The sequence below is a fragment of the Erythrolamprus reginae genome, chromosome 1 (genome assembly GCF_031021105.1).
Source record: "Erythrolamprus reginae isolate rEryReg1 chromosome 1, rEryReg1.hap1, whole genome shotgun sequence".
Lineage (NCBI taxonomy): Eukaryota > Metazoa > Chordata > Lepidosauria > Squamata > Dipsadidae > Erythrolamprus > Erythrolamprus reginae.
In genome coordinates, this window is record NC_091950.1 from 299,486,894 (window position 1) to 299,739,645 (window position 252,752).

The 252,752-nt window shown below is 39.6% G+C and overlaps 4 protein-coding genes and 1 long non-coding RNA gene across 18 annotated transcripts; 4 read left to right on the forward strand and 1 right to left on the reverse strand.

The window, feature by feature from the left end:
- The first annotated feature begins 7,137 nt into the window (after positions 1 to 7,137).
- Positions 7,138 to 23,972, forward strand: LOC139157025 (uncharacterized). Its single transcript, XR_011557406.1, has 3 exons — positions 7,138 to 7,513; positions 21,450 to 21,515; positions 22,339 to 23,972. It is a non-coding gene; the product is annotated as an uncharacterized lncRNA (long non-coding RNA).
- Positions 10,978 to 118,178, reverse strand: CDK19 (cyclin dependent kinase 19). 13 transcript variants are annotated; one of them, XR_011557405.1, is made up of 16 exons: positions 117,942 to 118,178; positions 117,494 to 117,646; positions 112,262 to 112,342; positions 94,593 to 94,668; positions 78,178 to 78,288; positions 69,645 to 69,785; positions 57,356 to 57,413; positions 51,094 to 51,225; positions 37,043 to 37,186; positions 35,726 to 35,795; positions 31,119 to 31,191; positions 27,794 to 27,891; positions 23,280 to 23,358; positions 18,704 to 18,997; positions 15,166 to 16,097; positions 10,978 to 12,680 (listed from the first exon to the last, which is right to left on the reverse strand). XR_011557405.1 is itself a non-coding variant. In XM_070733338.1 (15 exons), exons 2-15 carry the CDS (start codon positions 117,619 to 117,621, stop codon positions 15,966 to 15,968), a joined length of 1,617 nt encoding a protein of 538 aa, XP_070589439.1. In that variant the 5' UTR covers positions 117,622 to 117,646; positions 117,942 to 118,178; the 3' UTR covers positions 10,978 to 15,965. The 13 variants fall into 13 exon arrangements, 12 of the variants coding, with proteins under 12 accessions (XP_070589439.1, XP_070589445.1, XP_070589441.1 ...); XM_070733338.1 differs by having other exon boundaries at positions 10,978 to 16,097; XM_070733344.1 differs by lacking the exons at positions 117,494 to 117,646; positions 117,942 to 118,178 and adding exons at positions 102,761 to 102,821; positions 108,449 to 108,558 and having other exon boundaries at positions 10,978 to 16,097.
- Positions 118,179 to 134,477: 16,299 nt separating this feature from the next.
- AMD1 (adenosylmethionine decarboxylase 1) lies at positions 134,478 to 168,246 on the forward strand. The gene is made up of 9 exons (XM_070733351.1): positions 134,478 to 135,101; positions 142,234 to 142,320; positions 144,981 to 145,107; positions 150,525 to 150,627; positions 152,293 to 152,335; positions 152,430 to 152,574; positions 164,438 to 164,530; positions 164,633 to 164,788; positions 165,992 to 168,246. The coding sequence occupies exons 1-9, from the start codon at positions 134,968 to 134,970 to the stop codon at positions 166,124 to 166,126; spliced, it is 1,023 nt and encodes a 340-aa protein (XP_070589452.1). The 5' UTR covers positions 134,478 to 134,967; the 3' UTR covers positions 166,127 to 168,246.
- Positions 168,247 to 171,002: 2,756 nt separating this feature from the next.
- GTF3C6 (general transcription factor IIIC subunit 6) lies at positions 171,003 to 179,778 on the forward strand. 2 transcript variants are annotated; one of them, XM_070739465.1, is made up of 6 exons: positions 171,003 to 171,336; positions 174,385 to 174,465; positions 176,096 to 176,159; positions 177,847 to 177,891; positions 177,982 to 178,092; positions 179,107 to 179,778. In XM_070739465.1, the coding sequence occupies exons 1-6, from the start codon at positions 171,241 to 171,243 to the stop codon at positions 179,406 to 179,408; spliced, it is 699 nt and encodes a 232-aa protein (XP_070595566.1). In that variant the 5' UTR covers positions 171,003 to 171,240; the 3' UTR covers positions 179,409 to 179,778. The 2 variants fall into 2 exon arrangements, with proteins under 2 accessions (XP_070595566.1, XP_070595575.1); XM_070739474.1 differs by having other exon boundaries at positions 171,139 to 171,336; positions 177,979 to 178,092.
- A 2,042-nt stretch (positions 179,779 to 181,820) lies between these two features.
- RPF2 (ribosome production factor 2 homolog) lies at positions 181,821 to 213,166 on the forward strand. The gene is made up of 10 exons (XM_070739487.1): positions 181,821 to 181,924; positions 185,346 to 185,478; positions 186,488 to 186,525; positions 191,273 to 191,312; positions 196,129 to 196,210; positions 200,241 to 200,317; positions 202,385 to 202,484; positions 203,567 to 203,669; positions 209,737 to 209,881; positions 212,670 to 213,166. Exons 1-10 carry the CDS (start codon positions 181,902 to 181,904, stop codon positions 212,853 to 212,855), a joined length of 927 nt encoding a protein of 308 aa, XP_070595588.1. The 5' UTR covers positions 181,821 to 181,901; the 3' UTR covers positions 212,856 to 213,166.
- Positions 213,167 to 252,752: the final 39,586 nt, after the last annotated feature.

Here is a 252,752-nt window from a genome sequence, read left to right on the forward strand (position 1 = left end):
CCACTATCGAAGTGGATCCTGGGCACTGCACTGCAATAGAGAAATGGGCAATGGAGTGGCCAGTGTGAGGGAAGAAGTAGGCCACTTTCCCTCTTTTTTCTCCTTGCTCCTCCTCCTTCCCTTGTGAAGACCACATTATTGTCCGTTTCTCCATTGCAGCACAGAAGCCAGGATAGTGTGTGGGTGGTAATAATTTGCCTGGCAAAACTAACCCCACAGTCTCCCCTACACTGCGCCCAGTTTTGATCATGCTGCCAACTTAATTCCTCGCCTCCTTCACTTTTGCCCGCAAACTGATCAACACCCCCTGCACACAGTTCCATAGGGATGGGTTCCTCCATCCACTTCTTCCCAATTCCTCACTTTCCCCCATGAGCTCTCGGGAGTGTGAACTCCTTGTCTCTATGGTAACCCCTCCTCTTAGTTCCTCGGAAACCCCACCTCTTAAAGGAGTCACGTCCAGAAGACTGAAAAAGCCGCAAGACCAACATGCAAAACAGCCTTTTGGCAAAAGGGGAAATTTTAACAACTGGTTCACCCAGGGTCATGTTGGCCATGGCAAGAGGCTTTTCCCACATGTGCGGTGGATCTAGAGGAGATGGATGGGTCATGCCTCCCACGACAGCCGACCTGTCCCTGGATGAACCAGTTGTTAAATTATTTTAATTCCCATCTTCACTATTATCACCCATAATGATATTAGCAATAGCAATAGCACTTAGACTTATTTATTATTATTTTTTTATTAATCTAATTTATATGCCACCTAACTCCTCAAGGACTCTGGGCAGCTTACAACAAATAAAAACCATATTTAAAATACTGTGAAAAGTAGTATATAAGTCTAAGTGCTATTGCTAATATCACTATGGGCGATAATAATGAAGGCGGGAATAAATATCATATTGGCAATATTATGAAATGCAAATATTTGGCTACAGTTTGATGCATTGCCAAGTAAGCTAAATATTTAAAATCAAAATCACCTTATTAGCAAAAGAGAGAAAAAATAATCTTTGGGGTTTTTTTCTGAGTGGAATCCAAACGAAGTCCATTAAACTCTCATTTATTTATTTAAAATGATGTTTAGAACTTCCCTTTCTGCTGAAATTTCCAAGAGAGCAAACAAGAACTTGGTGAAAAGTTTCAACACATTAAAATAAAAAGCATTAATTAAATAGTAGCCAAAAGGAGCTTTAAAACAACAATAAAAACCGTAAGGCCATTCAAAGAAAACACATTATTTGCTTTCCTCTCGAGAGTACAGCAGTGTTTGGCATTGAAATGACAGGAGAATAGACCTGGAAAATTCCTGTGGCGAATATTCATCTCAGAATTGTGCCGTGTGGAGTCTTTTGAGAGGTTTTGGGTGGGGCACTATGTGGCCTTGTGGGCAAGGAAGGGCAACATACTTCCTTTCCATGAAATCCAAATGAAAACTAAAATTATGTGTAAGAAAACATGTATAGTGCTGTGAGGGCAGGCAGGGGTTGCTGCTACTGCTGCTACCAGTGCGCTACATGTGCAGCTTTGAGTCTTTCACATGCGCGTGTGCGTGTCCAAGCAAGACTGGGACACAAAATCTCACGAGGGAACTGGATATAATATATAAGTCCTAGACCTAAGTCCTAGAGCCCACTGCAACAACATTGCCCAAAAGGCTTTAAGAGTTATTAACCTAATCCTTCGCAGCTTCTTCTCTGGTGATTTTGAACTGCTGACAAGAGCTTACAAAACATTTGTCAGACCAATCCTAGAATACAGCTTGCCTGTATGGAACCCACATTGCATATCTGACATCGACATAATTGAGAGAGTCCAGAAATATTTCACAAGAAGAGTCCTTCAGTCCTCTTCTCACAACAAAATACCTTACTCCGCCACACTTGAAATTCTTGGTTTAGACAACTTACAACTCCGTCGTCTCCATTCTGACTTAATTATAGTTCATAAAATCATATACCAAAATGTCCTACTTGTTAACGACTACTTCACCTTCAACCGCAACAGCACACGAGCACGAAATCGATTTAAACTAAATGTCAACTGCTCCAAACTTGACTGCAAAAAATACGACTTCAGCAACAGAGTAATCAACGCCTGGAATGCACTACCTGATTCTGTGGTTTCTACTCCTAACCCCAAAACCTTTAACCTTAGACTATCTACAATTGACCTCTTCCCCTTTCTAAAAGGTCTTTAAGGGGCGTGTATAAGCACACCACTGTGCCTACCGTCCCTGTCCTATTGTCTTCTTTTGTTACTTTTTATCATTACTTATCTAACGTTTAATTTGTACAAATTATCACCCTATAATTGTTTGACAAAATAAATAAAATAAAATAAAATTTAAAAAAAGTAAATTAAAATATAATGGAATTGGAAAAGGTGCAAAAAAGGGCAACAAGTATGACTGCAGCAACCTTGCCAACTGGGGTTCAAAGGCAAGCAAGATTGTGCACAGAATATTGGAGGGAGACAAACTATCTACAGGCTCTGTGTGGTCCACCATGTTTAGGGCCACAGAGCACTTATCCATTACAAAAATACCTCCCTATAAATAAAACCTGCAACAAAGGAAAATAGATATTCATTTGTTACAGTTTATTTCATATATTTAAAAAAAAGATTCTATAGTAGTCCTCGATTTGCAACGTTTAATTTATTCGATTTATAAGCCACCCATCTCCAAACGGACTCTGGGTGGTGTACAACAATAAAAATAATAATAAAAATAGAACACAGTAATTAAAAACCCCAGTATTAAAAGACATTCATCCATCTTTCATTCACCATTTTACGGCAAGAGCAGGGTACTGTTGATCAATATCCTCAGGCCTGCCGGCAAAGTTGTTTTTAAGGCCTTTCGGAAGGCCAGGAGGGTGGGGGCGGTGCAAATCTCTGGGGCCGGAGCTGCCACAGAGAAGGCTCTTCCCCTGGGTCCCACCAGGGGAATGCTTGGCTGAGAGGACTCGGAGGAGGCCAGCTTTGTGGGTTCTGATCAACAGTTCATTGAGTCCGCTTGAAGTTATAACATGACTGAAAAAAGTGACTTATGACTGTTTTTCACACTTACAACCATTATAGCATCCCCTTGTCACGTGATTTACATTCGGATGCTTAACCACGGACTCACATTTATGACGGTTGCAGTGACCCGGGGGTCATGTGATCGCCTCTTGTGACCTTCTGATGGGCAAAGTCAATGGGGAAAGCAGATTCACACAACAACCGTGTTACTAATTTAACAGCTGCAGTGATTCACTTAACAAATGTGGCAAGAAAAGTCATAAATTGGGGCAAAACTCACTTAACACATATCTCACTTAACAACATAAATTTTGGTCATAAATTGAGGCCTATTTACTCAATTGTTTTTGAAGGAATGTAGAATTGACTTTGAAAACAGAGAAGGATTGACTGTTGTTAAGAGGTGCTAGCAGAAAAAAATTAGGCAGGCATGAGAATGAGGTGTGAGGGGGGAAAAAATCAAATTAACCCTTCACTGATGTTAGGTCAGAAAGAAATTTGAGACAAATTTTCAGGATTGTGTTATTCTACTTCACTTCAAGGCCTGACCACAAGGGCCTTGAATCTTTAGTTGCAGTGGAAAAAATCAGCATAAGAAAATAAGGAATGGGTAATAACGCAGCCTGAACCAAGAAACCAGCGGTGGGTTGTTTCCGGTTCGGCCTGGTTCTAAGAACCGGTAGTGGCAGAGGCGGGAGGATCCGCCCACCTGCCAGGGATGCTTCTGCGCACACGTGCATGAGAAACAACAATAAAGGGTTTTAGAAACCACTACCGCAAGAAACTCAGATTTAGATGATGGGAGTCCTTCCAGAAAAGTGTGGCTTATTTTACTATCTGTGTTTGCGCATGTATGTGTGTTTGTGTATAATGGATTAAAATGTGTATTAAAATAAAAAGTGGTCAAATGTATGCAAAGGAATATATCAGGGTTTGCATACTCAGGAAGACTCGGATATTTGGATATCAAGCGAAAAACAATTCATCCTGTCTGTTATACATGTGAAGCTTCAATGCACCAAAAATACTGGTGAAGAAGCCAACTATATGACTTCAGCAACCGAGTTGTCGAAGCGTGGAACTCATTACCTGACTCAGTAGTGTCAACCCCTAACCCCCAACATTTTCCCCTTAGACTATCCACGATTGACCTCTCCAGGTTCCTTAGAGGTCAGTAAGGGGTGTGCATAAGTGCACCAGTGTGCCTTCCGTCCCCTGTCCAATTGTCTCTCCTTATCTCATTTATCTTTTCTTCCTTTCAAATATGTTCACCTATACTTTTATATCTTTTCTTCTATTCTTTTATTTATTTATATTATTACATATCTATTCTCTTCAATGTGTATTATGTATTGGACAAAATAAATAAATAAATAGTAGTAGCAAAAAAATGCTCTGCTTAACAACCTGAAAACTATCCCTTTCTTTTGCAGATGATTAAATATGTGGGTCAGGGGTGGGTTCCACTTATATTTGCCACCAGTTTGCATCGCAATGTTTTGCATGCAGGTGTTCCCTTGTGCAATTGGGCTTCCGCGCATGCTCAGTAGCTGGAATTGGCCGGAAACACAGCTGAGGAGCTGATCAGCTGTTCTTCGGGTGAGGGAATAAAGGTCAGTTTAAACTTGGAGGCAGGCGGGAGGGACCTTTTGCAAGCAGCAGAACAGGAAAAACCTTTAAAACAGTAAAAAAATTCACATGCACATACAAAAAGATGGCGATGCCCACAGACTGGTGATCTGGTCTGAACCAGGAGGAGCCCACCAGACAAGGGCTCCCCGTCGCTAGTGCTACCGGAACGCTCCCGGTGATCGGCTTCTGCACATGCAAAATCTTGTGAGAGGATGAGTACGAGAGTGAAATTTCAGCAATTTTTGCTGATATTTTTGTTTCCACGCATGTGCGGAAGCAAAAGAAATCGGTTAAAATCGCTGAAATCTCGCTCACGGGTCCTCATGCAAGATTTTGATTTCGATGCATGTGCAGAAGCCAAATTTTGCACCGACATCCCCGCCCGCCTACTGGTCAGCTGGAGCTGCATGCAGAGCTCCATTTTTGCTACCGGGACACTGTACTGCCCCATAACAGCGGCAACCCACTACTGGAACCCACCCCTGTTGTAGACACCTTGTTTATGTCCTGTTGTTTGGCAGACAGCAACTGAAGGAAAATAATAATAATAATAATAATAATAATAATAATAATAATAATAATAATAATAATAATAACAACAACAACAACAACAATGCTGTGGCACAGATGATCCACTGGAACTTTTGCCAGAACTACAATCTACCAATGGCAAAGAACTGGTGGGATCATAAGCCTGAAAAAGTGGTCGAAAATGAGCAAGCAAAACTACTGTGGGACTTCCGAGTTCAGACTGACCGAATTCTGAAGCATAACACACCAGACATCCTGATTGTGGAGAAAAAGAAAGTATGGATCATCGACATCGCAATCCCAGGAGACAGCAGAATTGAGGAGAAGCAGCTAGAGAAATTAGTGAAATACGAAGATCTAAAAATCGAGCTGCAACGACTCTGGCATAAGCCCGTGAAAGTGGTCCCAGTGGTACTTGGCATGCTGGGCGCAGTGCCAAAGGATCTCAGCGGACATTTGAAAACCATCAGAATTGACAAAATCTCCATCTGTCAATTGCAAAAGGCCGCTTTACTGGGATCGGCAAACATAATTCGCCGCTACATCACGCAGTCCTAGGTGCTTGAGAAGCGCCCGGCTGGTGATGAAATATGAAATCCAGCATAGTGATCTTGTTTGTTGTGTTGTATTGACATAATAATAATAATAATAATAATAATAATAATAATAATAATAATATATTAGATTTGTATGCCGCCCCTCTCTGAAGGCAGAACTAGGCAGGATCCATTCTGGGTTGGTAACTGGGACCAGAGGTTTTGTTTTCCAAGCTTTTGGACTTTTGCTGCCATCCATCCTCAGGGACACACTCTGCTAGGAAGAAGCAACCTGAGGATGGTCTCCAGCATGAGTCCGAAAGCTCAGAAGACAAAAGGACTCATCACAGTAACTGACCCAGATTTGGATCCTGCAACATTATCCTGGGACACATACATTCGCTTTCATTCGTGAAAAATAAGTACAGTGTTCCCTCGATTTTTGCGGGTTCGAACTTCGCGAAAAGTCTATACCACGGTTTTTCAAAAATATTAATTAAAAAAATACTTCGCGGGTTTTTTCCCTATACCACGGTTTTTCCCACCTGATGACGTCATATGTCGTCGCCAAACTTTCGTCTGCTTTTAATAAATATTTTTTTAATAAACTTTAATAAATAAACATGGTGAGTAATAATCTAAATGGTTGCTAAGGGAATTGAAAATTGCAATTTAGGGGTTTAAAGTGTTACGGGAAGGCGTGGGATACTGTTCATAGCCAAAAATAGTGTATTTACCTCCGCATCTCTACTTCGCGGAAATTCGACTTTCGCGGGCGGTCTCGGAATGCATCCCCCACGAAAAGCGAGGGAACACTGTATCCTCGTGGTATTTTTGCACAGCAGATTTAAAAAATTGCCTGTAAACACTTGGCTAAGCTATTCCCCCATTTTTGAAGGCGGGTGGAGAAGGAGTAAAAATAGGAGCTGAAAGAAATGTTTCTAAGGCTGCAGTGTTTCGGGATATTGTTTAGCAGTGCAAGACGGAGAGCAATTTTGACACAACAGATTCAACATCGCAGCTTTAGGTAAAAGGCATTACAGGCATTGGCAGTAACTCAACCAATCTCTCTGGTTGCCTCTTCGTGTATATCCGAGATCCATCCTTATGTATGCCAAGCACTGAGAAAAGCTATATTTGGATTAGGTGGTGGCAGGGGAGAATACACCACCCCTTTCCAACTGCATGTTCAGGGAGCAGGCTGGGTGTTCTAAAATTACTAAGTGAAAAGCTACAGAGATAAAGCAAAGATAAACATACAGCACAAGCTGGTGCACTTATGGAGCAAACCAAACAGCCTGACACCTGTAAACACCTATGCAAACGAAATAAAATTACCCCTCCCCCCCATAACCATATTGATTTCACAACAGATACTGTATCTAAGCTCAATTGGACGCTATGCATTTTCTTCTCAAGAGCTGTTATTCAAATAACTGGTAACCAACTAAACAATGCAAAAAATAGCCATATTTAGAGTATAAGACACACTTTTTTCTCCTCTAAAAGAGGCTAAAAAATTGGGTGCATCTTATACTGAATGTAGTTTTTTTGAAACTTTTTCCCCCCAGCCCTAGCAAGGCACTAATGGTCTTCCTGGCTCTTACCGGCTTGCAGGTTTTTTTCATTGCTACTCTCTCCAAAGTTTTTTTCCAGCCCTAAGTCTTTGCAGTCTTTTTTTCATTGCTACTCGCTCCAAATAAGGTTCTCTTAAGCTCTAACCAGGGGATAAAATAATGTGCTGAAGCTGACCAGGCTAAGGACGCTAGCCAGATGAATACCTGGTAGGTAGATTTTTCCTCCTATTTTCCTCCCTGAAACTTGATGTGCGTCTTATGCTCCAATGTACGTTATACTCTGAAAAATACATCACATCTCCCATAGCAGCTGCATAAGGAACAGTATTGAGAGATATGGCTGTAGTAAGTATGCTTCTTTTATCAATCCACAACATAATGGCATCATTGATGTGAAGTCTGAAGGTTATGATTTTGAAATTGTCTTTTGTCTATAACTGGCAACATTCAGAAGAGGTGCATTTGATTGTAGGTTGATCCCAACCTACCCATGTGTATATGTCTCTTGCTATGTGAATGTGTGTGTGAGTATTGCTATGTGTGTGTGAGCATGAAGTAATTTTACAACTTCTGTTAAGAAAGTGGGATAATTCTAGTTCTGTAATCAGAAGTTCAGGATAATGATATTTTCCTGGGGAAATAAATCTAACAGTGCCCCAAATCTGATGCCTGGGGATCACAAGTGAGTTCCTCCCAGTACAGACACTTTGCCCGAACCGGTAGCAACCTGCTGGTGATGTCCGTGGGTGGGACTTGCTCCATGATCCACTTTCTCTTGATCTTTGCTCACAAAGAAATACTCTCACGTTTTTTGATATAATTTGCTGATACAAGGTTTGCTGATACAAATTTGGTATAATTTGCTGATATAGTTCAGAATTCAATGATGGGAAAGCCATTTTGGTCCAGAGGTAGTAAAGCATACCCAAAACAGGATACTGCCACCACCATAGATGGGATACGATTCTTGTGCTGGAATGCAGTTTTTGCTTTTTGCCAAACATAATATTTTTAACCGAAGCTGAAAAATTCTATTTTGGTCTCATCCATCCACAGAACATTCTTCCAATAGCCTTCTGTGGTTTTGCAAATTGTAAGTGGGCAGCTAGGTTCTTCTCGCAAAGTAGCAGCTTTCTTTTTGCAAACTCTACCATGCTCAGGATTGTTGTTCAGTATTTTCCTGATGATGGTCTCATGAATACCGACGTTTCCTAATGCAAGAGGTCTTTAGTTCCTTAGATATTATCCTGAGGTTGAGATCTTTCAGAGTATATTACCTAGTTTGCTTTTGGAGTGATCTTTGTTAGTCAAACAAAGTAGTCTTGGTGAAGGTTACAATGATGTTGAATTAGCATTTATACGTAATCTGTCTCACAGTGGACTCGCAAAGTCTAAACTCTTTGGAAATAGTTTTGTAACTTTTTCTAGCCTAATCATAAAAAAACTGTTTTTGTGGAGGTCCTCAGAAATCTCCTTTCCTTAAACTATGACCTAGTGGTGTTCTGAAAATCAGACTTTAGCTAGTGAATACCCAGAATTCTATTCTTTAAAAGGGAAAGCAAGTAGGATGCTTGGCTGCATAGCTAGAGGTATAACAAGCAGGAAGAGGGAGATTATGATCCCGCTATATAGAGTGCTGGTGAGACCACATTTGGAATACTGTGTTCAGTTCTGGAGACCTCACCTACAAAAAGATATTGACAAAATTGAACGGGTCCAAAGACGGGCTACAAGAATGGTGGAAGGTCTTAAGCATAAAACGTATCAGGAAAGACTTCATGAACTCAATCTGTATAGTCTGGAGGACAGAAGGAAAAGGGGGGACATGATCGAAACATTTAAATATGTTAAAGGGTTAAATAAGGTTCAGGAGGGAAGTGTTTTTAATAGGAAAGTGAACACAAGAACAAGGGGACACAATCTGAAGTTAGTTGGGGGAAAGATCAAAAGCAACATGAGAAAATATTATTTTACTGAAAGAGTAGTAGATGCTTGGAACAAACTTCCAGCATACGTGGTAGATAAATCCATACTAACTGAATTTAAACATGCCTGGGATAAACATATATCCATCCTAAGATAAAATACAGAAAATAGTATAAGGGCAGACTAGATGGACCACAAGGTCTTTTTCTGCTGTCAGACTTCTATGTTTCTATGTTTAAATAAGGCAGCACCTCCCACACTCCCACCTGATTATCATCCCATTGTCTAAACACTTAATTTCTAATTTCCCTTTTAAGTGAATTGATACTCTTAGAACAGGTCTGTCAAACTCCTGGTTTGCAGGACAGATGTGTCATGCACTGGCCACTCCCACACCCGGTTTAGTGAACAGGGGAAAAGTAGCTTCGGGTCATTTTACTCAATAATTGAAGAAGTATACATTTGAACTCATTCAATTGGATTCTCTTTATCAAGTTTTAGATGTTCCAGGTTATATTTGTACATAAACATTGAAATTTCAAAAAGGTTCACAAATTTTTAAACTGAGATGCCACACTCAGTTTACCTAGCTTCACCTTTTACAATAACAGAGCTGCTGCCAAAAGGATATTGCAAGTCTATCAATTGTTGTCTGGTGGTGAAATATTCTAATCAGCTCATAGTTTAAAAATAATGACATTGTTTCCATTCGGTGTAGTTGATTGATAAAGGAAAAAGGATCGCAGAATCTGGGGGGCACAGTTAAAAGGGGATCAACCTAGAATTCCTACGTAGCCACAAAAGTACTACCGTGTTTCCTCGAAAATAAGACACTGTCTTATATTAATTTTTGCTCCAAAGGTTGTGCTACGTCTTATTTTCGGGGGGGTGCCTTATATTTCTCAAATAAGACAAATTCACAGTCAGAAAAGCTGACAACCACAAAGAAAGTGTACCATACGGTACACTGATTACGGTACGGTACCTGTCAGTATGGCACCCACACACACAAACGACGGCACTTATATGGTACAACAGTATACTCCCGCTATTGCAGCTTCCGGCCACCAGAGGAACTACAGTCTACGCACTGTAGTGGAGACTGTAATGGCGGTGAGACAGCAGCAGACTGTGTCTGCTGTACTGGATGGTACAAAGCGATGGAAGGGGCCAGCAGGGGACACCACATTATTACGGTACCACTATGAACAGCTTTGAATGGTACCGTATGTTTTTCCACTGTACCGTATGTAAACTTGACTATGCCTTATTTTCGGGGGGTGTCTTCTATTAGCAAATTCTGCAAAACCTCTGACATGCCTTACTTTCGGGGTACGTCTTATTTTCGGGGAAACAGGGTAAGTTCAACTCCCCTTGAATGCCGTTGGCCCTTATCTAACTCTAAGTGTCAACCATCAGTTGAGAAGATTTCTGTGCACAGGTTAGGTTAGGTTAATTGGATTTATATGCCGCCCCTCTCCGCAAACTCAGACCTTTAGTAATAAAGCAGTTCAATTTAATCTTCACACCTGGGCCTGTTCTTTTGCATATAAAAATTGCAAAAAAGACCTCACTTAGGAGAAATACTTCCAAAACTACGAATCATGCCATTTGGGGGCGGGGAGAGGAACAGATGTGTAAAGCTCTTGAGAGGTGTGTGAGTAGAAGAGAAAGGCTGTAAATAAAATTGCACGTCATATTCCTCCTGCAGTCCAAAGTTTACAGATTTCCCATCAAACACCTGCTTGACTTCAAACTTTTTATTATTACAAATGTATATTTTATTTTTAAAAATCCACACGGAAGCAATTCAAAATAATTACAACAAAAATTAAAATACTGCCGATGTAATGAATGAAAACATAGTTTTTAACAATCTATCGAGAGCAAGGTAAGGACATTTTTAAAAAGCACAGATATTAAATGAGGGCAAAGTTTGTTGGATTCTTTTAGTTGCAAATGCCCAGTACAACAGTTCTAAATTTTAAGCTAATTATTAAACAGAGATGGAAGGTAAATTGTCCTGGGGAATGTTAGGAACTAAATTCCCCATATACATATCCCTACTCACCTTTCATCTGCACTATTTAAGCAAGGCCAAGTTTGGAAATTATATTGGACAGTTCCTCAGTAACTCGCTTACTATTCTTCTTACTTATCGATAAGAAAGTCAATTGAGATCAATATTGCTGATAGTGGATAATAAAACTTCTAATGATTAAAGTTAGGAGCAGGGAGGGTCTTGTGTACATTAAACAGTGAGCCTGGAGATGCTTTTTAAGAAGTTAAGATATATACAAACAGTTATATCCCTCTGCACCTGTCCTCTGATGAAATTGTTCCCTCCAACAGCACTAACTTTCTCCCCCTTTAGAGTGACTGGGGCACCCTCTAAAGACTGCAGGGACACAGAGAAAAGAGAAAAAAGGGTTGCATCAATAATACTTTACTGATGTAAAATGTAACGATGTAATAATTTCCATTTAAGTGTGAATATGCCATGGAATATTAACAAGTGAAAATACAACACTGCACTGAGGAAATTGAAAAGCTGTTGTAACTATCTGTCCGTCTATCCATCCATCCATCCATCTTCAACAGGCAAAAACTATATTCGTAATAATGGATTATTACTGAACTGAAGAGACATTAAAGAGGACACACAAGGATATAATAAAAACAAATGCAAGAACTGAAGATGAACATGTGAAGTAATGTATAAAAGAAAACTGAAGGCAGGCAATCTTCCACAAATAGTAATACAGAGAGCAAATAAAACAAACAAAAAGGCAAACTACTTACAGATAGCAAAATTATTAAACTGCTGTTCAAAAGGGACGCTTTCAGTTCACATTATGTAATACTTTTTAGTGTCTACTGAAGACAGATAATTTTTTTGGGGGGGAAATTAAATAGAATTAATTTACTACTAAATACGTAGGAGATAACAGTGCATTAAAAGACTCGCCCCCAATAAAGCAATACATATGACTCTGCTGGCAAAACAAAGATTACACATGATCTTATATACAGTATGTTTATTTTTTTGTCTTAAAACAGTTATCTTTACTTAATGTTGCTTAAGTACCATCAATGGAGATTATGAAGGGGAACTAAGCTTATTATGTTTATATAAAATATTATACATAATCAAATACTTCAAGCTTCCACTTCCCTAACAACAAAGGTGTCCTCCCCATCTCCCCACCCAACTCCCACCCGACCAGATACAGTGTCACAGATACAGTGCAGGACTTGCAGGTTTCACACGATTCTTCCTTCATTACGCAGTCTGTGTGACCCTTCACGTCATCCCTGCGTTGCTAATCAAATTTTCTTGGATCTTTTCTTTGAAACCCAGAGAGAAGAGAAGCACTGTAGAATGTAGTAGCCAAACAACTGTCTGATGTCCATTTCCAAGAGCCAATGAGACAGCGACATGAAAACGCTAGGTTTAAAGCAAAAGCTGCAGAGTTATGAACATTTCGGTGTCCCGTTTCCATAACACACAACACATGATTTATTATACAATGTACTTTTGATTTGCTAAATTCCCCTGAAACAAAGCTAACTTACTTTAGCCCTGCAATACATGAGACACTCATCATATTATACACAAATAGTTCACCCCTATAGGCCAAGTATGCCGCCAAGCCAAGATACAAATAGAGAATGAGTGCAGTAAACATTTCAAAAGTGTAAACCTATACTTTCTATTCCCCTGTCAATGCTTATTTGGAAGGCCATGAAGTATCGAGCACAGTTACATATGAATGCACAGACGCTGCAGGGAAATGGAGCACAGCGAGCCATTATCTTCCAGCAAATATGCAAATACATATCAATACAGAGTATAATCATGGCCATGTTCAAGGGGATCGGAAGCTCATGGAAATAAAGCACATTCAACACAGGTTATCATCACACTGCATGCAGGGAGGAAGCTATATTTTGACAAAGCTCACAATAGTTGCAATTTGCAACAAGGAGAAGGCTGGAGTAGCAAAAAGAAAAGGGGTTGCTCATAAGCTGGTCAAAATGCAATTTCATAACCACCGCAGCTGTTGACCAGATATTAGCTTGAATGCAGTAAGACAGATAAAACTGGAGACGTATGAAAGAAAAGGAATGTTTTCACTGTAGATTTGTATGGAAGACGCAAACTCCATCCAACATAGTTCATTTAGACACATAACGAGCAAAATATTACAAAAAATAAAGTTTTTTCAGGGGACAAAGATCCAGTTATATTTTTTCTCAGATAAATTACTTGTTATTTCATGAATCAGACACCTCTATTACATTTAGATCAAATTTTCCCTTCCAAGCGACTGGATCCACTGTCTAAAATTATTATTTGCTTATTTATATCCTGCCTTTATTATTTTAACAAATAACTCAAGGCGGCAACATACCCAACACAAATTTATATTGCAGTCTTACTATAAAGTTTTAACTGTTCTTAAGGGGTTCTTATATATAAGAAGAAAAAAAACCATGAGGCATAAGCTTATGCTGTATAGTGTAAATGCCCATAAAATGCCTATATAACCTGGTTTCTTCCTCCATTTCTTTTTTTTTTTAATAATTATTTTTAAAATACTGAGTGCTGCTTATTGTATATACTCTAAAGTATATATGATTTTACATTTAGTGCAATAAAGTTAGGGCCTTGTATGCTTAAAAAGCTTCCGCACCACGATGAGCCAAATTCCACACAAGGAAATTGAATTCTTCTACAATTTGTACAAACGACACAAATTTGCACTGATATCTAATTATTCCACCTTTAGTAGTCGTGGGGAAGTAATGGTGATTACCCCTGGAAAATTCTATTCAGTTGCATTCCTTCACATTCTAAAATGTTAACTAAGAAATGCTTAGTTTAAGTTATCTTCATCCATAAAAAGACAGAAAATCTAGTTTTAAAAAGAAAAGAAAAGTCAGAACATGGTGAATTCAAGGATGAATTCTAAATTTCTGAATAAAGCATACTGCCTTATTTATGTAGTCGTTTTAAAAATAGATGGGAGGAGGGGAGGAGTTGCTTCATAGTCTATGTTGCTTCTGTTCACAGATGCTATAAATAGTAATTAGACAACAAGTCTCCAACATATAGGATCTGTTCACAAGCTTTGTTATTTTTCCTGTGAAGTGCTTGTCCAGGATCCCAATATTTCTTCAGGACACTTTGTGTCAGATCTTAGGGCAGAGACAGGCAGCCTAGTGCCCTCCTTCAAGTGTCTTAAACCTTCATTCTTAATCATCTTTAGCTAGCACAGCCAATGGCAAGGATTATAGTCCAAAACACTGGAAGGATAGCATGGAGTCTATTCCTGTTTTAGGATTAAAAAAAAAACATTTCAGTACAGCATTTCTTATCTATCACATCTAATCTGGATCAATCATTGCAGTGACATCACAACCTCAGATGCGTATTGTATATGAGAAGGCCAAGCAACTTCAATACATTGTTCAACTACTCCTTTTTTCAGTATTTGATCTGCTTCAACTGGATAATGAAGGAATAACAGCAACATCAATAATGGCTTCTCAAGGTTCATGATTGCAAGTCTTCTGCAACTAGGCAGATACTAATGCAAGAACAAAATTATTAGTCTTTTAAGGTGCCACAGCACGTTTTGTTTGTTTTTGCTACAAGTTTCAAAATCAAAATTCAAAGTCTAGGTAAGAAACAAATGAAAGATGCACATATATATTAGAGTACACTTTGTCCCTCCACCGGGCCTCCCCAAAGGAGTAGCAAAGCCTCCTTTGCCCTTTATCCTATTGATGCTGAACCCCAACCGTAGAGATTCAACACAGAGCAAAGATACCACTGCAGGTAACAGATAACCACTAAAGAAGACACTCTAGACAAATTTGTTCTACTGGAGCCACAAAAGTTGATGTGTTCTGCTTTGCTTCCATACCTTAATATAAAGCAAAGCTTCAGTCAATTCACTTGGAAGAAAATGACCAATCATCTACGGGATGCCCATCTGAACGATAAAAGAAACATTCACAATCTTCTGTTTGGTGTTCAATCCAAACATATAACATGTAATAGCTGCTGCAGAGACTTGGGTTGTATATTTTTCTTTTCTTCTTTTTTTTTTTAAATATCTCATCTGAAAACTAGACTACTAAAAAGATAATAAAATACTCTGGAATAGTAAAATCTGCTGTTCTTGACATCCATGAGCAAAAGAGTAATATCCTGTGAAAATAACATAGTGCTTTTAAAAGGTGCATTATACCTGTATAGCTAAACTGGTCTGCCTAGTAAAAAAATTAACTATATACAAGCTTGAAAAGCCCAGGAGTTCAAAATTCCAAAAATTTAAAATCCTGGCAAAAGGATTTGGAAAAGATTAGATTTATGGCAATTACTACAACACGAGAAAGGTGCACCAGGAATCCTTCAACAATTCCATAGGTTTAAAGAAGTTTAAGTGCTTGGTTCAGATCAGATCGAGTAACCACAATGGAACACATGCGAAAGCAAGCTGAAGGGAAACTTCACAAGAATCTCCTTTATGGCAAAAAAAAAAAGGATAAAAACTGTCTCTTGTCTTAAAATAATTAGTAAATAAAAAGTTTGCAATTCTAAAATCTGCATCACAATTTGCATTTTTTTTTTTTTTGGTTCTTCTCATGGTTATGAACTTCATATTGCTGGAGTCCACTCATTGTTAGTTCATTCCTTTCTAACACCCTTTATGAAGTCTCTTTAGTACCGATGAGATTGATGGGACGGATGGTACTGAGAACTCTGCTGAGATGATGTTGAATAGCCCATTGTATTCTGGGACTGAGAAGATCCCTGAATGTTGCTTTGGTAACTCAGGCGTGAACTGGAGTGCTAAAAAAAAAAAGCAAAAAAAATGAATGTTTTTATGAAGCAGAACTGTTATCATAAAAGAGGAGGTGGGAGGATGGCCATAAAGAATTATTGCAGCAAACTCCCTCTCATTTCCTTTGAATGGGTTTAAAGTACAGAAATGAGACAGGCATGTCCGTCTTTTCCTGTCTCCCTACCTCGTGATACAGAACCCCTTGTCATACGAACTTTTCGAGATATGAACCCGGGGTTCAGAAAATTTTTGCCTCTTCTTACGAACTTTTTTGCCTTACGAACCCGCCGCCTGAACGAAACCTCCGGGTTCGGCATTCGGGAGAATGCTGAGAAACGCCCAGCAGAGCGCCGTTTTTGTGATTTTTTTTTGCTTGCACGCATTAATTAATTTTACATTGTTTCCTATGGGAAACATTGTTTCGTCTTACGAACTTTTCGCCTTACGAACCTCCTCCCGGAACCAATTAAGTTTGTAAGACGAGGTATTACTGTATATCTTTAATCTTTGAAGCTGAGTTCATAAAACTGGATTTGATAGTGAGGACAAACGAGACACTATTGTGTTTCCCCCAAAATAAGACCCTGTCTTATATTTTTTTTGAGCCCTGAGATAGGCGCTGGGCCTTATTGCCATGCATTCAAAAGCCCGATTGGGCTTATTATCAGGGGATGTCCTATTTTGGGGAAAACAGAATAGGTGAAATTCTCCTTGAGATCTATGTATTACCAGAATCTCAAATGCACATCTTCTTGCACAGACCTATATGAAGAGTGTCTAATATTTTAAGCATGCTTACTGTTTCCATGCAAACCAGCTAACCAATCATTCTGGATTAAGATGGGAGCTGCACTTTTAAACAATTAGCTCTCTGAAGCAAAATCATTTTATATGCATGTCTGCATCTCCATGTGCTGCCTACATTCCCACAAGGTTGAGGAATGGTCTCCAGATTACCATACAAAATTTGTTCAAAGTTTAGTGACAACATATATGTTGTATGTTTGCAGCATCAAACTTAGCCACGTTTCAAGCATGTTGGTTATGGGGAAAGTTTTCCATTCCATAAAATGCCAAATGGAAAGCTTGTTTTGTATTAGCATGCTTAAATATGGAAAACAAATTTACATTAAACAAATAAAATAAAGGTGGTTTGTCATTGAGAGATAGTACTTTCTCTTAAAGTCACCCAAAGAGGAAAATAGCTAGATAAATATAATGAAAAGAGCCATGTCTAATTTGCATTCAGAAAATTTAGAAAAAAGGAGTGAAGAATGGGATTCATAAAATTCAATGCATAATGTAAGAAACAGCTTGATGCCAGAACTTGATAGGGTGAGTATATGTATTGATTCTTCAGCATTAACATTCTAAAAACCATTTAATGAAAATACATGCACTTATACACACATGCTATTATTTGTGACAGCTAGTGTATTTTAATTTTGTGAAAATGAATGTATCATATGGCCGTTGTTGCAGTTACCATGGCCAAATGAAGTGATAAACGTGCTAGAGATAATACACAGAGCCCAATGGAACAGGCACTAAAGAGTCACAAGAGAATATTATGCCGTGTAACTACAGAGATGATTATCATCAACATGTAATGGACCAGACTCCTGCACTCAAGATTACTTTCCACAAGCATTATATTTAAATTTATTTAATAACAACAATACCACATATTTCCAGTCATTATGCTCCGTGCTAGTTATGAATTATGGGAAGTGATTCAACATTTTTACCAATCAAATGGCTGGGCAATGAAGGAGGTAGAATTACTGTCTCTTTGATACCTGTAACTATCTGTGAATATTTACAGTACTTTACAATAAACTTTACTTGTGAAACTTTATTTATTTATTTATTAGATTTGTATGCTGCCCCTCTCCGTAGACTTGGGGCGGCTCACAGCAATAATAAAGACAATGTAAAAACAAATCTAATAATTTAAAAAACACTAAAAAACCCATTATTAAAAGCAAACACACACACAAACATACCATGTATAAACTGTATAGGGTGAGATGTCTCAGTTCCCCCATGCCTGACGGCAGAGGTAGGTTTTAAGAAGTTTACGAAAGGCAAGGAGGGTGGGGGCACTTCTAATCTCCGGCGGGAGCTGGTTCCAGAGGGTCAGGGCCGCCACAGAGAAGGCTCTTCCCATGGGTCCAGCCAAATGACATTGTTTAGTCGATGGGACCCGGAGAAGGCCAACTCTGTGGGACCTAACCGGTCGCTGGGATTCGTGCGGCAGAAGGCGGTCCCGGAGAAACTTTATAGTATTAACAGCAAAAGAAATGCAAAAGGCTTCACCTCACTGAATTGGATCTATTTTTAATAATAAAACAAAGGGTGTTGTTTTAATTAGCCATAACACCTGTATCTCAAACTTTGAAAACTATCTTGAGCAAGATTTACCTTGAAAAGTAGCAATAAATTATTTCTTACGCTTTTATCCATCCACACATTCATAAATTGAGCAGGGTCCATAGAAACATTTCAGTTCTACGACAAGCCATCCCATGGTGGCGTTTCCTAACTCATTTCCCCTCCATCCTTGAAAAGCCACCAAAGAAGATATACAGAAGACAGGAAAAGGGGGACCTACTTGATAGTCTGAAGGCATGACAGGCCCGCCTGAATTTGTGCCTGAAGGCCCAAGGCGTGGTTTCTTGTTTGGAGGCACCTGGTTGAGGCCGGAGTCCTGGCCGTGCTGGAGACCTGCCCCAGCCCCGCCACCTCCTGTCCCGCCACCCCCCGCAGTTCCATTGGTCTGGGTGCTGTTTTGCTGTTGAGGTGCTGTTTGTGGCTGTGGTTGCTGCGGCTGCTGAGGTGCTGCTTGCTGCTGCTGTTGCTGCTGAGGTCCTGTTTGTTGCTGATGTTGGTTCTGCTGCTGTTGATTCTAGATCAAACCCAAAGGAAGGAGAGAGAAAGAGCTGGGATTACCAGGAGGTGGAATGTTAGGGTAGTTCTTATTCCACAGAGCATTCCTAGGAATGTACATAAGCAGTACACTGGCTCAGTAATAGCAATAGCATTTAGACTTTTTATTTATTTATTCATTATTTTATTTTATTTTATTTTATTTTATTTTATTTTATTTTTTTATTTTATTTTATTTTATTTTATTTTATTTTATTATTTTATTTGTATGCCGCCCCTCTCCGGAGACTCGGGGCGGCTAACAGCGACAATAAAACAGTGTACAATAGTAATTTGGTATTAGAAATGATTAAAAATCCATTAATATAAAAACCAAACATACATATATACATACCATGCATAGAATTGTAAAGGCCTAGGGGGAAAGAGGATTTCAATTCCCCCATGCCTGGCGGCAGAGGTGGGTTTTAAGTTGTTTACGAAAGGCAAGGAGGGTGGGGGCAGTTCTAATCTCTGGGGGGAGTTGGTTCCAGAGGGCCGGGGCCGCCACAGAGAAGGCTCTTTCCCTGGGTCCCGCCAGGCGCTTCACAGTGCTTTACAACCCTCTCTAAATGATTTACAGAGAGTCAGCATATTGTCCCCAACAATCTGGGTCCTCATTTTACCCACCTTGGAAGGATGGAAAACTGAGTCAACCTTGAGCCTACTGAGATTCAATCTGCCAAACTGCTGGCAGCTGGTGAGCAACAGAAATAGCTTGCAGTACTGCAATACTGCACTCTAACCACTGCACCACTGAGGCTCTGTAAGGATGATATCATGTCTAAAGAACATATGTACTAGTATGAGAAAGGCTAAACCTCACAGGTATAAATCTTTTATATAACTGGCTGGCCTTCTCTTGCTCATCTGATATCAGATCTCTGAGTCAAGGAGGACTTTGTAGACTCCTAGGGAAAATGCAAATTCTATATTGGATTCTATCTTTTGGTAGGTGCTTTCCATTTATTCAGCCATTGTTTGAATGTCTTTCAAACATATTACCGTGGCCATCTTTAAAAAAAAGAGTTCATGTATATGTGCCTCTTAAATGAATATAGCTCTTTCATTGCCTCACCAATGTCTTCTGACTATTCTATACACACGATAATAGGCTTTGCTCATCCCTTCCATTTTTGAAACAATGGTATGGTTGAATATATTCGTTTTTGGAGCAAAGACTGCAAATAATGGCTTTTAAAAAATGTATGTTGTTTTGTTTTCTACTTTCATATCTTCTTCCATCAATTCTTTAAAAAGAGAGCCAGTTTGGTCCAGTGGTTAAGGCTCTAGGCAAGAAAGCTGGATATGGTGAGTTCAAATCCTGCCTTGGCCATGAGATCTACCTGGCTGATCTTGAGCCAGTCACTGTCTCTCAGCCCAACTCATTGTTGTTTTGTGGAAACACGAAGGGAAATGTGTGTTGTATATATTTGCCACCTCGAGTTTATGTTTATACACACACACACACACACACATACAAGTATGTGTGTGTGTGTATGAAAAATCCATTTTCATTTCAAGATTTATAGATATATAAAATTTCCATAAAATCTGCAAATCTCAATTCTTGGAATGAGAAGGTTACAGCTTAAATGTTGCCTCTTTTACTTCATCTATGATTTTGGTTGATTTATAGTAATTGAAATCCATATACCTCAAAATCTATGGTTCAATATCAGAATTCCTGGAGCCAGTCAAGTTATAGAGAAAGGAAAGGAATGAATCTTTCAGTTAATTATAAAAATAGCAGTGTATAGAGTGTGACGCTGACTGGGACATAGGTTTTCCAAGTCAGGTCAACGACAGAGAAAGTACTCCAGTGAAAACAATAATAAAGAGGACAGAGGAACAGCAGAAAGTCTGGAGTTGTCTGAAGACAAGAAAGGAAGCCAACGTAACCAGAAACCTTAAGCAAATCTAAATAGTCAAGCTAGATTATTATTTTTTAATATGTGGTCCCAAAGTTTGTAGACGTGAATGCAAACTTTCAGCAAAGAAGGGCAATTAAATGTTGAGGTACAGAAATGGCCAAACAACCCTTCTAAACAAAAGGCTTTGAAGTCAGTATGTCTTTTTCCATATGTCTCAGTGTAATAAAGAACTTTCACTGTGAGATGAAAAAAGGAGAACACAAACCAAATAAAATTCCTCCCATTAATTATACAACTCTGTTATCACTGCCAAGAATTACAATTAAAGCCATATTTATACTTTTACCATAATAGATGATACAGTATTCAGGAACGATATTGTCCTATGGGAAAAGCCAGCTAGAACTATAATCTGCATTTGTGCATTAGTCAAAGCAATATGATTGTGATGTTGCCCCAGGCCAAAATAGCTGATGGAATGTAATTAGTTGAAATTTAACCAGCTGGAGCCATTTGTTAACATCTGCAACAACTAAACTTATTTACAATCTATTTCAGAATTCAGCAGACGCAATGTTACAGAAAGTGGCAAGTTTGAAAAACAAAGTGGAGCAAAAACTAAAGGTAAAGGTATTGATATCTATCTCTGCATCTACAGTATCTCCTAGACTTAAAGCAATTAATTGCTTTATTGTTGCGGAGAAAAAAAGTATGGCTACATCTATGCAGTCGCTAGGAGTCAAGCTCCAGTTAAAGAAAAGTCTTCTTCTTGAGTTTTCTTTTTGGCTGTACTAGTCGCAGGGATGTCAAACTGGCGGCCTCTGGGCCAGATGTGTCACACACCGCCCTGCCCACACCAACTATGGTATGTTGTATGTATGATTTTTAAACAATGGGGGTTGTAGACTTTTAATGTTAGATTTATTATTATAGACTTTTAATATTAGATTCGTCATTGTATACTGTTTTTATCACTGTTGTGAGCCACCCCGAGTCTGTGGAGAGGGGCGGCATACAAATGTAGCAAACAAACAAACAAACAAATAAATAAATTCCACAAAGGGAAAAAACATTGTGAAATGTCACAACAGCAATGCCACAAGTTTGACACCCGTGTTCTAGTGATAGTGTTCTGGGCTGCTTTGTATTTTAATTCTTCTAATTGTTTTTATTTTATTTTAATTCTGTCCAGATTCTTCCCAGAGTCACCTGTTGAGATGGGAAGCCATAAGAATTGAATAATTAAACAAATACAAACATATGTCTGAAATATTATTTAATGGGAACAAAAGTAAATATAGCTCATTTACTAGAATATTTCACATCCTGTAACTTTTATTCTCATTCTTGACAGACTTTTGGCTTGCTTCCACAATTTTGATCTTTGATAATATGAAAGTCTTCTTGAAGTTTCTAATTTATTTAATTTTTTTCTTTGTTGCCATAGGAACATGGGGCATTGTTGTACATCAACAGGGACTTTTCACCTAAATTACCTTCAGGTTCTTCAGGGTCAAAGGTTCTTGGTACCTGAGCCTTTTTAATGAGAGATATCAAGGACTGCACCTGGACCTTTCAGAATACTGTACATGATCTTTTGTCACTGAGCTATATCCTCTTCCTACTCACAAAGCATCACTACCAAAAAACCCCATCAGAATATTTATTGCCAATTGATGGCTTTTTAAAGACATTATTAGGATATATTGTATCGATTTAAGACCTTTCCCCTTTATTATTCCAGCTATATGTTATTTCCATTATTTATTTCATTTATTGTATTTATCCATTGTATTTACATGCCGCTCACACCAAAACGGACTCAGAGTGTCTAACAGTAGACATAAATACAATATCAATTTAAAAAGCAGTTAAAATATAATAATAAAATCAACAATGCAATAAAAAACAGTAATGTCATAAAAACCATACATACTTGCAGTAGATCCTAATTCTAGGCCTGCCGGAGAAGCCAGGTCTTAACGGCTTTCCTGAAGAGTGCCAGAACCCGGAAGAGAAACCGCCCTGTGCGTGAAGATGATCTTCCGGTTTCCAGAGCATGCATGCACACTGGCCATCTTATCTTCTGGTTTCTGGCATGCAAGTGTGCGCAAAGGCCAGCTATTGGTGTGCATGTGTATGCCGAAACCAGATCATCTTCCTAGCTCATGTGCACCAGGCGGCTGCTCTTCTGGTTTTCGGCACTCCTGCGTGTGTGAAGACCAGCTGGCCGGGACGCTGCAACCCTCAAGAGCAACAGACAAGTGCTTGGAGAGATGGCTCTGCATGGCACTTCCGGCACATGTGCCATAGGTTTGCTATCATGGTTCTATAAACTCAGAAACATCATTATTTTTTATAGATGGCAACATGGTCTATGAACTATACCTTATCACCCTTTTCCTCGGGTTCATCTTCATTAAGAAATTCTCGTTTGGGGTATGGAATCTGGCAACCAGCAAAAACACTGGAAGAAAAGAACACAGTGGAATTTCATCAGTATATGTTAGCTTACAATCTTGCATTCATTTAAAACCTATTAGAGAGCAAATAAAATTTTGGGCATCTCTAGCATAAATGTGATGAAATAACAAATATTTGCTTTCATTTTAATATGATCATTATGTTTTTACATACTGGATATATTCACACAAACTATGGCTAGAAATCACTAATGTATTTCTTCCGGAACTAGTTATGCTGATTTCAGGTTGATGTTTCATTATTTTAATCCCCTTATCTTAGGCTATTTCATTGTACATGTTAAAAGCATCTCAGAGTTTCATATTCTCTGTGACAACTTTGGATCTCTTCCAATTAGAATTTGACTGCACTTACATGTTACCAGTGAAGGGCCACTCGTCTTACCTCCTACTGGTTCACCCTCCAAGGCTGTTGCAGGCACGTGCGTGCCCATTGATGCCGAATTTGTCTTATGTGCATGAGCAGCAATGTTGCGTGAGGATGCATGCACGAGCGAGATTTCGGCAACTTTTGCTGATATTTTTGTTTCCGCGTATGTGCAGAAGCAAAAATTGGTGAAAATTGCCAGTGTCGCTCGCGCGAGCATCCTCACACAACATTTCGATTGCTGTGCATACACAGAAGCCAAATCTAACATGGGGGCATGCAGCTGTGCACGCATCCTGGAATTTCCTACCGGACAGATCGCACTGGCTGCTGCTTACCACTGCATGTTACACAGGGAATTTGATAGGTGGAACTGATGGCAAGGAATCCCCATGTAATTCTATTGTAACAAATCATTCTCTCATCAATATTGAACTGATGTCTGGCATAAATCTGCAGTGATGGAAGATCTTTGTTCCTATAAGAGCTTGATAGATCCATTACAAAAATGTTGACTGTGAAAATATCATTAAGGTCACGGAAGTTATGTGTCACACAGTCCATGTCTTTGTCACTTTCCCTCTTAAATACTTCTCATAAAGCTGAATGAGCCCTCCAATTTGTATAGTTGTATAGTAATGTACAGTGATACCTCATCTTATGAACTCCTCATCTTACGAACTTTTTGAGATATGAACCCGGGGTTTAAGGGTTTTTTGCCTCTTCTTCTGAACTATTTTCACCTTACGAACCCGTGGCCGCTGCTGGGATGCCCCGGAATTCCATTGCCAGGCAAAGCGCCTGTTTTTGCGCTGGTGGGATTCCCGAGGCTCCCCTCCCTGGGAAACCCCACCTCCAGACTTCCGTTGCCAGCGAAGCGCCCATTTTTGCGATGCTGGGATTCCCCTGCAGCATCGCAAAAACATGGAAGTCTGGAGGTGGGGTTTCCCATGGACAAGAGCCTCAGGGGAATCCCCCCAGTGCAAAAATGGGCATTTCGGCTGGCAAAAGGGGTGAATTTTGGGCTTGCACGAATTAATCGCTTTTCCATTGATTCCTATGGGAAACAGTGTTTCATGTTATGAACTTTTCACCTTATGAACCTCGTCCTGGAACCAATTAAGTTTGTAAGACAAGGTATCACTCTATAGTATAAATGTATAGTTGTAATCATATGCATAGGTGTCACCTGGAATGTGAGTGGAGGAGGAAATTTTAAAACATATTGGAGAGCTAGAACAGAGTGGAAACCATGTCAATTTTTATCTCAGATTTATAACATCAGCCTGGATTGGAAGCAGTTAATTTCAAAAAATAATGCTCAGAGCAATTTAATAAGATTTATTACTAATAATAACAAAACAATTCTAGCGTTAAAAGTTTTAAATATATACGGAAAAATTAAGATGGGTAAATTCTGCTTCTTTTTCATGTGTTTTTCCATTTGTGACCTGGAAGAAGGGTCAGACTAAGCCTGTTGATTATTTTGAAAACAGCTAATAGATCTCTTATCAGTATGAGAATCTAAACCTACATTCTGTTATACAGCATAGAAGACAATAAAAAAATGCTAATTTCTGCCTCCGCTTTTGATTAAAATGTGATATTGAAATTGTTGCCTTGATGGATGGTATCGATCAGAAATTGGATGAGGTTACAGTAATTCCTGCAAGTTCCCCTGGATCTGTTGATATCTTTTAATATCTTTGACCATGATACCCTTGTGAACCGTCTAGTAGAACCGAGCCTGAAGGGCATTTGTATAATAGTTTCTGTCCTTTCTGTTGTGCTGTGTCCAGTAAGTGATGCTGTGAAACTGTTCAAGCTATGGGGCCTGTGATGGCGAATGTATGGCACATGTGCCAGAGGTGGCATGCAGAGCCCTCTTTGAGGGCATGCGCGCCATCGCCAGCTGGTCCTTTGGTTTTTGACACTCGAGCTGGTATTCGCAGGTGATGGAGTGCTGAAAAACGGCCAAAAAACAGGCCATTTTTCATGCCAAAAAGGGCCTGAAAACAGCTTGGAAAATAGACAAAAAACTTGTATTTGGGTTTCTGGCGCTCCAGTGCGTGCATATGCATTTCGGTTTGATCACTCAATGCCGAAAAGGTTCGCCATCACTTCTCTAGGCTATTGATGCCCAAAATGTTCCATATTGTTCTCCATGCTGTTCAGCATCTATAGGTAGTCCTTGAATTATGACCATAGCAGACCCCAGAATATTTGGTCATAAGCTGAGGCATTGCATGATTGAACTTAATTTTACAACCATTTTTACGATGGTCATAAAGCAAGGCACCATGGTACTTAAGCAAATCATGTGGTCGTAAGCAGCCATGTGGTTGGTTAAGCATATCCAGCAGGCATTTTTGCTAGAAAACAGCAAAAGAATTCGCTAATCACCGCCATGTGATGGCAAGACATTGCAACCGACTGTAAATGGGATCCAGTTGCCAAGCACTTCAAATGTGATTACTTGACCATGGGAGTATTTATTTATTTATTTATTTATTGGATTTGTATGCCGTCCCTCTCCAGAGACTCGGGGCGACTAACAGCGACAATAAAACAGTGTACAATAGTAATTTGGTATTGATGATTAAAAATCTATTAATATAAAAACCAAACATACATACATACATACCATGCATAGAATTGTAAAGGCCTAGGGGGAAAGAGGATCTCAATTCCCCCATGCCTGGCGGCAGAGGTGGGTTTTAAGTTGTTTACGAAAGGCAAGGAGGGTGGGGGCAGTTCTAATCTCCGGGGGGAGTTGGTTCCAGAGGGCCGGGGCCGCCACAGAGAAGGCTCTTCCCCTGGGTCGCGCCAGGCGACATTGCTTAGTTGACGGGACCCGGAGAAGATCCACTCTGTGGGACCTAACTGTATGAGGCTATAACAATTATAACTTGGAGCACGGGTTGTAAATAGCTTTTTAAAAAAAATCTATAACTTTGACAGTCATTAAGTAACTGACTGTAATTTGTGGACTACCTGTGCTTTTCTAATATTTTGCAGCAACACATAATAGCAAAAAAAAAAAAATAGAAAAGAAAAAGGATTTTACTGAATTATTTTTGTTGCACTAATTTATGTGCATCAGAAAATATGAGCAGTAAATGAAGAGCAATTCATTATGAAAGAGGATGCTATTTCCTTCAAAAACTATCAGTCAAAAGCACTAATAATTAGGTATTGGTACCAAGATGATAGCATATGCCATTTTGTTTATAATCTTCCCAAAATAATATGGAAAGTCTATAATTATTTTTGAGAATATAGCTCAATATCAGCCTTCATTTCAAATCAGTTGAAAAACACTATGTATGTGTAGCATAAGAAATTATTGGTTTGAATTTTCTATCTAATTTAGCATTCATTTCAAAAAATGTTTCTAGCATAATTATAGCACTAGTGATGCTTAAAAAGGATTTAGCAAATAATATTTTTCACCCATCAACAAGCCTTTGTTACCTCACTGAGCAAAACAGATCTAGTGTACTTATCCTTTAGGGTAAAATTCAAGTAATTTACTATGCAGCCCTATCCATGTTTACTCAAAATGAAGTTTCATATATTAAATGCATTTAATACCCGGTGAAACAGCATAAAATTGAAGCAAACTTGCAGAGGTGGTGATGGGAGAGAAAAAGCTGATAATAATGTCATGTAGGGCATTTATCACCTCTGCAACATTTCCTCAGAAGCTGCAAATTGTAATGAAATCTTTCACTAGCATTAAGAATTTTTTTATAAATGACTGGAGTATATTCCATCTATTTCTACAGTCAATTCTATTTAAATATAAATGTTCCTACTATGCACAGTACTTTAAGAATGGAACTCAGGGTATGTCATTTTAAATCTGAGTATGGATCTATTATTATAAAAGACAAATCTTTTATGTGATAAATTGTATATTTCAGAGTTATAATCAAATACACATTACGGCTATTATTTTATTTTTATATAAGTTTAGAGAATTATTTGGAAAGTAAATTATGTTATATAGCAGTGGAGGAAGGACTACAAAGAACAGGAAAAAAACGTACTCTGATGTAGGCAATGGGTCTTCCTGGAAGTAAGGATCCTGCAAAGCTTGCTCTGAGGTAATTCTTTTAGTCGGATCCATAGTCAGAAGTTTTTGAAGCTGCAAAGAAGTCCGCTTATATGAATTTCTCAGTAAAACTCAATGACATGCATTATGTATTTAATATTATGACCAATAAAACAAATACAAATAAACTTATGGGGTTCTATATACAGAAAATATGTATCATGTAGTTAAATTTTTTTAGAAAATATAAACTAAAAAACCTAAAATGTAGAAATAGAAACTTAGAAACATAGAAGACTGACGGCAGAAAAAGACCTCATGGTCTATCTAGTCTGCCCTTATACTATTTTCTGTATTTTATCTTACAATGGATATATGTTTATCCCAGGCATGTTTAAATTCAGTTACTGTGGATTTATCAACCACGTCTGCTGGAAGTTTGTTCCAAGTATCTACTACTCTTTCCGTAAAATAATATTTTCTCACGTTGCTTTTGATCTTTCCCCCAACTAACCTCAGATTGTGTCCCCTTGTTCTTGTGTTCACTTTCCTATTAAAAACACTTCCCTCCTGAACCTTATTTAACCCTTTAACATATTTAAATGTTTCGATCATGTCCCCCCTTTTCCTTCTGTCCTCCAGACCAGCGTTTCCCAACCGGTGTGCCGCGGCACAGTAGTGTGCCGCGAGACATGGCCAGGTGTGCCGCGAGAAGCTCAAGCTGGGCGGGGCGCTGCCGGCGCCCCTGCCTGAGTGTCGTCCTGTGGGTGGTCTTGGGCTTCACAGTCGCTTCCTGGTTCCCTCTCCTCCCACCGCCTGTGTCTCCCGCCGTCGCCTCCCACCAAGCCGTCGCCCGTTGCCGTGGGTTCCTCGAGTGGGAGCTGCCGCTTCCCTCCGTCCAGCTCAGCCACGCTGCCGTAGAAAGCACAGAGGTTATTGCCACCGCTTCTGCCTCCACTCAGGGAGCCACCGTGGTCACCGCGCCTTTTCGTCTCCCTCAGCTCAACCACGGTGGCTCCCTGAGTGGAGGCAGAGGTGGCGGCAATAACCTCTGCACTTTCTACGGCAGCGTGGCTGGGCTGCCTGGAAGGAAGCGGCAGCTCCGAGGAATGAGGCGCCAGGCGGAGGGAGGAGAGGGAACCAGGAAGCAACCGTAAAGCCCCAGACCAGCCACAGGACGACCTTCAGCCAGGGGCACCGGAACCGCGCGCAGCCATGGTGGGAGCAGCATGAGGTAGCAACGAGGCGCGAGGACAAGCAGGCAGCTTGGCGGAGGGGAAGCGCTGAGGGGCTCTCCTCCTTCCCCACCCCCGCGCTTCTCTCCCGCCCTGGCTTTCGCTTCGCCCCATGATTTCCCCGCAATTTCATCCAGGCCACCTCTTGCCTCCTTTTGAACTGCGGGGAAATCTGCGGGCAAAGCAAAAGCCAGGGCGGGAGAGAAGCGCGGGGGTGGGGAAGGAGGAGAGCCCCTCAGCGCTTCCCCTCCGCCAAGCTGCCTGCTTGTCCTCGCGCCTTGTTGCTACCTCCTGCCTTTTTCCAGGGGCCTTTGGAAGGCACCCAGGGAAGGGGGGGGATTGGGGGTGGCTGCAGCGGCTTCTCGTCCTCCTCATCCGGCTGCTAATGCCCGCCCGGCCCCTCTTGCAGTCCCTTCACGGAGCGCTTTTGTCCCAGGCTGTCAGCGAAAGGGCTGCAGGACAGGCGGGGCAGGCGTTCTTCTCACAGCTGAGGCAGAATTTGGAATGTCGGGGGTGTGTGCGTGCGGGCTCCGCATCCCCCTGCCACCCGGAACATTTAAAATAAGAAAAACCTTCGCCGGCCTCCGCAGAGAAGAAAGGAAGAGAGAGAAAGAGAGACAGAGCAAGAGAGACATAGCAAGAGAGGCAGAGAGAGAGAGAGCAAGAGAGACATAGCAAGAGAGGCAGAGAGAGAGAGAGACAGAGAAAGAGAAAGAGAAAGAGAGAGAAAGAGAGCTAGCAAGAGAGAGAGAAAGAGAGAAAGAGAAAGAGAGACAGAGAGAGAGAGAAAGAAAGAAAGAAAGAAAGAGAGAGAATGAAAGAGAGATAGCAAGAGAGGCAGAGAGAGCAAGGGAGAGAGAAAGACATATAGGGAGGGAAGGAGGGAGAAAGAGAGCAAAAAAGAGAGGAAGAAAGAAAGAGGGGTGGAGAGAGAGAGAGAAAGAAGGGAAGGAAGAGAGAGAAAGAGTGAGGGAGAAATAGAGCGAAATGGAGGAAGATTTTTTTTTGTCAAAACTTTTCTTTAGCCACCCCCCCACCCCCCCGTTCAGTGTTCCCCAGGATTTTGAAAATATGAATAATGTGCCGTGGCTCAAAAAAGGTTGGGAAACACTGCTCCAGACTATACAGATTGAGTTCATGAAGTCTTTCCTGATACGATTTATGCTTAAGACCTTCCACCATTCTTGTAGCCCGTCTTTGGACCTGTTCAATTTTGTCAATATCTTTTTGTAGGTGAGGTCTCCAGAACTGAACACAGTATTCCAAATGTGGTCTCACCAGCGCTCTATATAAGGGGATCACAATCTCCCTCTTCCTGCTTGTTATACCCCCTTGAAATCTACCCTATATTGATCATAGCCCAGCATGAGAAGGGGAAACAATTCTGGCAGGCAATCTAAGCTTCATTCCATTACCCTGGTTCCTCCTCCATCTAAACATGGAGCAAACAGAAGGCTCTATTATACTTGTTCTCCTGCTATAATTGATATTCAGAAATGGAAAGTAAGTTGTTTGGATGAATTTGGCAATGAATGACAGGACCGTATGGAGCATCTGGCTCAGACAAGGAAGCTGAGTAGATAACTGGTCCAGCCAGTATTTTCAGCTCAGCCTTTGCCACATGGTATTTTAGGGAGAAACGGAAAGCAAGGCATGCCATTTTAATAATTAAAAAAAAAAATTAAAAGAGGAGATATAAACCTAACAAATTAGTTAATACATGAATTATTAAGTATTATTATTGTCAGTGTAGGTAAAACTTTAAATAATATTAAAAATACTAGGATATTTTGGCCACCAGAAATAATTTCAGTTCTTTTTATGCATTATATTTTAGATCTGTACATTTTAAACTTCATTTTCTGCCAGAATATACCGTAGTAAAGGTGACATCTTAAATATCCTTTTCCTGAGACTAAGCACCTCTGAATGGGGCTTACTTCTGAGTAGAAATGTAAAGGATCACGCTGTTAACTTTATAAAACAAAAGATTACTTTAGCAGCAACAAAGTTTTCTTCTACAGCTATTTGATACTAACAGTGTAACTTACATAAAAAGAAAAATAAAGCTTCTATGTCACTTACCAAAAGGAATACTTTGCTATCAGGCTTGACTTTGTGTTTTTCCATATATTTTAGGAGGCTACTATTGGCATATCTGAAAAAATGAAACAAAGAACGAAATCAAAAGAATAATGTAGCATCATTTAAAAAAAAAAAAAGTTTTACTATATGTTAATTACATTTCACTAAGTTTTATTTCCTGGTGCATATAGATAACAGTAGCATTTTTTATTAATATACAGGTGCCAATCTCATTTTATGAGATAAAACTAATCTTGAAATAGGCTCTACTGTGGAATAATTAAAGAAGTTATAAAGATACACTAAACTAGTTTCTGTAAAATATCCTAATGTGTGTCTGCAACGCCTCTACTTACGAACTTTTCTAGATAAGAACCGGGTGTTCAAGATTTTTTTGCCTCTTCTCAAGAACCATTTTCCACTTACAAACCCGAGCCTCCAAAACTGTAACCGGAAAAGGCGGGGAGAAGCCTCCATGGGGCCTCTCTAGGAATCTCCTGGGAGGAAACAGGGCCAGAAAAGGTGGGGGGAAGCCTCCATGGGGCCTCCTTAGGAATCTCCTGGGAGGAAACAGGGCCGGAAAAGTTGGGGAGAAGCCACAATGGGGCCTCTCTAGGAATCTCCTGGGAGGAAACAGGGCCGGAAAAGGTGGGGAGAAGCCACAATGGGGCCTCTCTAGGAATCTCCTGGGAGGAAACAGGGCCTTCACCCTCTCTGTGGTTTCCTCAATTGCACGCATTATCTGCTTTTACATTGATTCCTATGGGAAAAAATTACTTCTTCTTACAAACTTTTCTTCTTAAGAACCTGGTCACGGAACAAATTAAGTTCATAAGTAGAGGTACCACTGTACTTCAATTAATACTGCATTTTAACAAAAACTGAATGTGAAAATAACAATTAAAGCATAAAAGCTATAGGCAGCAGAAGTCAAGATAATAAAATAGATATGGAATCTGAGAGCACCTTCAAAACTAACCAGCTTCATTGGGACATAATCTTTTGTCAATAGCAACTCACTTCATCAGATTCACAGAATGCAAGCCCACACTATGGATCTGTGGGTGTGAGCTGCAAAAATGCTAATGCCTGATAAAACCAATTAGTCTTGAAGGAGCCATAATATTCCATACAGTGGTGGGTCTCCAAAAAAAAAAAATTACTGCCAGTTCTGTGGGCATGGGTTGGTGTGCATGGTGTGTGTGGTTTGGTGGGCATGGCAGAGGAAGGATGCTGCAAAATCTCCATTCCCTCCTCACTCCAGAGGAAGGTTACTGCAAAATCCCCATTTCCTCTAGATCAGCTGGAACTCTGGAGGCATAGAATAGATGGGAACAGGACCAGTCAGAGGTGGATATTTACTGGTTCTCCAAACTGCTCAAAATTTCCATTACCGGTTCTCCAGAACTGGTCAGAACCTGCTGAAACCCACTTCTGATTCCATAACTACCTTGTGTCCATTGAGAAATACAGATCTTCTCCCCTCACCAAAGTTAATAAAATCAGAAATAAAAATTAAAAAAGCAGCAAAAAGTCAACAAATGCAGGTGAAATCTTATCCAATGCTTCAGGAGATTAAGATAAGATCATACAGTATATGGGTTGCAAAATTCCACCAGAACAGCAGCAAAAAGATACAGAAAGCAGTGCAGATTTTAGAAACAGATATGGCAATACTACATAAGAAAATTGGTTTTTCCATGCTCAGAAATCAAATGAGATAATCTGAACCTTTGTTCTATTCATCAACTCCAATTCCAAGAGGTAGTAAAATATCTGGAGAAGGTCCTCCAATAAAGGTTTTATTTGCCAGGCACATAGCCCAATAATCGGCATCTGTGATTCTTAAAGTGTTTATGTAACACTTGTTACATAACACAACATGTAGCAAATTATGTAAAGGGCACAAGTTGCTACATGTTGATGTGAGTCTGGAAACAATGCAACTCTGTGAGTAGTAACAGGGACAGTAAATTATATTAGTATAATTTATTGTCCCTGTTAGGACCTGATTTTCAACTTCTAAAGAGAGCAACTAAAAAAACAATTATCCATTAAATTAGATTACTGAAAAAAGATGTTGACCTAAGCTTGGTTTTGATGTTGATCATAAATCCTTTGGTTGATGGTTTATTCATAGGGACACAGGCAGATAATAGAACATATCTGCCTTAATAAGCCACTAATTTTCACCAGACCCTGACTGGTGATCCTTAAGTTCCAGAGGAAAAAATTGATGTTGTATGACAGAAGGCTGCCCATTTGTTCTAAAGTAACTGAAGGGCAAACTATACAGTATTCCCTTGATTTTTGCGGGTTCGAACTTCGCAAATAGCCTATACCATGGTTTTTCAAAAAATATTAATTAAAAAATACTTTGCGAGTTTTTTTCTATACCATGGTTTTTCCCGCCCGATGATGTCATACGTCATCGCCAAACTAATAATTTTTGCAAATAAACAACAAAAAAATAATTATTGTTAATAAATCATTATGTTTATAAATATCAGGATCACTAAGTGTCTTATTCAATGGTGAATACCAGTAATAATGGTGAGTAAATGGTTGTTAAGGGAATGGGAAATGGTAATTTAGGGGTTTAAAGTGTTACGGGAAGGCTTGTGATACTGTCCATAGCCAAAAATGGTGTATTTACTTCTGCATCTCTACTTCGCGGAAATTCGACTTTCGCGGGTGGTCTCGGAACGCATCCCCCGCGAAAATCGAGGGAACACTGTATATCAAATGATAATAACCTAACTGGGACATAGAAGGCATTTGTATTTTTAAGCCTCAAGAAGAAATTTTAAAATACAATCCTTGCTTATTGATGACTTCCTCAGCAACCAGTTGAAGTTACAACAGCACTAAAAAGGAAATGTATAAGTGGCCCTTGAACATGTGGCCATTGCAGGAATCCTGCAGTTGTGTGATCATAATTTAAGCACTTGGTAACTGGTGCACACATATGATGCAGTAGTGGGTTCCTATCAGTACAGCTAATTGCGTATAGCTTTGCAGCTCTGGCGCGCGAGCGCATGTTCGAGCAAAATTTTGCTTCCTGCACCTGTGCAGGTAGCAAAATCTTGCACAGGGACACACATGCGGGAAAAAAAATCCTTACGAAAACATACACGCACGTGCGTCCCCATGAGAGATTTTGCTAACTGCACAGGTGCAGGAAGCAAAATTTCGCTTGAACACACTCTTGTGCGCCAAAGCCACAAGAGCTGCGTGCAATTAGCCATACCGGGAGGAATCCACTAGTGATATGATGGTTGCAACATCCTAGAGACATGTGATTGTTATTTCCAGTCTTCAAAACTGGCATTAACCAGGCGAGGGGGGCATTTGCCCAGGTTCGCCTGGTGCACCAGTTGCGGGCCTATCTGGACCGGGACTCACTGCTCACAGTCACTCATGCCCTCATCACCTCGAGGTTCGACTACTGTAATGCTCTCTACATGGGGCTACCTTTGAAAAGTGTTCGGAAACTTCAGATCGTGCAGAATGCAGCTGCGAGAGCAGTCATGGGCTTACCTAGGTATGCCCATGTTTCACCAACACTCTGCAGTCTGCATTGGTTGCCGATCAACTTCCGGTCACAATTCAAAGTGTTGGTTATGACCTTTAAAGCCCTTCATGGCACTGGACCAGAATATCTCCGAGATCGCCTGCTGCCGCACGAATCCCAGCGACCGATTAGGTCCCACAGAGTGGGCCTTCTCCGGGTCCCATCAACTAAACAATGTCGGTTGGCAGGCCCCAGGGAAAGAGCCTTCTCTGTGGCGGCCCCGGCCCTCTGGAACCAACTCCCCCCGAAGATTAGAACTGCCCCTACTCTCCTTGCCTTTCGTAAGCTCCTTAAGACCCACCTTTGTCGTCAGGCATGGGGGAACTGAGACATCTCCCCCGGGCTTGTATAATTTATGAATAGTATGTTTGTATGTATGTGTGTTTAGAAAATGGGGTTTTAAAAAAAATTTAAACAGTAATTTAGATTTGTTGTAAATTGTTTTCACTTTGTTGTGAGCTGCCCCGAGTCTGCGGAGAGGGGCGGCATACAAATCTAAATAATAAATAAATAAATAAATAAAATAAAATAAAATAAACAAGCAGTCAATGGGAAAGCTAGCAGGAAGTGAAAGTCATGGTTATGGCACACATGCTTAACTGACATGGTAATGTGATGTTTTACTTTATATGACTGTGTTGCTTAGTTGCCAGTCTCAATTGCAGTTGCTAAGTGCATGTATAATAGCCACAACTCATGATTTAAAATTATGTTTTGTAATAAAAGTCTCAATATGACATACTCCTCCCCTTTCTGTAAGGAAATCATAATTGAGATTTCACATGCCGTCAAAATTAAATTAGCTTCTTGGTTGTACAAATTCTTCCATTTAGGTTTGACAAATAAGTTTCTAAAATCCATATCCCAAAAGAAAGAATTTGTTACAGACCACGATCCCTTCCTGAAAAGAAAGACAGAGAATGCAACTTTATGTCCAAATCTACACCATGCTTCTTCTTACTACCAAACCTCACAAATGAAAATAATAAAAACTATACACCCATAATTATATATTTAAAATGCAATGACTTACGTTGTTCTTCTAAAATCTTTTTGAAGTGTAGGGTATTCTGGCATTTTCCTAATGTCTTCCCAGTCTTTATCTTTGTAAAGTAAAAAATTTGGAAAAATGTTAAAGAAGCACAAGATAAGCTACTGGAAACAGTCTACTTTATATTCTACAGTAACCAAATTAATTTAGTTACCATGGCACTGAGAAAAGTGACATGACCGTTTTTGACACTTAGAGATGGTATTCAGCAGATTCTAACCCATTCTGGAGAACTGGTAGCAGAAATTTTGAAAATCTATTCTCTGCCTCCTGAGTCCCAGCTAATTGGGAGGAAATGTGGATTTTACAGTATCCTTTCCCTGCTACCAAGCCATGCCCACAGAACCGATAGTAAAAATCATATTTGAATCCCACCACCAGTGTTCCCTCTAATTTTTTTTGGGGGGGGGGGCGGAAAAGTATAGTGTCTGAGCGGCAGTCCCTTCGTGTCTGGGTGGCACAGAAAGAATAAATAAATAAACAAATAAACAAACAAACAAACCAAAAAAAAACACCCCACCCTGTTTTGCCTCAGAGAATTTCAAAATAAAATACTGTACTGTGTGTCTATAACAGTGAGCTCATAATAGGGCAACTCTATCAATATCAAAATGCCACTTAAATAGTTGAGCTAGTTTCAAACTAGATTTTGATTTTCTTTCTCTCTTCCTTACTCCCATTCCTTTTCTTTCTCTTTTACTTCCTCTCTTTTTTCTATCTGTTTCTCTCTCTTCCTCTCTCTCTCCTTCCCTCTCACTCTTTCCCTCTCGGCTTCTGGGCAGGTTTGGAAAACTCTGAGTTGATGATGATTTTTAAGTGAGCGATTGCTCACTGCTCAGCTTAGAGGGAACTATGCCCACCACTGCTTACAACTGTTGCAGCATCCTCATGATCATCTGATAAAAACCCAGATGCTTGGCATTTATGATGTGTTTATGATGGCTCCAGTGTCCCTGGGTCATGTGACTTTCTGACAAGCAAAGTCAATGGGGAAGCCACATGCATTTAACAACTGCATTACTACTTCAACCTGTAGTGATTCACTTAATAACTGTGACAAGAAAGGTCACAAAATGGGGACAAAGCCTATTTAATGACCGTCTTCTTTAGCAACGGAAATTTTGGGTTCAGTTGTGATCCTAGGTCAAGGGCCACCTGTTCAAGCGTATGAATTTGCTGACCAAAAGCCATGATAAAATTGTATTTGAATGGAATACATGCATACTAAAGAAAAACTAATTCATCGAAAACAATCAAGATCAAAGATTTATTACAACGTTTTAAGGGTCACTGAATTACCTGCAGGAAATCCCATGACGCTAAATATGCGATCAAGCTGATCGTGATGAAAAGGATTGCTTGTTTTGATGTCTTCCTGACGACAGTGAAATATAGGCTCTGAAGTCAATAACTCAGCAAATATACAGCCAATAGCCCATATATCTAGGAAACAAAACAAGACATAAAATCTAAACAGCTTTTTAGAAATATTGCATTTAACTATTGGTCACAGTAGGTGTATAATGATTGTATGATTTTTGTATGAATGGCTATGATTGATTTTTAATACAATCATGGATTTTAGATAGCTTTGTAATTTTAATTTAATTGGATTAATTTTGTTGTAAATTACTTTTTTTTATATGTTGTAAGTCACCCCAAGTCTTCAGAGAGGGGCGACATAGAAATCCAATAAATAAATAAAAAATGATAAATATATAACAGTCAGACAAAGAAAAAGATACAGTATAGTGATATGATAACAAGACGAACAAACCATGCATAAATTTCAGTTGAGAACCAACTTCAACTGAGTAAGTTATTACCAAAACTTTTATATAAAAATGTATATTTATTACAGTCCCCTTGACATGAAAGAGCAAGCAGAATAGAATAGAATAAAATAGACAAAACTGCTATCCAGTGCCCATCCTATTTATTTAGAATCATCAAACTCTTGCATCATTTGGATGAAACAATCCTAATAAATAATAATAACAATAACAATAATTATAATATTTATTATAATAATTATTATTTTTATTATTATTTTTATATTATTTTTATATTATTATTATTTTATATTATTATTATTATTATTATTATTATTATTATTATTATTATTATTATTATCTCAAGAACACCACATACAGCTTCCAATTTTCCCGGAATGGCATAAGTCTAGCAAAGGTTCATAGCTCAGAAGGAAACAGTAAGTTCTCTTCCTGCCCAAGGATCTGCTGATACAGTTCTACAGAAGATTTATTGAGCCTGTCATTTGTACCTCAATAACCATCTGTTTCGGCACAGCAGCCAAGCAAGACACATACAAAGTTCGAAGGATAGTTAGGACTGCAGGAAAAATAAATTCGCCACAAGCCTTCCTTCAGTTGAAGTTCTGTATACTGTGGAAACGAGAAAGAGGCTAGGTAACATCTTCAGTGGAATTTAAGGGATGTAAGCATTTGGTGGTTTTCTGCTTATAAGTGCTTTGTGTGGTCAGTAGGTCCTGTAATGTTGAGGGTCACATCAGGATAGGCTTCTGAGATAGGTCTTTTTGATGGGTCTTGTGAGTTGTGTCAAGTGAGGGATATATCATTTCTCATCTTTTCTCATTTTCTCATCTTTCCTACTATCTTCTCCTATTGGTTTCTTATGATTTATTATCTTTGACCTATTACTTGTTGTTTATATCTATGTGAGCCTACGCATTAGAGCAGGGGTGAGCAATTAACTTTGCCACGGGGACGCATGAGAAGTTGGGATGGTTTTAGAGGGCTGGACTAATATAATTAACTAGGTTCTACCCTCTTCCTTGTTTTCTTTCTCCCAAATTACCTCTCCCAGTACACACACACACACAAAGAGCGCAAACCTCCTCCCTGTTCCTTATTTATTTATTTGCCCCTCCACTCTCCTCCCCCTCCACTCTCCTCCCCCTCCTCTCCTCCCCCTCCTCCCTTCACTTCCTCACTCGCACTGCCCCTCCCCAGCAGCCCACACCTCCACTCCCCCACATTATCACAATAACACTCACTTATGGCACAATGACACCCAATATGGCATGAAGCCGCACGTCCACCTTCCTCCCCTCTGTGTCGTCCCACCACCACCTCCCCCAGCAGCCTTCCGCCCTTGCATCCTATCCTCTGGGCTGTTGTTTCCCCCCCCCGTCTCAGCTGCTCAGCCTGTTCCCATTGCGGTTGGGCTGGTGCTGCTGCCGCCATAGTTCCCTCTAAGCTGAGCAGTGAGCAATGGCTCACTTAAAAATCATCATCAACTCAGAGTTTTTCAAACCTGCCCAGAAGCCGAGAGGGAAAGAGTGAGAGGGAAAGAGTGCCGCCCAGTCCTGAAGGGACTGCCGCTCAGACACTATACTTTTCCACCCACCCACCCAAAAAATTAGAGGGAACACTGGCTGCCGCCCTGAGTCTCAGCAACTGCCCCCCCTCCCAACCCGCTGCCTTTTGTCCGGCACCATAGAGAGGAGAGAACTGTGAGGAAGGAGGGATTGTTGCTTTCCTGCGGCAAAATGGTACTAAAAAGGGTGACCCCAATTTGTCCCGCAATGGTGGGACTCTAAGAGAGCCTTGTTGGTAGGTGCTTTTTTGTCCTGTTCATTTGAGGCGCTTCCCCCCACCCCCACTCCATGGCTTCCTCCTCCAGGAAACCGGTCACAGACAGCAGGCGGGCCAAATGCAGCCCCTGCCCCTTGCCCAGGTCTGCCCTAGAGACAAATTCCTTGTATGTCCAACCACACTTGGCCAATAAAGAATTAAATTATGTGTGGTGTTGTGTTCCAATTCTGTTCTGTCCTGTCCTATCCTCTTTTCTTTTTTCTTTTCTTTTCATTACCTTGTGGCAAAGGATTCCTGGTACCAATATTTTAAGAACGTTTCCCCCCAATTGTTTTTGCCATATCACGCATGATATTATGCACGAATCTACAAAATTCTAGGATTTTTTTTTATCCCAAAGAAAGTGTTTGCATACCTTGATCATTTTAGTTGGCTTTTTCTGCACATTTTCCAGCATTTTTTTCTATGGGGGTATCTGCATAATTTTCCAGATATAGCACAACACTCCGTGCAATTTTTACTTTTATTAGAAAAAAATATTTTAATGGATTTACTGATATTAATATTGTAAGCTGCCTCAAGTCACCTTAAAGTGAGATGGATGGCAAACTAATCTAACAAATAAATAAGTGAACAAAGATGTGTACAAAGAGATTACAAAGCTAGGAGTTTTACTTGCAATCTGTTCCCTAATGATCCTTAGTACAGAATTTGCTTTTAATAGCTGTTGCCCAACATCTTTACTGAGTTGTGGTCTCAAGATATTTTTCTTCGTTATAGGCAGTTCAGACTGTTAGTACTCTGTAACTAGTTGGGTTTGCAATATATAAACAAGCTAACAAAGAATGCTTGTATGTATCGAAGCACTATAGCTTTAAGAGGTAGTGTTGCAAATTGTCATAAGAGGGTGCCAGAAAGCATGATTCTCTCGCCTTTCTGCTGATTCACTGAGACTGATGTAGTAAGCTCGATGATAGTTTGATGTAATGTATGTCTGACATGTAAGCTGTAATGTATGTCTGACATGTAAGACAAAGGCATGCTTGTAATATTATTATTGTATTGAGAGATATGGACTGTTTAACTTGACTGTGCTATTTCTAAAGTGAACACTATTTTATACCTTTTAATGTATCTGTCTTCTATGATTGGATAATTACTCTTATCTCCTGAAATTCCATGTTTTTCTCTGTGCATGTCCTTGATAACTCAAGGGTTCTGCACACTCCTTAACACAGACCACATCAGTGGACTTTATGTTCAGACAAGAGTTTTGGTATTGTGCACTGCCTTATATTTACTTAAATTGACTCTATTTGTTATGTGGGTAACCATTCACCCCCGTTTAAAGAGATCCTTCACAATCCTATTCACAATCACATTTTCAGTTTGCTGCTCTGAATTGTTAGATATCATTCAAAATTTAGCCAGCTTATTATTTGGAGCCTGTAGCAAGACAGAGCTAAGCATCTTTTAGCTAGAGATGACAGATGGTGTCAAACAGTGAACGGAAATCTCTAGGGAATCAACAGGAGTTAAGAGAAAAGACTTTCAAAGCTTCAATTTAAGGTTGAAATCTATGAAAATCATGTCACGGATCTAGCCAGAAAAGTGGGGAAAGCGAGAAAATAAAATGCATTTATTTTAGGAAAATCTAATACATTTGGTGGTGATGGTTTTTTTTGCAAAATCTAGCAGGACTGTTCCCAATTAGTCACAATCTATACCAATTGCAAAGAAGAAGAAAGTCCTTACACAGTATTCATTTCTTGTGTGATGAACAGCTTGAAGACGTCCTATAAAATCAGTTTATATAAATGGGCTGGAATAATGAATTAACAATATGATAGCTCAGGGATGTCAAACTCAAAGCCTCCAGCCCCTGGCGGGCTTAAATCTGGCCCCTGAGGCCAGCCTAGAAATAACAAAGGACTGCCCTGTGGTGCCTGCTGGCCAAAATGGCCACAGGGAGGGGATGCATGGGCCGCTTTCAGCCCTCATGGCTTCTACAGCAGTTTGGTGGCTGAAAATGGGCCACAGGGGGAAGGTGGACATTTTCGGCCTGTCTTTGGCCCACACGCCTCCTACAGCAGTCTGGCAGCTAAAAACGGGCCACTGGTGGTGGTGGTGGGATTTTTATGCTTCTTTCTCAGCTCCATACACTCTTCTGCCTTCCTTCTGCTTTACAGCTACTTTTACACATGATTCCCGGTTTCAGGTTTTAAATGTTAATTTATCATTCCACCCAGTAAGCATAAATACAATACCCTGGATGTTGTTTAGGTTGTCCGAACTCACACTTTTGAACATTTCTGTTCTGACAATATTATGCACACATTCAGATCTGCTCCTAAATTAAAGAGTGTTGCTCCATAGCAGCTGTGGACTCTGTCACGCTGAATATTGCCAGCCCCAGAGACATTTAGTAATTAAAGAGTTAACTGTGTGTGCTTTATTAAGTTCCTCCTATTATGATGTAATATCCTGCCACATCTAATACTACTTCCTTCTTCTTCATCCTAAAACTCCATTCTTCTTTCTAGCCACCATCATGTAAAGACGTATTTGTTATGTTGTCCACCAAGACATGTTTTATTTTCTACTTTTATAATAAAAGAAATCTTGTTTTGAACAAATGACTAAAAAAGCTTCCATCCATCGCCTCCGCGGTAATTAAGGTTCAAACGGACTTTAATCATTTTCACTATCGCGACAGACTCTACATTGTCTTTAGTTTCTACGTTGTGGAATTGAAACTATTACAACTATTTATGCCAATCTCCCTTTGTTTGGAATATCTGTTTTGAATGCAAAGGGGGAAAATGTATCTTAAGCCTGTGTCAAATGCCCACCATGGCCTTGCCCACCATGGCCCTCCAAGATCAAACACAACCCTATTATGGGCCTCAATGAAATAAAGTTTGACACCCATGGGATAGCTTAAAATCCCATGCATTCCCACAATGGGTCTCCAAAACCAACTTAGGTGATTCTGCCAATTCTCCCTACAACTTGCACAGTCAACTATGAATGCTACCAGTCATGTTACTCTAGGGAAATCCCCTTCTATTGCTGGCCTACAAAGACGCAAGTGCCAGCCCTGTTGCTTTAGAGATCTGGAGATCTGTACTAACAGTTAGATTACTTTCCCAGGATGAGACTCTCTGGCTCATTAAGAGCTTTCCATTTTTCTTATATCTACATTCAAGACTTAGAAAAAAAATTGAAAGAAAAAAACCCCAGTTACTTTGTGAAAGGAATGAGCTATGAAACAAATGCACATACAGTACTTCAAAACAGATTCACATAATCTCGATCTAAACCCATAAAACAAAACCCCACATAGCTGTTGAGGCTAAAGATGCAAAAAGCATGTGGAATTTAGGAGGTTTAATGTTAGCTAATGATAAAAACACCTGCTTTTTGCACATAAATTGAACTCTCCCTCCCCCATCTGTTTCTCAGGAGCTATATTACAACTATCTTCCCTAGTGTTAGCTTGCTGTCCAACTTCACTAATTTCCAGCTTGGTAACTGCTGGCTGGCTGCTTTGCTCTGAACTTGTCTTCAGCCAGCGTTATGGAAAAGAAATACTGAAGACAAAAGCAAAGACAAAATGGAGGTTGCCTTTCTATTTTTAAAATCCAAAAGGGATATTGAGCCTCTTGTTGGTTTCTTGGTCTCTGATTTTTGGGGGCTTCAATTGTTTCTGCCCATTATTTAGATCAGTGTTTCCCAACCTTGGCAACTTGAAGATATCTGGACTTCAACTCCAGAATTCCCCAGCCAGCCAGGGGAATTCTGGGAGTTGAAGTCCAAATATCTTCAAGTTGCCAAGGTTGGGAAACACTGATCTAGATGGACAGGTCTATTAACATGTTTTTTTTAATCTTTCTGTATCTAGATCTCATGAAATAGAAATTCTGCACATTGATTAAAGCTAATATATGTGGGGTGGCGACATAGGAGAAATCAGACTGCATACCAGCATCAGTGGTGTGAAAAAAAATCTAATTTAAAACTCTGGAAGGGCAAATTGTTGCTAAATTGGATACTGGAAGACCATATTTTCTGAAACGCTACATTTTTCATGTGCCAGATCAACTAAGTACAAAGAAAAGGAACTCAATGAACCAATAACTAAATGAAGGGTTTAAATATCACTTCTCTCTAACAATTCAAGGCTGTTTATATGAAGTTTCCCCTAATTTTATCGTCAAAACAGTAATCTGATAAAATAGGTTGGGCTGAGATTGACTGAACCAAAAACCACCAGTAAACTCTATGGTCCAGCGCAGATTAAATATAAATCTGCAGACCAGGTCCAAAACCCAAGATGTAAAGCAAATAGTATAGTGCAATATTTCTGAATTTACTAGAGTAGAAATTGACAATGAAGGTATATTAAGGAGGAAACCTTCACAAGATTGCTGAAGAAATTTGATCACGAGCTTTCTGAAGGGAAATAAAGATACTATGGATGTACAATTTGTTGCAAATAGGTGCTTTGAGAGTATACATGAAGCATCTCTCCTTACTGTTGAAGCAGTCACATCATTTATTAAGTTCATGTGTTGCTTCACAAACGTTTCAACAATAATGTCTTGCATGAATCATAAAGTCCAGTTCATGGCATTCTGAGCAATCTTATCTACACTTAACATAAGCAAGACTTCATTTGGATTTTTGCCCCTTTAATTAGTCTATAAAGAGACTGAAAAATTCTGCAGGAGAAAACTGTGAAAAATTCAACATGAGTGAACAATTATTCTTTGTTACCTTCACCATCTCAAAATAACTTTGATAATTAGCTTTAACCTGTTTTTTGTCCAATTCAGTCCAAGTCTTCTGTTCATCTGCATTCTATATCTTTGTTTCATTTTCCTCACCAATAACTGTATTCTATATATTGAAAGTATTATCTTGTTTCTGCATGTAATTCTGAAGCCTCACCCAAAGGGTAGTAGGTGTATCTTTTAAGTAAGTAAAAAACAAGAGCAGCATATGAGACTGGGCCAAGAAAATAACTCAAGAAAATTTCTCAAGCCGCTCCTACCTTCAGACAATAAAATTAAGTGCTGGCAAAAACACATTCAGACTTGCAAGATTCTGTTACTATAGTAGTCTCAGTAAAAATAGTGTTGATCTATACGGCATTGGTTCCTAAGTCTACTTTACCTTGTGGGGCCAATAGCAACCTTATTATTTCAACTTCAGTATGCTCCCACCCCCTTATCTAAGATTGAGAAATTTTCTCAAATTATTTTCTTGGTGTGGGCTCAAGACTGCGTATTTGACTGTATCTGACTGTTTCCTGGATAGCAGCTCTTCCTCTTGTCCTTCAAGTCATATATATTTGATTGCCTTCTACAACCGGAAATCATAAGATATAAATCATACTAGTCTAGTATGAACTGACAGTATTGGAGAATGCATTGATCAAGAATAGTAGTTTAGCTTATTATGAAATATTTCTCTGGGGATCAGAAGACAGACCCAATGTTCCCATTCTATTTAGGTGGGGAAATAGATTAATACAGTACAGTGATACCTCATCTCACCATTTTCTACTATGGCTCGACTTCCTGGCTCCAATCCTTCCCCGCAGGGAGGCGGAACCAATGAAGATGTTCCGCCCCAGACGCCTGATGGACCCAGAGGGCTTTCAAACGGCGCTTGGGGTTATTCCAGAGGCACTCGTCCACAGTTCGGCGGAGTCTCTCGCGGAGGCCTGGAACAGGGCTGCGGCGGAGGCTCTTGACCGGATTGCGCCTTTGCGACCTCTCCGTGGCGTTAGACCCCGTAGAGCCCCATGGTTCAACAAGGAGCTCCGGGAGTTGAAACGCCAAAAGAGACGTCTAGAGAAGCGATGGAGGAAGAGTAGGTCTGAATCTGATCGAACACTTGTAAGAGCTTTTATTAAGACTTACAAAGTGGCGCTCAAGGCGGCAAGATGCGCGTACCATGCCGCCTTGATTGCATCAGCGGAATCCCGCCTGGCCGCTCTGTTTAGGGTGACCCGCTCCCTTCTCAACCACGGGGGAGTTGGGGAGCCCTTGCAGAGTAGTGCCGAGGATTTCAACACGTTTTTCGCTGATAAAGTCGCTCAGATCCGGGCCGACCTCGACTCCAATTATAAAACAGAGTCGACTGACAACGAGTCAGTCGAGGTGACTGGGGCACGTACTTGTCCACCTGTCTGGGAAGAGTTTGATCTGGTGACACCTGATGAAGTGGACAAGGCCATTGGAGCTGTGAGTTCCGCCACCTGTTTACTGGATCCGTGTCCCTCCTGGTTGGTTTCGGCCAGCAGGGAGGTGACACGGAGCTGGGCCCAGGAGATTACCAACGCTTCCTTGGGGAGGGGAGCTTTTCCAACACTCTATAAAGAAGTGCTCGTGCGCCCCCTCCTCAAGAAACCCTCCCGTACTTAATAACTATCGTCCAGTCTCCAACCTTCCCTTTATGGGGAAGGTTGTTGAGAAGGTGGTGGCACTCCAGCTCCAGCGGTCCTTGGAAGAAGCCGATTATCTCGGTCCCCAGCAGTCGGGCTTCAGGCCCGGTTACAGCACGGAAACCGCTGTGGTCGCGTTGATGGATGATCTCTGGTGGGCCCGGGACAGGGGTTTATCCTCTGTCCTAGTGCTTCTTGACCTCTCAGCAGCTTTCGATACCATCGACCATGGTATCCTTCTGCACCGGCTGGAGGGGTTGGGAGTGGGAGGCACTGTTCTTCAGTGGTTCTCCTCATACCTCTCTGGCCGGTCGCAGTCGGTGTTAGTGGGGGATCAGAGGTCGGCTCCGAGGTCTCTCCCTTGTGGGGTGCCTCAGGGGTCGGTCCTCTCCCCCCTGCTATTCAACATCTACATGAAACCGCTGGGTGAGATCATCCAAGGACATGGGGTGAGGTATCATCAATACGCCGATGATATCCAGCTTTACATCTCCACCCCATGCCCAGTCAACGAAGCGGTGGAAGTGATGTGCCGGTGCCTGGAGGCTGTTGGGGCCTGGATGGGTGTCAACAGACTCAAGCTCAACCCGGATAAGACGGAGTGGCTGTGGGTTATGCCTCCCAAGGACAATCCCATCTGTCCGTCCATCACCCTGGGGGGGGAATCATTGCCCCCCTCAGAGAGGGTCCGGAACTTGGGCGTCCTCCTCGATCCACAGCTCACATTAGAAAATCATCTCTCAGCTGTGGTGAGGGGGGCGTTTGCCCAGGTTCGCCTGGTGCACCAGTTGCGGCCCTATCTGGACTGGGACTCATTGCTCACAGTCACTCATGCCCTCATCACCTCGAGGTTCGACTACTGTAATGCTCTCTACATGGGGCTACCTCTGAAAAGTGTTCGGAAACTTCAGATCGTGCAGAATGCAGCTGCGAGAGCAGTCATGGGCTTACTTAGGTATGCCCATGTTTCACCATCACTCCGCAGTCTGCATTGGCTGCCGATCAATTTCTGGTGACAATTCAAAGTGTTGGTTATGACCTTTAAAGCCCTTCATGGCATCGGACCAGAATACCTCCGAGAAATCGCAGCATCACAAAAACAGGGAAGTCTGGAGGTGGGGTTTCCAGGACTTCCGTGTTTTTACGATGCTGCAATTTCACTGAGGCTCCCCTTGCTGAGAAACCCCACCTCCAGACTTCCGTTGCCAGTGAAGCACCCGTTTTTGCACTGCTGGGATTCCCCTGCAGCATCACAAAAACACAGAAGTCCGGATGTGGGGTTTCTCATGGAGGGGAACCTCAGGGCAATCCCAGCAGTGCAAAAACGGGCGCTTTGCCTGGCAAAAGGGGTCAGTTTTGGGCTTGTACACATTAATTGCTTTTCCATTGGGAAACATTGTTTCGTCTTACAAACGTTTCACCTTACAAACCTCATCCCGGAACCAATTAAGTTCGTAAGACGAGGTATCACTGTATATCCAAGCAACCCAAGGGCTGACAACAATATTTTAGTATACAGTGATCCCCCGGGTATTGCGCTCCCGATGATTGTGAAACGGCTATATGGCGATTTTTGAACCCGGAAGTAAAAACACCATCTGCGCATGCGCGCCCTTTTTTTCTATGGGCACGCATGCGTAGATGGCGCCGGGCAGATCAGCTGCTGGGCGGCTTCCCTGGGTCTTCCCCCGTTCGCCGCTTGCCCGCCCTTCGCCCGGCCACCCGCCGTTCACCCGCCGTTCGCCCGGCTCACCCGCCGTTCGCCCGCCCACCCGCCGTTCGCCCGCCGTTCGCCCGGCTCGCCCGCCGTTCGCCGCCCGCCCGCCCTTCGCCCGGCCACCCGCCGTTCGCTCGCTGCTTGCCCGGCCACCCCGGTTCGTTTGGCTTCGGGACATGCCGGTGGCGACGTTTTAAAACAGCCGCGCGGTTTACCAACTGAGTCCCGAAGTCAAAGGCGAACGTGGGCGACGGGGAAACCCCAATCTTCGGCTCCTCGCTGCATGCGCAGATGGTGTTTTTACTTCCGCAGCGCTACTTCGCGAAAACCCGCTCGTTGCGGGGGGTCCTGGAACGGAACCCTCGCAATGATCGGGGGATCACTGTATTGTTGGGAAATTCACAGTCAGGCAGGGAGAAGGGACCAACAGGGAAACAGCCTTGAGTCCTTGCATAGCCACAAGAGACACATGCTTGTCCCCATTGCCCCAGGTTCAATGAAACTTATCTAGTTGTTTTCAAAAGAAGGCAAACAGTCTGTGGATAATCTTGTAATATAGATAAAACACAATAAAGTTGTTGACTTGGACATTTCATGAGTGGATTTGCTTGCCTGTGCTTGCCATGTGCAATATCAAATGGTTATACATTCTCATATATTTTATCAATTGCAAGCTGGTTGTTACAGTGGAATGTGTAATGCAGGAGAAACTAATTAACACACAGCTGAATTCAAAACACTGAAGGGAAGTTGTTGTGGTTGGCTCTGGGCCAGCTCCTGCTCCAAGGACTGTGGGGGTTGGTTTGGGAGAATCCTCACGTTATCAGAGACTGGTTTTATTGCCAACAGCTTTGGACAGTGAGGATTCTGTGTCAAGGGAAGATTCTGGGAGTGAAGCAGGATCGGATGATGAGGTAGTTACAGGCATCCCATTAGCTAATGACCCCATTAGTGAATCATCATTAGATTCGGAGGAAGAGCGATTCATAGATGTTCGCAGGTGCAGGTTTATGACAAGAAAGGAACAACTGCACAAGCATTATAGAAGATAAGGGAGAACACCTGTGGCTGGGGGCAATTAGGCTAATGGGGTTGCTGATAAATTGCCAGCGTTGCTGAGAGCATGCGTGGGAGATTATCCGTTTGTAGAGAGACAAGCGTTGTTTGGTTTTGGACTGCTTCAGGATTTACAAAGACTTTTTGAATATTTCAGAGTTAAGTACAGTGTGGACTCTTGAAGGGGGGTGGCTGTGATGTCTTCACAGCTGCCTTTATCTGCTCTGCTTTTGTTTTTGCTTTTCACAGCATTCCAGGCTTGTAGTTTGTGGGAGAGCACTTTGGCTGATTAAAGTGCGTGTGTACAATACTTTCTTTTTTGATAAACAGACTCTTTGTTTACTTTACAACAGTGTGTGTGTTTGAATTTATACTCCGGACTTAATTGGGGCTCATAACATGAAGCCCGGCATAACAGAAGTAAGCTTTTCTACAGACAAGGAAGAAATATTACCTCTAATATTAAGTCTTCTACTAAAAAACACGCTAGATTCATTTCTAATGACTAAGAAAGGGAATATGAGACCTCCAGAAGTTAAACTGTTCCCATTCCGTTAAAGAAAGTTCCCAAATTAGTATTTTCTTACACAAATTTTGGATATTTTTCACTAATTGATATAGCTCTGGGACTTTCATTTTGGTTCGACGAGGATAATAAGAATGTTCAGAGTAGAACTATAAATTATTTTTTTCTTGATCATGGAAGATTAGAGACAAAGATCCAATAAGAAAAGAAAGGCAAGCAGAGAAACAGAAAGATCATTCTCTCCTCATCCCAAAGAACATTTAAAAAGTTCTTAAAAGTACAAGATTAGCGAAGCAAGACTATTTTACACACAGAATATTTCTTAGCCATTAGGATTCAGAAATTGGAATAGAGAAAAATTACTTCTTAAAACCTATGTCTCCTATTTAATTTCAATATTCTATACATGTACAGGATCACATTTATAATAATGTTACTTTTTAAAGGACATGAACAACGAGAAAAGAAGCATGACAGAATGGAAATGGAAAAATTAAAAAAAAACCACATTTGATCCTTCTTTCCCACATACATATTTCTGCTTTTTCAAATAAGAATTACTGATACATTAGGCAATAGAGTTTAATGGCAGTATCTGATGACTTCATGCATGTATAGTGACTCATTAATATATCATAGACATAAAAGAACCTGAGGGATATTCAGAATTCCGCATTTTTACAAACCAAGTAAGAAAGCCAACCTGTTCTACAGGCTCCCTCACTATTTAGCTGTCTCTATGTCATTCCTGAACATCTTTTTTCCCCATTATTCCCTCAAAGACCCATACACATGGGCTGTCCTTTCCCAGGATAAACAATGCAATGTTGGGTGTGGAAAAGGAATGAGTAATAATAAGTCAAAGAAATCAAATATATGACATAGCTAAAAACAAACTCTGAAAGCAGTGATGTAATTAATGTAGTTAATGGTTCTGCAGGAGTATCAGGCAGTTCAGTCATTCAAATAAAATTGACAAATAAAAAAAAAAGATGGTTACTAAGTGGCCATTAGAGGAGCATGACCTTATATGGCTGCATCAATATAGTATCTTCATCTGCTTCTTCAACTCCAGCAGGTTTTAAAATTATTTGCAGAAGCAAAATCTTCTTCAACGGGGCATCATCAATAAAATGGACATTACAGAACTGGTATTGGTACATGGTTGATCACATTCATTTTGAAATCATGGAAATAAGATTAAACAAGTTTGATGAAAATAAATTGGAGAAGCTGATGGTACGATGGGATAAGGTGAAAGATTATATATTGAGTAGAATTTGTGACGAAAATGTCAAAAAATAAACTCCAATCACTCTTTGAATAAGGGGGAGCTAAGGGGGGGGGGGGAGAACATAATCTAGTAAATATTTGAACCCCCCGCAATTGGTGGTGGTGGTGGTGATGGTTATTGTCAGTCAGGTGATGGGCACATGCACTGTGCACTGTTTTATGTTTGTTTTATGTAACCTTATGTGCAAAACCAATAAAATATATTTTAAAAAAAACAAAAAATAACAAAACAGGGAATCATCAAAATTTGTCAGAACTGAAACCCCAGAATTTTCAAGGGTTTGTGCTGGCTGGAGAACCTGGACATCGCAGTCCATATATACTTGGACAACCCAGATTGGTGAAGGCAGACGGAGGAAATGATTTGATAAGAACATTTTGCTCTTTTTCCTGCAGATACAGAAGGTTTCTGGACAGAGATGACTTAAATCTCAGGATCTTTTACACCACGGGACCAGAAAAGGAAATTACTGTTGGATATTTTTGGAATAAAAAGCTATTAAGTCTGATAGAAACACATTCAAAATATTTGTGAAACCAATAATTGTACTTGTAATATGAACGTGCTTTAATTTGCATTAATTAACAGAACTGTATTTTATTCCTGAAATAGATAGATATTTAAAGTATTGAACTACTTAAGAGCTTTATAACTCTTACATTTATTATGCACATTGATAATTCTGATAGTTATTGAGCTGTATTTTTTAAAATCAAAACACTTACCAATTGCCTTTGTGTAGTGCCGTGCCCCAAGTAACAATTCTGGAGCTCTGTACCAAAATGTCACCACAACTGGGTCAAGGTCTGCCAGCGGTTTCAGAGGAGAATGGAATAGCCTTGCAAAACCCATATCAGCTGTAAAATAACCAGTTTTTGTATTACACCAAACAAACTTTTCTAAAAGTTTTTCTATGCTGCTGTTCCTGATAGTATCAATGCCTCATTTATCTCAAAGCTAGAGCAAGTACGCAATCTTACATATCTGCCCTATCTAGAACTTTCGTATAGGACCTATTTGAAGATATTACTTAGTTTATTTCTCCCATCCACTTTTTCTTTAAATTAATGATTGAAAGTTACTCCATATCCCAAACAGTGTATTTACATGGACAATACATAAACATTGCTGACAATCCTGAACATATTACCCAAAATTTTACATTATAAATGCATTTCATCCATGTTAGGAGCTACAAGTATTTCCTATTGCCAGTCCCTTAACATCGTAAACTGAGTATGAGTGCTTTTGAACATGCATTTGATTTGAATTGACTTCATCAGTGAAGACAACACCATTATTTATTATATAAAATATGTTAGGCATATCAAATATAAATTAGGCAAATTAGGCAAAAAAGGAATGTTCTGTGTAGTTATTAGAAATACAACTAATTTATGCAAGTCCAAACACTTCGTTATTATTAAAATAAATGTATATTCTAGTTCAGATTAATAGACTTAATAAAAAACCTATAGTCAAAATATTTTAATATCTAGCATAAGTACATATAAGATTGTTATTTATAACATTCAGGACCAAAAATATGGTTTGGGCTTGTAGAGCACAAATGAACCACCTACAGTGCATTTAAAAAGTATTCAGAATCCCCCTTCATTTCTGTCAATTTTGTTATTCTGCAGTCTGATTCTACAATTGTTGGAATTCATTTTTTTCATTAATCTACACTCAGTAGATTAATGACAAAATGAAAACAAAAGTGAAGGGGGTCTGAATACTTTCGGAACGCACTGTATATTGCAGGCTAATTCTGCCGATGGTCAGAAGTTCAGTTCTCACCGGCTCACGGTTCACTCAGCGTTCCATTCTTCCCAGGTCGGTAAAATGAGGACCTAAAATATTGGGTGAAATATGCTGAGCCTGTAAATTGCTTAGAGAAGGGGTCCCTAGCCCCCAATCTATGGGCCAGCAACTGGGCTGCGTAAACAAGCGAAGCCCCATCTGTGGTATGCAGGTTGCGTATGAAACCATGCCCCTTCCTGTTCACAAAAAACATCTATTCACAGTACTAGTCCCTGGTGCCCAAAAGGTTAGCGGGTGTGTGTCACTGACTTAGAGAATACTGTAAGCATTGTGGAGTGGTGTATAAGTCTATTGCTATTGCTATATGTGACTCTGTAAAATAACTGATCTTTAGCCAGGATTGTGCAACTGTTTTCTGAAATGCTGTGCAATCTAAAAAAACATGCAGCTGCTTTAATAGTAGGCAGGAGTGGTGTCTCTACAAACTTCAAACCACTTTTCTGCAAATTGTATCTAAAGCAGCAGTAGGTTGTTCCTGGTTCAATCTGAAGTTAGTTGGGGGGAAAGATCAGAAGCAACATGAGAAAATATTATTTTACTGAAAGAGTAGTAGATCCTTGGAACAAACTTCCAGCAGACGTGGTAGATAAATCCACAGTAACTGAATTTAAACATGCCTGGGATAAACATAGATCCATCCTAAGATAAAATACAAAAAATAGTACAAGGGCAGACTAGATGGATCATGAGGTCTTTTTCTGCCGTCAGTCTTCTATGTTTCTATGTTTCTATGTTTCAACAATCCAGTAGTGGTGGTGGTGGGAGGCTCCGCCCACCCACTTGGGATGTTCCGCCCACCCACCTGGGATACTTCAGCGCATGCAGAACTGGTAGCAACGGGTTTTAGAACCCACATTACTGATCTAAAGCATTAAAAAGCTTAACATTAAAGGCTTGGCAGACCAAGGGATTTTTTGGCAGCAGTAGTCTGAGTCAATTCTTATTGGCATTATATAGATCATATTTAGGCAATAACATTCAATACTATAAATTATTAGGGATTGTTATAATAGGGAAAAGAATGCAAAGTACTAATTTTTTCCTCATGAGATTTCTTTGTCAAAATGAAAGGACACATTGGGGGGAGGGGCATCGCTAAACAATCAACTGATTCAAAGGAAGCTGTTCCTATCTCCCACTGCCTCCATTAGACATTTAGCCATTTTTTTGGAACGATTAAAATTAATATGTCTACTATAAAACTTATGATAGAAATAGGACTTTTATTTCTTTTAAAAATAGAAGCTAATTTAGATCTCTGTTAATTTGAGCTAAGCTGCAAAGCTTTCCTAATTTCTGCCAAATTATCCTATACAGTACTTGGACCAGTAAAACAGAGCTATATCAAATGCTTGATGAGACTGATAAATTCTATAAGTAACTAAATTGTTAGTTACCAAATATTTTTTGTGTGTGTTGCTCAGATGATTTCAAGGTACTGGTTATTATTAATAACCAGTACCATGAAATGATCTGAGCAACACACTGGAAACCAATTTAATCATAATAGCAGTAGTTTTGTACAATTTAAAAAGCATCTGTCCCGTTCCGTCCCCAAAAAATCCAGCTTCCTTATTTTACACTAAACGAATTTTCTGAACAATTTTCAAAGACACTTTTGAATAAAGCCAGGTAAATGAGAAGTACTAAGATAAGAACTTCTATATGCAGATGTGAAGCATAAATTGCAATTTACACCTTGGTTTGCATGGCTTTTAAGCTTCAAAATGGCAACATTTGGTTAGAAGGGATCTTAAAAGACAAATGCATTTATGGTCTATAGAAGGGATGTCAAACTGGCGACTCTTCAGGCCGGATGTGTCACGCACAGGCCACGCCCACCCTAGCTCTATGAAGAGAAAAAATGTTGCAAAACGTCACGTGACTGCAACGTGACGCCGCAAGTTTGATACTCGTGTTCTATAGTAAACACAAGTGAATTGTGTCTCAACATAAGTGCTACAGACATCTCATTATGGAATATAGCTCATTATTACATCAATATTTTCTTGCATTCACAATTCTTTAATAAAAATATATATATATATATATATTTTAAAAAAATACGTTCACAATTCTGATTGATGAATGACAATATTTTTGCAGGAAAAAAGTAATGTCCGTACCACAAAATATTTTATTGGGAATTTTTAAAATAATAGTGTCTTTTTTTTTGCTATTGATAATCAATTATAGGATGATTGTATACATTTGAATCTTGAATCAGAGTGAACCATTTTATTATTATTGATCTCAAAAGCATGAAGCAAATGGCCAAATTTCCATTGACTCTAAAAAATATGGGGGAAAGGCCTTGAATTTAAATTCCAAACAAAGACACAGAAACAGACTTTCAAATTATGTGTCTTGCAGCAAAAATTTCTTCTATGCAAAGATGAATTTAATAAAACTAATAAAATAGCTAATGTAGTCATGTAATGTCTATGAATTTTCACAATAAGCAAGTTCATGAATATGCAGTTCAATATCTGGAGAGTAATGATCTATTACGGTGTCTGGAATGAAGCCTCATGATAACCAATAATTAATCTCGAGTAAACAGGTTGTATAATTCTGCTATAAATTGCTCTGTAGACATAGATAATTTTGAGATTTGGCAGGTTTTGGTACTGATCCGCAGAAAGAGTAAAGTTTATCCACAGAGTTAAGAGCTATGTTTAAGCTTTTTAATGTTAAAGCTTTTTAATGTTAAAGCTTTTAAACATTCAGTCGTAGCTGAAGAAATATTTGTTGTTGTTAGTTGTAATGTCATGTCCAAGCCATTGCGACCCAATTGACAACGTTCCTTCAGGCCTTAATGTGCTCTACCATCCCCCAAAGTCCATTTAATCATGCCAACTGCTTCAGTGACTCCATCCAACCACCTCATTTTCTGTCCTCACCTTCTTCTTTTGCCTTCAATCTTTCCCAGCATTTGGCTCTTCTCCAGTGAGAGTTTTAATTGCTCCCTTTCAGTGGCTCCAAGAGCCAGAGAAACTTGTAACACCAGTCTTTAACATGTTTGTTTGTAGGGATGTTTGGTTTTACAATAAGGGTTTTATAGTTGTTTTAGTATTGGATTTATATGATGTTTTTTATTACTGTTGTTAGCCGCCCCGAGTCTACGGAGAGGGGCGGCATACAAATCCAATGAATGAATGAATGAATGAATGAATGAATGAATGAATGAATGAATAAATAAATAAATAAATAAATTGTTCTAAGAGCTTTAGGAGAGATGGGGTATTGTAAGACCAACCATGCCTTTTTCCGAGGATCGAAGGAAGAGTCTAGGATGGGTTACTCTAGCCCCATAGCTCTATGGCAAATGGCGCAAGCTCCCAGCAGAAACCACGAACTGTGGCCAGACAAATCCTGAGAAGGCCACACAAATCCTAAGAAGCCTGCAGAAACATGAACACCAAAACCCCCTGGCAGCCGGCCAAAACCAGACCGAAGGGTGGGTCTGGACTCTTCCTTTGATCCTCAGGCAAGAGCAACGCTCCTTTTCTCTCACATTGTAGGAAGAGTCCAGGATGAGACATACCAAAGGTAAGGATCCCAGTAGGGTGGGCAAATGCTTAATCCCCGCTCCTTAGCTCCTCATGAACCCGCTGTAGCACATGAGAGCTGAACACCACATCAGCAGACACAAATGAGTCTATGCAGTGGTGACAGATGAAGGGAGAAACCGATGCCCATGTTGCCACTTGGCAAATCTCCTTAACTTTAACCTGTGTAGTCCAGGCAGCTGTAGTAGCTGCACTCCTGGTCGAGTGTGCCATCACACCTTAAGCCATGGGAAGAGACTGCAACTGCTATGCTTGAGCGATGCAGAACCGAAGCCACCTACTGACTGTGGAAGGTGAAATCTTGAGGCCAAGAGACAAAGAGCAAAAAGACACAAACAAGACCTCCATCTTCCTGAGAGAGACGGTACTGTGAAGAGTCCTCCACACGTCCAAAGTATGTCACCGGATGTCCAACCGTGGTGCGGGTCTGGACAGAAATTAGATAAAATCAACTCCTGAGCACGATGGAATATGGAGTTGAGCTTGGGCAGGAACACAGGATCCAGCCGCAGAACTACCCTGTCTGCATAGAAGACGTAAAGATCCTTGCACATCAACAATGTTGCCAGTAGCAAGATGTGTCTTAAAGAAGTGATGGCCACCAAGAATGCCACATTCCACAATTAAAGTTGGAGGCAAGCCTCCTCCAAGGGTTTAATGGAGGCTTGGTCAGAGCCTGCAACACTAGGGACAAATTTATTTATTTATCTATCTATCTATCTATCTATCTATCTATCTATCTATCTATCTATCTATCTATCTATCTATCTATCTATCTAGTCCAATACACAATGAGGGTTTTAGTGGGTATATATCTATATATACATAATAAAATACATGATGAAGGTTATAGAGGAGATACTCATAGTAAAATATATCTAAGAAATAATAGAAAAGAAGATAAAGTAATAGAACATATCAATGAAAGAATAGAAGAAGAGATATAGGAATAGAAGAAAGGTATAGGAGATATAGGAGAGCAATAGGACAGGGGACAGAAGGCACTCTAGTGCACTTGTACTCGCCCCTTACTGACCTCTTAGGAACCGTAGATAATTTAAGGGTAAAGTGTTGGGGGTTTGGGGATGACACTATGGAGTCCGGTAATGAGTTCCACGCTTCGACAACTCGGTTACTGAAGTCACATTTTTTTACAGTCAAGTTTGGAGCGGTTAATATTAAGTTTAAATCTGTTGTGTGCTCTTGTGTTGTTGTGGTTGAAGCTGAAGTAGTCGCCGACAGGCAAGACGTTGCAGCATATGATCTTGTGGGCAATACTTAGATCTTGTTTAAGGTGAATGGGAGGGACCTAAATGGGAGGCCCCTTGTAAAAAAAGGCAGATGATGGGCCAGGGAGGGGCAATCCTCAGAGACCCAAACTAAGGCCGAGGCAGTAACCTGCCACCTCAGCATTCTGAAGGAAAGTCCACACTGCAGGAAATATAAGCCATGCTCAACCACCACCCCTCGAGGGTAAAATCCAACTATCTATTCTATTTGTATGTTGATGTAGTAGAGATTACTTTGCTTTGGATTTCTATTAATTTCTTTTGCAGTTACATTTATAAATGCAAGTAATTATAAAACTTACCTATTTTAACTCTTCCTCTTTCAGGACCTTCTCCCATTACTAGAATATTTGCTGGTTTCTGAGAAAGTAAAGTAAAATATCCATATACTGTATCTCATATATCACACATTCATGTAATGGTACAGGTTTATGCATAAACAATTTAGAATTCATAGAACATGCACTTTCCTTCCTTGAAATGTTATTTAAAATTGGATATAATGTACAGTATATTTATTTGAATATAAAAATATAATTATTCCTTTTTCCCAGTGTTGGTTCTCCAAGCTTGTTTCAATTTAGTTTCTAAACGTTTTGTTACCAGACTAAGTAACATCATCAGAAGGATTTTCTTGTCCTATTCTCCTTAGCTTACAAATGTCTTGTATGCCTGTATGGTCAATTGATCATTTGATTGGTTGTTCGCTTGGAGTTATATTTAAATTCTGAGCAGCTGATTGGTTCTCTTGTTAATTGGTTGTTCGAATTAACCATATAATTAAAACATTGCTTCAAAATAGTTTAAATGAAAATAAATGTTTTAAGAGGGAAAATACATTTTTACAAATGCTTCATGTTATCTACAGTAAATCCATGCAACTAATGAACCTGACTCTAATATCACCATCTATTGAAATTGCTGTCTCTTATCTCTTCATGCCTATCCATGTTGGCCTCTCAGTCTCCAACTCATCTGACGAAAGTTTTACTGAAATGAAAAATAATATCCTGGAAATGCTTAAATATCTCACTAGTCCCTTGAATTCAGGACAATCCATTGTCACTCTCTGACTCTCTGAAATAGATGACCTATGACCCTTGTTTCTCTGTCAAGGAAAGTATAGTCAGCCATATTTTTCCTTCAACCGGAAGAATTTAATTTATGTTTATTTTCATGGCCTGTGGCCAATTTTGGAAACTAGCTTTAATTGCTTTGACTATAATCTACACATTTTTCTTTCTGTGGAGGATACCCTATCAAATTATCTAAGACACTCGTTTTTAAAAAAATACAGGCAGTCTTTGATTTACAACAGTTCATTTAGTGACTGTTCAAAGTTACAAGAGCACTGAAAAAGTGACTTATGACCGTTTCTCACTCTTATGACATTGCAGCAATACCATGGTCACATAATCAAAATTTTGACACTTGGCAACTGACTCGTGCAGTGTCCTGGGATCATGGGATCACCTTTTGCGACTTTCTGGCAAGAAAAGTCAATAAGGAAACCAGATTCACAACCATGTCACTAATTTAACCACTGCGGTTATTCACTTAACAATTGTGGCAAGAGAGATCATAAAAAGGGGCAACCTCATTTAACCAATTCTCACTTAGCAACAGAAATTTTGGGTTCAATTGTGGTCACAAGTTGAAGACTATCTGTAAAGACACCATCCACAATTCATCTGCATCTAAATCAGTTTTATTCCCGTATTAGCTACTTTAAGATATGTGGACTTTTAACTCCCAAAATTCCCTTCTGCTGCACGAATCCCAGCGACCAGTTAGGTCCCACAGAGTGGGTCTTCTCTGGGTACCGTCAACCAAACAATGTTGCTTGGCGGGACCCAGAGGAAGAGCCTTCTCTGTGGCAGCCCCGGCCCTCTGGAACCAACTCCCCCCAGAGATTAGAATTGCCCCCACCCTCCTTGCCTTTCGAAAGCTGCTTAAAACCCACCTCTGCCGCCAGACATGGGGGGAATTGAGATACTCTTTCCCCCTAGGCCTTTACAATTTTATGCATGGTATGTCTGTATGTATGATTGGTTTTTATATAATGGGTTTTTAACTGTTTTTAGTATTGGATTTTGTTATATACTGTTTTATTGCTGTTGTTAGCCGCCCCAAGTCTGCGGAGAGGGGCGGCATACAAATCCAATAAATGAATGAATGAATGAATGAACGAACGAACGAACAGACGAACAGACAGACAGACAGACAGACAGACAGACAAACAAATAAATTTAAATTCATATATCTTAAAGTTCCTGAAGTTGAGAAACACTGTTCTTAAACCTTTGGGTTTTATTTGGACAATGACAGGTGATTAAACTCACTATGCCACTGAGAAATTCCTTTCCCAGACAGGTTTTTCAGTATATATTATGTAATCTTTCCCTTTTTCATCCCCACCCCAACTCTAAACTCTTGTTGACCAGATTCTTCTGATTTATTTTGTAATTTGGCTTTTCTCTTACCATTTAAAAATCCACCCACCTTCTGCAAAGTCAGTGTTCCCATCCTTATTTCTTCCTTTCAGATATTTTCCAAAGGTATTCCACTAAACAAGTCAAAATACCTAATGTTTCTTGACCTTCTCCGGGTCCTGTCAACTAAACAATGCTGTTTGGCGGGACCTAGGGGAAGAGCCTTCTCTGTGGCGGCCCCGGCCCTCTGGAACCAACTCCCCCCAGAGATTAGAATATCCCCCACCCTTCTTGCCTTTCGTAAGCTCCTTAAAACCCACCTCTGCCATCAGGCATGGGGGAACTGAGATATTCTTTCCCCCTAGGCTTCCACAATTTATGTATGGTATGTTTGTATGTATGATTGGTTTTAAAATAAGGATTTTTAGCTGTTTTAGTATTGGATTGTCGCATGTTGTTTTTACCACTGTTGTTAGCCGCCCCGAGTCTACGGAGAGGGGTGGCATACAAATCCAATGAATAATAATAATAATAATAATAATAATAATAATAATAATAATAATAATTTAGGAAACATTTCTCTTTAATTGTTAAATACAACCCTTAGTTTGTAAGAACAGAACGAGGGATACAACGAGAAGCAAAAATAAGGAAGAACTGAGCTCTTCATTTTTTATTTATCAGCTATGTTTATGTGCCTCTCCAATCAAAAATTGATTCTGAGAGGCTCACGTACTTCAGGCAGTAACCCAATTAAAAATATCAAATGACAACAATAACAAAGCAACAATTACAATCAAAGGGGGGGGGGAGAGAAGCAACAGGAAACTTACACATATTTCCCTACAGGAAAGAACCATGCTATCTTTCAAGCTTGCTGAAAGAGCCAAATCTTAATGGCTTTATTGGAGCTCTGGTGTGCAGGGAGAACATCATATTTCTAAAAGGACAGCATTTCGGGAAAGGAGGCAATGACAGAGAACTGCTTCCTTGTAAATTCAGTCTTGCAAGGGCTTATGCCCCAAACAATAGCAATAGCACTTCGACTTACCGGTATATACCACTTCATAATGCTTTTACAGCCCTCTCTAAGCGGTTTACAGAGCCTGCATATATTGCCCCCAATAATCTGGGTCCTCATTTTACCCACTTCAGAAGGATGGAAGGCTGAGTCGCTGCCAGTTCTAGTGACCCAGGCCGCCAAGTTACTACCAGTTCTATAGATCTGGTCCGAACCAGCAGGAACCCACCTCTGCTAAAGGCCAAGCAGCTGAATTTAAATAATGTGACCGTAGAGTGCTACAACGGTCATAAGTGTGAAAATCGGTCATAAGTCACTTTGTCCTGTGTTGTTGTAACTTTGAATGATCATTAAATGTATGGTTAGAAGTCAAGAACTACTGTACCTCTGCATGAATATTCTTAAAAGATATACAGAAAGATATATCAATAATTATATAGATTGAAAGAAATTCCAGATGCAGATACTAAGATGACTGGAAGGAATCAGATCCAGTGTTACTTCTAATATTGTCTGCTCTCAGTGAAAACTTCACTAATTAAAAAAAAAAATCAAATCTGGTATATGTTTGTGCAATTCGTTTGCTTCTGAAAGGTTTGAATTCATTCAAAATAGGTATTGTTTATGAAAGTCATGCCCCAAATTAGGGCCTATTCAGTTTTGTATGAGAGTCCTCTATTTCTGTCCTCCTAAATGTACAGAAAGCAGATTTGCAGGCATTTGGGTATAATAGAGAGTGAAGGAATTTATTCTGCTAGCAATAAACATTCTGCTTACTGATGGGTCTTGCTAGTTTTCCCCCCTACTTGAAAGAAAATGCTGGCCCTGGAGTAAGCCACGTTAGTTGCTATAGAAACAAAGTTTAGGAATTTCATGTTTAAATTATCAGGAATAAAAATTGAACAAAGAGATCCCAACTGAGACTAAAGCATAGGCTTTGACTATCCAGTAAAGATATAATGCAGAATGAACAAGATCAAAAATAACACAGAATATTTGCTGGGGGTGGGGGGCAATACATGCTGCAATTTAAAGCAAAATCCTTAAGAGTTGTAAATACTGAATTGATTATGTTATCATTCCATTCAGGATATAAAAAACTATAAACATTCCAGGGAGAAAGGAAGTGCAAAGTCAATTGTGACATGCTCTTGAATAAAACTTGTTTAACATAAAAAAAATAAATCAATCCATATGAACACTGCTACTGCATCAACTCAGTGTGATCAATTCTTTTAGTAGGGAGAAGGTCAAAAGGGAGCCAGCAAAAACAAACAGAAGTAAAACTGTCTGCAGTTTTGAATGAGAGGAACACACCCGATTAAATGATAAGAGAAACAATGGACAACAGAATGCTAGCATTTAGTAACTCTTACTGTTCCCAGGCTTATCTAGAATATAATTCTTTTGAAACTTGACATTCCCATGAGAAAAACATTCTATTTAGCACGGTGCTGTTGTCCATGCACGTTTTTATTTTTTTTTTAAATGCATTGTATTGCCTTATATATTATATTATGAAAGTATATTGCAAGATTTATTATCCTACATGAAAATATCTGTATGGTAAATTAACACTAAAAAGTATAAACATTGCTGAGATTTTTGCAAAAAAATAGAACTGAAATTAGGAAAACACCTTCTCTTAAAGAAAAAAAAATCTACAGTAGTTAAAGAAAGGTTTTAAATATTCAGTAATTTACATCAGGGTAACAGAGATCCCTGAAATTAAAGACGCTGATAAGTTAATCTTGGCCAATGAAAATGAATGGACAATAATGGTTGTATGATTATTTAACATGGCACAGATATTATTTGATAAATTAAGCCACTGGCTTTAACATGGTCAATGTATCATGGACTTAATACACCAGATTCCAAGATCCCTTTTACATAAGGCCTTGTGTCATTATTGTGCAAATGTGCATACAGACAGAATACACTGGGACTGTGTATTAGACATATCTAGTTCCTACAATCGTCCATTGTACGGTTTAGCCTCCAGATCCTTTATCATCTCTGTTGCTCTTCTCTGCACTCTTTCTAGAGCCACAGCATCTCTTTTTTTGTATCACTTTGCATCATTTTGTATTTTGTACAACAAATGAGAGTTTTTACAATGAATTTGCATCCATTGCAATTTTAATCCTGTAGTTAACTTTAATGAAAAACCTTGGAACACAGTTTCAACTAACTAGTAAAATATTCAAAGGCTTGCCACCTGGGTATCATGTCTTCTGAACTACTTAGTTAGAATGAATCACTGCACATACCTGAAATATAAATGTATAAGGAAGACAATATAAAAGTAAAAGAATATTGATTATATGATGGGCTGGGTACATCAAGATCTTTATTAATGGCATAAAAAGTCTCAAAGAAGATAATAATATTTCCAGAGTAATTTAATTGATTTATAAGCCACCCAACTCCTATCAGACTCTGCAAAATGAAGTAACATTCTTTTTCAGCAATATTCTAGGAATTACTATAGTTCAGATCCCTTAATTAGGCTGAATTTGTCTTTACATGGTTGGCTATGATAACCTGTGTGATTAAGTCTGGAAAGAGTTAATCAGAAAAGAGACGTGTATTATTTCTTCAAAAGGAGGAGACTTATCTGCATCTTGGCTCGTTTTGAAAATCATTAACTCGTTTATTTGAGCATGACAAATAGCAGGATGGGGGGAAAGTAAGATTCAGCCAGCAACATAGAAACATAGAAACATAAACTACAGTTTTGATGTAATTATTTAGGAATGATCCTTGTAAAAGAAAAGTATAATAATATATCTAAATGTGCAATTTAAGATATTGAGATATTAAGAAGGTTAAGTCTTATGCTTAAAGAGGCTTGAAATGTGAAAACCCAATTTTATAATGTGTGGTGATTCTGCCCATGTGGTGTTTTGTCAGGTTTATCTAAATAAGAGAAGTACTTAGAAAAATTATCTTCTTTCAACTAGGTGCAAATTCTGAGGAAGAATGAAAAGTATTTTCTAAACATATAATAACTTGAAATATGCGTGACATATATGATTTGATCATCTAATTGAACTGGATGGTTTTAAACTAACTAAAATAGGATTTGAAGGTTGGGGATAAGAGAAAGGAAAAGGGCAAGAATGTGACCTCATTATTTATAGGGGGTAGTCTGTAGAATTTGTGTGTTTTTTTGTTTCTGCCTGTACTAAGTGTGTTTGGGGGGGGGGGGTCTCAAAGGAAACTTCTTTGTAACTTAAAATGGTAAGCAAGAAAGAAATCTTTTTTTTTCACCAAACAATATGTGGCAATTGTTTGATGGAAACAAAGAAACATTAAGAAATTAATTAATTATTCTTTTTTTAAATATTGTAACAATAGTAGCACTATACTCTAGTAAAAACAGTGGGATTTGTGCACAATCTGTGCCTGCTATTCTGAAAATTGTTAAAATACAGTCAGCAGCATTGTGTCAGAACAGAATTCTAAAAATGCTCTTAGCAATGTCCCTTGAAGGACATATTTTATCGAGAAGATATAAACAATGTTCATAAAGTGAACGCAAATGGAATCTCGGGCAAAGTAGGAAGGATAAACCAAGAGGTTGGCATAGTTCACGTGGGAAATGGTGTTTTGTCATTGGATTGAGAAGGCAAGGAAAACAGCTCTGCGCTATCAGTTTAGTTGGAATGGTCATGAGGCAGCAAGCTAAAAATTAGCTGCCCCCACAGAACACCTACTTTAAATAAAAGGTTCTGATAAGGTTGCTATCCAGAACAAAAGCTGTCATGAGATTTCACTTCAGAAATAATACATAGCCATGCACTTACGAAGGGGACAACTTTAGAGTACAATTGGGTAGCCCTTCCACTTATCACTTGTTTCATATTTTTCAATTTCAGCTCAGAAATGTGTGGAAAGCTGGGAAGAGATGAAGCAGAAGGCTAGGACAACTCCGGACAAAAGGACAAACCAGGAGACAGTACCAAGAGAGTACGAAAAGAACGCCAGCCAAAGATACAGGAAGACTTTGTTGCTCCGACAGGGCTGAACAAGAACAACATTTTTCCCTGAGAGCATTCAATATATAAACTTGGGTATGCAGCCTAGGTCTAGGACTTTGAATTTAAAAAAAAAAACCCTTGACTTCAGTTCTCTCGTCATCCCAGTATGCTGTTTAGCAATAGCACTCAGACTTTTATGCAGCTTCATTGTGCTTTACAGTTCTTTCCAAGCCCTTTACAGAGTCTACATATTGCCCCCAACAATTTGGGTCCTCATTTTGCCCACCTCGGAAGGATGAGTCAACCTTGAGCCGGTGGTGAGATTTGAACTGCCAAATTTCAGGCAGCCAGCAGGAAGTAGCCTGCAGTGCTGCACTCTAACCACTTTGCCACCGTGGCTCACAGTGGTCCTATACATTTTTGTTCCTAGACATTAAGTAATGTAAGCCAATACTTTTCAAAAAGCCATTGTCTACAACTTCAGGACTATAGCTTCAAATACTGTTGCTGTCAATCTAGTCCACAACCAGAAGCCCTTCCTCCCTGCTATTAACTCATAACTATCATATGGGATAAGCTAGCCACAATTCAAAATATGCTTATCACAATTCATCTATGTTCCTGCCTACTGTATACATTCCATCTTCATCCATAGATATGCTATGCTGAAATGATTAGATGGATCCCTTATAACAGTGTTTTTCAACCAGTGTGCCGTGGCACACTAGTGTGCCGCGAGACATGGTCAGGTGTGCCGCGAAGCTCAGCAAGAGAGAGAGAAAGAGAGAGAGAGAAAGAAAGCAAGACACGGAGAGAAAGAAAGCAAGAGAGAGAGAAAGAGAGAGAGAAAGAAAGCAAGAGAAAGAAAGTGAGAGAGAAAGAAAGCGAGAAAGAGAGAGAAAGAAAGAGAGAAAGAGAGGCAGGGAAGGAGGGAGAGATAGAAAGAGAGCAAAAAAGAGAGGAAGGAAGGAAGAAAGAAAGAGGGATGGACAGAGAAGGGAAGGAAGGAAGAGAGAGAAAGAGGGAGAGAAATAGAGCGAAAGGGAGGAAGAGAGAGATAGTTTTTTTGTCCAAACTTTTTTTAGCCCCCCCCCACTGCCCCCCCTCCCTGCTCAATGTGCCCCATAATTTTGTATATGTAAAAAATGTGCCGCAGCTCAAAAAAGGTTGAAAATCACTGCCTTATAAGATGCAGTCTTTGGAAAGGACTAACATGTTTCTCCTAAGCTATGATTCTTATTTCCACCTCTAAAAGGCCAAAATAACATTTACATCAAATAGATCAAAGCTATTTAAAAGAAAAAAATATCATATTAATTTATACTGAACTGACATACAGAAACAGTTTATAATTCTGTCATGGGAATGATCACACGGCTACTATAATTAGGATCACGTGTATCAGATTAAAATTTAGATTACTATTTCTCTAAGAGAGCAATGAGTATGGACTTGAAGAAACATTTTTGAGAAACATCTGAGTACTTCTTACTATAAAGCATACAGATGCCAGATAACTTTTAGTATTTAAGAATTAAGAACTAGACGAAAATATTTATTAGTTCCAGTGAACACACCTCTGTTCTTCCTAGTAGTGAATCATAATTTACCAAACTAGGAAGGTTCTATTTGAAGGGTTTATTTGCATCCTCTCTTTTCTTTAGGATTCCACTATCGTCTCTCCTAATCCTTGCCTTTTTTCTTTTCTCAAAGGCTCTGAACCAATTTACCCTCCAAAGGGTAAATTCAAAACTATTTCTGATCTGCAAAGTCCAAAGTATCTTCTGTGACTCTTGTTTCAATTATTTGAGCTGGCTTATTTCTTTATCTTCCTTGTAAAGAATTGAAGGGTTTTCCCCCCACTATCAATCCCTCTTATATAGCAACTTTCTTGATTTTCTTAAAAAACACTGTCCCTCCCTTCTGAACTGAAGCATGGCTATGTCAGCCGTACAAGATAGACCAGATCAGGAAACCAAGTCCATGGAAGATTAGAGCTATAGTTTAATTGAGAAAGAATATAGCACCAGAATCTTAGAAGACTGATTGTGCTTTACCTCTCATTCCTTTTACACCTCAATGCATCATGAGAGTTATCTCCAAATACAATCTTGTTCATCAGAACTTAAGGAATGTTTCAGCCTCAAGGTCATCTCTTGATATTGTATAGGATATTTGTTTTGCAATGTTTCCCCCCCCCCCAAAGGATTGCAACATCTTCATAAGTTGTTCTCGAGTAGGAGCACAAAAGTGCCAGAAACACTACAGGTCACAACTAAAACCTCTCCAGTTCTTAAAGCAGTAATAGCCATTGCTTATATTTTCTCTTGCTCTTTTTGCAGACTTTAAGGTAAAGGTAAAAGTTCCCCTTGCATATATGTGCTAGTCATTCCCGACTCAAGGAGGTGGTGCTCATCACCATTTCAAAGCCGAAGAGCCAGCATAGTCCAAAGAGGTCTCCGTGGTACCTTCCCAACAAAGGTGGTCTCCATTTTTCTACTTGCATTTTTAATGTGCTTTCGAACTGCTAGGTTGACAGAAGCTGGGACAAGTAACGAGAGCTCACTCCATTACGCAGACTTTAAGTTAGCTAAAACAGGCTGAATTATAAAGATAATTGTTAAGGTTCTTTCTACTGAACTCAAAGGCAACTCCCATTTGCTCACTCCTTATAGTGAGCAATTTTATTGCTCTACCAATACTGTAATATTACTAGACAGCATTGCAACTGTTTATCATTTGACATGAAGACAGAAGGTCTTATAATAATGTTAATTATTCAAGTAGTTCTTGAAAGAAAACTCAAGAAAAGCCTCATCTTTTTAAAGAATTAACATTAAAAATAAACAATTTAAATTTAATAATTTAATAATTTAATTTAACAAATTTTCTTTTAGCTGTCTTTTCTGTTTTAAATGGAATTGTATTTGTTTCTATACCCCAAACACTACAACCCTATGAATTCTTTAATGTAACTCAGGTCAAGAAACAGTCTCTACAAGAACTAATGATATTCTACTTTAGGATACAATAACAAAATCTTGAAAGCTGGCAGAATTTCTCTCTGTTCTCATGCAGAATCAACCTAGGGCTATTTTAAGTTTCTTTTTAGACAATATTTTCAATATTATTAAGGAATCATTTAAGCTGATGCAGAATTATGTCACAAATAGTTTATTTCCTATAAACTACCGTATGTGAAAACGTGAAAGAATTTCAACAAAATGGTAGCTGCAGTTTTTACAATAGTAGAAAAATACAATAACCTTACTGTATTTTAATATCTTCCAATGTAAAATGTAGCAGACTCTACAGCTGTTTTTAACAGTTTTAAAACTGACCTGCAGAATATACTATAAGTAAAAATATCCTAAGATGTCATTAAAATGAGCCATGGCGATGCAGTGGTTAGAATGCAGCATTGCAGGCTAATTTTACTGTCTGTAAATCGCTAGCAGTTCAGCAGTTTGATTCTCACTGGCTCAAGGTTGGTTCAGCCTTTTATCATTTCAAGGTTTGTAAAATGAAGATCCATATAGGTGGGGGCAACATGCTGACTCTATAAATCACTTAAAGAGGGCTGTAAAGCACTGTGAAGCCTTCTGTAAGTCTAAATGCTATTGATAACATTAATTTTGCCTTTGAAATTTTTAACTTATTTACCATTTTTTACTGATAGAGACAATATTTTGATTCCAGATATATAGGCTGCTAAAAACAAACATGGCAGGGGATTGAAATGATTGCAGGCATAACTGCTGAAAAGTATGGGTGCCTTTGAAGATTAGCCCTTTTCTGAAACTACTACTCTAAAAGTGTTGTAGTTAGCTCTGGCCCAGCTCCTGCCCCAAGGACTGTGGATGTGGGGGAGACATCCACATGCTGCAGGCCTGTTTTGCCCCCGGTGGAATCTGCTGATGAAGGCTCCTCTGACCAAGAAGACATGAGTGACAGGGAGGAGGAGAGTGTGGCAGAAAGCTCAGAAGGAGATCAATTACCTAGCTCCTCCTTGGATTCAGAACAAGAGTTAATGATACAGCCACACATGCAGAGAGCGATGCATAGGCAACATCAACTGAGAGATTATTATCAAAAAAAATGAGGCCACCTGTGGTTGGGTGGGGCTGTGGTAATTAGTGAGGCTGCTATAAATAGCAGCCTGTGGGTTTGGCCATTGTGGAGGATTATCTGATCGTTGTGTTTCGTGACTGCTTTACTGACTTTGACTTTTTGTGTGCTGATTTTCCCCCGCTTTGAAACTAAACCAGAGCAAAGTGTGTTTCACTTTGTGAAAGAAGAAGGACTGTGAATTGCCTCACAGTTGCAAGCTAAGTATCACAGAACTGATAAGGGACTTGTACAAATTACCAGTTAGTTCGGAGACCAGTGCTCTTTGCTATACCAAAAGAGGGCTTGGTTTAAGTGAATTTTCATTATAAAGAACATTGTTTTGAATTTTCAAACGTGTGTGTCTGAAATTTGTACCTGTGAATTTTTGGGAGGAGTCTACCAGAGAGCCCGACAGAACAAAAAGAAAAGGACTTTTCTTTTCTTCTCTGCTAATTATTTCTTCTCATCTCATCTCTCACTTTATTCTTCCTGTCCTTTCCTATTTGTATCTATTTTCTCCCTCACCTCATTCCATTCAGTTTTCTTTCTTTTTGTTTTGCTATATCTGCTATTTTGGGGACATAATAGTTGATATGTGGGAAGAGGTGATCATTTAATTTTATGAATGAAGTATTTAATTTTACATAGATTTTTTAAAGTTGTGGTTTTATTGTATCTTTTGTTATTGTTGCTGTTCTGCTCTGCCATTTTGGAATATGGCTTCTGGCCAATAACTGCCTGCCTGCCTATCAGCTGCTTACAAATACTGGGAGGAGAAAAGCTGTAGGACTGGTTTCAGCTGAAGCTGGCAAACCTAGGATGACAAGCTTGGAACGCCACAGGATTTCTCTATATATTCTGCATTATCTTTGAAATGAGCCACCTTTACATTCTGGCTCATCTTGCTATTGGGTAAATATGGTAAAATTTTCAGAAAGAAGTGTAGTAATCTATGAGGTTCATATTTTTCATTGTTATCTACTTTTCAAGAAATACAAATATAACTGTCTATTTGAAGGCAGTTAAAAGTCACAGCACTTACTAAGTCTCTGTGAAGCACCCAGTTTGCATGGAGATAATGGATTCCATCAAGAATCTGATAAAGTAGTGATTTGACCATAGATCTTGGCAGTTGCATGGGTTTTTTGTTTGCTTTTGAGGCACGGTGAAACTTGATAATATGCTGGAAACAAAAAAAGAACACAAACATGAAAGCATCATGTTAAAAAAACCCACAAAATAATTGCAAAAAAATGATTTTTTTTTTTTAAATTGGAATTAAGTATGAAATTTTTATATTTAACATTAAAGAAAATGTAATAATGAAATATCACATTAATTTCCTCAGCTTAAAAGTACATGGACTGAAAAAGGGTTTTTTTTCCTACAAAGTTGCTCTTCCCTGACATTTTCACAAAATTATCTTATAGATCTAAAATCATTTTGGGATAATTTCTAAAGACTTAAACGCTCTGAAATATTGTCTGGACTGCATATGGAACAAATTTCAGATATACAACAAATTTGCCTGTTGGCTTTGCTTACCTTACCTTTATCTTGATGATAAAGCGATACAGAGTAGGGTTTTTTTTTGAATATTTATCAGTAATTGCACTAAGAAAGGAAATTTCAAAGTGTTGGTTATGACCTATAAAGCCCTTCATGGCATTGGACCATAATATCTCCGGGACCGCCTTCTGCCGCACGAATCCCAGCAACCGGTTAAGTCCCACAGAGTTGGCCTTCTCCGGGTCCCGTCGACTAAGCAATGTCGTTTGGCGGGACCCAGGAGAAGAGCCTTCTCTGTGGCGGCCCCGATCCTCTGGAACCAGCTCCCCCCAGATATCAGAGTTGCCCCCACCCTCCTTGCCTTTCGCAAGCTCCTTAAAACCCACCTCTGTCATCAGGCATGGGGGAATTGAAATTTCCCTTCCCCCTAGGCTTATAGAATTTATACATGGTATGCTAGTATGTATGAATGGTTATTTAAATTGGGTTTTTTAAGATTATTTTTAAGATTAGATTTGTTTATATTGTCTTTTTATATTGTTGTTAGCCGCCCCAAGTCTTCGGAGAGGGGCGGCATACAAATCTAATAAATACAAATACAAATACAAATTGACACTAAAGCAAAATGAAAACAAGAGCAATGAAGTCCGTAGGGGCCTAAATGCCTAAATTTTCCTTTGTTTTGAACTTCTCAAGCTACTGCTCACTAGGCATGTTAGATGACAATTTCTAGGATTCCCATTCAGTGTGGTCTGAAAGTTGGGGAAGGCTTCTAGGCTTTTGACTGATCTTGTATTCAAAATCCATTTCAAACAGAGGACATCCTTTTCAGATCAGAAACGGGCTCTCCAGAGTATAAAAAGAATAGTGCATATTTCTTCTAGATATATGATATCTATCTATATCTATCTATATCTATCTATCTATCTATCTATCTATCTATCTATCTATCTATATATATCTATATATATATATATATATATATATTGTTCTGAGTTCGGGTTTTGCCCTGTGTAATATTACACAGGGCAAAACCTGAACTCAGAACAATCTACATACATATACCCGTGAAAATCTACGAATATATATATATATATATATATATATATATATATATATATATATATATATATATATAATGTATGTTGGCAGTACATCAATACTAACAGAAAATTTGAATTTAAGATGATCCATACATTATAATATAGTGAACTAGAACAATATTTCCTATGCAAAAACTGAACAAGGAAACATTGGGTAATAAGATGCAATCTCTTTACTCTTCTGTAGATACAGGCAGGATTCTATAAATTTCTATAAATTTATTTCAAATTCTAATAGATGGTTGGATTAGATGGTTCCATTAGAAGAAAATATATGTAGCTCAAGGATGAATGATGTAGTTCTGGTGCTCTCTGAGCTTGGATGTTTGCTTGCACTGTGGCAGAATGCCCGAAACTATACAAGCCCGACATCACTTGGTCCAACTGTGTAATTACGAGAAATCCCAACAAGAAACATAGCCAAAGAATTTACAAAAGAGTTCCATCGACTCCCCCACTACAGTGCCAGTAAACACCTAAAGTAGAAGATGAAATTATGGTTTCATTCAATGTCCCAGCATTCTTAACATCCATAAATCCAGAATCAGTGAAAGAATCCATGGCAGATGTATAACACAACATACCCAACCTAGCCAAATATACTAAGATTGAAATTCCAGAATCATGGACTTCATCAACCTTTGCTTACTATCTACTTTCAGTTTGATAAACTAATATGCCATTGCCAACAAATCTGAGAAACACCCATGGGGTCACCACTACAATTCAGTGTCAAACCCTGCACTCGGTTGAACTGATGGTGTTACCAACTGGTAGTTAGGAAGTTAAACATTTGCATGCAAACAACCAAACTGAAAGAACATCAAGGGCACCACAACTACTATTCATGATAAATGTAATGCATTTATTAAAACTGTCAAAGAAAGGGATGGGAAAATGTATATGAAAGTGTGAATGGGTTATTTATTTATTTATTTATTTATTTGATTGTTTGATTGTTTGTTTGTTTATTTTTCTATGCCACCCTTCTCAACTGACTCAGGGAGGGCAATGAAAAGAAAAATGTCAATTTGGGGCTAATTTTCAAATTATAGTTAGCAAAAAGTCAGAATTACATTTGCACCAGATCTAAATAAATCCAGGGGGAAAGTGTGGCTTGAGATTTCAGGTACTAAATATCATTCTTAAGGACTGAGGTGAAGAAACACAAGTTATTCACAATACAGAGTCTTTAAAGAAAAGGAATCCAAAGAACTCCAACCTATAACTTCCATAAAAATAATGTTGAAAAGTAAAATTATTTCAATTATTGCTTCCCACATAAATTGATAATTCAGCACATACAAAAGAGCCCCATGGATTAATAATGAATTAAAGGCAAAACAAGTATTGTTCGTCTTGCTGACAGATCAACAGAAAAACAAATGGCAGTACTGCAAATGCTCATTGTTCTTGCTTACTTTTTTCTCCAATTAAATTGGCATGTAACCATAATAAAAGTAGAAAAAGGTCAATGCACAACAACATCCTTCCAACACATGAATATTTACCTAGCAAAAAAACATTCATTAAAATATTATCGATATAGATATCCAGAAATTAAGAGAATGCTTGTCCCTAAAACAAATTCAGTATAATAAAATTGATGGGTATTACAACATCAATTATCAACTGTTACATTTTTATTCAATACCTTCATCCACAAAATATACCCTTTGCTGTTTTGTCATTAGTCTTACTCCCAATCTAGGAGACACAATGGTGGTAGGCAATCTGCCCAAAATTTATGCAACATTATAACTCTCTTCTCAGCTCCAAATTGGGAAGGAAAACTGGGGATGGCAGAGTTAATATGTGAAAGATACGAAGATGCTCCGACTGATTTCTCAATACATAACTAATTAAATTCCCAACTCTCATTCAGGAAAGAGTTTTCTGGAGAATGATAAATATCAATCCATCAATCTTAATGGCTACCTAGGGAGATTATCTTTGGGGACAGAATTTGGTCCTGCAAATTCTGGGTTAGGTTCACCCTGACAATAAATTAGTTAACATTTTAATCTGTATATTATAAGAGGAAAAATATGAAATAAGAAAGTATGCCGGTTCCAAGGCAAATCAATGACTTCTGATGACTTGTTCAAGATTTAAATTGGGGGTCTACTGCCTCAACCCCTGCCCCACTTTTTACCAGCTATACCATGCTGGCTCTCAGTATGAAGTACAGTGATACCTCGTCTTACAAACGCCTCATCATACAAACGTTTCCAGATACAAACCCGGACTTTAAGATTTTTTTTTGCCTCTTCTTACAAACTATTTTCACCTTACAAACCACCGCCACCACTGGGATGCCCCACCTCCGGACTTCCGTTGCCAGCAAAGCACTCGTTTAAATGGGCATTTCGCTGGCAACGGAAGTTTGGAGGTGGGGTTTCCCAGCAAGGGGAGCCTCAGTGAAATCGCAGCAACGCAAAAACACAGAGGTCCAGGGGTGGGGTTTCGAGGACTTTGGTGTTTTTGCAATGCTGCGATTTCACTGATGCTCCCTTCTCTGGGAAATGTGCACCTCTGGACTTCCATTGCCAGCAAAGCGCCCATTTTTGTGATGCTGGGATTCCTCTGTTGGGATTCCCCTGCAGCATCGCAAAAACACAGAAGTCTGGAGGTGGGGTTTCCCATGGAGGGGAGCCACAGGGGAATCCCAGCAGCGCAAAAACGGGCGCTTCGGCTGGCAAAAGGGGTGAATTTTGGGCTTGCACGCATTAATCACTTTTCCATTGATTCCTATGGGAAACATTGTTTCGTCTTACAAACTTTTCACCTTAAGAACCTCGTCCCGGAACGAATTAAGTTTGTAAGATGAGGTATCACTGTATATAAAAAAAATAATCACCCTACCATCCTCTCTGTCCTATAAAGTTTAAATGCTCTCTCTCTATATATATATTAGAATGAAGCATATAAACTAGTAGAACACAGAGAATTTTATGGTGTTAATAAAAGACATATGTTCCTAAGCATGTGGATTTCAACACTGGTTTTTATTTATTTTTTTTGAAGGAGGAGAGCTTTACATACATTGACTGGGAAGCTGTTCCAAGTGTAAGAGGCAGCATGGAAAGAGACAAAGTTGGGAGTGAGCAAAAAATACAATGGGGAAATATGGAGTGATGCTTAGGATAACTGAGAGGAGGAGTTATTCAGACCAAGAGGGATATTAATTTGGGCTATCATCACCAAATGCCAGAAAATAACATCAAACAGTTTTCAACTCTGTACAGCAAGAAAAAAAAAACGTTGCATGGGTTCAAAATCCAGCAGTTATCTCCAGGACAACATTTTCTTCGTGTTTCATTTTGCTTAAAGTTCTTCACTAGCCCCAAGTTATCATTAAAAAAAAATCTCTTGCTTACAGAGGTACATGATTACTCAATGTTAAACCGGTATGACTGCTTTCTACACTTTATTGAAAGAGAGGGAGGAGGGGGAGAGAGAGAGAGAGAGAGAAATGTTTGGAGGGTAATAATGTTGCTGACTTCTAGGTTTCAAGAGATGATTAATTGTCCCTGTGCAAAAACAAAAGAAGAAAAATTGCACTAGGGAAAGTAAAGGGTTGTGGAAGTGACCAATTTATATTTACTCCATTGAATGAGAGCACTTAATATAGAACATTCCAAGAATCAAACAGGCAAGGTCAATCATGTGGCTACTTGTCAGCCAAGTGGGAGAAAAACATTTGAGTGGGAACAGCATATGTCCTGTTCATCTGGTTTGTGTTGTCTAACAACTAAAATTGCATGGGAACATACCATGCAGTAAATGGCTCCCTGAACAATGCAGGTAAATGTGAAGTGGTCATTAATCTAACAACTGGATATATCTATATCTATATATATTTATATCCCTATCCCTATCCCTATCCCTATCCCTATCCCTATCCCTATCCCTATCCCTATCCCTATCCCTATCCCTATCTATCTATCTATCTATCTATCTATCTATCTATCTATCTATCTATCTATCTATCTATATCTCCAGTTGTTAGATTAATGACCACTTCACATTTACCTGCATTGTTCAGCCTGATGATGGTGAATGTGATTTCACTGAAACGCCGCATAGACACTCAAAATATTACACGGGGTAAAACCCGAACTCAGAACAATCTACATACATATACCCGTGAAAATCTACGAAAACATATATATATTTATATATATATATATATAAAACATTTTAATGAGTTGCATGCTTTATTTCAAGAACACTAGAAAATGAACGGGGAAAAAACATTCAGAGTACAGACACATGCAAATATTGATAGCATTTATATGAAATGATATAGCCTAGGAATTTGTGATAATGATTATGTATTGCATGTATCGAGACACTAGAAGCTAGGGAGCATATTAGGAAGAATGTACACTTTGCATTATGACTTTACAACAATCAACAAGAAAGAGTGCCCCTTCAAAACTATTGTTAGATGGTTCTTTTTCAAAGCATGCAGTATTCAGGTGGCAAGAACTGCAAACTGGATTATTAAACATGCTTCCTATTATAGCAGCAATGCATTCTTCTACAGCTCCTTTTAAAAGCAAACAACTGAAACACAGATATAAAGTTTTGTGCAGATGAAATGAAGCTGTTCATAATGAAACCATGGTACTTTTGAGCTATGAAGTGTGCATTGACTCTTGATGTAATTAACTTTGATGGAGAAAGCTTCCAGAGTGGGTGCAAGTTAGTAAAACTACAAGAACAAGACTCTCCAATTAAGTTATATGGCGCATGCAATAGCATGAAATCTCTTGACTTTATATTATTGTGATCCAAGTTTCTCTTTGGTGGGAACAGTTTATACACATAATTTTCTTGACGGTAAACTATTAGTCATGGGTTTCATGAGTTTTCATCACACCATTTAAGCAATACAGTAATTTGTCTCTAGCAAATCTAACTTTCATGTTAATTTAATATTCATTAAGTACTGTATAGCTTGAACTGATCTGGCAAAAAGAGAAGAGGAATATTTCGCCCCCAAACCTATCGCAACATGCACAACATGCAAATATTTCATTTCATATTAAATGTAATACTTCAAAAACATTACACTAATTGCACATATAAAATTCTAGCTTGCAATCAGGAACTGAATGAGTTCTTTCTTATATTGATCTTCAAGCCCATCTTTAAGTTATACTGCAGCATGTAGCGCAGAGCTTTTAAAACTTTTAATTCTAAAGCACTTTCTGAGACCAAACTGAAAGATAAATGGGACATCTGCCTAACATTTTGGTTTCTTCATAAAAGAGCTATTGGGCTTCCCAAATTGGATTGCAGATCAGATGTATTGCAGTGAGAGACAATGTCAGTTTCTCCCTCTACGTGAAATTTGCTCCTCTCAGGAAAAACACAGGAACACAATACAATCACATGGGAATCTTTTAAATAGAAGGAAAAATTAATTATTTGTAATCACTATCTAAAACAGTGATTTTCAACCATTTTTGAGCCGCGGCACATTTTTTACATTTACGAAACCCTGGGGCACATTGAGCGGGGGGGGGGGGGAGGCGGCTAAAAAAAGTTTGGACAAAAAAATTCTCTCTCTCTCTTTCTCCCCTTCACTCTATTTCTTTCTCCCTCCCTCTTTCTCCCTTCCTTCCTCTTTCTTTCTCTCTCTCTCCATCCCTCTTTCTTTCTCTTCCTTCCTTCCTCTCTTTTTTGCTCTTTCTCTCTCCCTCCCTACCTCCCTCTATGTCTTTCTCTCTCTCTCCTTCTCTCCCTCTTTCTCTCTCTCTCTTGCTTTCTTTCTCTCTCTTGCTCTCTCTCTTTCTCTCTCTCTTTCTCGTTTTCTCTCTCTATTGCTTTCTTTCTCTCTCTCTTGTTCTCTCTCTCTCTCTCTCTTTCTCTCTCTTGCTTTCTTTCTTTCTCTCTCTCTTGCTTTCTCTCTCTCTTCCTTTCTTTCTCTCTCTCTTGTTCTCTTTCTCTCTCTCTCTCTCTCTCGCTCTTTCTCTCTCTTGCTTGCTTTCTTTCTCTCTTGCTTTCTTTCTCTCTTTCTCTCTCTCTTACTTTCTTTCTCTCTGAGCTTCGCGGCACACCTGACCATGTCTCGCGGCACACTGGTTGAAAAACACTGATCTAAAACATATCAATATAACTTCCTGTAGCAAAAAGTCCTGACATAGTTTACAAGTCCACTACAAACAATCCACTGGAAAAGAAATATCAGTGGCTGGGAGAAGATGGTGCGTGGGAAAGGCTAGCACCAAATGTTTTACAAGAGACTTAAAGGATATTAGTCATGGCTGGAGTCTTTAATGTATACACCAGTTCAATTGAAGAAAATTCAAAATTTATGAAAAGAACTGTGAGCTTCATTTAGTTCTGATAAGTAAAATAAATTCCTAATGTCACTGCAATTAAAATCTGAATGTATGTGCGTATTTCTCCCCATCAGACAAAAGAAGACTTGTCTACACACACAGACACGATCCATGTCACACAGATCTGTGTGACACATGCAGATCCTTACAGTGTTCTAGTCTATGAGCATATATAATATTACCTTTCATTAATTAGCTCTCTTTTATATCTGTGGAAACCTATAAACTCCATGTTATAATGATACAATTGGCCTACAACTCTTAACAACTGAGTTAAGGAAAGAAATGACGTATTGAATTTCCAAAATATTTTTTTTAGAAAAAATTGACATTGATGTTTGGCAAGGAGAACAGAAAACACTTTTTTTCATTCTTAAATCCTGTGGGAAAATGAAATTGAGAACAGTTCTAGTGCCACACTTCTACAACTTTTCCATACAGATGCATGGATTTCATCGTGGTTCTTCTTTCCTAACATGCTTTGTGTAGCTATATAAAAATAACACGTGAGATTGGGCAAAGGTTTCAAATCCATTCTGACTGCAGTTACTTCCATTAAAACATAGCATAATTATAGTAAAAAGTGAAAAGGAACTTCAGAACTTACCCATAAATCATGTTCAGCATAATCAAACAGCAGCCACACCTTTCTATCACTATGAGAAAGGAAAACCTTCTGTAATGCAATCACATTAGGGTGCTTCAGTTCTCTCAAAAGCTGCAAGTAAAGAGACAAATAACATAAATCTTTCTATACAGTACCAATAAACAAAATACTTTAATTAGTGAAAGAGGTGTCCATAAAATTATTCTGTTTGATTCCAACAACTCTGGAATAATCTGTGCATAAAAGGAGGAAAGTAAAAAGCTTGTTTTTCCATTTAGTAGTAAACAATATTTTTAAAAAGTCAATTGCTTTACTTGGATGCAAGTTTTGCTCCCTGTGCAAAAAACATACAGACCTATTTTATTCAGAAAATGCTCCCATTGACAAGGAAAACTAGGATCCTTAGTTTATCAAAAGCCTTCCATGGAAGAACTGTTTAATATATAATTAAACAGAACAATTTGCCGAGATCTATCAAAATTATCTATGGGAAGAAGAGAAATATGAAATCTTTGCTGCTCTTTTTATCCCATTCTTATTTCCTTTTTAAATGTATGTTCAATAGTGTAGGATTATAAAAACTCTCTTATTCATCACCTGGTCATTTTCACCTATGTTCGTGTAAAGTAATCATGAAAAACTGTACTGCTTTAACATTATATAGAGCGCTGGTGAGACCACATTTGGAATACTGTGTTCAGTTCTGGAGACCTCACCTACAAAAAGATATTGACAAAATTGAACGGGTCCAAAGACGGGCTACAAGAATGGTGGAAGGTCTTAAGCATAAAACGTATCAGGAAAGACTTAATGAACTCAATCTGTATAGTCTGGAGGACAGAAGGAAAAGGGGGGACATGATCGAAACATTTAAATATATTAAAGGGTTAAATAAGATCCAGGAGGGAAGTATTTTTAATAGGAAAGTGAACACAAGAACAAGGGGACACAATCTGGAGTTAGTTGGGGGAAAGATCAAAAGCAACATGAGAAAATATTATTTTACTGAAAGAGTAGTAGATCCTTGGAACAAACTTCCAGCAGACGTGGTAGATAAATCCACAGTAACTGAATTTAAAAATGCCTGGGATAAACATATATCCATCCTAAGATAAATTACAGAAAATAGTATAAGGGCAGACTAGATGGACCATGAGGTCTTTTTCTGCCGTCAGACTTCTATGTTTCTATTTACATGTATCTAGTAGTTAAAATATGTTGTATCAAAAATATACTGCTTGGGACAACAAGCTAGGCTCTACCCAAAGTTATGATGAGATTCAAGTGGCTAGGCTAGAGCAAGAGATAGGATAATCTTTTAATAGCTCCCAGTTATATAAGTTATGAGAGTTGGCCTTTTTGAGTATTCTATGGATAAAAACATGGGAAAGTGGTTACAGCCTAAATCAAGAGTATCAAACTTGCAGCCCATGGGCTAGGTGCACCACGTGCTGGCCACACCCATGTCCAGTTTAGCAAAGGGAGAAAAAGTCATGATATTTTTATTTATTTATTTATTTTGTCCAATACACAGTACATATTGAAGAGGATAGACATGAAGTATTATATATAAAGAAAATATATAAAAGTAGAGGAGAAGATATATGAAAGGAAGAAAAGATATATGATATATGCGATAAGGAGAGACAATTGGACAGGGGACGAAAGGCAGGCTAGTGCACTTATGTACGCCCCTTACTGACCTCTTAGGAATCTGGAGAGGTCAATCGTGGATAGTCTAAGGGAGAAATGTTGGGGGTTAGGGGTTGACACTACTGAGTCCGGTAATGAGTACCACGCTTCGACAACTCGATTGCTAAAGTCAAATTTTTTACAGTCAAGCTTGGAGCGATTAATATTAAGTTTGAATTTGTTGCGTGCTCTTGTGTTGTTGCAGTTGAAGCTGAAGTAGTCATTGACAGGCAGGACGTTGCAGCATATGATTTTGTGGGCAATGCTTAGATCGTGTTTTAGGCGTCGTAGTTCTAAGCTTTCTAGATCTAGAATGATATGTCACATGACGAGCAGAGTTGACATTGGCATAAATTGTAAAATGGGAGGCATATTATTCCTGGTGTGTTGCTTTCCTCAAGCCTTGAGATTTGATGGGGGAGGGGGAATAAAATGTATGTAGGGAGGGATTATAAACCAAAATTATAGTTGTTAAGTGAATTACTGCAGCTCTTATGTGAATCTGGCTTCTCCCATCGGGTTTCTTTGTCAGAAGCCAGCTGTGAGTACCCCGTGATAGTGCAACTATCATAAATATATGCTAGTTGTCAAGTGTGCAAATTTTGATCACACGACTATGGGGATGTTACAATACTTGTAAGCAACAAAACCAGTCATAAGTCACTTTTTAAAATGCCACTGTAATTTGAAACAGCCGCTAAACAAATGCAAGTCGGGGGATTATCTGTATATAATTTTATTACAGTGAATCAATCTAGGTTTCTTAACTGAAATGTGAAAGGTTTTTTTTATATGTGTAACTTTCATAAATGATTCAGATATTTTATTTTTCAAGAAATATCCTGTACTCGTTTATATTTTGTATTTTCTTCCCTTCAGTAGAAATGAGCATGAAAATTGAAGTAATATTTCAACATGAAATGTAAAACTGTCTCCATAATATTTGTTTCAGGTTTCAGACTACAGTACTATAACCAAGCTTTAAATATTTGGAATGCCAAATGAACAAATTAAATAAGCAGCCTGTTTTTTGCTCCACTGATTATTAAGAACACAGTATCATAAAGCAAATTATATATGTCATTAAAATAATGAAAATTAGTCTTAAAATACATTATACTCTATACTTGACAAGGTCAAGTGTTAACTTCAAAAAGGTTACTTTTCAACTAGTCATTTCACAATAATTTTCTCTTTCTTTTATTAAGTTACTATTTAAAGCAAGTAATTGGATTCAACATTTTGAAGTACAACACTTGATGAAAAACTATCCTTTTCATTGATGCACTAAAAGGATTTTGAATCCCTTTAATACATGAATCTTCTAAAATTACCAAATGCTAAAATAAACTGCAAAATCTTATATACTAGGTATGCCATTATAAGTATTTATTTATTTATTTATTTTATGCCGCCCTTCTCCTTAGACTCAGGGTGGCTTACAACATGTTAGCAATAGCCCTTTTAAACAGAGCCAGCATATTGCCCCCACAATCCGGGTCGTCACTTTACCCACCTCGGAAGGATGGAAGGTTGTGTCAACCTTGAGCCGATGATGAGATTTGAACCGCTGACCTGCAGATCTACAGTCAGCTTTAGTGGCCTGCAGTACAGCACTCTACCTGCTGCACCACCGTGTCTGTTTCCATAATCGTTGGATGTAAACCTTTGAGAGTATCTTTGTAACAGAATTTCCACATAATTTACAATAGAAATGTATTGCTGTGAAAGTTCATGAATAATTTGCAATAACAAAAAATACAGCAGTGAAGCAGCAGATTCTCATATAAGGGGAAACTATATATATAGAGAGAATAAATCTTTGTCATAGAAGTATTAAAAATCTCAGAGTTTTATCTATTTGACATAGATTTGTAGTTGGTTAATAGCCAGAAGCTATTTTTAAATCAGAGAAATTGTAACTACATTTTGCTTTTTAGGTTATTGATTTTGCTGGGGTATTAAAAGGGAATGAAAAGCAAAGATTAAAGATAGACCCTCTTTGAATATAACAGTGATAACAATTATTTTATTTATTTTGTTACTTACAAAATTAAAATACATAAATGCCTGCATATTAAGTAAATTATTATATTGATCTTTTATTTTATGGCCTTGTTTAAATCCCATAACCCTTCTCTACAATAAGAACCGTCAGCGGTTCAAATCTCATCTCCGACTCAAGGTTGACACAGCCTTCCATCCTTCCGAGATGGGTAAAATGAGGACCCGGATTGTGGGGGCAATATGCTGGCTCTGTTTAAAAGGGCTATTGCTAACATGTTGTAAGCTGCCCTGAGTCTAAGGAGAAGGGCGGCATAAATAATCGAATAAATAAATAAATCTGCTTGTGGGAATCTTGTGTTGGCTTCAATCTTACTATGCTAGTCACCAAGTCACAAAGCATAGTGCAAAGGAAAATGAGCTGCTGCAAGCAGCTTCACTTCCATTTCACCTAGGCAACTCTTAGAAGCAAAATCCAGATGATATAACAGAGTCTGGGGAGGAAAGGCCATTTCCACCTGCCTAGTTAACTTAATGACACAGAGAGATGCACAATTTTAACAGCAGAAAAACTTGCAGAGGGATAATCTGGGAAACAACTTTGCTAACTTCCTCTCCTGGAATATGGAAATACAATAGACACTTTATAAGATTTGTAAAAATGTAGTTAAAATGTACCTAGCAATCGATGCAGCTTCTAAAAACCTAATTTGTAGGTGTCTAAAGAGATGAACGATTTATCCCAAAATCATATGTACTCTTTTCACAGCTTTGTTTTTGAGGTTATTGGAGGTACAAGACTATTTTGTAAAACCACTAATTACTGCCATTCTTTTCTAAAAAAAAACCCTTGGATATTAAGGATGCTAAGTTATGCAGTTGCATATCTAGCTGTCAAACCAGAATCTCAATATCAGAATTAATAAGACAAATTGTCCTACCGATTAAGAATAGCTATCCACTGCCAAGAGGAGCAAACAATATTTAGGATTTGAAACTCACAGACTATATAATAAAAAATTGGTTTTTATTTCTTTGTGTATTGTTTCTGAGAGAAGGCTCTTTTGGCCACAATTGCTCATGTCACGTAACACCCTCATTTGGTAATAAGCATTTTGAAAAGCAATTGTTCTATAAATAATTTCACTTTTGAAAACATTCTGGCACTGCTAAACAGCATTCTTCTTAAACAAAAGCATTGCAAGTGATTTTTTAAAAAGGATTATACTATGCCTAAAATAAAGGAAATGAAACAATTAGCATTGTGTCTTTTATTCTATGTAGTCTCAGAAAGATTAGAAATAAGTTTCTAACAACCTCTATTGATATAGATGGATGGTGCAGTTATATATCATATCCCCAAATAATGTATTTCTAGTCCAAAGATTAATTCAATTCAATTCAATTCAATTTATTGGATTTATATGCCGCCCCTCTCCGAAAACTCGGGGCGGCTAACAACAGTCATGAACAATATACATGAACAATATACAGTAAAAATCCAATACTAAAAACTAACTTAAAACTCCTTAATGTATAAAACCAGCATACGTACAAACATACCATACATACAGTTGTATCAGCCTAGGGGGAGAAGAAGTCTTAATTCCCCCATGCCTGGCGGCAGAGGTGGGTTTTGAGTAGCTTACGAAAGGCAAGGAGGGTAGGGGCAGTTCTAATCTCTGGGGGGAGTTGGTTCCAGAGGGCCGGGGCCACCACAGAGAAGGCTCTTCTCCTGGGTCCCGCCAAGTGGCATTGTTTCGTTGACGGGACCCGGAGAAGACCCACTCTGTGGGACCTAACTGGCCGCTGGGATTCGTGCGGCAGAAGGCGGTCTCGGAGATATTCTGGTCCGATGCCATGAAGGGCTTTAAAGGTCATAACCAACACTTTGAATTGTGACCGGAAACTGATCGGCAACCAATGCAGACTGCGGAATGTTGGTGTGACATGGGCATATTTAGGAAAGCCCATGATTGCTCTCGCAGCTGCATTCTGCACGCTGAAGTTTCCGAACACTTTTCAAAGGTAGCCCCATGTAGAGAGCGTTACAGTAGTCGAACCTCGAGGTGATGAGGGCATGAGTGACTGTGAGCAGTGACTCCCGGTCCAAATACATCATGTATTCCTAGATTAATACTTATAGGGCAGCATAAACATTTAATTAATTAATTAATTAATAAAGTCAACATTTAGATTAGATTATATTTATTGGATTTATATGCCGCCCCTCTCCACAGACTCGGGGCGGCTTACAACAATGGCAAAAACAGTACATAGTAACAAATCTAATATTTAGCAATCTAAATTACAATTTTAACTTAAAAAGTCCATAAAAGCAACCCCAATATATATAAAAAAACAAGCACACAATCAATCATAGACCAAAACTACATGGGCAAGGGGGAGATGTTTCAATTCCCCCAATTTGTTTGTTGCTAAATTGAATCCATGTACTGTATTTGGATGCACAAGATATAATGAACATGTGTGAAAGTTTAAGGAGTAAGAATTCTAAGCAACATTTCACATTGATACATTTTTCTACTCTAGCTAAAGCACTAGTCTAGTCTACAAAAGTTAATGGCCAGAAGTTGTGCTTTCTCAACAAGAGATGGTTTATTTTATCTCATATGGAACTACCACCAAACATGCCCTATCTAGGAAGGCATTTCAGGGGGATGCCCCCTTTTAACAAAATCAAATAAATAACCATTCCCAAACACCAAGGTTTTAATTCTTTATGACCAATGATTATCCACTAGTGGAGAAGGTCTCCTCACTGCTGCGTTATACTGTGCCTTCTTTTAGGGTATATGGCCCATTTCAAAACTCCCAAATTGGTTAAATACTCAGGCAATTTTGATTTTAGGCATTTGACAGTTATTTCAGACTACTGCAATGCATTTCCTTGAATATAGAAAAAAAAAAGTTACATTATTTGCAAAGCTCAAGATTCCCTAATCACCTTGACCACATCTTGGTATTATATTTTCATTTTATTTTGCCTGGAACAGAAACTGTTTACTTACTTTCTTATTTTTCAGAATTCAGGTCAGGGATCCTAATAAAAAGCTTCTACCAGCCTCAGCATTTACAATTCTCACTAAAAGTTAAAATAACCAACTTTTTAAATATTTGAGGAAAATTAAAGCAGAAAAGTCAGTTATCTTGGTGTAGTAATTAAGAGGACGCCTTTAAAAACCAGGAAACTAAGAATTCTGGTCCTGTCTTAGGCATGAAGCCAGCTGGGTAATAATAATAATAGTAATAATTTATTAGATTTGTATGCCGCCCACTCCGAAGATATTGGGTCAGTCAGTCTCTCCACCTTAGGAAGAAAGCAATGGCAAACCATTTCTGAAATCTTGCCAAGAAAACTACACTAACTAGTCCACGCAATCATCAGGAATCAACAATAGTCTGGATACACACACACACAATTTTAGGATTCCATCTTCATTATATTTTCAACTGAAGCCTAAGAAGTTATTTGACACAAATAAAAGGGTCTCTTTACTTAATCTGCAAACCACTTGTTTGTTATACTTACAATTCAAAAAATTTACACATTATAAGGTGTAAAAGTCTCTCTCTGTGTGTACACATACACTTTTCTTAGAGCCAATAACTGTGATTTCTCAAGTGACAATGAATTCACATAAATGATATTTTCTTTATGCAGAAATTATCTGGAACCTTCCAGAGCTTGGGAAGCTTGATGGGACCTCACTACATTCTACATTGTCCTAAGACAGAGCACCCGGTCACCCATTAGTTCCCAGAATAACCACAACAGTATACAAACCAGTCACTACATGACACTAAACTGAGAACAGGAAGGGGATAGTAGTTGAATTCAAAAACCACTTGAACAATCATAACAATAGGCACATAGCTAATTCCTCATTATAGTAGTGGCAGCTCTACAAGGTAGACCAGATGGAGAAATTAAATCCATACCAGACATGACTACTTTTATTGTAGCAGTTATAGTAACAAAATCTTGCATATCTGACAGTTGAACTAGGAAGGATCTTGTCTGAGAAGCTTACTCAAGTTAGCTTCTTGATCTGGCTCTTCTTATCTCATGCTAGCAGCATTTCCTTTTGTCCTTCAAAACTCCCTATTCCTTCCACAAGTAGTTATCAATATAAACTGGTCTACCCGAGATGTGATCCATTCTTAAACACTCAAACAGCCCTGACTACTGATAATAATCCAAGCTTCTTAATGGGGCATTTCCACGGACAATTTCTATGGATTTGGAAACTCCATGAATGATATTAAACACATTGAAGCACAATCAATTTTCAAGTACAGTGGTACCTCTACCTAAGAACGCCTCTACTTAAGAACTTTTCTAAATAAGAACCGGGTGTTCAAGATTTTTTTGTCTCTTCTTAAGAACCATTTTCTACTTAAGAACCTGAGCCGGGAAAAATTCCCCAGGAAATTTGAGAGCGGCACGAAGGCCCAGCCAGTTTCCTGCCATTCCCTCTGGGTTTCTCTCTCTGGTGCAGTGTATGGGAGGCAGCCTCGTGCCGTGTGTATGGGAGGCACATGTTCCTCCTTGCCACCTCAGAGTCCCCCTTTTTTTTAAGCCTTAAAGTTTTGGATTTTTTTGATTCCCCTCATCTCACCTCACAATTCCGAGCTTTTATTTCTTTCCTAATGGGTTTGCACGCATTATTTGCTTTTACATTGATCCCTATGGGAAAAATTGCTTCTACTTACAAACTTTTCTACTTAAGAACCTGGTCACAGAACGAATTAAGTTCTTAAGTAGAGGTACCACTGTATTGTATTAGGTTACCATTGTTATGCAAGCGGAAGAGAAAAATGAAATTCCTGTCAGCATGCCATCTAACAAGTTCAATATACAGAATTTCTTGTAGAAGTAGGAACGCAGTGTAGTCTGTATCATTTGATGCTGAGTGAAGGTGCTGGGCCTCTTGAATACTCATCAAAATATGCTAAGCAATGTAATGTCTGTGTCTAATGCAATGACAGCTTGGGTCAAGAACTGATTTTGAGGACCAAGTACAGAATACTGTCAGATGGAACATGCTAGATGTCATATCCAGCCAGGACCTGCCAAGCTTAATTCTAAATAAGATTTTTTTTTCAAAATTAACTGGTAACCTCAAAGAGACCAGAATGTCAATAACTGCTGTAAAGAAACCTGCTCAAAAAGGCAAGGAATGATTTTAATCAATGGGTGGCAATAAGGGTAGGGTTTTACCACTTGTCCCTCTCCCAGACCAGTTAATCAGAACCAATAAACATTTGATAGAAAGAGGTTGCTCTTGTAGCTATGGCAATTTTGGACTTGGCCAAGTGTTTCCAAGAACATGAAAGAAAGAATAGAAAACCTCGTATATAATAGGGGGGGGGGAAAGTTGGCAACAAAGCCAGCAATGCTTGAATGACAATAGAGAATAACACCCTGGAGAAAACTTTCCAATATGCTACTATGGTAATTAAAAAGGAACTCAGGGTCAACAAGAACTGTGTGCTAGAAAACTATGTGCCACTTGAGGAGTAGACAGGGCCTCCTCCCAAACCTCTTATACTCAGGAAATTCAAGACGTACTTTTTGACAACTGAGTGTGGGGATAAATTGCCACAACATTGTTCTTGTGAGCCGCCCCGAGTCTTCGGAGTCTTCGGAGAGGGGCGGCATACAAATCTAATAAATACAAACCTAATTAATAATAATAATAATAATAATAATAATAATAATAATAATATCTTCACTTACCATATTTTTCAGAGTATAAGATGCACCAGAGTATAAGACACACCCTAGTTTTGGGGGAGGAAAATAGGAGAAAAAAAATCTGCCTACCAGATATTTATCTGGCTAGTGTCCTTAGTCTGGTCAGCTTCAGCACATTATTTTACCCCTTGATTGGGGCTTTTAAAAACCTTATTTGAAAAGAGTAACAATGAAAGAGTTTGCAAGCTGGTAAGAGCTGGGAACATTGTTAGCACCTGGTTAGGGCTGGAAAGAAAATTATTCGGAGCAAGTAGAGCAATGAAAAAAAGCCTGCAAAGACTTTGGGCTTGGAAAACATTCTTCACAGAGGGTAACAATGAAAGAGCCTGCAGGGCAAGAGCTGGGAAAATCATTAGCACCTTATTAGGGCTGGACAAAAGCTCCAAAAAAGCTACATTCAGAATATAAGATGCACCCGAATTTTCAGCCTCTTTTAGGGAGGAAAATGATATATCTTATACTCTGAAAAATATGGTAATTGACATCTTAACATCTTCGTAATCCATACGTGCACTGGAAATATTATTTGGTATAAAGTTCATTTTTTATGTTCACTATATATCAATAGCTTATTTGTATGTTATAGAAATTAACATCATCATAGTCATGTGCTTCCACATGATCTATGCCACTGACTGAAAATCTGATAAAACCCTGTTCTATAATCTGCTATTGATATTTTCCATTTTTGAAAATTATTTCTGCTATAATGAAGGAACTTAAAAAATTACTTATCTCAAACCATGCATAAAACATATTATAACACAAAGTTTCATAAATGTAAGGAACATTTCAAGAAAAATATTACATTCTATAATCTCACTGTTATTCCCTTTTGAAATGTTTTTCATGGCAGAGATAAGTATAAGTAAAAGTTCAAATACATATGCAGATATGGTCTATTTAAACTCCATGAAAGAAATACCAAGAACTACTTGGGAAAGGATAGTACCTGCCATGGTTCATTTACTTACAAATTGGTGGAAGAATAAAAAATGACCTTAAAAATGAGAGAGGACTTTTAAGAAAAATGACAGAATTTGAAATGGTTATAAAACAAACAAGACACATATATAGTAGGACACATATATAAACTCTCTCAGATATGACATGGAGAAAGAAACAATAAAAGTTGCATGACAAAATTGATGCACAATTTTAAATAAATACAGTAGTTGCCACACAACAATGGGAAGAACTCAAAAATTACTAGAAAAAAATACATAACAGTATTCAGAGAAATTTAAAAATTAAAATTAAAATTGAATCACTATTCTTTTTAACCAGGCATAATTCCAAAACATTCCATCAAAAATATCCCAGTCCACTAAGATACAGGTTTGTTTAATGCAGCAAGGATAGCTTTAGTACAATATTGGAAAAGAAATACTGTACATTACCAAAGGTACCAAATTGGGAATTTAAAACTTGAGAATATGCAGTGATTGCCAGTTGGTTAAGGTATAATATCATGATGCTGGATGGGACCAAGGGTCTTGGAGGAGGGGAAACAAAAAGGGGAATTTGGTCAAATGAGGGGATGGATGGACAGAGAAGAATATTTTGATGTTGGTAGGCAAAGGAAATGTGACAGGAGATAGCAGCAGGCCATTAATGGGGAGGATATGTTTGGTGTTTACTACAGATTCCATCCTCCAGCTTCCTCAAATGAGCCCCGGAGCCTGGAAGATTTTTGGTGATCCTGCCTTCTATTTGTTGCTGATGCTGCTTAAAACTACCTTGTTTTTATTGTTTATTTTTATCACAACCTTTTAAAATATGTATTTGGTTAAGTCAAGGTGGTAACATGCCTAACTCTTCTGCCTCCTATTTTCCTCACATCAACAATCCTGTGAGATGTGTTGGACTGAGAGTGACTAGTCCAAAGTCATCCAGCCAGCTTTCGTATCAAGTTAGGTGCAGAATTCACAATTGCTTTTATTTCTAAGCCAACTTCTTAAACCACTTAAATGGATGCTCTGTAGGTTAGCCTGTAATAAGTCTCTTCTCATCCAAGATCAAAGATGAGAGGACTGACTTGGCAAGTATAATATGCTATAGGGCACTGTACACCAGAACAACTGGACACAAAGACAGTTTTTCCCCCCAAATGTCATCACTCGGCTTAATAATTGATTCCCTCAACACTTTCAAATAATTTACTAAGAATGTATTACTAGTATTCTCTTCCTTACTAGTATCTAATTCTTCCCACTTATTACTATAATTATGTTGCTAGTATCTTTTAATTATATTGTTTTTATTTGTTTCCTAGTACGATTTGATAGCTTATTAGTAACCTTGACTATCACTATCACTTTTTATTCTTGATAAAGAATAAAGATAAAGATAAAGATCAAAGGCAACATGAGAAAATATTATTTCACTGAAAGAGTAGTAGATCCTTGGAACAAACTTCCAGCAGATGTGGTTGGTAAATCCACAGTAACTGAATTTAAACATGCCTGGGATAAACATATATCCATTGTAAGATAAAATACAGGAAATAGTATAAGGGCAGACTAGATGGACCATGAGGTCTTTTTCTGCCGTCAGCCTTCTATGTTTCTATGTTTCTATAAATGTATTTCATTATCCTTATGTACACTGAGAGCATATATATCAAAGACAAATTCCTTGGGTGTCCAATCACAGTTGGCCAGTAAAGAATTCTATAATCAGAACACAGATAAACACTGGGGGATATGTAGCCTTTTGGAGATGTGCCCACCTATGTATCAAGTGTTGCACCAGCTATAAACCCAAAGTAGTGATGGTGGAGCGGCTATTGTGACTTTCAGAAAGGCTGCTCTAAAGGTAGCTGGATGTGAACCCAGTTTGTGAAGCTGGCCTCTAGGGAACTGATGGAAGAATGCTGCTAAAGCAGCTACTAGATGCCATAGAAGAGCTGGTGATGGAGCTTCCCAATCTTTGTCCAGTGTCCAATCTCCTCCGTTTGTTTTTTTTTGTACTCAAGCTGTAGTTTCAGAGGGCCTTGAAAGAAAGGGATTATGTGAGTTCTCATCAGGTTTCAGGCCTCAGTAGAATATACTCTGTACACATTATTTATTGATGACTTTATTCTTTATTATTATGACCGAAAAGAGATGAGAGTGGTACGTTCCATCCATCTTGGACCTTTCTTATCTCTTGATAGCTTTCTAAAGAATCAATCCTGATATTCTTCTGAACTGACTCAAAAGGCTGGGGGTGGCAGGCATAGTATTCTTACATGTCCTGCAGGACTGGTTACAGTCAGTATTGGTTGTGGTGCAGGGAGATCTAGTTTTAAGGGTTTACTTGGAAAGGTGCTGTAGGACAGGCCATGCCAAAGACACCAAGTTATACATGCTCAATTGTGGGACTCTGAATGGACATAGGCTGAAGCACAATCTTAGCAAGACAGAGTGGCTGTGGATGCTGAGACTACCTGAAGCAGGAGATCTTTAGTTCTGAGTAAGACTGGCCTACCTGGTTGGAAGTGGTTTGCAATTAGTGAACCCTGTTGTATTTATGGCTCTTACCTGGGGCTAGAACAGCCTTTGCATAAATCTTCTGTACCAGTTGTGCCTGATCCTGAATCAGAGGCCCTGGCTCAAAGTCACTCATGCATTTGTAATGTACTCTACATAGGACTGTGGCTGAAGGTCAGAAGCTACAGATGGTTCAAGAGACAGAAGCATGTGTAGTTATGTATATATTCTACCTTAGTGTTGCCATATATCACCCTATAAAAGTAGCATTCCCCTTGAGATTTAGATGGTTCCAACTTAGCTGGCCTTTATCAAGCCTCTGAAGATTTGGCTCCTTCCTCAAGCCATGAGGCTGTAAAACGAGTCATCAATATATGTTGGTTGAGTTATGTGAATGATTGTTTCCAGTGCTATATTCATTTCTTTGACACTTTGGGGGATATAATTTTTTTGATGTTTTAAACTGTCAGCCACTATCATCACTTAGTGATTGGGCAGCCATATACAGTATAACTGATTGATTGGATAAGACAGACAACCATCCTGATATTATGTAACATAATTATACAACCTTCCCTATTTCTTAAAAATATATCTCATAAAGTCCATATTTTCTATGGATTGCTGTCATGAAACAGCAATCCATAGTTTTGCTGTGTACAGTAATGGCTTCTTCAAACTGGCACTTTCCAGATTGTAACATATGGAATACGTTAGGATGAAATAGAACTAATCAAACTATCCCCACAATTCTATAAATCCTAGAAAAGGTTATTTGTATACCATTTCATGTTTTATGAAATAAATTCTTAGGACTGGTTAACACAACAATCATATAGAAAGAGATTTTGCTGAAATGAAATCAGGTCCACAAATGCTAATGCAATAATATTAAAGTAAAATATTAATAGTATTAAAGATTCATTGTCTATTCTATCTGTTGGACTGATTCAACAGACTAACCAAATACTGTATCAGAAAGTTATATACATGTGTAACGTACCATATTTTTTGCACTATAAGATCCTCCAGACCATAAGACACCCCTAGCTTTTGGGGAGGAAAACAAGAAAAAAAATCTGCCTCAGCCTCCCAGCAATTTGCCTCCTTGCAGCAAACAGCCTATAGTCTGGTCAGCTTCAGAACAACCTGATTTAGCACAAACAGCTAATTGGCAGCTAGATTGGCCTCCCGGAATATAGCCAATCAGCTGTTCCAGGCTGCAGTGATCGCCGCCGCTCATTTCCGCTGCATATCGCCGTCTTCGCTCACCCCATTTTCAGCCTCCGCATGCCTCGTTTTCAGCCTCTTTGCATCCTGGTTTCGACCCAATTTTGGCCTCTGCGCATCCCATTTTTGGCCCATTCCAGGCAGCAGGGAACACCACCACCAATCGCTGCTGATCCTAGGTGTCTGGAACAGGCTGAAAATGTAATGTGCTGAGGCCGAAAATGGGATGAGCAGAGATGATGATAGGTGAATGCAATGGGTAGCGACAGCAAACTCTGCAGTCTAGAACAGCTGATGAGTGGTATTCCAGGAGGCTAATCCAACTGCCAATCAGCTGCTCATGCTAAATCAGGATGTATTGAAATTGACCAGGCTGTTTGCTGTTTGTTGCAAGGAGGCAAATTGCTAGGAGGCAGAGGCTGAAGGATGGAGGCTGGCAACATTCACTCTATAAGACACCCAGACATTTCCACCCACTTTTTTGGCTGTGTGTGAGTCTTATGGTATGAAAAATACAGTATTTGTCACAGACTTAATATTACAGAGCATTTTCACCCCATTAAATGCACTAGATGTTAATACACTCAATTGCAAATAATCAAGTGGCGCAAATAAAGCTGTACTCCTAAACTGTAAATCCTTGATTTAGAAGACTTCTGATTTAACAGTTTGTGTTCAGAACTTCTCATTTAATAGTTTGTGTTCAGAATAATCCAGACATTTTATGAACGTTGTATCATTTATCAATTTACAACATTTGTGTAATGAGTTACACAAACAATTAAAATATGCAAATTATGTAAATTACATCATTTATTGATTTAACAGACACTTATATGTTCCATTAATTAGGGGTTATAGAAGTTAATTATATGTATTACAATTACCGGTACTTAGTAAGCAGATAGTATACTGCAAGTTTTCTGGAAAATGAAACCACTACATTTCTAAATCAGATCCATGTTATATTATTTTCATTTCTTTAGTTTACTTAAATATCGTATCCTACACATTTCTGAAATATACCAAGAAGTAAAATCTCATTAAAAAAAATAGAAAAGTAGTAAATTAATAGTACAGCAATTAGGACATTAATAATATTTTCTATTAAAAATTAAAATTTGAATTAATCTAATTATTTTTAAATATATTTAAAATGTAGATTACTGTATGTATGGTACCTTTTAAATATGAGTTTAAAATATACTGTTGCTTAGGTATAGATGTCAAATGTGGCATTTGAATCAAGTATGTTCAAATTTATGGAAACATTTAAAGCTGACATTTAGCAGAACAATTAAAAATTAACATGGCAAAATTCAGCTAGTTTCCCTCTAGAAGTTCTACTGGTTGATAAAGGATGGGCTTGATTTCAGCAATACTCCTTCCCCTTTCAATCTGACTTCATCCATTCTGCACATACCTAATTGGTCTAGAGCAGTGATTTTCAACCTTTTTTGAGCCGCGGCACATTTTTTACATTTACAAAACCATGGGGCACATTGAGGGGGGGGGGCGCTAAAAAAAGTTTGGACAAAAAAATTCTCTATTCCTCCCTTTTGCTCTACAGTATTTCTCTCTCCCTCTTTTTTTTTCTCTCTCTCTCCATCCCTCTTTCTCTCTTGCTTCTTTCCTCTTTTTTGCTCTCTTTCTCTCTCCCTCCCTACTTCCCTCTATGTCTTTCTCTCTCCCACCTTCCCTCCCTCTCTTTCTCTCTCTCTCTCTTGCTTTCTTTCTCTCTCTCTCTTGCTCTCTCTCTTGCTTTCTTTCTCTCTTGTTCTCTTTCTGTCTTTCTTTCTTTCTCTCTCTTGCTTGCTTTCTCTCGTTTTCTTTTTCTCTCTTGCTCTTTCTTTCTCTCTTTCTCTTGTTTTCTTTATCTCTCTGAGCTTCACGGCACACCTGACCATGTCTCGCGGCACACTAGTGTGCCACGGCACACTGGTTGAAAAACACTGGTCTAGAGCAGCATTGGAGTGTATATCATAGTTTATAATGGAGAAACTAAGTCTCTCCTTTGCTGAAATGTGAACAGAGGAAGCTGTCTTACATATTAATTTGGATTGTTGCTCCAACTAGCCTAGCGATTTCTCGATTAAATGCCAAGGGCTGCAGATGGGACTTTCTGCACTGAAAGCAGAATGCGCTGCACTACATCCTTCCTTTGATACAAACTAGTTGGATTATCCCCATGCTGTTAATTGTAGAAAGAGTTGAGTAGTTTCGTGTTCACTTACTGCTATTTCTCTACATGCCGACATGGATATTCCTGTGCCTTCAATCTGTTTCAGTGCATATTCCTTTTCGTCTTTTCTGCAAAAAAAAAAAAAAAAAGGATTTTACAGGACTTATTAACACTTGAAATATATAACAGGACTTGCACACTTAATCTCTACTGTCTTAAAACAGACTAATTGATGTACAGTGCAGTTACTGATTCATCCTGTTTTTCCATAACCAATTATCACTTTGAGAGGCAGCTGTTAGATAGGCAAAAACAATAAAGTGGACATTGTGATCTGATGAGAATACCTGATTTTCAAGTGTTAAATTTTCAAAATACCTTCCTAATTAAAGATGTGGGAAAACACAATGATGATGGATGGAGCAAAACTAAGTGTAAGAAAGAATAGTTGCCCTGAATAAGACAACATTGTCAAGAGAGTGGCAATTAGCAGCACTCTATCAGCACCCAGAGACATAACAAAACAGCTTGCTTATAACAGGTTGTTTTAACCATTTAGTTGTGTCTGACTCTTGGTAACCCTATAGGCAAGTGCTCTTTATGCTACCTTCTCAAACACAGGTTCTTTCAATTGTTGGATGTTCGTCTTTATATCAGCTTTGGTTCACTACAGAGTGAAATCATTTTTTTTATTTTTTTAACTGATGCTGTTACAGCTATTGTCTATCTAATTATTCTAATGCAAGACTTCTACATCTAGAAATTTGTTACTAGCATCATTAATTAAAAAAACAGATACCAAACAGATGATAAGACAGATCCATACCTATGATATAGTGCAAAGCAGAATCAAAGTACAAAATTTTAAGTCAGATAAAAAACTTGGTACAATAGTGTTCCACTTTCTATGTACATTTACTCCCCTAATACTTAGAGAAATAGTAAAATGCATCCCTTTTTCTTTAATTGTTTTAATGAATTGTTAATTGTAAATTGTTTAATGCATTGTTAATTGTTAATTTTTCTAACGAGTGCTTTTTAGGAGCTTTTTAGGAGCAGTGACGAGAATGTAGAAAGTCTAGTAAAATTTAATGGTAAATTTATTTTCAATTAAAGATGCATAAAAATTCAATATGCATAATGACATAATTTCAAGCATAACTGATATTCAAAATCTATGGAAACTGACATGTATTAATTTTTTTTTAAATTGTTTGGAGGATCTCTCATACACACATATTTTAAATCTATACCATAAAATCTTGTTTGCTAATTTTTCCACCATAAATAAATCTTATGTAATTTTAAAATTATTATTATTATTATTATTATTATTATTATTATTATTATTAATTATATTTGTACGCCGCCCCTCTCCGAAGACTCGAGGCGGCTCACAATAATAAAAACAGTACAAATTCAATAGTTAAAAGAATTTAAAACCCTTAATATAAAAGCAATCATACATCTTATAGATTCATTATTTGAAAATCAAATAGCAAGACTAATACAAGTGATTCTTGTTTAACAAAAAACAACTATACATATCACACAGATTAAATTAAATTGCCCCCTAAAAGGCTCATGTATTCTGCAAGAATACAATGATGACACAATGACCAAATTCTGTACAGTACTCCAAAATATTATTCTACTCGGTCACTGATTTTACATATGGTAAATTCAATTCAACCTGTTAGTTCAAAAACAGTGATTTTTTAAAAAATTGTACTCATTTTCCAGCTGGCTCCTAGTAAGATAGTATTAGATTTCTAAATTTAATTAATATATAATATAGCTGCCATTAACATATGTGTATTGGTATATGTAACATTCTCAGAGATACATTTTAATATAATGTGTATCTGCAGTTTAAATATTACCTTATTTAACCTCAACACCAACTTTTAAAACTTTATTCCTATGCTGAATTATCAACACATGAATCAGGCTTTGGGAACTTGAGTATGCCAAAGGTTTTCCTGGTACCAGCATATTATCTTTATTCTGTTAAAAATGTACTATATATCCCCATATAAAGCAACTTAAAATAGTTATTTCATTTGGCTTAACCATAAGATCTATAACCACAAATGGTGAGCATGTGTGTACATTTCATATTATCTTTATTAGGAACAGTGATTTTGATCATAGAATATTTGTATTGATTTAATACCAATCAAAACCCAAGCCTCATATTACAGTAGTCCCTCACCTATCGCTGGTGTTACGTTCCAGACCTGGCCGCGATAGGTGAAATCCGCGATGGGGAATTTATCGCCTGATAGTACTGTACTTATTTAAGTATTTATATTGTAATTGTTTGGTAAGTTTTCATTGTTTTAAGTGTTTATAAACCCTTCCCACACAGTATTTATTTTAGATAGAGTATTTAAATACAGTATTTACAATTTTAGATTTATTTATTTTTTTTGAAAAACCTGCCGATCAAGTTCAGCGGGCTGTTTAAATCTGCCGATCGGCTTCCTCAGAAACCTGCGATGAAGTGAAGCCGCAGTAGGTGAAGCGCGGTATAGCGAGGGACTACTGTAATTTTGTTAGTCTATAAAACACTTTATAAGAGAATATAGCAGATATATCTTATATTTCTAAAAAGGTTTTACATTGTTTAATTTAAACACTGAACCAAGCATTATGATGTTATATACTTTCATATATGTTGTGACATTAATGTATCAAGAAAGTTTAGATTTGATAAGAAAGCAACTTTGTGAAAATGTTCAGCTCCTATCTCCAAAAAAAAATCTGTCTAACCACATCTTCATATTTTCAAAAAATTGATCTTGTGACCAATGCAGGATGGTATTCATCTTTCAAGATCCATAAGGAGTTTGTTGACTTTTGCTTTAGCTCTGCAAACATGGCTATGATGCCTAGAATCTAAGAAAAGGTGAAGATTGTCAGAACAAATGCTGACTTCAGACATCTTTTTCCCTTTTAGTTTTGAAATGAACTTGGCCGGAGGCAAGTCTTATGGTTTTTATATAGCTGATAAGCTGGAGGCAAACAAATGTCTAATTAAAAATAAATGTACCACCCATATGTTTGCATGCACTCTTTAAAGAAGACAACCAAATTGCATTGGGACACATACAAAAATGTACCAATGATTAGATATTAAGGTAAAATGTCAGTACAAGTAGTTCCTGTTTAGCAACTGCTTCATTTAATGACTGTTTGGAATAATGAAGACGATGAAAAAATAATTTTACAATCAAGCCTTGTATTTATGACTCTCACAGATCTATGAAGCAAATTAAAGCTGAAGAACGATCATAAACACACTTAGACACACCTTCACTTAACAACTGAGTTTCTGGTCCTAATTGTGGTGTCTAAACAAAAGTTACCTCATTATATCTGCACACTAGCATATTTTTGAAATAATATTCCAGAAGCATTGTTTAAAGCCAATTATTCCCAAACATTTTAGAGAAATATGTAATGATGTTTATAAAATACAATGTAAAATAATCTCTCTTCTCTCCTGAAGTTCTCTCGTAACCAGAACAATATTTTTCTAAAAGAAAAGGTTACATTCTTTTTTTTTATCATCTGGTCTAGAAGATCAATAGTTGTTAAAATATCTAGCAAATTTTATCTTTGCAATCAGCTTTTACCTCAAAGTCTAATTTTCTGGTCTAGTTAGAAATCAGTTTGGGGATACAAAATCTAATATTACTAATATTTCTTGTAATTTTATAGAATTCCATTTACAATATTCATTTGTCTGTGACAAATACGTACTGTATTTTTCATACCATAAGACTCAAACACAGCCAAATGGAAATGTCCAGGTGGAAATGTCTGGGTGTCTTATAGAGTGAATGTTGCCAGCCTCCATCCTTCAGCCTTTGCCTCCTAGCAATTTGCCTCCTTGCAGCAATTTAGGGATAATAATAAAAAAGCAAATTGATTTTATTTGTTTATTATTAAATTTATATGCTATCCATCTCACTACCGAAAGTGACTATGAGTGACTCACAGTGCCATAAAATCATAAATATAAAAGCATTAAAATTAACAATAATGAAGTAAAGATTAAAAATCAAGAGCACGAATGGTACAAGAGTGAGCTCATGCTTATCACTCCACCAACTACTTCCAGTATAGCATATCCCTATCAGCGCCCTAAGCCAACTGGCAGATCCAAATGATCGTCTAGAAGGCAAAAATTATAGTGGCAGATCTCATCTTTGGCCACAAGATGTTCCAGAGGGCAGGGGCTGCAATGGAAATGGCTCTTCTCTTAAATGGTGTTAGTCAAATTCCTTGACCGCAACAAGACTCTTTTGGTGGAATGAGAGGGGCAGGCCAATCACATTGGGTAAGACATTCCCTCTGATAATCTGGTTCCATGCCATGAATGGCTTTAAAGGTGATAACCTCAAAATTCCTCATTCCTGCGGGGTCAGATGATCTCACCCAGCAGCTTCATGTAGATGTTAAAAAGGAGCAGAAAGTGTACCAAGCCCTGTGGCCTACCACAAGAGAGAGGCCTTAGGATGAACCTCAGAGTCATCCTTAACACTGGTTGGGACCGGCCTTGGACAAAGAAGCCTAATCAATACAAGACCAGCCCAAATCCCGCCATGGCCGAAAAGGATACAATGGTCAATATATCAAAAGCCTTTGAGTTGTCAAGGAGTGAGAGGATGGATGCATTAATCCCCATTCTGTCCTTGCTAGAGATCCTCTACAAGTGCAATCAGTGCTGCTTCTGCCTCATAATGAGGCCTGAAATGGGACTGAAATGGATCCAGATAATCAATTTTGTCCAGGGCTCTCTGAAGCTATAATACATTTCTCCAAAAAAGGAAGGTGAAAGACTGGAAAAAATTGGCCAGGTAGGTAAGGCCCAACGATGTTTTATTAAGAAGGGACAGACCACAGCCTCCTTGACTGGTGTTGATGCTGTCTGGACCCACTTAGAAGTCACCATCTGGGAAGTTTTTACTAGGCAGGAGGGACACCGAATCTAAAAAGACATTGTTCTTTTACAGGAATCTACCCTCACAGAAAAATATTTTAGAATTTAAACAGAATTTTAAATACAGATTTTAATTTTTGTTAAGCATTTGATTAAATTGCAGGTGGCAAAACTATTAGCAAAATCAAGTATAATTTATTATGATGGTTATCCACAGAATCATGGTTTTATTTGGGGGGAAGTACCTTGCTCCACTCAGAGAAATTGCACACAGATTATAAGTAATAGACTGTGTTATAAGCAAAATGTTATATTTTGTAACTGGGAGATTTTTTTGCTGAATATGCCTATTTATTTAAATGACTGTTCTATTTGATGCCTTGTTAAGCCCACAAATTTCTTGCCCTGGATGTTCTTGCACAGTTGTAAGTTGGGGAGAAGACACGGCAAATAGGCAGGGACACTGATCATTGTTACATCAATCTATTTGTTAAGGTGATTAAATAGGAAACTATTCTTTGCAACTATTTTTACTACTTTTTTCTATCCCTCAGGTTTCATCTTATTTTCTCATATTAAAATCAATGAAAAAGAATCACTCCACCCCTCCTCTTTATCTGTAGAATGTTAAAAATGGAAATGATCTGTCAACAAACTAAGAAAGCTTCTTTTGACAGAACTCTAATTTCCAGCATACTTTAACCTAAGAATGAAAGGATTTGTTTTTAGAGGTTGGAACAGAAGATTAGCTTCATTAACCAAAAAGTTATGCTAGCGTGACCATCTAGACCAGTGTTTCCCAACCTTGGCAACTTGAAGATATTTGGACTTCAACTCACAGAATTCCCCAGCCAGCAGATGCTGGCTGGGGAATTCTGGGAGTTGAAGTCCAAATATCTTCAAGTTGCCAAGGTTGGGAAACACTGATCTAGACAAAAGTAAGATAGTTTAAAGTAAATCTGTAATAAACCTTAAGTGAAAACAAAGTCCCCAAATCAGTGTCAGGATCACATATTAGGATCTTCATTTTACCCAGGTTGTATCAATTTGAACAAATGATATCCCAAAGGTGCTTCAAAACTACAACATTGTCGACTAGGGTTGCGGAGATAAGAAACCAGATCTGTGGGTTATCGCAATCCAGGTTATTGCCTTCTCACATTATAGCACTCAATCCCACAACCCATTTCACTAGAAAACAATAGATTTTGATAACATTTATTTGAAATAACACAGTTCCCAGTCCAGCTCAGGTAATAACAATTTATTTGCCTTTTCTGGGTTAAATTGTGTTATCTGAGTGCATGTAACTTGATATGATATTCAAAAGTGCTGTCCTGCAGAACATTACACAATATGGATTATGAAAGTTAAAAGAAAAAAAGGGGTCTGGGGGAGCCTGGCTTAAGGGCAGGGAATTCATCTAAAAGAACCTCTGGTTTATACTCAGTTCTTCTAAACTTCTAATAAGGCTGTTCAGTGACATGCTATTATTGCAATCCTAAAATAATTTCCTGCTGAGAGTGCCACCTCTGAAGCCAATTCTATTCTTGTCAGGAAAAGGAATTCCTACAACCAATGACTTCAGCCTTCTTGCAGGTATATAACACGCACTGAAAATTGTTACACAGTATGGAGCAGTAAAAATTCTTAACAGAACTGAAACTGCATAAGAATCATCTTTATTTTGCAATTCTGTGAGTAGATTTTTTTTCATATGCTTTGCATACTTAGGCACAGAGGGTACATTTCAGCAGCAAGACACAAGAGGTTAGGCATGCCTGATCACCATAAAAGATAAGTTCCCTGGATTTGTTCCAAAGGGAATAAAGCACATTTATGTTTATAGTTCTCCTTTAACTCAGGAAATCACAAACCAACTGTGTATATGCAGTGATATTCTACATGCAACTATACTATGTTCTGCCCTGCATAATTATTTATCATTTTTCTTACACATGAATGATACTCATCCAATAATGACACCAAGTTACAAGCAGCCTTAAAATGGCCCAGTTCAAACACTACCATAAACAGCCATTCTTTATTATTGTCCACAAAGAGCAGCAGTGGTGCAGGACTGCCGACTATTTTTGCTGACTGCAAGTTGACTGCAATTTGGGAGTTCAAATCTCACTAGGCTCAAGGTTGACTCAGTCCTATATCCTTCCACGGTGAGTAAAATGAGGAGCCAAATTGTTGGGGGCAATATGCTGACTCTGCTTAGAGAGGGCTATAAAGGCTTAGAGAGGGCTATAAAGCACTATAAAGCGGTATTTAAGTCTAAGTGCAATTGCTATTGCTAAATTTCTTTACGTAGTCTGAGTCATATCAATCTTTAATTGCAATTACTGCGAAAGAAGCAGACCCTTAGCAGTTATGGGAACTAAAACATTATCATTGAGGAAAAGAATATTTATTTCCATTTGTTCCTGATGAGTTTATGTAAAGCAAAGAAGTCTCAAATATCTCAGTTCAAGGATAATGTAAAAGAGATGATCATCAAAGTTCTCTATCAAATCTCACACTGCAATAAATAGAGGGTTTGAAATTAAATATTACACAAATTTTCTCACTTCTGAGTTAAGAAAAAGATTTAAGTGCTAATGAAGTGTAAGAAATTAAATAGTCTAATAATTTCTGCAACCTTAAGTCCTTGGAGAGGGACTGCATACAAATTTATTTATTTATTTATTTTATTACTTAGATTTGTATGCCGCCCCTCTCCGAAGACTCCAATAAATAAATAAAATATGTAGTAAGATAAGAACCAATGTAACATGTTTATTGTGCAGAACATCAGCTTTTATTTAGGGTGGCTTCATGCATTGTACTAAACTATATGTTTGATTTTAGTTTAATTTGTTATATGGTTCCAGAAATACGTCTGATTTTAGTTTAACTTGTTAAATGGTTCCAGAAATACTTCAAATAAATACCCTCCCAGAAATAAGAGATAGGCAGGTATACATGCATGTGAAAAATACATCAGAAATTTCTACCTTTCCCTACTTCCTTCATTTTTGCTCCTATTGTTGCCAGTGGACCCTTGTAGAATGGAATGCAGAGGTAGACACCAATGAAAGGGCCATTTTAATTTCATGGATTACATGAACAGCTCAAACAGGCAGTCTAATGATGTGATTGACCATTAACCAGGACCCCAATGTTACATATGTATTCACCTTCAAGGACTGCACAGTACTATGTCAATGTACACCTGCACACAGGCATACATTATGATGCCAGAAGGCAGCACTCCTCTTTACCTTCTGCTGAGTATCTTGCTACCTCCAAGGCTTGAAGTCCATTTACGAAGCCCATTGGAATCTATGAACACAGCAGAAGTAAAAGGCAGAAATTTATGTAGATATACAGGATTCACACCTCAGAACTCAGCAATGCCTAGTACAGTGATACCTCTACTTACGAACTTAATTCGTTCCGTGACCAGGTTCTTAGGTAGAAACGTTTGTAAGAAGCAGCAATTTTTCCCATAGGAATCAATGTAAAAGTAAATAATGTGTGCGAGTGGGGAAACCACAGGGAGGGTGGAGGCCCTGCTTCCTCCCAGGAGATTCCTAAAGAGGCCCCACAGTGGCTTCTCCCTGCCTTTTCAGGCCCTGTTTCCTGCCAGGAGATTCCTAAAGAGGCCCCACGGAGGCTTCTCCCTGCCTTTTCCAGTTACAGTTTCGGAGGCTCGATTTGTAAGTGGAAAATGGTTCTTGAGAAGAGGCAAAAAAATCTTGAATACCCAGTTCTTATCTAGAAAAATTCGTAAGTAGAGGTGTTTGTAGGTAGAGGTACCACTGTATCTAGATACCCACGGAACCAGTCTTTAATAAGTGGACGCACAATTTGGAATCAAGATCATTGCCAAACTGAATCTTTTAAGTAGCTGAAAAGTTGTCAAGGGAACAAATAAGCAAATATGGTTATCTTCTTCTGATATATCCTAAGTTGGAAACAGTCAACCTTAAAAATGTGAAAATCATTTGCATCCCATGGCATACACCAAGTCTGCTCTTTCATCTCACAGTTAATTCTGGTTTAGCACATTTTACGACTATAACATTTAAAAGCAAATGCTTACAGAAGCAGAAATAGGATGAGAACTTTTCTTTTGAACCACCTTCAACTCAGTGGAAAACCACAACTATCATTGGTATCCACCCTAGCATTGCTGATTCACACACAGCATTACCAACAATCTGGTTTGTGTTTTTGAAAGCAAACACAAATACTTTTTAAAGAATGCCTTTCATTAATATCTGGTCATATCCTAACTTTATAATATGAAGGAAATAATCTTCATTGAAGAAGGTATTTCAAAATATTTGCCATTTAGCACAAGAAAAGGTTACAACACCCAGCACAGGATTCATCAATCACTTTGAGATAGAAGAAAACTCCGCAGCTGTTGCTTCAAGAGAAATTATTATTATTATTATTATTATTAATAATAATAATAATAATAATACTAATAATAATACTAATAATATATTATTATTATATATTAGATTTGTATGCCGCCCCTCTCCGAGGACTTGGAGCGGCTCACAACAGCAAAACACAATGCACAAATCTAATGTTAAAAGCAATTAAAAACGCTTCTTATAAAAAACAATCACACAACCTAACAAACCATACATAAAAAACCACAGTGGCTAAGGGGTGTATCAGTTTCCCCATGCCTGGCGACATAGGTGGGGCTTCAGGAGCTTTCGAAAGGCAAGGAGGGTGGGGGCAGTCCTAATCTCCGGGGGGAGTTGATTCCAGAGGGCCGGGGCCCCCACAGAGAAGGCTCTTCCCCTGGGTCCCGCCAGACGGCATTGTTTAGTCAACGGGACCCGGAGAAGGCCAACTCTGTGGGACCTAATCAGTCGCTGGGATTCGTGCGGCAGAAGAAATTGGGGATTGCGTGAATGCTAAAATATTGCGATGAAAATGTTTAAGAAAAATGGATATCCTAGAGCAGTGATGGCAAACCTGTGGCACACGTGCCATGCAGAGCCATACCTGGGGGCACGCGAGGTGTTGCCCTATGTCAGCTCCAACGCGCATGTGAGTGCTGGCCAGTTGATTTTCAGCCTTCTTTTTGGCTTTTTTCGCTCTCCCCAGGCACCAGGAAAGCCTCCTGAAGCCTGGAGATGGCAGAAAGCGGTCCAATGAGCTAACTGGACATTTGTTTCTGAATTCCCCGTTGGCCTGTTGGGCTGTTTTTGCCATCCCCAGGCTTCAGGAGGCTTTCCTAAGCCCTGGGGACAGCGAAAAACCACCTAACAGGCCAACTGGAAGTCTAGACGCTTCAGTGAGGCCTGTGCAAATGCGCGGGGCAGTGCAAGTGTGGGTGCGCATGCGTGGGGCAGCGTGAGGGTTGTGCGTATGTGCCGAGGGAAGGCATTGCATTATGGGTATAGACACGCACATGCACGCTATCACGCACCTACCCACCCTCCCACCCTTTTGGCGCCTGAGCCAAAAAAGGTTCGCCATCATTATCCTAAAGGCATTCATACATTTGAAATAAAAACTAAAACTTTTATCTGTACGGCAGGAATAAAGAGTGATAAGGCCAGTGAAGAGCTACCAAAATTTTTGCAACCATTTTTACGTGGGTTATGCAGGACGCCCTGCATTTTCTTTCAACATCTTTCAGTACAAATTGGGTGATCTGGGGTGGAGCTCCATTTTCGCTACCCCACTGCGTTTCCCCCCCGTCCGGGCAGTAGCCCACCCCTAGATAAGCTTAAGTGGTCATTCAAAATAATTTAAAATAATAAATAATCAATTATGCAGGTACCATATACATTTATTTTTTTAATCTAATGATACACAGTTCCAATTACCCAAAGGTGTTTTTTTAAAGAGGCAATTGGACTTTCTGGTTTTTCTTTGAAAACATCCGAGAAGCTTTTGAATGTCTAAAAAGCTTGATAAAGATATATCTCTGGAAACATTTAGATTAATTAGAAAAATATGAATATAGAGCCTATCAAATCTTTTTTTAAAGATTCAACCTTTTGCATTGAATCCATGCAAAATTGACTTTACGGGGCATATTGATTTAGAAAGATCAGATCAGATGGCTATATCAGCATTTTAGAAAATTAAGTTCAAAAATGCAAGGTGGGCACAATAATACTACACTATACATAATCAATGCAGTGTATTTCAGAGTTAACAGACAAGTAACTCTCTAACCAGACACTGCAGGCATTCGTCAATTCCAATATTATGTTATATAGATTTAAAATATGGCAAAGTTGCAGTATTTTTCCCCCCACTTCTAAACCTCATTCCTACAAGATACAGGCCATATGAAAGGCTTTACTTTGGTAAGTTTACCATGTTCATAACAGAATTACATTCGTTTACCCATATTTAAATTTATGAAGCATATTGTTTCCTACTCTAATGCCGTGTTAGCATCTAATCAAGCTGCTAGTTCCTCTGATAATATTCCATTTGCATGTCCCAGCAAACCCTGCAAGTACATTTAAATGTGTCTCAAGAAGCATGGAAAGCTAACATTTCATTGTGGCTAATTTCATGCATAAATCAAATGTAGAGATAGCTGACCAGATAAAAAAGAAGTTTTACTGACTATGCTACTATTCACTGAAATCAAAAGCGCTACTACTATATATCAATAACTTGGCTGGGGGGAAAAATCGTTTTAGAAAGATTCACAACTGATGATGTGCAATATAAAAATATCTACGTAACCTTATGGACTAACTAGATTCTAGGATACAAAGAGATTAATCAACAAATACATAAATGTTTTTATCCCTCTGAGAAGGCAGGCAGATGAAATCATTATACATTTGTGTAAGATGCTAACATGGATCTTAGCTATACTGTAGCAGTTCCTTGATACCATGGTGATTAGAACACTATAAATATGCATTACTGCTCGGTTTCTATGGAAGTTTAAATGGCAACACTTAATGGCTTCCCTTTTTGTTTGTTTTTTTAAATCCCACACTAAAAGTTTGCACAGATTTATTTAATGAAGAGACTAAGTCCTCTGTGACCCCTCTGGTCACTGTCTCTTTTATTTTCTTTTGGCTTCTCTTTAAAAATTATTTAATTTTATTTAAATGTGCTTCCTTAGTATTTGTCAATGAGGTAGGCCAGTTCATGGAACAGATATCACAAGCAGTATGGCAATTCTATAGTTAAAGGGCATTATACTGGAACCTTGAACATCTGACAAAGAGAATCAAACACTATTATCTTGAATTGTCCTATATTCAGAGTAAGTTGATATTTATTTAGCCATTCTTTCTTCACATTTATCTCCATTCAGTCTACAGAACTGCATAGAGTTTACGAAAGAACTGTCACACTCATTAAATACTTTCAGATCTTCTAATAACCCATAACTCTAGGATTTTAACATTTTCAATGAATATTCACTGAAGCTTTGAACATATAATGGAGTTAATTACATATATTTTTGCAAAGTAGATTTCTAAGCAGCAGCAACAATCATTAGTTTATTTATCCATTAAAAAATTGTAACGAAAGACATATCCTGAACTATCCTTCTAAATCTCTAGCCTCCTTTTGAAGAAGCATCCAACTCAATGTTATGTAATGTAACGAGAAACTGACAAGTTGGTAGTACAACCCTAAACATGACTCAAAAATAAGACACTGTCAATGAACTTTCTCCCAAATAATTATGCATAGTGGTATCATTAAAATGTCACTTAAAAATGTTAGATGTGCAGAGTCGTTTCCCATTTATTCTATTTATTTCTTGAGCATTTAAACAGCATGTCCATGCATGCTCATACAGACACACACATTCACTTCCTTCGTATAAAAAATGAACTGTCTAAATATGAAAATAAGGTGGCATTCAAAACCAGGCACCTATTGGACATTGTCCAACATATTCACGGAACCAAGCTGGGGAAGAACAAATCAAAACTTTCTCTGTCACAATCTCTGTGGTCACCTGAGTAGCCTGTCTCTCTGTATTGCAAAAAAGCATGCATACATATAAAAAGATATTTTCAACCTTGGCAAATGACTCAATTCTTTTTCCTCTGAAATCCAGAAAGGGCTAATCAGCCAGGAGCCGGGCAGGCTTTGAAAAAGCTCAATTTTAAAAAAAGACAATGGGAAATATGTAACGAATCCGAATCCGATCGAACACTTGTAAGAGCTCCCCCCGGAGATGAGAACTGCCCCCACCCTCCTTGCCGTCCATAAACTCCTTAAAACTCACCTCTGCCGTCAGGTATGGGGGAATTGAGGCATTCCCCCCCTCCTCGGGCCTATACAATTTGTGTATGGTGTGTCTGTGTGTATGTCTGGTTTAATAATGGGGGTTTTTAAATGTTTTTTTAAAATTTATTAGATTTGTTATGAATTGTTTTATTGTATGTTGTGAGCCGCTCTGAGTCTACGGAGAGGGGCGGCATACAAATCTAAAAAATAAAAATAATAATAATAATAATAATAACAACAACAACAACCTCTATTATCTGCTCCCAACTACAGATAGTCCTTGATTTACAATGATTACACTTATGATCGTTGCAGCATCCTCACAGTCACGTGTTTTAGATTTGGATACCTGACAACTAACTCACATTTATGACGGTTGCAGTGTCCCATGGTCATGTGATCATCTTTTCGACCTTCTGATAAGTAAAGTCAATGGGGAGGTCATATTCATTTAACAACCATGTTACTAATATAAGAACAGCAGTGATTCACTTAGCAACTGGGGCAATAAAATAGGACAAAACTCACTTAACAAAGTTCTCACTTGGAAAGGTAAATTTTGAGCTCAACTGTGGTTGGAAGTTGAGGAATACCTATATAGTACTATAGTACAATAGATGAGAAAGTGTAAGTAGTAACTGAGGGGCAGAGATGTTTCTTTGTGTAATGTGCCCTACAAGTCTTTTGCATGAAAAGGGGCATTGGCTTACCTGAATGCCTACTCTCAATTGGTTGTGCAATAGTCCAGGATGGGTTGTTACCGTCTGATCTTCTTAGTTACTCAGACTATTTTGCAACCATGCTGGAGAATTTGTGAAAACTGGAAATCAGAACAGCAATACAGTATATGGATAGTTTCTTAACAGTTCAATGTTAGAAAAGTCTTGCTATTTTCTATTGAAGTAGGGTTTACAGTTCCAAAGTAATAATATCATTTTTAATGTATGTGTAGTCATAACTATAATTTAGAAAAGTCCTTCCTAAAAATCCACCACTAGCCATATTAAAGTTTGCTATCAATAATGCATAATTAAATTGGAATACAACTTTTTATGGTCTTTGCCTTCCTCAAGTTTTAGTGTATATAAATTCTGAATTTAAAATTCAGTACACAATCTAAATCATCGGGAAGTGACAAAGTGGCTCCATAATTATTACATCAAAATTGCATCTAACCAAGTATATCCACATCACTATATGAATAAATCATGAAAATCTTGCTGATTTTCCAGCCATGTTTTTTATTTCTCTCGCACTTTACATCCCTACTACCACGGACACTATGATCATTTCTCTACACCTAATCTTCCAAAGCTAAGTTATCTGATCCTTTAAGACTAAAAGAAGTGCAGTAGCCAATATAATGATGCTGGATACTGCTGTATACTTTTCCAAAGTTAGAAGATTGGTCCAAAGTTCACAATACTGTATGATGAGGATGAAATTGGGTATTTCTTCCATGTTTTTTAGTTTCACATTGGAATGAAAATGTATATAAACAGAAAAACAGAGACAGAATTAGTAATGCCATGCTCATAGAGAAAGCTGTTGGTTGGACACGATGTCTTCCCAATATATTCATAATAATATGTTGGTGTAGGATATCATATGGCCCAAAGCTAACTGTAGAATATAACATCTCAGATATATTAAATTTAATATCATGCATTGTTTGTTCCTGTCGAAGGCTAGATCCATATTTAGTTCTATATCCAAAGTTAAATAATCTTTATTATTATTATTATTATTATTATTATTATTATTATTATTATTATTATTAATTAGATTTGTGTGCCGCTTCTCTCCGAAGACTCTTTGGCCATATATTCACATTATCAATCAAGCTGTCTTCAAAATTCAAAATTCAGTAAGGAACAGAGAATAAGTAACCAATTTATTATTATATCATTGTTTTGCAGAATTTTGAATACATTGTTGTTGATATACAATCAAAACAATATGTATACTTAGATATTCTTAGAAAGAATATCAGACTAAGAAAAATCTAGAGTTTGTCAACTGTCAAAATTGTCAAAATTAGAGTTACTAATTTAGAACTACTCTTAAAAAATGTTTAGCCATTGAGAGACATAGAGAGCAATGACACAATAATTATATCAAAACATCAAACAGAAATTTTCATCACTTCTGAGTGAGGAGTGATTGAGTGTATTTTTAAAAAAAACTGAATTAAACTTGTCAGAGGTATTACAAAGCTGAGTTTCCTGTTCCACAAAGAAGATAACTCTCATATTATTTGGTGGTCTAATGCCAAATTTCAGCAGTTTGACCTTGGGGAATTCTTGAACCTACAATAAGAAATGGAAGCAACTTATAGCAACCAATTGTCCTTCTGGGACACATTATGCAAACTGAGCAAAATTTAGGGCAAACAACATATATATTCCATTCTCTGAGCCTACATCTTCAACTACAATTTCATTTAATAGACAGACACATAGCTGAATAAAATTTTAACAGGCATTTCTAATATATATTTTCAACATATTTCCATATTTATAGACTGCCAACTTTTTTTTCTTTTTCAGTAGAGATTGTTCAGAAGCTGAAGTCAATTCTACTACAGAATTAAGGGGTCTATATTGGCCTGAATATGTCTTTACTCAAATCTTCACCCAAGAAAAATACTACAGCAATATCTATGACGAAAGGAGAGATAAAGTGCCTGACTAGCTAACTAAAAACAGTTCCACTTTACCTTGGCAATGAGTAAATTCCATTGCTATTTCCTACCATCTAATGTATCAGAACAGGAAAGGCATTGCTTAGACATTTTAATTCACGTTTTTTAATTATCACAATGATGACATTGGGAGATAATTTCTAGCCGTATTTGCTCTGTTTACAAGAAAAATAGGGGGGGAAATCCCTAATTTTAAAAACATAAAGTGGAGCTGGTCTGGATCACATCAAAATACACACAAAACTTTTTGTATTCTTTTGAGCTCTAGTACTCCTTTAACTCAGTTGTCACCCTACAATTTAACCACCTATTTCGGCAGATTTGATAGAAAAGGAAATTGCTATCATTAAATTACTTTAGAGATTATGTCTTAAATCTGTGTCTTTTTATGCTTTTATTATAGCACTCTGCACTCTATGATGTAGAATCCCTTGAAAAACAAATCCTCCCAGGTTTCTGTTTAGCCCATTATACCTTCTATTTAAACCATACATTTATAATCTTGACTTGAAAGACTTTTAGTATAGAAGCTTATATGCTACCCCTCTTCAAATGTCAGACGTGTGAATTAACGCTGTTCCCCTTCATATCTTTGACTAATACTTTTTCAAATGTGGGCATGATCATCATCTACTTGGAAGTCAAAGCATTTGAAGAATGAAGAAGAACATACAGAATGTAAGCATAACAAATTAGTCCTCCTATACATGCAAGTATATTGAGCCGCCCCAAATTTTCGGAGAAGGGCGGCATACAAATCTAATTATTAATAATAATAATAATAATAATAATAATAATAATAATAATAATAATAATAATAATAATAATAGAAGTATAACAGGATGGTTACTCCCAAATCTGCCCAATGCTCCGTGTCATAAAGAAATACATTAGAAGGTCTGACTAATTATAGTCTTTCCTTTCTCCTTTTAATCTACTGCATCATACAACAATTATTTCAACTATTACATTGCAGTACTTCAATGACTGCCAAAACCTTCTGAAATACAAATATAATTCACTTCTAGAATTTCTTTTAAACTACTAGTTAAATGGGTAAAAAATAAACTACTATGCCAGGAAGCTATAATTTTGTTTCAAATTGGCATTTGGATCCATCAATATATGATTGTGATTTTACAATTAGCTTAGAATATCTATTTATTATTCAAATGTATATAGTTGCCCATCATATAGATATAGATGTACAGTGGTACCTCTACTTAAGAACTTAATTCGTTATGTGACCAGGTTCTTAAGTAGAAAAGTTTGTAAGTAGAAGCAATTTTTCCCATAGGAATCAATGTAAAAGCAAATAATGCGTGCAAACCCATTAGGAAAATAAAAGCTTGGAATTTGGGTGGGAGGAGGAGGAGGAAGACAGTCGCTGTTGAAGGAAGAAGGTGAGGTGAGGAGAATCAAAAAAATCCAAAACTTTAAGGCTTACCAAAAAAAAGAGGTACTTTGAGGCGGCGAAGAGGAGCACGCGCCTCCCATACACCCAGCGCGAGGCTGTCTCCCATACACTGCGCCAGAGTGAGAAACCCAGGGGGAATGGCAGGAAACTGGCCAGGCCTTCAGGCTGCTCTCAAATTTCCTGGGAATTTTTTCTGGGCTTGGATTCTTAAGTAGAAAACGGTTCTTAAGAAGAGGCAAAAGAATCTTGAATACTGGTTCTTATCTAGAATATTTCTTAAGTAGAGGTACCATTGTATTTGGAAAGCTTACAAACAATCTAAATATAAAAACAACAAAAAAGAACAGCCCACAACTTAAAAAGAAGAAAAAAGCCTATTTAAAAAACCTTTATAAAACTCACAGCTGAGGCATCCTGTTCATGACAAAAGACCAGTTGATCCTTGGCAGGGCAGTCTCCTTCCAAGGCACAGGAGGGATGGGGCTGGCAGGAAGGAGACACACAGAAGGAGAACACCAAGACATGCTCCTCAATGTTATGTGTATTTACTTAAAAATAAATGCCACTATGTTAATTGCCTCCCCCTGTCCTCAATAAATCTAAGCAAAGCTTGCAACTTTGAATTTGAAAGTATTGGAATCACAAATGCTTTGGACATATACAAAGTATGTACAGTATATAACATGTATACAAGATATCCAACAATCCAACAAAGAGGTGCTCTTTGACTTGTGCGTTTTTAAGTCACCCACATCCCGCAGAGTAAAAAAGCTAAGAAATTCCAATATCTCTGAGGCTGTGCGGCCATTTTCAATGTTTAATTTCCAAATGAGCCCCAAAAGCAAATTTAATTATGTGCAACAGCTGGGACCTTATGCACAATGATACAAACTAGTGACAATAAAGGACTAAGTCCAATTAGTCACATATTCTCATTAGTTCACCTTTGCTCTAGCTTCAGAAGACAAGGAATCATTAATGGGTAAAATGCTTCCTACTTTTAGGTGCCTCTGGTGGAATGGTATCTAGGGATCCCTTTTTTTTTGTCTTAATAGCAACAGCACTGAGATTTATATACCACTTCATAATGCTTTACAGCCCTTTCTAAGTGGTTTACACAATCAGCACATTGCCCCTGATAAACTAGGTCCTCATTTTACTGACCTTAGAAGGATGGAAGGATGGGTCAACCTTGAGTCTCGAACTGACAAACAGTTTTATTAATAGTTTTATTTGGCATGCACAGTACAGTTAGTCCTTCATTAACAACCATTTGTTTGGCAACTGATTCAAAATTACAGGGGCACTGAACAAGGAGACTTTGCAGCTGGTCTTCAAAGTTGTAGCCACTGCAGCATCTCTGCAATTCATGATCGAAATTCAGATGCTTTGCAAGATAGCTTGCAATTGCAGATATGAGGGTCACAGCATCCTGCTATCATGTGGTCACCATTTGCGACCTTCACTGCTAGTTTCCAATAAATGAGTCAATGGGGAAACTAGCAGGTCACAAATGGGAATCGCATGATGTCATGCCTAACGATTGTATGGAAATATCTAATGAATGCAATTAGAATTGCCAATATAAGTCAGCATGGTCATGTAACGTTGAAGTTTACTACCACGCCGCATAGTAAGAGAGTTCTTGGTTCCAAATGCAATCATTAACTGAGGACTACGTATATCGGATCTGATGATTTTTAAAGGTAGGAGCCAATCACTTCAATATCCAGTGCAATAAATTTTTCAAATCCTTTCTCTTTCTCCATCATCCCCCGTGCAGAACAGATCACATTATCTGACTGATTGGCTCCCTAGAACTTCTGGGTATTTCCTAAAATAATTTATTCTTCTTTAAATGTAAAGTCTGGGATTTACCATTAAACTTGTGAGGGGGGGTGTATTTCCATGGTATACAGCTTCCCTTGCTTTTTTTTTTTTTTGCACTTTCCTTCAACTTATGTTTTTAATTATTTTAAATTGTACCTTAGGAAGATACAGGTAAACACTTAAGAGGTTTTTGTGTGTGTGTGTGTGTGTGTGTGTGTGTGTGTGAGAGAGAGAGAGAGAGAGAGAGAGAGAGAGAAGGATTTTTAGTTACATTGTTACATTACATACTTTCATGGTATTATTTTCTTTGTACATTTGTATTCATTTTGGCATTTGGAATTTTAGAGCAGCTGTGTAAGTTGACACTAAAGGGAGGTGTGATAGCAAAAAGTTTAGTAATCTCTGCTCGACAAGACAGAAGCAATTTTTAAGGTGGTTATGAAATTATTAAAGAATCCTTCAACCTGATTATTTTTCTCACTTTTTCCTTTTTCCATACATTTTTCACTTATGTCTTTCATGTTTTTCTGTGCAATTAATTGCTAAAGGAACAGAAAGATCACTACATCCTCCTCCTTTCCTCTTCTATTTTACAGTCCTGGTTTTGGAAAGGGCGATTGATGCTACCTGTTGTAGTGAACTCATTTGTGAGGCATGCCATCAAAATAATAAATAGTAGTAGAAAGAGAGATCTCCTGCCCCAAGATCCCGGGAATCTCCTCATTTAATACACCTCAGCTTGGCCATTTTGCTCTTGCATTTCTCTGCCCACAGAGATATTTATATAAACAAAAGCACAAGCAACCACTCCTGTCCTTGCTAGATGGTGATGCAGTGCCAAAGTCAGGCCGAAGTCTTCATGTGGAGTGCGAGAGTTCAGCCTGACACAACACAAGGGGGGATGGGAGGGGTAGTGAGTAGTCAGAGGGGAAAGTTACTAGACACAACCAAAGATTCCTTTCTCCAAGCCAAGGTCACCGTTTGTTCTGCCTCAACGGAAGAGAAGAGGAAGTTGATAAGCCCCTGCACACAGACTGGCTCTCATGATGAATTTGTGGGTGTGGGGGATATAACATGAACCTTAACCTAGGTGGGATTCTGGGAAGGACTCAGAAACGGAATGACAATGGCGTAGCTAACATGGTTCTCTTAATAAATCAAGCTCTGATTGAGAGAATTGGACTGGGACTTGTTTTATTTCTCAGATGCTATTTAGAACGCTGACAGCCAATAGTGCTCAGCTTACTTCCATCCGTTCGTTGACTGTTCAAAGTTACAGTGACATTGAAAAAAATTAACTTACAACCAGTTCTGTAAGTCACAGCAGCCCCACAGTCAAATGATCACAATCCAGGCATTTCGGTGCCTGGGTCGTGATTATGGCCACATCATATAATAGGCATTTGCTCGCTTCCCACAAGCAAAATCAATGGCTAGCAGGGAAGGTTGCAAGCTGCCCCAGTAAATTGCTCCTACTTCTAAGAGCCTACTACTGCATAGAACAGTGATAGCAAACCTATGGCACGGGTGCCGCAGGGGGCATGCGAAGCCATATCTGTTGGCACGCAAGCTGTTGCCCTAGATTAGCTCCAACGTGCATGTGTTTGCTGGTCCGCTGATTTTTGGCTCGCACAGACGCTCTGGGTTTTTGGCTTCCAGAGAGCATCCAGGCGGATGGGGGAGGGAGTTATTACCCTCTCCTGGCTCCAGAGAAGCCTTTGGAGCCCGGGGAAGGCAAAACACGAGCCTACTGGGCCCACCAGAAGTTGGTAATCAGCCTTCCAGAGGGCCTCCAGGGGGCGGGGGAAGCTGTTTTCGCCCTCCCAAGGCATTGAATTATGGGTGTGGACACTCGCGCATGCACAATAGCCCACACCCATGTTTTTTTGGCACCTGAGGAAAAAAAGGTTCGCCATCACTGGCATAAAGTAAGAGATTTCAGGGAGCAGATGCTTTATCTCATTCCAGCCTTATTCTGAGAGGAGGGGGACTCAGTAATGGCCAACCAAAATTTTTACTGTCACACTGTGGGTGTGGCTTATTTTGTGGGTGTGGCTTAATGGTCATGTGACTGGGTAGGAGTGTCTTGGTGGCCATGTGACCAAGGGGGAGTGGCTTGAACGATCATCATCGTTCAGATGAACTGTTAAGTCCTCGACTTACAACCTTACCAGTGTCACTCGCTGGGATGACAATTTGCTTTGCGTTTCCCGCGCTCTCCTTCCTGGGTGCACCCCACCGCCTCATGCTGGGTAGCTAGGTGAACAGGTGCTCCCAGAAGCATAAATGCTGCCAGTGCTGCTTCCACCCACGCCTTCTGTTTACACCTCAGGTGGGAAGTGGCTGCGTGAGGCTGGAGGGGAGCCGGGCTGGAGAGAGGGAAGCTTTTGCGAGGCCAGGAAGGAGGAAAGAGGGGAAAAGCAAGGAGCCCAGATGCAGCAGAGAAATAAAGGAGAGCTGAGCTGAGACCAGTAATCCAGGAAGTGACAGCTGCCGATCAGCTGGAGCTGTGCAGTCATCTTCATTTTCACCGGTGGAACTGTGTTCCACAACATCCTATCTGCTGCCCACCCCTGGAGGGACTAGATCCAATTAGCATACTTCTTCAAACCTCAGAATGAAACAGAAGAACCCTACAGGCAATGTTTCCTTGTACCCAAGTCTTTCTTTTTGATGGTCCCACTATGCCTAAATCCTTCCTGCTGCACTACCAGTGACAAGGATGCATGTCCACTCTAAAGAGGAAGGAGACAGCAGCAACCATGCAATCCCTTCCATTCTTGAGCTCAACACCAAGAAAAACAGAAGCCAAATAAACTGTATAAAGGCAGTAGCTGATCTTGCATTTAAACCGAGGAGCTCTTCTCACTTTTTTCCCCATAAAGTACAGCAAGAAACAAGTTGTGGAACTAAGTTGAATGCACTCAGAGTTGCCAAAAGAGAGCAAGTGGGAAGATAAAATGCCCTAGGACCTAAGACTAGGATAGTCATCTCTATGTTGGGTTGTTCACACCCAGCAAACATTTGGCTCAAAGTGCCTGTTCAAGCAAAAACGTTTAGGTAGCGTTGGGGAAGAAATCTTCGATGCTGTGATAATGCAGGGAGGGAGGAAAATTGCATGGCTTCTACCAAACTGGAAAAGCAAAAGAGTTCCTTCCCGAGAAGCCGACTTGTCCGCTTTCTGGCTAGGGAAACTCACTTATGACACTCGATCTTTGCTCCTTGTTGAAAAGAAAAGAAGGAAAGCGGGAAGAAATGACTTGATCGCATCATTTAATGATCCAACCGGGCGGCTCCTTTTCCTTAAACGGCAGAAATCGCTGCGCTAAGCAAGTTTTTTCTCCCCCCCCCCCAAAAAACCAAAGATTTAATTACAATTTCAACGGGATGGCCTTTGACTGTGTTTGTTTTTTTTCCCTGCATGGGATTCGGGTGGCAGCAGAAAAAGGATCAATGCAGAAAAGATGCTTTTTGCTATTCCCAGGGTTCGAATCCCGGCACGAGCAATCCGTCTCACGCTGTGGAGAGTTTTCTCGACTCTGGCTCCGCCCACCCTCGGCCCCGCCCACTGTGACCCTTAGCTCCGCCCACCCAAGGCTCTCCCTGCAGTTAGCTGCCCTGCCCTCCAACCCCCCAGCCGCCCCAACCCGACGGGTGCTGGGATATTAAGCCCCCGCTGCTTCGGGGCGGCACCGCGGAAGGGAGCGGGGCTTGAAAGTTCAGCCGCTGCGAGAACCGGCGCCTCCTAACCTCGGCTCCCCTGGGCCGCCGCCGCGCTCTTCCCGCCTGGCGGTTCCTCCTTACCCGTCCTTGCGCCGCGCTTTGTAGACGTGCCCGTAGGTGCCTCGGCCGACTTTGCAGCCCTCGTACTCGAACAAATCCTCCACCCGCTCGCGCTCGGCCGCCAGCTTGGATTTGAACTCGTAGTCCATGTCTTTCACCCATGGAAAGGAGCGACTAGAGAAGGAAGAGAGGGAGGTGGACAATGGGGTGAGGCGGCGGCAGCGACGACGGGACCGGCAGCGTTCAAGCGCAAGGGCACGAGGCCACCATACTGGGCACCATTTCCTTTTGGGGGGGGAAGATGTTGGGGGGGAGTCCCCTCAGCCGCCACCCGCTTCAACCACGGCTTCCAAGAGTTAGAGTCGCAAGGGCTTCTGGGTCAGGTAGTAGTGATGGAGGCGCGAATTCGCAGGCGCTTGGGGAAGACTGGGAATGCCGGAACTACAAGGCCCAGAATCTCTTGCAGTACCTCAGATGGCGAGCGCCTGCGCGTTGCGGCGCGCTCCCTCGATTTTTGCTGAGTGGGTGCTGGGAAGTTGCTGACTCTTCACGTTGTGAAGGAGTCGCGGATGGCTCGGTAGAGAAACCGGGAAGCGGGCTTATTCCCTTGGCCCGCCAACAGCTGCCTTCTTCTGGAGGGGAAAAAGTGGCCTACTACGAAGCTCGGTTAATTGAGAAGTCTCGCGCAGGGACTTGTTTATCTCCCGAGCTGTCATTCAGGTTGAAGCCCTACCCTTCATTCCTTCGCTCGCTACTATTGGGCAGAATTCGTCCCGCCTTTTCCTCCCCGACCAATGAGGCGGCCCGCTCGCCGAAATTAAAATACTGCCCTCTCAGTCTTTTAGTTGGAAGGGCGGAGCTTTGCGCTGAACGTTGCGGGCAAAGGACTCGGCTGTAGCTGTTCGTCCCCTCGCTCCAATGCTTCGGGTTTCCCGCCCTTCCCCCGTCCTAGATACATTATTAATGACTCTGGCCGTGCGATTCCCACCGATTGCTTGCTCGGCCTCGGCATAACGCTGGGCGAAAGAATAATGGTCACAATGAATAAGGCAAAAGCAAATGAGACATGCCATTAGATGGGTGGCATTGTTCTACAGGTAATGCGTATTAAAATCCGTCACTTTCCGATGAAAATTTAGGGCATCTAATCCTACTGGGAAAAGAATTGGAGATAAAGTCAAACATTTATTATTAATATTATTAATAATTATTTTTATTTATTTATTTATTTATTTATTTAGATTTGTATGCCGCCCTTCTCTGAAGACTTATTTATTTTTGTTTTGTCAAGTATGTATTGGTGGTATACAAAGATATAATATACTGCTCAAAAAATAATAATAATATATGGAACACTTAAACAACACAATATAACTCCTAGTAAATTAAACTCTGAAATCAAACTGTCAACTTAGGAAGCAACACTGGCTGACAATCAATTTCACATGCTGTTGTGCACATTCAACTTTGTACAGAACAAAGTATTCAATGAGAATACTGATATTTCATTCAAATCCAGGATGTGTTCTTTGAGTGTTCCCTTTATTTTTTTGAGCAGTGTATTTATATACATGATACTAGTAAAAGAGAAATGTTAGGACAGGATGGAAGGCACCTGTGCGCTTGTGCACCCCCCTTAAAATCAAACATCTTTAGAGGTTTTTTGTATCTGCTTAAATGGAAAGCCCTGTAGCTTAAAAGCCGACTTGGAGAAATTATTTTCAAATATCTCATTTACCATCATCAGTTCCTAATGTACCTGACAAAACTTTCTTGAAATATTCAAAATATAAATTATCAATAGTTCAAAAAAGTCAAAAATTCTTACTACATGTTTCCACCTATTTTGACAGGCTTCCTGATTCTTCAATAAAAAATACCTAGAAAGGGAGAGGAGCATCAAACCTAGTTTGTTTACAGATTTTAAAAGGCTCAAAACAAATTCTCACCCACAGAATAGCCTTATATTTTATCTTTTGTGATAAAATATTGAGGGGTTGTGGCAACATTTTGATATGCATATATGCTTATTTTTTATTTTTAAGATGTTTTCTTTGCATTATGAACAAATATACTTACAGGGTCATTGTGGAGAAAGTGGGAAGAAATAAGTATGTTCACCTCCTTGGCTTACTTATAAAGTAAAAAGACAGCACTGGCATGGGAGCTGCTCACCCAGGAGAGCCTCCATTACACTGGCAATGGTGCCAGCTGGCAATGGTGCACTGTAACCAGAATTTGGGCTACCCGGCGGGTAAGGAGGCTGAAATAGCACTGGCCAAAGCGCTACGAGTGGCAGCTCCACTTGCAGCAACGCCCCAAGTTGTACCTCTTCGAGTACCTGCCAGTTGCCTATGGCTGCATGGTTTTTGCCACTCGCTTCCATGTGGATTTGGGGCAGCCAGCGCTGGTGGCAGGGCTGTGGCTGAAGCTGGGCAATGAGCTGCACTCCATCAGTGAGCTGAGCCAAGTCATGCCGGCTTTCCTGCATGACGCCAACTGGCTAGCTGTGGGCCACCTGCCTGTTTTGGAGAAGGAACTGTAGCCACTGCTAATGGTGGAGCAAAACAACTTTGGGGTTGCTTCAGACAGGCGGAGTGGGCGGGAGGACTCGGCTGTGCCTGTGGCCCCACCAGTTTCCCACAGGCGGAGGGAACAGGGGGGTGCTGTTCCTGCAGCCGGTGGAGTTTTGGAATCACAAAGCCGCCAAGAAGACTGCAAGGTCCGGCCTCCTGCACCTCCTGAGTCCCCGTGTGGGAACCCTGGATCCCCTTCCAAAGTCTACATGGCAGGCAGCATAGTGGTGCCAAGCAGGAGCCCTGGCGGGCACAGTACTAAGTAGGACAGAGCTGCTAGAATGCACCGAGAGCTCAGCCGGCCGCGGGAGGCCTTGGAACAGCCAGGCAGGGTGGCCCTGACCCAGCTGCAGCCCTCGTGGCATTGGAGGTGGAGGCCAGTTGTGTAGTTGGGGCTGCCCCTGCAGCAGCAGAGCCACACATGCCCTGATAGCTCTGTGCAGCAAGGAAGACCGGGCAGGCAGCAAGGAGGTACATGTGGAGGTGTCCTGGTAGCCTTGGGGTAGGGCAGGCTGTTCCGCCCTCAGGAGGGAATGCCCCACAAATACAGGCCGGAGATGAGGGAAAGGCTTTGGCATCCAACTGCCTCTGCTTTGTTGTCCTCCGGGTCAGGGCAGCACAAAAGGGGCTTTTGCAAGAGACAACTGGACTTTCTTGGTTCTTCCTTGAAGATGTTTTGCTTCTTATCCAAGAACTGAAGAAGCTTCTTGGATCAGGAGTGAAAGGTCTTCAAGGAAAAACCAAGAAAGTCCAGTTGCCTCTTGCAAAAAGTGAAAGCTCAAAGATTGCAAGCTGCCCTGGAGAGGGGGCTCCTGTTTTTCAGAAGGCAATTTATTACTTGTTGCAAATGCTTTCAAAAGTTTTTTTAAAAGTTGGCCACACTCACTCAGACACATGACACACACACCCCAAAACCGGTGGGGGGAAAAAATTAGATTTTACCACTGGTCCGCGGGATTTAAAATTATGATCTTGGTGGTCCCTGAGATCCAAAAGGTTGGGCACCCCTGCACTATAGCATCCTTTTGAAGGTAGGAGTTGAATCAATTGGTGTCTAAGATTTGAGAAGTCTCTAAATATTTTCCCCGCCCTCCTTTTGAGTCGTGCAGGATATAGGTCCTCAATGAAAGGCAGGTTGGTAGCAATTGTTTTTTCTGCCATTCTAATTATCCTCTGAAGTCTGTGTCTGTCTGGTTGGGTTGCAGAACCAAACCAGACAGTTAGAGAAGTGCAGATGACAGACACAATAATTCCTCTGTAGAACTGTATCAGCCGCTCCTTGGGCAGTTTGAGCTTCCTGAGTTGCCGCTGAAAGAACATTCTTTGTTGGGCTTTTTTGATGACGTTTTTGATGTTAGGTATCTATTTTAGATTTTTCGATATGGTAGAACCTAGAAATTTGAAGGTCTCTACTGTTGTGTTGTTTAGTATTGTAAGAGGGACAGGTTTCTCCTAAAGTCTACCACCATTTCTATGGTTTTGAAGGTGTTCAGTTCCAGATTGTTCCGGACGCATCATAACATTAGTTGTTCAACCTCCCATCTGTATGCGGATTCATCATTGTCTGGGAATGAGGACGATCACTGTTGCATCATCTACAAACTTCAGTAGTTTAAGAGACGGATCATTAGAGATGCAATTATTGGTACAGAGAGAGAAGTGGAGAAAACAGTCTTTGTGGGGGGAGCTATACTAATTGTACAGGTATCTGGTGTGATTCTGCTTAGCTTGACCTGCTGCTTCCAGTTTGTTAGGAAGCTTACAGGTGTGTTCAGGTACCACTAGCTGGCTCAGCTTAGAAGAGTGTCTGGAATGATAGTATTGAATGTTGAACTAAAGTCTAATGTTGCTATGCTACTATCACTTTCTTCCAAATCCCAACAGGCAATATCTTAATGCCTGAATTAAAAAGACCACCAGCCATCCACCTTCAGTATTTTACAATGCTGCCTGAAAGAAGCTAAGTCTTACTCTATACATTGGAAGAGAGCACATTGTTAAGCTATGCAGAATGGAATAAAATGTACTGAATGCAACATAATCTGCAACTACCGTTACCTTATCATTTATGTAACAAAACATAAACCAGAATACCTCCGAGACCGTCTTCTGCCGCATGAATCCCAGCGACTGGTCATGTCCCACAGATTCAGCCTTCTCCAGTTTCCGTCAACTCGACAATGTCGCTTGGCGGGACCTAGGGGGAGAGCCTTCTCTGTGGGGGGCCCGGCCCTCTGGAATCAGCTGCCCCCGGAGATTCGTACTGCCCCTAGCCTCCTTGCCTTCTGTAAGAATCTGAAGACTCATTTATGCCACCAGGCCTGGGGCCATGAGATCCTTGGTCCCTGGCCAATGAATGTGTTGAGAGAATGTTGAGTGAATGGAATGATTGTTTTTTATGCTTTGGTGTTTTTTTAATTAATTAATTGGATTCAAGATATTGTATACTGTGTATTATATGTTGTGAGCTGCCCCGAGTCCTCGGAGAGGTGCGGCATAAAAATCCAATTAATAAATAAATAAAATAAATTATAGTTTACTATTTGTGTATGCTTTAGATTTTTTTCCTGTCACGTTGTGATTGAAAGTGCTAAAGGATTTTTTGCACTGCAACTTTAAGTCCTTGTCTCCCATGGATAAACTAAATAGAAATGAAGCCTGCTTCAGAAATTATTTTCTGGGATTCAACCCATTCCTCTGCTTTAATCATGGGAATAGCCAGTTATTGTATCTAGACTGCAGTTAACACAGCCCGTGCTTCTTTTCCTTTCTAAAAAAGCAAATGTCAATTGCTTTTGTTTCTGTGGTCATGTCTTTTTGAGGGCCAGTGGAAAAGTTTTTTTTTAAAAAAAGCTACTGCTTTATCATTCTTCCTGTCCCTTGTGTTAAAAGAGGAAACTTGTCAGAACTTCAATAAATTTTACTTTTAAAAAACAGCTAAACCAGTTGGAGGGGGGGAGCTGCATCAGCATAGGCAGTGATAATGAAAACAAGGTTACCCACGCCTACATTAAAATTTACTTCAAAGTTGTAATATGTATTGATGCACTTCATTCGTAAATGAACATTTTATAATAATGACAGCATTAAACATTGCCATCTGCTTCAAAGCTAGAACTTATATGGAATAGCATAACATAAAAAGAAAAGAGTTAAATCATACAGGAGAAGCCTATACCGTGATGGCAAACCTATGGCACGCATGTCACAGGTGGCACACGGAGCCATATCAGAGGGCATGTGAGGCGTTGTCCTATGTCAGCTGCACTGCACAGGCGTGTGCTAGCCAGCTAATTTTCGGCCTTGGGGAAGGCTGTTTCGCTATCGCTTCAGGGAAGTTTCCTGAAGCCCCGGAGTGCGAAAAGGGGCGAGTACAAGTGCACTAGAGTGCCTTCCGTCCCCTGTCCTATTGCTCTCCTATATCTCCTATACCTTTCTTCTATTCCTATATCTCTTCTTCTATTCTTTCATTGATATGTTCTATTGCTATATCTTCTTTTCTATTATTTCTTAGATATATTTTACTATGAGTATCTCCTCTATAACCTTCATCATGTATTTTACTATGTGTATATAGATATATACTCACTAAAACCCTCATTGTGTATTGGACAAAATAAATAAATAATTAATTACTTAAAAAAACAGCCCAACAGGCAAACTGGAAGTTCGGAAAACGGACTTCCAGTTTGCCCATTGGGCTATTTTCTTCACTCTGGTGCTTTAGGAATAATAATAATAATTTATTAGATTTGTATGCTGCCACTCTCTGAAGCTTCCCTGAAGGCTCTGGAGTGCGAAAAACTACACAACGGGCAAATCGGAAGTCTGTTTTTCTGAACTTCCTATTTGCCCATTTTTTTCACCATCCCAGGCTTCAAGACTTGTGCACATGCGCAGGGATGGGGGAGAATTGTGTGCATGCATGCACAGGGGCAGCGCGGGGGAGTGCACATGTGGGGGGGATAGGGAATAGGTGTGAACACATACGCGCATGCTAGTACATGAACACAACATTTTGGCATGTGAATCAAAAAAGGTTTGCCATCACTGCCCTATACCACTTCACACAAATGGCTGTCCAGTCTCTTCGAAAAAGCCTCCAGTGATAGACCATCCACAACTTCTGAAGGAAGGCAAGCTGTTCCACTGGTTAATTTTTTTAATTTTAGGTTGCTTCTCTCCTTGATTAATTTCCCTCCATTGTTTCTTGTGTTGCCCTCTGTTGCTTTTGAGAATAGATTCACCCCCTCTTCCTTATGGCAGTCCTTCAAACATTGGAAGATTGCTATGTCAACCTCATCCTTTTCACTAAATTAGACATACCCAATTTACTGACACCTTGCATCCTGGACAAACTGTTTCAACTCCTACCCTCAAAACGTCGCTGCAGAGCACTGCACACCAAGACAAGTAGACACAAGAACAGTTTTTCTCGAATGCCACCACTCTGCTAAACAAATAATTCCCTCAACAGTCAAACTATTTACTAAGTCTGAACTACTATTACTACTAGTTTTTTCCCATCATTCCTATCACCCATTTCCTCCCACTTAGGACTGTTTCACTGTAACTTGCTGCTTGTATCCTTAAGATTTTTATTAATATTGATTGTTTCCTCATTGCTTATTTGACCCCTATGAAAATCATTCAGTGTTGTACCTCATGATTCTTGACAAATGTATCTTTTTCTTTTATGTACACTGAGAAAATATGCACCAAAGACAAATTCCTTGTGTCTTACTAAGGCTAAAGCAGTACTACCTCACATGATCTGAATTATCTGCTATAAAGCTACAGCATTTCATATTGGACCCAATTCAAATTTTCAATATATTCAAATGTTCACTTACCCCTAAGCCTCATACCAAGCTCTCAGTTTAATAAAATTCATTGGTTACATGGCTAACTAAATGATTGGAAGATTAAACTTTACTGGGCAGATTTTGGTTTATTTTACTATATTTTAAAGTATAGTTTAAATATATTTTTAAGTATAATTTACAAATGGGTCTAAGACTTATAGTTTAAATAAGTACAATTCCAGGTTTAAACCTGGAATACTTCTTAGTGCTTCCTTTTCTTATATTTAATGGAAAATAACTATAAATGAAAGTTATCAATTTCAAATACAGTACTACCCAATTATGCAACCTAAATTTTCCAGATAATAAGGGCAAATACCTGAGAAGTAATATTTCTAATTACTGTGTCCTCTTACATCTACGGTAATAGGATGCGATTTAGTAACCACTACTGTCATTAACAATTACAGGACATGCTGCAAGTGGCATAATAGGATTTGTTAACTTAGTCTATACTTTCACCCTTACTAAAAAAAAGAAGCATTCTATGAAAGCCTTAAGAAACCAAAACCATGATTAGTAACGGCAATATTTATGCACACATCTGCTTATAAACATATACTGTACAGTATATGGAAAATTATGGTGTAAAAATCTCTCTATATATAAAAGCCAAATACCACTCATTCATCACAAATTCTCCAGAACCATAAAGCCCACAAACCTGAAACTTGGCATGTATTTTCCTCTTGGCTTCTAGGTGCTTGCTAAGAAAGGATTTTTTGAAATGACCATCAGATGATTAAAATTTCTTATACAGTATTATATTAACACCTTCTGATGCTAAGAGTTACACATTCTACGTAAATGTTCAAGCTTTAAGGGTCAATGTATCAAGCCCAATTGTAACTACTCATTAATTTTCAAGCTTTAATTGTCAATTTATCAAGCTCAATCATAGAGTTTTGTAGTAAACCATGGGTATCCAGCTACTAGTATATTACAAATGATAAACAGTATGAATGAGTAAAATGAACCAAATAAAGGCATGTTCTGAGTTTGAAAACTCAAGAGAAGGCAAAAGATGTACTACGGCTTAATAAAGGTGGCCTAATATTGGCAAGTATAATTAGTGAATCTCTCAGGATACTAAATATATAATTATAAATGAATACTGTAAATGCAATACATGTTTGTTAAATTGTATTAACTGAATGATGGGAACAAGATGAAAGAGTTTTAAAAAGTGATTGAGTCTTTCAGAAATTCAATAATGAATGATAATTTATTTGGAAATATCCATTTTAAGAAGTTCTGTTTGGAACGTAAGATTTAAACATAAATCTATTCATATATATGCATATAAATGAATGAATGTAAATATAAAACTTTGATTTATATTTCATGCAGGTTTGAGAAGATTAGTGAAAGATACTTGAGTGGTTTGGGGTTTTTTTGAAGACGTTTTGCTTCTCATCCAAGAAACTTCTTCGGCTCTGGAGAAGCTGAAAAAGCTTCTTGAAAGAGAAGCGAAACGAAAAACAAAGTATAGTTGCCTCTTGAAAAAGCACCTTTGGGAGAAGTTCTGAAGTATTAAACAGATCACTGTTTGGTAGCACCAAGAGCTTGAGAACAAATCAACCTGGACCTGAACATAACAAAAGAAATAAATGTACAAGTTCTGTATGAAAAAGTATTTAAAAATACTCTCCCAATAAAATGAATAGAAACATGCAGAAACCCCTTATAATAGAATGAAAAGAATGGTAGAGTGATTAGAGTAGGTATCATCAGTAAGGACTGAAAGATTGGAGGAAGAATTATTACTAGGAGGAAGTGAGAGGCTGAGGCTGTAAGAATTGCATCAGGAGATGGCAATTTGGAGTGAGTTTCTATGTTGAGAAGTCCACCAAAATAGTATTGGAAAGGAAGTGATTTGGATCTAGAGCAGTGTTTCCCAACCTTGGCAACTTGAAGACATTTGGACTTCAACTCCCAGAATTCCCCAGCCAGCAAATGCTGGCTGGGGAATTCTGGGAGTTGAAGTCCAGATGTCTTCAAGTTGCCAAGGTTGGGAAACACTGATCTAGAGGACATAGAAGAAGAAAAGGGAATCCTAGGGAGGATCCAGGGAAATTGTGAGGGACAACAGAAACATTATTAGAATAGCGACAAATATAAAAAGGTATGACAGAAACTGCTGGATGAGCCATTCCAGGACAACTTGTAATTTGATACTGGCCTTCAGTTCAGCCTAAATGCTGAACTGGAGTCCAGTCTAGAGTCCTGATTGCTTCAGTCTGGAGTAGTGGTTTCAATCTGGAGTCCAAAGTCCAGATTGTTCATGCCTATGGTCTCAGGCTTTTGCTAGTATATACCAGTTCAATTTGTAAAAACCATGTCCATAGATAGTAAATAAATCAATCTGTAACATATTATTAAAACTTGAATGGCAGAAGGCAGTGAGTCTACTAGGTTCATGTATCTTCCTACAATGTTTTTCCCAAAATAAGACCCTGTCTTATATTTTTTGAACCCTGAAATAAGTGCTTAGCATTATTGCCATGCACTCAAAAACCTGATTGGGCTTCTTATCAGGGGATGTGTTATTTTGGGTAAAACAGGGTAGTGAGCACAGAAGGGTTCAGACCATACCCGGGGTGGCGCAGCAGGTATAGTGCTGTACCGCAAGCCACTGAAGCTGACTGTAGATCTGTAGGTCGACGGTTCAAATCTCATCACTGCCTGAAGGTTGACTCAGCCTTCCGTCCCTCCGAGGTGGGTAAAATGAGGACCCGGATTGTGGGGGCAATGTGCTGGCTCTGTTAAAAAGTGCTATTGCTAACATGTTGTAAGCTGCCCTGAGTCTAAGGAGAAGGGCGACTTAAAAATAGAATAAATAAATAAACACCCCAATTTAATTAGCAGCATGCCTGTCAGCTGGAATCCCCTTGTTCCATCCCTCTGCCCTGCGTGGCATTGACTGCTCTTGTGTTTCAGCCCTCTCTTCTCTGAAGCAAATGTTTTCCTGACTCCTTTTCCTGCTCTTTCAATTTCTCGTCCTTGAACACTGACACCATCACTAAGTGGGTCACTGTCACTAAGTGAATCATTCCAAGAATTGGCATAAATTATGTTACAATTTTGCTCTGCATTGCTGGCAGACCTGGAAATGACTATTCTTTTGCTCACATCACTAAAGCGATAGCCCTTTGAACAAGGCTCATAGCCTGTAAACCTGAATTTTCTAGCCTTTTGTTGATCTTTTCTCCTGATTGCTTTTGGAATGTGCACCCATGCACTGCTTCCAAACATCCTTAAATGTGCCAGAGATGGCTTTCTCTGATATAGCACTGCATATGGAGTATCATTGAGAAACTCCCCAGCCTATTAATTCAATAATTAGAAGTCAACATGGCTTCACCCCAATATAACCTGCTCAGACCAGAATTCTCCAGCAGTGAGTTCATTTGTTTGTTTGTTTTGTCAAGTGCATATTGGTGGTATACAAAGATATAATAATATTTATAATATAATAATAATATACCATCATACCGGACATTTATGCATGGTATGTCTGTGTGTGTGACTGTTAGCATATGGGGTTTTTTAAATATTTAAATATTTTAAATCTGTCTGATTGCTTATGATTTGTTTTTTACATGTTGTGAGCCGCCCCGAGTCTTCGGAGAGGGGCGGCATACAAATCTAAGTAATAAATAAATAAATAAATTCTCTTAACTAAATTAAACAAGCTAGTGGTACCTGGACACACTTGTAAGTGGATCACAAGCAGCAGGTGAAGCTTAGCACAGGGGCCCCCCAAGGCTGTGTACTCTCACCACTTCTCTCTATACACCAATGACTGCATCTCAAACGATCCATCTGTTAAACTACTGGACAGTGTTCCCTCTAATTTTTTGGGGGGGTGGGCGGAAAAGTATAGTGTCTGAGCGGCAGTCCCTTTGGGACTGGGCGGCACAGAAATAATAAATAAATAAATAAATAAATAAATGAATAATAAATAAACAAACAAACAAACAAACAAACAAATAAAAAACCCACCCTGTTTTGCCTCAGAGAATTTCAAAATAAAATACTGTACTGTGTGTCTATAACCATGAGCTCATAATAGGGCAACTCTATCAATATCAAAATGTCACTTAAATAGTTGAGCTAGTTTCAAACTAGATTTTGATTTTCTTTCTCTTCCTTACTCCCATTCTTTTTCTTTCTATTTTCCTTCCTCTCTTTTTTCTATCTGTTTCTCTCTCTTCCTCTCTTTCTCTCTCTCTCCTTCCCTCTCACTCTTTCCCTCTCGGCTTCTGGGCAGGTTTGGAAAACTCTGAGTTGATGATGATTTTTAAGTGAGCGATTGCTCACTGCTCAGCTTAGAGGGAACTATGCTACTGGAGTTTGCAGACGATACAACAGTGATCGGACTCATTCGGCCAGCACACACATGCACGTTGGAGCTGAGCTAGGGCAACAGCTCGCATGCCAGCAAATATGATTCCACGTGCCACTTGTGGCACTCATGCCATAGATTTGTCATCAGTGGTCTAAGGGTAAAGTTTTTGGGATTAGGTGATGATACTACAGAGTCTGGTAGTGAGATCCATGCATCAACTACTCGGTTACTAAAGTCATAGTTTGAGTTTACAGCAGTTTACGTTTGTATGTCTTGTGTGCTCATGTGTTGTTGTGGTTGAAGCTTCATTTGTAAAACACCATTCCATCTCTCAGACATGCCATTCTCAACTGCTGTGTACGGATTTGTGTGTCTGTGTTTTATTCCTAACTGTCCCAATCACTGTTGAAAATTTGCTGATATGAATTCTGAACCTCTGTCAGTTTGCAGCTCACATATCCTTTGCTTAAATTTCTGTAGCACCTCTATTTTACTCTTTAGTAAATAGCAGAACCCAAATCTACTGCGGTCATCTACAGCAGTGTTTCCCAACCTTGGCAACTTGAAGATATCTGGACTGGGAGTTGAAGTCCAAATATCTTCAAGTTGCCAAGGTTGGGAAATACTGATCTACAGTGACTAGCGCCCACTTTGCTCCTCCCAAACTGGCTTGCATTGGCCCAACCAAATCTGCATGTACTAGCTCTATAGAGTTCTTGTTGTCTGCCTTGTGCTACTCTTGCTCACTGGGAGTACCTTAGACTTTGATGATTTGCATGCTGCACAATCCAAGTATGCCTTACAAACGTTTAAGTTTAACCCTTCTCCAAACTGTTGCATCTTTTGCAAAACTCTGAAGCTGGCATAGCCAAGCTTTCTATGCAAGAGATGAACACATGAATCACGTTGTGCCACATTTCCAAATGTTTGGCCACATTGAACCTTTTGTCCCTGCAACACATAAAAGATTATCCTGCTTTATACACTCTCCCGCGACCCTCCTCTTCCCGGTCTCTTGATGCCCTGGTGGCGTGGCCACTTGTGGCTGAGCCAGGAGCATGCGCACATGTAGGTAAGCTGCTGCCCGCCCTGCATGCGCCTTTCCTGAACTTTGGCACTTGCTTGAGGTCTGCCCACATGTACACACACTCCCGGCTCAGCCACACCAGCCAGAGGGTCACAAGAGGAAGGGGGAGTGTGCAGGAGCAAAGTGGCCCTGTACCTGCCTTCATGCCACACTTGCATGTTCAGCAATCTTCACTTCCTGCCGCTTTGGGCTGGAGTCCAAAAAAGAAATGAGAGGGGCGAGAGGCAGGGTCAACCTGTTAAGGGGCAGAGAGCCCAAAGAGCCGCATGCGGCTCCAGAGCTGCAGGTTGCCAACCCATGAACTAGAGGCACACAAAAAACCCCATCAAGCTGCAGGAGCTTCAAAGGAGAATTAAGCATAAATGGTTCAGAGTCACACTTCCAAGTCAACTTGCCACCCAGGAACTCTTGAGCTATGTCATATCTACTTTTTGCCATCTGTCATTAAAGAATCCCACTTTCTGGCAGCTGCTACGGAATTAATTTATTTTCAGTGTCCTTGATACTTCCCAGCTGGGAATGAACCAGGGAAATTTCTTCCAACAGTACAAATACAAACAGTAGCAGTGATAATGCATCTCCTTGAAAGATTCCTCTCGATATTAATGTCTCTCAGTCTATCACCATTGACCAGCAACTGCGTCTTCCATTATGCCATTGATTTTTGCACAAATGTTCTGATGTTTCTACTGACTCATTATTTCTAGGCACTTGATTATCCAATTATGTGATAGAGAATGAATGCCTTTGTGCATTCAATCCTCACTATGTTAAAATTAATAATAGTAATAGTAATAATAATAATAATAATAATAATAATAATAATTTATTAGATTTGTATGCCACCCCTCTCTAAAGACTCGGGGCGGCTCACGACAATAATAAAACAGTGTGACAATGTAAACAAATCTAATATTAAAAAAGCATCTAAAAACCCATCATTTAAAAACCATGCAACACACGCATTCCATACATAAAACTATAAAAAGCCTTTGGGAGATGTCTCAATTTCCCCATGCCTGGTGATATAGATGGGTCTTAAGTAGTTTGCGAAAGACAAGGAGGGTGGGGGCAGTTCTGATCTCTGGAGGGAGTTGATTCCAGAGGGCTGGGGCTGCCACAAAGAAGGCTCTTCCCCTGGGGCCCGCCAGACAACATTGTTGAGTTGACGGGACCCGGAGAAGGCCAACTCTGTGGGACCTCATTGGCCGCTGGGATTCGTGCGGCAGAAGACAGTTCCGGAGGAGAAGAAAATTGGTCTTCCTTCTCTTAGTTTTCAACTAGATGCTGTTTAATTGCATCAACTACCTCATCAGTTAGCAATTTGAAAGTTGTTGGTAAACAGGTAATTGGCCTATAGTTGCCTAGTGCTGGATCTTTTATTAGGTAAGTTTTGCCAGCTGTTAACCAATATTTGATTTAATCTCCTTGCAATATTGTTAAACAGCTTGGCAATGAGTGGATGTAGATCACTCAGCCAAAAAACATTAATGATAATGATTATTAAGTTATTACTACGGTTCATTGCATGGTTAGCCATATGTTCAGACTGGATTTGATATTTTTATCTACCTATCAAATCCTTCCCGAGGACATGGACTAGGCAGATTTTGATGTTTAATGGCATTAAAAATGTCATTGCAGGATGTAAGAAGTTTGAAGTAAAGGTGTGTTTTGCAACTGATTGGAACGTTTTCTCATTTTATTTCATTTTGTTTGTTCTAGTAAAGATATCCCATTATGTTTTTAAGGGATTAATTAAGCTGTAATTGATTTTATAATTATTGAAATAATTACATTATGAAAGTATATTCCTCTGCTCAGTTTTATGAATTATCCCAATAAATTTGCAGTAACAATTAGTTAGATTCCTCAGTTCTTATTTTTGGTTACAAGTTTATTTCTTTGTCTCTCCACTTTTTTAATAACATGAAAATGTTTAATAACATTTGTAGCATACAAACAAAAGCTAATTGTTTAGATTTGTGCCTCTGTAGAGTATTTTCCCAGCATAGACCCATGCATCTACTTTGTGGGAGGAGATACAAAAGTTTCTGATACTGGATTAATTGCACTTAATTTTGACCAGAGATCTTTCTTACACAATTATTTCAACATACTTTCAACATATATATATGTTACTATGAAAAATTTTAACAAGATATTGTATGCTTACTTTTCTATTTTATAGAACTGTTAATATGAGTACTGTATACATATTTGGCGGCTTCATGTTCCATCTTGTGCTGCATAAATGTGATTGTCTCGTGATACTTAATAATTCCCCTACCTATAATGATAGTTTACAAATTATGTACAGACTCAGTGATTTATGACGAAAAATAAACAAATAATTCATACCTGTTAGAATCTTAAATACACTTATTAAGGAATAAGCATTTCCAGCTATAGGACTACAGTACAAGTAAACATAAAATGTACTGTATTGCATAACCAATGGGCTTTTTGAGACTATTTAAAATGTTAGCAAGATTATACACTACAGGACTATTTACTGCTGGTGGAATTATAGTGATTTTGATAGTACCATTGGTAGATTGTCTGGTTCAGGGGTCCCCAACCTTTTGGACTCAGGGACCACCAAATTCATAATTTAAAATCCCACGGGCCCTAATTCATAATTTTAAATCCCGTAGACCACTAATATGCATTTTTTTAAAAAAGATAAATCAATTTGTAAAACAATAATCAGAAAACTTCAATTTTATTAATATGAAATGCACCAACATAACAAAATCATAAATTATTTGATCACAACAAAATATTTAAAGGTTATTTAATTTTAACAAAATTATTAAAAGTAGTGTAATTATTACAAAATAATTGAAGCTTATTTGATGGTGGCTTGCTTGTTGGGAAAGTCAGTCCCATATTTCAGAGCTCTAGCTGTAGTCTCTTCCTTCCCCTCTCCTCTCCTTCCCCCCTTTCCTTTCCTCTTCTTTCCTCTCCTTTTCTCGCCTCTTCTACATTTCCTTCTTTCCTTATCTTTCCTCTTCTTCCCTTCCTTTCCTCTTCTTTCCTTCTCTTTCTTTTCCTCTTCTTCCTTTCCTCACCTCTTCTTTCCTTCCTTTCCTCTTCTTCCTTTCCTTCTTTCCTTATCTTTCTTTTCCTCTTCTTCCTTTCCTTTCCTTTCCTCCCCCCCTTCCTTCTTCCTGGACTGGATTAACTGCTCCAGGGGCCAAGATTTTTCCAGGGGCCACCAAAAGTTTCTCGTGGACCACCAGTAGTCCACGGGTCACAGGTTGGTGACCTTTAGTCTAGTTAATCTGGTTAAAAGATGGAAGAATTCTTAAGCAGTCGTGTCAACCTAAGCAGTTTATTTTTTAATTATCTCATATTCCTTATTTCAAAAAAGCAGCTCAGTGTCTTACAAAATATAAAACTATAGTCACCATAAAGAAACGAATATCCGAAAAGCAGAAGTAAGAGGGTTTTTTTATAAAAACCCTCAAAAGCAAAACTAGCAGGAAATATTTTGGTTTAAAAAGGACAGAAGGCATTTTAACCCTGAAGCTCCCCCGTGCACTGCTTCCAGTGGCCTACGCAGCCAGATTCAATGTTTCTTTACTCAGAAGTCTCTAGGAAATTTTATATACAAATGCACTGTTCCATCAGTCAACATTAACTCTTTATTTATTAGAAATAATTATTTCTCAAACGCGTACACATCTCACTTTCCTCATCCACTGTGACTGGATTTCAGAACCCCCCAGCAACAATCGTGATTTTGAGGAAAAGTAAAATTTCAACCAGCACTTTCGCTTCCTTCAGAAACAGATCTGTTGAGCATTGTGTTACCCTTGCACATGCACTCGCTGTTCTTTTTTTTTAATTTAAAAAGAATAATATAACTACTCCCTGCCCGATTATTTTGTCGCTTGCTCGTTTCAAGCATGTGTCAGCCGGGCCCATCTACAGCGCACCTCGGCGGAGACCGCACGAACTGGAACAGCCAACAAGCTGGGACGAGCTCCCAGTGCCCTGTACAGACAGCTCAAACGCCCTATCAGAGAAGGGAGCGGGCGGGCCCAGCGAGCGGTAACCCAATAGCAGCAGACCCCCCGTACCTGTGCGGTTATAAAAACTCTGCGCGGCTCCCCTCGCTTCGCTTCCACAGTATGGCCGGCGACATTAGCTAGCGCTCGCTCAATGCTCTTCTCTGTAACGGGAACACACGGAATACAAGGAACCGAACCGCACCGCATCGCCTGCACGCTTGCCTACTCCGCACTTCTCGCCTTCCATCTCCCTCCTTTCCCCTTCCCCTCCCCCCCAAAAGGATCCTTTCAACAACCCGCCACCCTTCTCTGCAACCGCTCGTCGATATATATTTTATATATGAGCGCGCGCGCACACACACACGCAATTTTATCTTCTAACTTAAATATTAAGATTACTGCCCCATCCGAGGTAAAACCTGCTTGGGACGGGCTGAGACCCCCGAGAAGGCGCCGCGGCCCTGCCTAAGAAGCAACAGTCCTATCAGCTGTAGCTGGTTGTAGGTGAGGAGGGCGGCGGCGGCGACAGCAGCAGCAGATTTTTAGTTGGGGGGGTCGTTTTAATTTCTGTGGTTGGTTTTGCGGAGTTGTCTCACCATGATGGAGGAGAACGGTGCACACTTCTTCGAAGGGACCGAGAAGCTACTGGAGGTGTGGTTCGCCTGGCAACAGCCCTCGCCGCAGGAGCCGCACCAGAGTAATGGCTCCGGCGACCTCCGCACCATCCCCAGGTGAGTTAGGAGCCGGTTGGGGAAACCAGGAGGGTGGAAGAAGAACATGGAGTAGGAGGTGGGGGGGGGGGGGTTTAGCCGGGCGAGTGCGGGAATTATGCCCGGCTGGTGGCGCGCATGCCCTGGTGGAGAGCAGCCGTCACGCCGCACCGCTGGGCGGGAAGCGAGCGAGGCTAATGGCCGGGGAAAAGGGGGGCGGGCATGGCGGCTGCTCCATTCAGGACGGCGTGACGCTGCGCGAGGCGAGGGAGGGACTGCTCCGAAGGGAGGGGGAGGGACTTTCACCGGGACGGCCTCGTGCGCGGGAGTGGGGGGGGGGGAGGAGGAGAGCGCGAGCCGGCCCCTTCAAATAACGGCCGCCAACGTTCCTCGGGCGCGTGCAAGGCCCGGCCTCTGCGTGCGGCGGCGGCTGATGCTGGCAAAGGCCTTTTAAGTCGCGTCCACCCTCACCTCCCCCCGTAGGCCGGCACTCTGAGGGGAAAACTTAAAACAGGAGAGCAGTTCACGTCGGGAAGGGCGGAGTTGTGACCTTGCTAGGGCGGGACGTGACCTTTTTCGTGGCTGTCCTTTTAAATTTTTTAAAGCAGGCCTCAGAAATTGGCGCTCGTCGCCTCTCTCTACTCCCCCCCCCGAATATATTCATTTACAATGCACGGCGGGTGGCTTTCACGAGTTTGTCGCCTTATGCATTTGCCTTTGGCGCTGCTTGACCACTGAGTTTGAACACGAGTTCTTGTCTTACGCGGAATTGGGGGGGGGGCAGTTATTTGATCCTGCAGGAAAGTCGAGGGGCCACCGGGATTCTCACAGTGTTTGATATGAACCGGACTGCTTGTTGGTAGAAGAACTCCCCGAACCCTACTAAGTTAGCCATCGCAAGTGGGGCGGGCAGGGCATCTGCACCAGCGTGTTTTTTTAAAATAGTGGATGAGGTGTGCTTGGTTTGCAGACTTGTAAAGAGACTGGGACTATTCGTGGTTTTTTGTTTGAAACTGACTGCAGTTTAATTTGTCTGATTCTTGACCGCACAGTTTCCTTTTGTCAAAGTGTTGAGGCAAGCAGAGAAGTTTCTTCTGCCTTTTCAGGTCTCTTCCATGATGATGATGATGATGATAATAATAATAATAATAATAATAATAATAATAATAATAATAATGGCTGTTGAGGAAGCTGGCAAGCATGTTTTTGTAGAAATCATAGAATTTTCACCCTATAGGGTTAGCAAGAGCATGGCTAGTAGTGGGAGGTTTTACGCATGCATTTATTTGCCTTTCTGAAAATCAAGCAATGCAATGGGACAGACAGAAGCCCCCTCCCCTTTAACTTAATTTGCAACCTTTTTTTAAAAAAAAAGGCTTCAATCTCAAACTGCAGATGAAAAAAAGACTTGGTTAATGAGATCAAGAATTACTTTTTAGTGTTACTTTAAGGGGTTGGGTCTGGGACTGTCATCTAGTGGGCATTTCAGGAATGTAGAGGAGGCGCCAACTCAGTAGTTATGGGGGAAGGGTTGCGTTCTCTACAGCCTTAAATGCACACTAATAGTACTAGTATTTTGCTTGCACTGCACGTAGAAAATAATAGCTTGAATCTGCTTCAGTAGAATTTAGACATTTGAAAATTACAATGCCTGCTCTGTGCATGTTTGAATGAGCTACATTTAGCAGAGAATAATTAAAGGTAAAAGGAATAATGTACCCTTTTCTGTGTACGTTTATTCTCATTTTCCTCTAATGTATTGCTAATGTGCTAAGAACATGAACAAATAATGTATCATTTGGATAAGAAGAAAAAATTGTAAAAATAGGTAACTATTCTCAGTTTTATGTAATTTTATGCATGTAATCTTTGTTAGCAAAGAGTAGTGAACTGCAGGAGTTACTCTGCCAATAAATTACATTTGTGGAGTGCTCACAATAATTAGTGCACTTTAACTTCAGGGTTTTTTCTGAAAATAAATATCAATTTGAAAGGCCATGTCAAATCTCATTGGATAAGAATTACATTATGAATCAGTTTGCCTACTGTGCAAAAATATAAACAGTAATAATTGAGTTTGTGTATTTCTGACTTCAAACTACATTATGCCTATATATATCTCAAATATATAGTAGTATAATTTTGTTTTATACGACAGTTCTATATTGTTTGAATTTATCTACTACAGATTTAATGGTTTTGTAATATATTTTGTGCCGATCAATTTTTAACTAAATTGGTTGCTTCACCTGATATGACAAACTGGCTTATGATTGTACTGTTCATTTTGTAAGTATGTCAACATCTCCTCATAGTTTCAATAATACCACAAATGCTACTATAAGAATTACTTAAATTTATGATGGTTCATAGACCCAAATTACATAATAGAAATTATATAATGTAAAATACACTGTAGCATATATAATAATAGTATGTACTTGTGTTTAGACTACTATCATCAATACATGACTTCTGTATCTTTTTGACTTACTTAGCAAGAGTTTCCGTGGAATTTATTATATACCAAAAGATGCTGTACATAGAATTTGTTTCTCCAATTTGGAAATGGGCAAAGAAGATGCCTTAAAAGCTCATTACACATGTCTTAGTAAAAATTACAGTAAAACAAAGCATGGCCCTATAATTCAATACTGTACTGTACTCCCATCTTTATAAGGACAGAGCTTTCCATCATGTGGAATTTAGCAGTATTTACTCTCCAACATTGCTTACAATAAGATATTAAACTCTGATAGTGTGAAGGCCTTTTGAAGCACCTTGATTCAAACATAATACTAGCTTGAAATAAAATTTCGTTTGACCCAAGTGAGCTCTGATCATGTTAACTAGTTGGGTAGTTAATGTCTGCAAGCAAATAACCAAGCTCAGAGATCACAAAGACTCAATACAGTATCTCATATCCTTTTTTTTAAAACATTCATTGCCTGATCTTATCTACGGACATCCACTCCTCTCTGGAACTAAGAACATTTTATTTTGTATAAATCATACAAACTTTGGCTAATTTGCATAAATTGATTTACTACATTCAGTATTGTAGTACTTGTATATGCTTCCAAACCTCTGTGGGCTTAAAACTGAGGAAAGGAAAATATGACATTCAATAAATCGAGATAATACTAAGATAAATAAAAAATAAAAAATAACATTTTTGCTTTCTCTATTTTGAATCAATGCAGGAGAGAGCCATTTTGATATCCATTGTGATATTATTCCACAGGACTGGCACTATTACTAATAAGGTTAGAATAATCAGTCTTATAGATACCCAAATGCCAAGCCATAAAAAGATTTGCAGGTCAAAATCAACATTTTAAATCATATCCAGAAATCAATTGAGAACCTGCCCAAGGCTCATGGCATTTGGCACCTGCAGATGTAACCTGTTGAAATTATCCTGAAATGTATCTGATATGTGAATGGCAAGAAATACTTCAAAACAAAAATGTTCTGTGTACTTCAGTCCTGAATTACTCAGTCCTTTTTTGAGACAGGCTGCAACCATAAAATTGTTTCCACTGAGTATAATAATAAAAAACACCCCTCTCATAATGTTATGAACATCCAATCTTGGTTAGACATAATGTATACATATTTCTGTATATGTACCTATGGCTCTCCAGGATGGCACATGATTAATTGGAAGCAGTGAAATGGCTATGATTTCATATTTCTAGGCAGTTTGATACTAATCCAGTAGTTTCCACATAATACATTGTGTCCCCCCTTTTTTTTTAAAGCTTGGTGCGATTATAAATTGCCAACTGTGAGAAATTAGATGTTATCCCTATCTCTATTATTTCCTGAGAAAACTTAAGCATGAGATCTTGTTTTGCAAGACTCAACTGTTGAAGCAAGAATGTGTTTCAGCAGTCAGTTTTGAAAAAACAGCTCTCCTGTAAGATCGTAGTGACTGAAGCTATTGAGTCATCCAAAATTATGTAGATCTTTAAGCAGTACTGTAACTCCTGCCAAGAAACTATTGATAGGGATGCCATTTTCTATGAATTGGTCATTATTTAGAAGAGGAGCATAAGGGTGTGCAAAACATTTCATGCACAGACCAAATACAAATAATGAAAGTATTCTGCGATTCAGTTCTGCCAAACTGTGATGAACGTTAAGCCACAATATACCAGTATTTGTTTGGTATATTAAGCAAAATACATTTTCTAGTTTGTGCACGCCTCTAGTAGAGTGATACAGGAAAGAAATATACAGGGCTGTGCAATTAGGTTTGTAGTCTTTGGTATAAGAGAACTCTGTTGCTTTTCTGGGTACAACCACTAGGACTAGGAAGTATAGATGTGTTCTGTATGGCTTAATCCTATAAAATCAATCAAAGGATTAGTATTCTGTCTGACAACTTAGTTTATCCTCAGCTCTATCTTAAGATAATAACAAGTATTTGGTTTGCTGTGAAGTATAACAGGCTTGGCATATGTGCATGGAATGGTTGCTGGGGATTTGAAAAAATTCATGAGAATTATATAAGGGTTTTTTCACCTAATTCTGAGGAAATAAACATTATTCTAGGTTGTGTATTTTTATTTATATCCTTTTATTAATTTTATATGTAACTCCAGTACCTAGTACCCTTTCCTCTTCCTATTTTCCCCACAGTTGGTTGGCAGAGAAAGAGTGACTGTTCCAGAGATAGTTTGAGCAATATGGTCTAACTAGTTCAATGTCACAATATACTTGATCAAATGTTCAAATTCAAGAGTGTAATATGTGGTTAACTGAACACTATAATGTCTTTATATTTTATAGTCTATATAACATCTATATAACTTTTAAATTTAAATAAACTACACAATTTTCTCCTTTGAAGTCATGAACTGTGGTGGTGACATCAAACTTTACAACATAGTTTAGATCAGGGGTCCCCAACCTTTTGGACCTTAGGGACCACAAAGGCCATAATTTTAAATCCCACAGACCACCAAATCCATAATTTTAAAAGCCATGGACCCTAAATCAAAACTTTAAGTCCCGCATACCACTAATATGCATTTTAAAAAAGATAAATCAATTTGTAAAATAATTATCATTGAACTTCCATTTTATTAATATGAAATGCACCTATTTAGTATAACAAAATTATAAATGCTTATTTAATTATAAGAAAATCATAAACGTTATTTAACCATAACAAAATCTTTAAAGGTTGTTTTAATGTAACAAAATTATTAAAGTTAGTGTAATTATTACAAAATAATTCAAGCTTATTTGATGGGGGCTTGCTGATGTTGAGAAAGTTAGTCCCATATTCCAGAGCTGTAGTTGTAGACCCTCCCCTCCTCCTCTCTCCCTTTCCTCTTCTTCTTTTCCTTTACTTCTCTTTCCTCTCCTTCTGTCTTCTACATTGCCTTTCTTTTTTTCCTTTCCTCTTCTTACTTTACTTCTTTCCTCTTCTTTCTTTCCTTTCCTATCTTCTTTCTTTCCTTTCCTCTTCTATCTTCTTTCTTTCCTTTCCTTTCCTCTTTCTTTCTTTCCTCTCCATTCATTTTCTCTTCTTCCTTTCCTTTCCGTACCTTCCCTTCTCTTTCCTTTTCCTGCATCCAGGTGGAGGAACTGCAATGGGCCAGTCTTCTCAGTGTGACTACTACAGTTCTGGAATATGGGACTGGCCATGGTGCAGCTAGGAATCTCTGATGCCGCACCACAGCTGAGAGAAGCATATCAGCTGACCTCCATAAGAGACGAGAGTTTGTTCAGCACCCTGCAAGCACTCGTCTCTTGAAGAGTCCGGACAAAGTGCTTTTCTCAGCTGTAATACAGCATCAGCATTTGAAGCAGTGCGGGAAACTTCAGCCAGGCTCCTTGAGAAACAACTGTTTCCAGGGAGCTCCTCTCAGCTGTAGTGCGGCATCCGCCCCGACTCTGCAGAGAGGGGCGGCATACAAATCTAATAAATAATAAATCAATCAATCAATCAGCATTTGAAGTAGCCTGGGAAACATCAGTCGGGCTCCTTGAGAGATGAATGTTTGCTCAGCTCCCTGCAAAAGCTTGTCTTGGGGAGCGCAGCCAAAGTGCTTGTTTCAGTTCTAGTGCGGGATCAGCATTTGAAGCGGCATGGAAAACTTTGGCTGGGCTGCTCGAGAGATGACTGTTTGTAGGGGGCCGAGCAGACTTGTCTCTCGAGGAGCCTAGGCAAACTGCTTCTCTCAGCTGTAGTGTGGCATCAGGGATTTCCAGCCCCACCATGGCTGGTCCCATTTTCCAGAGCTGTAGTAGTCACACTCAGAGGACTAGCCTGTTGTAGCTCCTCCACCTGGAGGCACTGTCCATTGTGGATGCTAGCTCAGTCTCCTGAAAACTTGTCTTTCAAGCGCTCAGTGAAGCAATGTAGGAAACTCTCAGGCCTCCCACCCAGGCTTCGCAGAAGGAGAGATGTAGGCCTGAAAGGCAGCTGAACCTTTCCCCCTACTCCCAGGCAGCCGTTTGACTGAGCATGACAAGTGTGCGCTCGGCCTTAAGAGTGGGGGCTGGCATATGGCCATGGTGATGTTGGGTGGTGCAACTTTGTGTTTCTCTGGGTAGACTGGATTAATAGCTCTCAGCCATATCCAGCTCAGGAACCAAGATTTCTCCACAGACCACCAAAATTTTCTTGTGGACCACTAGTTGGTGACCTGTGGTTTAGATTGACTAGGAGTGTCTAAAGCTTTGACACTTGTATACTAGTATCACAGGGCATTGGACAGGATCAAAACTAGCCATGAAATTTGGTGGTTAGGAAATATGGAATATTTCAACATGCCAATTTCAGGAGAATAAAATGGTTTCCAAGAAGTTGGTAATATAAATAGCCAAGAATCCATAAAATTCAACTAACTTTACAAATTCAAATAGTAATTTCTGACTTTCCGCTATGTGGTCATTGTTGGTATATTTTTATGTCATTCTTAAGCATAAGTTTTTTAATAACTAATAATGAGGTTGATAATTATATTATTTGATTAAACTACATTATAGATATCATACAATAGTTAGCATATTCTGTTAAGTTTCCTCTTTTGATATTGAAATATAGATTGATCTTTTGTGATAGTACATTGTGTCTTCTTAGTTTGAAAAATGAAATTCACTTAATATCTCCTTTATTGTATTTCTTTTGCAGGTTTGAGTGGGACAAACTTCTGGAGAATGTGCATTGTTTGATCATAAGTGTGACAAAAACTGACAAGCAGGAAGCTTATGTACTCAGGTAAGTAAATAAAATTCCTGTACACAATGCATGCTCTTCTTTATAATGTATTATAGTTTTACATAAATATTAATTTAAAGTGATGTTGCAATGTAGAAGTAATTGTCAATTTAACAACCATTCATTTAGTGAGTGCTTGAAGTTACAATGGCACTGAGTTGCTCAGTTAGCCTTCCTGACTAACTGGCTAGGATGTGATTGATCCCATTGTGTTAATTAATGCTTCCATATTGATGGGAAGTGTTCCCCTGCCTCAAGCAGGTAGTTATAAAAATGCAGTGGTACCTCAAGATACGAACCCCTCGTCTTACGAACAACTCGTGATACGAACCCGGGGTTCAGAAAAATTTTGCCTCTTCTTACGAACTTTTTTCGAGTTACGAACCGGCGTTCGGAGACTGCTGGGAAGCGGCGCGGCTGTTTTAAAAGGTGACAGCCGGGCGGCGGGGCTTCCCAGAAGCCTCCCGAACGCCGGTTCGTAACTCGAACAAAGTTCGTAAGAAGAGGCAAAATTTTTCTGAACCCCGGGTTCGGTTCGGGAGGTTGCTGGGAAGCACCCCAGCCCGGCTGTCACCTTTTAAAACAGCCGCGCCGCTTCCCAGCTGTCTCCCGAAGCCGAACGCAGAAGTTCGGCTTTGGCGTTCGGCTTCAGGAGACAGCTGGGAAGCGGCGCGGCTGTTTTAAAAGGTCGCAGCCGGCCTGGGGGGCTTCCCAGCACCCCCCCAAACTCCGAACCCGGGTTCGGGGGGGGGTGCTGGGAAGCCCCCCAGGCCGGCTGTCACCTTTTAAAACAGCCGCGCCGCTTCCCAGCAGTCGCCGAAAGCCGTTTTTTTGCGGGGGGGTTTTGGTTGCACGGATTAATTGACTTTACATTGTTTCCTATGGGAAACAATGTTTCGTCTTATGAACCTTTCGTCATACGAACCTCCTCCTTGCACCAATTAAGTTCGTATCATGAGGTATTAGTGTACTATTGAACAGATCATAGCATAGTATGCTATGCAGTTTTAAGGAAACTGAATTTTTCCATTTATGGAGAAAGTGTCTGAAATGGAGTAACACTACAGCTTCTGACATATCTGATTAATACTGTTCACACCCATTTTAAACAGCTTTGGCAAGGATATAAAGAGATTAAGATTGTTGCTTTAAAAGATAACCCACGGTAGAATTGGAAATGGATATAGGTTATTGGACAGGGAAGTATGGCCTAAGTACTTTACCTAGATTTCTGTGCAATATCTAGTAAAATTTAACACTATCTCAACTTTTTGATTGTAATGTGTCTTGGGGACCCCCAGCCCTTGTGCCCAGAGAATATTAAAAATGTGTGGGAACTACTAACCAGTGTACAGTGTCCCACAGCTTTTCATTTTGTCTCACAAAATCTACATAATTGAGATAAGCGGGACTCGGAGAGATTTAAAGTAGGACTCTTGACTTTATCATCCATTTTTAAGTAACAATACTGTTATATCCTGAATGAATTCAGTAGTGACCTAGTCCTAGATGAACAATTCAATGAGCTTAAATATAAACAGTGTTGAATCATTGGATTCAATTCTCCAGTCCTTGAGGACTGAGGTTCAATCTATTCTGGAGAAGTTTGGTGACAGTGAAAGATCTGTGCTAGTTAGCAGTATATTTTAAGGGATTTGCACGGAGTTTTTAAATTCTATATGGTTATATGACTTCTTATTTTAGAAGTTGCTTTTTCATTGTTAGATACTTGTCTGACAAGTAAGAGTTACAGAATATGCCCTTTTGAAACTATTCCACTATTGGAGGCTTACTTATTTGGCAGAAAGAAAAAGTCATTCTATGCATAGCTCCCAGACTATAGTAAAACCTCATTTTACAGACATTTTTATAGAGTTTTTATGTCAAGGCTTTATTAAAATATTAATATATCAAATTAACATTTGTATTTAAATTATAATCAGTATTAAATACTCATTATAAAATTAAATGTTAATATATCATATTACGTATTAAATATTTTGAAAGAATACTAACAGCACTGTAAGTGCAACATACCCACATCTCAATCATCACCGGCTCAAGGTTGACTCAGCCTTCCATCCTTCCGAGGTGGGTAAAATGAGGACCAGGATTGTGGGGGCAATAACCTAGCTCTGTTAAAATTTCCTTTAATACACTATGATATATTTCCTTACCTCAGAATTAGATAAGAGTCTAGTCAGAGTTGCCCATTTGGGTGTGGAAGGGTCAAAAGAGACAAATGCTGAAAGCAATATCACTGTAGCATAATGCATGTTGGACTTTTAAAAAATATTTAAAAGCAGGCAGTTTGTATCAGAACAGCATTGTGCTACTTTTGTTATTTTGATGAAAGCATCAAAGCCTGGAGCAATTACTTACTCTAGAAAAAAAAGGAAAGAAATGTTTCGTGTTGCACCTTTTATACAAAGAATAGTTTTATTAATAGATTTAAATCAAATCTACTTGCTCAATATATGAGATGAGCCTTTTCATACCTACAGAATTCTCAAAGGAACAGAGATATGTATTGATTGAGCCGAGATTTTTGTGTTTCTAATTCCTAAACACTTAAAGAAGTTTTAAGGGACTCCTATCAAATAGATTTGTAATTTACAAATTCATACCAAACTTATTAATTATGTCTTTGTATTTTTCAGTGAGAGTAGCATGTTTGTCTCCAAGAGACGTTTCATTTTGAAGACATGTGGTACCACCCTCTTACTGCAGGCACTGGTTCCCCTATTAGAGCTTGCTAGAGAGTACTGTGGGTTTGACTCAATTCAGGTAAGACAATAAAATAAAATCCTGATACAACTTCAAAGTTGTTAAATATCAAATATATATATATATATATATATATATATATATATATATATATATATATATATTCGTAGATTTTCACGGGTACAGGTATGACGGTCTTGGTATGTTCGGGTTTCTTCCCGTGTAGGATTTGGAAATTTCTGGCGACGTTTCGACGAGGTCTCACTCGTCATCTTCAGGCTGGTGTTTCTGTCCTTGTTCTCAGGCGAACACTGCAGCTCAGGTCTCGCAGTGTTCGCCTGAGAAGAAGGACAGAAACACCAGCCTGAAGATGACGAGTGAGACCTCGTCGAAACGTCGCCAGAACACACACCTTTTTTGGTATATATTTACAAAATATATGAGTAGTAAATGCTGAGCATCTAATAATAATTTATTGAACAATATGTAAGAGACGTTTTTCAGATTAATTCCGCTAATAATATTTCTGGAATTTTCATATCTCATTCATACTCAGTCTTTCTTGTACTACATATTATCTTGTCTCCTCTCTTATAGTGCTCTGCCACTCATGAATGATCACCTTAAGGTTGCTGAAAATGCAATCTTCGTAGTCAAGAATTTATGCAGAAATACACAAACTCTTTTCAGTGAAGTATTCATGCTTTTGGGATCTTGGATTGGCAAGTGTCTCAACACAAAGCCCGCCAAGATCCCTGCTTTTAGGATAACATACAGTACAAAATTATTGATTAGTATTGCTAATAATTTTATTGGCGACAGGTGACCAATTTGTCCAATATTTTTTTGAAAGGTTTTAAACTTATTTCACCCCATTTCTGACTGCACCCCTCCACAGTATGGCCTTTGACTAATATGGCTATCAAAGGTTGTCTGAGATAGTTCATATTCATAAAGATAGAGTGGATAGATTCAGATATTTTGTTTGACTTGAGTTGGGGGCAGCAGGAGGAGAAAACCACATTCTCCATACTAAGGAGTGGGTGCAGCAGTCACATGGGTTTGCTTGCTGACGTATCGAATCAGGACCAAGCCTTTAGTCTTAAAAAAGATTGCTTGATCCGCCCCTTCCCAGAATTCGTTCGGTCCTCGTACTGGAAGGACATCTGGTGGTTCAGCTCCTCTCGAATCTAACACCTTCCCTCTCAACTACTTTCCTGCAAAACAACACAAATAAGATTCAGTTTATATTTTCTTATTATATTCTATTCTCATTTTAAAGAGAAAAATCCTTAGACTCGAGCCAGCCCTCCAGGGAGAAGCCACAGCGCCTGGTCTATTTAAATTTCGCAGCCATTCCTGGCCGATCGAACCCCGCTGCCGCCAGTTGAATTTTTTGGAATCAATCTATCCGGCCCTAATCGCAGAGTGGGACACAGGAACAGACCCCCTCTTTAGTCTCCTGGACTTTAGACTCAAATACTTTGGCGCAATGGCCCTCAGCGCCCCGTAAAATTTAGCGCCAGTGGCACACCCATGCCTTCCATTTGGCGCCAAGTCCACTGCACGCCCTGAGCTAGCTGTGAGTCGTGTCAGGCCTTTGCTCAATAGCTAGGCCTCCTGTCTACACATGGTGCCCAGTAATTGAGGCCTACCCATTAACAAGAGTTAGGAGTCGTTTCCCACTGTTATTTGGGAAGCAGACGCTCCTGGGCCAAGGAGCTTGGGCCTTTATCCGTGGGGATTTGGGTTTTTTTCAGTGATTTATTTGTGCTTCTCCCTTATTTGGCTTATTTCCTCTCTACTGAATGGAAGGTCAGCATTAGAGAGCTCATTTCCCAGATTAAATCACAGGCGAAAGCTCCTGTTGCAACCCTCTCTTCCCTCCTGGGAAAGATGGTATCTTGCATTGGGGTCATTCCCTGGGCACGCCTCCACGCCAGAGATCTCCAGTGGCTTCTGTTACCCTTCCAGAGGTCGGGGACCAGCAACTCTTCACACACAATCACCATCCCGTCAACCGTCCCGAGATCCCTATCACGGTGGCTCTCCTTTGCCCTGGACAAAGGGACTCTTCAGGATTCCAGACCAGTTCACCATCACCGCGGACGCCAGCCTATTGGGATGTGGAGCCCACGCAACAGGTTTGTTAGCTCAAGGCACGTGGTCAGCGGAGGAAGCCTCCAGACCAATCAATTGACTAGAGATGAGAGCGGTGTTCCTGGGTCTCAGCAATTCAGACAACAAATCAGGGACCAACATGTCTTGATCTTGACGGACAACATGTCCACGAAGAGCCACATCTGCAGCCAGGGGGGCACCCGATCCAAGGCCCTGATGCAGGAAGCTCTGAAACTGGGCCTCTGGGCGGAAAGACATCTCCAATCCCTGACAGACGACCACATCTTGGGAGTCCTCAACCTTCAGGCAGACTGGCTCTCCCACAAAGCTCTGGATCCGGGGAAGTGGAAGCTTCACCCAGATCTATTCCAGCAGATCTGCCTCACGCTTGGTCTCCCATAACTAGACCTGTTTGCGACCACCAACATCTCACAACTCCCGCGATTCTACTCCAGGTTCACTCACGCACCCTCCATATGAACCGCTTAGATCAGCCTCTCTTTGTCACCTGTCATACAAGGTGTCCTTCCTGGTGGCCATCACTTCTGCCAGACGGATTTCGGAACTGGCAGCCCTTTTCATCCAGCAGGATCTGCCAGTTTCATCTGGACAAAGTGGTCCTTTGTTTGGACCCCACCTTTCTCCCAAAGGTTAGTTCTGTGTTTCACAGAACACAGGACATCATCTTACCTTCCTTCTGCACAAATCCGGACCAACATCTCTCCATCAGGTGTCACACACTAGATCTCACCAGAGCGCTGCGCATATACATCCAACATACCAAGGCCTTTCGTAGATCTGAAGCCCTGTTTGTGGCCTGTCACCCCAGATCCTTGGGAGCCAAGGTCTCTTCCACCATTCTAGGCCATTGGATATGAGGTGAAATTGCAAAAGCGTAAGAATCTGCCTCCCTGCCCATTCCAAGAGGCATTACAGCACATTCTACTAGGAGCACAGCCACAGCAGCAGCTTGGGCCACACAAGCTCCCCTGGAAGAGGTCTGCAAAGCGGCCACTAGGTCCACTCCTAATTCCTTCATCCGTCATTCCTACGCCACAGCAGATGCAGCCTTTGGCCAGAGAGTCCTTTAGGCATTTGTTTCTCATGACACTTAAACTGCTCCCTCCCTATGGACATGTCTATTGGGTATGTCCCACGTAACTGCTGGACCCGCTCCTCAGTATGGAGAATAGATGTTGGACTTACCTGAACACATCTTCTCATACGCTGAGTGGGTAGAGCAGTCACTTCCCTCCCTATGTCTTCCTTTTCTTACCTATTATTTAACAACTTGCCTTTCTTCACCAAGAGTAGAGCATCTTTTGAGCCACCACTATCAAGCCAAGTCTATAGATTCGCGAATTCTGGGAAGGGGCGGATCCAGCAATCTTTTTTAAGATTAAAGGCTCGGTCCTGATTGGATAGGACAGCGAGCAAACCCATGTGACTGCTGTACCCGCTCAGCGTATGAGAAAGAGGCATTCAGTTAAGAGTCCAACTTCTCTTGAAGATGCTGAATAAAAATGCCATATCTGTAAGACCTAAGATACCAACTTCTAAGTGGCAGCACAGATTTAATCAGATAATCCATTGTAGTATTTCTATATTACCATCATTACTATTATTATGTACATTATATTCACTGCTCAAAAAAATAAAGGGAACACTTAAGCAACACAATATAATTCCAAGTAAATCAAACTTCTGTGAAATCAAACTGTCCACCAAGGAAGCAACATTGGTAGGCAATCAATTTCACATGCTGTTGTGCATATTCAACTTTGTTCAGAACAAAGTATTCAGTGATAATATTTCATTCATTCAGATATAGGGTGCGTTATTTGAGTGTTCTCTTTATTTTTTTGGAGCAGTAAACAGATCTTACATAGGGATCTCTTTTGTTCCACTCTTGACCAATCCTCTTTTCTTTTGGTTTCTAATATTTAAATTCATTGACTATATTTTTCCCAACCAAAAATAAAACTTATTTCAACGTTTATAATATTCTGATTTGCTGATTCTTTATCTTTTATCTCCATTGTTAATTTATCCATTTCTTCATAAGACATTATATTTTCTATTAAATCTTCAGATGGTATGTTATTTTACTAAAGTTCTTGATTCTCCTTTTCTACACTTCTACTGAAACTGCAAGCAAATGCTTCAAGAACATTGTTCATATCTAACTACTCTTACGTACTTCCTGAATAAAAAATCCACTTGACAAAAATGCTAATATATATTCATTGTGTTCTTAAACATAAATTCTGTTCTTCATTATACAAATAAGTCATAAACCAATAATTTTGAAGCTTTATAATAAGAAAATAGATTATCCTTATTTGAAGAAAGAAAATATAAAAGTTATAGCTATTTCTGAATTATTTACTGTACAAATATGCACACATATTTTTTGGAGTATAAGACACATCTTAGTTTTGGGGGAGAAAAATAGGGGGGAAATCTACCTACCAGGTATTCATTTGGCTAGTGTCCTTAGTCTGTTCAGTTGCAGCACATTATTTTATCCCCTGATTACGGCTGAAAAATCCTTTTTTAGAGGCAGTAGGAATGAAAGCAAGCCTGCAAAGACTTAGTGCAGGAAAAACTGCTTTGGAGAGGGAGTAAGAATTTTTTTTTAAATGCAGCAAGCCAGGAAGATCATTAGCCCCACATTAGGGCTGAAAAACACTGCTTTTTCAGAGGGAGTAGGAATGAAAACAAGCCTGCAAAGACTTAGAGTTGGAAAAAACCACCTTCAGGGGGAATAAGAAGTCGGGAAGATCGTTAGGACCTAGTTAGGGCTGGGGGGAAAGCTTCAAAAAAGCTACATTTGACATATAAGACGCACCCAAATTTTCAGCCTCTTTTGGGAAGGAAAAAGGTGTGTCTTATGCTTCGAAAAATATGGCAACCATCCCAGTCATCTACTTTTTCTGGTTTTAAGTCAGTATACACCACACTGATGTGCTAAGCAGAGCTTGTGTTTTTGTCTCTTTATCTGCTTCATTTGCAATAACAGGAATAGTGGGGATGGGGAATAATTTGTAAAACTTAATCTAAAAGCATAAGTTCATTAAAAGATAAAAAATAGTATATAGTTGAAAAATTTGGTCCAGTTAAAAATAAATGTTATTCTAAAGATGCCACTTTTTAATATTTATACTCCAACTTGGTATCTTTTATGTAGCAAATTATATTGTTTATGAATTTCTAATTTCTGTTACTGCATTCATTTATTTAAGTATAAGCATGTCTATACGGTGGTAAAACCTTGTATAGTAAATACTTTTTTTATATAAGGATGAAATTGAGGAAGACATACTTATTTGATTTGAACTCTTGGTTCCCCTCAGAGCTTCTTCTATTCACGTAAAAATTTCATGAAGCCTTCCCACCAAGAGTACCCACATAGGAATTTCCAGGAAGAAGTAGAGTTCCTTAATGAAATATTTCCAAGTAAGTAAATGTATTAATGTCTCTTCAGTAAGTATAAATGTATTATTAATTTTTCAATTTACAATATTGTAAGTAAAACCTGGCTACTCAGAATGGTTATGCATAGGAGACTGTTCAAATTAATCAATTTCATGGCTAAACTTACTTGAAAGATCTAATAAAAATAATAAAGCAGAAGTTTGCTCTGTCAGCAACATTTTATTTTATTTAACTTTTTCAAAACAATTATCTATGGAGATTTTTACATGTGCAACATTGATTCAGTATTGTTTTCTATCAGTTTATGATGGTAAAAATGAAAGTGCTATTTGTAACTGGAGCCTAATTTAATACACAGTCTGACATTTTTTTTGGCATGATATATGTAATAGATTTATATTCTAATATTTGTGGAGCATGCATTTTGTTGAAATATTGTAGATTCTTCTACTTAGTGGTATAGAAAATGTCTTAACCACTATATACTGCAGTAGTAAATAACTAGGAAAAAATTCTTGTCAAAAAAGATGTAATAATAAATATCTAAAGCCAGAAAACAATTCTTCATCATCATTATTACTATTATTATTATTATTATTATTATTATTATTATTATTTATTAGATTTATATGCTGCCCCTCTTCGTAGACTCGGGGCGGCTTACAGCAATGATAAAAACAATGTATAACAAATTTAATATTTAAAATCTCTAAAAAAAACCCTTATTTAAAAAGCAAGACATACACACAAACATACCATGCATAAACTATATAGGCCTGGGGGAGATGTCTCAATTCCCCCATGCCTGACAGCAGAGGTGGGTTTTGAGGAGTTTACGAAAGGCAAGGAAGGGTGGGGGCAATTCTAATCTCCGGGGGGAGTTGGTTCCAGAGGGTCGGGGCCGCCACAGAGAAGGTTCTTCCCCTGGGCCCCCCTAGACGACATTGTTTAGTCGACGGGACCCGGAGAAGGCCAACTCTGTGGGACCTAACTGGTCTCTGGGATTCGTGCGGCAGAAGGCGGTCCCGGAGATATTCTGGTCCGATGCCATGAAGGGCTTTATGGTCATAACCAACACTTTTAATTGTGACTGGAAACTGATCGGCAACCAATGCAGACTGTGGAGTGTTAGTGTAACATGGGCATATCTGGGGAAGCCCATGATTGCTCTCGCAGCTGCATTCTGCACAATCTGAAGTTTCCGAACACTCTTCAAAGGTAGCCTCATGTAGAGAGCTGTCAGTAGTCAAACCTCGAGGTGATGAGGGCATGAGTGAATGTGAGCAGTGACTCCCGGTCCAGGTAGGGCCGCAACTGGTGCACCAGGCAAACCTGGGCAAACGCCCCCCTCACCACAGCTGATATAGGTTGTTCTCTAATGTAAGCTGTGGATCGAGGAGGACGCCCAAGTTCCGGACCCTCTCTGAGGGGGGTCAATAATTCCCTCCCCCAGGTTAATGGACAGATAGATGGAATTGTGCTTGGGAGTCAAAACCCACAGCCACTCCGTCTTATCATGGTTGAGTTTGAGTCTGTTAAAAGCATTTATTGGTACAATGTTCTATGATTTCTTCATGAGTTACAGAATATTATATAGATCTGTATGTTCATATAGACAGATTTAATCCAGGAATATCAAGGAAAGGATTCTTTCTATAAAACCACTTTTCACTTTATCTGCCACAGATGGAGCAGCATACTGCATGGGCCGTATGAATTCTGACTGCTGGTAAGTTTGCTTCTATTAGTGTAACATTTGGAGAAGTATAAATCTGTCATACCAGTTTAGAATATTTTTTTCTGAAATGTATTTTTTTAAACAGGTACTTGTACACTCTGGACGTCCCAGAAAGTCGAGTAATCAATCAGCCAGATCAAACATTGGAAATTCTGATGAGCGAGCTTGATCCAGCAGTTATGGACCAGTTCTACATGAAAGATGGTGTTACTGCAAATGATGTCACTCGTGTAAGTCTTGAATTATGGTAATTAACATAGATTAGATTAATTCAGTGAATATTAGAGCTTTTTGTTCTGCACATACATGCATATTTATTTGTTTTTGTTTCTTTACATACTATGTGTCTTAATGAACAGCGCACTGTCTGTTCATTTACATAGTAATACTTATTAAGTTCCTAATTTCTACCTCTTTTATCCAGCCATTAACAAAACAAGTCCCAGGTTCGAGAATATTCTGTGTCTTTTTGTTGTTGTTATTGTGCTGATGAAAAATATAATTTCCCAGGTTTTGGATATTCCAGTAATTTACAGCACTGGTTTTTTATGTGGATTTCTTGAAGACAAATTAATTTTTTTTTTAAAAAAAAATCCTTTTTAAGTGGGGAGTTCAATCTGTTTATATTCATTGACAGCACTCTGCTTTCCTTCTCCACCTTTGCTTATATATAGCTTTTGTTTTCCCAGTTGTTCTTGCCTGTCTCTGTTCTTTTACCCTTGCTCCTCTTTTATCTGCCTTTTCTGTTTCTCCTTCTTGTAGATTTCTCTCTTCTATTGTTATTCCTCCTGTCTGTTATATTCCACTTTTTCTCTTGCATCTTTCCCCTCAGGTGAGGCTATAGAGCTATCATAAAATTTTGTTGCCTTATCTATAGAAGCCAGTCTGTATCTTTTACCATCCCAATTGATTAAAATTCTCTCTGGGATCAGCCATCTAAAATTTACTTCTCTTTCAATTAATTTAATTTGTCAAAAATGTGTATCGCTTCCATGAACCTCTTACCCTCCTAGGGATCTGTTTCAGAACCACAATCTCTTTTCCTCTGTATTGTAATGGATCATTTCTTGCCCTTCTCAATATTTCATCTTTTACTGATCTATCTCAACGTCCCATCTCTTGTTTATCTCTATGGCAGTCACTAATAACTCAATAATCAGTTCCGGGAGATCATCATCTTTATCTTCATATGTGTTCTGCAATCTTTAAAAATGTACTACTTTTTCCATTTCTAAAACTATGATTGTATCCTCCGGATTTTTATTTGCTTGTATCAGTCTTTGGTTCATTTCTCCTCCCCCCCCCCACTTTTTTTTGTTCTACTTCTTCTGATTTGTCCCCTATTTTCTGTATTCTTTGTTCATTTTTTGTTCACTTTAAGGCATTTCTAACATCAATTCTGTGTATAGGTTCAAGAAGATCTTGACGTGGATCCCTTTGTAATTTAACTTTTATATACCATATATTTTTAGTAATGACTTTTTTGACATGTTTATTATTTTATATCTTTGTTGTGGTATTCCATCCATGTCACTTCTTGTAAGATGGTTAACCATATAAATTTGATAAACAAAATCCTTGGGAAAGTTGATACAGATAGTTCAAGGACTATCTATTACAACCATTTGTTTAGTGACCATTTGAAGTTCAATAGCATTGACAAGTGACTTATGACCATTTTTCACATTTATTACCATTGCAGCATCTCCATCAGTGGTGAAATCCAATTATTGTTTCTGATGGTTTTGTGGGCGTGGCATGGTTTGGTGGGCATGGCAGGGGAAGGATACTGCAAACTCTCCATTCCCTCCCCACTCGGGGACCAGCCAGAGGTGGCATTTGCCGGTTCTCCAAACTGCTCAAAATTTCTGCTAACAATTCTCCAGAACATGCTGGATTTTGGCTGATTTCCAGGGTCATGTGATCAAAATTAGGATGTTTGGCAACTGGTTCACATTTATGATGATTGCAGTGTCCCAGATCATGTAATTACCTTTTGCAACCTCTGACAAGCAAAGTCAATGGAGAAGCCAGTTTCACTTAACATTTACTAACTTAACAACTGCAGTGAAGAATGATCATTTAATAACTGCAGCAAGAATGATCATAAAATTGGGCAAAACTGTTTCATTTAGTACCAGAAATTTTGGACTTATTAGTGGTTGCAAATTGAGGACTACCTGTACTATCTCAGCTCCATAAAGGTAGTTAAATAGTCCAAATATGAATGTATTCCAAATTATGGGTTCTTTTATTTACTTACTTACTTACTTACTTACTTACTTACTTACTTACTTACTTACTTACCGTATATACTCGAGTATAAGCCGAGTTTTTTAGCCCCAAAAATGGGCTGAAAAACACAGCCTCGGCTTATATTCGGGTCATTGACAAAGTCACCACACGAGGGCGCCATTGCTTGAGCCAGAGCGAGGAGGCACCAGCTTTTGTCCCCTCTGGCACGCCGTAGTTCCTCTCCCTGCCTCAAGCAAATGAGGCAGCCATTTGCAATGGTGAGTCGGATTAAAAAGGCCCCCTGCTGTCAGATTCTCCTCCCCCTCCTTTGAAAGGATTTAAACTGTTTAAAAAATGGTATTTTGTGGTAGTTGCTGTCCTTGCTTGGATAGGATCTAATAATGTGTTATGAGGCAGAGCTAGACAGGAATTCTTTTTCTATCTGTCTATCTTTCTATCTATCTATTTTTCTATCTATCTATTTTTCTTTCTATCTATCTATCTATCTGTATCTATTTCTTTATCTATCTATCTATCTATCTTTCTATCTGTCTGTCTGTCTGTCTGTCTATCTTTCTATCTATATCTATCTATCTATCATCTATCTGTATCTATTTCTATCTATCTATTTTTCTATCTAACTATTTTTCTTTCTATCTATCTATCTATCTATCTGTATCTATTTCTATCTATCTATCTATCTATCTATTTTTCTGTCTGTCTATCTATCTTTCTATCTATATCTATCTATCTATCTATTTCTATCTATCTATCTATCTATCTATCTATCTATCTATTTGGTTTTCTATGCTGATAACCTCACAGCAGCTAATGCTGAAGCTCTTCTTTGGATACACTTGTTTGTTTGTTTGTTTGTTTGTTTGTTTGTTTATTTAATTGGATTTGTATGCAATCCCTCTCCAAGGACTCAGGGTGGCTCACAGCATATATAAAAACAGAACAATAATGTAAATCCAATTAATGATGAGAAGGAATCCAGTTTTGAAGGATTTTAACTCTTAGGTTTTAGCTTCCTGATCGAGCTACTTTTTTTACTTTTTAATTTATTGTTAATATTGTTAATTTGTTTACCCTCTTTTAAATTTACAGAGCTAGTTTACTGGTTTTCTTTAAAATAAATATTCTAAAACATGTCTCAATTAATGTAATTTTATTGTTTTCCATTTTTATAAGTTACCAGTAGCCACTGCATTTTCTAACCTCGGCTTATACTCGGGTCAATACGTTTTCCCAGTTTTTGTGGCAAAAATTGGTGCCTCAGCTTATACTCGGGTCGGCTTATACTCGAGTATATACGGTACTTAAATTTATAGGCCGCCCTTTTCTTCGTGGACTCAGGGTGGCTTACAATAATAAAACAAAGTAGAAAAATTAAAAAATACACCAGTACATAAATAGCAACAGCAAAAGTTTAAACCCAATAAAACAACACACAATCATATAAACTAGTGGCCACTGTGGAGGACCATTGTTTAATGACCCCAGGCCTGCCGGCATAGATGTGTTTTAAACGTTTTTCGAAAGGTGAGAGTGGGGGCAGTACAAATCTCTGGGGGGAATTGGTTCTAGAGGGCTGGGGCTGCAAGAGAGAAGGCTCTTAGTCCCGCCAGCCGACGGGACCTGGAGGAGGCCAACTCTGCGACCTAATCGGTCACTGGGACATATGAGGCAGAAGAAGGTTCCCTAAATAATCTGGTCCTCATCTATATAGGGCTTTATAGGTAATTACCAACACCTTGAATTGCATCCGGAGACCAATTGGAAGCCAGTGAAGCTCGCAGAGTGTTGGACTGATATGGGTGTATCTAGGTACATTCATCATGGCTCGCGCGGCTGCACGCTGGACAAGTTGCAATCTCCAAAAGTTCTTCAAGGGTAGCCCCAAGTAGAGTGCATTGCAGTAATTGAGCCTTGAGGTGATGAGTGCGTGAGTGACTGAGGAGAGACTCCCTATCCAAATAGGGCCACAGCTGACAAACCTGTGTGAAACCCCCCTTACCCACAGCCGAACGATGTTGCTCTAGCATCAGCTGTGGATATAGCAGGACTCCCAAGTTGTGGGCCTTCTCTGAAGGTGTCAAGATCTCTACACATACACATACACCGAGTGATGGATGGACAGATGGCATTGTCCTTGGGAGGCAAAAATAATTGCTACTCAGCAATACAGGAAAAAAAGTGGAAAAGATGCATGGGCTAAAGTTTAGCCACTAAATACTGAAACAGTGACACCAAGTGGAATTATATATTACACAGCCCCGAACATGTCTTTTTCAAAGCCTGCAGTGAAAAGAAAGGTTGGTGATGAGCACAGACAATTTCAGGAAAAGTGGGAAGTGCAATATTTCTTTGTTGAGCACAGGGGCATCCCGACGTGTCTTATTTGCACAGAGAAAGTTGAAATTTGAAACGTCATTACACAACTAGACATGCTAAGGAGTATCAGATCCAGGGGCTTAAAGCACAGAAGGATTTGTGCTTTTTTAGAGGAAATGGAGTCAGAATATGGGAATGTGCTCTACTTCAGCGAGGTACTTTGGTTTAGCACGGCAAACATATTGAAGAGATTTTTGAGTTGAGAGCGGAAGTGAAAACCTTCACGGAGAACTGTTAATACAGACATTTGAATCTGAATAATAATAATTACATTTTTCTAGTCAGCAACTATATGTGGTTTCTTCAGTTAAGAGCTTTTATTGTGGAAAATCTGATGCGGCCCAGACTCACCCACACTCTACCTCCAGTGAGAACCCCTGGTCTAGATAATCTGCTTCATTCAAAGACCGCAGGAGCTGGAGCGCCCTCACTTTCTCAACGTCCTTCCCTAGAAATGAAAGGTTGGAGACCAGACGGTAGTTGTTTAAAATAGCTGGATCCAGGGAAGTCTTGAAGAGAAGGCGCACAATCGCCTCTTTTAACAGAAGAACCGTTGAACTTACCTGAACGGTCTTCTCGATGCCCTGGAAGGAGAGTCCAGCATGGGTTTAGCTCAAGTCTTATTGGTAGGATTGAGTTTTAAATTAATATAATTAACATACTAATTAGGTACCGCCCCCTTGCTGCCCCAAGAAGCCAGTTTTAAAAAACGAAGATATAAACAATCCAACAAATTTATTGAACAAACAAAAATAAACAAGAATAACAAGCAAGTGAACTGGAACTCCCATGGTTCAATAGGGAGGGTTTGGACTCTCCTTCCAGGGCATCGAGAAGACCGTTCAGGTAAGTTCAACGGTTCTTCTCCCATGCCTCTGGAAGGAGAGTCCAGCATGGGATATACCCAAGTTTAATGTTCCAGGGAGGGAGATTGCTGAACCATGGGCTGCGCTTCCTCGCACACTCTCTGAAGTACACATCTGCCGAAAGCAGCCTCAGCCGACGCAAAGGTATCTAATTTGTAGTGGCGAATAAAGGTTGTGGGTGTAGTCCACGCCGCAGCTCTGCAGATGTCCTCAATGGGCGCCTGCGTTGCCCAAGCCGCTGACGAAGCAGCACTCCTTGTTGAATGGGCCTGTATCCCACTAGGTGGACTGGTTGATCTCGCCTTGTACGCCTCGACTATGCATAGTCTTACCCATTGGCTAATGGTATTTGAAGAGACCTTGAGACCCAGTCTAAGGGAACCGAAGGACACGAACAAGGCCTCAGTCTTTCGTATAGCACTGGTACGCCTGATGTAAAGCTTCAAGGCTCTGCGCACGTCCACCTTGTGCCACTTAAGTTCCAAAGGATGATTACCATGAGTACAGAAATCTGGCAACACCAATTCCTGTGCTCTGTGAAAGTGTGTGTTTACTTTCGGGATAAATGTGGGATCCAGACGCAAAATAACTCTGTCTGGATAAAACTTGCACAAATCCGGTCTAACCGACAGAGCGGATAATTCTGATACCCGCCGAGCCGAGGTAACTGCTACCAAAAAGGCCGTCTTAAGAGAAAGGAAGCGTAATGAAACCATTCTTAAGGGCTCAAAGGGTGGGCCCGTAAGGGCCTGAAGAACCAAAGTGAAATCCCATGTGGGAAAACGTCGTACTGGAGGAGGGTGTGTATTAGTAGCCCCTCAGAGGAAGTCTTTAATCCAAGGGTGATGGGTCAAGGAGCCCCCATCTTCTCCCTTTATGATGGTAGCCAAGGCCGCTACCTGCCGTCGTAACGTGTTCGGTGCTAGGCCCCTCTCCAAACCTGTTTGTAAAAACTCCAGGACAGGAAGCACTGACGAGTCCTGGGGATGTAAATGCCTGTTGCTACAAAAAGATGTAAAGGCGGCCCATGTCGCCTGATAAATGCGGATGGTGGAAGGGCGTCGAGCCGCTTGAATTGTGGCAATAACATTTTCCGGGAGGTGACAGCTCCTCAACCTGTCCCCCTCAAGTGCCAAGCGGTTAGGTGGAACCATTGGGGTTCTGGATGACATACAAACCCTTGGCTGAGGGAGATCCGGTCGTCCGGAATCCTCCACGGTGGGGAGATGGATAGTCCCATGAGGTCCGCAAACCAGGGCCTTCGAGGCCAATGTGGTGCTAACAGGATCACCTCCGCCTTTTCCATCAGGATCTTTCCTAACACCCTTGGAATAAGTGGAATTGGAGGGAAAGCATACAATAAGGTCCTTGGCCACGGAAGGTGAAGTGCATTGACTCCCTCGGCTCCCGGAGATGGAAACCAGGAGTAGAACCTTGGGAGTTGGGTATTTTGGCGCTTGGCAAACAGATCCACCGTTGGCTCCCCAAACCGACGGACGACCTCTTGGAAGAGAAGGGGATCGAGCCAATCTGCCTGCTTGTTGTCCTCTCCCGCTATGTGTTCTGCATGTAAGGATGATAGATGAGCCTCTGCCCAATCGAAAAGAAGAACAGTTTCTTCCATCAGTCTGAGTGACCGCGTCCCCCCCGATGATTTAAATGCGCCCTGGTCGCCACATTGTCCGTGCGGACGAGAACATGGCGCCCTTCGAGTAGCGTCGAAAAGGCCTGTAGTGCCAAATGGACCGCCCGCAACTCCAGGAAATTGATATTGACCGGTTGTAAATCCTGGGGTCTCCAAAACCCCTGAGTCACGTGAGAGTTGACATGGGCGCCCCACCCCAGTAGGCTGGCATCCGTGGTAAGGATGGTATAATGAAAATGGCCAAAGGGGGAACCTTGACGCAGTGTCGGGGATCTCCACCATCTCAGGGAGAGTCGTAGTTCGTGTCCCAAGGAGATCAGTTGATGTGTATGGCTCAGGCGCCGTCGCTGGTAGGGAAGTAGAGTCCACTGAAGCATCCAAAAGTGGTAACGAGCCCAAGGAACAATGTCCACGCATGACACCAGAGTCCCCAGTACCTTTGACAGGAAAGACAATGGGACCTTCCGCTGCCGCTGGAGCCTGGCCACCAGTGAACAAACGTTGAGCTGCCTCTCTGGAGAGAGATACTCTCTCTTGGAAACCGTGTCTATTACTGCACCCAGATGGATGAGCCTGGTTGCAGGTACCAAGTGGCTCTTTGGTACATTGATGGTGAAGCCGTGACGTTGTAGTAAAGCCAACGTGGTCTGCAAGTCCCGATGTGCCGCTCTGCGGTCTCCAGAAAGGAGGAGGATGTCGTCCAAATACGCTAGGATCCGGATTGATTGGGATCGTAGATTGGCCATCAGCGCATCCAAGATTTTTGTGGGGCCGACGACAGGCCAAAGGGCATTGCCCTGTATTTGGTAGTGAGCGTTGTTTAGGCAAAATCGCAGAAATTGTCGATGGGCCGGATGTATGGGTACGTGCAAATAAGCCTCCTTCAAGTCGACTGAGGTAAGGCGGTCCCCTGCCCGCACGGAGGCCAGGATGGAGCGAAGGGAGGCCATCTTGAACCTTCAGTAAAGAACATACTGGTTCAAACGTTTGAGGTTCAAGATGTACCTGCAACCCCCTGATGTTTTGGGTACGAGGAACACTCTTGAATAAAACCCCGTACCCTCCAGATTGCACGATACCGGTTCGATTGCTTGAATCTCCAAGAGGTGTAAAATCTCTTGCTCCAAGATAATCTTTTGTGCGGGATCCTTGGACACAGGGTAAGTGACGAACTGATGTGGGGGACTGTGTAGAAATTCGATTCGCAGTCCCCGAGACACAGTTGCCAACACCCAGGAATCGGTGGATGTAGTCTGCCAGGCCCCGCTGAACCGCTGTAACTTGCCCCCCAAGGGAATGTCGTCTGGGTAGTCACCTGGAACGTCGGAAGTTCCTTTGCTGAGATCCCCGAAAGGGGCGTCTCGTCTGGTGTAGCCTCTACTCCTATCCTGGAAGTAAGTTCTGTCACTTCTATATGGTGTCGAGAAGTTAGCTTGGGAATAAGCCCTGGCCGGCTGTGTTGTGGTTGACGATGGGTCCCACCGAAAGGACTGACGGCGGGAGTACGGGCCAGTCCTACGGTCCTGGCGGCGGTAAGATCTCGGAAGGACCTTCCTCTTGTCCTTGTCCTCCACCAGAACTGGCTCAAGAGCTTCCCCGAACAGTTTTGTGCCCTCAAAGGGAGCCGAAGACAATGTCCATTTGGACTTGGCATCTACCTGCCAGTTTCTCAACCAGAGGAGACGCCGTGACGAGATGGTTGACGCCATAGCCCTTGAGGCAAATTTAGCTCCATGCAGCATAGCATCTGTAGAAAATTCAGCCGCCGCCAGAAGCTTATTTAAATCCTGCCTCAGTCGGATCTCGTCGGAGCCCAGTCTAGCCTGGACCTCCTGGATCCACATGATGGATGCACGATTGAAAAAGGAGGCAGTAGACGCAGCTCGGAGAGCCCAAGCGGCCATTTGATGGGTCTTCTTCAAGAGAGTCTCCGCCCTTCTCTCATCAGGTTTAAGGCTATCAGCAGTCTCCGAGGGCACGACTGCATTGGAGACCAATGTGGCCACTGGTTTGTCCACGGGGGGAAACTGCAACAGATTTTCCATGTCATCATCAAACGTATAAAATCTGCGCTCTAAGTTTGAAGGACCCTGCGCCGCCGCCGGATGCTGCCATGGGCGCTTGATGTTTTCAAAGAAAATTTCCAGTGCAGGAACCTTGTCTGATTCCTTAGCGGGTTCCTTGCATAGTGTCACCGATGTGCGCAGACCATCACTTGGTTCCACAGGAGTCGCCGATCCCGGAACGTCCAAGGCTTGTTTTGCCTTGTGTAACAAAACCCGGAACAAGGAGGGTTTGAATAGACCAGCCAATGCCGGTTGTTCAGGAAAATTAAACTCGTCGTCCGACAAATCATTCCCATGGTCGCTGTCCTCCTCTAAATTGGAATGGTCGCCCGTCATTGAACCCAACCCAGCAGGGGGTGGTGGAACTGACCAGAGATCTCTGGGTTGGGTAGCCTGAGATGGAAAGATATTAGAGCGCTGGGTTGCCGCTGCTATGCCCTGCGTGTACGCATTAGCTATAATGTCCTGTAACGCTGGGGAGAAGGCATGCCAAGCGTCTGCGTGCTCTCTAAGACCCGCTGCCGTTGGCGTAAATGTAGCTGAGGGAGCGTATGCTGTCTGCATCCCAATCTGTGGCATGGCCTGACCATTTGAGGATGAGGGTCTTTCAGGCCTTGGGACAGGTGGAGGCAAAGGTGGAGGAGGAAATTGTGATGCCTGCCTGTCAGGTGACCAGTCTCTCTCCGTTGCAGTACCTTGATACACCAGGTGAGAGAATTGATGGCTGAAGTGATTGAAATGGGCTTATGGCCAGTCCCCCTTGGTTGGTGGGGGACAAGGCCACCTCCAAACATTGCTCTAGGCCCAGGGCCTTGATCTTTTTCTCAGCCTCACGCAGAGATGAGCCCGACTGGGAAGATTTGATCTTGGACTTGCCCGAAGACTTTTCCTTCCCTTTTGAAGGTAGCTTAGGTGCTTGGGCCTGCTCCTCCCTGCCATCAATTTGATCAGCCATGAAACAAAAGGGGCAGCGTACTCACAAATGTAAATCCAATAGAAATCAGTCACTGGCCTGCACCGAAGATCTCACTCGCAAGTGAGACGTGTGTGCAACTGACAGCTAGTCTCCACTGTCATTGGCTGTCAAGGCCCACGTGACTTTCAGCGTCAGTCTCTGGGCAGAATAGAAGCCTCACAATTGCTGGCAATCTGCCCGGTTCGCACCCTTTTTAACGCTAATATAGAAGCGTTCGCGCCTTCGGGTGCTACAAAATGGCGGGCGCGAGGAGCGCCGCCTCAGAAACCGAGTGCCATGGCCCCCAAACACCGGGAGGTTCTTCTGTCCGGTCCCGGTGGCCGCCCTCCTTCAGGATGTTCCTGATCGCGAAAAGACCGCCGCTGTCCTCCGCTCTCTGTATCTGGAGCGATCAGCTGTTAAGCGGCTTTGAAATAGCGGCCGCGGCCGTGGCACCGGTGATAATTCTCCTGCCGCCCCCATCAATGGGGAGGGGCGGAAACCCCCCCCATCTGGGGTGTTAGGGCTTGGTATGGCCACTGAGGTCAGGGACTGAAAGCCCAGTTGCTCCTTTTCAGGGCATTACCCACGGAGAGAAGAGGCCCTATAAGGAGGAAGGATGGGGTTGCTGCCCGCAGAGGGCAGAAACCCCAAGCCGAGCTGGAACCTGTGGTAAAAGAAAGAAAAAACATTACAAGGTTCAAATTAATCAATTTATTACATCTTATTACCATACTTATCCTAGAGGAAAAAACTCAAGTCCTTAACCTCGACTGAGTTTTTTAAAACTGGCTTCTTGGGGCAGTAAGGGGACGGTACCTAATTAGTATGTTAATTATGTTAATTTAAAACTCAGTCCTACCAATAAGACTTGAGCTAAACCCATGCTGGACTCTCCTTCCAGAGGCATGGGAGAAGCAGGAAGTTCTCCTCCCTCAAAGAAGCATTGACCATCGCCTGGATCCAGCCTCGTGTCATTTCCCTGCTGGCTGAAACCAGCCAGGAAGGACACAGGCTCAATAAACAGGTAGACGAGCTCACAGCTCCTATGGCCTTGTCTACTTCATCAGGTGTTACCAGTTCAAATTCATCCCATATAACCGGACTAAGACTAGCCCTAGTCACCTCAGTCAATCCTGCCCAGTCAGAGTCCAAGTCAGTCTGAATCTGAGTGATTATGTCCACGAGAAACTGATTAAATTCCTCAGCTCTACCATGCAAGGGTTCCACAGCTTCCCCCGTGTCAAGGAGGGAGTGGGTTACCCTAAACAGGGTGGCTAGGCGAGATTCCGCGGACACAATCAGGGCAGAAAGTTCAATTTGATTTTTTAAAAACAAAATACTGAATACAAGATACCAGATTATCAAGCTAATTATCAAATTTGCTACTATTGTTTTGCTTTGACAAGAGTTACATCTATAAATATAGAAAAGACCTTGGTTGGGATTTTATCACATATTTAACTACATTTACTTTTTCTTAAGCTTCTTTCTCTTTGACCACTGCTATATATATTTTATGTAAACATGGTTTACGCAATTCAAAATTAACAAAATGCCTAAAGGGAAAACGGTATTCAATGTTTAACTCAGAATATTAGTTGGAACAATGTTTAATGTTTAACAATGAAATGCCTCTTAGAATAACAAAGAATAATAATAAAACCAAATAACATTTTTTCCAAAGGTGCAAATATGGTAAAACTGGGCAATAACAAAAAAAAGAAAAACATGGGCACCGTATTCAGAAGGGACTTCAACCATCCTAATAAAGTCTTCAGGACTGAAATAACAATAAGATGGGTGTCAGATGGGACCTCATTATCTGAGAGAAGAAAAGTTTAATCATTTGGATGAAAAATAACTGGTAGACATAACACGAATCTTCTGAAATAATATTCATCAGTATGAACATTTTTTATTTTATAGGTGAGTGGAATTCGTGACCTGATACCAGGTTCTGTCATTGATGCTACAATGTTCAATCCTTGTGGGTATTCAATGAATGGGATGAAAACAGAGGTGAGTATGATTTTTTTTCCTAAATTCCATTGAATATTTGCAGAAATAATGTAGTGTAACAACATTAAAAATACTAATATAAATTATTTTGCTCCTCTCCAGGGAACTTACTGGACTATTCACATCACTCCAGAACCAGAGTTCTCATATGTTAGTTTTGAAACAAACATAAGTCAGACATCCTACGATGACCTAATTAGGAAGGTCATAGACATTTTTAAGCCAGGAAAATTTGTGACAACTCTCTTTGTTAATCAGGTAAAATATCTTTTATTTCGCAAACATGGGACAGATCTTTTAGATATGTTTTTTTAAGTTACATAATTGAATAATTGTTTAGTTTTGGACTAGAAATCATAACCATCCCCATCCATTCGGAATTAAACAAATAACTGAATCTGTAATAGTTAAGGGGTATCACCTATCCTCCAATTGACTAACATCTTCATCAATTTAAGGAAAGTAGTTGAATTTCATCATAACAGGCTTACTTGACATACTTTTCTATGGCTATAGTCACCTCATTTAATGCAATTCTTATGAATTTTATGTGGTAAATGTTCTGCGGCCCCTAGAAATTCAGAGATGTAAACTTAGAGGCATATGCATTATCAATTATTGTACATAACCTTAAGATAGATGGTTTATGGAAATAGAGCTGTTCTGTGGGATAATACCTAAGGTTGCTTCCATCATAACCAGATTCTCAGAAATCAACAATAGTTGCATAAACACTGTATTCTGAGTTAGTAGTAGTTGCTAATTTTAAAATTACTTAATGTAATTTTCTGATTTTGAATCATTGTTTTAAAACCATAAGTTGCTGATCTTTATGCAACTGATTTGTGAAAGGGATCGTTTCCATTTTACATATCCAGAAGATTGCTGCATATAAATTTATTAAGTAGTCAAGTGCATATATCCTTATATTCTATTCTATAATCTGTCTTTCTTGTACATATTTTCTAACATATATATTCTGTGGCTTTGGGAAGCCAGGAAACATGCTCAATTCTTATTAAATTCTGGGTTAATCCCTCAGAATCCATTATTTTGTACAGGTTTTTTTGGTTTCTATAATTCCTGAGTTTAATTGTTAAATCTGTGTTAATTTCATTTTTAAATTATCTTTTTCATCTATCACCCTTGTGGAAATAACCTATCCTTTCAAATTGGCTTTATTTGCTACTCTATTTTTTGTTCTACATAATCTTATCAATCTCAAAATTATTATGAAACATTTCTTAACTTATTCCTACATATTCATTCTCTTGTTCTCTTTCAAATAGTTATACCTACCAACTGTGATTCTTGTCACTCAGCTCACAAACTGAGTTCTTATACAGAACAGTACATGTCATAGTTGAAGATAATCATTTTCACATGTTGTAATATTCTAAAGCTGATTTTAAATGTTTGATTGTTTTTCTCCAAGATTTTAGTACCTTTTCTTTCTTCTAGAGCTCAAAATGTCGCACCGTGTTTTCTTCAACCCAGAAGATAGAAGGTTTTAAGCGTATTGATCGCCAGATTGCCCAGTTTAATGACTACAACTTCGTCTTTACCAGTTTTGCCAAGAATAAGCAGCAAAGTTGATTAGGAGGAATGAAGAAGAAAAAACACAAAAATATACCCAATAGAGGTGGTGGTGGTTGCTTTCTAGTAAATGATACAAGGGGCCATATTTTTCATATCCACCTCGTAGTTGCAGAAAGCCCTAGATGTAATCATAGTATAATTTTCAATTGTATGCATTATTATAACAGAGTTTTAGATATATTGCATGAACACTCTCTTCTGTGTTTAGATATTCTATTTCACTTTTGCTGTGAAACTGAAGCGCATGTAGAAACATTTTACTGTATGAGACTCTACAGCATTTATAAAAACAACTCAAATAGATTTACATGCAACATAGTTTTTCTCCAAGTATCACCAAAAATTCCCCACAGACAAGGATTTCGTCCTCATTAGAATTTCCCCTAGACTTACTTAACTAAAAGACTTAGTTGCCTAAATTTTTTTCATTTCTTTGCTGTAACAAATTTTAAAACAGTTATTAAATGTGTGGTTTCTAATTGGCACATTTTTGCAACAACTAAATGATAGGTTAAAACTTGCTGATACCGGTAGAACAAAACTGGTTACACTTAATGGGATATTTTCACTTTAAAAATATTGAATGTTTATTACATTGGATCTGCATACAATTCTACAATGAATTGAAGTGGCAATTTGCTGTGGTTAGCACATTACCTTTTCACCTATGGGTGAAAATGTATTTGTTTATTTGTCAACAGGTTACTTTTGACAGTTGTGTAATTTTTGGCAAACCCATTCTTGCTTCATGTCCTTTGTTTAAAGACAACCCATAGCAATTGGTGGCAGTCGTTGGACATCTGTTTAAGTATATAAACAAAATTTTGAAAATTAAGGACACTGTTAATTCCAGGCTTTTCACAGAGTTTAGATGCAGTTTGGGCATCTGGGAACTTAATCGGTTAGGAGATTGGTGCGCTTTATGGTAATTTTAACACAGAAATTTATTAGAAAACGGTGAAATGTGATTTCAAACTACTGCACAAAATAGCTGCCGTTTCTTACTGTGAAATATGCTGGCTCAAATATTAACTTTATATTAATTCAAACACAGGCCCTTCCACTCTGTAATGTCCTGTGACAACAATGCATGTGATGTTTAAGCTAAATTTAGCAATATTGTGGCTTCATCTGTGTTTCTTCCTAATTAATATGCAGTTCTTTTTTACATGGTGTAGAAGGCATTGGGTGATTTCGCTGCAGTAAGCAAATATGAGGAGCCAAAATACAGTCATGTAAAACATTTATATGTGGTACATTAGTAACAAAAAAATAGACATGGATATTAAATGCAAGTTCCTGAGAGAGCATGTTCAGTCACCTCAAATGCTGTGGGATTTCAGCTGTTGAGACCAGCAAGTCTTATAGATGTGTCATTCTAATCCTTGGCTATGTTTTTGATTATGGGTGTTTTGTTCCTTTTGTATTTATAAAGGAAACATTTTTAGTGTTTCTATGTTATTAAACCTATTTGCTTGGAAATCAAGCAATTGGAACATTTTTTCCTACCAAAATCAATAAATGTTGTTTATGTGTAGCACCTAGCAGTTTATGGTGCTTTTGCTTTTTAAGGGCCAATTTTTCAAATGTTTTTATAAAGAATATTCCAAGTTAATAGCACTCTTTGACTTGAGATCTGTTCAACTAATGTAATACTGAAAATGCAGAACTTATACATAAGCCTTGGATAGAAATAAAGCAGTTCAATGGATCTTCATGAATTAGGCTGAACAAAATGGGAGGGGGATATGTTTGGTGTTTAAAATTAACTCTGGTGTTAGACATGGAACATTAAAATGTACAAAAATATATCTGTACCAGAAATCATAATGCTTCAATAAAAGTTTGCTTCTTAAGCTGTTGCAAATAGTAAAAATGCTACTACCCTGACTTAGATAATTCTGCTTTGTGTTTATAACAACAAAGCCTTGATATGAATTAACAGATGTTACCTGTATTTTCTCAATAGTCCCTAGGTGCTATTGAATGCCAGGGTGATTCAATAAGATTAACTCTACTGGAAATGCTACTCTTGTTAATCAAACTAGAACTCTGTTTCTATTCAATGAAAAAGCATGATTAAGAATGAAAGCTGATATTAAAGATCTTTAAAAATATCTCAGATTGTAATACTGTATAATCAATGTTAGAATGTTGTAAAGATTCACGACATTTTTACTACCCTCTTTAATTTTAAAGACGTGTTACTGATTAAAGACTGGTTACAGATATGGCACATCTTGGAGAAGATAAGGAACAAGTCTTAGTGTTCTGCTTATTTTTTACTTACTATATACTTGGATACTATACTTGGATTAGTCTACATTCAACTGTGTAGCCCTTGGCTTTCTGCCCTCATGTATGAACTTCTATTTACGAATCTTACAGGCTATTCCAATCAGGACTGTGTGGTATGCTCAGGTTTGCAATTGGCACGTACAATATAACTTCAGTTCAATCCATGTAATCGAACTCCATCAGAAGTCAGTAATTAAGGACTTCAAGAGTGGTTTATTTTTTTTTAAAGCAAAGCGACATATTTAAGCAAACGTGGCAATTATAGAACAAACGAAGTTAAGTGAATCCATTGTTTATTACAATGACAGTCACATGACCAGAGGATGTTATAAGAGGCCATAAATGTGGCCATGTTGCTAAAATCCTGTTGAAATGTGATTACAGGGGTGGTGGGGAACTGACCATCGAAACATCAGAACCAGATTGTAAGCTCTGTTTTCCAGATAGTTTGTAACTGGTCATTAAGTGACAGATATAGATCAAGGACTACTTGCATGTGGTTCACTATGTTGTGGCAAGTCAGAACATGATGGCTGATGTATCTACAAAATCTGATCCCAAAACCAAGGAGAACGTTTAAAAATGACAATTTGAAATGCTTATATATACACCATCAAGTTCATCTATTAGGCCATAAATATAAACTTAGATATGATAACACAGACCAAATAAAAGCATGTATGATAAACTGGATGTAAAACTTAAAGGCCCAATAAAATAGGAAAAAATGTGGAACAAATCAATACTTACAAACTGCTTTTAGAGAGAATGATATAAAATGTTTTACAACCCTGTCAATAATAGTTAATAGGCAACTCATACAGTAGTAATAAATGCTGGAATATCATTTGACGGAACACCCAAAAGTATTGAAAATTGAAAAAACATACATGGCACAGTTCTGAGAATCTTAAGGAACAAATTGGAAATGAAATCACTTTTCCTGTTTTAAGTTCAGAACAGATAAAAATATTGTTTACCACTTTTTTAACTGTTTCCACTAATTTTTTATTACTGGCAAATAATTTTTACTGATGTTCCAATGAATCATTTTGTGACTGCAACCTTCCATCCTGAGTAAAATGAGAACCCAGATTGTTGAGGGCAATATGCTGCCTGCAAACCACTTAATATAAAGCACTATAAAATAGTATGTGAATCATAAGAGCTATTGCTATTGTTCATAATTAGTTTGTGTGATCTTGCACAAGCTAAGTAAATATGACATACTATTTCTTCTGCCTCTGCAATTTGAATCATTTGGTCATTTTTTTCCAATTCTAGCCTTGGCTGCATTGGTTCAGAGTTTGCTTTTGCACAGCCAAAATCAAGCTAATGTTCCAATTGTAAACCATTGCTAGGTTTTATATTTATCCACTTTCCCCTTGATCTTTTGTAGAAACCAACCATGTGATGCTTTTCCTTCTCTGCATTCTGTTCTTCCTTCTTTTACAGTGTTCTTTTGATATTCATGTTTTATTTCCAATGTCTCAATTTTTAATTTACATTGGTGCTTGTTCTTGATTTTTACACAATCAGCCAGTGTATGCTTTTTTCCTTCAACAATTTGGCCTGAAGTAAACCTGTCTCCATTTCTGTAGGGCAAGTATAATCCATATCACACTAGAGATGTAACACATGGTTAATACTCATTAGCTATTTCCAATTAATATTTCCATATTTCCAGCAATGATTGTATCACAAGTATGGCCTAGGCTTCAATACTGTTTACCATTCAGTTTTATTTTTTAAAATACATTAAAAATTAAATATAAATTATAAAGCCAATCATTTCGTTGTAGAAAGTGTCAGCTACACAACTGCGATAGTATTTCCTAGTGGTGCTAACAAGCAGAGATTCCCCACCCTAATATGTTCACAGTAAATTTCTTACAACAAATCACTGATAAGGCAGATGAAACTGATTTATAAAATGGTTTTGCATAGATAAAACGATAGGATGTGTGGGAAACAACGAAATGTAAATCACAGGACAAAGGGATTTTTTTTCTCCCAAACCCTCAAAACCATCTAAAAATTTAAATCCGGGGGGCTGCTTCTAATTGATGGATTTAAAGTGCCACGATATCATCACCGACTCTTCGTGACCGTTGAAATTGATTTTTTTCTCCCTCATCTGTCCTTCAGCTATTGATTACTGCTGTAACAGTCCATCAACCTGGCAGCATGGTCGTCTTTTTTCTTCTTCCCTCCACCTTTCCCAGCAATATCGTCGTCTCCAGAGCTGACTTTTAAGACCATAACTAGGATAATTTAAGCCTAATTCATTTCTATTTCAGAATGGGAAAAGCTATGTTGAAGGAACATGAGGGGGGGAAGGGGAAAGCCATGTTGAGGGAACATGAGAGGAAAAAAAGGAAAAGCCATGTTGAGGGAACATGTCAGGAAAAAAGGGAAAAGCCATGGTGAGGGTACATGAAAGGGAAAGAGGGAAAAGCCATGTTGGCAGGCGAACTCGAGTGCTTCGGCAGTACTTTACGCCAGTGTTTCCCAACCTTGGCAACTTGAAGGTATCTGGACTTCAACTTCCAGAATTCCCCAGCCAGCGAATTCTGGGAGTTGAAGTCCAAATATCTTCAAGTTGCCAAGGTTGGGAAACACTGCTCTAGGCGCTGACCCCCGGGCGAGAATGATCTGCCGTTACCGCAACTCGTACTAAATCGTAAATAAGCCGTGGTTAAAACCAGACTGCAGAGTTCGAGATTCGCGCCACGACCCACAACACACAAAAAACCCCGCCCGCCTGGCGGCGCTTCTGCAACCCAAGACAACGAGGGGAGGTTTCGACTGAGATGGCGGCGGGAGCGTCACGTGATGCCGGCCGAGGCCCTGAGAGCATGGAGGCGGCGGGTGGGACGCAGCAAGAAGGAGAAGAAGAAGAGGTTGAGGTAGGTTTGCTGGAGGGAACCCAGCGAGATGTCATTCCGTCGCATGCCTTTGCAACACGCCTCTGAACGGCGTCCAGAGGATCATCGGGGAAGGGCACTTTCTCTCCTTCGGGATCGCTGAAGTCTTGACGATGTCACGGAATATTTCGATTACCCTGCCGCCGGTATACCAATACGGGAGAATAGTTGTAGCTCAGGGTTGAAATGAAAGTTCCTAGATCAGTGTTTCTCAACCTTGGCCACTTGAAGGTATCTGGACTTCAACTCCCAGAATTCCCCAGCCAGCATTTGCTGGGTTAAAGTCCAGATACCTTCAAGTGGCCAAGGTTGGGAAACACTGTCCTAGGTGCTCGCTGAGCTCGATTATTTCCTTGCAGACGTTTCATTACCCGAACTAGGTAACATCATATAAATCTAAATGTCGTTCATAAAATCATATACCAAAATGTCCTTCATGTTAATGAGTAGTTCACCTTCAACCGCAGCAATACAAGAGTAGGTAATAGATTCAAACTAAGTGTAAACCGCTCCAAATTCGACTGCAAAAATACTTCAGCAATAGAGTGATCAATGCCTTGAATGCATTCTGGGATTTCTACCCCAAAAACTTTAACCTTAGATTGTCTATGGTCGACCTCTCCCTGTTTCTAAGAGGTCTGTAAGGGGAGTGCATAAGTGCACCATTGTGCCTACAGTCCCTGCCCTCTTTTATCCTTACTTTTACTTATGTTTATACAAACTATTACTATCCTATATATGCTTGACAAATAAATTAAATAAATAAATAAAACTAGGTAATATCAATATTACGATGTTACCTAGTTTGAGTAATTAAAAGTTTGCAAAGAAGCACAGGAAGGATCCTTCATTTTTGAATGTGTTAAGCTGCATTAAGTGCACACAACATCATACGACCTAAGCATAGCTCATAAAATCATCTGCTACAAGGACCTTCCTGTCAATGACTATTTCAGCTTCAGCCACAATAATACCTGAGCACACACAACAGACACAAACTCAAAGTGAACCCCTCCAAACTTGACAGTAGAAAATACAACTTCAGCAACCGAGTAGTTAATGCCTGGAACTCACTACCTCACTCTGTGGTTTCATCACCAAACCCCCAAAACTTTACTCTTATCACTGTTGACCTCACCAGATTCCTAAGAGGTGTGCATAAGTGTACCAGTGTGTCTACCATCCCTGTCCTAACGTTTCCCTCTTATTAATACCCATCTCATATACATAAACAGCATTATATCTATGTATACTACCAATATGTACTTGACAGAATAAAATAAATAAAAATAAATAAACATCAGCAGAATAAGAGCGCCCACCAGCCTGTTTATAAGATGACTTGCTTTTAAGGCAGGGAAGGAGGGATCTTCATTCTAGTCCTCCCCAATGTGAATCCCCACCTCACTTCATCATCAGGAGCGCTGAGGCTCTTAGCACAGCTGTGTATCATCTTTGTTTTCAGCTGTCACAGGCAGTTGGAAAAACTCCAAATTTTCTCAATTTGAAGTCCTCCAGATGTTTTCAACGTTGGTTCCCATTAGCCTTAACCAATATTGCTGGCTGGGCTTTGAAAACATAACATCTGCCATTTGATTCATGAGCGATGATCTCTGGAATCGGAATCCTTTTCTACAGCTCGGGAGGAATCTGGATCTGATGAGATCTAACCTTTTTCCCTTTTGAAAAAAAAAAGGGAGGGACACTTAGGATATAAATATCATTTAATTTGTATTTTATTTCATTAAATGGGGAAAATCTGAAGGAGAGAATAGTATGCATGCTGACTTGGGCTCCTGGATGACATAGGTTATATAAAGTTATTGATTGTGTACTGTCAAGTTGTTTTTTGGCTCCTAATAACCACATAGATTAGGGGTCTCCAATTCTCAGGCTGTGGCGCACTACCAGGTTGTGTCCTATTCGAAACTGAACCATATGAGAGGTGGGCTGACGTCATATGCATCTCTACTCATGCAGATAGCAGGCCAGCATGCACCTGCAGCTCCATTCAGGTGACCCTGGACCATCACTCACTTGGTCCAGTTCCCGCTCTCCCAGCCAAGTCGTCAAACCACTATGGTTATGGACTGTTAATATAGATTTTCTCCACGACAAATATGAAACCAACAAATGAATAAATTATTATTATTTTACTGTAGGTTATGTGGGAGCTTCCTGTTCTGTAGCAATGGGTTTTATTTGATACTATTTCAAGTTTTCTGCTGTTTTCCAAGAATCTGGAACTAGCATGCATGGCTTCTTGGGTAGTGTCAACTACTTAAACCTAATGGAAGAATTTCTTCAAATCTTTTCTATTTTTGCTTTAATCGGTAATTTAACATATTTACTACTGGTACCATTATCATAGTTTATGAACAAAGCAGAAAGAAATGACTTCGATCAATGTGGAGAATTGGCTTTCCGAATTGCAGGTGTAATCTTTTTAATGGTACAATGAATGTAGAATGACAAAACATAGTTATGTTTTATTTTCCAATGAATTAATGTAAGTTTGTTTGTTTGTTTGTTTGTGTATTTATTTATTTATTTATTTATTATTTATTTGATTTGATTTGATTTGTATGCCGCCCTTCTCCGCAGACTCGGGGTATAGAACCAGTATAGAAAATCAGCAACTTTTGGGCGGGAGGGGGGAATGTTGGGTTTGAAATACCATGGTTACTTATTCTTCTGCTAGATTTTTATCCCTTTTATCACTATTTACTTGGTGGAATACACTACTTTTTACTTTATTTTTTCCCTACAACAATCCTATGGAATAGATCTGAAAGAGAGTGAGTGACTATCTACCACTGACCTTCACATTGAACAATTAGAAAACAGAAACTGGATTCTCTAGTGCTAATTCCCATACCATATTAGCTCATTTGGTTTTTCATATTTCATAGTGTCACAAATTTACAACCATGCTTAAACACCCATATTGCATTTGCAAATGCGTATATATGCCAGGCTAAATAATTAAGCTGTTAAATACTCTACAATGTTTTGTAATTTTCCCTCTAGGAACAATTAGTTGTGGTAGAACTGTCTGGAATAATCGATTCAGACTTCCTGGAAAAATGTGATAATAAATGCAAGATTTTGGTGAGTATTTTTAACATAATATAAATTAATATATATTTTTATTAAAAAGTACAATTGTGATTCTATTCAAAGAAAATTTAAAATAGCAGGAGTTAAACTACTTAATGTGTTTCTTGCTTAACAGAGTGGGCATAAGCGTGATCTTTTACTCAGCCTTTTTTTTTTTTGCTTCTTACAACAAACATTCATTGCAACAGAACACATACCGGTACTTCCATTCCTTACAACAGACAATGTCTTAAAATCTCTCCATACAGTTTCCTATGCATAATCAACATTCTACAGAGTACACAAATTCACATTCTTAATCTAGATTTTTCCACTACAACTTGTAATTATTTTCATGCTATTTTCCTTATCAAACAGAGCTATCTTGGATACATTGATTTCCAGATCCATGTTCCTTTCTACAGGTTATCTAATACGTGCTGCAAAACATTTTGGCTGTCAACTAACAAATCAGAATCATTTGTATACAAGTATATATACAGTATGTTCACCAACATAAATCTAATATCACAAATATTCCTTATACATTTATCCATATTCCACAACCAAGGGAACATCATGTATGTTGGTCCTACTCTGTTTTAATATTTATTTACTAAATATTCTCTTCATTGTTAGGATGCTTTATTTCCTTTATATGCCATTGTTATTACATTTAGCAACCAACCTGCTAAAGCATTCCATAATTGAAAGTTGTTTATCATTGTTTTTCTATATAAAAATATGCTATTTGTAGATTTCTTGGTGCCTTAACAGAAGAACAAAATTCTATGCTCTGCTCACTTCCTGTTTGCCAAACTTAAATTTAGCTTATTTGGCATAATTCTCCCTATGTAAAAAACAGTTAGGTGCATAGTTCCCTCTAAGCTGAGCAGTGAGCAATCGCTCACTTAAAAATCATCATCAACTCAGAGTTTTCCAAGCCTGCCCAGAAGCCGAGAGGGAAAGAGTGAGAGGGAAGGAGAGAGAGAGGAAGAGAGAGAAACAGATAGAAAAAAGAGAGGAAGGAAAAGAAAGAAAAAGAATGGGAGTAAGGAAGAGAGAAAGAAAATCAAAATCTAGTTTGAAACTAGCTCAATTATTTAAGTGGCATTTTGATATTGATAGAGTTGCCCTATTATGAGCTCACTGTTATAGACACACAGTACAGTATTTTATTTTGAAATTCTCTGAGGCAAAACAGGGTGGGTTTTTTGTTTGTTTGTTTGTTTGTTTGTTTGTTTATTATTCATTCATTCATTCATTCATTCATTCATTTATTTATTATTTCTGTGCCGCCCAGTCCCAAAGGGACTGCCACTCAGACACTATACTTTTCCGCCCACCCCCAAAAAAACTTAGAGGGAACACTGGTTAGGTGTGGTAAATTTGGTTAGTAATACTAAAGACACAACCAACAGCCCATTTTATCTAAGCTTGCTCGTTCTTGAAATCATATTCAGGGTACTGATGAATATTTATGATGTCTAGATATTCCTGCTCATTACAAATGGCAGTAATAAATGTCTGTCTGTGCACAAAACATTTTGTAATGACATATCAATTTTAGAGATATCACCCAGCTTAGATAATGCTTTGAACTCAATAACTTCCTTTCACCCAAGTATGCTTCTGTTTTTAGGGAATTGACACAGAGAGACCTATTTTGCAAATAGATAGATATGTCTTTGCTGGAGAATATGAAGGTAAGAAATGTAATGAATAGTCTATTTTATAAGTTGTGATATTATTATTATTATTATTATTATTATTATTATTATTATTATGTCAATACAACACAGCAAACGAGATCACTATGCTGGATTTCGTATTTCATCACCAGTCGGATGCTTCCCAAGCACCTAGGACTGCGTGATGTAGCGGCGAATTATGTTTGCCGATCCCAGTAAAGCGGCCTTTTGCAATTGACAGATGGAGATTTTGTCAATTCCGATGGTTTTCAAATGTCCGCTGAGATCCTTTGGCACTGCACCCAGCATGCCAAGTACCACTGGGATCACTTTCACTGGCTTATGCCAGAGTCATTATTATTATTATTATTATTATTATTATTATTATTATTATTATTATTATTATTGTATACCGCCCCTCTCCGAGTATAAAGTAACATTGTCTTTCCTCTTTGTAATTTCCTTTTCTATAGAAACCGAGGGAACCTTCCTCATCTAGTCAGTAAACAGATCAAAAATTAACTTATACTGTACTTTCAAATCAGTAATTTCCTCGATTATGTAAAAAAATACTGATTGGCTGATCAAATTTAAAAATAAAGGCAAAGCATGCAATTCTGTGGATAGTGAGGCTAAGTGTACAGTGTTTCTTAAATAGTGGGGCATGGAGCGATGCCAGGAGGGGGTGCGTGTGACCCCGGGGAACATGAGTGGTCCCTCTCAATCAATTCCCCCAAACGGGCTGTTTTCCCAGTTGCACCCTGATCAGAGCCTAGAAGAGAAGGCGGCCAGGACGGGTGGCTCTTCTTGTTGTTCTCGGCGGATGCCACAGTAACCATGAACGGTGTGGCAAACCTGCTGCTGGACAAGGAGGAGCATCCTCTGCAGCTGGGTGAAAGTTTTGAAGCCTCCTTCCACACCATTTGCTGTGAGTGCCCAGCAGGCACTGTGCTTATGGGTCAGGCCAGTGACCCCGAAACATTAGTTTGATTAAGCTGGCCTGGGCCCATGTCAAGAAAAGGCTCTAACCATGGTAGCATATGTCTGCCTAACTGAAAATAGAATCCATTGAGTTCAGTGGGACTTACTCCCAGGTAAGTGGGTAGAGCAGCTTTCCCCAGCCAATAGTTTGCTTGCAGCTTATAATAAGTAAAATAATAAATATTAATACTAAAATTCTATTGGGGCCCAGATTGGAAAGTTGGGGGAGGCGCTAAATGTTTACTTCTTCCTGGGGGGGAGGGGGGTTTGGTAACAGAAAATAATTGAGAAGCATTAGCTTAGTAAAAGCCACATTTGTAATTAGCCCTTAATATGTGTTCCACAAATCCACATAGGAGACTATTTTGAGCTAAAATTGGGACATTACCTATTAGGGCAACAACTGAAAGATACATAAGCCTCCTATCTAAAAAACAAACTTTTTTCTGTTTGGACTTGGAGGTAGAATCTGTCTCTCATGTGCTATTAAAATGTCCAGGATTAAACTCAACTTTCTGAGTGGGAGATGAGCACTTCACCTCTATGCCAGGATACCACTGAGATACTGTGCAATGTGCAAGTCTTTTATTGTGTCTTTGGCTGTAAATAAATTTTGAATTTATGCATGCAATCTTCTAATTCTTTTATAGAATTGAGTAAATATTACTCTTTAAAATAAGTTTATATTTTCCCTTAGCAATTTATTTGCTCTCACCCTCAGATACCCTTGGAACATGTATAGTGTTTGAGGAAAATCATGATCACGGTAAGCAGTACATTACATTTCAGTTTTTCAGAATCAATGTTTTTTTTTAAAAAAAAATGAGAAACATTCTTCTTTTTTTCTTGATAGTAGATATGGAAGGCAACCAAAAATTGCAACTAAATTATAAATGCCACACAATGAAGAAACTAAATATGACGCGGACACTTCTGGTTGAGAAAAAGGAAGGGGACGAGAACATAGGTGATTTTCAAACACTAGAAATTCCTCCTCTTTTTCTAAAACTTCATTTTTGTTTCCTCTGACAAAAAAACAAACAATATAGGTATATCCACAAGATCCTTTAATATCATGTATTGCTTATTTGCTCTTTTCTGTCCAGGTTTCATATTGGGTTCACAGACAGATTAAACATTATATTGCAGAATATGTTGTTATATATAAACCATAGTAACATAACAATATTACGTGTGTAACATTGTAACCAAAGCTAGATTACTGTTTGTAAAACAGTCACAGACTGCTCTACATTGATGTTTTCATAGCTCATAAAAACATGCTTTCTCTGCATTACTTCATCAGATAACTTTAATTGAGCTTTTATATAATTGTAGCGCAGCAACCTTTTGTTATTCTAATGAGATCGCAACCAATCATAGTATTCTGACCTGTAAATAGTTATAAATTAGTTACTAAAAAGTTTGGAATTGTTTATGTTCCCACTCCTTAATTGATAGAATCAATTTGAGAAAAAGCAGAGTTAATGCATGTTCTGTTTGACATCAGAATGATATTGCAGGTCTGGGAAGGGTAAGAGTCCCATCTACCTTCATTTATCCATTTTAATGTTACTTGTCAGATCTCTTTCAGATTAACCCAAATCTGCCATTACTGGACTTCAAATCATAGTTGTCCATCATAAAAAGCTCCTGTTACTGAAAATTAATATTGGAAGTAGTGATTTTTCTCACATTTTGTTGTAGTAGCTCACCATAGAAGTCATGCAATATGCATTTTTGTAATGCAGAATTATCTCAACATGAATCTTTTTAATCACAAGTAGCAGCCAAATAATCTTTGAATTTTGCTGTGCAGAAGTCTCTGTTATGAGCATCATGGTATCATTGCTGGGAAACCAGAAAAGAAGGGAAACGAGAAGCAGAGCAAGATATGAATAAGGGATGAGACAGAATCCTCAATAAAATGGTGTTTGTTTATTTTCTTCTTACTAACTCCTTCCTGCTTTTAATTTGGCAGGAGGCGGCATAGAATGGCTAGATCTTAAGGACAAAGAGTTCTCCTACAGCAGACCAAACATGATTTGTAATTTCTTATATGAAAAAGATGACGAAATAGCTGAATCCCAGGATAAGCTGGTGGAAGAGTCTGAAGAAGAAGCCAGTGACAAAGGAAACATGGTTTGGAATTTGGAACGCGGGATTCCAGCTGACATTGCAAAGGATGATGCTGAACCTCTTCTGGATACTCCAAATCCCATCATAGAGAATCCTTCCATAGAAAACAGTCAGAACACTGCTTCAGAAGAGCCTCCACATTGATATAAGCTGTTTGATTGAGCAGCAGTCACTATATCGGATAAACTGACTGATATCTGACATGTACATATTATCATTAGAAAGACTCTGAATTCATATGCAAATTATTTTGGGAAAGTTTTCTTAGAATCACATTCCTTTTGTGATATTGATCTAATACATTTCCCAAGTTCTCTGTACCTCTTTGTTAAAGAAATTGGAAAGTGGAAAGAGAGGCTTCTGTTGAACTTGGAACCTATTTTGATTACCAAATCCTTTCTCTTGCCTTTTCCCTGTTACTTTTGTTTACTATCTTGTCTGGTGAAGAATTCTGGAGAACTCATTTGTTTTCTGTTTTGTGGTTTTGATACAATAAAAGATGCAACTCTAATAAGGACTTGGATTTTTCCTTTTGACCAATATAGCTGCCTTTGCTTTTCATAATGTAAACTCATTTATCACAATTTACATACTATGATTTTTTTAAAAATCTATATATTTTCAACCTTGCATAGTAATGGGCAGCCAAAAATTTTACTGCCACACTGTGGGTGTGGCTTGTTTTGTGGGTGTGGCTTGATGGTCATGTGACTGGGTAGGAGTGGTTTGCCAGCCATGTTACCAAGTGGGAGTGGCTTGAACGATCATCATCGTTCAAGTGAACTGTTAAGTTCTTGACTTACAACCTCACCAGTGTCACTCTTTGGGGTGACAATTTGCTTTCCATTTCCCGCGCTCTCCTTCCTGGGTCACCCCCCCCACCTCAGGCTGGGTAGCTAAGCGAACGGGTGCCAATCAGTTGTTGAAATAAGAGGGGGCAGGAAATGGGCCCCCTGCAACTCCTGCTGGTGCTGGTCTCCCTGCCGCTTTCCGAGGAGGAGGGTGGGATGGTCAGCTGGAGTTTGGCACACAGTTTCATTTATGTTGTGAGCTGCCCCGAGTCCTCAGAGAGGGACGGCATACAAATCCAATAAAATAAATAAATAAATGCATTTCCACTGGTGGAACTGTGTTCCACCCTGTCCTGCCTATTGCCCACCCCTGCTTCCACATATATACAAACCAGCGATGGGTTGCTCCCAGTTCGGCCTAGTTCTGTGAACTGGTAGCTCCAGTGTCGGGAGGCTCCGCCCACCCACCGAGGACGCTTATGCACACAAGCAGTGCGCATAAGCGCACACATAAACCGGTAGCAACAGGTTTTAGAACCCACTACTGGTACGAACAGGAACACAACAGGAACACTTCTGAAACTTAAGTGGAACACCATGAATAGGATCTTGCCCAAATAAAATTTGACCTAAAAGCAGGAGATAATGCAGTACAAATCATAAATTCCTTCGGCTCTTAATTTCTGGCTTCTAACGCCTAAGATTCAAATTGTGTATATAGGTATTCTTCAACTTATGACCACAGTCGAGCGTAACATTTACGTTGCTAAGAAAAAAATCATCATGGGTTTTACCCCAGTTCATGACCTTTCTTTCCCCAATAAACACGCTAGAAAATGGCCAGAGTTACTTTATTAGAAGAGCCCTCCACCCGCAACAGAATACCCTACGCAACTAGACTTACAATCCTAGGTTTAGAAAGCTTAGAACTACGTCGCCTTAAGCACAATCTAAGCATAGCCTATAAAATCATCTGCTACAACGTCCTTCCTGTCAACGACTACTTCAGCTTCAACCACAACAACACATGAGCACACAACAGATACAATTTAAAGTAAAGCACTCTAAATTTGACTGCAGGAAACACGGCTTTAGTAACCGAGTAGTTGATGCATGGAACTCAGTATCTGACTCTGTCGTATCAACACCTAACCCCAAAAACTTTACCCTTAAGACTATCTACTGCTGACCACTCTCAATTCCTAAGAGGTCAGTAAGGGGCGTGCCTTCTGTCCCCTGTCCTAATGTTTCTCTTTTACTAGTATCATCCACATAAATATTATTATATCTTTGTATACCATCAATAGAGACTTGACAAAACAAATTTTAAAAAAATTCTTAAGTGAAGCACTGCAGTTGTTAATTTAGTAATATGGTCCTTAAGTGAATCGGGTTTCCTCATTGACTTTGCTTGTCAGAAGGGAATCACATGACTCCGGGATCCTGCAACTGTCATAAATATAATTTATTTAATAAATTAAAATTTTAATAAATGAAATAAATACAAACCACTTGCCAAAGCGTCTGAATTTTGATCATGTGACTATAGGCATGCTGTAAGGCAGCAAGTGGGGAAAAACGGTCTTATGTCAGGGCCTGGTTTGAACAGTGACTCAATGAAACTGTCAAGTCGAGGGCTGCCCGTGGAGTCGGCTGAAGTATAGAACGTCTTCAAGAACTACCGCTTCTTTTGGGTAGGGGCGCTCTTCATTTTCTATGATCAAACCACGGCGGATATGACGTCACAACGTGATTTCCACAACCCTCCTTTTAATATAATTCTTTCCGGTGGTCTCAGTGTGTCCGGTCCACGTGGGTGTAGCTATAGCTCTCCTGAACCGGGAAGATGGAGCCTTTGGACCGGGTGGTGTAAGTATCGGGTTTTTCGGTGCTGGTTTAAGTTTGAAGTTCTTCCCCCCCCCCCTTTCGGGTTATGAAATGAAAAGCATTTCTGGGCTCGTAAGGTGGGAGCGGGGGAGCATTTGTATACTTCGAAAGTGATACGCTCAGTCCTTTTGTCAATTTGATGCGGGGGGCGGGGCGGAGAGAGAGCCGGTTTTAGCATTGCGGTTAAGCTTGGAGTCAGATTTCACGGGGCATCCCGAACTCACGCCGAATTATCTTCGATTGGTAGAAATCTGCTTGTAGCAAGCATAAATATATCAGTTTAAAACAGAGGTCTTCAAACTTGGCAACTTTTAAGACTTGTGGACTTCAACTCCCAGAATTCTTCAGCCAGCTATGCTGGCTGGAGAATTCTGGGATTTGAAGTCCACAAGTCTTAAAAGCTGCCAAATTTGGGTACTCCTGGAAAAGACCAGTCAGCGATCAGTTTCCCCCAACTTGGTGTGATAATAATAATAATAATTTATTAAATTTGTATGCCAGCCCTCTCCGAAGACTCCAGCGGCTCACAACACAGCAGTAATACAATATGTTACAAATCTAATAATAAAATTTAAAAGTCAATTAAAAAACATTAATATAAAATAACCAGTGTCATAACATCACCAACTACACAATGGTACACATTCAACCCAGTTAATCATACAACAGAGGTCAGAAAACACTTGCAGTAATTATTACTAAGTTGCATATAAATCTAAATAATAAATATTCTCAGAATCTTCCGTTTCTAATTGACCAATGTTTTCCAAACACTGTCCGCGTTCACTAATAATAGGCTTTGCAGGGGGGGGGGGATCACTAAATATCTTTAGTTAAAAAGATTTTTAAAAGAAATTGCACTATATAATAAGAGGAAACAATGAATTTCTTGGTGGGATGCAGCTAAACTGCGGTGTTTTTTTGAATTAAGGGACGTTTCTTAATTTTAAGATTTTTAATTTAATTAATTGAATTTATATGCCGCCCACTCCCTGAGGACGCAGAGCAGTTTGCAGCGATAGGTATAAAACAATGTAGTAATTAGATTAAAACATTTCAATAATAAAAGCATTCCATAAAAAAAGTTTAAATGATGTGGTAATAAAAGGCATTTAATAATAATAGTAAAACCCAAACATATGATCCTTACATTCATACATCAAACATCCCATTCCATTCGTGTCTCAGCTGGATTGAAGGTGTCTATTCTCACAGTCCCCATGACAGCCGGCAAAGCCAAGTTTTCAAGGCTTTTTGGAAACCCAGTATAGTGGGGGCCATATGGATCTCGGGGGGGGGGGGTTAGTTGATTCCAAAGAGCCAGGGCCGCCACAGAGAAGGCCCTTCCCTGCGGGCCCGCCAACCGATACTGTTAGGGTGTTGTGTGTTTTCTCTTGAGAAGTTGCAGTTACATTACAAATGAGGTGAAATGAATGGACGTTTATTTGATACGTACTTCTATCAGTGGTACACATGTATGCATTCCCACGTTTTGGGGTATAATAATAATAATAACAATAATTTATTAGATTTGTATGCTGCCCCTCTCCGGAGACTCGGAGCGGCTATGTGCCAGTTGTACAGCAGACAGATACAGCAGACAAGTTACAGATAACTTGACCCCTATGACAATCATTAAGTGTTGTACCTCATGATTCTTGACAACTGTATCTTTTTCTTTTATGTACACTGAGAGCATATGCACCAAAGACAAACTCCCTGTGTGTGCAATCACACTTGGCCAATAAAGAATTCTGTTCTATTCTATTCTAAATACACTCGGACTAGTTGTTTGTAAGTGCCTTTTATTTCCTGCTTTGTTTCACATCCTCTGGCTCTGTGATGTTTTGGTTCAGTGCTGGTGTTTGGATGATCACAAATTTGGCTTCTGTTTTATCAAAGTTAGTAATATTCTTGAGGAGAGTGGTGATAGTTCTGATGGAGCATTATTTTTCAACTTGCAAAAGAAAAATCCTGAAGTAGAAGATATCTAGTTGTTGTATTGGTTTTTTTGGAATGAATTGAAATGAGGAATGAAGAGTTGATGTGGGTGTATAGAACATATGGCAAAAGGTCATGCCTCCACAAACCAAGGTAAAATACACTGTTTTCATCTTTGCAGTGTGAATATGGAATATCTTGGAGAGACGAAAAACATTGGTCAATTAAAAAGGGAAGATTCCTGGAATAATATTGCAACTTAGTTTTGATTTTTCAAGCACTTATATTATCTAGATATAAACAATGTATGTTGCTTTAAAATAGAAAACAACAATTAAGTTATTTTCAAACACGGGGAAAAATTCTTTCCCTATGCAGAAATAAAATTTTAGGAGAAATACAAATACAACTTTATTTTGCCCAGTTTTTGAGAATGAATTGGAGATTGTAATTTCAAATAAATTATGTCCAATTGGTAAACAAGATAGCCACACAACTAATAACCCAAGGTTGGTAATTGGTTTATTTACAGTTTTAAAGGCAATTCTGGGGTCGTATTTAAACAGGCTTACAGACAAACAAAATAAAACTTAAGTGCTAGTTAATTATTCCTCCCTTTCCTTTGGAAGCATTTCTGCATTTATGTGGCATGCTGGTTCCCACAGTTTAGTTTTTTATTATATATCTTCACATATGAACACAATATTTTCAGATTAACCAATTTGAAACAGATAAACATTAGGTGACATACCAACTGCACATTCACACTTTGATCTCTCAATTTATGCTTGGTGACTTCTGAAGTCATTTAAGAACCAGTCATTTGCTAGAAGAAGAAGAAACTTCTCATGTGAACCAGGGTTGCCAGCAGAGTGTCCTAAAAAATTGGGGCTCAAATAATCCCAGATTCTTTATAAAAGAACAAAACAAAAAACTTAATAAATCAGTATAAACTGAATTATTTTTACCAATTGTTAACCTATCTTTTAGAGTTCCATACTCCAGACCCAGATTCTATACACAAAAGTCAGATAACAAAAAACACAGTTTTAAACTACCCATTTAATACCCATTTAATGCATACTGTACAATACATTTTATAAAGAAGAAAAATTTTAAATAAAAACCTAGTCATCCAGACGGGGATCAAAAACCCAGCCTTGCCAACTTGGTATGAATCAGGCTAATCTTTTAAACTTCTGGATGCCTCACTGCTGAGAGACAGGTAATCTTTCTAAGATGCATTGGACACAATTTCTTTTTGCCCAGTTTGCATCAATAATGTTCTGCTTCTGGTTATATGATATCACACCTGTATTTTTTATCAATTGTTATGTTGCCATTTTATATTGGGTAGCATTTAGAGGTGCTAAACAAAACAATCGCATTGTAGATCTTGATGAAATATTTTGTGAACTAATTTGTTATTTGTTTGAGGTTTGTTTGTTTTTTCTCATGGCAGAAAGCCTAAAACAAAGAGGGCCAAAAGATTTCTTGATAAAAGAGAGCCTAAACTGACAGAAAACACCAAAAATGCAATGCTCATAAAAGGAGGAAATGCAAGTTTAACAGTAGCAGAAGTTCTCAAAAATATTGTAAGTATGTTTAGAAATTTCTGTAAGAGTACAAATTCTCTGGGAATTGGATCCAGAAAATATACACAACAAATTAGTGGTTCTTAACCTTTCTTTCCACCACCTGACTCACTTTTAAATATCTTTTATAGCTCCGGCCCCTAAGATTTAACTCAATTTAAATCATAAACATTTCTTTAAACTTTCATGGATACCATGTGACAACATCAGTACTCCCCAGGGATCTGTGGACCACAGGTTAAGAACCACTGCTGTAAATTCTTCTGGAGAAGAATCATTTACAGCATTATTACCAATTATCATTATTATTACCAATTATCACCAGAAACTGGAGCATGATGAAATATTAATTCAATCATCAAAATCTCAGCATTTGATTTGTGCTCCAGTTTTTTGTCTGTTTTCCTTGAAAAACAATAAGGTAAATATGTCCATTGTTTATGGAATTTATGGGAATTGTAACTTTTGTTATTGATACTGGCATTGTGCTGACTAGAAGCCCAGATCTAGAGTGCAAGGAGCCTTACACGTTATAGAGGAGACCTGTACTTTCTCAATGTTGTCTTTTCATTTCCACCACTCTGTCTTCTTAAACCTATTTGTATTGACTTAACTTATTTTAATTTCCATCTTGAGGACTCAAATACACTTATCTTAAAGAGTTCCCATTAGAAGCAAATCCTAGTGTTAGAGCTGGAGGAAAAAGAGTAGATATGAAAAATGCAATTGATCTGATTCAGATGAAACCTTTGTAGTGAGATGACCGTATTTGTGCCTCAGTGTTGCTATCGGAGCCAGCAAGGGATTAGCAGAGTAATTTGGTGGACCCATTACTGGAAACCTGTTAGTGATCTTAAAGCCCAGTGAAGTCCTTCAGGCACTCATTAATCTAGGCTTTATTTGTTCTAAGTTGATCTAAACAAATATATTTCCTTTTTATTTGAAATACTTATTTGAAGATTTGCATTGTTAAATGTGACTTCTTAACTAAAGTGTTCCTTTCTTATAGTATGCCCTGAAAAAGCCCTTCGCTGTCTTATATAAAAGGTAAGTGACATATTGCTGATGTATTTTTCTCTGATATTCAGAAGTGATATAGATCTATGTGGTATTTTGTATAGGTATATATACACACACCATATTTGCTCCAAAATAGGACCTAATTGGAAAATAACCCCTAATGCGTCTTTTGGAACAAAAATGAGTATACAGCTCAATCTTATTTTTGGGAAAACATGGGTACAGTGGTACCTCTACTTAAGAACACCTTTACTTAAGAACCTTTCAAGATAAGAACCAGGTGTTCAAGATTATTTTGCCTCTTCTTAAGAACCATTTTCTATTTAAGAATCTGAGCCCGGAAAAATATCCCAGAAAATTTGAAAGCAGAACGAAGGCCCGGTCAGTTTCCTGCCATTTTTTTTAAGCCTTAAAGTTTTGGATTTTTTTGATTCCCCGCACCTCACCTTCTTCCTTTGGCAGCGACTGTCCTCCTCCTCTTCTTCCTCCTCCTCCTCCCACCCAAATTCCAAGCTTTTATTTCTTTCCTAATGGGTTTGCATGCATTATTTGCTTTTACATTGATTCCTATGGGAAAAATTGCTTCTACTTACAAACGTTTCTACTTAAGAACCTGGTCACGGAACGAATTAAGTTCTTAAGTAGAGGTACCACTGTATATTGTATATATGTGAATGACATATACATATGCATGTACATGTGTATATGTACATGTTTCCAAATGTAAAATAATGCACTTGGGGAAAAGGAATCCTCAATCGGAGTATTGTATTGGCAGTTCTGTGTTAGCAAAAACTTCAGAAGAGAAGGATTTAGGGGTAGTGATTTCTGACAGTCTCAAAATGGGTGAGCAGTGTGGTCGGGCGGTAGGAAAAGCAAGTAGAATGCTTGGCTGCATAGCTAGAGGTATAACAAGCAGGAAGAGGGAGATTGTGATCCCGCTATATAGAGCGCTGGTGAGACCACATTTGAAATACTGTGTTCAGTTCTGGAGACCACCTACAAAAAGATATTGACAAAATTGAACCGGTCCAAAGACGGGCTACAAGAATGGTGGAAGGTCTTAAGCATAAAACGTATCAGGAAAGACTTAATGAACTCAATCTGTATAGTCTGGAGGACAGAAGGAAAAGGGGGGACATGATCGAAACATTTAAATATGTCAAAGGGTTAAATAAGGTTCAGCAGGGAAGTATTTTTAATTGGAAAGTGAACACAAGAACAAGGGGACACAATCTGAAGTTAGTTGGGGGGGAAATCAAAAGCAACATGAGAAAATATTATTTTACTGAAAGAGTAGTAGATCCTTGGAACAAACTTCCAGCAGACGTGGTTGGTAAATCCACAGTAACTGAATTTAAACATGCCTGGGATAAACATAGATCCATACTAAGATAAAATACAAAAAATAGTACAGTATAAGGGCAGATTAGATGGCTCATGAGATCTTTTTCTGCTGTCAGTCTTCTATGTTTCTATGTTACATTCATACATCATAATAGGATTATGCAAAGCAATTGAAAGAGGTGTTTTAAAGTCGTCAAAACAGCCATATTCCTTAGTTCCTTCCAAATGAAGGAAATCTGCATGGAAAAACAGCGAGGAACAGTTTCTAAAGTTTGGTAGAATGTCCAGCTGCTTTAACAATTTAAAAATGATAAAATATGTTTGTTGAATTGTTTGAATAATTTGATTTATATGAATGTGTGCACGCACACATACAGATACATGCAAATATGTGTGTGTATAATTATGCATAAATGCACCCTAGTTTGTCAACCAATACAATCTATGAAAAGTATATTTTAGGCTACAAAACCTCTCCCCAAAACTGCTTTTGGTTTATCTGCATATGGGTTTATCTACAGGTATATCCAGTAATGCTTTTTATAGTGTGATATCCATATATTACAGATAAGCCAACACTTGGATTTCTAATCAAAATACCCTGAGAAATGTACCACCCACAGATAAACCAATTATACATATGAAAATGTTAAGGATTGGCTTATTCACAGGAGGCATATCTTTCATGGTGTTTTGGATTAATATTTGAGGGTCAGTTTATCCGTAGATGGGCTTATCTGCAAGTATATGGTAGTTTAGCATTATCATTTAGACATAGACTACTTCACAGTACTTCACAGCCTCTCTAAGCAGTTTACAGAGAATAAGCATATTGCCCCCAACAATCTGGGTCCTCATTTTACCAACCTTGGAAGGATGGAAGGCTGAGTCAACCTTGAGCCTGGTGAGATTCGATCTGCCAAACTGCTGGCAGCCGGTGATCAGCAGAAGCAGCTTGCAGTACTGCACTCTAACCACTGCACCACCGAGGCTCTTAGTTGAGGGATGTTTACGTTTAATGCAAAAAGTAACTATAAAATGTTACACAATAAAAAGTGTACGTAAGCAGTTAAATCATTTGACATGTAACAGCCTTATCTAATCTAATGCTTTTTAGATACAGTGGTACCTCGGTATTCGACCATAATCCGTTCCAAAAGTGTGGTCGAGAACCGATTTGGTCGAGTACCGAATTAATTTATCCCATAGGAAATAATGGAAATGGGTTTAATTGGTTTCCAGCCCCTATTTCCTTTATTTCCTATGGGATAAAGATATGAGGTCTAAGCCAGTGTTTTTCAACCAGTGTGCCGTGGCACACTAGTGTGCCGCGAGACATGGTCAGGTGTGCCGCGAAGAAGGAAGCTCAGGTTCCGGTCTCGCAACTTTTTGCTGAGAGTGAGAGAGAGAGAGAGAAAGAAAGAGAGAGAGAAAGAGAGAGAGAGAGAAAGAGAGAGAGAGAGAAAGAAAAGAGAGAAAGAAAAGAGAGAAAGAGAGAGAAAGCAAGAGTGTGAGAGAGAGAAAGCAAGAGAGAGAGAAAGACAAAAGGAGAGGAAGGGAGAGAGAGAGAGAGAGAAATGAGCAAAAAGGGGAGGAAAAAAGAGAAGTGAGAAAATGATTGAGGCAGAGAATGAGAGGAAAGAGAGAGAAACAAAAGAGAGAGAGAAGTGACTCTTGATTTAAAGCATATGATAAAAAGCACCCAAAGAATAAGAGAAAACCCCCAGCCCTCACCTGTTTTTGGAATTGGTTCAAGAGTGTGTATACACACACACACACACACACCACAAGGGTGGGGAGGAGCCAGGGATGGAAAAAGAGAGGAGAGTGTCTTAGGGTGTCATTTTGGTTGTTGGTGTGCCCCAGGATTTTGTAAATGTAAAAAATGTGCCGCGGCTCAAAAAAGGTTGAAAATCACTGGTCTAAGCACTCCAAGCTGTAGTTAGGGTGGGGGCAGTTTCAGGGGGGGGGCTCCTTTCCTCAGTGGTTCGTCTTCCCTTTAAGCAGTTACACCAACTTTCTCTTTCCCGAGAGTAGCGACGGCAGCAGAGGCTTTCCTTAGAGCAGCAGCAGCGCCGGGAATGTCAGAGGCTTCCCTTTCTCATCTCACGTTGCCGGCGCTGCTGCTGCTCTAAGGAAAGCCTCTGCTGCCGTCGCTACTCTCGGGAAAGAGAAAGTTGGTGTAACTGCTTAAAGGGAAGACGAACCATTGAGGAAAGGAGCCCCCCCAAAACTGACAGTATTGCAGCCGCCCCCCCACTCCCTACAGCTTGGAGCACGATTGGGAGGCTGTTTAGTGGGCGGCCAGAATGGGCGTGTCGGATTCCGACTCCCATTCCTTCTCACCCTATCCCCTCATTTCGGATAATAAACAAAATTTTCTGTGGCTGTTCGGTATCCGAATTTTTGTTCAGATACCGAAGCAAATTTTTGCCGAAAATTTTGTTCGGTATCCGAAATGTACGAGAACCAAAGCGTTCGAGTACCGAGGTACCACTGTATATACAGAATTTGTATTGGCTCTGCTGACTGAATAGATTGGGAGTTAGCATCTAATCCACCCGGAGTGAATGGTGCCTGGGTCTCCTATCACAGCACAAATACATTTCCAAGGAATTGTATAGCAGTGAGTGATAGCTCAGTGTTGGAAGTAGTGATAGAAAGAGAAACACCCCACCCCACATCCATATTTGGAAGAGACATATCAGAAATATCAATGTCGTTTGGCAGGGAAGAGTGCCGGGGACCAGGGGAAGAGCCTTCTCTGTGGCGGCCCCAGCCCTCTGAAACCAACTCCCCCCAGAGATTAAAATAGCCCCCATCCTCCTTGCCTTGCGTAAGCTCCTCAAAACCCACCTCTCCAGTCAGGCATGGGGGAACTAAGATATTCTCTTCCCCCTAGGCTTCTACAATTTATGCACGACATGTTAGTATGTATGATTGGTTTTATAACAAGGGTTTTTAGCTGTTTTAGTATTGGATTTTTACATTCTGTTTTTATCACTGTTGTTAGCCGCCCCGAGTCCACGGAGAGGGGCGGCATACAAATCTAATAAATAAACAAACAAACAAACTGGAGACAAATTCTTTGCTGATACAGTGCCCAAGAATATTTAATTAGTTGCTAGTAAGGTAGTCCTGATAACCAGCATCAAAAAGGAATGGCATCGCAATTCTCATGTAAGAAAACAGCAGCATTTTACACATCATGTTTGCACATCATGCTAAACCACACTTGTGTTCAAACAGTATCTATTGGCTTCTTCTAATGGCCGCTGTCTGCTAAGTAGAAAGGTATTGGAAGAGGCATCCATGATATTTGTTTAGCATATAATATGAGCCAGGCCGGGGTGGTGTTGGTGGGGAGTTACTAGTTTACGGGTACATTACAGTAGATATTTACGAATTAAAAAAAAATCTGTTTCAGAAAGAATATTACAAGGCCCTTTGAAGACCAGTCCTCACTGGTGAGTATTAGATTTAGGCTTATGTATGTGAGATAGAAAAATAGATAGATCCAAACACTTTCTGGAATTGTGAAATTTAATATAACATTGTGAAATTTAATATAACATTGTGAAATTTAATATAACAAAGAGCCGGGGTGGCGCAGCAGGTAGAGTGCTGTACTGCAGGCCACTGAAGCTGACTGTAGATCTGTAGGTCAGCGATTCAAATCTCATCACCGGCTCAAGGTTGACTCAGCCTTCCATCCTTCCTAGGTGGGTAAAATGAGGACCCGGATTGTGGGGGCAATACGCTGGCTCTGTTAAAAAGTGCTATTGCTAACATGTTGTAAGCTGCCCTGAGTCTAAGGAGAAGGGCGGCATAAAAAAAAAAATCAAATAAATAAATAAATAAACAAACAAACAAACAAACATCCAGTCTGTATTGGCTATCTCCAACATTGTCCTAAATTGGTGCTCTCTTGTCTGATGTCTCTAAGAGGGTTTGGACTGCAACTCTTCATTTCTAGGAGAAATGATTGAAATTGAGTTCAAAGCATCTTGAGAGAGGAACTGCTGAAGGAGGTTAGTTACAATGCTAGTTGTGAGACAGAACTACGTATATGTGCCGCTGCCCATTGCATATCTTCTGCTACAGCCGTGGAATTTGAACGTTTCGGTGGTGGTTTTTTTAAAGCTATGATTAACTTGTCATCTGAATCCAAAGCAGTTCTAAATACTAACTGTAACTTGTTTCAAACATGCCAGGATTAATCACAATCTGAATGACATAAATGTTGAGTGAATTGGGTTACTCTTCATCTATATACTACTAAAACTCTTGTTCCCATAACATTTAACTGGGCAAAAGGATCCGGCATAGGGCAAAAAAATTTGAACCAAGGTATCTCAGGTGAGCTAGCTTAGACAATTTGTCTAAAATCTGGAACCTGTGCCTCCCATGGAATTTTTAAAAGTTATAAAATAGAAAACATTTAGAAAACATTACATTACATTTATCACCCAACAGTTTATAACATAATAAAATGTCGTAAAACATTTCCTGCAGTCAACTCCTGAGGTTCATGCTACACAGTTCAACATGGACTATTTTCAAAGCTGATATAGTGGTACCTCTACCTAAGAACGCCTCTACTTAAGAACTTTTCTAGATAAGAACCGGGTGTTCAAGATTTTTTTGCCTCTTCTTAAGAATCATTTTCTACTTAAGAACCCGAGCCCGGAAAAATTTCCCAGGAATTTAAGAGCAGCATGAAGGCCCGGCTAGTTTCCTGCCATTCCCCCTTTAATTCCAGCCATCTCGGGCTTTTCTGGGCTGCCAGAGGAGCCTTTCGGTGGTGCTTAAGGAGGCTTTGGCAGTCTAGAGTGAACAAAGCAATTTCCTTTCTCTGGGCGCTTGGAGAGAGAATAAACCTCTGCCAGCGCCCAGAGAAAAGAAACATTTCCTTCGCTCTGGGCAGCCCAGAGTGAATGAAGCGTTTTCCTTTCTCTGGGCGCTTGGAGTGGGAATAAACCACTTCGCTGTGGTGACTCCTTCATGCTGCCTTCTATACATCTGGCGCAAGGTTGCCTCCTGCAGCGTCTGGGCACGGAAAGGCAAAAGGGGGCGCTTTGCCCCGGCCGGATCAACTTGGCTTCAGCCAAACCAATGACTTACCACAGTGAAGGAAAGGAGCCGGCTACAAAGCGAGCGAGCAAGAGGAGAGGGGAGCCCATCAGCATGGGAAGGAAGAGAAAGCAGCAGCAGACACCTTTTAGTCAAAGGAGTAGGAGGTTCCCCCCTCGCCCACCTGGGTTTCTCTGTCTGGCACAGTGTATGGGAGGCAGCCTCGTGCCAGGTGTATGGGAGGCGCGTGCTTCTCCTCGCTGCCTCAGTCCCTCTTTAAAAAAAAAAAAAAGCCTTAGTTTTGGACTTTTTTGGTTCCCCTCACCTCACCTTCTTCCTTCGGCAGCGACTGTCGTCCTCTTCTTCCTCCTCCTCCTCCTCCCACCCAAATTCTGTGTTTGCATGCATTATTTGCTTTTACATTGATTCCTGTTGGAAAAATTGCTTCTACTTACAAACTTTTCTACTTAAGAACCTCGTCATGGAACGAATTAAGTTCTTAAGTAGAGGTGCCACTGTATATCTGAATATTTCCCATAATGTTGAAGTCCAGTGAAGACAATACATTAGAAGCCCTTCCATTGTTTTTCTTTCCTGTATCTGTCTCTATTCAATCCTCTGGGAAGCTGGCAGGAATCAGTTGAAGATCTAGAGGAATCTGATTAGGAAATACCTCTGGAATTTCTAGATTTCCAAAGTTCTTATGCTCTTTTTCAGTCAAACTGCAATGGTTAGCTTGTTATACAGTAGCTTGAATTGGGCCATGGAAACAAGTAAAATAAATGTTGCTGTTAGTTATTTTCTAAATTCTCTTGTAATACATTTTTGCACCTCTAGATGGATCTGTCACAGAAAAGATAGCTGATCCTTTGCATTTACCAGCATATGATATTGTTATTATATTTTTATCCAGCTTTTTAAAATATTTACATTTCTATATAGGTCAACTGAAGAGAGCAAATATGCCCAATATTTCTGCCTCCTTTCCCCCCCCCCCCCCCCCACAAAAATATTTTCTAAGGCCTAAGAACAGTTTCCAGGCCTTATAGAAACATACTGTAGCTTGAGAAAGCAGAATATGTTTTGATTATAAGCTAAAAAATGAGAATATTGTTTTTACATATTTTTTTCTTCTGTGGGTTTCGTTATGGGTGTGGAACGGTAATGAATGAAAAGGAACAATAGGCCTATTGCTTTGGTTTATAACTTACCCTGAGGTATTCTCTTGTAAAGACGTTGAGAAAAGTTTGTTCTCAGTTTGAAGCTGTCATTATGTTAACCTAGAAAGAACTGGAATTTGAAAGAGTTCTGTCAGATTTTTGGGGGAAACACAGTATTGGGTGTTTTATAAATAATATACAGTATTGTAATAACAATTTCTATTCAGTTACTCTTTCTGAATTTCTGAAAAAATAGATAACTGAAAAATTTTGGCTGATTTTCATTCAGAGTACTCCATAGATTATTGATAAAAGAATATTTATAGCTCAGAATGCTCTCTGAGCGCAGTTCTTTTCCTGCAGACATTTCATTACCATACTAGGTACCATCATCAACCACTGTACATTTGGGGGAAAGATCAAAAGCAACATGAGAAGATATTATTTTACTGAAAGAGTAGTAGATCCTTGGAACAAACTTCCAGCAGACGTGGTTGGTAAATCCACAGTAACTGAATTTAAACATGCCTGGGATAAACATAGATCCATTGTAAGATAAAATACAGGAAATAGTATAAGGGCCATGAGGTCTTTTTCTGCCATCAGTCTTCTATGTTTCTATGTTTCTAGTAACTGGTTAGCAACCATTTGCAAATGCAACTCTTAATAAACAGTAGTAAAAAAAGTTTTTCCAGTCAATGCATGCCTTTATGATGCTACACAACAGGAGCCATCAGTGTGAAACTGATTTAGGGTCTGATGAGTTTTGGCCGGGGATGTCAAACACACAGCACATGGGTTGCATCTGGCCTGCAGTAGGCAATGGACTTGGCCCGCAGGCCATCCCAGAGACAGCGAGGGACCGGCCCCTGCCACCTCAGGACCCGCCACGCCCAGCCATTGTCTGCAATGACCAGGCCACACCCAATCCAGCCCCCAAGGGCAAACAAAATCACAACGCAGCCAGCAGGGGGATGGAGTTTGACACCCCTGGTTTAGGCAGCGGATCATTCATATCAACTAATTAAAGTCACAATGCTGATCTTGTTAATGTGATGTTAGGGAAAAGCAGCTCCGGAAAAGATAACTTTTTTTAGGCAATGCTCCACCGGCAACAGGAGAAACAGAATACTGTATGAGAACTTTATCTGAATGAAGCAGCAACAGCTGGTGTTATTTGCCATGTCTCTGCCCCATGTTTGTTTAGCAATCATTCATTTCATTTCATTTTATTGGATTTATATGCCGCCCCTCTCCGCAGACTCGGGGCGGCCAACAACAGAATAAAAACAGCATGTAAATCCAATACAAAACAACCTTAATTCTAAAACCTAAAAAAAACCTTAATTCTAAAACTAAACATACATACAAACAATCATACCATGCATAAATTGTAAATGCTTAGGGGGAAAGAATATCTCAATTCCCCCATGCCTGATGGCAGAGGTGGGTTTTTAGGAGCTTGTGAAAGGCAAGGAGGGTGGGGGCAATTCTAATCTCCGGGAGGAGTTGGTTCCAGAGGGTCGGGGCCGCCACAGAGAAGGCTCTTCCCCTGGGCCCTGCCAAACGACATTGTTTTGCTGATGAGACCCGGAGAAGGCCCACTCTGTGGGACCTAACCGGTCGCTGGGATTCGTGCGGCAGAAGGCGGCCTTGTAGATACTCTGGTCCGGTGCCATGAAGGGCTTTATAGGTGATGACCAACACTTTGAATTGTGACCGGAAATTGATCGGCAACCAATGCAGTCTGCAGAGTGTTGGTGTTACATGGGCATTTCTAGGAAAGCCCATGATTGCTCTCGCAGCTGCATTCTGCACGATCTGAAGTGTCATTTAATGCCCAAATTGTCAGATCTGAATGTGATTGCTAAACAAGGAGAGGGTGGGAATGGAATTGGGAATTGTAAGCCAATGGAATCTTCTCTTTTGGCAAGATGTACAGTGGTGTAAGAGCTGCCCAGGCTTCTCAAATTAGGCCTTTGAAAGCTGTTTTTGTGTGTGTTTTGCAAAAACATTTCAATATGTTTAAACCTCCCTGTTCTGTTATTAGGAATTTTTTTCCAAGAAGTCTGATTGTTCTTTGTTCCTGTTTGGATCTCATAGCAAGAAGAGGCCTAATAATCTGACCATAGGTAACATGTCTGGGTTTTATTTATATCATTATTGTATTTGAGAGAAAGTAGATCAAGAGCCTCTCAGGGTGTGAAAACAAGCCGGTTCTTTCTTGTCTTGAGCCAAATAGATAAAATTTAAAGGAAAAAAGGGTCAGTGTGGGAATTGTGGTCAAGGCCAGCTGATACGAGCTCATCTTTTTCAGGGTTACAATCAGTGCAGATAGGCTTTGATACTTCTGCTTAGCTAACTTTGTCTAGAATCAAAGTTTCTCTATCGTGTAACAATATTGCAGAACTGCAGAAAAAACAGTTGCTGCCAACCTGCCTTCCATTGAGGACCGGTATACTGCACGAGTCAAAAAGAGGGCGGGGAAAATATTTACTGACCCCTCGCATCCTGGACAACTCGTACCCTCAAAACATCACTACAGAGCACTGCACACCAAGGCAACTAGACACAAGAACAGTTTTGCACCGAACACCATCACTCTACTAAACAAATAATTCCCTCAACACTGTCAGACTTTTTACTAAGTCTGCACTTCTATTTCTGCTAGTTTTTTCTCATCATTCCTATCATCCTTTTCCTCCCACTTAGGACTGCATGACTGTAACTTGTTGCTTGTATCCTAAGATTTTTTTATTAATGATTGTTTCCTCATTGCTTATTTGACCCCTCTGACAGTCATTAAGTGTTGTACCTCATGATTCTTGACAAATGTATCTTTTTCTTTTATGTACACTGAGAGCATATGCACCAAGACAAATTCCTTGTGTGTCCAATCACACTTGGCCAATAAAGATTTCTATTCTGTTCTGTTCTATTCTATTCTATTCTATTCTATAAGCCATAATGTTATTTGTTTGATTAACTCAATGCAGAGTAGGCCAGCATGGTTTTCTTATAGTGTAACTTTCTGTGTAGTTTAGTTTAGTTCACTTTACTTTATTTTTACTTTAACTTTACTTTAATTTAATTTAATTTTACTTTACTTTTACTTTAATTTAACTTTACTTTACTTTTACTTTAATTTACTTTAACTTTACTTTTACTTTACTTTACTTTACTGTCATTGCACCTTGTACAATGAAATTAAATGCCATCTTCAGTCTACATTCTAATTATAAAAATAAAACACAAACACACATCCTTCACATTCTATACCCGCGAGGGCAAAACTATGGCATGTGTGCCACAGGTGGCATGCAGAACCCTCTCTGCAGGCATGCAAGCTGTTGCCCCAGCAATGCACATGTGTATGTGCCTCCCGCCAACCAGCTGATTTCCAGGTCTCTGCTGCACGGGAGTGGAGCTATATGCGGGAGAATTGTGTGAATGGGCATGGGTGTGTGTGTCATGCATGCATACAGGGGGGCCAGCGGCTTGTTTTTAGTCCCAGGAGGCCTATTAGGTCCAAAACGGGGTGCAGGGGAATTTGCACGCGCATGCCTGGGGGCGTTGTATGCATTGTATTCTGGGTGCTGGCATGTGTGCACACACACTATCAGGCCACAGTGACAAAAAGGTTAGCCATCACTGTTCTATACAATTGAATTGAAAACCGATATTTGCCGTCAGGCATGGGGGAACTAAGACATCTCCCCCTGGGCATGTTTAAATTGTGTATGGTATGCTTGTGAGTGTGTATGTACTATATGGGGTTTCTTTTTAAATCTTAAATGTTTTAAATGTATTCAGATTATTTATGATTTGTTTTTCTCTGCTGTGAGCCGCCCCGAGTCCTCGGAGAGGGGCGGCATACAAATCTAAATAATAAATAAATAATAAATAAATTGCACTAATATTGCACTATGCAGTAGGTTTCAATAAAGTTCCTGTCCTGGGATAGAAGCTGTTTTTCAGCCTATTTGTCCTTGTTTTTATTAACCTGTATCATCTGCCAGATGGTAATACAGTGATCCCCCGATCATTGCGAGGGTTCCGTTCCAGGACCCTTAGCAATGATCGGGTTTTCGCGAAGTAGCGCTGCGGAAGTAAAAACACCATCTGCACATGTGCAGATGGTGTTTTTACTTCCGCAGCGCTAGCGAGGAGCCGGACTCAGCTGGGAAGCGGCGCTGGGGTTTCCCCACCGCCCACGCAAACTCCTCGCTGCCGCTCGCCCGCCCTTCACCCGCCCACCCCGCTCGCTTGCGCCGCTTCCCAGCTGAATCCTGAAGCGAATTCTCAGCTGGGAAGCGGCCCCAGCGAACGGCGTGGGCGGGAGAAGGGCGCGCGAGCCACGGGCGCGCGGGCAGGCAGGCTGCGGACAAGCCGTTCGCTCGGGCCGCTTCCCAGCTGAGTACTCAGCTGGGAAGCGGCCCCAGCGAACGGCGTGGGCGGGAGAAGGGCGCGCGAGCCGCGGGCGCGCGGGCAGGCAGGCTGCGGACAAGCCGTTCGCTCGGGCGGCTTCACAGCTGAGTACTCAGCTGGGAAGCGGCCACAGCGAACGGCGTGGGCGGGAGAAGGGCGCGCGAGCCGCGGGCGTGCAGGCAGGCTGCGGACAAGCCGTTCGCTCGGGCCGCTTCCCAGCTGAGTACTCAGCTGGGAAGCGGCCCCAGCGAACGGCGTGGGCAGGAGAAGGGCGCGCGAGCCGCGGGCGCGCGGGCAGACAGGCTGCGGACAAGCCGTTCGCTGGGGCCGCTTCCCAGCTGAGTACTCAGCTGGGAAGCGGCCCCAGCGAACGGCGTGGGGCGGGAGAAGGGCGCTAGCCGCGGGCGCGCGGGCAGGCAGGCTGCGGACAAGCCGTTCGCTCGGGCCGCTTCCCAGCTGAGTACTCAGCTGGGAAGCGGCCCCAGCGAACGGCGTGGGGCGGGAGAAGGGCGCTAGCCGCGGGCGCGCGGGCAGGCAGGCTGCGGACAAGCCGTTCGCTCGGGCCGCTTCCCAGCTGAGTACTCAGCTGGGAAGCGGCCCCAGCGAACGGCGTGGGCGGGAGAAGGGCGCTAGCCGCGGGCGCGCGGGCAGGCAGGCTGCGGACAAGCCGTTCGCTTCGGGCCGCTTCCCAGCTGAGTACTCAGCTGGGAAGCGGCCCCAGCGAACGGCGTGGGCGGGAGAAGGGCGCTAGCCGCGGGTGCGCGGGCAGGCAGGCTGCGGACAAGCCGTTCGCTCGGGCCGCTTCCCAGCTGAGTACTCAGCTGGGAAGCGGCCCCAGCGAACGGCGTGGGCGGGAGAAGGGCGCTAGCCGCGGGTGCGCGGGCAGGCAGGCTGCGGACAAGCCGTTCGCTCGGGCCGCTTCCCAGCTGAGTACTCAGCTGGGAAGCGGCCCGAGCGAAGCGGCAGCAGCGAGGAGTTTGCGTGGGCGGTGGGGAAACTCCTCGCTGATGCCCGCCAAGAGGGGGAAGACCTAGGGAAGCCGCCCAGCAGCTGATCTGCCCGGCGCCATCTACGCATGCGTGCCCATAGGAAAAAAAAGGGCGCGCATGCGCAGATGGTGTTTTGACTTCCGGGTTGAAAAATCGCAAATTAGCCTGTTCGCAATGGTCGGGGACGCAATAACCGGGGGATCACTGTAGTTCAAAACAAGAGGGCCCAGGATGAGATGGATCTTTAAGAATGTTTTGAACCACTGGTCCAATGGGCAATGCCTCACTGCCACTGTGCAATTGGCAAACCATACACCGATCCAGTAAATTAAACATACACTATGGTGCAGTGGTTCAAACTCACCAGCAGTTTTTCATTCCGTTGTCATTTCCTGAGAAGTCTCAGGTAACATAATCTCTGCTGGGCTCTTTTGATCAGTTCTGCAATGTGAGTACTCCAGGTCAGATCCACTTTTATGATAACATCAAGAAACTTAAAACTGGCTATTTGCTCCACTCAGGCTTGTTATGTTAGTTGTCAGGTCTTCTATTACTTTCATATTTTTTTTAAGGAAAAACACACAAACGCTATGTTTTTACAAGTATCATAAAGATGCATGAAGAATTGTATTTGTTAGAAACTTACTATACGTATAAACCATATACCATAAAAAGTGGATTCCTTTCTAAAAAGGAATGTATAGGATTGTTAAAAGATACATTTTAATTTTCTTTCTTTTGTTAGGTCGTATGTATGACTATCATGTTCTGGATATGATTGAACTGGGCATTGAGAAGTTTGTTGCCCTCAAAGATATTAAGGTAATGACAATGTGTCTCTTTTTTAGTTATACTAAGTAAGTGAATCTTAATTAATCTATAACATGATAGCAATAGATAGAATGTAATAGTTTAAAAATAATATAAACAGAGTATTTTTGCAATATTACAAATATTAAAGTGCTATTTTTTTATATTTTATTACTAGTTTAAGTACAGTATTTTATAGATAAGAAAATTAATTAAAGTTATATAAATTATAATTTAAAGATAACAGTTACATTTAACAAGAACATAGAGTGTGTGTGTAATATTTCTGTATCGATCTGATTATAGTTAGGTATTCTCTTTTTTTGTACTAGTTAGACTTCTATGATAAGCGGAGCAATGGTAGCTCCTTGAATGTTGAATGTTGTCTGTTTTTGTTTGTCTAATGAAAATTAATTTTAAAAAAATGAAATATATATATATATTAAGGTAACAAATTCCGAAATATCACCAGTTCCTTACTGACTTAATTTGTTGGGAATGTATCTCTTTTCTCTCTGATTTCTGCTTCTAAATTGCTTGTTTGATCAGTCTTCGAATGTATTAATAAAGGAGGATATACTTATGTAGCTCAGGATTGACATTCCTTGCTAGCACTGATGAAGTTACCTAATTTGGGTAATGAAACATCTGCAAGAAAAGAAGCAAGCTCAGCACTTTTAATGTATTTTGATCATATTTATTTATTGGTGCTTTTGAGTCAGCATGGATAACTGCCTGGATTAGTCTCTACAATTTTCTTGACAATTTAATTTGGCGGTAAACACTTTTTTATACTAACACTTTTAAACTGGTATAAACAGCAGAAAATAATAATAATTATTATTATTATTATTATTTTATTATTATTATTTATTCGATTTGTATGCCGCCCCTCTCCGAAGACTCGGGGCGGCTCACAACAATAATAAAGACAATATAGCAGTGAAACAAATCTAATATTAAAAGAAAAAGATATATAAAGCCCTAGCAATTAAAACAATACCACACATACATACCAAACATAATATATAAAAGCCTTGGGGAGGTGTCTCAGTTCCCCCATGCCTGGCGATATAGGTGGGTCTTGAGTAATTTGTGAAAGACAAGGAGGGTGGGGGCCTTTCTAATCTCCGGGGGGAGTTGATTCCAGAGGGCTGGGGCCGCCACAGAGAAGGCTCTTCCCCTGGGGCCCGCCAAACGACATAGTTTGGTTGACGGGACCCGGAGAAGGCCAACTCTGTTGGGGATACTAGTTGAAACTCAGTGTGACTATAATCTGTGAAAGAGTATATCTTTATCCGGGAAGCATTTCCCGTGGTTTGTTCTGATTATACTTCACTGGAATCTACCTTTTAAACTTGGGTGATGGGATTATCAGTGAAAAAGCTATAGTTTGCTACAGTCCAGGTGGCTTGAAATTGGGTAGTCAAGTCCAGCCAGCTGTGATGGGTTACTGCTTTTGATTGACACCATCAGCTGCTCTACTTGTTCCAAGAATTCCTGGATATTTAAGCTGTTACCTTTGGCTGACGTTCCCAGGGCAATGTTTACCAGTGGTGCTGTCACCTGATTTAAATAAAAACTTAGAAGATCAAATTGGTTGCAGCAGCTTAAGTCAGCCTATATTGAAACTTATTTTTTTAGCCCTATGTAACTGGGAGCACCTGCTTCGTTTTTAGACAGTAAATGTACATATCACAGTGCAGCATCTTAGAAAAAACGTTCTTTAATACGGTGCCTGTTATTACAGTTTTTATGAGCACATTAAAGAATAGTTAACTTTTTAAATGCCTAATTTGTTGGGTTACTTGTTTAATAGCCTTTTAAAAATTTAAATATGTTGCCCACTAAATACGTTAGGTTGTAGTTCCCAGACTTCTCAGTTAGTGCAGATGACAGCTGGGAGTGTCATCCCAACATATTAAAAAAAAGAATATAAGAGCTTCTGGTTAACATTGACAAGTTCTACCCAGCAGGTCTGCTCCTGTTGTGAGTGACCTGGTGATAGGATACTTTTTCTCCTTCTCTTGGTGCTCTGCCAACCATTCTTGTTCTTTAATCTTTTAATTTTTATAATAGAACAGCAAGTGTCCAGAGGGAACAAAGCCCATGCTGATATTTGCAGGAGATGCTTTTGACATCGATGAGGAACATAGAAGGTTAAAAAGCCTTCTAATTGGTAAGCTATTAGAGTGAACCTACTAGGGCCATACAGACCTGTTTCTTAAACTTTTTTGCTTCCCATTTTTAAAAACGATGGAGGACCCCAAAAAGTACTACTGTACTACTACTTTTTTTTGTATGAGTTATATTTATGAAAAATTAAGTTTATTATTGAATCTTGTAAAAATAATGTTAAACCCAGTAGATATTAACCCGAGATGTTTTTAATGAAATATCTTTAAACTTTTTTTAAAACTAAAAAAAAGGATAATTGGAAGAGTTACATTATTAGATGTTTGCCAATATCTTTAATATCGGGCAAATAATTTTGTTTTGCTAACCTTGAAGAGGGCCTTAAGGCAATGGTCCCCAAACTACGGCCCGCGGCCCATGGCAACACACGAGATTTTACCGATTGATATAATAAGAGGGAGAAATAGAGAGGGAGAGAGAAATGAAGAGGAGAGATAGAAAGGGAGAGAGAGAAAGGGAGAAATAGAGAGGGGGAGAGAGAAAGTGTGAGAGATACAAAGAGGGAGAGTTAGAAAGAGAGTGAGTGAGAGAAAGAAAGAAGAGAGAGAAAGAGGAAAAGATAGAGAGGGAGAGAGAAAAGAAGAGGGAGAGATGGAAAGAGAGAGAGAGAGAAAGAAAAATGAGAAAATGATAGAGGGAAAGAACGAGGGAGAGGAAAATGAAACAAATGAGAGAAAAGGAAGAGGAAAAAGAGAAGTGGAGAGGAAGGAGGGAGGGAGGGATGGAAGGAAGGAGAAATGAAGTTTGTTGATTTAAGTTTAAATTTACTTGTTAATAAAGAAGTATAAATTACTTTATTACTTAATTATTAATTAATTACTTATTACTTCTTCTTTATTTTAAATATTGTATTTGTTCCCATTTTGTTTTTTACTTTAAATAAGGTATGTGCAGTGTGCATAGGGATTTGTTCATAGGGGTTTTTTTATAGTCCGGCCCTCCAACAGTCTGAGAGACAGTGAACTGGCCCCGTGTAAAAAGTTTGGGGGGCCCTGCTTTAAGGGATCCCAGGGATTTTTGGACAACCCACTTAAGAACAATCTCTCGCTTTTTTTTGTCCTTTAGATTTTTTCAGAGGCCCTGTTGTGCCCAGTATTCGTCTGGCTGGCTTAGAACATGTTCTGCATTTTACAGCAGTGGATGAAAGAATCTATATGAGGAGTTACAAGTAAGTTGGATATGTGCCACAATGTGCAGTTTTACATTGAGTAGGACTAGAGTTGTGCATTTGTGCATGATTGAATTAGAGCAGTGTAGGAGAGGCATTTTAGGTGGAGGAAAAAATCTAATTTCATCCTTTCAAGCCGACTTCCCATGGTATTATCCCACAGATTATAAAAGTATTACATTGTGCGGTACACCTGGTGTCTGAAGGAAATGGCTCAAGTCCCAATTAAAATGTTACTTAAAATCCTCATCTACTTAGAAGAAGCATAATGTTAGGGGTATGTGAATTGTACTTTAGAGGTTTTATTTTCAAGCTAAACACTAGCAAAGTGCATATACAGTGTTCCCTCGATTTTCGCGGGGGATGCGTTCCGAGACCGCCCGCAAAAGTCGAATTTCCGCGAAGTAGAGATGCGGAAGTAAATACACTATTTTTGGCTATGAACAGTATCACAAGCCTTCCTTTAACACTTTAAACCCCTAAATTGCAATTTCCCATTCCCTTAGCAACCATTTAGATTATTACTCACCATGTTTATTAAAGTTTATTCAAAAAAATATTTATTAAAGGCAGATTAAAGTTTGGCGATGACATATGACATCGGGTGGGGAAAACCTTGTTATAGGGGGGGAAACCGCAAAGTATTTTTTAATTAATATTTTTGAAAAACCGTGGAATACACTTTTCGCAAAGTTTGAACCCGTGAAAATCGAGGGAACACTGTACACATGAAACGCATATACCCACAAGCAAATTCTTTCTCCAAAAATCATGATTTTCCCCAGAAAACACTCACCAAAGTACTCTCTTTTTAACCAGGAAATAACCCTATTATTTCTACAATATTCCTCCTGGTTCAAACTATCCAGTTGTGATTGGTTTTGTCAATATTGCCCTCCCACTGTGTTATTATTCATTAACCTTTACTGTGCTAACACAGCTTAATGTCACCTACTTTGTAGTAAACCCCCACTGTATTCTATCCTTGAAGCTTTATCTAGATTTAATTATCTATTTTGGATAGTAATAGAATAACTGTTAGCTTCATAATATTATCTTCAGCAGTTCAGGATCAGGAGTAGAGTGATTGTTAAATACCGATACCCCTAACTTTGCTGTTTTCTGCATTTCTGCAAAAGCTGAACATAGACACAAGACCTGTTTACAAACTGTTGATCTCAAATTCTCCTAGTCTAGCACTTACCGTATTTTTCGCTCCATAAGACGCAATTTTTTTCCTCCCAAAGTAGGAAGAAAAATCAGCCCCGTCTTATGGAGCGAAGATGCAGGCAGGGAGGGGGGGGAGGCTGCGAACTCGGAAGCGCCATCCCGCCGGCTGGCTGGCTAGCTGCTGCCTGGCCCCCTCCCTCCCGGAGGAGGGTCACCCTCCGCACCACCAGCGGCGCTCCCCCCGCCAGCCAGCCAGCCAAGCCCCGCGCCCGCCAGAACCGGCTCCTCGCTCTCCCCCCGCCGCCCGCCGCATTTGCAGGAGGTGGGGAGGGCCGGGCGGCCCGCCAAGGCCAGGAGGGATGCCGCTGCCCCCCCTTCCCTCTCTCCGCCTGCCGCTGCGCCTCCTTGACGCCGAGAGGAAAGGCCGGCAAAGGTTTTTCTCAGCGGAGGTCTTCAATGTCGGGGGCGCACGGGCGGTTGCGCGCGCTCCCTATCTCCCTGCTAGCCCACTCGGAATATTCAAAATAAGAAAAGCCTTTGCCGGCGAAGGTTTTTCTTATTTTGAATATTCCGAGTGGGCTAGCAGGGAGATAGGGAGCGCGCGCAACCGCCCGAGCGCCCCCGACATTGAATATCACCTTCGCCAGCCCCGCCTCTCCTGCAACCCCCTTGCTGAGAGCCCGGAACAGAAAGAGACAGAAAGAAAACAAGAGAGAGAAAGTGAGAAGAGAGAGAAAGAGGGGGAGAGAGAGAGAAAGAGAGAGGGGGAGAGAGAGAAAGAGAGGGGGAGGGAGAAAGAGAGTGGGAGAGGGGGGAGAGATAGCAAGAGAGGGAGAGAGAGAAAGAGAGAGGGAGAGGGGGGAGAGAAAGAGAGAGGGAGAAGGGGGAGAGATAGCAAGAGAGGGAGAGAGAAAGAGAGAGGGAAAGGGGGAGAGAGGGGGGAGAGAAAGAGAGAGGGAGGGAGAGAGAGGAAATAAAGGAAGAGGAGAGAGAGAAAGGAAGAGAAAGAAAGAAAGAGGGATAGAAAGAGAGAGAGAGTGAGAGATGCTCAGTGAGCCTTTCTTTGAAGTTGCCTTTCTTTCTTTCTTTCTTTCTCTCTTTCTTTCTTTTTCTCTCTTGCTCTCTTGCTCTTTCATTCTTTTTTCTTTCTCTTGCTTTCTTTCTTTCTCTTGCTTTCTCTCCTTCCTTCCCTCCTTCCATTTCTTTCATTCCCCCTCTCTATTTTTATTTCTCTTTCATTTTCTTTCTTTCTCTCTTTCTTGCTTTCTTTCTTGCTCTTTTTCTTTCTCTCTTTTACCTTCCCTTCCTCTATTTCTTCTTTTCTTTCTCCTTCCTACCTTCTTCCCTCCCTCCCTCCCTTCAGTCCTTCCTCTCTTACTCTCCCCTTTCATAAGGTTCCTTGCTTCCTTCCTCTGTTCCTGTCCCTTCCCCCTTTCTTTCTTTCTTTCCTTCCTTCCTTCCTTTCCTCCCTCCATTTCTTGCTTTCCTTTTCCTTCCTCCCTTCTTTCCTCCCTCACTCCCTTCTTTCACTCCTTCCTCTCTTCCTCTCCCCTTTTTGGCTCAAAATATTTTTTTTCTATTTTCCTCCTCTAAAATCTAGGTGCGTCTTATCAGCAGGTGAGTCTTATAGAGCGAAAAATACGGTAATCATCTCCATCAGTATAATTGCATCATTTGCAAATAGGTTTAATTTCATTTCTAATTCTCCTATTTTATATCCTACAAGTATTATCTTGTCTTATCTTATCTTATTAGCTAATGTCTCTATGAGACAAACTTTGAGAATCTTTCGTACAATACGGCCATATCTGGAATATCCCAAACTTTGAGAATTATATTTGAATCCTGTATCGAATCCAATCATAAAAATTGATGTGGTTATGCAACTGTCCAAAGTCTGGTGTAAGGAAGTTTTATTGTAGTCTCTCTGTCTCTCTCTCTGGTAAGATAAGAGAAGGAGGTTGGAACATAAGATCAGAGTATACATGATCACCGATGTTTACAATCTAATAATATCAGAACTATTATATTATGTTTGGCTGACTCACCACCTCAGTAGTTAGAATAATGAGAAAAGAAAAAATCAGACATATGTATTGGTCTGAAGAGTTTAGAAACTGCCGCTACTCATAAATTGCACAGTACAGGGAAATTCCAAATGTTGAAAATATTTAAATGTTTGAATTAATATCAGGAATGTCCTCAAAGTTAACTGCAGTTGTCAATCTACTAAATGTTAATGAGCAGGCATATGATTCAGATGCAGTAAGAACATGGTTTCTGATAAGATTATAAAAGGAATTTGCTTTACTTTCAAATGATGAAAGACAGAATACAGAGAAGACATTGTTTACCTTTTATGAGCTGGTACATCTCGTTTCAAAATTCGTCATGTCTGATATTGCTTAATACACCTTGGGTAGAATGTGGCCCTGGATGCATTATTTTTAAACAACTGGTATGTGCAGGGGGATTTGGGACTGATGAACCAAGAAGTATATTAATTAAGAATTAATAAATGTTAATTTATGTTAAAAGTATGTTAATTGCAGCTAGCTGCTATTAGGCTTGGCTTGGTTATTTCTGTGTATAATTTCAACAAGGATAAGAAATTACTCAGATATCCTTCAGTCAATCCATTTCTCTTATGAAATGAGCAGGCTACTATTTTGGAAAGTGGATTGCACCAAGTCCTTAGTTTTGAAACTAAATATGGATCAAAAATAAACTGATGAACGACTAGATGTCATACTTCTCTATTGCTGTAATAGTAGATGGGGAGAGTATGTATAAATAAAGGGACAGAACTGAATGATGCCTTTGGTGAAATAGGTGTATGGTGGTGAGGACAGTATCCAGCTGTCTTCTACAAACAGCAGAATGAGTTAAAGTTTTCTTCTTTCAACCCAAATCTTTTTTAGATTTGGAGGCATACAGGAGGAGAAGGAAGAAAGAAAATCTTGTATGGGTTCCAGGGCAAATACATCGTTTAGAGCAGGGGTCCCCAAACTAGGCAACTTTAAGACTTGTGGACTTCAATTCCCAGAATTCTCCAGCCAGCTATGCTGGCTGGAGAATTCTGGGAGTTGAAGTCCATAAATCTTAAAGTTGTCAAGTTTGGAGACCTCTGGTCTAGAGCAGGGGGTCTCCAAACTCGGCCACTTTAAGACTTCAACTCCCAGAATTCCCGTCAGCAAAGCTGACTTCTTCTCTAAAGATTTGCTTGTCCATCCTTAGTTGTAATGTTGCTTTCCAAATGTAGACACTAAAATCTAATTACCCAGTTAGATGCTTCAACCCAAAACCTGGCAGCTTGACTTTGTCCGATGCTGACCAATTTTTGATCTTCCTTGCCCATTTCACCACAATTTCTGCTGTTGTCGCGCCCTCTGCCCCCCAATTTCCCCCCTTTCTCTATCTTTTTTTATCCAAGTTGCATTCTTGTGTTTCTGTTATTTTTTTCTCTGCAATTTACACCTTTAATTTCTTTCCTATAACCTCTTTAATAATACAGTATTTTTCAGCTATTTGATCTTATTGAATTGCTCCCTTTGAAGTATAATTGTATGGCCCAAAAAAGGACATTATAAAGTATTGTTTACCTTCCAAATACTTTCCTGCAAAATCAGCCAAAATATGTTATCTGAAGAGTAAATGAAGCAGTATTTTCTACCTCACAAAATCGTATGGCTATTAATTCCCCATAGTGTTTCTCCAGAAAGAATCTATAGAGAAAGGGCTGCTAATATTCCTTTGTGAAGCAAAATTTATGGCTGTTCTGCCGGGCTCTCTGGTAGACTCCTCCCAAAAATTCACAGGTACAAATTTCAGACACACACACACGTTTGAAAATTCAAAACAATGTTCTTTATACTGTAATGAAAATTCACTTAAACTAAGCCCTCTATTGGTATAGCAAAGAGCACTGGTCTCCAAACAAACTGGTAATTTGTACAAGTCCCTTATCAGTTCTGTGATACTTAGCTTGCAGCTGTGAGGCAATTCACAGTCCTTCTTCTTTCACAAAGTGAAACACACTTTGCTCTGGTTTAGTTTCAAAGCGGGGGGAAATCAGCACACAAAAGGTCAAAGTCAGTAAAGCAGTCAGGAAAAACAACGATCAGATAATCCTCCACAATGGCCAAACCCACAGGCTGCTATTTATAGCAGCCTCACTAATTACCACAGCCCCACCCAACCACAGGTGGCCTCATTTTCTTTTATAATAATCTCTCAGTTGCTGCTGCCTATGCATCGCTCTCCGCATGCGTGGCTGTATCATTAACTCTTGTTCTGAATCCAAGGAGGAGCTAGATAATTGATCTCCTTCTGAGCTGTCTGCCACACTCTCCTCCTCCCTGTCACTCATGTCTTCTTGGTCAGAGGAGCCTTCATCAGCAGATTCCACCTGGAGCAAAACAGGCCTGCGGCATGTGGATGTCTCCCCCACATCCACAGTCCTTGGGGCAGGAGCTGGGCCAGAGCTAACCACAACAATGGCATGTTGTGGGGTGCTCCTTTCTTCTTAGTCCTGATCTGAGAATTTTTTATACAGTACTTGATTTTAGTAGATATTTATCTATTGATATTATTAATATTAATATAGACCTGATATAGTTTTGCATGTTGGCGTTGAGGCAGGAGTCCTCAAACATGGCAACTTTAAGACTTGTGGACTTCAACTCCCAGAATTCTGGAAGTGGAAGTCCATAAGTCTAAAAGTTGTCAAGTTTGAAGACCTCTGGCATGAGGTATTGATATGAACTGCAAAGGACTGATATTTGTTCTTCACGCTAAACTGTCTGGAGGAAGAAAGATTGATTGCTACAAGGATTCAGAATGTCAGATGAACTAATCAAACAAGAAGTGTTTTTCCCCCCCTTGTCCTATTTTCAAGGGTGTTATTGAAAAAGTCTGGTTGTAAAATACCAAGGATTGAACTTGAAGATATGGGACCCTCGTTAGATCTGGTGATCAGGAGAACACATTTGGCATCAGATGATCTGTATAAACTGTCACTAAAGCAACCTAAAGCTCTCAAGGTATGTAGACCAGTCTTTATACATTTAAGCCAAGAAAATCTGCCCCAAGTACAGAACTGAAAGTGATACATCACTGAAAATATATTTTTATTCTGTTTGTGGAGCAGAGCAACTGAACTACAACTCTTTACAGTTATATTTACTTAATTAAATCCGCTAATATATGCTACTGTATTTCCCTGAAAATAAGACCTGTCTTATATTGTTTTGAATCCTGAAATAAGCATTTAGCTATTTAAAATATTAGATTTGTCATACGCTGTTTTATTATTGTTGTTAGCTGCCCCGAGTCTACGGAGAGGGGCGGCGTACAAATCTAATAAATTAAATAAAATAAATAAATAAATTTGGCCTTATTTTTGGGGAGGTCTTATTTTGGGTCGCGTGGAACAAGACAGGGCTCCTCTTGCCATCTTACCTGATTTCCAGCTTTCTTTCATTCTTTCTTTCTTTCTTTCTTTTCTTTTCTTTTATTTTCTTTTATTTTATTTTTATGCCGCCCTTCTCCTTAGACTCAGGGTGGCTTACAACATGTTAGCAACAGCACTTTTTAACAGAGCCAGTATATTGCCCCCACAATCCGGGTCCTCATTTTACCCACCTCGGAAGGATGGAAGGCTGAGTCAACCTTGAGCCGGGGATGAGATTTGAACCGCTGACCTTCAGATCTACAAGTCAGCTTCAGTGGCCTGCAGTACAGCACTCTACCTTCTGCGCCACCCGGCTCAATTACTCAATCAGTCACCCTAACTAGACGAAATGGCGGGAACTGGCTGCGCATGTGTTTAAATATTTTCTGGGAGGACTCATTTTCAGGGAAGAGTTTATTTTCGAAGGAGGACTAATTTTTGGGGTGTGTCTTATTTTCGGGGAAATACAATACAGTGATCCCCCGAGTTTCGCGATCTCGATCATTGCGAAACGCTATATCGCGATTTTTCCACCCGATGACGTCACTCCCTTCCTTTCTCATCTTTCTCTCTCTCTTTCTCTATCTTGCTTGTTCCTCTCTCACACTCTCTTCCTCCCTCTCTCATCTCTTTCCTTCTCTCTCTTTCTCTATCTCTCCCCCTCTTGCTCTCGAGCGGCGGGCGGCACCCAGGGAAGGTTCCTTCGGCCGCCCACCAGCTGATCTGCTCGGCAGCGCGGCAGCAGCGAGGAGCCGAAGATGGGGTTTCCCCGTTGCCTGGGCAACGGGGAAACCCCATCTTCGGCTCCTCGCTGCTGCCGCGCTGCAAGCGAGCGGCAAGCGAGCGGCAAGCGAGCAGCCGGGCGGGCGGGCAAGCGGCAAGCGATCTTGGGGTTTCCCCTTTGCCTGGGCAACGGGGAAACCCCATCTTCGGCTCCTCGCTGCTGCCGCGCTGCAAGCGAGCGGCAAGCGAGCAGCCGGGCGGGCGGGCAAACAGGCAGGCAAGTGGCAAGCGATCTTGGGGTTTCCCCTTTGCCTGGGCAACGGGGAAACCCCATCTTCGGCTCCTCGCTGCTGCCGCGCTGCAAGCGAGCGGCAAGCGAGCAGCCGGGCGAACGGGCAAGCGGCAAGTGATCTTGGGGTTTCCCCTTTGCCTGGGCGGCGGGGAAACCCCATCTTCGGCTCCTCGCTGCTGTCGCGCTGCAAGCGAGCGGCAAGCGAGCAGCCGGGCGGGCGGGCAAACGGGCAAGCGGCAAGCGATCTTGGGGTTTCCCCTTTGCCTGGGCAACGGGGAAACCCCATCTTCGGCTCCTCGCTGCTGCCACGCTGCGGAGCAGATCAGCTGTTGGGCGGCCGAAGGGGTCTTCCCCGCCGCCCACACGCAAACTCCACCATCTGCGCATGTGCGGCCATGGAAAAAGGGGCGCGCATGCGCAGATGGTGTTTTTACTTCCGCGCCGCTACATCGCGAGAAATCGATTATTGCGAGGGGTCTTGGAACGGAACCCTCGCGATAATCGGGGGATCACTGTACCCCGATTTGTTTTAATGTACTTTAAAGGTTATTTTAGATTACAAATGTCATTTGCATGTACTTTGGGAATGATGTCTGCTTGGCTTATTTGTAATCACCATTTATTTTATTGAGATAGAGATATATCCTTGTATGTATGCCTTCAAGCCAGTCTTGATTCTTGGCAATTGCCTGGACTAATCCCTGCAGTTTTCAAGTGGTTTGCCATTGCTGCTTTCTTAGACTGAAAGAGAAAGACTTTGTACCTAAACTAGGACTAGAACTCATAGTCTCCCAGTTTCTAGCCTGGTGCCTTAACTACACCAAACTGGCTCTCCGTGGATATGTCTAGGTAATATCATAAAGAGCTAACTTGATGTGACAGTGTTAGTCTAATTTTGTAATCCTTGTTTGTGGAGTTTTCTCTAACTTTCCTCATGTGACACATGTCAAGGATCCCCAAATTTGGCAACTTTATGATTTGTGGATTTCACAAGTCCCAGAATTCTCCAGCCAGCTGACATGAGAATTCTGGGAGTTGAAGTCCACAAGTCTTAAAGTTGCTAAGTTTGAAGACCACTGACATATGTGGATGAGAAGGCTCCTGATGAGAATTCTGGGAGAGGTTGGCACATTGGAAGGCAATAGAGTTAGGGAGCGTTAAAATTGTATTTGGTCCACAAATGAAACATCAGTACAATTCTCCAGATGTCATGGCTTTGTTTCTCCTAATTAATTTAAATTAGATGAAATAATGAATTAACTAATTCGATTTCAGTTATAATGATTCCAATTGTTATTGGATAAGGATTGCATTTTGAATAAATGTTCTACATCAAAAAATGGGCATTTTCTTGTATTTCTAGCCAAAGAAGAAAAAGAATGTATCTCATGATGTCTTTGGGACAAAATATGGGCGGATTCACATGCAGAAACAGGACCTGGATAAATTGCAGACTAGAAAAATGAAAGGTTTAAAGAAAAGACCGTCTGAAAAGAAAACTGAAGATGGAGGAGATTCAAAAAAACTAAAGATGGAATTAGAAGTTTAGACTGGAAGGAGTATTTGAATTTGGCTCCTATCAGTGAAATGCCATATACAAACTGAAACCTTATTTCATGTAAATTTTACAATTTTCCCTTTTTTCGGAATATGTTTTTAAACAATGGAGGATCTTAATAATTTTTGTTCTAATCAATTTATCTGATCTTTGATATAGATATGTATTTGTGTATGACATATGTCAGGAATACCCAAACTTGGCAACTTTATGACTTGTGGACTTCAACTCCCAGAATCGTTTCGACGCCCTGAGCCATTTTAAGAAGGGCGGTAGAGAAATCTAATAAATAAATAAATACATATATTGACTTTTGGACATTATAAGTGCTTGACCTTGTGATAATCTTTTCCCATTCGTGATCATAAAGAATATAAAATAATCATTTGTTTATTTTTTCAAGGGTTTGGAACAGATTTTCTCAAAGTTATGTAGAGCTAAAGGCTTGTCTAGAAATGAAGAACAATTTCTAGAATGTTTTGGGCTTGTATCTTTTCAATTTGTTGTTGGCTGATTGCTCTGAGTTAAGTCTGTACAGTAGTACCTCTAAATACGAGCTGCTCCACATGCGAGTATTCCAAGTTACGAGCCACGACACGAGCGAAATTTCTGTTCGACACCTGAGCTCAAATTCGGGATACGAGCCAAGCTTCCACTAGGTGGCGCAAGAATCTCCTTGCTTCCAGTTATCTCCGCGTGAAAAACAAAGTCTAAAGGCATTCGTTCGAGATGCGAGTTGATCGACTTACGAGCTCGGGTCTGGAACAAATTAAACTCGTATGTCGAGGTACCACTGTATTCTTATTTGTCATCATTGCTGTTTACCAGTCTGGGTTTGTTGTCTCTCCATGTATGTCTGGATTTCAAGTGCCAGATTTCTGAGCAATAGCCATGCTAGCTGAAAATTCTTAAGAGTCAATCCAGAGTTTTGGAAAAATTAGTTTACAATAATATATCTGTTTTGCCAATGATAAAATCCAGAATCTCACATTTATATCAAGAACTCATTTCTTTTGACTAAGAACAAAATGAAAAGGAATTATGTTAGAAGCAAGATTTTTTTAAGGAACTTAAAAATGTGAAAGTACATAGAACTATAAGGTTAGAAACAGCAGGTGACTTTTCCTCTAGCTTAATAGTTTTGGATTATAGTATGTATTCTTGCTTTAGGGAAAAGCAACAAAAGCTGCAGGCATTGCCAAAAGAAAGCAAACAATGTACCTGCGTATAAACAAACGTATCCATCATGCTATGAAATACCTATGCCCAATTAATGTACAGCTAGAAAATATCCTTGCTTGGTAAGATTTATTTGAGCAGAGTCCAATTTGTTATCAAGATACCTCTTCAGCTTCTGTATTCATTTTTACATTTCCAACCCACATATTCCACAAACTCTTCAGCCTACATAGAATATTAACAAATACCAAGCGAAGCATCCACAGTTTAACAACTGTAGAGAGTAAAACAATACCATCCAAGCACAAAACGGCAAACAATGATAATAGGAAATGAAGTTGTCATGGCAATGTCAAGAGAAGGTTCTTCCCAACAACTCTGCTCTTAAAAACCCTCCAAAAAATCAACAGGGGAGGCTGCTCCATCGTGCCAATCCTGACCCCAAAAAGCCATGCCTTCCAGACCTCACAAAAACATGGCATATGTGACTTTTCTTTCTGTGACCTAATTTGTCATGGGACACGGGGTAAGCTTTATATTTTTTTTACTGAGGTCTTCTTTTCAAAGTCTTCAGATTTGATGCTAATACTCTCAGAAACCATTATAAAAACATTTCAATGCCCTGTCCATTTGCAATAGACTAACTTCAAATGGCTGCTTTTTATCTTTAAAAAGCTTAAATGGTCCATTAATAATGCCCCATAGTGCTAGTAATTTGGAAGAATTGATTTAGTAGAATACTCGAGATGCAGTGTCTTCAACAAAACCTGAAACAGCCACAATTTATTTCAGTCTGTTAGAACATTAGACCTCACATAAGGGATGTATCTCACTTAACTACCCAAGGGCCAGGGTTGTTTCTTTTTAATAAAGATGAATTTATCCTACAATCTAAATTGAGCATCCATCTCATTCTGGGAGTTGGGGTTGTTAACAAAAAAAATGCAAACTAACCTTGTTAGGTACCAACAAGGAACTATAATTGATTGCTTGTCCTTTATTTATAATTTTATATATATATTCATTTTCCCCCTTATTCAGGCTTCAAGTGGAAAGTTAAGTTGCTCATTCAAAATCTTTCTCAAATCTATTATTCATTGTTAAAGATGGCTTTTTCCTTATTTACCTATTTGAAAATTAGTGTGATTTAATTATTTGGCATACTTGTCATAAAAATGAATGGAAGGTAGTGAGAAAAGTGAATACACTTGTCATTTTATTTTAATCAGTTGCTGCTGGCAATGCTTTAATTATATATTTTTAATTGTTCAAGCTGCCCTGAATAACAATGTTTGAAATTATTTCAATTTCCACTTGACAACATGCTATTGAACAAGCTGCTTTTTGTGATGTATGTTGGAGTGATTACTTTCCTTCATTCTTCAGTTTCATAAAACAATGTTTGATGCTCCGATAATCATGAAGAGGCCACATGTGGAGATAATAAGTTTTTATGAGCAGCATTAGATATGCTTGGTTAATGAAGTCAAATGGAACAGATGAAAAAGATGGATTTAAATATACAGTGTTCCCTCGATTTTCGCAGGTTCAAACTTCGCGAAAAGTCTATACCACGGTTTTAAAAAAATATTAATTAAAAAATACTTTGCGGGTTTTTTCCTTATACCACGTTTTTTCCCGCCCGATGACGTCATATGTCATCACCAAACTTTCGTCTGCCTTTAATAAATATATTTTTTAATAAACTTTAATATAAACATGGTGAGTAATAATCTAAATGGTTGCTAAGGGAATGGAAAATTGTAATTTAGGGGTTTAAAGTGTTAAGGGAAGGCTTCTGATACTGTTCATAGCCAAAAATAGTGTATTTACTTCCGCATCTCCACTTTGCGGAAATTCAACTTTCATGGGCGGTCTTGGAACGCATCCCCCGCGAAAATCGAGGAAACTCTGTATTATTATTTAAATATACAGTTAGATTTTCCACCTTGATTCAGACTAAGATGAGGAAAAGGCAAATTTTATTAAAATGAATTTGTCCATTTAAAATTATATATCATTTTTAAAACAGTGAATACGTTTAACATAGACACGTTGTTAAAAAGGAAGTAACTGTTTAAAAGGATAACTAGTTGCAATACTAATGTGTTTCCCATCCAATTTGCTGCTCCTTTTTTATATACACTGGGTGTACATCATGAATGTCTTCTGATTCACATACTATATTATTCCACAGAATAACTTGTTTGGCTAAACACATTGCATGAGTTTGTTCAATGTGTTTTCTTATGATTTATGGCTTAGCATATCAATATTTAGTGTTGAGGTGTGTATGAGACTGCAGTGGAGTAATTTTTAAAAGGATTCACATTAAAAGAAATTTCATTACCGTATAAGAGGCTTCCTAAAAGAGGCTGAAAATTTGGGTGCATCTTATACTCCGAATGTAGTTTTTACTAAGCTCTTTTTCCTGCCCAAACAAGTGAAGTGATCTTCCTTGCTTTGCTAGCTAAGCGATGATCCCTTTGTCTACTTTTTTCACTGCTGCTCAGTCCGACAATTAGCTGGGCTTCAGTGCTTTAAAAGCTTTTTTTCAGCCAAAGCAAGGTGTGATCTTCGGTGCTTTGCTTGCCAAGCAATTTTCCTTTTGCCTGTTTTTCTCATTGGTTCTCTCTGAAGAGAGAGACAGAAGTGAAGTGTTTCAGAAATTGATTTTTTTTATCCCCAACTAGGGGATAAAAATCAAGCATGGGTGCTCAAAACCAGCAAACTAATGGGCTGAAGCCGACCAGACTAAGGATTAGCCTGAGGAATACCTGGTAGATAGATTATATTTTTTCCTATTTTCCTTAACAAAAACTAAGGTGCGTCTTATACTCAGGTGCGTCTTATAGTTCGAAAATTGCAGTACTTTCATGCTAAATAGATTTCTGCCCTATTAAAATTGCTTTGGTGTTTAATATCCCCAAATTACAGAGGGAGGGTTTTGTGTTGTTATTTTTTAACAGAAGTAAATTATCTTTTAACCTAAATGGTTAAAGTTAGAAAAACCAATTATAGTGAGATAATGATACAGATTTTTAGGTTGGAATGGGTACGGAAATGATCAGTGGGCAGCATTTACAAATGAGGCACAACCTAGTGTTGATTTTAAATTATCAGAGAGAAACTGCGGTGAAAATGGAAAAGCATCAGTGTTGTTGAGGACGTACCAATAAGTGGAGTCCAGTCGTGCAAGTTTATTTGATGACCATATTCCATTTTACCATATAGTTGTCATGCATATGTTTAATACCTGTTTTAATTCATTTATAAATGTGTGTATACGTAAGAGAGCATTTTGTGTCAAAACCTTTGCATGAACGTAGGAATAAACCAGTATCAGAGATGCAGTACATTCAAATTAGGATATAGAGGCAGGCTCGATGATTCTAGGATATTTCAGTTTAGTGCAGCATGTGTAGAAATACTAGAATTAAGACTTTAAGGCAGATTTAGCAATAATGATTTATAGAACAAGAGATGGTTCTCAAAACATCTGCAGAACACTGAGTTTCCATGTGAACTGGATAATGTGGTAGCACTTAGGTGGAAAAGTACTGAGAAGTATGAGAAGAGTAACAAGCTGAAACTGGCCAAGCTTGTCAGAAATTATAAAAATAGATGGGAACAGCATGTACCCTGTTTGGGGCCCTCATAGCTTAAAAGCACCTTTTTTTTGCTTGTAGCTGCTGCTACATAGTTTATAAGATTCATGGACCTATGCAGTAGAAATATTATTGTGATGTATTAATTAATCTTATTTTCATTATCTGTTTTTAATGTGGCAAAGCTCTCTCTCTCGCTCGCTCGCTCTCTTTGTGTATGTATATGTCTTTCCATTCTATGTTCCCATCCTTCCAAACCATTGCAACCCAATCACAAGAACAATTTGTTTGTGTTAATCTACCGTGTTTCCCCAATAGTAAGGCAGTGTCTTACTTTCTTTTTACCCCCAAAAGCCCCACTATGTCTTACTTTCGGGGTATGTCTTACATTGGAAAGGAGGCGGGCGAAGGAGGGCGCAGCTCCGCCCCCCCCCCCTTTCCACCCCTTGTCGCCCGAGACAAGGGGCAGCGAGGCAGGGGAAGAGGCGGTGGCTTCCGAGAACATGTTGCTGTTATTTCATTGACAGAAAGCCTGCAGCGAGGCACATCGGAGCAGTAAATGGAATTACTACTCGGGATACAATTTTGCGCCCGGAGCGGCTCTTTAGCCCCAAAGCTGTTTCCCTGCAAGTGAGCGGATGTGCACCATCCCCGGAAGCGAGCCAGTTTATGCCCTGGAAACCAGCTACTCTTCCAGCCAAGGCACCTTTTGAACTGGGGGAGAACCCCACCACCTGGCAATGCACAATGGCCCTCCTTGCTCTCCCTTCTCCCCCACCCCACCCCAAGGTTGGGCTTCTCCACGCGCTTCTGTTCAGCCCCAACTCCGAGCGAACCACCTTCCCTCTTTCTCCAATGGAGCGGCGTTGCAAAAAAACCACATCTTACCTCTCCCCTTCCCCCAACCCCGGCCTCTTTCACACAACCCGACCCGGAGAGAGCGCTGGAGATGGCGCACGATTCGCAGAAGTTTCTCCTTTGTCGGGGTGCTTGGCGACCGCCTCTCCGCTCGCCAAGTGGTGGTCGCCAAGCGCCCCCGACGGCGTTCGGCGGCTTCCGAAACGACGCTGGGCGAAAGAGGGCGGCCAGCAGCGGCGGAAGGTGAGAGGTGCCTCTTCGCGCGCTCGATCTGCCGGAGAGCCGGAGAAGGAGGCACCTCTCGCCTTCTGCTGCTAGCCGCCCGCCCTCTTTCGCCCAGCGCCGCTTGAAAGGACCCCCCCCCTTGGCTTCTCCTGGGGGTGGGGGGGTCCAGACGCCCCCTTCTCCGGCTCTCCGGCATATCGAAGAGGCACCTCTCACCTTCCGCCGCTGCTGGCCGCCCTCTTTCGCCCAGCATCGTTTCGGAAGCCGCCAGACGCCGTCAGGGGGGCGCTTGGCGACCGCCTCTCCGCTCGCCAAGTGGCAGTCGCCAAGCGCTCCCCTGATGGCGTTCAGCGGCTTCCGAAGCGACACTGGGTGAAAGAGGGCGGCCAGCAGCGGCGGAAGGTGAGAGGTGCCTCTTCGCGCGCTCGATCTGCCGGAGAGCCGGAGAAGGAGGCACCTCTCGCCTTCTGCTGCTGGCCGCCCGCCCTCTTTCGCCCAGCGCCGCTTGAAAGCCCCGTGTTTCCCTGAAAGTAAGACATATGTCTTACTTTCGGGGTATGGCTTATATTAGCCAACCCCCCTGAAACCCCCCATATGTCTTACAATCGGGGGGGTCTTACTATCGGGGAAACACGGTATTTTGAGCTGAACAGGCTCACAGTACGAAGGAGTAAGTAACATTGGCTTGGTACATGCATCATGTTAAATAATGATTTGTTTGATTTTGGCTCAGTACATTATATGGGCACACCCATTGTGTCTTGTATGGCATGGATTGTGGCTTTGTACTATATGTGATGTCAGATTTTGGGTTTCATTAACAAACAGTAATCAATCTGACCCTAATAGGCTTTCAAAAGATTGCACTAATTTTCTTCACTTAGTCCAGGTGTTCCCATGAGGCAGTGGTTCTCAACCTTTGTAATACCGTGACCCCTTAATACAGTTCCTCATGTTATGGTGACCCCCAACCATAAGTCTAGCGCTAGTTCTCACAACAGAGCTTTAAGCTGATTGGCAGGAAGGTCAGAGGGACACCCCCACTGTAAACGCTTGCTTGGTCGGATTGTAAAAATATGTTCCAAGGCACCAGAATACAACCTCTACTTCCTAACATCATGGGAAATTTGTCTTTTCCCATGGTCTTAGGTGACCCCTGTGAAACGGTCATTTGACCCCCAAAGGGGTCCCGACCCCCAGGTTGAAAATCACTGCCCTAACCATATAATCCAATAACTAGGAATGAGCAGGGGGGAGTTTTCTTGCTTTCATTTGTAATTGCCTTGCACGGATGATTTGTTTGGCAAATATATTGTCCTGTACAGCCAGTTCTGTAGTTAAGATACAAGCAATTTTAGATCCAGGTCCATGACCAATTTCGTAAAGCGAGAGCAGAGTGGGATTTTAGAAAATGATTAGTTCTGTAGATGAACATACACCTGAAAATAGAAGTAGCCCAAAATTCACATTATGGGAAGAAAGGATTGTTTATTCAAAGAAATGTAATTGTGCAGCTGAAATACTTACCCTGTGATCTTTGCTAAGAGCTATGGAAAACAACTTTGTGGTCCAAAACATTGTTTGGGATATAAATGGCGATGAAGCTGTTGCCAGCAGGATGGAACTTGTTCAATTTACGCCTCAATTTACTGTTACTTTGCAGCACAAGGGGAAAGACTGAAAGCCCTCTTTGCAGCAAGAAATCTGATACGTAATCTATCCAGCTGAATGGACCAGTCAGCAAAGGGAAATAACTCTTGTTGTTTTAGAAAAAAAGATGCAATTTAATTTAATTCAACATCCATAAATATATTATTTAATTCAACAGTATATATTTAATTTTAACAAATATAAAATATTGTATAAATATTTTGCTCCATGAAAAAAGCCAAATGACGTCTTGGAGCACTTTCAAATTAAGAAGGTTAATTCAGATCAGGGCAAAAGAGTGAAGTTGGTATACCATATTTTTCAGAGTATAAGATGCATCTTTCAAAAAGGGGGTGGAAATTTTGATGCGTCTTATACACTGAATACGGCCATTTTTGTCCTCCCGAAGCTTTGCCACCAGGTCCCATTTTTGCACCAAAAAAAAAAAATGACCTGTTTTTTGCAAAAAATGGGGTGGCACACAGGGTTTGGGAGATCTGCAGCATGCTCCTTTGGCCATGGAGGATAAAAACTTTTTTTCTTACTTATCTCTTTGAAATCTTGGTGCATCTTATAACCGGTGCTTGTTATAGTCCAAAAAATACAGTACAGTGGTACCTCTACCTAAGAACGCCTCTACTTAAGAACTTTTCTAGATAAGAACCGGGTGTTCAAGATGTTTTCGCCTCTTCTCAAGAACTATTTTCATTTTAAGAACCCGAGCCCGGAAAAATTTCCCAGGAAATTTGAGAGCGGCACAAAGGCTCAGCCAGTTTACTGCCATTCCCCCTTTAATCCCGGCCATCTGGGGCTTTTCTGGGCTGCCAGAGGAGCCTTTTGGTGGCACTTCAGGAAGCTTTGGCAGTCCAGAGCGAACGGAGCGTTTTCCTTTCTCTGGGCGCTTGGAAAGGAATAAACCACTTCGCTATGGTGACTCCCTCACACTGCCTCCCATACACCTGGCGTGAGGTTGCCTCCTGGAGCATCTGGGTGCAGAAAGACAAAAGGGAGGGGGTGCTTTGTCCCGGATGGATCAACTTGGCTTCAGCCAAACCGAGGAGTCACCACAGTGAAGGAAAGGCGCTGGCTACAAAGCGAGCGAGAGGAGAGGGGAACCCTTCAGCATGGGAAGGAAAAGCCTGGGTTTCTCTCTCTGGCGCAGTGTATGGGAGATGCGTGCTCCTCCTCATAAGGATTAAAAAAAAAAAGAGGGACTTTGAGGTGATGAGGAGGAGCACGCATATTTGCACAAATAATGCGTGCAAACCCATTAGGAAATAAATAAAAGCTTTGAATTTGGGTGGGAGGAGGAGGAAGAAGAGGAGGACAGTTGCTACCGAAGGAAGAAGGTGAGGTGAGGGGAATAAAAAAAGATCCAAAACTTTAAGGATTAAAAAAAAAGAGGGACTTTAAGTTTTGATTTTTTTTAATTCCCCTCACCTTCTTCCTTAGATAGCGACTGTCCTCCTCTTCTTCCTCCTCCTCCCACCCAAATTCCAAGATTTTATTTCTTTCCTAATGGATTTGCATGTATTATTTGCTTTTACATTGATTCCTATCTGTAAAGTTGCTTCTACTTGCAAACTTTTCTACTTAAGAACCTCGTCACGGAACGAATTAAGTTCTTAAGTAGAGGGACCACTGTATATCTGAGGATTAACTATATTAGTTTGTTGTCATTTTTTTTATTCCTCTAACGTCTTTATTTCCTCTGGCCTTATCTATTTGTTGCCTGCCTTCCATTGAAAGTCCATGGCAGCACATCTTCTAAAAATTGTACACTGCAGATTTACAAACAGGAATTTCTGGAGAATTGTGTGTGGGTGAAGTACAACGAGAAAAGCTTTTTCATTGCCTTCCTCTACTTCTGTATCATTATTCAATAATGCTGTAGCTTTAAAAGTTGTAGACCTGGAGAAGATCCTGGGCAAAAATCAAAGGCAGAACTTCTATCTCCCTGATGAATTCATAGGACCTGGGCTTAAACTCAAGGATAAAATTGACAATCTGTGTACTCTTTATTATACTGTCGTACTGTTGCAGAAGAATCGGGTCCTTCAGTCCTATTGAACTGAAAGTGGTTATGGAGCTTTTGTTAGAGTGCAAAGAAGCAACCCAAAAAAAGTGCCTTCTGTGGTTTTGAGACCTGACCTACCGTGGGTTTATTTGTGCTGTGTTTTGTTACCCTGGAAAATGTGCATTTTTACTTCCTCTGTGGCACTTTTAGAAGCTAGTTTAAAATTTTAGAAATTGTGCCGGACAGATGCTATCTCAGTGATGGCAAACATATGGCATACATGCCACAGGTGGCACACGGAGCCTTATCTGCCTTATGTCAGCTCCAGTGCGCACGCTGGCCAGCTGATTTTCAACCTTCTTTTCTGCCATTCACTCTCCCCCATGGCAAAAACAACCCAATGGGTCAACAGGAAGTTCACTTCTGTGTTCACCCTCAGCCTCCTTTTCTCTGTCAGAAGTCTTGAGGAACTTCTTCAGCTTTGGACAGTTGTTTAGCCTAGTGTTTTTCAACCAGTGTGCTGTGAGACATGGTGAAGTGTTCCATGGGGAAATTAAACATGGGTCCCCAAACTACGGCCCGCGGAGGCCATTTATCCAGCCCGCTGCCAGCTGCCTCTATCCAAACAAACATTCCCCTCACAATCCCTCCAGCTATCAGTGACAGGAAGAGTGGAGGCACAGGGAACGCTCACTGACCAATCACCTTCTAGATTCATCCCGACCACTGGCGATGAACCAATAGCAGGCCGCCTCTCATCCACACCCAGGAAGGTCCCGGCTTGGGCTGCTGCGCACTTGTCATTGTGTGGCCACGGTGAGTAGTTGAAGCTGCTACTCCTCCCCATGGTCCCAACTTCAACCACATATCTATGTGAGCTGAGCTTCTCAAGCTTGACTGCGATAAAAACTAAAAACAGAAAGAGACTGAGAACTGTTGAGAAAGACCTTCGTGTGTGTCTTTCTACTATTCCTGTCAGGATATCCTTTTTGTGTTCATCGAAACAGGCCCAGGTTTCACACTGAGTATAAATACATTTAGAAACTACATTATTAACTATATGTATAATATGTACTGTGTCAAGGTGTCATTTTGTGTCATTTTAGTTGGTGGTGTGCCCCACGATTTTGTAAATGTAAAAAATGCTGCAGCTCAAAAAAGGTTGAAAATCACCTTTTTTTATCAGAATTCGCATGTATATCTGGAGCTCTGTTATTTGCTACACAGGTCTTCAGGGACGCCTTCCCGGCTGCAAAAAAAATGGGCTAAAGTGTGCGAGATCTGGTTGCAACTATCTGAAGGTAAGTCCAAACACATCCGTCTCTGAAATGAGTTTTTTATTAAAGGATGTAAGGACCTTAATTGGAACTCACTGGTTGGTACAATATATGTGGAATATACTTCTTATTCATCTCTGCTTGCACTTGATAGTGTCTGCGGTATGTTTAATAATCACAGAGCCATTATATGTACTGTGTACATCCAAAAATTCAATACGTTGCAGCTGAAGATCAATGGAAATAATAACGCACAGCAAGATTATTAGGGTCAGGGGGTTGTTATAATAATAAAGGAAAGGAAACCCTATGTTGAATGAATTACAGTATATCTGCAGGAATGTTTTTCTTCTGCCTTAAATGCTTATCTCTTTAAAAAAGCAATAAAATTGCGGCTGGTGAAAAAGGCAGATAAAAGTGTAGAAGAATGCAATTTCATCTATACATTTCTAAAAATATATTTTTTAATCTAGGAAAAAATCAGTCTTCTAAAAAAGGTAGCAATAGTACTTGTTCTGCCGGGCTTTCTGATAGGAGCCTCCCAAAAATTCAAGGGTACAAATTTCAGACACACACACGTTTGAAAATTCAAAACAATGTTCTTTATCACAAAAGTCAAAATAAACTAAGCACTCTTTTTGTATTGCAAAGAGCACTCTTCCCAAAACAACCCAGTAGTCTTTACAAGTTCCCTTAAGCAGTCATTAAGTACTTAGCCAGCAGCTGTGGAGAAACTTCACACCCCTTCTTCTTCCAACGAAGGGAGACACACACACACATACATTGCTCTGCTTTGGTTTCAAAGGCGTGAAAAAGCAACAAAGTCCAGCACACAAGATTCCTGACGAAACTGCAACAGATATTCTTCCACAATGGCCAAACCCACATGCTGCTATTTATAGCAGCAGCCCTAATTATTGGAGCTCCACCCAAACACAGGTGGCCTCCCTTATTTCCTGTAATATGTTCTTACTTGGTCTCTTCTACGCACAGTTCTGCGCTCGCGTGGGTCCAAAATGTCATCATCTGAAGCTATAGAAGATAAGGAAGATTGACTGCCTTGGCTGTGTGCCAAGCCCTCCTCTGCCGGGTCACTCCCACCTTCTTCTTTGTCCGAGGAAACTAAACTCTGAACTGATTCTGTCGGCAATAACACAGGCCTGTGACATGTTGAATTTTCCCCTGCATCCACCTCCCCATTCCCTGGGGCAGGAGCTGGGCCAGAGCCAACCACAACAGTACTTAGAATTATATACCGCTTCACAGTGCTTTACAGCCCCCTCTAAGCTAAGCGGTTTATGGAGTCAGCCATTGCCCTTAACCATCTGGATTCTCATTTTACCCACCTTGGAAGGATGGAAGCTTGAATCAAACTTGATCCAGTTAGGAAAGAACTGGCAGAATCAGCCTGCAATACTGTAACTCAAAGCACCACCGCCATCGCTATTTCTTTTTCATCATGGTTAAATGCTGCCTTATAAAGCTGTGTCAGAGAACCTTCCTGATAGAATTTACAAGAAACATCTTTCAGATATAAAACCAAGATAGGGAAGACACAAAGAGGAGAAAATGGAATTGTTCCAAATTACGCCTCATGGTTCAGGCCTGAATTCCTGTGGCCTGTGACGCATTAACTTGTGTGGTTGGCCCTTCAGCAGAAAATGAAAAAGTATCCTGAATTCAGTAGTGACTCTAAAATGATAAAGCCGACTATGTTTTTATACCCTCATTCTGAACTTGTCATTTTATTTCAGACATGGACAAGCAAAACAAATCTTTTTGAAAAAGTCCCATGTCAGTTGCTGGATTCAGTAAACGCACAGAAACTGACCATAATAAAATAAGTTATGCAATTATATAACAATACAAGGACAGCTGTAAATTTAAAAATTGGGAGCTTAAATTTTTTTAGTATCTTTGAAAGTAGCTTCCCCAGGCCTATATTGTTTATGTATGGTGTGTTGTGTGCATGTTTTTAAATTATGGGTTTTTAGTTTAAATTATTAGATTTGTATTACATTGTTTTGCCACTATTGTTGTGAGCCGCCCCGAGTCTATGGAGAGGGGCGGCATACAAATTTAATAAATAATAATAATAATAATAATAATAATAATAATAATGATCTTTAACGCAATTTTAATAAGGCAATTAAGTGATTATTTAGAATCCCAGAATAGTAAAATTACTTATTTTAAGGATAGACCCCATTAAAATGCTAAAATCCATGAGAAAAATGTAGTGCCGTGCAGTAATGTAGCATATACTTTTTCATAATATTTATTACATGTAAACAGTTGGATTTCTAAGCAATATTCCTAGCACGTATTATAAAAACACACGACAAATAATTAGAGGGCGAGGATGTTTTCTGTTGTTCCCACTCAAATGTTTCCAGTGGCATTCCTTTTATTACGCTCTCATTCCATATTATACAAACTGGATCATAACATCTCAATAACAATATTGCAACCGGACAGGGTTATCTTTGCAGATAATTCCAAATGTTTTGATTTCCCCAATAAATTAAAACTGTTGATTTAGGATTGTTGCCTTCAGTCATTTAGCTTTGGCTACTGGGAAATGTTTCAAATGCATTCCTTCGCTCCTTCTTCACAAAAATTTGCTCTTCCTGCCACATGACCTCATTGCTGCTACTCCCTTATTTCAGAATGGAGGTCAAGTCAATCAGGAGGCCCAAGTTGTTGCTTTTTAATTTGACCTACTTTTTAACTCCAAATCTCTTCAGATTTTTATTTGGGTTCTCTTCTACTGAAATGAGGTAGTAATTCTTGTCTCAAGACAACCGATCAGGTCAGGATGCTCAAATGTTTATATTTATTTGTTTGTTTGTTTGTTTGTTTGTTTGTTTGTTTGTTTGTTTGTTTAGTCCAATACACAATAAATATTGAAGAGAATAGACATGAAGTATTATATATAAACAAAAGGATCGAAGAAAAGATATAAAAATAGAGAAGATATATGAAAGGACGAAAAGATACATATGATATATAAGATAAGGAGAGACAATAGGACAGGGGACGAAAGGCACACTAGTGCACTTATGGAAGTACTTCCTGGAAGACTTGATTCTCCATTTTTGAAAGGCCTGGTTCTTAAACTATTTCTCTTTGTTTTACTTTCCTACTTTCTTCCTCTCTTCCAGATGTTAGAGATCAGAATGTGAACAATGCATTAGCTGGGGGGGGGGGGAAACAGAGCAGAAATTTAGATTCTTCTTTATTCTTTTTCTTCTCCTCCTCCTCCTTCTCCTTCTCCTTCTCCTTCTCCTTCTCCTTCTCCTTCTCCTTCTCCTTCTCCTTCTCCTTCTCCTTCTCCTTCTTCTTCTTCTTCTTCTTCTTCTTCTTCTTCTTCTTCTTCTTCTTCTTTTCCTGCACTTCTCCTGCACTATATCTGCCATTGGGAGAAAGAAGTACATCCTAATATGGGCATTTTAAATAAATATTTATTCAATGCACAAAGCTGCCCATCTCAAATGATGGCGAGGAGTTAACAACAACAAAAATAAAGAGGCGATTGGCTGCTGGGGCAGCAACAGCAAAACAACCACTAATACAAAAGTAGTTCTGGTTTAGTGATTGCAAATGGTTCTGAAGAAATGGCCACTAAGTGAACTGTGTGACTGCATCACTAGGTGAACTGCAAGGGAGAAAGTTTGCTCCTTGTTGTCTAAGTCTTCCCTAACTGTAGATTACATTGACTTTACTCCAAGGAAAAAACCTAAATCTAACAAACGGTCATTGTTATAGGTCAGACTATCAAGCCCTTGGTAGCTATAGATGCCTGAATCATCTCTGACGGTGTCCTCAAGCAAGGCAGGTTAAAGTCTCCAAGGGCAACGAGCCTAGGGAACTCCACTGCCAATGTGACCACTGTGGCAACCGACCCCCAGAGCCCATCTTGCAATCAGCTACCTGTGCAATTGTGCCTTTGATACTACCAGAGCATCGTGGATAACATAGCCATCCTCTATCCTTGCCCTGAGTTCTCAGTTGATGCCACGTTTGAATCTTGGGTGGGCATATCTCTAAGGGGGAATAAATCAGGTTTCAATGCAAAGTTGAAAAACAAAAATCGCCATTCCCATCTTGGATGTCTTCAAAGATACTGCAATTCCATTTGCATAACTTTAGCTAACATTGAGGAGGCCAGTGTAGTGCCAAACCACAAACATTCCTTGCTTTATTGTAACTTTGTTAGCATAATCCCCAAGCCTTCATTTGGTAACTCTAATTTCTGATGAAGAAACAATATACAGTATTCTGATAGTAAGATAAACAATAATCCTGTGTTGCAGAAGAAGTTTCATTCTCAGAAAGCAGTATCGTTACTCGTTCTCAGAACTGCAGTGGAAACTGCAGTTTAATGTTTCCAAATGTAAACTAATGCACTTGGGGAAAAGGAATCCTCAATCTGAGTATTGCATTGGCAGTTCTGTGTTAGCAAAAACTTCAGAAGAGAAGGATTTAGGGGTAGTGATTTCTGACAGTCTCAAAATGGGTGAGCAGTGTGGTCGGGCAGTAGGAAAAGCAAGTAGGATGCTTGGCTGCCTAGCTAGAGGTATAACAAGCAGGAAGAGGGAGATTGTGATCCCCTTATATAGAGCGCTGGTGAGACCACATTTGGAATACTGTGTTCAGTTCTGGAGACCTGACCTACAAAAAGATATTGACAAAATTGAACGGGTCCAAAGACGGGCTACAAGAATGGTGGAAGATCTTAAGCATAAAACGTATCAGGAAAGATTTCATGAACTCAATCTGTATAGTCTGGAGGACAGAAGGAAAAGGGGGGACATGATCGAAACATTTAAATATGTTAAAGGGTTAAATAAGGTTCAGGAGGGAAGTGTTTTTAATAGGAAAGTGAACACAAGAACAAGGGGACCCAATCTGAAGTTAGTTGGGGGAAAGATCAAAAGCAACGTGAGAAAATATTATTTTACTGAAAGAGTAGTAGATCCTTGGAACAAACTTCCAGCAGACGTGGTTGGTAAATCCACAGTAACTGAATTTAAACATGCCTGGGATAAACATATATCCACTGTAAGATAAAATACAGGAAATAGTATAAGGGCAGACTAGATGGACCATGTGGTCTTTTTCTGCCGTCAGTCTTCTATGTTTCTAACTCTTAAAGTAAGTTTAATATGCGATGAAACAACAAATTGTTTATAATACCAGTAGTCTATGCAAGGAAAACTTTATTCCCTGGTGGAGAATGCTTACATTTTTAAAAAAATGTTATAAAGTTGCCAGAATATTAAGTTTGGTTTTTGCCTTGACTTCACTCTGCCATTCTTTTTGCCTCATAGAACACATGGATCATTCTATTTTTCTATCAGCAATGGCCTTATCTAGAAATACCTAGAAATTTTGAAAAAAGTATCCAAGGGATCAACATTTGCTTAAATAATGCAAGATATAATTTATTGCAAGCATTAACCTGATTTTCTGAGTCTATATACAATTTTTATCCATTCAGTTTGACAACCACTGGACATTGTTTCATATTGCAGTTTGCCCCTGAGAATAAAATGGGCACACAAACCTACATTGTGCAACATCCATTAAACAGAGACTAACAATAATGTCACGAGGTACTAACTAGAACAGTTTAAAGAAGCGATCCTGAGGAAGAAAGAAAATAGGGAAGAGGTTAAACGGGCATAAATACACAATCCTCTTTTGAACCAATGAGTTTTAGAAGTATTAGGTTGACATTAGAAGTATTTCCTGATAGGTTGGGGTGAGTACATAAAATATACCCATGTTTATTTGAACATGGTGAACCTTGGTTCGTTTATCTTATGCATGAAACAGATCCAGTAGACCATGTTGGGCACAGTCCAGACAAAATATAATACCTTTCATTAAATCTTTCGTCTCAGTGATCAAGAGTTTAACACCTGCTCCATTCCTTGATGAAATTGACAAGTTGTAAAACTACTGAAGTTGATTTGGAAGGGCCATAAACACTATTTGGAAATGCATCCTTGAAAATAAACATCAATATTACACGGATATTTTATTTATTTATTTATTTATTTATTTATTTATTATTTAGATTTGTATGCCGCCTCTCTCTTATTTATTTATTTATTTATTTATTCATTCATTCATTCATTCGATTGATTGATTGATTGATTGATTTTTATGCCGCCCTTCTCCTTAGACTTAGGGCGGCTTACAACATGTTAGCAATAGCACCTTTGAACATAGTCAGCATATTGCCCCCACAATTTGGGTCCTCATTTTACCCACCTCGGAAGGATGGAAAGCTGAGTAAACCTTGAGCCAGTGATGAGATTTGAACCGCTGACCTGCAGATCTAAAGTCAGCTTCAGTGGCCTGCAGTACAGCACTCTACCCGCTGCGCCACCCCGGCTCATCATATGGAATCGAACATGATTTTCTGAATTATTTTTCTCACTATATTCTTGCTCAATAGCAATAGCAATAGCATTTAGATGTACTGTATATACTGCTTCACACTGCTTTAAAGCCCTGTCTAAGCAGTTTACAGAGAGTAAGCATATTGCCCCCAACAATCTGAGTCCTCATTTTACTGACCTTGGAAGGATGGAAGGCTGAGTCAACCTTCAGCCTACTGAGATTCAATCTGCCAAACTGCTGGCAGCTGGTGATCAGCAGAAGTAGCTTGCACTACTGTACTATAACCACTGCACCACCAAGGCTCTCATAAATAAATCAGAGATTAATATTGCAGTTTGCTTGAAGATCCTTAGGCTGTCATTGGAACAAAAGAAAACTGATGGCAGGAAGAAGTTGGTCTTGCATCATTCACTTGTGACTCAGTTCCATAACAGTTTAAGCAAAGCGAAACAAGAGCATGAGCTGAAGAAAAAAACCCTTTTGTTCTTTCTCTTGGAAGGAAGTGTGGTTTTTTTCGTGCTGCATATGAAACCTAGTAACCTAGAATGCCTTCAGGAAAGCAGTTCAACTCCTTATTTGCTTCATACATAATTCAAATGTATTTCTTTTAAAATAATTCATTTATTTTCACATTTGCAGCTCTGGAAAAATCTGATCTTTCACACATGGAATACTAATATCAAATGACCTAAGTGCTAAAGCCCAATGCAACAATATTGCCAAAAAGGCTTCTAGAGTTGTTAACCTGATCCTACGTAGCTTCTGCTCCGGCAATCTCACACTACTCACAAGAGCCTACAAAACTTTTGCCAGACCCATCCTAGAATACAGCTCATCTGTCTGGAACACATACCACATCTCGGACATCAACACCCTTGAAAACGTCCAAAAATATTTCACCAGAAGAGCTCTTCACTCCTCCACTAGAAACAGAATACCTTATGAAAATAGACTAACAATCCTGGGTCTAGAAAGCTTAGAACTACAATGCCTAAAACACGATTTAAGTATTACCCACAAGATCATATGCTGCAACGTCCTACCTGCCAATGACTACTTCAGCTTCAACCGCAACAACGCAAGAGCACACAACAGATTCAAAAGTAATATTAACCGCTACAAACTTAACTGTAAAAAATATGACTTTAACAATCAAGTTGTCGAAGCGTGGAACTCATTACCAGACTCAATAGTGTCAACCCCTAACCCCCAACATTTTTCCCTTAGACTATCCACAATTGACCTCTCCAGGTTTCTAAGAGGTCAGTAAGGGGCGTACATAAGCACTCTAGTGTGCCTTTCGTCCCTTATCCAATTGTCTTTCCTTTATCTCATATCTCATATATAATTTCTTCCTTTCATATATCTTCTCCTCTATTTTATATTTTTCTTTATATATATTACTTCATGTCTATTCTCTTTTATGTATTGTGTATTGGACAAAATAAATAAATAAAATGTTGTACAGCAGTGTTTCCCAACCTTGGCAACTTGTCGATATATGGACTTCAACTCCCAGAATTCCCCAGCCAGTGAATGCTGGCTGGGGAATTCTGGGAGTTGAAGTCCAGATATCTTCACGTTGCCAAGGTTGGGAAACACTGTCGTACAGGGTAGAAGAGAGCAGCTATATACATCTGTGTCTCCCTTTATTTCAAGCTGATTGTGATGCTCTGGAATGGACATGGATTAGAGTCCACCTACTATTAGGCAGAGAAAAATGCTGGAAGATAATCCTTGAGCCCTCCCAGCCTTTTCTAAGAGGTGAGATCTCTGCCATGTAACCATACCTGAAGTAGCCACCTGCCTCTGGATGAAGGGAATCTGGCAATAAGAAAGCAAATGGCAGATCTTTCAATGAACCATTGTTGATATTTTGTCATGCCACTCTTTGTAGTTAGTCGGTGCAACATTCTTGCATTAACTAATGAGATGGTCCAGTGTTTCTTTGACTTCTTCCATAGGTGGCGTTACTATATGTTGCTGTCTTTTCAATTCTGGCTTTGTATGCATTTGTTCTTAAGGCTTGGTCTTGTGCAGCCAGAATTAGACCCGCTTTCTTCAACTTTTCTGCTCTTAGCCATTGCCAGGTCTTTTCATCATTATCATCACTATCACAAGAACTGTGGTGGCACAGTGGTTAGAGTGCAATACTGCAGGCTACTTCTTTTGATTGCTGGCTGGTTGCAATTTGGCAGTTCAAATCTCACCAGCCTCAAAGTTGAATCAGCCTTCCATCCTTCCAAGGTGGGTAAAATGAGGACCCAAATTGTTGGGGTCAATATGCTGACTGGTGTAAACCATTTATGAGAGAGCTGTAAAAGTACTGTGAAGCAGTATATAAGACCGAGTGCTATTGCTATTACTATTATTGCAAGGTCAGCTGGATTTTTTTGCCACAATGAATCATGTAATATGATTACCAAACAGCAGTATCTGGAATCAATGAATATACTAATGCCAAATAAGGTAGTGCAGTTAATGGCTTAATGGGTGAATCCTGTTATGCATTGAATATATATACATTGATCCCTCGTTTTTCGCGGGATATGCGTTCTAAGACCACCCGTGAAAAACGAATTTCCGTGAAGTAGAGGAAATATATTTTTAATGTATTTAACAAGTATTTGGACTTTTAAAACCACCCTTTGCATTAAACAGTCATTCTATAATGTTTCTCAGCTGGAACTACATGTGATATCCTACCAGTTTCTTTAATAGAGTACATAGTACTGTAGAAGAATTTTATGAATTTTTAATGGACTTAATTTTTTAAAAATGGATTTAAGCCCCCTTTGAAAACCCATGAAATAGCGAATCCGCGAAAGATGAACCGTGAAGTAGCGAGGCATTACTGTAGTTGTATTAAGCCCAGCTAAAGTGAACCTAACTTTTAGATGAGCCTAACTGTTAACTTCAACTGTTTTGGAGGTAAACTTAGAACATTCATATTTGGGAAGGCTTGTTCTAGTATCTGTTAGTATATGGGGTCTTTTAAATCTTTAAACATTTTAAAAATTGTTAGATTATTTATGATTTGTTGTTACATGTTGTGAGCCGCCCCGAGTCTTCGGAGAGGGGCGGCATACAAATCGAATAAATAATAATAATAATAATAATAATAATAATAATAATAATAATAATAATAATTCTTTCTTTCTTTCTTCCTTTCTTTCTTTCTTTCTTTGCTTGCTTATTTATTTATTTATTTATTTGACTTTTATACTGCCCGTCTCCAAGGACTCGGGGCAGCTTACAACATATAATAGAACAATAGAACAGAACATTATGATGGGTTAAGGTCCTGTGAAGAGGTGGTTTGCTCCTGGTTCAGACCGGTTCTATAGAACTAGTAGCGTGAATTCCCCACCACCACCAACTCGGAAGTGGTCACTGGTTGGTTACGCACTCTCTCTTGACTGCGCCATAGGTGCTGCCATTTTGTTTTTGGCTTCTCTCCATGCGCACAAGCTATTTTTTGTTTCTGTGCTTGCCTAGAAGCTGAGTTTTTGGCATTGTGCATGCTCACAGGACAGGCCCACACAGTGCAGGAGCAAGCAAACCGGTGGCAAGGTAAGTTAGAACCCACTCCTGATCCTGTGGGCCCAGAGCATAAATTAGAGAGATTTGCCCGTTGTTTCTTAGTTCATTTCAGTTTCATACAATAAATGCTGTTGTATCTATGCTATTCTGTTCTTGTCTATTGCAGCCCACTACACAGTAACTCCCATCTTTCACTCTCCAAATATCTGCACACTCTAGTATCTTATATAGCAGATCCGGGCAAGGGGCGGCTCATGGGCCGCATCTGTCATGCCCGCTGTCTGTGACCGGCCCGCCTGCTATCTGTGACTGGTCCGTGGAGGTCATGGTCTGCTCCAGTGCAAGGATGAAAGAGCTCACTGCGTCTGCCGGGACTCCTCCTGTTCCTGCTTTCCTGGTGAATCATGAGGAAAGCAGGAACTGGAGGAGTCCCAGCAGATGCGGTGAGCTCTTTCATTCTCACACTGGAGCAGATCCCGGCCTCCTACCAAGAAGCAGCCAAGCACAGAAACCACGCAAACACTCCAGCCCAGTGACTGTGGTGCACCATGTTGCTGTAAAGCAAACAATTAGGGGTCTGTAGAGTGGGTCTGGGTGTTTAGGTCAGGCCAGGGTCTGGGTCTTTACAGTATTGGGTAGAACTGAGTTAATTATATTAGTCCGGCCCTCTAAAACCATCCCAGTTTCTTATGCGTCCCCATGGCAAAATTAATTGCCCACCCCTGTTATAGAGAATGGGAGGTTTCTGGAGTAGTTTCGAAGCGAAGGTTAGTGTGGGGAAGAATTCATTGCATTATGGGATATAGGTTCTCCATTCCAAACCATTTTTATTCTTTTTTAAACCCGTACAAAGGAAGAGGAGGATTCAAAAGTACTTGCAAAAAAGGAAGCAAGGAGGGAAAATCTTTGTAAGTATCAGGAAGGACAAACATCTTTTAATAATCATGTGGCATTTTCCATTGGAATTACATGTATTTTTTATTCAGCTGGGTAATTAATTGGAATTAATTTATTTGGTTTAAAAAGTGCATTTAACAGCTTTCACCAAGTTGACAAAGGGCAGCTTGGAAATGTTTTCTCCATGTTGATTTTACAGACTCGGCTTAAGAAGTGAAACTTTAGATGTATTTCTTGCTCATGCAGCAATAAAGATTTTGCAAACACTGTGATCTGCAGCCCTGTTAATCATACACTAGACTGGATAGTTACTAACAGAGCTTGAAAAAAAACAAACACAAAGGGAAAAAAAGGTTATTATACTCAATACAGGGAGCAGGAAAAGCAGATGTATTGTCAGGTACAAATATTTATATTGGCACTGACTGCACTGCCAACCTTTTCAGGTGGGATGAAGCAATCTGTTGATGCATTTGCTCCACGCTGAGTGCTGTCATTCTGTCGATAGATTGAAAGCATCCTGTCTGTCACCACAAAATTTGCAGGAGGACCTAAGGCAGATGTGGGTTCCTCCCAGTTCAGACCGGTTCGCCCAAACCGATAGCAAACCACTGGTGACATCATGATGATGTCACGGAACTGGTTCAGTCAGTGCCAGTCCATGAATGCCACCATCATATTTTTAATTTATTTGGGGGGGAAGGGGATTTTTTTGGGGTTTTTTTCTTTTGCACATACACAGAAGCCGAGTTTCTGGCACTGTGCATGTGTTACCATCTTGTTTTTGGCTTTTGGGGGTGTGTGTATTTTTCTGCTCTGTCCATGCACACACCCATGAGGTGTGGCCACATTCTGCAGGAGAAAGTGAACTGGCAGCGAGGTAAGTTAGGACCCACCCCTAGTGTGTATGCGCCTACATTTAATTCTTACATTCCCCAACTTTTACAGGAAACAATGGTTGTTTCCACTACTAAGGTGGGCTGTATTCCTCAGTTTGGAACTGTAGAAAATAAATATAGGTAGAATGTAAATATAGGTAGAAGCATTCAGGTACTTATCAACAACCAGTCATTCAGTGACTATTAAAAGTTATGATGGACTTATCTAGGAAGTATTTAAAACCCAGATTTAACATCACAGTGGTTATTCCCAGAGGTAGGATTCAGCAGGTTCTGATCAGTTCTGGAGAACCGGTAGCGGGCATTTTGATTAGCTTTTAGAACTAGTAGCAGAAATTTCGAGTAGTTCGGAGAACTGGTAAATACCACCCCCATCAATTCTCTGCCTCCTGAGTCCCAGGTGATGGGAGGAAATGGAGCTTTTACAGTATCCTTCCCCTGTTATGCCCAACAAGCCACGCCACACCCACTAAGCCACGCCTGCAAAACCGGTAATAAAAAAAATTGAATCCCACCACTGACCTAAAGTACAGAATTTGAGTTGGTTACTTGGATGCAATCTTTGTCATTAGTGAAATGGAGGAATCTCATTTCAAATACTAAATGTTTAATGATCAAGTCCTTTTTCATGTGTTAATGGGACCATCTGTAAGTCTGATCCACAACAACAGGCACATCATGCTAATTCATTATTGTGTTAACAACGGTTTGTTGAGTAAGCCATAGTGTCTGAGTTCTCACAGCACAGTAAATCAATACCCAGCAAACCACATCATACCTTCACTTTGTAAAAATACAGTTAATAGTTGGATGGGAGATTTAATAGGAAAACAGGACCACAGAGTTGGAAGGGATCTTGGAGGTCTTCTAGTCTAACCCCCTCTTCAAAAAGGAGACCCTATATCATTTGTGGAAAACTATTTCAATTACAGGTACTTGAATTATGCAATGGGGAAAAAGGCACCATATAGAAATAATAAATAATAATGTGCTAGATTTTATAATGTGCATTTGACATTCTGTTAGCTGTGCTGCTTATTGAGCCAATATGATACGTGCAAACCAGCTTCATATTGTTCCCAAAGTTATAGGCATGCGTTTTCCTTCCAGATGTTGTTTGTTCTTAGTTCTAAATTGACATTTAACCTTAAAAGCCAGGACCCTGTTCATTTACCCAATTATATATTTATATACTCACACATGCTTACAAATATAATCATCCATGCTCTTATTCATTGATATTAACATATTTATTTTTAGCCAAATGCATTTCCTTTGCCTCAAACTGTCTAACAGGAGGAGCCCAGCCATTGATTAATAGCAAAGTGGATCTAACAGAGAGGCATAAATTAAATCTATTTTGGGAAATGCCATGTGTCTTGGATTGTTGTTTTCCTTGAATAATTGTTTGAGTTTTGGGTATTGAATGTTATTTTTCACCTACGTTGAATTAGAGTGGAATATTACAGGCTTTGCAAGCAATGACATTTAAAATCTGGAAATAATGCTTTGAAGACTACAAAGAGTGTTGATATGCTACATACGTCCAATTGAAGTGATCTAGGGCACTAATAAATCACTTTACCCTAACCTTTAGATTAGAGACCCTAGTTTCCATAGACTTGCCTAAGTATGCTATAGTATATGCAAAGTTTGAGCTTTAATTTTGCTTGTGGAATACTGGCCAAAATATACTAGAACTGACTAGTACTCTCTCCTTATCTTGAACAGAAACAATGTCATGGATATAACTATGTCTGGTAATCCAATATTTGCTTGCTTTATGGTAGTAAAAAGTTATATATGAAAATCCTGATTGACCTGCCTTCATCATGGCATACAGTAAGTTTTTAAACAGATTTACACAATGGAACGCTTGCTCTTTTATTCCAAATGATTCCTATATTTGCTTACAGGGGTATGAGTTACAGTGGATAACATATGGCTCACAGATTTTGCACACTTAATAATTTGATTGCATGGTGTCCTAGCAGTTAGTTAGCTTTTAGTAAATCTGAACTAGTCAGCATAAATGAAAATACACTTTCTTATTACTTATTAGACAGAAATTAGTAACAGTCATGACCTTTGACAACTGATAATGGTACTATAACATATTAACTATCAATGTAATTAGCAATAAAAGAAACAAACATACTGGCAAGTTTTATGTAAATAAACGTTCAGAAAATATGAGAAATGATGATCAACTGTGCATTTAACAAATTGTACAATAGGCTTTGGAAATAAATATATAAGGGAATCTATATAAAATAATCAGCTGTTTTTTGAATCAGAACAGCATTAACCCCACAGAAACAATCGATATTCCAGTCTGAAAGCTAATAGATTTAAGATGTGTCACCATCCTTTCCAAGTCAAGACTGTTTAAAATCTCTGGGTTATACAGAAAAAACTTTTAACATTCACTGCAGGGCTTTATATTGCTAACTCTGTCTCTTTGCATCTCAAGGAGATATAGAAGAGATGATCGATCGATAGGTAGGTAGGTAGGTAGGTAGGTAGAGAGACAGAGACAGACAAACAGACAGATAATGTAAGTAGGTAGATAGACACAGAGATAGAATAGATGATAGATTGATAGATAGATGATCGATAAATGATAGATATATAAGTAGGTAGGTAGGTAGGTAGGTAGATAGATAGATAGATAGATAGATAGATAGATAAGATAGATAAGACAGATAGATAGGTAGATAGATACAGAGATAGACAGGATAGATGATGGATTGATAGATAGATGATAGATAAATGATAGATATACAGTATAGGTAAGTAAGTAGGTAGGTAGGTAGGTAGATAGATAGATAGATAGATAGATAGATAGATAGATAGATAAGACAGACAGATAGGTAGATAGATACAGAGATAGACAGGATAGATGATGGATTGATAGATAGATGATAGATGATAGATAGATAGATAGATAGATAGATAGATAGATAGATAGATAGATAGATAGATAGATAGATAGATAGATAGATGCATATCAATTAATCTCAGTACAGTATGGGGAAAGAGGCTCCAAGTATTGTGTAGAAAAGTGCTTTAGCCCTCTACTTCCATCATGTTTTAAAACCCTGTTAAAGTTTCACTGGAGTCAATTTGGAGACAGCCACTTTGTAGACAAGTCGCACAACCTTAGTGGGCCAATTTAAGGCTTATTGGAAAGATCCCTTCTAGGAAACTAAACTGGGTCTCTAATCCCTGTCTGGAAATGCATGACTAGTACACCAGGTGTCACACAATCCTTCTCTAGACATCCAGTCTCAGGAATGGTAAGAATGGGGGGTATATTTGGAGGGGGGTGAACCATCAATCATTTTGACAGGAAGGAAGTCATTCCTAGCTTTATTTTCCTTGTTTACAAAAGTAACATGTTCCTTCCTGCCCTAGCAATATTTAACAAACAAACCGAATAAATTGTATCTTTGAAATTTATTGTAGTTGGCAGCATATGGAAGCTTGTAGCTATATTAAAACAAACAAACAAACCTTTAACGACATTATGAGTAAGTGAAAAAACTACCTTCTACAAGCATCTTAATCATTGGAGTAAAACTGACCCAAGACATATTGGATACATGCTTTGAGAAAGCTGAGTTTTACTGGAGCATGTATCCAATATTGCTTCGGTCATTTTATATGACCGTGGAGCTGTATATCACTGCAGTCTATTAAAAAAACAACTTTAGAGCAGTCATTTAAACACTGAGCCTTCAGGGTTTCCTTAAAGGTATGAAGTGATATACAGTATATGGTAATTTAATGGATCTCTATTAAACATGTATTCAAAAGGGCGGAGTCACTGCAAAACAGACCTCCCCCTTTTGCTCACCAATCAAATTGCTTTCCGGCAAACCAGGGCAGATCTTAATGTAAATCCAGGTTGGTGTAGGATAAAGCTTTCCATTCTCCCTTTTCCATACAAACATTGGTATTCAGAAGCATCTTTCAAAGTCAGCAAATGCTCCATTAGAAAGACAGTAACCAAAGTCAATTTTTCCAAAATAAATAAATCTACAAAACTTTTGCGCCAGTCGCAGGGTTTCACTCCAGCGTAACTTACCTTGTTGTTATGAAGAAAATAGAAGAATAGTAGTGGTAAGTATATTCAGCACCTTTAGTAATTTATATGGGCAGGATATAAATAAGTAAATAAAACCATGCACAGATGTTCAGGCCTCATTGCACCCACCCTTAGGTTCAGTAATGGGTTTTAAAATATTTTGTCACCTGTTTGCGCCCACAACCTCTAGAGCAGTAGTTCCCAAACTTTTCCAGTCTACCGTCTCCTTGGTACTACAGACTCATCCTTGGTGCTGCCCACCCCCACCACCTATAAATAGCATTGTGCGGAACAGCGGTTTGCATGACCCACTAAGGAAGATAGTAAAATTCAAAAACTGTAACAATTAATTGCACATTTATTCAAAATCCAATTTTAAAATCTTTTGTTAATTCAACCAAATTGTTGAACATGATCCAATGATACCAAGATTCCACAGTCTAACAGTCCTTAGTAACTACCAACTTAGTAAACTCAGTAAAATTCAGTAACTACTTCACTGTTCAGTAAATTCTTAATGTGATGGATGGGTCTGATGAAGTGATACCGGTTTCCCAATGTTTGTTTTTAAGCATTTAGCAGGAGTCTTAAATTACCATGTTCAGTAACCTGGAGTCAATTTCTTTGCTTAGAGAGAAGTTGGATGACCACACTGAAACCATGTTCTACCAAATATGACTTTGAAAATGCAACAAGGAGCTTCTTAACCACTATCCATAGTACAGGATAGCGATCAGAAATTTCCTTCTGCAACCAAAAATCTTGGTACCATTTCTTAAACTTTGGCTTCATCTCAACGTCATTTTGCAGCTCTATTAGTTGTTCCTCCACTACCCACCTTCCTCAGTATCTGAAAATGGACTTATCGCCCAATCTGGAATTTCCATCAAGAGAAGATCCTGATATTGCTCAGACATATCTTTATGAAGCATGTCCAAATGATCACAAAAACCTGCAGATCATCATCTTGTATCCCACTGTTTTCTTCTAGCTCAGAGAAGCTTGGAAATTGGTATAGCTCATGATGGCCTATATTGTGCTTGAACAGCATTAACTTTGAAATAAATATAGAGATGACAGATGTGGCCTTAATAAGATTGATCTCATTTCCTTGCAACTGCAAATTCACCCCATTGAACTTTGCAAACAATTCCGATAAATAAGTAATGTCATCCCTGGTCTCTTTGAGTTTATCACTGAGCAAAGCCTTGGTGTCTTCAAAAAACTCCACAACAGTGTCAAAAAGATTGTAAAAGTGTCTCACACAGTTGCCTTTTGATAGTCAATGAACTTCTATATGAAGCAGCAAATGTGTGATGTCTTGTGTAAACGATCACTGAGGTCTCTTGCAACCAGATGTTGACCATGAATGACACAGTGAATGGTAAAAACATTTGGTACTCCTTTTTTCAAGTAAGCAACACACCCATGGTAGTGTTGATGGTGCTCCATCAGTTGCACAAGCAACCTTGTTGGTAAGTGGAATTTCCTTGTCTTTGAAAAAACTGCTGAACAACATGAAATATTGACTCCCCTTTAGTATCTGTTTTTAGCTGCCTCCCAAATAACAACACTTGAGTCAAACTTTAATCTTTAATAAGCACACATAAGAATGAAGCAAAGATTCATTGCCTGGCAAAGTTGATTCTCCCAGCTGTAATGCAAAGACTGTTGTCCATAGCAGTGATTTTCAACCTTTTTTGAGCCGCGGCACATTGTTTACATTTACAAAATCCTGGGGCACACCACCAACCAAAATGACACAAAATGACACTCTAAGACAATACATAGTATACATATTATCTCCCCCTTGTGTGTGTGTGTGTGTGTGTGTATACACACTCTTGAACCATTTCCAAAAACAGGTGAGGGCTGTGTTTTTTCCTCTCTTATTCTTTCCAAAAACAGGTGAGGGCTGGGAGTTTTCCTCTCTTATTCATTGGGTGCTTTTTATCATATGCTTTAAACCAAGAGTCACTTTTCTCTCTCTTTTGTTTCTCTCTCTTTCCTCTCATTCTCCGCCTCAGTCATTTTCTCATTTATTTATTTTCTCTCATTTCTCTCTCCCTTCCTCTCCTCTCTCTTTCTTGCTTTCTCTCTCTCTCTCTCACTCACTCTTTGTCTCTCTTGCTTTCTCTCTCACACTCTTTCTTTCTCTATATTTCTCTCTCTCTTTCTTTCTTTCTCTTGCTTTCTCTCTCTCTCTCCCTCCCCCCTCTCTCTTGCTCTCTCTCCCTCAGTGTCTCTCTCTCTCTCTCTCTCTTGCTCTTTCACTTTCTCTCTCCCCTCTCGCGGCACACCTAACCATGTTCCGCGGCACACTGGTTGAAAAATACTGGTCCATAGTATGCTGCACAATATATTATCAGGCATTTCATCTATGCGTCTTTGCCCTGAATTGTTGCTGAGAGGAATTGTCTAAATTATATTATACGATGACTTACGCAAAACAGTACTCAGAACCTCACTAACGGCTGGTAGGATGTGGCTTTCCAGGCTTAGCAATCAGCAATGAAATGTTGCATGATGCACGCAAACCATCCATGTTTTGTTGAGAAGCATTGTAAAACATATGTGACAGTGTTGGGCACTTTTGAAATTTGCCACAAAGTGATTGAAAAAAAGTTAGGTTCTTATCTGCCTTGGGTGCTTTCTTCGTTGTTCGTTCAGACTGGAGGGCTTCATTGCCTCATTAGAAAATACTTTTTCACATAGTAGGCACTGTGGCTGCTGTTGGTTTAGTAGTATAAATCTATACTTGATCGCTGGGCAAGATCATCCAGGGACATGGGGTGAGGTATCATCAGTACGCTGATGATACCCAGCTTTACATCTCCACCCCATGTCCAGTCAGTGAAGCAGTGGAAGTGATGTGCTGGTGCCTGGAGGCTATCAGGGTCTGGATGGGTGTCAACAGGCTCAAACTCAACCCTGACAAGATGGAGTGGCTGTGGGTTTTGCCTCCCAAGGACAATTCCATCTGTCCGTCCATTACCCTGGGGGGGGGGAATTATTGAACCCCTTGGAGAGGGTCCACAATTTGGGCATCCTCCTCAATCCACAGCTGACATTAGAACACCATCTTTTGGCTGTGGCGAGGGGGGCGTTTGCCCAGGTTTGTGGCCCTATTTGAACAGGGAGTCATTGCTCACAGTCACTCATGCCCTTATCACCCCGAGGTTCGACTAAAGTGTTGGGGGTTTGGGGATGACACTATGGAGTCCGGTAATGAGTTCCACACTTTGACAACTCGGTTACTGAAGTCATATTTTTTACAGTCAAGTTTGGGGCGGTTAATATTAAGTTTAAATCTGTTGTGTGCTCTTGTGTTGTTGTGGTTGAAGGTGAAGTAGTCGCCGACAGGCAGGACGTGGCAGCATATGATTTTGTGGGCAATACTTAGATCTTGTTTAAGGCGTCTTAGTTCTAAACTTTCTAGGCCCAGGATTGAAAGTCTAGTCTCGTAGGGTATTCTAGGGTGTTAATGTCTGAGATGAGATATGGGTTCCAAACAGATGAGCTGTATTCGAGGTTGGGTCTGGCAAAAGTTTTGTAAGCTCTGGTAATTAGTGTGAGATTGCCAGAGCAGAAGCTACGTAGGATTAGGTTTACAACTCTTGAAGCCTTCTTGGCTATATTGTTGCAGTGGGCTTTGGCACTTAAATCTTGTTATTAGTACACCAAAGTCTTTAACCGAGTGGGGATTATCTGTGATAATTTGATTATTCAGTTCATATTTGGAGTTCAGATTCTTCTTCCCAATGTGTAGGACAGAGCATTTGCTAGTTGAGATTTGGAGTTGTGTTAGACCACTCAGAAACAGCGTCAAGGTCTTTTTGGAGAGTAGTTGTGTTATCTCCTTATCTCCTCGTTTCTGATCCCAACTTCAATCCAGACTTATGACAACAGAATAGCAGACTTCCCTTATTTTACTTGGGGGAAGAGAGACATATGTCATGCTTCTGTATTAACAATATTGCCAGCTGACATAAGTTGCTTTAGATGTTAACAGTCTGGATTTTCCTCTAGATAATAATAAATGATGATGAGCTGAATTTTGTTGCTTACTTGTCAGTTCGTTTTGCTGAATTAAGAGAACTGGTTGCCTAGTGATGGTTAGTTCCTGTTATTTATACGATCTATGTATTTGTACAATCAGGTTACGGTCTGCTTCCCACTTCTGCTCAGATGTCCTACCATATGTTTCTTCTTTTAATTTTTTTTTAAAAAACTTGTGAGATGCTCAAATGGCATGTGGAAGGACCATGGGACATATTATCCTAGAGAAACCCAGGCAGAATCTGGACTTTCCTATTCAGGCCATAATGCCTTGATTGATGGATGTTTTCCCTGCTAGCTAATGGGATGCCGTCAAAGGCAGTAGAGAAAACCAAAGACTTTAGTTGTCAGGGGTAGCACACTCACAGATCAGTCAATACCATTTGGTAGCCATTTGGAGCAGACATAATAGAGACAAAATAGAAATCAGGTGGCTGTAAGAAATATGGTCAAATATTAATATTAAATATTAAGTTTCAGAAGTAGGGTGCAGTAGCCTAGTTATTAAGACACTGTCAACTAGAAAGTTGGCAGTTAGAGAGACCCAAGTACTGTGTGACAGGGTGAGCTCTGGTTCTTGCCACAGATCATGCCAACATAGCAGCACAAAAGCATGCAAATGTAAGTAGAGAAATAGGTACCACCTCTGTGGGAAACTAACAGTGTTCTGTGCATCTCAGAATATAGCCATGCTGGCCACATGACCACGGAAGTGTCCTTGGACAACGCTGGTTCCCTTGGCTAGGAAACAGAAATGAGTACTATCCCCTGGAACCGGACATGGCTATGCAACCAAGAAGGAATAATGTTGACTCCTTTCATTACTTTTTTTCTCAGTGTCAGAATTGGGATTGTAAGGATTTTTTTTAACTTGGTAGGGAATACAAGTCATAGCTTGTAAATACCATATAAAATGCTAATTTTCACTGTGGGATCAGGGCACCCTTTTCAAAATCTATGTGATTTGATTTGATTTATTAAAGCCACTTCATTCCCATAAGTTGCTAGTTGTTTGCTAAATATCTATCTATCTATCTATCTATCTATCTATCTATCTATCTATCTATCTATCCTATTTCGATCTCTATCTGTATCTACCTACCTACCTACCCATCCACCCACCCACCTAATCCACCCACCCACCCACCCACCCACCTACCTTATCTATCTATCTATCTATCTATCTATCTATCTATCTATCTATCTATCTATCTATCCTATTTCGATCTCTATCTGTATCTACCTACCTACCTACCTACCCATCTATCCATTCATCCATCCACCCATCCATCCACCCACCTAATCTATCCACCCACCCACCCACCTAATCTATCCATCCATCCACCCACCCACCCACCTACCTTATCTATCTATCTATCTATCTATCTATCTATCTATCTATCTATCTATCTTATTTCGATCTCTATCTGTATCTACCTACCTACCTACCCATCCATCCACCCACCCACCCACCCACCCACCTAATCTATCCATCCACCCACCCACCTAATCTATACATCCATCCACCCACCCACATCTATCTATCTATCTATCTATCTATCTATCTATCTATCTATCTATCTATCTATCCTATTTCGATCTCTATCTGTATCTACCTACCTACCTACCTACCTATCCATATATCTATCTTCTATCTAAATTAAAACACACTTAAAACTTCATTGCCTAGACAAGACATCAATAACATTCAATGAAACACAGAAGGTACTCCACTGGTAGATTAACCCCAGACCAGAGAGCAGAAACAGATCTTAGGGCACTTTTAGAAGAGTCAGAAAGTAAAAATCAATAGTATCTTGGGGCAGGTGTTATTCCAGAGGGCAGAAAATGGGTCTATGCTAGACCATCTGAGGCTTAGAGAATTGGAAGTTTGCTCTTATCTGGTTTGGTGAAATGTTAAGTATATTGCTAAGATTACAAACCTGTCTCTAGTGTTATCAGCTACAAACACTCTTCTTTCACTTAGTCATCAGCAATAGCTTTAAGCAAATATTGGGAAGTTCTCTGTTTTTATGGCAGAGTGTAATTAAAGATAACACTGAACCAGAAACCTCTGAAACAGTTCTGTCTTCACAGAACCTATGAAAGCAATTGCAAGGAAAATCATGACTGTTTATATTTTATCCATCTTTATCCCAACAAAGTCGAAATCCACATTAGCAACCTGTAGATCTTTGCTGGGTGGCTATATTTTGCCTCTAAGGAATGACTGAGCTAAAAAGTAAACAAGAACAACAACAAAATCCCACAGATGCACGGAGTGATGTAATGGCTGAACATGTGCCAGCATTGCATCAAATTTGGAGATTCTCTGGCTCTCATCCCAAAGCTAATTTCTCTTTTCCATCTCCATCCTTATCATTATCTTGTTCCAAGAATGTTTCCAAAAAGTTATGCAACCAATTGAACTCCAATGCCAAATAACAGTCCATGACTTTTGTGTATAGGGTTATAGGGACCTTCACACCTTTGGCATCTCCAATGGTTCCACTTTCTCAGATGTTTGCAGCTTTGGTCTTCAGCCATTTATCTAAATTTCCAGATGCACCGTACTTACGTAACTCCAGTATCTTTGTCTACTGCACTTACTTACCTGATAAACAAGCTCCTTTTAAATAATAATGTGTTACATAAAAATGCAACGAACACAAATTAACCCCAACTCAGGATAAAACATTCAATGTACCAGATTCCCAAAACAACTTATCAAATGGAGGCAGCAAATGTTTATGCCATCACTCACAGTGCGCTGCCCCAGTTCAAGAATAGTTAGACAGTATTTTAACTCAGGAAGGAGACAGACATTGAATCGCAAAACAAATTTGATTTTTTTTTAAAAGGACATTGTTTACATGGTTCCTCTCCTTTTATTTTGATGTGCTAATATTTTTCAATTGATTCTGTCTTCTGTTGACTTGTTCAATAAAACGCAGCTGAAATAGAGCAAAGTCAGCAAAATGCGTGAATCTCTGTCTCCTTCCACTTCCCAATAAATCTATAAATACGTTGGATCAAGTTACCCAGCTTCATGTTTTATTTGTAATACCAAAGCAAGACATCCGTTTGCCTCCTCTGCTGTTAACTTATCCCATTTGTAGGCCTGAAATTCCCTGAGATAGAAACCTGGTATGCCTATTCTTCACACAGAGGTGGTCCAAAAGCTTGTTTCCAGTGTATGGTCATGATGATGGCCCCAATAAATGTTTTTCCTGCATCTCTGTTACTTTAGGGAACTATCACAACTCTTGGGCTTCAATCTATTCTTCTTAAGAAAGTTCTGCATGACCAAAGGATTCATTAAGATTTCCCCTTTTATTGTGTGGAAGGAGATCAGATGCTCTTTTTACCAGCTTTATGTTTCAAGCCAACCCTCCCCCTCCCCAATGGAAAGAATCAAATTATTGGTTTTCTATACTGATTATCACTGTTCTATAGAAATGCTGTATGAATCGAAAATGACCTTGGAAGTCTTCTAGCCAAGCACATACCCTATACCAGTGTTTCCCAACCTTGGCAACTTGGAGATATTTGGACTTCAACTCCCAGAATTTCCCAGGCAGCATTCGCTGGCTGGGGGATTCTGGGAGTTGAAGTCCAAATATCTTCAAGTTGCCAAGGTTGGGAAACACTGCCCTATACGAGGCAGCTGGCTGGAGAATTCTGGGAGTTGAAGTCTGCCAGGCTTAAAGTTGCCAAAGTTGGAGACTCTTGCCCCAAACCATTCCAGATAAGTGGCTGTCCAGTCTCTTCTTAAAAGCTTCCAGTGAAAGAACACCACAATTTCTGAAGGCAAGTTTTTCCACTGGTTGATTGTTCTGTCACACACACAAAAAATATATATAATTCATTTTTTCTCTTTATTATTGTGGGCTCTGAGAGCTGACAGAATAGAAGGTAATTTTCCACCTTCTTGTATTGGTTTTTTAAAATATATATTCTGGACAATTTCAAGGCTTTGAGATTTTCATGAGCTACTTCAAGAACACAGGAATGCTTATGAATAAATATATATTCTATAAATAAATACTGTTTTGTTGCATATGTCTATTGACCTTACAAAAGAAAACAGAGCCAAGTCATTTATCAGATATAAATATTTCATTAAAACAAATATAAAGAAAAACATTAATAAAATTGCTAATTCTGATATTTAAACAAATCTAATCATATATAAAGGTGAAACAATAATTAAAAGTTAACAATCAACAAATAATGTTGTGGAATATATGAAATATTTATTTCTTTATTTATCATATTTAGGAACTACCCATCTCTCTCTCTTAGTGATTCTGGGTGGTGTACAAATAACATACTAAAAACATAAAAACAATATATAAAGCATGCATAAACTATTTGCATACACTGATGCAACTGATATATAACATTGACCAAAGATATACATGTTGACATCATTGTCCTATACAGTACTTTCAGAGCTGAACTTTTAATGTTTTCTCTAAATTTTTAATTAAATTATATTATTTACATTACATCAGTGTTTCCCAACCTTGGCAACTTGAAGATATTTGGACTTCAACTCCCAGAAGTCCCCAGCCAGCATTCGCTGGCTGGGGAATTCTGGGAGTTGAAGTCCAAATATCTTCAAGTTGCCAAGGTTGGGAAACACTGCATTACATCAAATACCAAATATTAATGACAATATCAAAAAGTTATTTAGCAATACGTACAAAAACATGAGACCTGAATGTTTACCTTAGACATAATTTCTTCATAAATCTTAATCTAATATCCAGGATCTCCATTTCATTATGTTCATGAACAAGAACACACAAACAGAGATATATCAACAATTTATTTAATCAAAGGCTGATTCAATTGCAGGCACAATACCAGGTTTCTTACAAACAGAAATAAATTAGAACAAAAACAAGGAAATAATCACAAACAATAATATGACTTCACATTCTGTCATAGAAAACAACCACCCTTTACAAAATAATACAGAACATACTTTGGCTAGCCAAAACCCAAACCACCCGGCCTCAGGGCCTATTAAAAACCCCGGTCTTATAGATATTAGAGGCTCTCTAAAAGATGATAGGGTCAGGGCCATATAGACTTCCAGAAGAATGATGTTCCATAGGACAAATCTGGATATATAAACATAGAAACATAGAAGATTGATGGCAGAAAAAGACCTCATGGTCCATCTAGTCTGCCCTTATACTATTTCCTGTATTTTATCTTAGGATGGATATATGTTTATCCCAGACATGTTTAAATTCAGTTACTGTGGATTTACCAACCATGCCTGCTGGAAGTTTGTTCCAAGCACATAGAAAGATCCTCCAAGGTTCTACCCTAAAAGATTTCTCTGCTTTACTAATGGGATCTGGAGCAAAGCAACCTTGGAAGATTTTATCAAAAAGTTCCAGAGAGGGCAGCCTGTAGGTTACCAGGAAACTACGAGGAACCTTATGAGAGACAATTAGTAGCTTGAATTGCATCCAAAATCCAACTGTCAACCAGCACAGCTTGTGAAGTAGTGATGCTGTAAGAGTGAAATGACATACCCCCATAACTATATTTGCCCTGGTGCATTCCATGCCTACATTCCAAGTGGCCTCACATAGAATGGACTGGGGAACAGTGATCTTTTAAATCAAAAGCCAGATGTATATGCTTAATCACATCCTCACTACCAAACCAATTTGAACTAGAGAGAACTGGTTTGGAACTAGAAAACCAGAGAAGAGAATGTTCTCTATTCCCCCAACCCCAAAAGTGATCCAGAAAGATCAATTTAGATTGAAAGTTGCACAGAGATCAGGCAAGATCAACCCTGACCAGTCCCACCAGAAGTCTTCCATAAGTGTGATCAGTGTCATCTTAGGCATTCTAATCTAAAGCCTGACAGAAAAGTGTGTAGACAATCTATTTGTTTGAGGGTCCTCTGGATTTGTAGCCCTACTATCTCCCCCAAAGCAAGGAGTTTGGAAACAAGTTGAAAAACCATCTAACACTGCTGGATCATAAGACGGCTTTTTGAAGAAAATATACCTTTTCCTCAATGTTGCCTTTTCAAGAAGGTAAGTTACACCTCCTCACCTAAAGATAAATTTACCACAGCTTGAACACAGCCAGTGGCAATCGTTTGGGCAGCCTTAACCAGCTAGCGCAGATACACATTTAAACAACCATCTGGCAGCACTAACACTCAAAAAGATCTTGTCCTTGATCCCAGGATCTCTAGGGCAAGACCAGCTTCAATCAACTCTATAGCAATTGACCAGTTAAAGCCAAATGGATCTGAGTGATTTTATTCATCACATACCTACAATGGCTCAGTAATTCCTTACAAAGATTACAGGTTTTTAAAAAAATAACTGCCTCATTTAGTGACTATTCATAGTTACCACAGTGATGAAAAAATAACTTTATGTCCAATCGTAGTTATGATCTTCACAGGAAAGATTGTAAAGCAAAGGAAAGCTGAAGTAAGATCATAAGCACGGCCACAGTTTTACTTACTGTGTTTTTCAGAGTATAAAACACACCTTTTTCCTCCCTAAAAGAGGCTGAAACTTTGGGTGCGTCTTATATTCCAAATGTAACTTTTTCGAAGCTTTCCCCCCCAGCCTTAACTAGGTACTAACGATCTTCCCAGCTTCCTACTCGCTCCGAATAAGGTTTGTTCCCAGCCCTAAGTCTTTGCAGGCTTGTTTTCATTCTCAAAAAGGCTTTCTCAGCCCTAACACAGCGCCAACAATCTTCCTGGCTTGCAGGATTTATTTTTATTCCTACTCCCTCCAAAGCAGTTTTTCCTACCTTGTCTTTGCAAGCTTGTTTTCATTCCTACTCCCTCTGAAAAAGGTTTTTTCAGCCCTAACCCAGGGATAAAATAATGTGCTGAAGCTGACCAGACTAAGGACACTAGCCAGATGAATACCTGGTAGGTAGATTCTCACCTGCCTCTTTTCCTCCCCAAAACTAAAGTGCAACTTATACTATGGTACATCTTATACTCCAAAAAATACAGTAGTTTTGTTTAATGAGTTGCTGGTCCCAAATGTGGTCATTAAACAAAGACATGTTTTCCATGCCCATCTCTCCCTTAAAGGGTCAATGTTAAAGGAAATACTGCTCAGCATTTTGCAGCTGTAATAAGATTCCCCTCTCCCTGGCATTTCTGGAAGCCTTGGGGTGCCCAACAATCACTGTATAAAAGGCTACTGAGTGGTGTTCTATGGGTCACACATGCAAAATCTGTATTGGACAGAAAACACCAAGAGTAAAAATAATTCCCTTTTTATTAACAAGAGTTAATAAGATTACCCCCAGTGTGTTCAAAATTGCTTTCTAGTGGAGAAAATAAATCCAAGAAATTGTTTGGACATGGCCAGGATCAAACCCAGCTCCTCTCTTTGTACTGTATAAGCCTAATAATCCCTACCCACCCAGATAAAACCTCTCTGCAACCCCATCTAAACTTGGAGAGGGGTGGCATATAAATAAAACAAGCAAACCGACAAACCACAGAACTGTCCTCAAAAGCTCATAATATCCACGGGTGTCAAATTTGCTACGTCATGTTGCTGTTACATGACGTTTTGGGGCATTTTTCCTATTTGCAGAGCTGGGGTGGGCATGACCCATGGGCCACCAGTTTGACTGAATTTGACTATAATTATTATAACTGGGTATAATGAATATAACTGACTTCTACTTTTATTTTGACCCTTCGCATCCCAGACATAAAATATTTCAATTCCTACCCTCAAAACGACGCTATAGCGCACTGTATACCAAGAAAACTAGACACAAGAACAGTTTTTCCCAGAACACCATCACTCTGCTAAACAAATAATTCCCTCACCACTGTCAAGCTATTCACTAAGGTTGTATTACTATTACTATTAGTCTTCTCATCTTTCCTATCACCCATCTCCTCTCACTTATGACTGTATGACTGTAACTTGTTGTTTGTATCCTTATGATTTATATTAATATTATTTCCCGATGGCTTATTTGTACCCTATGACAATCATTAAGTGTTGTGCCTCATGATTCTTGACAGATATATCTTTTCTTTTATGTACACTGAGAGTTTATGCACCAAAGACAAATTTCTTGTATTCAATTACACTTGGCCAATAAAGAATTCTATTCAGTTCTGTCCTCTCCTATAATTATTATAGCTTAAGGACAGCCGAATAAGGGATTTGCATCATCATGGCAAACTGAGGAACCTCAATCTCCCATCCTCAACCAGCTGTTGACTTCAACACTCCAGCTCAGACTATCGACTTCTTTCCAAAAGACCCATTTTGTCTAACCACTGGATCGCCACTCCTTTTAGAAGTTCATTTCTACTTTTTATAAACATTTGGCTTTCCATTTTTCAGGCCCCTCTTTCTTGGAGACCATCCACCTAAAGTTCAAGAAAGCTTGATTCTTCTTCCTGTTGTGGTCCTTCAGAATGAAACCATAATACTTTCTGTATTAATCTATTTATTGGATTTGTATGCCGTCCCTCTCCATAGACTTGGGGTGGCTCACAAGATTTCAACAGTAAACAGTGTACAAATACAATTGGATGCAATTAATTAAATACTTAATCTAAAATATTATAAAAGTTAAATATCAAAATCATTCACTCAAACACAAATAAAGCATACTAAGCATTCAGTGGCCAGAGGCTGGAATCTAATGACTCCAAGCCTGGTGGCATAAATAAGTCTTCAAGTTCTTACGAAAGGCAAGGAGGGTTGGGGCAGTACGAATCTCCAGGAAGAGCTGATTCCAGAGGGCCGGGCCCCCCACAGAGAAGGCTCTTCCCCTAGGTCCCACCAAGCGACATTGTCTAGTTGACGGGACCTAGAGAAGGCCAACTCTGTGGGACCTAACCGGATGCTGGGATTCATGCGCCAGAAGGCGGTCCTGTAGGTAATCTGGTCCAATGCCATGTAGGGCTTTATAGGTCATAACCAACACTTTGAATTGTGTTCCGAAACCAATTGGCAACCAATCCAGTTCGCGAAGTGCTGGAGAGACATGGGCATACCTTGGAAGGCCCAACACTGCTCGCCCAGCTGTCTTTTGCACAATTTGTAGTTTCCAGACACTGTTCAGAGGTAGCCCCATGTAGAGAGCATTGCAGTAGTCGAACCTCGAGGTGATAAGGGCATGA

Excerpts from the sequence above, each read along its gene's own strand:
- CDK19 (XM_070733338.1), bottom strand. The coding sequence starts at position 117,621 with ATGGACTACGAGTTCAAATCCAAGCTGGCGGCCGAGCGCGAGCGGGTG. Across the intron at positions 78,289-94,592 it reads CGGCATGTAGAGAAATAGCA|CTTTTGAGAGAACTGAAGCA; the intron begins GTAAGTGAACAC and ends CTTTACTTGCAG. Across the intron at positions 35,796-37,042 it reads CGTCATGGGATTTCCTGCAG|ATAAAGACTGGGAAGACATT; the intron begins GTAATTCAGTGA and ends TACTTTACAAAG.
- AMD1 (XM_070733351.1), top strand. The coding sequence starts at position 134,968 with ATGATGGAGGAGAACGGTGCACACTTCTTCGAAGGGACCGAGAAGCTA. Across the intron at positions 145,108-150,524 it reads GTGGGTTTGACTCAATTCAG|AGCTTCTTCTATTCACGTAA; the intron begins GTAAGACAATAA and ends GGTTCCCCTCAG. Across the intron at positions 164,531-164,632 it reads TGAATGGGATGAAAACAGAG|GGAACTTACTGGACTATTCA; the intron begins GTGAGTATGATT and ends GCTCCTCTCCAG.
- GTF3C6 (XM_070739474.1), top strand. The coding sequence starts at position 171,241 with ATGGCGGCGGGAGCGTCACGTGATGCCGGCCGAGGCCCTGAGAGCATG. Across the intron at positions 171,337-174,384 it reads GAGAAGAAGAAGAGGTTGAG|GAACAATTAGTTGTGGTAGA; the intron begins GTAGGTTTGCTG and ends TTTTCCCTCTAG. Across the intron at positions 178,093-179,106 it reads GGAAGGGGACGAGAACATAG|GAGGCGGCATAGAATGGCTA; the intron begins GTGATTTTCAAA and ends TTAATTTGGCAG.
- RPF2 (XM_070739487.1), top strand. The coding sequence starts at position 181,902 with ATGGAGCCTTTGGACCGGGTGGT. Across the intron at positions 200,318-202,384 it reads TTGCCCTCAAAGATATTAAG|AACAGCAAGTGTCCAGAGGG; the intron begins GTAATGACAATG and ends TTTTTATAATAG. Across the intron at positions 202,485-203,566 it reads GTTAAAAAGCCTTCTAATTG|ATTTTTTCAGAGGCCCTGTT; the intron begins GTAAGCTATTAG and ends TTTGTCCTTTAG.